General features: G+C 42.5%; 6 protein-coding genes across 8 annotated transcripts; 3 read left to right on the top strand and 3 right to left on the bottom strand.

Annotated features, from left to right (window-relative positions):
- Positions 1-712: 712 nt before the first annotated feature.
- On the top strand, positions 713-6,904 carry LOC311491882 (neuronal acetylcholine receptor subunit alpha-9-II; the record flags this gene model as incomplete). Its single annotated transcript, XM_084549942.1, has 6 exons — positions 713-761; positions 1,322-1,467; positions 4,115-4,269; positions 4,747-4,927; positions 5,224-5,575; positions 6,126-6,904. The coding sequence occupies 6 exons, from the start codon at positions 713-715 to the stop codon at positions 6,902-6,904; spliced, it is 1,662 nt and encodes a 553-aa protein (XP_084406068.1).
- A 3,703-nt stretch (positions 6,905-10,607) lies between these two features.
- On the top strand, positions 10,608-29,322 carry LOC311492004 (putative methyltransferase NSUN7). The gene is made up of 13 exons (XM_084550119.1): positions 10,608-11,114; positions 11,147-11,853; positions 17,274-17,332; positions 19,852-19,982; positions 20,139-20,291; positions 20,864-21,047; positions 21,671-21,899; positions 22,321-22,464; positions 22,753-22,854; positions 24,032-24,167; positions 24,922-25,045; positions 28,380-28,638; positions 28,867-29,322. Exons 2-13 carry the CDS (start codon positions 11,505-11,507, stop codon positions 29,313-29,315), a joined length of 2,319 nt encoding a protein of 772 aa, XP_084406245.1. The 5' UTR covers positions 10,608-11,114; positions 11,147-11,504; the 3' UTR covers positions 29,316-29,322.
- A 17-nt stretch (positions 29,323-29,339) lies between these two features.
- On the bottom strand, positions 29,340-65,712 carry LOC311492003 (amyloid beta precursor protein binding family B member 2-like). Of its 2 annotated transcripts, XM_084550118.1 has the most exons (14): positions 65,581-65,712; positions 61,332-62,608; positions 60,428-60,636; positions 59,804-59,947; positions 59,280-59,371; positions 59,090-59,150; positions 56,175-56,321; positions 55,729-55,856; positions 38,484-38,598; positions 34,578-34,653; positions 32,174-32,254; positions 31,945-32,060; positions 31,640-31,822; positions 29,340-31,469 (listed from the first exon to the last, which is right to left on the bottom strand). In XM_084550118.1, the coding sequence occupies exons 2-14, from the start codon at positions 62,575-62,577 to the stop codon at positions 31,293-31,295; spliced, it is 2,775 nt and encodes a 924-aa protein (XP_084406244.1). In that variant the 5' UTR covers positions 62,578-62,608; positions 65,581-65,712; the 3' UTR covers positions 29,340-31,292. The 2 variants fall into 2 exon arrangements, with proteins under 2 accessions (XP_084406244.1, XP_084406243.1); XM_084550117.1 differs by lacking the exon at positions 29,340-31,469 and having other exon boundaries at positions 31,815-32,060; positions 60,428-60,633.
- Positions 65,713-66,112: 400 nt separating this feature from the next.
- dele1 (DAP3 binding cell death enhancer 1) lies at positions 66,113-72,118 on the bottom strand. 2 transcript variants are annotated; one of them, XM_084550441.1, is made up of 12 exons: positions 71,756-72,118; positions 70,750-70,864; positions 70,212-70,317; positions 69,576-69,717; positions 69,188-69,421; positions 69,028-69,101; positions 68,806-68,890; positions 68,536-68,678; positions 68,265-68,423; positions 67,629-67,721; positions 67,195-67,348; positions 66,113-67,050 (listed from the first exon to the last, which is right to left on the bottom strand). In XM_084550441.1, the coding sequence occupies exons 1-12, from the start codon at positions 71,784-71,786 to the stop codon at positions 66,839-66,841; spliced, it is 1,548 nt and encodes a 515-aa protein (XP_084406567.1). In that variant the 5' UTR covers positions 71,787-72,118; the 3' UTR covers positions 66,113-66,838. The 2 variants fall into 2 exon arrangements, with proteins under 2 accessions (XP_084406567.1, XP_084406568.1); XM_084550442.1 differs by having other exon boundaries at positions 66,115-67,047; positions 71,756-72,116.
- A 2,724-nt stretch (positions 72,119-74,842) lies between these two features.
- bicc2 (bicaudal C homolog 2) lies at positions 74,843-84,571 on the top strand (the record flags this gene model as incomplete). The annotated part of the gene is made up of 19 exons (XM_084549454.1): positions 74,843-75,116; positions 76,229-76,275; positions 76,588-76,657; positions 76,752-76,831; positions 76,933-77,094; positions 77,192-77,245; positions 77,493-77,708; positions 77,806-78,057; positions 78,233-78,364; positions 78,625-78,814; positions 79,269-79,402; positions 79,469-79,677; positions 80,274-80,379; positions 80,864-80,903; positions 82,189-82,358; positions 83,110-83,329; positions 83,428-83,594; positions 83,829-83,928; positions 84,022-84,571. The coding sequence occupies 19 exons, from the start codon at positions 74,843-74,845 to the stop codon at positions 84,150-84,152; spliced, it is 2,754 nt and encodes a 917-aa protein (XP_084405580.1). The 3' UTR covers positions 84,153-84,571.
- Positions 84,572-88,420: 3,849 nt separating this feature from the next.
- On the bottom strand, positions 88,421-192,497 carry spock1 (SPARC (osteonectin), cwcv and kazal like domains proteoglycan 1). Its single transcript, XM_084550238.1, has 11 exons — positions 192,308-192,497; positions 135,235-135,280; positions 124,889-124,969; positions 113,057-113,171; positions 110,051-110,183; positions 105,316-105,436; positions 93,358-93,477; positions 92,826-93,047; positions 91,714-91,776; positions 90,605-90,742; positions 88,421-89,190 (listed from the first exon to the last, which is right to left on the bottom strand). The coding sequence occupies exons 1-11, from the start codon at positions 192,440-192,442 to the stop codon at positions 88,994-88,996; spliced, it is 1,371 nt and encodes a 456-aa protein (XP_084406364.1). The 5' UTR covers positions 192,443-192,497; the 3' UTR covers positions 88,421-88,993.
- Between the last annotated feature and the right edge of the window lie 20,869 nt (positions 192,498-213,366).

The following is a 213,366-nucleotide window of genomic DNA, read 5'->3' as shown; positions in this document are numbered from 1 at the left end:
TCCAACAGAGTTCACATAATTCTGCTGAATAAATTTGGCATTTGTGTTTGTGTTTGTTTTTTTTTTAAATTAAAATATTATTTTGGCGATTTTTAATATTCCCGTTCGTATTTCCGCTGGCTCTAAAGAAGCTACTACATTATATTAAAAATACAAATTTAATGTAATAAATAAAACTTCATTAATCGACCTCAAGTTGAGTCAAGTTTAAAATCTCAGCAATCATTTTAACGTCACCTTCCTGGCCTTATCACATATTGTACATTTATTACAACTTTTGAGGCTATTGAACACATCACCGTGTTTCCTAATGTGTTCCCTGATTGATGTTTTCCCTCCACATCTTCCTGGTAGCGGCTGTATATAATGTGGACACAGCCCTGCAGCACACCTGGCCGTCTGACAGGTGAATAGTCCCGTGTGTGATGAAGCGAGGATTGGCGGGCATCCTGTTTCCCCCGGTCTGCTGCTGCTGCCATGTGATAGCCGGAGATCTATTCCTTGTCTCAGTGAGCTCAGCAGACATGCTGGCTCCCTCCCCTGCCAAGCAGTAAGAGCTGGTCCCGCTGCCCGGACGGCCAGATAGTGTCTTGCTATCTGCAACCGAGTTCAATTGGGGTTGAACGGGCAACATGTAGGCCTTGCTGGGGATGAAACCCGGGACCGTTAGATTGCTGGTTGAGGTTACCTTTAATCTTGGCGGAGTTCAGAAATGCTCAAGATGATTCTAATAATCTGTTTGGCGACGCTGCTTCCTGGAGGTGAGTCAGTCTCCTTACAAAAGAATGAACAAGTTCTGTTAATTGACTTTTAACTAATAAATATTTCTTGTTTAAGGATGACATTCGCGTGTTCGTCAAGGTTAAATTTGTTGCTGCGTGCGTAATTACGCTCAGTGCGTTATGGCTTCACAGTAAAGAGCAGTCATGTGGAATTTTGCACCATTAAAAGCATTTAACTAAACACTGCGCAATGGAAGTATAACATTGTATTTATTGACGTAGGCCTATGCACATTTTCTGTTCTATAAACTGAAATTAAATAATGGCAAAATTTAATTTAATAAAATACAGAAACAGATACTTTCAGTCTTTTTGTATCTTTATGCCCTGAGAATGTATGTCAAGAAACAAATATCAGTGATAGCCACATCAAAGACAAATCTAATAAATCATGTGGTTTCTTCTTTGAGGTTTTTAAATTTAATTTGAGAGGCAGCTGAATGATTTTAGAAGTATGCCTACGCACACTAATAAGCACAAGCTGTCCTGTCAGGAACTGGACATTTATTTGCTGAGTGACCTCTTCTTCCCCCCTCCAGTTGTTCACTCTGCTCAGGGTCACTTTGCCCAGAAGCTCCTCAACGATCTGATGGAGAATTACTCCAGCGCCCTGCGGCCTGTGGAGGACACAGACAGGGCCCTCAACGTCACCTTACAGATCACCCTCTCTCAGATAAAAGACATGGTGAGTGCTAGCTCATGAGAAAGCTCGTTACAGACAGTCTGCAGCATATTATAACGAGGGGCTAGTTTTCAAAAGGACACATGCTATATGTTATCTTACCTGAGAATTTCTTTGACAAACTAGCTATCCTCCTAAGACCAAGCCAATATAAAGTTTGACTGTTACTCTGTAATTTCAGCAGAAACTATTGGATATAAAAAATAAAATAAAAACATCATAATGATGCAATTCTGAGCAATGCTCTCCCTGCTTCTGTAAAATTACTATCACCTATGATACCAGGAATCTTGAATAAAAACAGATGTATTAAGTCCCCTTGTCCACCATGGGAGACACAAATGATGAACTTGAACTTTCAAGGTTAACTAAAACCCTTTTCTAACTAAAACATACCAAATGTCCACATTAGAACCACCATAAATGTATATTCCTCAACTGCTTACCTCTCTTGTTCCCGTAAAATGTGACTGCAGAGATGCCACCCATTTTGAAAATGCACCCGTCCTCTTGTACATGTCATGCCCCAAACGATGATATACCACTGTGACACATTAAGTTTAAGCTCTGTAGCTTGTTTAGTATTTAAATTATCCACTGGAGACTCATGTCCCACACAGCAGACAGAAATTAACTAGCAAGTTCTTGTTTGTAATCTGCAGATAATTCAGGCCATATTATATGCATTATATCATACTATGTGTGATACCTGATAGTTAACATCTTTTTGTTAATTATTACTAAGCAACAAAACAAAAACAACATAAAAATTCAGTGTATTGTCAGATCAATTAGCCAAACTGATGTAAAATTACTAAATTAAACCTGATTAAGGCCGAATTCATTAAATTACAGACGACCATATGGTGTAAGTGATACCACCGAACACAGAACAAAAAGCTGAAGATGAGCCGCTGAATGTTGATTTGACATCTGGTGGATCATCATCGGTGCCGTGACCAAAGCCCGAGTGTGACGGCGCTGATGTTGATGAATGACAGGCAAACTTCCTACTGTTACTGGTTCAGGTTCCCGTTCAGGTTCAGTGGTGTCGTCACCCTATAGTAAATTGGTTTTTGCATTATGGGTGCGTGTGTAGCCGAAGAATGAGAACCAGCTCCTCCGCTGAACTTAATTCACTCATTTTTAAAGAAACACCAGCCACAAATGTGTGTGGGGTGTGTGTGTTAAAGTGTCCTGTTACTCAAAAGCGGTTATGTCTTCTTTGGTTGTATGTTCCCTCATCCTCCAGTCACTGATCATCCACCTGATATTGACAGACAGGTCTGGATTTCAGCTGTTGGGATCATCTGAGTAACGGCCCACGTAATGTCCATTAGCAGCCGGGAGCTGAGAATGAGATCAAGAGAATCATTCCTGAAGCTACTGTTAGTGCTTCTCCTTTATGTGTAGATGTCCAGTTGTATGCAAAACTTTGGGCACCCCTTGGCAAATAACATATTTGTTGGTTTTTGAAGTGAAACGGAGGAAAAACAATCCCTGCAGTAAACAGCTTTCTAACTTATTTCACAAATGCTGAACAAAGTCAGAACTTCATTTATTCATTATTGCTCTAATTTTACTGGTTGGCAGGTCAAGAGTTGATAATAACTGCCAAGCCTGACAAATTTCCTGCCTCTTCACACCTTGTGGTATTACCAACCACAAACTGACGTGGACAAAACAGACAAATGCTATAAATACCTCAAAGCACAAACAATTTCAAGTGTCAGTAATGCCATGGAGACACAAAGAGGAAGTAAAGACAAGGGGAAGTTAAGATCTTAAAAAAAGTGCCTGCAAGAGATCTACAGAATGGTTTGGCTGACACTGGAGTGGTGGTGCAGTGTTTCACTGTGCAGCATTGATGTACAAACATGGTCTACATGGAGGAGGCATCAGCAGGAAACCTTAACCTGCAAAAACCTTAGTCATCACAAAAGTCAGCGTCTCAGGTATGCAGAGGAACGTTCGGATGAGCCAGACTCGTTTTTCGAAACAAGTGCTGCGCAATTTGAGCTTTTGTGTTCGTACTCACCAAATGTATGTTAGGAGTGGCAGACATGTCAGCATTTGATGAAAAAGCAAGCAATTGTTTAGGAGCTTGTGAAAGCAATGATAAAGAGGTCCACCAGTTGGCTACTTTCAGGCATATTGTGCAACAGCAACAATAAACCCTCTTAAAACTATGAAGGCATTAACAATACTGTAACAGTGGGAAACTTTTATCTTCCCTATGACAGATTTGGCTAGTCTGGGATTGGGGGCATAGCACACCTTTTGCAAGGGGCTTCTCAGACCCTAGGATTGTCTCTGCTGGTAATCATGGCCTTACACTGCAACCAGTGATTCAGGGAGCATGGCATAAATAGAGGCAATAACAGATTTCACAACATTTCAGATGCAAACTGTCAGCAAAGAAAGTAAAACTAAAAAGAAGCTATCAAAACAAGTTCTCAAAATCAGCCTCAAGCTACCTTAAGAAATTCAGTCTGAAGCTTTTGAAGTGTCCCTCACCGCTCCCTGACTTTAAGATCACAAAATAAAACAAAACAAAAAGTGGGAGAATGCTAAAAAAATATTTTTCGCAGGAGGTTGCTTTTTGCGGGTCCTTTTTCTGATTAGCGTGAATGTGACTCTGTGTGTGAAGGACGAGAGGAACCAGGTGCTGATCGCCTACCTGTGGATTAGGCAGACGTGGCACGATGCTTACCTCAAGTGGGATAAAGAGGACTATGACGGGCTGGAGGTCATCCACATCCCCAGCAGCCTGGTGTGGAGGCCCGACCTCGTCCTCTATAACAAGTACGCCCGTACGTCGTTCACGCGCAGTCGCTTTCGACTCTTTATATGCATGTGAAAACACTGGAAGAGGAGACAACCTCTTGATGGCGCCTTACATTTCATTTCTCTTCAAAACCTTATCGTAATCACTAAAGAAATCATTTTAATCTTATTGGACTTTTATTTTAAAAGACTGTTTACAGCAAGAGACAGCATTGCACACATAATGACATATTTACAATAAAAGTCTGCTCAAATCAATAACTGCGTGAAACTGCTGTTTCTAAACCATCTATTCGAAATATAAAGTATTAGAAAAAACTCATTAAGTATAGGCTTTATTGTATAACTGTCTTATTGGCTCATGTTAGAGTATTCAGGTGCGTCTAATACATTTGTGGCTGCTGAAAACCTCCAGCTCTCAAACTCACCTCACGTCACCTGAAGCTCGGCGCCGTTTACCAAGCGACTTTGCCTCAACTTGCTTTCTTCTTCCAGAGCCGACGATGATTTCTCGGGGCCGATGGACACCAATGTGAGGCTGCGCTACAATGGAGAGTTAACCTGGGATGCTCCCGCCATCACCAAGAGCTCCTGTGTTGTGGATGTCTCCTACTTCCCCTTTGACAGCCAGGAATGCAACCTCACCTTTGGTTCCTGGACCTACAACGGCAACCAGGTACGGAGGGACACTGTGTAACCATGCTCACTCTACAACCAAGACTTGAGAATGCACATTATGAGGGTAATAATGAATCAGCTCAGTGCTGTGTGTTAGACAAGGGGTTTGAAATAGACATTAGATGCACATATACTTTTACACATGCCTATTCTTCTTCTAAGTTCTTTGAGTTCACAAACCTGTGTGTGTATACGTTTTATGAGTTGTTGGGTTGTTTCCTGGAAAATGTCAGTGGATGGAACTGATTGTGTGCCTCCTTCTCTAAGCCTACTCATCCTTCACCCTAATTCCAGGTAGACATCATTATGGGCATGGAGAGCGGCGACCTGTCAGACTTTGTGGAAAACGTAGAGTGGGAGTGCCACGGGATGCCGGCCACCAAGAATGTCATAATGTACGGCTGCTGCTCCGACCCGTATCCGGACATCACCTATACCGTGCTCCTGCAGCGCCGCTCCTCCTTTTACATCTTCAACCTCCTCCTCCCTTGCTTCCTCATCTCCTTCTTGGCTCCTCTGGGCTTCTACCTGCCTGCAGACTCTGGGGAGAAGGTTTCCCTCGGGGTGACGGTGCTCCTGGCTCTCACCGTGTTCCAGCTGATGGTGGCTGAGAGCATGCCGCCGTCAGAAAGTGTGCCTCTTATAGGTAACTTGTTTGGGATAGTGTAAAAGCCAACACGTATTGACTTTTTTTATAGATTTTCTGCAAAAGATTGCATTGCTGTCACTCATGATTGCCACTAATTCTTGTACAGACACTCATGGTCAGCAGACAGTATAATATAATGGACTACTGATAGCCTGACCTTTCTTCTTGCTGTATCATATGACGAACATTTGTGTTTTTTAATCAAATTACTTGCAATAGCTTTCCATATCACATGTTAAGGTCAAATGGTATATTAGACATATAATTGTCTAATGAGCCTGAGCTGGCGTGTATCCCAGCTGACTGTGGGTGAAAGGTTTGTGCATTGGACAGGTCACAGAACAGTCACAGAATATCTGTCTGAAATATACTCAAATATCTCCAGATGCCAATAACATTCCCTACAGCAGAACTTTGTTTTATGTTATGATGTTATTTTGAGAGAAATGCACAAATAATGAAAGATACATGTTGACAAATGATGGTAAAGGACCATAGAAGAAGTACTTATCTAACAGGAAACCTCTTGTTCCCATCTGTTACACAGGAAAGTACTACATCGCTACTATGACCATGGTCACTGCCTCCACGTCCCTCACCATCTTCATCATGAACATCCACTTCTGTGGTGCAGAGGCCAAACCAGTTCCCCACTGGGCCAAAGTCCTCATCATCGACTACATGTCCAAGATTTTCTTCGTCTATGAGGTGGGCGAGAACTGCGCCTCCGCCTCCTCTTCATCTTCCCACTCGCCGCAGGACGATGCCCGCCACTCGCAAATCAACGGTCACGTGCACTCGAACGGCAAACCCGGGAGCCACGGCGCCCGAGACGACCGGCACGGCCACAGATACCCCAGACCTCAGACTCCCAGACTTCCGCAGCATCCCAGAGTGAAAGTCCAGCACCACATCACCAGAGAAGAGAGCAGCCACCTGTCCGGTTTTGCACCCGGGAAGTATGAAAACACAAATGGTAAAATCCCGACGGGTGACTGCTGTAAAGAAGACCAGAAAGTCCCGTATTATCCTGAGGATCACAAACTTCCCTGCTGCCCCGAAGACAAAAAGCCTCCCCCTGAAGGCCCCACGGTGACCTTTGGGCCCTGCGTGTTCTGTAGCCATGGTAGCGGAATCCCTGGGGTGGACACCAAGCTGGTGCGCAACGTCGAGTACATAGCAAACTGTTTTAGAGAGCAGAGGGCCACATGTGCCAAGGGGGCAGAGTGGAAGAAGATAGCTAAGGTGATGGATAGATTCTTCATGTGGATTTTCTTCGTCATGGTTTTCCTCATGAGCATCCTCATCATTGGAAAGGCACCATGACCAAGTAGAGATGCATTTTCTTTCTTTCTTTCTCAGAAACTTTTTAGTCAAATGCAAAAAGTCAAATGGACTATTTTTTTTTTTTTAAATAAACATATTGCACAGTGAAACATATGGACTTTGTGGCTTTCTGTTGTTTATCATATGTGTATTAGAGTGGTTTAAAAAAATAAAAATAAATAATATTCATTGTTTTTGGCCATTGGACACATGCTCTAACCAGCATATACGTACATATATATATAGATATATATATTTGTGGCTATGCATGCAGGAAATGCAAACTACATTCATGCTGACACAAGTTCCTACCCTACTTTTTCCAACAGTATGTCCACCAGTCATCAGATTTGATTTAAGGGTGCTTCATCGTCTGACCATTGAATGCATCTGACGAGATCTGCTGTCAGGTTAAAAATATGGCCGGCGGAGACAGCGCATGTCTTATTCACAGCTGTGAAATCAGATGCCCGAGGGTGGTGCACGCTCCAGACCCGCAGAATCATTTTTCTGTTCAAAATCGTCCGGTGAATAGTTAATGAGCGAGCTTTGTTTGTAGCGCAGCAAGGGCAGTGAGGATGTAAGGTAATATGGAGCATCAATTATGGAGCACAATGCGCACACTCTGACACCCACCTCTTCCAAAAGCCCCATCCCTTGAACTCTGAAAGTCGAGTGAATGCGTTTGTGTACTGTATGTGTGCATGCCCTCGAGAAGGGCCGGTAGAAAAGAAGGAAATAAAAAGATGTCAGGATGTGAAGAACAGTGGAACACAAATACAAATATTGTCTGTAAATAAACTACTGTACTTAATCAGACAGTCCAGACATTTGAATTTATGTGCATCTTTATTTATATTACATTTACACACAGGGTGATATTATACTTTTTACATAGGTTTGTTACATTTGTAAATATTTCCACCTATTTATGAAGCAAATGCATTTAAATTGATTATCTGTATATGTAAAAACAAATATAGTGTGGATACATGTCTGTATGCCTGTGCCTGTATGTGTATTTATCTATCAATTAATATTTTCCTTTTCTTTCCCTCTGTTCGTGTCACCAGGTTTGTCGCTGACACTGTACTGAATCAGCGCAGTGTCTCCACCACAAAATGCAAAGGTTACTCTCCAGATATTACCTCACTTTCTCTTTTTCATCGCCCCTTTTTGATTTCTCATAGATGATGACCGTAGCTGACATCATGACACTGACAGACAGCCGGGTCACAGTCCAACTAAATAGCCTGGTTATATGAGTGAGGACCAGAACATTTCGGGTACCCACAGGGTTCTTTGGACCTCAAGTTGGGAATCAATGTGCTACGATATTCGTACTCCAAAAATATTCCATGGTGAAGAGATAGAAGTTATAACGGAAAAATGTATTTAAGTACTAAAAATAAAAGTTTATAAATAAGTTTCCCTTTCTGGAAAATCTTAACAATTTGCTCATTCTATATTACTGTAATAGTTAACAAATCCTTTGAAAAGACCAGCATCGTTTTTAGTTCTTTTCAGCTTTCCTAGCCTTTCTGTGACACTGAGGCCAATGCAATCGATTCTTACTTAATATGCAAATTATCTTAGGTTCTTCTTTTGCCAGTGGCACATAAGTTGTAAGTTATAACTCATAAGTTAGTTTTTGTTCCTCCTAATGACAAGAAAGGAATTTAAATGACATCACAATACCTTAAACCTACAGTAGAGGGCGCTCATTTACCACATACTGTACTATTCTGGCAACGAGCACCTCAAAGCTGAATGTTGCTGCAAAATTAGTGCACACAATTAGCATCTGAGACGTGTCCCCTACCTGTTTTCATCTTTTACAGGTGAATTACTCACAAGACTTAATAGTCATGTCGAGTCTTGCCACTGTGAGCTTTGTTCAGCAGACATCTGATAGAAATGGGCAGAAACCGTAGTGCGTTTTTTTATCCTCATTTCTAAAGCATTGTCATGCTGAAATAGGAAGCAGTAGAAAAAACCCCAAAACATTTGCTTAAGGTTACACAAAGAATAGAAAGATAACTGCAATGGATTATTTCACCAGTGATTATGAAAAAGTACTTTCACAAAACTTCAATTACTACAATTTCAAACACCACTACTATCCGATCATAGAGCCTGAAACACAGTGGCATCTTGAACCACCTGACATTGGATAAGTGCTTTCCAACTCTATAGTTTTAAATGTTACATGGTATTTATTGTAAGCCAAACCTTAAGAGCCTATTTAATACCCATACAGTGCCACGCCCAAATATATGGGTGCAGTATTTTGGTCTTGCAGTGGGGATCATCCCAGGCTTCTTGATAATATTTCATGCTGTATTAGATTTGAGATTTTCTAAAGACTAATGTTCTGCCAGAGCCGATGGACAACAGGAAATATGGGTTCTGTCATTCCAGCTAAGCAAGCTAGCGTTCTTGGCCATTGTTAGAGATATAAAAATGAATGGTGGGAACTGCTGTCTGACTTGAAGTGTGGAGAAATCACCCAGAAGACATGATGGATGAGCAGGGAGAGATGCTGAGGCTGAGGATCTCTGATAGCTTGTTTGTGACCTCTGACCAAAACGTCAGAGACTACAGGGTGCAGAGGAAGCAACCGGCTTGTGTCCAAGTCAGCAATGCCACAATTAAGTCAATCAGCAGTAGCCTTGATTACAATTTAATTTCTGTTAGTTTGGGTTAGTAATATTAGATAAAGCTATTTATTTATTTATTTTGTTTAATACACCAATCTGGCATAACATTATGACCACCTTCCTAATCTTGTGTAGGTCTCCCTCGTGCCTCCAAAACAGTTGTGACTCATCAGAGAATGGACATGGACCTGAGGGTGTCCTGTGGTTTCTCGCAACACAATGTTGCTAGTGGGGGTCCATATGGGTTGAGGGGAAGGGCGTCTGTGGATCAGACTTGTTCCAGTGACTGTGTCAGCCTGCATCTTAGCAGACAATTGAATAGGGAATTTGGAGGCCAGGTCAACATCTTGTGCTGTTCTTCACGTCTAGGTGGGTGGTACATGTCTAAGTAACATCCACATGAATACTGTACTGATGTTTTGTCTATTTTAAATGCGGAACCTTTACGTTTACCTTTTCCAAGTATGCTTAACATACTTTCCAATTTAAGAGATTAAATGATTTGGGCTTTGATTGTAATATGAAGCTTTAATAGGGAGGCCAATTTGCATTTTTATAGATGGCAAACAATAAGCAAATTACTTAGATGTAAGCTCATATAATCAGAAGCGATGGATGCAGGGGACAGAGCCCAGTGTCTAGGGCCCATGTCTATTTACACCCCTGCATGTGGCCGGAGCTGCTGCATTTTTATTTTAAAACAGCTGCTGCATGCCATCTGTAAGTAATTGTGTTTATGTGTTACTGTCCACAACCAGTGTTTGTCATTAACTCTCTGCAATAACGCCCTGTAAAACTTTAACAAGCCCGCAGGGGACCCACATGGCCAGAGGACGTCCAGGACGTTGATTCTTGATCCGTGAAGAGCAGGACCCTGGACGTTGCCATGCGGTTGCCATGGAGACGGAAGAACGCTAAATCAGTAGTCCCGCAAAGTTTGTTTTTAAGCGGAGAGTCTGCCCTGTAGCGGTTTTTTTTTTTTTCTTTCTCTTTCCTTGGCGAGAGTAAAGGACTCTAGGAGCAGAGCTTGCATTAAACATCCGCAGAGACCCTTATTATAGCCTCGTAACGGACAGAGGTTTTTAGAGGGGGATTTATTGGCGGCGAAAACTTTGCGAAGGACAACAGAGCGACCGTTAGTACCGTTAGTACCGTTAAGCTAACTATCGGCGCTGGGAGACATGATGAAGATTCCCGGAGACGCGTAAAATATAGTTTTTGACAAGAAAAGAGGACACTCTTCACCCAAGGTAACGTTAAACACGCACATGCTGTCTTGTTCTGCTTGTTTTAAATCACTGCCTCCATCTCACACACCTGGCTTTCTTGTTTCAAAGCAGAATTCAACGGTGTGCCTTGGCTTGCCACATTTTAGCTAATGGCTTGCTAATATTAGCCAAAACATAAACCACGTAGAGCTATTGTGAAAGAAAAGGTACAATATTAAAGTTTGAAATGCTAGCTTTAGTGTAAATTTGCTTGCATACATCTTGTAATATATATGTACGCCTGGACATTTATTCACAAATGTCAGTTATTCTTATAAATGGGTTCTGTTTACACTGACTTGCCAGTTCATTAGGTACACTAGTGAAACAAATGCATCGTTATGACATATATGACAGCATTAAATCTTACCTCATGAAGGTTTACGGTATTCATCATTTGTTTAAAATCACTGAGAAAGCTGCTGATTCAATTGTGTATTAATTTTGGAGGCTGTGGTTTGTAGTACTAGACTTAGACTTAGACTAAAACAGACTTTATTGATGCACAAGGGAAATTTCTATAAATGTAACTCCAGGTTTATTCTATTTGTATTGACCTGAATCACACATTTATCTCAGACACCTGCATTTACAGTGGTTTGTGCATTATTTAATCTTCTGAATTTCATGGCATGTGTTCAGGTGTCATAAATAAAACACGCGTTTGAGGAGATGGTGAAAAATAAAAACGTCGGAGGGCGTCTCAGTCGCCTCTCCACGTGCAAGACAAAAAAGGCTGACTCCAGGATCACCGCGCTTTGTGAAGACTCGGCTCCGCTGGATGGTCCACCTGACGCCGGTGCTCATGCAGGTCCTCCAGAGACCTGCTGCCAAAGTCAGCTGGGCTTCCCAGATAAAGTCTACCTGCTGGCATCAGTTATCTTCCAGAATAACCACCTGGAAAAGCCTGCTGAACATCGGTTGGTGAATTACGGCGAAGAAAGAGGGCTCCCATTACCTGTAGTCAAATATGAGGAGATGCAGCGTGCCGCATATGAGCTGGCCTTCAATACACTTAAATGTAAGTTTGTAAAGACTAGTAGATTAGGGTTGCCTGGATTTGTTGAGCTTTTATTCCTTATTACTTTCCCCCTCTCTTTTCTCTATAAACCTCACATATCTGCACAGGACTTCATGCTCATGAGTTGTAGGCAAGTAGCAGCTTGTAGTCTGAGACCGGTCTGTCACCAAATATATCTAGCCTTCCAACAGCAAAAGCTTGTCCTATCATAGTTTATTTTTACCTTGAGTAGATTTTTCATAGTTGTATTGAAGGTAAATGTAAATACAAGATTCAAATCAATGAAGTGTGTCCCAAACAGAAATATGCTGGCAGTCTAATAGACACGACCTCCTGAGTCTTTTAGGTAAACAACAACAAGTACTCTCACTCTTAGTTAATCTTTTCATTTAACCATAAATGAAACAACTCACTGTTTTATCACTTGTAGTGCAAAACAAATCATCATTTTATAAATATTAATAAACTGTTTTTGCGGAAAGACTATAAACACAAGATACACTCTGTCCTTGAACTCCATATTTACCAGTTTCTAAACCTGTTTCACTGTTAAAAGAAATTCAAAAGACAACATAATGTACTGCATCTCCACAGTGCATATAAAACTATGTTGTTCCCTGGCTTTAACAACTTCACAGAGAAACCCCCTATATAACACTCTGCAGTCTTTTCAGCAGGTTTTGGAGTAAGGACTTCCGTAAAGGGTGTTCAGCTCCTACTTGTATTCATTTCGAGTGCTTTAAATTGCAAGTAAAACCTATTTGATTCTTGGCAAACCAACCGCTATTTGAAATTAGAATGAATAGCTCTGGGGAAGTTAATTGACAGGTAGAATTGAATATAGATAGATTGATGAAGGGCAGGTAGGAGAGGGAAAAAAAACCCCTGAATGACCAGGGGGGGATTCTGTGTGATGCTACAAATCAATTTGGCCCATGATCTGTTTTCCGGGACTAGGGTGGGGTCCGGGGTGACCGAAGTCACAGGGGTGTGTAATCACCATGGTGATAATGCAGGGGAAGCGAGTGCAGGAAACCGACTGGAATCGATTTAGCGCGTTCTTTGTAGAGGGAGAGGTCAGGTAGCAGGAACACCCTCGTAGCCACGAATGATTTTGTTCCATCTCACTATCCATCCGCTGAACCGGTGTAAGCCTCAGATTTTCATGTCCCAAAGTTAATGCAAATTACTTCAAAATATCCATCATCACATGCTCCAACACCTTCATTGGAGTGGCATACATTAGCTTTAAATCTGTAGGTCATTTACCTATAGCTGTAGGTAAATGGAATTGATTTGCTCCCTATAGCATTTACATTACTGGGGCAAACTGACCTGATTATAAGAATAATAAGAGAGAAATTAGATGCTTCATCTTATTTGTTCCTTTGGGAGATTCCTGTACACACACATCACTGCTGAGGAATTTGCTTTTACTGTAGGAGCATTAAACCAAACAAGTGAGTGAACTTGGGCTTGCTTGAGCTAAGAATGCTTACAATACTTAATTTCCTTTTAAATCCACTCCTTTTTTATTCAGAGCTTATTTCAAAGATAAATACTCCTCTGTGTTATCAGTGCTACGTTAATAATGTAGTTCTTCTGCAATTCCAGTCCTCCGTGTTCAACCTTTCTGTTCATTTGTTCAACTTCAGCATGCTGTACGGATAATGTTAACAGAGGAGAAGCTGAGAGGCCGTCATCGAGTAGCTTTTAGGAGAATAAGAAGATTGATTGAATGGTTTCTTTAATTTGACCATTTTTAAACCTTTCTTGGACATTTTTAAATGGACTATGGTTTGAAGAAATTTGATTATCTTTTGCAACTTTATGTCCGTTACAGAGACATGACATGAAGTATTTATTATTCTGTCATGTCTACATGATGTGACACATCCTAGAGGCCAGTTTTTAATCTCTCCTCTTCCTCCTCCTGCAAAGAGGCTGAGTTTTGGTTCAGAAATCGAATTGCTAGTGACATGCCCGCATGTCCTCAGTCACACGCACTAAAGACACGTCACTGGTGCGGCGTATTGCATTGACCGATCCAAAATCAAGCTGAGGTCAGTTGTTAACCTGAAAGAAGAAATGCTTTGGCAGCGAAAAGCATGCAGAGCAAAAATGTCAGTGAGCACTGGTATTGATCTTGTGATTATGACTCTTATCTGCTCAAAACAAAAAATGTTGCTGAGGATACAGACTTGTCTGTAGCAGTGAATGTCTGTCAATACTGAAACACGGAGAGAGAGTTGGGCGTGATGTTTATCCTGGTGGAGATTTGACATTTCATAAACAAAGACAAAACTTCCAGATATCAAGTATTAGTCAATCTTTTGCCTTCCCTCCTCTGCCTCTCCTTTCTCTTCATTTAGACTGTTTCTTCTCTAGTTCACCTCTTTTGTCTCTAAAAAGCTCTTTTTCATGTATTCAGATTATGTTCTCAAGGCCTCATATCTTGTTGATTGGTCATACAATGTGTTCTCATAGCTTTGCGTAGACTATGTGATGAAATTAAACAATGTAAAGTCACTGAATCTTTACTGGTAGAAACTGAGTTGACCTTGCCGCTAGCCATAAACGCTCTCCTTTCCCTTTCCCTCTTCTTGTCCTCTTTTGCTGCCTCCCTCTTTCTTTTTACTTGCCGCTCCTCTGAGTATTTCTTCCACATTGTCCACACTGTCAAACTGCTCTGCCAGACAGTCTTCGGACCGCTTTGTTTTATGCTGGACTCGGAGTATAAAAGAGAGAAAGACCGTCTTTTTTTTTTTTTTGTCCTTGACGATAACCAGAGCAGCTGCCACCAGTATGCCTCAGCAAATATTAAATTGTGCAGGTACATAATATGTAAGCTAGATTGTCCGTGTGGTCCAAAGGTGAATTTATATCTTGTGGCAGGTACTTTTCATTTTTGGCCGGTCCACTGTTAGATTAATGTGCAGTTGGGTGTACTGATGCAGAACACTATGAGACAAAGACCAGGCTGAGGAGCAAAGGAGACTGCATTCAAGTCTGGCACTTGTGCTACGGATTTGTTTGACCACATTCACCATCAGTCACTGTTCATTGTGTAACACCTGAACGAATGCCACAAAACACACAACCTCAACACAAATCCTGCGATGAACAGGACTGTCTCCTGCTGATGGAGGACACATTTTTTGTCAGACCCATGTCTAGCGACTGTTGGCAAGTTTAAGAAATTCTGTCATCCCGCAGGTAAAACCCAGCACTGTGTCTGCTGTGAGAGGTGTCCACTGTAAGTGATTTATAGCTGAAATTTCTCTGTGTTCTACTCAGATTGCTGTGTGTGATTTATAGCATGTGGAAGACTATGACCTCTGCAGACCCAACTGTCCCGGCCCCCTCAAGGGTCTGCTTTCCAGTGTGCAGTGAGTGGTTATCTCTTAGGAGCTTATCTTTAGGGCCTTCTGCAGTAACGGCCACCATTGTAAACCCTCTTGACCTAAATCAGCTATAAATAAGGCCATTGCTAATGCTGTTTACTTGTGTTTCCTCAATTAAAGATAAGCTCTATCACATAGAAACATTTATTTGTGCACCTGGCTGTTTGTGCACATGTGAATGTACCTGCATGCAGATATGTGTTTGTGTTGCTCTAAGCACTATAGGGGTACCCATTGTGCTTTGACTGAGACTCAGCATACCATTTGGCATGATTTGTGATGTTGCGATAAGATAACAGCAGTGTCTGTGGTTTCCATGGTGTATCTGTGGATGGCTTCTGGACTTACCCCTTATTTGCAGCCTATGAATTGTATCTGTTAAGAACAGAAGTAAACAAAAAGAGCTAACACATGTTGACAGACACAGTGCACATTAGTTTTGCAACTGTGGTTTTCCATTTGGATCTCATTTCCACTACTCGTCGTTCCTCAGCTGTAACATAAAGAGGTGTTTTCCAGTCTCACCAGAAAGACGTCAGGAGAAATGATCATTTTCCCCATTTGCAGTGTGTGACGAGCAAACACTCCACCTGCAGAGTTACTTTGGAAGCAGCTGTCCTTTAATCCTAGCACGATACGCTGTATAATGTTGCTGTTTCACCATCTGCCACCTGTAGAAAGTGAGAGCCCATCGTTCACAGATGGAAATACATTAGTCTGTTTGCTTATGTGTAAGAAAGCATCCTGTTGATTAGTGCCACAGTTCCTGCTTTTGTGACACGGCAGCCAGCGTGCAGAGGTAATAAAATACTATAAACCATGCATAAATATCTGGTAGACAGCTCTCTCCTTTTATCCCGTTCATAAGATGATTGTAGCCATGGGGTGTTAAAAGTGAAACCAAGTGGCATGAAGTGCTATATGCCACTAATGGTCACTACGCTCTGGCCTTAAAACACTGGCTCCATTTTACTCCAATTCAATAATGATCATTGGATCAGAATAATTATGCCTTGTTCTGATTAATATTAAAATTGATCATTCTATAATTAAGCAGATATTAACTCTCAAAGACATATAGGTTTGGCTTGACTGACATGTCTGGTTTGGAGTGATTGTCAAGCTGTCCTTAGTTTCTCAGTCAAATCCATCCTGTATTTCTCTCCAGCTCTTACCTCTTGGCCAAAATATGGTGACTTCTGGCTCAAAAAACAAAGAAACAAAAAAATAAATAAATAAAATGGATAGCTATAATTAATTTCCATATACAGTCTAGTTGTATAGCCTAATAAGAAAAGAAGTACTCACAGGAAGCGTAACAGATAATGGGTTCAATTTAATTTTCATAATAATTCCTGTATCGTTATCATCATCATCATTTAAGTGACGCATGTTTAATAGGATAAAGACAAGGAGATGTTATATTGGCACATTCTAGTCTGGTATGAAAAACATACATTGTGTATTTGGTTTCACTGATCATGTTTTAATGTGTCCTCTTTATTACATCAGATGTCATTAATGTCGTTAGTCCTTCGATTTCACACACCCACTAAGCACAGACACAATAAATGAAAGAAAAGGGGCAAATGAGGAATCAGATTAGCTCTAATTAAGCACCAAATAAGTGTTTAATCACGGGAAATTAAACCCATGCTTTAATTGAATTATCTTTTAAAATTAAATCACCCTCATTTGGGATGCCTCTAAAAGCCTTTCTTGCTCTTCATCTTAATCCCTTTACAATTTTTTTCCCAACATGTTTTCATCTCTAGATATGAGTTTGTCCTTTGCAGAATATATTTTATCAGTTAATGGATAGGGGTAATTTCTTTTGCCTCTATCTCCTGCTCCATATGAAAGACTCGGGATTGGTTTCGAGGGATAATTAAACAATCATATAAAAGATGCGCTAATGTGCATCATCGTTACTCACACACATAATTAGTCACTGAAATCCTGCTTATTACATGCTGATCCTTCTAGCTATCCTTGTTTTACCCTGTTTCTGCCCAGATCAAGAACTGCTGGAGGACATCATGATTGACAGCTGCTTTTGTCTCCCTCAACCAATGGTAAGCAGGAGCAGTATTTTTTATAGTTTCAGAAGTAAACATACTTCCCTCTCTAGTATTTATGTCTTGGTGTTTATACTCTAAACGCTCTGTCCTCTAGACCAGAGGTCTTCAACAGGGGGTCCGCGACCCCTAGGGGGTCCGCGGAGGTACTGCAGGGGGGTCGCGAAAATGTTTTGATTGATTAGACATTTTTTTATATTCACCTCAGTTTGAGGTATGTTTATAAATGGCAGTGGCACGGCCACCCATACCACTGTACCTTGCATGTTCAAAATAAAAACATGAATATATTAACCTGTTTGTTATTTTAATATCTTAGTATTGAATGCAGAACAACAAGGTACATTTCTACAAGGCACTATAGGACCGGTTTAATATAAAACACAATTTTATACAATATATATATATAAGTAGGGGGTCCCCGCTCCATCTCTCCATCAGATTGGGGGTCCTTGGCCTGGAAAACGTTGAAGACCCCTGCTCTAGACTTCTAATCACTAACAGTAATATTGATGCATTACACTGATACTCTCTTCTCATCAACTCACAAAGCACCTTGTTTGGTTTAATTTCCCTTCTCTAATCAATGACAATCACTCCCTTTGGAGTAACACGGTTAAAAGTTACTATGTGGCAGAATACGTCTATCTTCTCCTTTATTGCTGTTCTCAACCAAAATACCCCATTAATAAATGATAACATCTAAATGCTGTAGCAACCTAGTGACACTGGTTTTGTATGTGGTATTAGAGTGTATTCTGTATCCTACATCTGAACCATTGTGCCTAATGTTATTACACTGCCATATAGTCGTAAAAGAAACATTCCCAGCACAGCCGTGAACCTGCAGCCGTTAGTAGAACCCCACTACTCAAATGAGGAGGTATCCTCTGGAGAGATTGGCATGTTCTTCTGCCCTAATTTTAACGCTCCGCATAAAAGAAAGAAGAGAGCTGCTTCAGCTGTTTCTCTAACATTCTTGATGGTGATAAAACATGCACAGAATACCAGAGCTGCTGTGTGTCTACTGAGATGGTGGTGAAGTAGAAGAGTAATAAAAGCAAGACACGGTGGATCTGAAACAGAACTGTCACAGAGTGTATAAATTGTAGACAACAAAAGTCTACTTCAGTGGGGGCCTAAACATATACAGATACATGAATGCACATGTGTTTGCAGTGCAGTCCTCACATACACACAGATATACACTTGAATTGTAGCCTTGTGAAATATGGCCCAGTAGAAATGAATGACTTTCGATGTGTTGGTGGCAGGTCGTTATTCTACATCCCTCTCGCTAGACAATGAAGCCCAGACACAATGAGACAGTCTTTAGAACTCACTCTCACCCTTCTTTTACGCTGCTGGCATCTATAAAGTTCAACCTTGATGGAGGGAGGAGAAAGAGGTGAATGAGCAAGAATAGACCGGCCGTAAAAAAAGGGGTGCACAAGGGTATTGGGAGAAAAGTAGAATGAAAAATGAGGGTATAGATAGACTTTGAGCCTGAAGCACATTTGATCACAATGGAGAGAGGAAATGAAGCCTGAATCCTCTGGAGGGTGGAAACAGGCTGAGTGACGATGTAAAATCTGGTGAGGGAAACATATTGGGTGCAAAGCACATTTAGCACAATGAAGGTCCAATCTCTGTGTAAAATGAGTCACATTAAAATTCTACATAAAGTGAGACAGGAGGATTTCTTATGTAAGAGACTGAGATGACAGTTGGCTAAGAGGTGGCATGTTTACTGTTGGCCAGTTTTCCTCTGTGGGACACTGTTGCCATGCAGCTTAATGACTGGGAATTTTCCCACACCCAAGGGTTTAACCTTGGCAAAGTTATGAGAGGACAGGAGGGGAGAAGTAGAGTGCCACAACCTATTGCAGAAATCGACCTTTAAAAAAAGCCTCTGTAATGAATAATAAGTGTGGGCTAATTCCTTAGCTACTGTACAAACCCTTGTAGCATTCGCGCTTATCTGCCCATTATCCCAGTAGTGAGGATGTGGCAAGCTGTTGCTACCGTGGAACACCATCTGCCACTAATGCGGCTGGCGGCCTCCCACCCTTGGGGAGAGAAAGGTGGAGTTAGAGAAAGATAGGGCATAGACATGGAAATTAAGAGGAAGAGGCGTAAACCATCCCTTCTCCAGAGTTTAATTCAGTTATAGGACAGTGGTCATGGCAACACATTCTTGAGCAACGGTGTCTGTCAATTTCTGCTCGTTACAACTACTTACAATTTAACCTTCATAGAAAAATCACTACATGGTACCCCTCATTAGGTAAATAAAAAGCTATCTCAAAATCATCAGCTGGTGGTTTTATGCACATGTGAATCCTAGTTATGTAACATGTGCTCACTTTTGAAGCATAACCACTCAATAAATACAAGCTTGTTCCTCAGCATTGTTATTTAAATAAGAAACATGTCTGTTTGTCTTTTCCTGCTTTTCCGTTGATCTCTTGTTAAAATGGAAGCCACCAATTGACTGTGCATTTTGCTCTTATTAGCCAGATGATCAGATGAGCCTTGTTGCCGTCATGCTCTGTGACTTCCAGGAGAGGAAGTTCCTTCCACGCAGACGGCGGGGGAAGGAGGAGATCATAAAGGAAGTTAGAGATGTGGAAAAGTACCTCCTCAGGTACTGAAAGAAAAATAACAGTATATTATGAATATAGGATGGAAAAATTAAGACACTCTCTCAACTTAGAGTGAGATTTTAAAAGGAAATACAAATTGAGGAATTTTATAGACATGGCACATTTTCTGTTTGTTCACTTGTGTGTGTGGCGTGTAGACTTAAAACCAAGCTGGCAGCCTCTCTAGCCCGCTGCAGGATCAAACATGATCTGCTGTCGATTGAATGTATCCTGCCGGAGAGTGTGAAGAAGAAGCAGGAGAGATCAAGGAACCTTCCACTGTATGCGTGGGTCAACACACTGAAGAGCAGGTCAGCTGAGCACACACCCACCCGCTTGTACCTTTACATGTGCACCTGCACACACAAACAGGAATGCACTGTAAGCACCCACATACACCTACTTTTCCACACAGACCTTTAACTTGGGGTGCTGCCCAATGTTTTATGGGCCAGATGCCCAGCTGACATCCAATTAAATAAGCAGACTATGTGCGTGTGTGGGTGTGTGTGTGTGTGCGTGCGGGGTATATGTGTGTTCCTGCACACACCTCCACAGGCTGATTCAGTTAGGTGTAAATCCTGCTGCTTTAGACAGATTCAATCAGCAACACCCCTCAGCCAGCTCTGGGACTGTAAAGGTCACCTGTTGGGACTAATGGTGTGTGTGTATGTGTGTGCGTCTGCCTTTGTATATATATCTTAATAGCTTTTACAGTTCATATTGCTGTTAAAGTCTTTTAAACAGCCACATAGCCATTCTATACTCTATTATTATCTATGATGACAGTCTTCTTCTTTCCCCCACCTCTGACCTTCTTCCCTTATCCCTCCTCTTGGGCTTCTACTGATCTGCTCTCCCCACTCCTCTCCTTTGCTTCCAGTCTTGATGAGGTCCAGAGTGTGTTGAAGAGTGCAGGCTTCTCACAGGTGAAATCAGTCGGGCAGTTGGAGGGCCAGACCTTCTGCCAGGATCCCCACTGCAGGGATACACTGGTATTCCCTGCTCAGCTGAAAGCTCAGCTGTACTCCACCAAGCTGCTTAGTGACCACAAACTCATCATCCAGGTACAAGCTGCACAGACAGAGAAGAGGTTTCTGACAAGTGTAGCCTCCTCTCTGTTTCTTTAATATGGCTTTGGAAACTGGTTCAGCCCCGTCAGTCTCCTCAGATATTTATGATTTCACTTTGGTAATGGACTTGCTCGAATTGATTATAAGACTGAATTCCCTCATGCCATCTGAGATTAGTTTTTCCAGATACAAATATTTCACATCACTTGCACTCATGTAGCCGTACTTCACTGTGACCTATAAAGAATTATTGTATTTGGGAGGAGGGGACAGTTTAATCATTTAATTCTACTCCATAAAAGCAAAGCTGCCATACAAACTGTAAGCAGAATGCAGCACTAAAACACAATAATATGTTATTCAAATATTCAACACCACGACCTAATTAATCATCTCTTGCAGTGTTTCTCTCTCATTTTATGAGTCTCCATCACACTTTCTCTCTGCTTTTCTTCCAGATTTTTCAAATGCCCTGTTTTTCCTTCTAATCCTTCTTTTGTCCATTATCTCCCTGTTATCTGTTCAGTGTTTCTGCAAATCTGGACCTTGACGTTTTTGGTAGAAATCTGTTGGTCTGTTTCCCAAACAAACGGTTTTACTCCTCCATGTACCTGTAGGATAAATCCTGCAGCCTGGGCTCCAATGCAGTATGCTCCCTGTTACCAGAGGAAGGAGACGTTCTCATGGTGGGCTGCTTCTCTGGCCTCACTGTCTCCCACACGGCCTCCCTAATTGCAGAGAAAGGCAACAGTAACAACCAGCACAGAGTTTACGTTTGTGTCAGCAATTGTACAGATGCTCAGAGGGAGGAGCTACAGCTCACCATCGCCGCCATGGGCTGCAAGAGTAAGCAGAAATGTCAACATGTGTGTTGACAGTTTGTATCTTTGTAATAGAGACAAACAAGAGGATAGACAAAAAGAGATGCAAGATGAGAAAACACTCTGTTACCTGTCTTTGTGGCGTCTTTGCCTTTCTTTGTCTTGAATGAATGAAATAAGTACACCATTAGACTCTTTCTAAATTCAAATGATGGCTTTTTGTGAGATGAACAACTGCAGTAAAGATTTGTAGTGTTTTTAATTGTGGCTGCTGCCTCTTCTCAACAAAATAGATATTTTCATAACCAACAGATGCCTTCAGGCAAGGGATTTTGCTACAAAGATACAGTATATTGTGGAGTATTGTGAATGTAAATTAAGTACTGAGAAGATGTGTGTCACTGATTGTGCTAGTTATCAGTATGCTTCATGTGTGTGCACCTTAGATGTGAAGCTGATACCGGAGGTCTTCCAGTCTTTGGACGGTGGTCACAAACAACTTCAGAAAGTTCGCGTTATTCTGTTAATGCCCAAGTGTTCTCTGTCTGCAGTCAGCAACCCAGTTGAGTTCATATTGCACGAAAATGGAGGTATGAGTCTGTGCACTATAACATGAACTGATCTGAAAATTAGACAACTATGTTGTGTCCATGCTGTTAATGAGAACTGGTTCTTACTATTGTATTCACAAATAGCCTGTAGGGAAAATGTGTCCTTAATGATTTGCAACAACAGTGTTAGTTTATGTTAAATGCAATGGATGGATGTCCTTGATTTGCAATTCCAAGCAAGTTCATCTGTCTACTTATGTGAATTTCATATATATTAGAGCTGTTTGAACAACTATTAATAACATTTTCCTTTTTTTGTTTTCCCAGACTCAGATCTCCTACGGGACCTCGCACACGCCTCCATAGCCCAGAGCAAACTGGAATCTCTGGTAGCTCAGCAGAGGAAGGATATTGATCATGCCTTGAAGTGTGAGTGTAAAACCACCTGCACTCATGTCGACATGCACACACAGACTCACACTCATGCACCATATGATCTCAGTGTCAAGTGTGAAGCCTCTCTCGCTTCTCTCACAGAGTGAAGGTTACATTTCCTAATTATCTAATCTCATATGCCATTAGACAGAAATACTGTGGTGTTCCTTGGCGATCATCTGAATCTTAATTAGTAATGCTAATGCTGCTCTGTGCCGGTCAGCCACAGTCTTTTGAAACATTCGTTGTATATTGTAAACAAGTCATTAGTAATACTGAATTCTATTGCATATACATTCTACATTCACCCTGCTCTGTTTTGTGCAGATGTTACAGCTCTGTTCTACAGTCAGTGCCTTTCTGCTCAGTTGTATTCAGTTGTTCTAAACATTGCATCTTCTTCCAGTAGAGCATTAATCCATGAGCTACATTCTTTAGCCTGTGTCCATCCTGTACTGTTCTTCTTTCTCTGTCTGGTCTGGGCTGTGTTCGTCAAGCAGGTGGAGTCGTTCAGTTGTCTGAGATGTAAACCAGCTTCTCTAATCACGCTGCTATCGAACAGCCCTTGTCTATGTTTTTGCCAGTGTAGATACTTTCTAATGGGACTGGTAATTACTGGTGGGTACGTATTGAGTGCTGTGGCTCAGCTGAGTCGATGGTCTCATTTCAGTGTCTCCATGTACACACGTGCACAGACAAATACACACACACACACACACACACACATACACACAGCTCAACAGGCCCACCTCAGGAAACCTGGGTTTGTTTGCTTCATGCCGTAGTCTTCTTGCCTCAGTTTCCCTTTCCTACAGCTGATACTTCACGTTTGTTTTGAGCTTGTGCCACATCTGAGCAGGTTTTATTTGTTATCAGAGAGCTGTTAATATTTTCTGTCTGGCTATAATTAGTGAGCAAGAAAGAAATAAAAGCTCCAGTGAAGGAAGAAGTCAAACTGCCAACAGCCTCACAAATCCACAAGCCAGCAGTAGTGAAAGAAAATGAGCAATTTACATTCATAAACAGTATGAAGAAATTAATATTCAAGTCCCCATTTCTTCAAAGGCTGTGCTTGATGACGAGGATGGCTCAGTTTGAATAATCAAATGTAATTGTCATAAAAAGAGATGAAAGAACATTTTTCAACTGAATGTGTATTTTTATGTACAAGTCCCCAAGGTTTTGGCAGTTGTGTACTCTACCTGTTCGTCATACCCTGAGGAGAACGTGAATGTCGTGAGCACAGCCCTGGAGCAAGCTAAAGCCCACTCAGACCAGAAGGGGGAACCGAAACAAGCAAACTTCAGGTTAGCCTCAGTCTCTGTACCCTGGTGTATTTTCTGCCTTGGTTAGTGCTTTTTTTGTCTGTTTGCCTTGCTGTCTGTCAGCTTTCTGAGTTGTTTGTGTCTCCCTTCAGACAAGCTTCTGTCAAACTCCCTGCACACCTCAGGCAGGAGATTCTGTGAAAATATAATCAAAGGTGCCATTTTATGTCTGTAAGGGCTGTAAAGGCCATAGAAAAAAAGATTTATCTTGACTTACTATTTTTATTTATTTATTTTTTTCCATTTTGTGCGGTTAAACACTTTACCTGATACATCCTAACCAACTCCTCCACCTTCTTTACCAATACATCTGGTGTATTTTAGAGACAACCAATCTACCAATCTACAAAAACATATCAGCAAAAGTACTGAAGTAACATCTACATCAAGCAAAAATGCAAAAAATGTTGATTGTTGTATGTTGATTCCAGTTTCTTCAGTATGACACTTGTTTGTCTTTTTACGTCATTGTAAACTTTTCTATTTTGGCTTGTTTCGCAGACAAAACACAGCAGTTAAAGACATGGCCTTTGGTTCTGTATTGGGCATTTTCACAATCTGATTATATGTGAACTAAGCATTTAAACTAAATAAATGTATTTAGTGGTTAATCAAAACTAATAATAATCATAGTTGCAGCCAGTCATATATGTGTAAAGTATGTAATAGTATTTTAAAAAGTATTATTTTTGTATATTACATTTTGCTGTTTGTGTACGCATGTGTTTCCTTCCAGGCCAAGAGCATTCCCTTTCAGCTCACCTGACGATGCAGAGGCCTCAGATGAAGCAGACCCCTTCTTCCTGCTGGAGCCTTCAGAGATCAACAATGGCTGCTTTCTGGCTGTTCTTGACAGAAAAGTAAGCATTGCTTAAGTAGAGACCTCGTTAGTAAAGCAGCGGCTGGGGAAGTTAAACGTAAACAAAGGTGCGTACATCCCCAATAATAACCACTTCAATTTTAATGTTGTGGAACTCCAGCTGAAGTGCACATGTATGTGCATGTTAGCCTATATAAAACATTTGACATCATGGAGCAGCAGCTGCTGTTCTTTTCCCATTGTCCTGTAGGTGTTGACTTTGCATTTTCTCTTGAAATGCAAAGTCAGCACCTTTTCTATGTGATGATACGGTCTCTACACATTACTTCTTGTAGCTAGGCTCCTTGAAGAAGCTACACCTCCTGTCTGCTGCTTTTCAGCCAAATAGATAAGTAGCATAGCTGTAGGTCATTTAGCATCTGGCCCTAGCAAGGTTTTCTGTTCTCAGAAAAATTACATCAGTAGCCCTGGACCTGACCACGAGCTTTACCAGTACGGTGGGGTTATCACCGTTGTGAGGTTGCCTGACTATTTGTGCAGCCCTCAAAGTGCTGTGCACTGTAGAAAGAATTTGTGATGGTTTCTTGCACACTCACAGAGAGAATACACTGAGGTGAAACACTGGCTGATCCTTTATTTATATCTGCTGAGAAACTCTCTTGTTCTTCTTCCCCTGAGTCTAGAAACGCCATTGCACGGATGGCTCTCTCTTGGATACACACAGACACAACAGAGTCAGGGTGAAATAGGTTTAATTGTGGAACCTTATAAGTGTGAGAATAATGAAGATGGAGGGTACACTGTGCTGCCCGTTTATCTGTCAAAAACATGCAACCACTGGGAAACTGGAGCACAAACCTTTGAATTATTACTTTGTTTGCCAGAGGGGGAAAGGTACTTAGGGAACCAAGCCACGGAAGTTGAGATCAGATGAAAATGAACATCATAGTCTGTGACAGATACTTGGTCAAGCCCCTGAGAAAAAAAAAAAAAAGTAGAGGAAGGAGGTCAGGCTGCTGCAGGAAGAAATGAGAGCGTTGGGTCACAGCGGGCTTGTCCAGGTCTAATCGGAAACCAGAGAATAATAAGGATCCTCAATGGCCATGGCGTTGGCGAGAAGGTGGTGGGATGAATGTGAATGAATGCTGCGTGGAGAAATGGTGACTGAGCTTTAGAAACAGAAACAGTCCTCATGATCATAGCTTTAAAATTAATTTTTTGTCTTGGATTTCATTAACCAGGAGAAAACTGATGGGAGAATAAAATACATTGTGTGAATATGTCTAGGAGAGCGTTTATGAATTGCTCTGCAATATGTCTTTTACAGTTTTGCTTTTATTGTGCAACTTTTTAATGATTTTCTGACTCTTATGAACACTGGTAATTGGGATTCATTCTGCCTCTGACTCTATTCTGTTTCCTTGACAAGTTTTTCTAGTCTAGGCTTTCATTGCTTTTCCCTGAGTCCACTTCCATCATTCTCTTTTTCCCACCTATCCCACTTTCCTGCTTTTATATTTGTGGGTGGTTAATGAGAGACACAGTAGTTGGTTATTAACTAGCTATATATGCAGAAGGTTACAGAGGATTTATAGTGGTGGTAAAGGTGCATCAGTGAGTCTCATTAAATCTGTATGATTGCCTTTCTCCGCATTCTCATAATCCATAATGCATTTGTGTTTATGACAAACTGTACGCGCTCACATTATGAGATCTGCTCTTATGTTTTTGATGCCAATGTGGGGTTATTAAGCCATCTTACCCCCACTGGGTGTGACAGAGCTCTCTCACACCGTAGAGTCTGTTTCTCCCTGGCCGTCTATCATGTTTTATCCCTCCACAGACAGGAATGAAAAGATAATCAAACTGCTGTAATGGCGCCTCAAACAGGATTTTTTCCTCCCTACCTCCAATAAACTCAGCTAATCAAAAGTTATTGTGGCACTCTGAAAAGCGCCATAAAAATTGCAATTATATAAGTGTTTGAATGTTGTCTGGCTTATATCGGCTGTCATACCGCTGCCAAATAAAGTTCTTTATGAGCCTTCCACACAAGAACAGCTGGTCACAATAAAGACATTCAAGTGATGTGTTTCTGGCCTAATTTTTAGAGGAAACAGAGCACATCTCAGGTGGACGTTTGTCTAAAAGACCACTGCTGTTGAAGGGTGAATTTGGACAGTATTAATAGGAGACTCAGAGCCCTACATTATTCACTTTGGCTTTGTTTTCTGCTTTGTTGAAGGTGAGTTTCATAAATTTGGGTTTAGGTGCAAAGATATATTGGACGTAATGGTTTTTGCAAAAGAATGGGTTCAGCTCCAGAAAATGCCACGGTGGCTAAGTTTGGCAGAGTGTAGACGGAAATGAGAGATTTACAAAGTATGGCATAGTTGGTTAGTGGAGATGGAGGGAAAGTGAGATGTGCAGGGGCGAGGTGGAAGAAAGTGAGTGTCTGCTGAATAATTCAGCGCCCCCTGTCTGTATGAGTTAGCATCAATGAAGTTCAGGGCGTCTACTAAAGACTGCATTACAGAGGTGCTTCTAAGACATGTTTTTTTTTTTTTTTTTTTACTCAAATTTTATTAATTTTTTCAAAAAGAAACACACAAAGAAAAACATTACAGAACATATAACAGGGTCAGTGGGGTGCATGTTATTAATAGTCCTCAATTGTCTCTGAGATCAGTCCAAGTTTTCAGTGGTGACTCTGCTTTGGGTTTTATAGTCCATCCATTTCTTCTAAGACATGTTTACCTGAGTGAAGCAGCGCACACAGGTGCACACATGTGCAGAATACACACATATGTGCTTAGATAGTTCATGTATGCACACATACCTGCATACAAACAATTACAAACTACACTGACAAGAATTTGCATTTAAGTACAAGAAAGCACTTAAAAAAACAAAATACACACAAAATCTCACACAGCTGCATGTCCCTGTAGTGTACACTGTGCTTGTGAATAATTCAGGCATTGAGGAGAGCAGTGGGCTGCTGCTGAGACAGCAGGTGACCCTGCAGCCAGCACCAAGGACACGGTGGCTTTCTCCTCCTCTCCTCTCCTCTCCTCTCCTCTCCTCTCCTCTCCTCTCCTCTCCTCTCTCCTCTCCTCTCCTCTCCTCTCCTCCTCTGGTATCTTTTAGGGCATGTGTGTCAGAAATGTATAATCATACATTTGTCTGTGATACCATCAGATTTCTCATTTGGAATAATTATATGCAATATTTCTCACATTTGACTCTAGAGTTTTTGGGTGTTTATCTCCTGGTAACTGGACAAGTTACAAACAGCTCGTTTGTATATAAAATGTTCAATTCTATAGATTTGGTCATGAAAATAAAGTAATATCTAAATCTCTTCTCAATAGCCTGAGCCACTGGAGGAGGCTCAGGATGTAATCGCCAGAGCAAATGCCAGAGGCTTACTGGACAAGATCGGCGCCAATCCCCCAAACAGAAAAGAGCGCAACGGACATCCCAACAGGATGAAAAAAGCAGCCCACTCTCGCCCCTCTCAGTCCCACTCGCCCGCCAGTATTCCATCTAAGAGCCACCAGTCCAAGGGCAGTAACGCTGCTATTCTGTCTGGACACCAGGAATTTACAAACATGCGACAGTCATCCCAAGGTTGGTATGATTCTTGCACTGCTACAGTACATCATAAGTCAGTTGTATAGTGTGCAGTACAGCTGATGTACCAAGTTGCTGACAGTAGCTTGGTCAACAAAGTGTAAAGTTTAAATTGAGAAGTAGTTCAGCATTTAACGTCTTGTAATATTATTCCTCCTTCAGATCAGTCTAACTTTAGTTCAAAAATATGGTCTTCTTTCTCCAAACTTGGTTTTTGTCCCTCAGGAAAATCCAGAGCACTGAGCTTGCAAGCCTTAAGGACCTCTGTGTCGAGCTCCTTCTCTTACCCCAAACAAGAATGTGCCCGCTCCTCCTCCCCTTCCCCCTCCAAACGAGCAAATAGCACACCCACTAAAAGCTTCACCCCCGAGTTCAACACTGCAACTTCCATCGCTGCATCTCTGCATCCTGCTGCTCCGCCTGCTAGCCCTGTGGTTCCAGCTGTCCGCTCCCGTAGAGCTCCTCAGGAGGTGCTGAAGCCTGTGCTGCTTGTTCTGCCTCCCGTTCAGTTCCCCGGCTTCTTCCCTCACAGTCAAGCAAGATTCAGCCCCAGCCTCAACTACAACAAGTGGAAAACACCAGCTCACATCGCTTCTCTCGCCCGCTCCAGTGGTGCTCTCTCCAAGGATGCTGTGGACAAATTGCGTCCTTTGTTCTCTTCTCACACACACTAACACTTAAAGAAGCTTAAAGTTTGGTGTCAAAAATATTTAATTAAAGTCGGTAGCATCAAATCTAACATCAAAATGTATGCATGTTATTGAACTGCCAAATTACACAGTACATTTTACATTAAATGCTTCTAGAGCTATTATTACTCATGATTATTTTGTCTTTGTGCGCCATAAAGAACAACCTTGCCAGCATCAGAATCTAATCAAACTGCACATATTTATAGGGCTGGGCCAATGTCATTTCAATGTTACTACATGATGAATAGCTATTACATGGGGTTCCACTGACCTGAAAAATGAAAGGACATATTCAAGAGGCTGCTCCTTTTTTATCCTTTTGGTAATGCATTTATTGTCACAACAGATTACATTTACACGGTGTAGAGATGGGTGAAGAACAGAAATGAAATGATTTATAGCATCTCTCTTGTTTGTTTTGTGTGTCATTTAGACCAGACTGCGTTCACAGAGTTCATGTTGAGTGCAGGTGGTGGCCCCGGGCCGTAGGAGCATTGTATAAACGTTTGACAGCAGACTTTTTTTTAAATTTTACTTTACTGCTAGATGTGCGTATTTGTGGTGATATATTTTGTTTGTGAGTGGGAACACTGGCTGGATTTACCGAGAGAAAATATAGTTGATCGTTAGTGTGGCACAGATTTGATCTTTTTTTTCTATGTTGCAAAGCAAACACCATCGCGTGCCGCTGTTCACATAGTCACGAGTGCTTCACGTCTGGATTTGGAATTTCTTGCTTCTATAAATCTTGGGTATCTGCACAAAGATGCCTGAGGGATTTATAACGTTTGAAGAAATCAATGCAACATTCTCGAGCTTTTCAACTCAGTTTTCTATAACATATTTGCAAAAATTACAATCTTAATTCATTTAAAGCTTCAAAATCCATTACAATCGTTAACATCCTTTTGCCTAAATTAAAAATAATTGTATTCCTTAATTATATTTTTTTGCCAAGGGGGTAGACTAACCCTTTTTAAAGAAGGGGTGTGTGGGGAACAGGCCAGATTTGTTTTGTGCCAGTGTAAATCCAGTCATGGTCAAGTGGAGATGAATTGTGCTGAGAGCATCTATTTTTTTCACCAGTCTTCTAATCGAGACCCCATCAACATAAAACGAACCCCATCAAGAAAAACATGCAAAATCAAACCCCTCTTCTGTCAACAACATCTCTGCTCTCTCTCTCATATCTACAAGTTTTGTGCCCTACGCTCTCTCTTCCTACATACAATCATTTACATACAATTCATTATTACAATCACTTTATTGACCATTCTCTTTATTATTATTATTATTATTATTTTTTAAGTCTGTCACACATTTGAAGGGATTGAAACATTTTTATGCCATTTGGTGGGCAGGTGCAGGCTGCTGCGAGGTCTTGTCTGTCTGATCTTGGTTGCTTTTCTCATTCACCTGTCAAAATCCCATGAGAGCACGACAACTGCTTTTTTATTTTTTGTTTTTTTTTTGTGTCCTGGAAGGCTACTGTAGCGTATCCAGACCAGGAGTTCAGACGGGGGAAAGAGAAATGGAAAGAAAAATGAGTAAAACAATGAGTGACTCCATAACCGGTCTGTGAGTAGAAATCTGATCTTTTTCTTCTGGGTAATCCTGAATCGTGTCTGTAGACTGTGCGATCAAGTAATCCATCTAGCATAGAAGTCCCCACACAGGAGGGGGTCCGCTTGGACAAAAATCAGCGTTCAAAGGTCAAAGTTCAACCAGTGACGCCGGCTTTTCCCTTCCTTCAACGGGCAAGTTTTCTTTTTATCTTTTTTTTTTTTTTTTTAATCATCAGGCATATTTAAGGATTGCTCTTCTTTCCTCTATCTTGGGTGATGTTTGTTACGTTGTATGTACATCATTGGTTACCATGGCTGGCACTGATTAAGTGTTGTCGTGGCGATAGTGTGAGTGGCTTCCAGGCTGGGTGGTGCAGTGGTGCGGTGGTGACGGTCATTGCTGGGGCAGTTCTGACGGCTGTTTCTTGGGTTTCAGAGTGTCTATGAGAGACTGGACGCCGCGTTTCACGCTGGTGGTCACTCGCCGAGTCACTGAGTCCGCAGAGGGAGAGGAAGAGGAGCCGGCGCGCTGGGAGGGTGGCCGCGCTACCAGACACTTCTGGTACCGGAGCTGAGGAAGAAAGGGACAAGGTTATGTGAGTAAGCATTAAGGCTATCCATGGTCTTGTTTCATGTCTACCTCTACACTAACCTATTAAATGTAAACACAAAGCTTGCTGCAGCCAGTTAACTTAGGTAAATTATGACTCCATAAAGCCACAATGTGCCACTTTTACTTACCACACAGGCTGCCTGCACAGCCTCAGACACACTGCCTGCATTAGGGTCACACCAGAACACATGGCACTGGAAATGTTGGTTCCCGGTGTCCATGACAAAGGCGAATGTATGCACATCCCGTCCCACTCCCATGAAGGACAAGAAACGGACACGGCACTCCACCAGCACCTCCTCTTCCTCCTCCTGCACAGCCATCAAAGGGGAGAGAATCAGATCTCTGTCAGACTTCTCTTTCTAATTGACAAGCACATTCACATCTTTTTTTTTTTTTTTTTTTGTCAGGATAGCAACAGAAATACCCCTGCCTTTTCTTTGATGACTGCCACAGTGGTGTCAGCAATACTCAGTATGACAGGAGTCCAGTCCTCTTTGCCTGTGGAGGACAGGAGGCCCTCTATGGCCCCGTTTATGATATCCATACCTGGGGACACAGCACAGGAGAATCTGAACAGTGTAGTGGATGGAAATGACTTCAGAATTTATAATATCTTATGACATATGACAGACTGGATTTCAGTCTGCGTTTGGTTTTACCTATAGGGCGAGACACAGACGTCATACCCAGATACAGCACATGAAACTTTTGCACCAACTCAGTCTTCGGCATGGGAAACTCTGCAGAGATGAAACACACACAGCAACAAATTAAAACACACACACACACATCGATTACCCGCAGGGGATTTTATCACAGAACATCTAACGTAATGTTTCAAAAGAGTAGTCCACACATGATAATTGGCTTAAAGTAGAAGAATAAACAAACACTGGTGAATATTTAAATTTTTTCGAGTGCTGTATGCATGATTAGGGCCTGAAAAATACATGGAGAAGCATGCAGGGTTTCAGAGAGCTGGACTAGCTCTGCATGAAAACTCAGCTGTTTAAACAGTGGCCTGTAGGCAGGAAAGACTGCCACACTCAATAAATGAGGATGATGAAAGGTGTTGTATCACCTGCATCTCAATCAGCACAGACGTTAACATCTTCTACCCTCAGGACCTCGCTATCAACACACTACGCAATTAATGTTACAAGCTTGGGACGATTTCTGACAAGGCAAAATGCAAAACGCCAAAAGTGGTTAAAGTTTTTCAGTCCTTAACTGCACTAGAAGACAAAACAGTAAATAACAACACAATGGAAAAAGAACACCCTAAAAAGTAGTGAACATATACTGCATCTATTCATTGGAGTAGTTAAACACAGATTAGGGCTTTAAAGTGTAACAGCGGACCGAAAACCTTTGACTGATGATGATGCCATCTGACCACAGTGATGGGGTTTGGTATAATCATAGGCCTGTTCAGTTGCTACTGAAAAACATGTCTAAATTGGTGCTAACAAAGAGTCCCTAGAATTAATGTGGCAACAAGAGTCGTGGTAATGTCGACGCGAAGTGAGCAAGTGCCAAGTTGAAGTAATCTCAACTTTGAGGCGACTCGATTGAGGCGCCAACCAATGGGAGCGACGATATCACGTCCTGTGTTTGTGTCATAAAATACCGCATTTTCCTTGGACATAGATCCCCAAACGTTTACTGTAAAGAAACATGGTCCATGACAAAATTTACCATGCTGACAGCAGGCTTGGAGTGTTGGGTGAACCTAGACGGAGTGGCAGCGGCATTGACAACCAGGAGAACGAGGGCTGTCCGTAAGTGTACAACGGTTTTATGTTCTGCTTGTTTCACTTGGAAACATTTTAGGTGGTACTTTACATGAGCAATAAGTATGGATAGCGATAAATGCTTTTGCCTAGATACACCTCATCTGCGTACTGAGTGTGCTCTCCTTATTGTAGTAACATGAACTATGAATTGTGAAAGGTTTTTCATACATTCATTCTGTTTTAAAACAGAGCTTAGGCATTCTGGATCCGATCAGGACAGTAGGGCCATTATCCGGGCGCTGGCGCTCATCCCAAATCATTTGGTGCTAATCTCCTCAACTGTGTTCCTACACGGGACTGTGCACTACCTGCTACCCTAAACAGATCTAATCCAGGCGATAACAAGCTCTGTTTTCTATTCACAACCTCCACATCACCTCCCACTGGATACCAAGTGTTTTTAAAGGGGGGAAAAAAATCTATGAGTTCAAGCAAGTTTAAAAAAATGTGAGTCATCTTTCACCAACACATTCTTTGATCCTGGGGTTGGGTTGGGGGTTGAGGAGGATAAGGCCTTGCCTCAAAGAAACGCTAATTGGGTTTTAATGAGGTCGAGTGCCTCTCTAAGTGAAGAGCCAATGTAGTTCTTTTATATTCTGATGTCGGAGCTCCTTTCCCCCTACGCTCAGCAGATACCGGCTGAAGTTACAGCCCAGGACGAATTGTGCCGGGGCTTTTTTTTCCCTCTTTCTCCTCATAATTACTTGGGACTGAGAGGTACAAGCTGTGGGAATTAGCAAAATGGAAAACACTGAATGGAATTAGAGCCGTGAGGATAAAGCTCTGTGATCGTTGAGCCAGGAGTCGTCCTCGAGTCAGCATTATCTGTATGTAATTGAACCGAACGCTGCTATCTTTTCTATTAACCAATGTTCACAGTTGCTCCCGGGGCAATAGGGTCATTTTTTTTTTTTAAAAAAAGAATGCACATGGTTTCAGATGCGGAGGAATTTTGTAGTAGGAGACAAGAAACCACAACAGGGAAGATAGCACATGGCTGACAAATCCAATTCTTTTATGAGGGAACTAGAAAAGAACAAGACTCAGAGGAGAAGTGTGTGTGTATACTGTATTACTTATATGTTGTGGGGACATAAATATATGAACACGTTTACACCGTGGAGATGTGTGTAGGGACAAAACAGCCTCCATAGTGTGAATCTTACATGTTAGGTTGAAGGCTTTAAGGTAAGGCTATCCTTAGCAGGAAACGGTTGTCATTGTAATGTCCTCTAAAGTGATGGAGACTGTGCGCGAGTGTGCGTACCTTGTAGAGGAACATCAGAGCCGTTCTGAGAGGAGCTGCCAGCTGCAGCCTTGGCACTTTTCCTTTCAGCCATAATCTAAACAAGGAGAGGGGAGTAAAAGAAAAGAGAGTTGGAGAAAACACAGGGTGTGAAGAGCAAAATAAATAAAAAAAAAAGGGGGGGGAGAGAATGAGGGGGAAGAAAAATGAGAGAAAAAGATGAGACGAGGGAAAGCGATCAGAATACGAATGGGGGCAAGGGAAAGGAGAGGGTTGGTTGAAAAGAGGCACAGCGAGGTTTAAATCGATTTTCTGACAAATTTCCATCACAAATTAATTTTTATCTAAGAATTATAAATACAAATAGTAACCAAGACGCAGAAGATTAGGCTGGTGATATCCTATATTATACCTACCGTCAATAAATACAATAAAACAGGTACATTTCTCACTACTTTCACATTTTACTGAAGGCAATACGCAAGGCGCTTAAAAAAAAAAAAAAAAAACAGGTCACAAATATTTGGTAAGGGCTCAGTAATTTCCTAAAACAGATGAGCGCAGTAGTTTTTAGCAAATGCTTCTCAAAGAAGAGTAAATCGAAGAGTTGCTGAGGACTATTTTCAGCTACAGACTTGGTGCACTATACTGAGTATTTAAAGCAGCGGGGGAGCGTATGTGGGATTGAATTCAAATAGACTACGGTGCTAATGTTTCTAGTAGTGAAAGAACATAGCCCAACATAAAGGTGTGGCTCACTGATTTGTTTCTAGGTCTTTAATATAATGGGCAGTAGTGGATAGCGTGCTGTAATAATAAGTCAACGGATCAGTTGGTTTTTGTTTGTTTAACAATTAACAATTGCAGATTTTATCCTTCAAAAACCTTCGCTTCCAAATATTTAAATGACACTGTCAAATAAGCTGTCTTTTCTTGCCTTCTGCTGCAGTACACACACACACACACACTATTTTTTTAAAGTGTGTTGAATATTCTGCATGGCCCCTGCACTGAGCCACTGCACCTTCTCTCTGCTACAGATACTTGATTAATTGTAGGTGTCATTAATCAACGTCTATGGTGAGTCTGCAACTCTGTTCGCAGGGGAACATGCAAGAGGATGCATGGGCTCACACACTCTCACAGAAACACAAAGGAAGCCCGTTCAGCACGCTGCGCAGCTGCAAGACTCAGGTCACCAAGTTTCTCCCCTGCAGTAAAGAAAAAAAACTACCACTGTGTTTAGAATACCGCGTGGATGTGTGAGGAGTCACGGTTGCATGAAAACGGCGACACTTTTTTTTTTTAGTTTGGCACAAAAGGTTTTATAATTAAGTAAAAAGAAAATCACGTTTCTCTCTAAATGGGTCGCCGTGCTTCTAAGGGAGGAGGTCTGTCGTTCAAGGTCACCGCCGTCCTGTGGACAGACTGGTCTGTCTTTGTATACAGAAGGCTATGTGCCTCCGGATATGTGTGTGTGAAAAGCAACATCTTTAAACAAGTGATCTGTCAGTGTCTCTGCAAATGGCTGCCTAGTATTATTGTTATAAAAAAGCATCAAAAGTCTTTATGCATTAAATATCACCATCACGCTGCAGCCTTCATTAGCTAGTCAGAAAACATCATTCACTGGCCTTCATTATGTTTCGGTTTGCATTGGTATTCCACACTAACATTCACTTCTTGGCGATTGATTGGAAATGTCAGTGTGTCATAAATACTGTATATTATAGTTGACAGGACAGGAAGCCACAATAAAGTATTTTAATGAGCTCAGCTCGTCGACATACAGTATCCAAAAAAAGAGAAAACCGACCGGGATTTATCCATCTTGCAATTTTTCCTCCATTTCATCCGACAGAGGAAGTATTTCTTTATAAAAAACATGTTACTAATGGAAAGTTTCTTCGTGAAAACCTTTTATATCAACTCATGCCCAGCGCAGTCTGCAGATATAGCTTGTGAGGGCTTGCCATCTTGGGAAATGTTGGCTTTACACGCAAGCATTGGCATCAGCATGTGTGAAAAAGCACCAGATAGGCTACTGGAGTATTTTTTTTACCACAACCTATTCTGAGTCAGTCTTGAACAGTCTTTGGTTAAAAATCCAACGCAGGAAAAGCGAAGTGACTGGCAGCAGAAACAGCGGACCTCGAAGGCTTTGATTTTATCTGGACATGTGTTTAGTTGAGCGCAAAGAGAAAGAGCTCAGAGTGTGTGCCAGGCATTTGGTACCACTGTAAATGCAGACTTCTTTAACTTACTCACATCAAGTTGAGCTGCAGTCCCGTGCGTCAGTGGTCACTGATCAGCCGGCTGGAGCAGGGATATGAATTCCACATTTGGCACTGCGTCAATTTTACTAGTTTCTGGTTTCCATCAAATTTAAGATGGACTCTACACTCCATCTGTTAGGGTGTCCAGTTAGGGTATACAGCAAAAAAGTTACGTCAGCAATACTCTGGCTTAATGCAGATCCTATTGAAACAGCCGGTTGAATGCTATTTGCTTCCACATACTGTATTTATGTGTTTCCTGTAAAAAATATAACCATGAAAGCTGCCCTTCTGCCAAAACGTCTAGCCTAGACTGAATCCTTCAAAGTGATCAACTCAAGCAGACTGGATTCCATCCAGACTGTCAGAGCTTCTGAACAACTTCTTTAATCCTCCATTCAAAGCCTATGTGCACAGGATTTAAGTAAGTGTGCGATTCATGTGTGGCCCACACACCTCACCGATCTATAAACGTTACACTGATGATGAGAGAATTCAGAATGTAGAACGGAATGATGTCACAGTGAGTGTGTTACAGTTACATCATCCTTAGAATCGCATTTATTCACAGCACTTAAGAGAGGCTTTAACAAGGCGACGCACGGATAACTATAACACAGAAAACTTTATGCCGCTGGTAGGAAGACGGATAATTTCCCAAGGCTCCTTGTGATTGACGTCAGCGGCAACAAGTGGACTCTGGTGAGTGCGTGTCGATCCGTTGCTGGGGATAGTGATTGCAGCGGATATATTCTGATGGTGGTCGTGATATGCTGCTGCTGTTAGCGCCTTCTAGATAATTTGTCACCCAAGTTTCAATTTCATTTCCACTAGCGATGATTAGTCATATGTCACTGGCGTGTGGTTCCACTGTCACTCTGTCATATCATATACTGTATATATTTATGCATTTATCAACCAAAATGCGTGGCCTTGCATGAATCCAACACTACAATGCAGTCAGTTTCATATCCACTGAAATGTTTGGCATCCAGTATCCTTTACTTTGACTAGACTGCTGCAGCTTTGCACCTTTAAGGGTGTGCGATGCTTCTAGAAAATATGTGATTGGATGAACCTTCTGCCCATCACCATCTATCACAAGCTAACTTCAAATAATCAGTCGGTCCTCCACCACCACCACTGTCATTACACCTAAAACGTGCCCGCGGCTGCCAGTACTTCCTCACATCCCGCTGATCGGTTGACCTATTGTGATTGGGCCACGAGCACATAGCTTGAAGCCCGGCAAGATGGACGGGAATCCGGCTGCCACACGAGATAATAACGGGCTGTCACCTCACCCACACACACACTCTGAAGAGCGTTTTGAAGAAACAGTGCATTTGCTCTGTAACCTGAATTTTACCTCTCCTCCTCACTGAAGTTCGTTCCCTTTATCTCTTCTGTCAGCTCTTACTTCTTGAGGAAAAGATACCAGGAATCCTATCACTTCAATTGTGTTAGCGGGCCCGGCAGTTAGTTTTCTATCACCTAAGACAGCCTTGAAAAGTAGTGGAGGATAGCTGTATGAGGATAGCTAGATTATTTCTCTCTGTTGCCGCTGCTCTGATTAAAGCTTGATAGCTCGTTTCAGAGCTGCAGATAATCCCATTTGCGCGGGAAACGTCAGTGGCAATGTGACACCCACCTTGGAGCAGATTTCGTGGAGACTTGTGGCGATGGCTGCAGCAGGGGTATCACATCGGAACACGTGGCACTTCAACACCCGCGTGTTTTTGTCTCTGGCCACGTAGGCAAAATCCCTGAAGCACAGACAGAAGAAACAAGAATGAAAACACGTAAATCCCTAATGCAGATAAGACAAAAATTTATCCCGATGCACCTACACAGCTCAGCGTTTTACCCGTTAACGGGGCAGTAAGTAAAAATTTGATTTTCTATCCTGTATTTTGGTTTAAATTAGAATGATTTATATATTACATATCATTATATATATTTTATATAATAGGTCTCCTAGCTGTTTTCCGATGTTTGTAATAACACAAGGGAAGAAAAGTTCTGAATTAGCTAATGGAGGGAAAAAATAATGTAGTGGAGAAAGACAAAACCATAAAAACAATAAAACAGACGGATGTTGTTTGCCCCATAAGAAGGAAATTACGAAGTCCCAGCATGTTCCTCGAGGCGAGTGTGTTTGTGTGATAAGGCAGAAGACAGGGAATGATTGTGGGTTATTTAGGGTCAATTACATGCTGAATCGATGAATTAATTTCACACTACATGACTCCACCTCTTTGTAAATTTACATTTTAGCTATAACGATATTTGTCCTATGTTTTAATTCTGTGCGTTGTATGTGGGAGATTAAGGTTTTAGCCACTTAAATGTAATACAGCGACTCGCTTTTGTTTGCTGGATGTTTAGTGAACAGTTTTCCTCTCAAAGCCTACCGTGGGACATTGTTGAATATTTTGATGAAACGGTTCTGTAAGGGATTCCGACACCTCCCAAAAGGCTTTTTGCTTCGGGGCAATATGAAGTTATGACTGCCAATTTATACTTCATATTTCTTCAGCCGTTTGTCTTGAATTCACTGGGCTCAGTTTAGTGGTTTCTACAAATATCTTGACTGCTTTGTATTTTTATTTGCAACCTTTTATCCCATTTTATTCTCATTCCTCTTATCAAGTGCTCTTCTACCGCAGTGGGCTTTGCATGTTTTCTCCATCCTGTATATGCTGTTAGGAGGTGAGCAAATGCAGACATGAAAAAGAGTTTGTCCTTGGACCTGTCTTCTGCTCTGAAACAATAACTTTCCAGTCCTCTTCTTTCACCTGTTCGCACTGTCAATCAGTTCAGCAATGGAGGAAAGCAACCTCTAGAAAAAGCTACATTTTGAGCACTGGGAATAAGAGGTAGAATTGACAAGGAGATTGTTATTACCCTATTTTGCAGCATGATATATTTACCTCTTTTGTGGCTGTTTGTCATTAGATCTGGGCTCTAATTAGCTCATGTAATTACTGTCAAGTAGCTGTCATTTACAGGCAGCCTTAAGCTTTGCGGGAGTTGCCGCAATTCATTGTTCGCCAATCACGGTGGAGAACATATTACTTAAAGCCCCTTTAATGCGTGACAATAAACAACAGGTCTCTTTGTCTACAGTCATTACTGTCATCACCACAATGACACACACACGCTGATATATACACACAGCGATATGAATACAGTACACAAAGGCAGATGCATGCCCCCGTGCCCAAGGAAACGGCATGCCGGGAGCGTCACGGTGGTGCCGCACGGGAGAGAAAAATGAGGAGTGTGAGGGTGAGACTGAAAGACGAAGCTCCGCTGAGAAGAAAACTTTATGCAGAGCGTGGGTGGCGACATGTGGGAGTCGCTACACACAGACACACACACACACACAGACAAGATGGGACACGTTTCTTCCTCATTAGCAGGTGAGACAAGCTGCAGAACAAAAGGTAGGATGTGTTCCCAACCAGGATAGAAATGACAGAGTAATCAGACAATGCAGAGTGAAAGCAGGGAGCAGGGGCACAACTGGAAGCCAACTGGATGCCAATGCTGCCAGATGCGCACACACACACACACACACACACACACACACACGTCGCAGGCTCCAGAATAACCATACACCCAAACAGAAATATGGCAAACACAGCTGGCATTTATCACAGCGGGCTCTTTGTGTTTATGAGTCCATTATCTGGGCTGTCTCCTCTGCTTAATTGTCTTCTCACACACTTTGGGTCGATAATGCTCTCTGCCTGTGGCCAGGAAGGAAAGTGTGATAGGTGGTGTGACTGAGGTTGTGTGTGTGTGTGTGTGTGTGTGAGGTGTCCAGTCCACTTCATTCAGGGACATTTGAGCAGTGCGTCACCGAAGCAGCATGAGTGGCCTTGCCTCGCATAGTACAAATGGTCCTTTTATGACTTCTGTCCCCTCTCTGAGGGATCAAAATGCTATAAAACAGCATGCAACTCTTAATAGGAAATAGCCTGTGGCCCGGTCTGCCCCGCTGATGATTTAACACCAACGACCCAGACCTTCAGCATTTGCTGCCCGCGCTCCAGTAAAGAGCAACAGTGACTCTGGGCGAGGCAAAGCCACTGATTTGACGCCTGAAGTGACGGATGTGATTGCGCAGAGGTGTGGGAGTCCTGACACAACGATTACTGAAAACAATGGAGAGGCAAGATCACATCTGAGCACACCACAAAGGCCGGTTACCTTTCTCTGTGTCCGGGAAGCAGAAGGAGGCGGGAGGGGAGGTGGAGGGGGTTGTTTAGTGGATGGTGGTAAAAATGAGGAAGGGATGCAATGAGGGTGGTGAAGGAAACGGTAAAGAAAGAATGAATGTGTTAGAGGAAGAAATGAAAAAAAGGAGAACATAAACAGAACAGGGAGGATGGTGGGATGGAGTTTGTGTTATAGGAAAGGGGAAAAGAAAAAGAGGGGCGGGTGAGAAAGGGAAGACAAAGAAAAGAAATAGCAGCGACGTTAGTACTCAACACAGTCAAACACAATGCTGTTTCACTTGTATTCCTGTGAGTGTGTGTTGTATGTGTGCACCAGAGCTCAGGTCTGTGTACTTTTCATTTCAGTGGATTTGCATTCGGCTACATTATAGCACAGGACACCTTTCCTGTGCTATGCACCTGAGTCTGTGCATACTACACCCACGTTACTGCATCTCTGTCTCTTCAGCCTCATCCAACGCCATTTCCCTCTACCTGTTCCTCTTCCCAATCTCTTTCCTCCATCTCTTTGCTTTTGCTCTTTAATCTCCCTATCCCTCTCCTCAGCTCCCTCCATCTCTCACTCTTCCACTCACTTCGTTTTCCGCAACGGGAGAAGCCCCCAAAAAAGAGAGAAGATGCAGCACAGAGTGATTCATTTCAACAGTGCAACTCATCCCAGCTGCATACCGTACAGTCTGTGATACTCTATTATCAGGAACACTACAAAGGAGTAAAGAACAGAGGGCTAATTCAAACACTGACTACCTTTGATTCCTTGATGATACACTCTGTCAGACAGTCGTGTGTGTGTGTGTGTGTGGTAGCAGCTGGCAGATTATTTCAAACAAGACTCTTATCTTCTGTGTCAGAGCATCAGAACTGCTGCTTCATCTGCTCTGCGAGCAGCGGGTAGTCAGCAGCATGCACGCACCCAGGCGCGCAGACAGACATATGGAAACTATGTCAACAACGGCCCCGAAATCTCTCCCCCGCCATGTGTGAATGTGCCTGAACATGTTGTATGAAAATGAACCTTTTTTCTCTCCGAATTTCATTCATGACTTTTCTTTACTCCACGTAGCATCCATTCGGCTCCCCACTGCGCAATTTCAAATTCAGGCCTCATACTTTATCTCCCCTTGGCGGAATTGGATTCAGACTGTTAAAATTCAGAATGGTCAAAAAGCTACTCTCACTCACTTTCCCCAAATCTACGCCCAATTTCCTCTCTCTGCAGCTAATTTGCATGCGAGTGTCGGTCTGAATGTTTTATTGCCGATGACATGACGACATCAGCAGACTCCCCACCCAAGAAACCTACAAACTTTTCACGAGATTGTGATTTCAGCCAAGTATTTTTAAAAAAAAAAACATTTTAAGTGATTGCAAGCTATAGATTTGCCTTTATATGGCCTATATGGCAGGCTATGGCAATAATATGGAAAACTCATGGAAAATGTAAGTGAAGCCGGTAAGAGGAAGTCATATTTATTTTATATATATTTATATTTAGTTTGCCAGATACCTTCTGGCAGCACTCATGATGTTTGTTCACCACACTACTTTATACTTATTTGTGCCCGACAGACAGAAGCAGAAAAGACAGAAACAACTGAAGAGGGAATCTGGCTGTAGCACAACACACTACTAGTGATGATGGAGGGTGAGAGGAGATAGAACTGATTTATATAGTCAGCTGAGATTCAGAAAAAAAAGAAGCCCGAACCATTAACTATACTGGCTATAAAGAATGTCACCCATAGGATTATTGAATAGTGGTTTTGAAGCTCAGAGACTCTAGCTGACGCCATCTTGGCAGCATCTTACTGAGAGAGTTTGTCAATACCAAGTAAGTGAACTTCAGACTTGTGTACTTGGGAGTTTGGACTTAGCTACTGGAACAACAGCTTACTTGCTGACACCCACAAAATGCATTCTGGGATACGTGGCTGTACCAAATCCATACACGTTACCTCCCAGCGCAAACTCGATAAAATGAGGGGGGGCAAGAAGGCATTTGAACAGTACTTGGTCAGGGGAGTACTTTGAATTGGAACGGTAATTCAGCAGCGAGTGATGTTGTTCCACAAGCCTTGGATGCATACTGATAAACGGCCATTCAAAAATGGGCAAAGAGGTGGAGCTTGACGGTCTGTGACTCACTTTTGGAATCACCCTCAAGTGGACATTTGAGGAACTGCATTTTGTTGCACTTGCACATTGACTTCAGATTTGAGGCAAGGATGATGGTTTTTGGCACAAACCCAGGGCTGGAGCCAAATATAAAAAGTCCACAGTCATGATGTCGAACCTTTTGTGAGGAATAGTATTTCATTTCTTTCAACCTAATTTCATTCTGAATAATCTTTAAGGATACACACATACACTGTAGGATGTGTGATTTGACACTATGACAAACTGGCAAATGTTCTCCATTTGTTTAGATAGGAACGTTGGTGTGGAGACACATTGCGAGGAAATAGAAGAAAGAGTGGTTGGCTTACTTTGCGCTGTGGTATAGAGGGACAGGCAACAAATCAACCAAGAACCGCGAAAACATGAATGACACATAAGCCTCTGAGATGTCAGAAGAGATTTAGACAGGAAAGTGAGGGGAGAGCATAGATGGATAAAATCTCAAGACGGGGGAGCGATAAAGGCATGAGGCCAGAGAGCCAAAATGAAAAGGTGGGAGTGTTGCAGAGAGGAGTAGAATATAGATGTGAGACCCACTGGGGGCCGGATGGCATGAGGAGGTGGTGGAGAGGAAAAAAAAAAAAAAAAAAAGTAAAGAGAGGTACAAGATGAAAGGTATGAAAGCTCCAAAGCAAAGAGATGAGTTAAAGCAAGACTCCCACCACTCGTGTTCTTTTTTTCCTCTCTCTGTGCTCCACATATTTCCAGAGCTAAAAAAAAAAAAAAAACACAAAAAAACAGAAGGATGACTGACTCACTACTACCAATCTCTCTTTGATCCCGAAGGCTGTGAGGCAGCTTCGGCTGGAGAGGATGCGTACAACCCAGAGATTAAACGAGGTCACGGCTGCAGGTGTGTACGCCGATCTGTGTTTTACAGGTCCGTCAGTGTCTGCAGCTCTGACATCAGTCACCCACCATCATAGAACATCATAGAACTAACTGCATTGTGTGTAGCAGCAGTAGTAGTATTAGTCTAGAGCTGCAGGAGAATCCCTCCCTTTGTACACTTAAACATGGCTTAGACTTGTCATGTTTAATCGTCATTTGCACACATATTTAGTTTCAGTTATACGTTTTGAATATATAGACAGTTACCTCAAACTGGACATTAAATAAATAACAGAATATAAAAAAGCATGTAGAAATGTCAGATGCAGCCCACGAGGAAGGTATGTTGGAACATGGACAGAAAATACTGCAAAACATTATGAGACTGGTGGTAAAATTAGCGTCTTAACCAACTTTACAAGGTTTTTAATGATCAATAGTCAGCCTGCCAGGGAAGGTTGTCATGACATCTCTAAAACTACCATTACCAGGGGCAAAAATGAAATGAAAACAGGGGAAATTGGAAACAGCTGCAACAAAAACAAGATCTGACGCAGCTTCTATGAGACGAAGATAGGGAACGCCTTAAAAGTGCATGTACATGGATAAAATATAATATTTTCTGGACATTGTGAGCAACTACTTTCAAAAGAAATCTGATGCATTACATTTAGGTGCAGTTATCCACAACTCACTGCAATAAACTACAACACAATACATTAATACACTGGAGGCATAGGTCAGCGATACCTGTTCTTAAAAGTGCTGATCGTTTGCGGTGCCTTTTTCGTGCCAAACGCTCAATAATTCAGACAGCCGCTGATAATACTGTATTATTTAAATACGAGACCTTTTGAAAACTTAATAACGAACTTCACGACGCATCTTCAGGTGATAAAACTGTGCAATAAAACTAAGTGTCCTGCTACCGGTGCAGTAAAAGAGGCTTTTTAAGTGGCAGTGAAAACAACACAAACGTAACTAGTCCCCATCCTGCTCCGTCGTTCTTTCTTCTGCTCCGAAGCCTCCAGTATCACTCAGCAGAGACTCGTGTCTCCTCCGAACCATCTGTCACACGCACACAAAACGCGTAGAGCACAGTGCCGGCGCGCAGACTTCAATTATCAAACAGCTCTACAGTGTGTCTGGGTAGCACTGCCCGCTATGCTAATGCACTTACATATGCTAATTACGCCGCCAAATGCTGATTTGAAATGTCTGAAGAGGAAGCTCTTGTGACTCTCCTGTCAGCAAAAAAGTGGGAGGCAGTGTTCTGTGTGTCTGTGTGTGTATGGAAATATATTATTGATCGCAGTTGATCTGGCAACTATTACTGACAGTGTTTGCCTCATCCAAGATCAGTTTCAGTGCTGAACCCTGACAGGTGTGCAAGACTGAAGCAACAGCTGGATAATGATTTAGAGAAAAGCCCTTTCATCACACTGCAAACAGCATAACAAAAACCATAAACTGTCAGGTATATAGCTACACCGATCAGGCACAACATTATGACCACCTTCCTAATATTGTGTAGGTCTCCCTTGTGCCTCCAAAACACTTGTGACTCATCAGAGAACAGACATGGGCCTTCTGAGGGTGTCCTGTGGTGTCTGGCAACAGGATGTTGTTAGTGGGGGCCTTTGGGTCCTATGGGTTGAGGGGAGGGGCCTCTGTGGATCAGGCTTGTTCAAGTGCATCCCACAGATACTTGATCGGTTTGAGATCTAGTGAATATGGAGGCCAGGTCAACACCTTATGCTGTTTTTCATGTTTTTTTAGTTGTTCCTAAACCGTTTTTGTGTGTGTGCCTGTGTCAGGCTGCATCCTGCTGGGGATGGCTGCTGCCATCAAGGAGTGTCATTGCTATGGGGCGGGGGTACCTAGTCTGGTCTAGGTGGGTGCTACATGTCTAAGTAACATCCAGCATGAATGAAAGGTCCAAATGTTTCCCAGCAGAACATTGTATTGTCACAAGATGGTCAATGTTATTTACTTTACCAGTGGTTTTAATGTTGCGGCTGATCTGTGTATATTTTTATATTTAGCCAGTCTTTGCTTCTAAATATTCTTTTTTTAAAACTATTTTTTTTTGCAACGGTTGTGAAATCATCCTCAGTAAAGAAAAGCAGTACAAAAGTACTGTTGACAAGTGTTACAATCACAGATGTAATAATATTCATGATGATTAGAAGACATTTGTCAGTCCTATGCATGCTTTCATATTCAAATTCTGTTTATAAATCATTACAATCTGCATTAATTCTGCAGATACACTAAAATATTTTGAAGAAGCCCTCTTTTTCTTTTTTCTTTTTTTTTTTTATGTGACCCCTGAGTGCCTGTAACTGTGTTTGGAGAAATCAGCCAACGTTGACTGTAGTTTATTGTAATGGAATGAAGAATACAAAAGGTCATAAAATTCAGAGATAAAATCAGAAAGAAGTGACGCAAAGTACACTCTTTACACAGCCATTAATAGGGCAGCACAGAGCTGCTGACAGGAATTAGCTCGGTTTTTACTGCGGTATTGACGCTATTTTATGGTGCACCGTCAGGTATTTACAGTAGGTTAGATATCCAATATTTTAATTAGCACCCAGCTAGCCAGGATTTTTTAGGCTGATATATTGTATGGTGATAATGATGTAGCCAGTAATATGACATTGATGTCATAAAAATTAACTATAGCTTAAAAACTAAAATTAATATCATAGATCTTAATTCAATTCAGTTTAAGTCATACAGAATCAATAACAATCCAACTTGTCTCAAGATGCTTTACATATCCCAGAGCCCCCAGAGAAAACACTAAGTCAATGGTAGAAAGGAAACACTCCCTTCTAACAGGAAGGAACAGCAGAACCCAGCTCATTTGGGGGACCCATCTGCTTGGAGCCGGCTGGTCGAGAGAGACAAAAAAAATATGAATATTTGATATTATTTCTTTTTCTGTGTTGTATTTCTCTACTATTTCTGCAGAACTGCATGTCTGTCTCCTCTGGAAGAGACGATTTTTGTACAATTGACTCTATATAAATATGGACATTGCGTCCCCACTTCCTTGCCTTGGCCAAACTGATGCTAGTTTCCCGAGCATGCGGGCGGTGCCATCTTGCGAGTTTGGAGGCCAGAGTCGGCGCAGTTTGGTCTGAGAGTGGAGCCATGCGGAGCCACAGTATCGATGAACCGACCACATTTCCGCCAGACTCACTCGCGTTTTCGTTTAATTAATACTACGCTCTGCTCTACCTCTTCGGAGCTGTTGGTATGGCAACTGGTAGTCATCATGACGTCACATCCTGTTTCTATAGCATCAAATAATAACTAAAGCAAAACATATCCCAAAAAAAATAATAAAATGACACTTGAGTATGCATCATTAACTATTAACTACCTAAAATGACAGAAACCATACTTGGGAAAAAAATTATTTGGCGTGTATTTTAGTGTTATAGTTGTGGCCCAAGTCCCATCCACTAACATGGAGGAGGTGGAGCTTATGACCTGTACTGCAGCCAGCCACCAGGGGGAGCTCTACTCGCTTTGTCTTCACTTCTGAGGAGCAGTTCCACTGTGCATCTTTATATACAGTCTATGATTTGAACAGGCTTACAGAAATGAACTTGACAATACTTGACTCTCTGTCAATCCAGTCATTAGCGTAAATATGTCTTGGTATTACTTTGCTACAGTTTCTTGTTGTTTAATGGGGGACTTAAAATGAAACCTGGTTCCAGTCTTTATGCTTATCTAATCATATCCCAGAAAGTCAACAAAGTAAAAGTACTATCAGCCTTCTTCCAAATAAACCTATTTCCTATATATTTCCTATGCATAAAGACAAACCTTACAGAAAGAAGATTTTTGGAACTAATTTGGAGCTAACCAGAGCAGCACCATCCATGCACAGTGGCACTGCGGTACTTAAAGCCTGTGTGACGAGTGAACAGGGTAAACCCCTCTGCGACCTGGTGAATTAGTCATGGCCCACAGCCATTAGCAAGACCTAATGTAAAATGTCTGTACGTAATTACCTTTCTAGGCCGTAAACTTGTTTACAGCACCAAGATGAGCAGCAAAATGAGCACCGGGGGCCAGAGGAGAGCCCCCCCCCCCCCCCCCCCCCCTGCATCACCACTACATCACATGACATATTCTCCCTGTCTCTTCATCCACACGTACACACTCACAGACACACAGTCAGAGGCACACGATCACTAATATCGCCACAGGCAGCAGAGAACTAGGACAAAATCAAGTCGAAATAAAAATAAAACGGCTGTCTACGGTGTATTAAGCGGCGTGCGCGGCACACGATGCCGCCTGTGAGATTTGGGCAGACAGCTGATGTTGTTTACAGCAGCTACGCCTCCATTTGATGCATCCTCTGTACTTCTGCATTATTTCTAAGAAAACTCCCAGATTTACAAAGCTGATGGCGGAAGACGGGTGATTTACTGAAAGGGAGAAACAGGCGCGACCCCGGTTTATGTTGACGCGGCTTTGTGACCCAGTTCCAAGCGTTCGTTTTGGCAGCTAGGCAAACCAGAGAGGGAGGGGCAACATGCAGAGGAAGCACACACACACACACATGCACACACACAGCACCCAAGTGTCAACACTCGTCATTTTTCATTACCTATTTAGGAGCAGAGATAGGTGGGCGGGCGAGATGGTAAGACACGGAGTGTGTCTGTGTGGGGAATGAGGGACGGTGGTGGGGGGGCCTGATGTCCTGCTGTTCTCTGTGCTCTTGATCATTTATACATCACACTGCTCTTCAGCATGTGTGTGTGTGTGTGTGGGAGCGTGTGCGCCTCTGTGTTTTTTCTACATAAGCGCCAGTATTCTCTACAAAAGCTTCAGTGAGATGTCACTCCAGTAAGACGCCTCCATTCATGTATTTTACTAATGTGTGTGTGTGTGTGGCAGAGTGGGGGGATTTGATCTCGAGTTAGCGTGGAGTTATTCCAAGCTCTACTCTCAGTGCAGTTTGGATCATACAGTTTGCATGTAACCTAATTAGCTGCATGTGCCATGTTTTCTGCACATACAGTACAAAAATGTGCAGCCTCTCCTCTCTCTAGGGGGGATATACTGACTTCTTTAAAGGGTATGTGCGCCAAAATCACAAAATAATATGCTGTCTTCTTGCTCACTAACGTGCAGATAGCTATTTTTTTTAAGGAACAATGCTCTATGGATATCGTTAGGGTGGCTCAGGTGGTAGAGCAGGTTGTTCATTAATTTGCAAGGTTAGCAGTTTGATCCATGGTCCCGCCACATGCTGAAGTGTCCTTGGGCAAGACACTGAACCTCAAGGCAGACGAGCACCTTGCAGCTCCGCCTCTGTTGGTTTGTGTGTGTGTGTGAATGAGCGAATGAGAAACACGGTGAATCCCTTTGAGTACCGCTACGGTTATAAAAGTGTTATATAGTTGCAGATAATTTGTAGAACAAAGTGTTTCTGATTCATTTTACATATTTATAAAATTTTTGGGATCGCCGTTAATCAAACGACATCTGCCGCTTTTAATTACTGCAGACGAAAAAATCTGTGGAGCTAGACGCCCTCACAATGAGATACGTTTCACAGTTTGGGTGAACAGATCTATTATATGTTAAAAATACAGACTTGACAGAGAATAATTAGTTTTTGACTGAAAGGATTTAAAGATGTGACCTTTGAAGGTGATGATTAGAAGTCAGTGTTTTAGATGAAAACATTATGGATAATCAGGAAATTAAGGAAGGATTGGGAATTTCGTTCTGTTTCGATTCAACAATTAAATGCTTTGACAGTTCCAAAGTAGTTAAAACTATACTTCGTCCTTCACAGATCATTGGATAAAGGGCCACCGACTAAAAAGTGAAAAAAGACACACAAAAAGGTTTCTTCATTTGCCTTAAAAGCTTAGCAGCTGCCATTTTCAGCTAACCAGCATTAAGCCACTTTTACCACTTCAAGTTGCATCATAAAATAGTCTCTGTCATTCATTTCACTAAAATGTGATGAGAGGTCTGAGAGGTTAATTCACGATCTCTGTCATCTAATATTTATCCTCGCGGACATGTTGGCAGTCGGCCCACTGAAAACCTGATCAAAAGCCGACATGAAGGCCTCAAGTATTTAAATGTATTCAGCTCAAGCAGCAGCCACAGTTGCTGTCTGTAGTCGGAGTAAGTGGGAGGGCCACAGGCAGACAGTGGCTGCACCAGTGTCCTGCTGTGATCAGCCTTGTATGATCAGCGAGCATCAGCATCACCCATCTCCGCCTCTCTGCCCGCCGCGGCCAGGACCGGAGAGGGTTTTATCGAGGGGAGATTTATTGGCTGCTGGGGCAAAGGGAGGGAATCTATAGGAGGAACACAGGGAGTAATCTGTCAGGAAGACAAGGATTATAGCAGGTGTGCCTAACAATGCTAATGTGTGAGAGAGAGATAGAGAGAGAGAGAAGACTGGACAGGAAGGGAAATGTAAGAGAAAAGATGTTTTTTTAAGGTTTTTGTTTGTTATTCTGCGCGAGTTCGTCTGACATTTGACATCTTGGCCGGAGAGAAAGGAAGGACGTCTTCCACCTTCGTAATGACTCTTTAGAGGATGGGTGTGTCTGGGAGGTTGGGGGGAACACACCCTGACGGGAGCCGTGCGAATGCGTGTGGCGAAGTGGGAGTGATGGATTGTGGGTAAATGGAAGGAGCTGACGTGAAGGAGCGATGACTTGCAGTGAAAGAGAGACGTCGGTGTGGGTCTCAAATCAGAGCGGCGAGTGGGGAGGAGAGGCCATCAATCACTCTGGCATGTATCGAGTGGGTCTAGGTGTTCGGCCTCCGTCCCTGCGGGCCGTCACGAGGTCCTTGCATGTTAATTAAGGCCACGAGGGCTTTGACATCAGCAAATGAGCCGCGGTCGTACCGGGGGGGGGGGGGCCTTGCGAGTGGAAGGACGTGAGGGGTGGCTGCCACGAGCCAATCTCACTTCAATGACATAAATGGAGACGATTGCAAGAGGGTTTTCAGCATTAAAAAATTCATGATACTCAAGGCTCGTGTGTCTCTTCTCTTCTCTTCTCTTCTCTTCTCTTCTCTTCTCTTCTCTGTCCACAGAAGGTCAGCAGTGGAAGGGGGGGAATTAAGTGAGTGGTGGAGGGAACAGGGTCTCACTGCTGCCCACTAATGAATATGAATGAAATGTGGAATAAGTGTGCGTTTGTACGAGTGTGTTGCTGTGCGTTTCTGCGTGCATCTGCTGTTGGGCCATTTGCGGGGGAAAAAAAAAAAAAAAAAAAAGGTTACATTCATTTACTTGAACACACAGACATTAGCCAACACAAAGGCACAGGCTAAAAAAAAACGTACATCTCAATTTCCACGGCGTTGCCTCAACCTCAATAAGCGTCACATGCCGATGACGAGAAGAAAACAAGCAGGAGCGGCCTCCCTGATGTCGTAAATCATTTCACTTTTTGTTCTTCGCTTAGTGTTTCCCTGCTCATCCCTCATCCTCCTCTCCTCTCCTCCTCCTCCTCCTCCTCCTTCTCTTCTTTTTATAGAAGAGAGAGAGAGAGGGAGAGGGAGGGAAACTCCACATATGCATTCTGCACACTAGCATTTATCATGCACACACACGCAAACACACACACATACCTTCACATGCAACCTCGCTCGAACACATTCAACGGAGCAGCGCAAGATGCTTGTGTCAAAAATAGTAATATTTTAGCACTGCAGAAGACTCGCACGTCAACCAAGTGCAATATTAAGCAGCTCCTGTGACACACAGACTCTGAAAGATCCCTGCAGCACATCCAAACCCTTTAATCCTGTTTTCCCTCAATCCCTCCTTTCCTTACTTCACCCCCTTCTTCTTTTTTTTTTTTAACTTTAACCTTTTTTTTTCTTTTCTTATCTGATTCCCTGAGCATCTTGCATCTCTTGTCTCAGTGACTCCGGCTGCAAACCTGATGCCGATACCCTGCATCCCTACAACTGATGGCCAGTCAGACAGTGAGAGAGAGAGAGGGAGAGAGAGAGGGAGAGAGAGGCAGAAGATCAATGCACACAGCTTGAAGTGAAACACAGCCGGAGGTCGGAAAGTAAATGAGTGAAAAAAATTGAATAAAAGTGCGTGCAGGAAACGTGTTGTGTCCTCTACTCAAACAGAGCAGTTAGAGAAAGGGGGTGTCGGGTTAGGAAGAGAGGCGGCAACGGATGACATTTAGGAAATGGATGGATGGATGGATGGAGGACTGAATGAAATAGAGTACTCACACAGTCTGGCATCCTCGCCCCGTTACAGACAACTACCTCCCTGCCTCGTTAGCTCCTTTGCCACGGTGACATTGCTGCAGCCCCTTCGCCGCGGTAACCCGGGGTAAATCTCTTCTCCTGTCTGCCTCCTCTCTCTTTTTTTTTCTTATCCTTTTTTTTTTTTTTTTTTTAATCCTCTTGGGTTTCTTCCCCCCTTCTTTCCTTCTTCTCCTCTTTCTCTTCTCTTCCCCTCCCCCTGCTTCTCTCCTCCCTTTCCTTCCACTACACCTTCCCTCTCTTCCAAGCTTCCTCTTCAGTCGGCGTCCCTTGCTCTGCTCGCCTGGTCCGGAGTGTCTCCTGCGAGGTCTTGCTGCGTCCCGCTCAGTGCGAGCAGAGAAGCATGCCTCTGTTCTTCCTCTCTCACTGGCTCTCCATCGCTCGCTTTATACCCCACTCTCTCTCGAAAGCACTGTCATGCACTCTCCCCGTTTGTCTTGAGCGCCTTATCTTCTTCCTTCTGCTGTTTCCCCCCTCTCTTGGCTCGCCGAAACTGACGAAACTGAACAAAAAAAGGGGGAAGGCTTCCACCCCGCTGAAGTGCAACGGCGGGACAAAAAACAAAGAGAGGCGGAAAGAAGAAGAGGCAAAGCTGCGGAGCCAATGGCACAAAGGGGAGGCAGAAAGAGTGCCGGAGACAAAGAGTGGAAATAGCACAGGAGCTTTACAGACGGAAAGATGGGACAGAGAAGTGGGGGTAAACACATGCACGCCCACTCATTCACCATCACACACATACAAACAGAGGGCTCCAGATATAGACCTATGACTTCATCAGTTCGAGCCCACATGCAGACACACACACGCATGCAAACACGTGTGCGCGCACTAGGGGCGTGCAACACAATCAGACTTGCTGAGTGCTCCAGATATAGCTTCATGACTTCATCCAGGCGCTAACCCCTCCTCCCCTGTCGTCCCGCCCTGTTTAACAGACAGGGGGACTCATTCATATTGAATCAACTTGACGGAGAGAGAGAGCGTTCAGCGCAAGACTTGGGAATTTTCCTCAGTTGGACGGCTACAGAAAGAGACAGGAGACGGAAAGAGAGAAGATGAAGAGGGCAAAGAGGAGGGTGGCCTCAGCGTAGCAGCATCCTCTACCTTCCACCTCTGCCTTTCCCGTTGCCCTTTTGTTCAGGTCCCTGACATCACCTGCTGGCTTCAGTCCGTTACGTGTCTGACATGCACATTTTTGTCAAGTTCAATGTCATGGCACCAGTCCAAGACTGAGTCACAAAACGACTAGTGACAAATGCAAAAATACTGTCACATAAAATCCAAGTTTCAAAGCAAAAGCCCCAAATTCACACAGCAGCCATTCACACTGAAAGAAATACAGAAAGAAATAAGAGGTAAAAAGTTGTTTCACTGCATTTCACTGCCACACAAAGAGCATATTGTGGAGTCGGCGTAAAGTTCACATGGACAGCGGTGTCCACATACTTCTGAGCGCTCGTTTGGTCAACACCAGCTCCTCTGGATCTGGATGAGCAGACTTTGATTACAGTGCACTCTAGTGGCAGAACTGTGTAATTCCAACCCCCCTCAAAGTCCATCCTTCTGTTACATGTTAAACAATTCTCCTTAAAACAATTATTAGATGCATACACCAAAAACACACTGTGGTGCCAAGCATCGAATACCTTATGAGGTATTATATATTTTACATATTCCTCTGTTTTTGTTCCCTCTGCTGCTGTAACACAGACAATATCCTCACTTTGGGATCAATAAAGAGTTGTTTCATCGTATTATGAGGCACAGCGCTGTCACAGTGTAGCAGTCCCTCTCATAAAATGCTCCCGCCTTCAACGCTGTGTCCTTTCCTGAACAGTCAACCAGACCGGAGCACTGGAAGAAGGAGACTCCTGTGTTTAAATAAAAATATCCATTTAAAGAAAGCATGCTATACATCGCTTAAATCGCTAACAGATAAGACAGTCTTGCCCTACATTTAAATGTCCACTTGAGCGTTTTGCAGAGACGGACATGTTTCCGTTTTTGACTTGGACTGTAGTACACCGAAAGTCATGACCCTAAAACCGAGCAGAAGAGTGCAAGCTGAACCAGAGCTGGTGGGAGAGGAGGATGGAGAGAGTGGCAGCTTTAATGCTGTAACAGAGAGAAAGACATGCAGTGAGAGAATAAAGGATGAGAGCTATCCTGGGCCGACCCCCCCCCCCCCGCTTCTTTCCGCTACACGCTTTATCCATTACCGCCGAGAGGGACAGACGCTGAAAGTTTCTCAATCCTCTGAGACGGAAGAGGGTGGTGTTGGTGTTGGTGGGGGGCTTTCTTCCTTTCTTTCTTTTCTTTCCTTCTTTCCCTCTCTTTATCTCACTCGCACACATACGGCTAATGTTGTGGAAGTGTCGCCGCCGAGGGAAGGAAAAAAAGGAGAGAGAAGAAGAGTGGGAGGGAGAGAGAGAGAGGAACGCGGTGTGAGAGAGACTACGGCAGCACTTAGAAGATGAAGAGGAAGACGGATATGAGAGACAGAGAGAAAGACATGGAGACAAGTAGAGAGAAGAAGGTAGCTAGCGTGGGAGAGTGGAGAGAGAGCAGGCCTTTTACACGGATGCTATTTTAAACTCCATTTTCACCCGACCCCTTAACAGCTGATTACACATGTCAGGACCAGACTGTTCCTTGAACTGCACAGCTCTCCTCCTTGGTGCGATCACTGTGTGACACGTCTCCAGAGTGAGTCTTGACGGTCACTCCTACACCGGCATAAGGGTGCATTAAGTTTACATCTGCGCGGGCAAATATGCATAATGCCTCATGCATGTTAACTCCACGCATATTACATTAGCGCTAATGTTTCCAGATGTGTGCAGGGTTTGTGCGAGCGTCTGAAGTGGTTGCTCTGTGGGTTAATGGAAACCCTGAGGGGTACATAGCAATGAGAGCTCAGTGTGCCTTAGCACGGCACACAGTCAGCTGAATAGTAAAAGGTTAAGACCCTAGGACGCTGTCAAATCACGGAGGGTCCCATAATTCCTCGGTCTGGCAGTGAAACATCGAGCTATAATAACAATTATGGTCGTTCTGAATGCGATATGTGCAAATATGCTGAATAATAATGAGGCTTAAAAGTCCCGATTCAGCTCATACACCTGCATTTTACTGTGTTTATGTATAAAATGTGTGTGTGCACATTTATAGGATGTGTCTGCTTGTTTGATTTGCATGTTCGTGTGTGTCGTTGTTTGGATCGCGTTTCAATCCAGGAAGAAATAACACATTTGGAATTGCTAAAGTCGTGAGATCAGATAGACATACTGCACACCCGCGGAGAAACAACAACAAACACAAACGTCCTCCTACCTGTCATGGTCTCGGCCAACTCCCCACACACGGATGCTGCTGATTGGCTGAGAGTGAAGCAAGCTGTGGTCATCCGGGTCGACGAGGGTCAACATGCGATCCTGGAGGACCAACAGCATCCCTTTACCCTGTAAGACAACAAACGAGGATATACCACAGCTGTGACTCACGAGCTGGACAACAAACATCTGATAGTTCAGGTCGAAAAGCTACAAGTGAAACAGAACGGATCATTGCCTTTAATATATGTCTCTCAAAATCTTCTGGGTTGCCACCAGTGAGGTGCAAAATCCATTTTAATCACACCTTTTTTTTTTATTAGACCATAAGCGACAGTCTACTGAGAACTTATCAACATTCAGTAAACCACTCCACCACAACACATACTGTACAGTGCATATTGTGAGCGTCTGTCTGTGTTAAAGTGACTGTGCTGACACACTGACCTCTCCCCAGACACCAGCTGAGTCTCGTATGTCCCTCCTGCAGTAGGACAGCTGTCTGATACAATGGTGGACGGCCACACTGCTCCTCCCCTCGCACAGGTCCTGCTCTGCCATCTCCACCCAGCCCAGAGACCGCACTGGAAAGGACTGAGAAACACACACACACATTTTGTTTTGCTATCAGGATTCACGATGATTGTTTGAAAGTTACTCTCCTGCACTAAGAGTTAATCTCAATTAATTAAATTACATAATTACATTTCCGCTTCACAAAATAATATATATATATTTTTAAAATGCTTTAGATGTAACGCTACAACGTTGGCTGTAAATGTGAATCAGTCTCATATTCTACCGTGCTCGCTCCCCTTTGACTGAGACCCTGTGAAACGACTCTCTGCTACACAAGTTGTGATATTTGTGTAATTTTACAATTAAAAAGAAAAAACGTCAAAATATGAAAATGTTAATACTGTAGGTGATACACCGAACAGGCATAACATTATGACCCCCTTCCTAATATAATGTAGGTCTCCCTTGTGCCTTCAAACTCATTCTCATCAGAGAATGGACATGGACCTTCTGAGGGTGTCCTGTGGTGTCTGGCAACACAATGTTGTTAGTGGGGGCCTTTGGGTGCTATGGGTTGAGGGGAGGGGCCTCTGTCATCCCACAGATTCTTGATCAGTTTGGGATCTAGTGATTTTGGAGGCCAGGTCATCATCTTGTGCTGTTCTTCATGTTTTTTTGAGTTGTTCCTAAACTGTTTTTGTGTGTGTGTCTGTGTCAGGCTGCATCCTGCTGGGGATGGCTGCTGCCATCAAGGAGTGTCATTGCTATGGGGTGGGGGGGTGTCTGGTCTGGTCTAGGTGGGTGCTACATGTCTAAGTAACATCCATATTAATACCTGGTCCAAAGGTTTCCCAGCAAAACTATCACAAGATGGTCAGTGCTGTTTACTTCTCCTGTCAGTGGTCATAATGTTATGCCTGATTAGGGTCTGAAAATTTGGCTCAATTACATTCTCAGTAATAATTCTTAACAAATCCCAAATTCCAGTGCTGACAAGTCAGCTACCTTGTAAAGATAACCCTCCAACATTATAGAAAGTCTGTAGAGAGAGACTGAATGAGATGAATGAAACCCTGGCTCGCTGAATACATGCTTTAGAGACGCTTCACTTCAAAGGTAGAAAATGACTATTCAGGTTTTAACCTTCAGTTCAGTTCCTGTTTGAGTATTTTTAGCCATCCTTTTGTGCGAGATAACAAGTGAGATTTTAGTGAGCAAATAGAGCAGTGGTTCCCAAAGTATTTCTGCAAGGGCCCCCTAGAAGAGAACATTTTTACTGCGACAGATGAGTTCAATAAATATTGTGACTATAAGTTTCAAACAGGCTTTGGTAATTTGGGGGCTTAATTTAAAAGCCGCATATCATCTGGCTGTTCATGTTTCTTGTTCTGCTGTTGTTGAAAGTCACGGTCCTTGATGAATACACTCAAAAATATAGATTTAAGTAACAATAAACCACAACTTTCTTTTAAGTCCCACCGGTACCAGTGCGCTTTTAGCTCAGTTCTACCTTTTCAGTCAGAGGCACTGACACTACTGTACCATCACAAGTGAGATGATCAGAGATCATCACTATCTGAGGAAGGCGACACATGAAATATGAAATATAAATATGGCAGGTCTCTATGTGTGTAAACTGCCTCAGGCCAGCAGCTGCTACCATCCTCTCCCCCGCCTCCCTTTAGCTCTTTTTTCTCTCTATAACCACACCAAGGAGCCTCCTCTGCTGAAGAAGTGATACACCAGCTCTGTAACAGTCATAGCAACCACACACACACGAAATTACACATCATTTCTCTCTCTCTCTATCTCTCTCTCTTCCACTGTCCAGATTATTCTCTCTTGGCTTCTTCCTCATTAAACTTTCACACATTCTAAGATCATATCTGAATCCCAGCGCGTCTCCTATTCCTTGGAGATATTTGAATATCTCAAGCTTTTCTTCCACTGGGGTTTTAAAGTTATTTCACATTCTTTATAATTTAATTTTAGTAATTTTAGAACAAGAAACAAGACACCCGTCTGACCAACAAAATACACGTGTTACTTTAGGGTTTGGTATCAAGTTAGCATATCATATAAGAGCACAAAAAGTGACCAGGCTAGACAGCTTCCACTTCCATTTGCTTTCTCATCTATCTGCTCCCGCGCTCCACAGTGTTCATCGTCCCAGGTTTGCTGCTTGAGCCTGTCTGTGTGCTATTCTTCCACAGGGGGGCAGGTGAAACTACTATGGCTACTCTGACATTCACCACAGCTCAGTTCACAAAGGAACCACTGAGCGGCACTGCAGCAAACAGCGAGAGAGGAGACATGTTCATTACGTCACTGAAAACACAGCTTAGAGACTTCCTTCTATCAACCAGTACATCACCTGCTGAAAAGCACATATTTAATTCATTCAATGTTGTAAATGTTATCACGTAATCAGTTGCAGGTGGTATATTATGTTACTTGATAATAGCAGAAGAGTTTTAATCGATGCATCAGTTTACCACACAAATACAATCAATTAAATATTTCCCTGGAATTATGACAGATAATCCTTTAATTTATCATATTATAAACTATACCTGCTCATAATTTGGAGTCTTTGTGTGTGCTAACTGCCTGTGGCTTTGTCACAGTACTTCACCTCACATGTCGTGTGTGCGTGAGAAAACAAACAACCCTCCATGCAAGTTTCAGAAATGCAAATGCATCATCGAACTATCGCACAGTACAGCAATTAACCGCATATATTTTTAGTAAAATCTACAGCAAAATCCTAGCAAATGATGAGTTATTATGTCAGACACAGTTACCAAGCACGCTGTTGCTGTGTGTGGCTGTTTCAAGCTTACCATCGCCTCTGGATCAGAGAATGTGTTGTCCAGATCCACTGTCTCCAGCTGGGCTGGAGGGCTGCAGAGAAACGTCAGACAAAACAAATAGTCCCATTTTACACACCAGTAGAGGAAACGTACCACTCAGGCCTCGCCAGACAAATCTAGAGGAAAACATATACATGTTGCTCGTGTCTTTGAGTATTACTTGAGCTTGAGCGAAGCATAGCGGAGAGTAGCCCCTTCGAATGCCTTCAGACTGGGATCTGGATAGACTGGATAGTCCTTCAGGTCCTGGAGCTGAAAAGAGACAGACACTGTGAAAAGGAGGACGATATAAACAGAGGACGATGAAAAACACTGTTATGATTTGCTTTGAAATAACTGAGGAGAATAACAGTCATTTTAATTTAATGTGTTAGACATCCATCTTTGTTCAATATGAACTTCAGACTGACCCGAACAGAGACGACGCATCATGTCAATTTAATAAACGCAGCTGAATAGACACAGAGTAAAAAGAGAAGTCTAAGTGTTCCTCAGAATAACCAAAGCTAGCTGAGTGATTTAGACACAGAGGGAATATATGCATATGACTGACTCTTCTTGATTTTAGTATCATGACATAAAAGGATGACTGCAGAGCCCTTAAAGACTTTAAAGTGGTAGCAATAAAGGACACTCTTCCATTCAGACAATAATTAACCCATGAATAGAAATGCTCCCCCTTACGTTTGCTGTGCAGGTGTTGGTGCTGAGATTCGGTCCAGAAGAGGTGACGTCATTGGAGGGCGTGGATGAGGAGGAGGAGGGGGAGGAAGCAGAGGGTGAGGGGACCGGCTCCACCGAGCTGTCAGATATCAGACTGCTGGGGCGCTGCGGGAGACAAAGAGGGATGAAGATGAAGAGATGATGAAAGCAACACAGAGACGGACTGAGAGACAGAGGGCGGCGGGTTCGTTATTGATCGCCAGCGGCTTTCCAACGTATGGGGCTAAGGTATAGGTATGACTGTCAGCCTCTGAGAAAGGAGGTTTCTACCTGACCACAGCTGAAAAGAGCTGGATTTATAACAGCACACTATGTTCACGTTTTAAAATTACGTTTGACAAACTTAATTAAAGTTTCTCTAACTAGCTGGAACAAATAACCAAAGCATCTATATATAACTTATCTGTTTGCTGACCTTTAAACGTATTGGAGAATTATGATTAATGTTCAGTAGAATAAAATGGATTTGAGTATGCGGACATAATTACTAAAAGTGCCAGCATTAGATGAACCTGAATAAAAAGCCTCACACGTAAAATAAATCTGTTTTAACACAAGGTGCGTTTGTTGTGTGGGTCCTCTCACCTCACTGGGAGGCTTGAGGGTCTCCTGCGTTTCCTGTTGTGGGTCACGCTCAGCGTCGGGCTCATTGTTAGAGGAGGAGGGCTGGTTGCTGGAGGCAACAGGTCGGTCATACTGTGTGGTGCCGGTGGGAATGTGCCAGAAATAGACCTCTGATGAGTCTGAGATCTCCCGCCAGCCCGGGGGCAGGTCCCCTCCTCCCCATACATCTGCTGATGGATGACAGCGATACAGAGAAACATATTGCACATGAGTGTGTCACACAAACACATACATATGCATGCTCACGCTCACGCGGGCTCCGCAAAAAAACACCCAAGTTTCCGTGACATATGCGCATACAAAAGGCCACACACAAACAAGTATGGACGGGGTAAATTTCAGAGATGGTCAGCCTGTCCCTACTTAGTTTCTGTTGTCATAGCAACTCCAGGGCTCATCCCCTGCAGTAGGACCCAATGGGCGACAGTGTCTCTCCCTTCCTTTCTCTCTCTGCTTTCTTATATTTCTCTCATTCCCTTATATTCTATTGCTTTGTCATACATACTTGACAATAATCTCATATTAACACCAGATGTTTTTTCCTCTTTCCTTTAGCCCTTCTTTTTTTTCACAGCCTTCTATCTGCAGTGTCCTCTCCTTATGTCCATCCTAATCACTCTGCACCATAAGGTTGCTCACAGGGGCCTTAAAGGTTCCAGCAGTATTGCTGGACTGACTTGCTCGCTTAAGGCTTTTTGGTAGATTTCCAGATCAGACAGTCCGTAGGAGGTAGAAAGATGGAGAGAGAGGAGGAATGAAAGTGGCTGTTATGGAGGCATGATTAAAGGCTGACACAGATATGCTAATTTTTCAACCAAAATATTAGATGAAAAGACACACACACACACACACACACATATCGAACCTGTCTCCTTTGGAGTCTGTGGAGAAGGCGTCTCCTGGGACAGGGTAGTCCAGCTGGAGTCTTCGTCCTCTGATGGAGTGTCAGGAGTCAGATCCATTCTTAAGCCCACTTTAGGGAGACCGGTATCTGGTTGTGGCTCCTGCGTTGGAGGGGGTGCCCGTGTCTTGGTAGGGGTGTTCCTCTCAGCAGCTCTGGTCTGTTTAGGGGAAGATGGAGGGTACTGTTGCAAAAACTGGTTCTCATTGTTGGGGTGCAGCTCCACCTTGATCACCCTGGGCTGGGAGCTCCGAGGGGGCTTTGCAGGACTACGTGGACTAGGCTGAACCTGGACACAGAGTTCCTCTCTGACCTGAGGCGGAGCCTGGTTCTGGGGGTCTGGCACCCACTCTGGGCTGTTGGTAGAAGAGGAGGAGGTGGAGGAAAGAGGGGCTTCAACCACCACTGGTAGCAGGGGCTGTCTTGGTGTTGGTGTGGGCTCATCTTCCTCCTCCTCCTCCTCCATCACAGGCTCTACCTCTTCCTTCTCGTCCTGGCAGCTCTGCTTGCTACTGTGCTTCTCTTCCTTCTGACTCTCCCTCTCCTTGACGGGGCTGGCCTGCTCCTTCTCTGGTGAAGGTTGCTGTTTCTTCTCCTCCTTCTTCTCCTCTTTGTTTCCCCAGAGATCCAGATCCCAACCCTTTCCATGGTACTCCAAGAAGCTCTTGGTCCTTCTGCGGAACGGCTGCTGCGAGTTATCTTTCCCAAGTTCCAGCCAGTCCGAACTGGGATTGTTGATGAGATCATTATGAATTTTTCCCTCTGTATTGGCTCTGCTCAGCTCCAGTTGCTGGCTCTCAGCCCGTCTCTGCATGTTGGCCCCATTCTTTGCCAGCTTGGGGTTGGTAGCGTTGAACAACGAGGAGGAGGAAGAGGAGGAGTAGAGGGCAGAGCTGGAGGAGGACTTGGTGGGGAGGCCCCTCCCTCTGGTTCCAGGTTGATTTTTAGACGACAAAGCCAGGTTGTCGCTTATCCCCATGACACTCCGCACACTGGTCATCGTGTGCCTCTGGCGGCTCTTCGGCAAGGTCGCCGAACTTCCGGTCTCCATGGCCTCCTTGATGACGTCCCGCCCAAGCAGCTGGTTGTACGAGGAGCGGAGGCTGAGGGAGGTGGGAGGGGTGGCTGAGGAGCCGCCGCGACTGGCCAGACCCCCTGTGGAAGGGGTGGAGCCAGAGCGGGAGAGGGGAGGAGTTTGTACCGACATCATGGCTGACAGGAAATACGCTGCAGAGGTAGATCTGATGGGAGAGGAGATGTCAGTGATGAAACAGTAAAGTGATGTGCAACACAAGCTTGATTTTGACTTATTTTACATTAGATTTGATTTAAATTTGTAATACTTTAAAAAAAGTCTAATAACATACTGAGTTATATTAACTTGGACTGGAAGAATTAACTAGCACTTCCTCACTGTGTGTTCACAAAGCTCGATAATACTCAAACTTCTTAAGGTTGGAAGTTTACTTTATCACTATAATATAATATCTACTTGAAAACCCCAATGACATGCTGCATACTGCTGTTGTTTATGCTGATGTTTGGGCTGATGTCTTCATGTTGCTTGGTAGCTATGGTTAGCTGCTGAGCGGGCCATACAAGCCAGCAGCGTTAGGTTAGCTTATGTTTCACAATGTTTGAATTATCCTCTGCTGCTCTGTGGGCCTACAAGCCAGCAGCATTTACTTAGTTCATTTAGATTGTAGGTTAAGCTAGCCAGCAGCATTTGGTTAGCTTATATTTCACAAGGTTTGAGTTAGCTTCTGCTGCTGAGCGGGACATACAAGCCAGCAGCATTTACTTAGTTCATTTAGATTGTAGGTTAAGCATCATATCACATGACTGTAGGTTTGTTAGGGTTTCTCAGTTGGACAGGGCCTCTAAATGTGTTTTGTCTGGGATTTTGGCACAAGGGATTGTAACATCTAAGCCTGTGTATTAATGAATATAATATAAAATATACAGAATAAAGCCAATAAAGCCTCCATGTGGCTGCAGCTCAACCAGCCCCAGAGGCTTTTATCAACGCATTATGGTGCAGATTCTTGTCGAACCTTTTTACACATAGGGTGTCACTGTTGAAGTGTTGGAAAAAAAAAAAACACTGCATCAAAGTCATGAAGCTGGAATGCATATACATGATATCTGGAGTGAGTCAGACCCTCGAAGTATTCAACCAGGCCTGACATTCAAAGCTAGAGCTGAGCGCTAAGCTGGTCTCTGGGGAGAAGAAGTGGCAGCCGGCTCCTGCTAACTAGCTAGCCGTGTCTCCTTTATCTCTGGGTGGATCAGCTCTGTGGCGGAGAACACAGACAAAGGCAGTGGTAGAAAATCACTGCAATCCTAAGGCATGACACTTGCATGGGTGGCGTCGCCGTCCCTTCTCTTTCGAAATAAGCGAACGAGGCTGCTAACCTGTGGAGAGCGCGGCAGGCGACAGATACAGGTAGGAAAACATGTCCAGGCACGCAAGCGCAAAACATAAACATCCCCACACGCAACCAAACTAAACGGTGATGCAGCCATCATCAGCGCCTTTTCTCTGAAACACGGAAAACTCAAACGCAGCAGATTTCAAGGCACGACAAGATCTTGGGAAAGGACAGAGGCAGAAACAGAATCCCAGGACGGTGCACTTTGTTCATGCGGGGCCCCTATCTGCTCTCCTCTGCCTGGGTGGCTGTCGTGTCGTCCCTCTGTCGCTGAGCCAAACAGCCACGACAACCTGTTTGTGCTGAATCTGCGTGCCCTTTTTCCAGGCCTGTGACTCACACACAAACACGGTGTCAACAGGTGCACAGTACCTGCACTGAACTGTCCTGCCTCATCAGAACACCCGCTACCGTCGCACAGCCCAAGTCTCCTCTGTACTGTCGTTTTTAGGCTCATTCTGAACTCTTTGCCCTGTAAATAATGTGTAAAAAGCATTTAAAAGACAGAAAACCTGACATCTTGGAGCTTTACCACCAGACAAATCCCAGCAAATACCGTATGCCGCATGACTCACACATCCTGACACAACCCCAAAACACTGACAAGGACTAATAAGCAAACAGCATTTCAACTCCCCATTGTTCCTTTCCTCCTTTTTTCTTCCTTTAAATTGTGTCTAAGCTGCACACAATCTGGACAAAGAGAGCAGCCTTTTGTATTTCTTTTTCGCATCAGCCAGGTTGGTTTGACAAAGTGGGGCAAAGACAGGATGCTGGGGGCGTGCGGAGGAGAAAGGATGGTTATTAGAGGCAGAATGACACAGCAGTTTGCAGGACAGTGGGGCACAGTCAACACTCGGAGGTAGTTAAGACTGTCGTCCTCAATAAATCTGTTGTGCTCAGTAACAGAGGAGGCCGTTCACGAGGTGCACAAGATGGTTCGCAGCAACAACGGCCGCATGTGTCCCGATTAAACAATTAATTCTCAGTCCATTAGCTTTTTTTTTTTTTTTATTATTATTTCATCCTGTTGCCTGCTGGTTGCAATAATGGACACTGGAAGTGAGAAAACAAGCAGGTGTCATGTTGTTTAAAGGCTCTTGCATGGATCTAATTGCACCGAAGACAAATTAAAAGTTGTTGACAGCCAGAATAAAATGCTCCTCTTCTCATTTTGGAGCAAGGTGACACAACAGGGTCCCTATGTGCTCTACATCTATGTATGTTTTCCGCTCATCTTCTATTTTGGGCCGAGTGATTTCACCTGAAGGTCACCTAAAAAAAAAAAAAAAAAAAAGCAAGATCGTTTTCTAGCTTTAGAGATTAATCACCACATTTAAATCTCGGTCAGATTAAGCCGTCTTTCAATTTGCAAAGGCAGGCCCCCTTTCCTCAACTCAGGACATGAAATGCAACAGATGAGAGCACAAGCAGGGGCTGGGAATGAACTTGAAAAAGTCGATGATGTCATGGGTGGAGTACTCTAGCCCCCCGTTTCTCGCTGCCTCCTTGATAAACTCCCTCACCGACACATCACAAACAGCCCATCTTTACATCCACAATAACGCAGAGGAGGAATAACTGCTGTTGGCACTATTGAGGAAGGCAAACCTTTGCAATATTTGAACAGACGCAGCAAACCTTTAGCATCCAGCACCTCTCTCTCTACCTCTCTCTCTCTCTCTCTCTAATCTCTCTCCATCATCCCCACCACCTTCACCGCGGCCGCCCTGGGAGGGGAGCGCACCCCATCGAGAGAGCATCTATTTACATCCACTCACCGCTTCGGTCAGCCTCCGGTCTTCTGCGCCTCCCTTTGCCACCACCACCACCACCACCACCACGACGACGACGACACACGCAGTACAGTGAGCAGGGCCGAGGTCGACGGCCGCTTTTAAGTGCCAGTCCGCCCGTAGCTGCAGCCGGCCGCCCGTATTTAGATCACATCACATCATCTGAACCTCCCAGCCCCCCGTGGCTCGGTGCTCGCTGGCGGCCAGGCTGCGCTTTCCTCTCTGCGCCAGAGGATCCCGGGGCGGAGCGGCGCTGTGGAGCTCCCCTCCTCCCGCCGTCCAATCAGAGGACGCGGACGCGGGGACGCTCCGGCGCACGGAGGGGACGCAATTGCGCGATAAATCCGCCTGTGTGTTATTTTGCATCTCAGGTAATGAAATCACACATCATCGGACTCTTACGTCATGCGGTAGTTTGGAGAAACGCGGATGGTTTTATTGTGTCAAGGAAGCTTTATCACATCTGTGTCTGATGAAACAGAAGAAACGGAAGCAGGTTGAGCTCTAGTATTAATATTTTATGAGCACTGACTCAGCATGGTGCTAAACTGACATCTGAAAAGTTCTGAACATCAAGTATAGGTTATATTTTAATACAGCTTTGTTAGAAGTTAAATCGTGCATTCAGGCAAAACTCTCTGAAATAAAAATCCAACTACATTAAAAATTGCTTTTTATGATTTTTATTATATAGATATGTGCGTTTAACATAGTGTAGCATCCTTCTCGCAGTGCATCATAATTGACTTTGTCATGTCTGGTTAACAGGTTGGCCTATCACAACAGATTCAGTAATTACACTTGGAGACAGCCTCAAACCATTTAACCTAAAACACATAATTAAAACACAACACTTTTGCCAGTTTCCGAGGCGTACACTTGGTATAAAGCTATAACATATCGTTTTTCATGTGACTAGTTCCACATTGACAGAGATTACCAACTCAACTGAAGGCACTGAGATCAGTTTTGTATTACATACAGGAGAACTTATATTACAGGGGAGCTTATAAAACACTTTAGAAACAAATGATACACAGATTTTCTGTGTAAGACCTTGTGCACAACGGCTCTTTCAGACATTTAAAACACCAATATGTTTGATCTACAATCACATACAGAGTTTAGTATAAAAACTCTCATCCAGACTTTACACAACACTCTTTGACCTTCCCTTTTTTGTGAAAATACATTCAGACTTTAAAATACATTCCTCAGTTCGGCTTGTGCCGTCTCAGGGCTTCTATCCTACCCCTACTGTCCACTGGCAGGTTCCCCTCTCTGTGCCCAGGGGGTGCAGGTGAAGAGGAGTGGAGGACAGGCTGCCGGTGCTCCAGGAGTGAGGCAGGGGAGGAAGAGAGGCCGGGTGATCCGCAGAGCGAGGACGGCGCTGCTGGAGGCCGGCCACAGAGAAGCACGGAGCTGAGCGGATGGAGCGCAGCACTGCTTCTTCTGCTGGAGGGGGAACAGACACCACGTATTACCGCTGCGGTCTTGGCTCATTGAAGCTGTATCACATGCAGCGTCATCACTAACAAATACACCAAATGCAGTGACTAACACAAATATGCATCATTCCAACAGAGCATGTGTACTTACCCTGACTGTATGTGGGAGGTGTGAGTAAGCTCTGAGCCCGCTTGTTGCCGGCTTGAGCGGCTCGTTTGTAGAATTCAATGGCCGTCCTCAAGTTCTGCTGCACTCCGAGGCCGCTCTCATAGCACTGACCCAAGAACAGCAGGGCCGTGTTGTCCTGAGAAAAAACACGGAGTTCATGTAATCCAAGGACAACCTCGGAAACGTACTAATTTATATTAGTACATTATTAGTAGACTATATAAAGTAATTTACAGCAATTTTAACTGGTTATACACACTTCAACAAAACTTCAGCAAAAACAAGCTAATGTGTAATGATTTAAATCGAGGGGACAGTTCCTCATGAAGCATGACAGTTATAATACAAAGGCAGGGGCGTGATCCTTGAGTTAAAGCCATTGATAAAAGACTAGAAGCATCTAGAAGAGCACTCACTCCGCTCTCTGCTGCCATCTTCAGATACTGGATAGACTTGCAGCCATTTCTCACCGGATCCTGAGAGTAGACCGAAGCCAGGCAGAGCTGAGCCTGGAGAGCAGAAATGGAAAGTTGTCTTATCAATAAGCGCGTTTGATGACAATGACAGAGGTGGTTATGAATATAAATGTTTTACATTTTCAGGCTATACAACTCTAAGTGAAAAAAAAAAGAATAGTTTTTAGACTTGTAATTTAGAATAAAGTCTTATTACTCATATTTCTAATGGGACATGATAAATCTGAGGCAGACAATTGTAATAAAATGTTAGTAGCTGTCTATAAACTTTTATATTTTCTGACAGAATTTGCAGCGCCAGTTTCACTTCATACATATATATATTTTTTTGCTTAGCTTCAGCCTATTAATGAACTATTGAAAATTAAATGTTATGTTCTGTGGCTCTGTTTAAGTTACATACTTTAGTCATAGGAAAGCACAGTGAATTTTCCGTGAAAAGGCTTACAGGCTTGATTTTGAAGTAAGCTTTCAAATGGCCATAATTACGTATAACAATGTGATGCACTAGACTAAAACGCGTTCTTTCACAGAATAGAAAGAATAGTTCAGAAGAGATTTTATCAGGTTCTCCACCTTGGTGAGCCCAGCTGCAGCAGCTTGTTCCAGTAAGTTGATGGCTGTGTCCAACTCCTCTAAACTCTGTTGCCGCCTGTTGGTCAGGAGCAGCTTTGCATAACGGTACTGAGCTTGTTTGTGTCCCCCGAGTGCTGCAAGTCTGTAATAATACAGAGCCTTAAAGAGAAAACACAGGAGCGATTACAACAATGCAATGAAAATGAAATGTCAGCAACATTTTTGGATTTTGTACAAAAGTACTGAACAGATGTGGCATCTGGCGTCTTACCTTCTCCACGTCCTTGTTCACTCCTCTGCCTTTCTCGTAGCACACTCCTGTGTTAAACTGGGCTTTACTGTAGCCCTGCTTAGCTGCAGCCAGAAAACAGGGAAAAGCTTCCTCGTATTTTTCACTTTTGGCATTTTCCAGACCTGTTGTGTACAGGGAGATAAAGATATTAGCTACGAACAAATAAAGAAAAAAAAAAAGACTAATGGGAAAATAAAAAAACAAACTGGTGTGCAATTTTCTCAAATAGTTGTGTCGCTAAATCTTTACCAATGATGTTGAGGATTACAGGAACGCTTGTGTCTCCCACATGTTTGAGGCCCTGTCCTGCTTCTCTGAGCCTCTCTTCTGTGTGCTGGAAACACAAGAGAGGGTTACAACACAACAATCAAGATTAGACGACAAGTCCTTCGCAAGAGCAGAGAAAAGACAGCACATTATTTAGGAAAGGTTTGGACAGGACAAAGGACAAACTAAGAGAGCTGCATCTACCGTTTCATGGGTGTCTGTCGTCCTTGCGTTGTCTTGCTTTGCAATATTCTGGGATGCTGACAGAAGTGATTCCTCTGAGAGTCAGACAGGAAAAAAAAATATGAATTTACCTCTCAATTTTAAGTAAAAAACTTTGAATCATGACTGGGACAGAACAAACCAGGTTGAAGTGAATCCTGGATCAAGAGCTCCCTCTGGTGGTCAGAGATGAGGCTGTCGACTGAGAGATGGTCATTCTCACTGTGGCGGTGAAGACTGTTGCTGTTGCTGTTACTGCTGTTGCTGTTGCTGCTGCTGCTGCTTTGAGACGGGGATTGATCTTGGTTCTGTCTCTCTGCCACCCCCTGCAGACATGACACAGTCCTCCCTCTGGGCAGGACATCATGTCTAGATACTGCAAACAGCAGACAGAGGCAACAGATCTGTGTCAGGATCCGTATCAGACAAGATTTAAGGGAAAGGCGTATAGTTGAGAAGGTCGTATGTCTTGTTGTGTGAATCCACTGCGGTGTATATTTCACAGCTACAAAGGTGCCAGAGGAACTCACAGATTTCCAGCAAGACGTGGTAGCTACACTTCTGGATGGAGGATGTTTTCAGGGATCCCGGGGTCGGACTGGGCTCAGTGCCTGAAGAAAACTGGGAGTGGATCCTCCTGCAGATCTGCATGAACAGGACCGTCGCTGCACCCTGTGGAGAAACATCAGGTCTACTGTCATCAGAGCATCTCACATGTAGGATGTGCACCTCTACTTCTGGTCCCAATACCTTTTGCATCAGTTCTACAGTTCACATCTCTGAGTGGCCTAAAAAATGAACCCTCCCTTCTGCCCCACACACATTATCCCATAGGCTACGAGATCTGAATAGCTCACGTGGAGAAGCATCTATCTAGCTTGAGAATGTGTAAGAAGTATATATGAGCAATAATGCATGTTTGTCTGCAGCAAATTTTACAGTCGTGAAATGGCATTGAACAGCTGCTTTAGTGGCCATCATTTCAGGGTTTAAGTTGGGTACTATGATCACAGTTTGCTCTGAATCTATTTAACAGTACTATTATAGTTTGTGCAGGCTGTCGAATCCATCAGTACGCTGCCTCCTGTCATACTGGACAGTGGACATTGAAGGATGTTTGGGCTACGGGGTATTAATATCTGTAAATGTGTCAACAAAAGACCCACCCATCCCACAGCATCCAAGGCTGTGTAACGTGGAAGCTCAGCGTGGTCAAACTGAAAGGTCCTCTGCCACCTCCTCTTCTTCTCCCCATCCTCCTCTTTCTGAGAACTGCAGGAAAAAAAAAAAAACAGCACAAACCAAATCTCACAAACACACATCGGTTCATATTTCCAGTCTACTGTAATAAAACATCACAAGAAGACTTTGTCCGAGGCGGATTGCTCGGCTTCAGTCCCCTCATCCTACTGCTCACGCACACTCTCAGAGCAGATGCTGCTGGATGATGCAACCAGCTGAAAGGGAGGCAGCAGGACAAAACGAGGTCACAGAGGGGTTAGGGAGCAGGAAAGGACAGGGACAGGGAAGGGGACGGTCGTCTCCGGGGATTGAGCTTAATCCAAATGATATGCCTAATATTACGGCCAGAGGTTTAAGGGCGAAGAAGGTGTGAGATCAAAGTGAGACTTTTCTTGTATTTTGAGTGAATCACAGTCTGATGTGGCTGAGGTTTGGAAAAAGTAAAGATGGAGGTGTACAAACCTGCTGTCAGAGGAGTGTCGCGTGGAGAGAGCAGCTGAGCTGTTGATGACCTCATCCTCCACATGGTGACTCTGGGGCAGTCGCAGGGTGTTGTTGCCATGACATCGATGCAGGACTGAGAAGTGAAAACGAATAAAAGGAAGAGTTTAGACGTTGACGCCCGGTGTTTGACGTTCAAGGAGATACACTGAGATCATCAAAACTACAAAACATAGTCTGTGAGCTAAATTCACTCACACACTCACTTGCATTCAGTACATTCGAATGCATACTAATATAAGAGTCCTGCACTAAATCTAAGCTTCATGACTCTGACAATGTTCAGTTTATGTTGAAATAGTGTTAAGAAATGTGATAATTCAACTGGATGATCATTGTCACTGTTATTTAACCTAGCCAACTGACTAAAATGGGGTTACCAAAATAATAGAAACACGTACGACAAACCACAACCTCCAAAATGAAACCACAGAATCAACAGCTCTCAAATGCTGAATATCATAACCTTGGTAAAGGTAAGATGTAGTGCAGGACTGTTACATTAGGATACCTTAGTTTTCACTCGTGTACCCACTGAACTGGCCAGTGAGAGTAAATAGCCTTTACTGTAGACCATGCAGTATGTATGTTTTTAATAAACATGCATTAAACTACATTCTCAAGTGTTTCACGCCGGTAAAGCACGAGACATTAAAATGCATTAGTTTAGTTGCACACAGACTCTGTAAATGATTATTTGACATCGAAAGGCCTAGAAAAGGGCTGTGGCTGAAAGTCAGTGACAGGTGCTAACTTCACTGGACCAAAATAAACCAGTCCCAGTGTTAGCTGCGGAGTTATGTCAAAAACAGACTATACCAGCTCCAAGATAAGCGAAACAGACAAGTAACGACGCACAATAATAACAACAAACGGAGATTATTTCTTATTAGCAGTCATACTTGGTTACAACAACAACAGAGAACGTCACAAAAAGACGAAAAGGACTTAATGACTTTTCGCTCACCTCTCCCAACAAAACCCTGGATTCTCCACATGGTTTGTTTTTCACAGCTTTAACTTTAAGAGTTATTCCCGAAACGGCATGTTTAAAGTTAATGAGGGGGGTTATCCACCCCCCATAAAAGAGTTCATCTCGGTGGATATCCCCTTCGGTTTGGCTCGTGGTAAATAAATTTAGGTCACGAGACGTGGTGGTTGTATCCGGTTGTATCCGAGGAAGAGGACCCACCCCACCCGGAAGTGGGACAGGTGATGAAATTTCTGAGAAGGTGCTTTCCGAGGTCGTTACACGGTCACACCGCCCCCCTGCGGTGAGTGACGGAATTACAGCTCCACAGCGCTTTGCTTTCTATGTTTCTGAGACATGGAATAAAAACTTTCAATGCATCAGTTAACAACAATAAACTGTAACATACACAATCAAAAGTGGAATTCGCTATTTCTTTCATTGTTTTTTTTTTGTTTTTCTTTGCTTATTAGGTTGTGCACATGTTTATGAGCATATTGTGGACATTTATAATTGTATATTATTAGTTTATATCCTCTCTCTAGGTTGTGTGTATGTACTCCAGTGCTGAAGATGGTACTAAATGGAAGCTGATTTAGTTTGGCCTGCACACTGTGCATGCTGTGTGCATACATTTACGTGTCTGAATAACGTCATTAGGGATGTATCATTCCTTCCATCCTTATTTTCTTCCTTCCTTCCTTAAATTGTTATTATTGTTTTTATTTGGCCTACTTATAGAACCACCTAAAAAAATTAACACCTTATTGACATGTTCTGGTATTATGCATCAAGACTGGACTACAAACATGGCTTAGAAAATGTTGGATCCGAAATCATTTCATTTTTTAAAGGGAATAAAAAAAATCAATGACAAATGTATGAAGTGCTCTCAAAAAGGTGTGCAGGATGTGCATTTATCCCACACATTAAACCCTGTTCTGTTGCAACCTCAACATTAACAAGCCTTGCCCACATCATACATTAAATCACAATGATAGTAAGACAAATACGAGAAGCAGAATTCAGCCATCATTAATTATTGATGCCTGTACAGTCAAGAAACAAAGGAAAAACATTTAATTTTCAATAAACTGATTTTGACAAAAAGCTACAATAAGTTTGTGAGCTAAAGCTGTCATAGTATTAGCAGTGTTACACTGAAAAGTCTAGATTTTTATTTTTAGCTCACCTGTACAGAGAGTCACATGTAGTAGTGGCTGAATAAACAGGCCAAATTCGTATCAAGGTCCTTTTCCAACACATTATATAGTTTAATGTTGCAGAATTAAAGAATACCTGGATGTAACACTATAAATCTTAAAATATAATATGATATTTCATTTTCAAATCTAATTTCTGCTTTGTCCTGATTATTATTAAGGTTTTAAAGGGGTGCTAATGGTCCTATTCATTTGTGGATTTAGGGGTTGCTATAGAAAATCCTCTGGAGATCATCTGTCACTCTGCAGGACGCTTTGGCTTTTCTGTGCCCCCCCCTATTCATCACAGAGTGACGCACGCTCCGATGCTTTACTGGAAACACATCCTCTTCCAGTCAGACAGGGGGGAGTGGAGGGAGGTCTGCTGTTGTGATGTCAGACTAGACTTTGAATAATTCACTCACTTTACCAGTTGCCATGGCGACGCGGTTATCATGTCTTTCACTTACGACCCTCCTCAGGCGATAATAAGTTTAGCCCGCAGTAGTTTGTGATTTTGGTGCGAGATCACTGTAATGTTTGCTGATTTGCCTGGGGCCAAATTTGTCTGGGCGATATGGAAAACATCGAGCTGAGCTGGAAACAGAGTCCCACCAGAACTGACTAATGGAGCAGTTTGTTTTTACTCGTGTTTCAGTCTGTACCTGAGTTCACAGTACTTGAGTATTTTCACTGGCGGCGGCTGCTGCTTCACAGTCCACCTCCATCGCATGAAGAATGATAACCTTTGCTCCAGTATTTTATAGCCGTCCACTTTTTGCCTTACAGGGTAGAACTCCACTTTAAAACATAACAAGCCAATAAAATACAGTGACTGTTGGAGGTAATCCCTGTAGTTTTCAAACGATTTTGTTTATGACCAGAGAATCAATGTATGGATTGTTTAGTGTTCTCACTTTATTTTGTGGCCCTGTGGAGGGACCCGATCCCTTGATTGGGAACCTCTTGTCTTCAGTTCAGGCAGCTGTACTATTAATATTAACTATCTAATAATGTCACTTGTACTTTATCAATCATTTGACAGATAATGCCATTTAAATAACACATCCCAAATATATCAGATTAGCCAATAAAAGTTGTTTGACTAAGATTTATTATGTGACCCCTCAGAGGGGCCAGGCCCCTACACTAGGAACCACTGGATTTAAGATCAACTAACTGTTCTATTGGCATTAAATGTCTATACTGAAGGTTTTTTCTTTTTATCCCGAGTGTTGTTGAAACCTCCTCTCACTGCTGCACTACACCCCTGCGGTCCCCTTCACCCCGACCTCTGGAATCTCAAGACCTCTGCGTCTTATTTAAAAGAAGGGGAGGCCGGGCAGCCACGAACAGAGGTGCAGTGGATGGCTGGATGACCTGTTTATTTTGTTAGCTGTGTCTCCTGGTGTGAGAATGGTTTTCAGGAAGTGTGTGTGTGTGCATGTGTGGGTGAGATGTATATCTTGTCTTATCATTGGCCTTCTATCCAGATAATCTGTGGACGTGGAACTGAGGATTACTGAGGATTCGCAGAGTGAGCTTCTCTCAAAGTTATAGATTGTCTTAGCCTGTCGGGAGTCACTAGGATAGAGAAGGAACTGGCTGCATGGTGTAGAGAAGTGACTCTCCATGTGCATCTATGAAGTAAAAGCCACAGCAGCAGCAAATCCTTCAAGCCTCAAACAGCCCGAAAGGAGAGAGAAAGAGTTAGATTTGTATAGTAAATTAAGTGAAGGGGGCGGGGGATTTAAAGAAAAGGCAAAGGGGGTGTTTCTTGCCCCTCTCTCCCCTTTTTCTCTCCCTGCCGGTCTCCTTGGTCACACACATGCACACACACAACTCTCACACACACAAACACTGACGAGGGCTCAGACCTGCTATGGCCACCGCCACCACCGAGGACAGCTCTCCGGTCCCGGCCACCGCAGCACCCCAGCAGCCTGACTTGGAAACTAGCGTAGAACCCGGCTCAGCAGCAGAGACTGAGCCTAGAGAGGCCCGGTGTGGCAGAGAGGAAAAGGAGGATGAGGAGGAAGAGGACGGGGGAGGAAGCCCCGCTCTGCAGGAGAATGCAGAAAGGGAGAATTTGGACCCAGAGTGGGTGGAGGAGAGGTTCAGGATCGACAGGAAGAAGCTGGAGACCATGTTGTATGGTGAGTGAAGTGAGATGATAAATGTTACTGTCAATACCTGATCATGTTATCAATCTTCCTCTCACATCCTGCCTTATGAGCTGCATTTATTCTGTTTTGATAACTATCATGGGCTCCCTCCCTTCCTCCCCAGCTCCCTCTGTGCTCCCCTTGTTATCTACCTGACCCTGTGCGCCTGTCAGGGCCTCCAGCTGGCTGTGCCCTTGTTGTCACCATCAGTATTACTGCCACCCACTAAACTCCTGTTGCTGTATCATCGTGATTTATGACCTGCAACGGCTTATGCATTCAGAAGTCCTTTTCGCTATTATCATTCCTGTCTGGGAATCAGAGGTAACTGCCTCTGTTAGTTATCGCTGCCAGGCAGGTTTATGACGAATGCCTCCCCTGTGTCACTGAGGAAACTCTACCTGACACTGGGCTACTGCTGCAGATAGAGGATGATATTCGCTCCTGATGGGAAAGTGCTTGAGTGAATTCAGCTCTGATAACTGTGGGTTGTTTTAATGAGTGTGCAGCTGGGATTGTGTTAGTGCAGCTGTTTGAGTAGCCTCAGCCAGGCAGCAAACACTGTGTCTCATCCTGTTTGGCAATAACCTGTCACACTGCATTTGGGACTTCACGTTGATTTTTTCAGATTTCCTCCTGGTTTTTAATTTATTTTATTTTTTTCGTAAAGTGGGGGGTCTTTGCGTCAGCAAATACCACTGATTTGATTAGCTGTCTCCAGGCTAATTTGTGGTTGCCCTCCCCAACCACCACCTTCTCGCTCCACCCCATACTGTTCTCTTCCCATTCCTCAGCTCCGGCCAGCGTAACCCGTAGTGATGAGGGGGGGTGAGGGCGTTCCTGGGGCTCCCCCTGAACCCTGTAAATGTCACCATGGAGCGATGGCCTTTTAAAAATTGTTTATGTTCCCAGCAACCTCTTGTTCCACTTGCTTTGCAAATTTCAGCCAAGTCAACAATGTTGACTTTGAACACACATGCTTAATACTGAACACTTGTGCTGTAAACAGAACAACACAGAGCTGCCGACCAGCTCAACTTGACAAATCACGCTGAATGACTGTTTTGTCTGTTGTCTATGTTTGTCCGCTGTGCGTCTTTCAGCTCCAAAGCATGAGGATGGTGAGACAGGAGAGGAGTTTTTTGAGAGAGTAAGTACAACTGAGAACCCCCCACAATGATCAGTGGTATAAGTTTCCTGGATAAATTAAGCTTATAGATCAGTGTGAGTATCTTAGTCTTAACATTAGTTTCGTGCTCTGCTTCCAGTGATTACACGTTTTGTGGATGCGGTAACTGCATCCTTTGAAATTCAAATGAGGCTTTGTATTCTGAGATCTGCTGTGTGCCTGTGTGTGTGTGTTCTGATTGTATGTGTTAAGGATTTATGGGTGCGTATCTTTGCGCATACAATGACTGCTTCTTCCTTGTTTCTCACTCTCCTATCATTTGTGCTTCCACAGGTGATGAGAGAAACTAACACTCAGGTGAAATGGCCATCCAAGCTGAAGATAGGAGCCAAGTCAAAGAAAGGTAACAAAAAAAAAAAAAAAAAAAGTCACTGCTCTTTGGTCTGGTTTTTTCTTATACTGAACTATATGGCTTTAAAACAATTGTTTTCATATAGATCCACATGTAAAGGTGGAAGGAAAGAGAGCAAACGTTGCAGGAGCCAAAAAGAAGATATTAGAAGTTCTGGAAACCAGGGTAAGCATGATGTTGCAAGTAAATATGTTTTTAACTGTCTTCCTGCATGAAGGCAAGTATTCAGTTCTGCACAAATGACACCCGTGTTTATGTAAAACCAGGTCAACAAGGTGACTCTTAAAATGGATGTGGCCTATACAGAGCACTCCCATGTGATTGGAAAAGGTGGTGGAAACATCAAAAAGGTGATGGAGGTCACCTCCTGTCACATCCATTTCCCCGACTCCAACCGCCACAATTCTACCGGAGAGAAAAGCAACCAGGTAACGGGCGAGACGGAATCTTAATGAGCCCCTAACTGCTGCTTTGACAGGAAAACATGTTAATTTACATGTTAGTTCTTTTTCCAACTTTCACCAGGTGTCCATCGCTGGGCCCATAGAAGGTGTGGAGGAAGCCAGGAGGAGGATAAGAGTGAGTGGTCAATGTGTAATCTGGGCAGAGACTGCCCAGGATAGATTTTGATCCGTCTCAACACTCAATTTCTTCGCTCCTGTCGGACACGAAGATCAATAGAGTGATTAATAGGTTGGCTGGCGCAAAGAGGACAGGTTTATTTTTCAAAATGTCGCCAGTTTGCTGTCTGCCTTTGTTTGTGTTCCACCTCCTTATTCACCCTCTGTGTCTTCTCTTCATCACGCTCTTTCCCTTCTCATCCCAGGACCTCCAGCCGCTGTCCTTGACTTTTGACCTGCCAGTCAGTCTGGTGCCCCAGGCTCTTCCAGATGCAGGCTCCCCGCTCATCCAACAGGTAGTGCAGACCCTGGGGGTCAGTGTGAGCTTCAGGGCTGTGCCACCCCAGCCTCAAGCCCAGCCCCAATTTTATGGAAGCTGCTGCACCGTCTGGGGGCTGCAGGGCAACGTAGCTGCTGTCAAGGTTAGCAAGAAACATTTTCCCTCTGATTCATTTAACGGCTCAGACACCAGCTGAAAAGGGTCAAGCTATCCCACATCTTGCATGCATATATTGACAGAAAGCGACCTGCGTCCTGATGGACCTGCTGCTGGGCTCAGAGGTCACAGGCGGTATAGTGAGCAGCCAGCTGGATGTCACCTCCCAGCAGCATCTCTTCTTGCTGGGACAGAACGGAGCACACTTCCTTAGCGTCATGCACCAGACCCAGACCCAGATCATCCTACCGGACCTCAGCGGTCCTCAGAGTCCTCCCTCACTGCTCATCCAGGGAACCCCAGACGGAGTGTGTCTGGCTCGACAGCAGCTCATGGTACAGCGTTCATGTCCTAAAGAACTATGCTGAGAAGAAGCGAGTGTTTTGTTTGCGTGCGCATGTTAAAACACATTTGTCCTTGTTTCCGTGCCCTTGTGTTGCTGTACGATCAAAATTCAGAATTCATCTTTATCTTTCGTTATTTTTCATTCTGTGGGGCACAATCGTGCAGGACTGTCTGCCCGTGTGTTTGATGTTCGACATGCGTGAAGACGGAGAGGCAGATCCTTGTAAGCTGGCTCAGATGATGCAAAACCTGGGAGTCTTCATTAGCGTCAAGCCCAAACTAAAACAGACCAGCAAGGTACATTTGATCCATGTAGCTTTGCTGCTTGTTGTTTGTCGCCACCTGAAAAGAAATGGTGGCTTTCTTCCTGACATTCAGGGACTACAATATGGAGGTTTAATTGCTTATTTCAGATGCACCGGATTATAAATAAGAAATATCTTCTGAAATATTCCTTCTTAGATTTTAAATTATAAACATGCTCTTCCCTGTAGATCCATGCTGAGTTTACTTTGCTGAATACTGATGGAAAAATCTGCATTGTCTAAATCTATCAGTCAGTGGTGGTGAAGGGTCTGGAAAGGAACATCTCCTGCCTTTATGAGGCCCGCTGTCTGCTCCTGGGGCTGGATTCCTGTGATACTGCCAAGGTGACTGAAGTGACCCCTGACCCCGTGCTCTCCGGCAGCGGGCTGACCAGCTATTGGCTCAACATGTTGCTGCAGCAGCTCCGTCTCTCTGAGCAGGGTGAGCACGCCCCGCACCCCACCGCCACTAAGTGACAATGAGATGAAGAGGCTGCAAGCTGCATCCAGACTGCACATGTTTACCTGGAATTACTACAAGAAATAACATTTATCATCATTATCAAGATAATTGAGAAAACACTACCACAAAACAATATTTTTTCTTTAAGTAAAGCAACATGAATACCTTCTTTCATGAAGAAGTTTGATTCATGTTTCCACTGTGTTGGGAAAGAGACACATGGGCATTGAGAGAATCAGGCTGGTAACACTGACTGTTCATTATTGCTACTTCTAGACATATTTCTGTCTATCACCAAACCTTTCTGTAAATGTTTAGTGTTTTATTTTATTACTTCTGAAACTGATCTTCAAGCTTTCTTCTGAGCATGTTTCAAGATAGACCACAGTAATAATTCTGTCACTGATGTCATGTCCTCTCTCTTTCTGTTCAGGCCCCGTGCATGCTCAAATTACAGAGTTTCTGGCTGGTACTAAGTCCCGGCCTTCTCCACCACCAGGCCTTACCTCTCACGCAGAGGAGGGGAGAACGGGACTGAAGGGCACAGACGGTCGGCTGCTGGAGAAGGTGTTTTATTGTTAATGCGTAAAACAAAAAAAATAAAACTTCTCTGACCTTGGTCCTTGTCCTCAGATCCTTGAAAATGACGACCAGTCCGGCCAATCAGAGGATGAGAGCTCTGAGGTCGTGCTGATGTCACAGCACGAGGTGTGTGAAACAGTTAACAACAGCATCAGCAGGATGGGACAGAACTATCGGAGGGGGAGTCTCCAGGGTCCTGAGATCACCAAGGTATTCTGCCAGGGCAGACGGCATTCAACGGGACAGGCGCTGACGTACAGGTGAGCGTTCACAGACACAGACGCTTGTTTCTCTCACATTTTTTCTTTTCTCAATCCTAACCCAATAACCTAAACAACAACAAAAAAAAAAAACCCTGAGTCACAGCTGAAAAATAAATGACTGACCTTGTTGAGACCAAGCTGTTGTCTAGAGATTGAAGGTGAGTCCTTGCAGTGACAGTGAACAGATTTTTGCCTCCTACAGCGTGATTAATACAGGTGCACACGAACACACACACACCTGCATGTGCTGGATCTGTCGAGAATCTACACATCCTGCTAACACAGAAAACCACGTTAGATGAAGCAAAGCTTGTTGACCTCATCTATATTTGGTTTCTGCTGAATTTCTACTTTTGCCTTTTGTAGTTCTCTGGATGAAAAGACTTTGTAGAGTCATGCAGTTTTAATGGAGCGGCTCTCATTTAATTCTATATTTGTGGCTTCACAAAACTTCTCTTTGAAGTCTTTCTATGGAGTTGCTGTTATCAGGGGGAAAGAAAGCACATGCTCCCAAATGCTGTCCACAGCCGACACACATTCACCTAACCTTTGTCATAACCATAAATGTGTGCGCGTCTCCTTGTGTGTGGCAGACTGCTGAACGCAGACGTTGAAGGAGGGAGGATTGAGCGGAGGAACAGCCTTAGGAGGGACGTGACTCTGGCTCAGAATGTTCGAGCTGACTCATCCAAGGCTGAGGTGAGGAAAAACAGGAATCACATGTCTCAAAATTATACACCGCATCTCTGGAGACAATTTTGGTTATGAGCAATGCTCAGTGGACGCACAGTCAAATCTCCGTGACCCCTGTGGGAGAGTGAACGAGTGAGAGAAAGAGGGGTTTAGGCCATCTGTGGTTGACAAGTTAGATTGGAAAACAGCGGGAACAGTTTATTTTTAATGTTAGGTAATCTATCGATTTGTGCATCCCTGACCTCGGTGAAATTAGATTGCGAAAATTGACTTTTGTGTTTGTTTCCTCCCCCTCTTATTTTTCATCTCTCACTCTCAAAGGTTATTGCGACAAGGATTAGCGGGTTTACCGCCACAGCAGCAGGAAGTGTTGTTTGGTGCGAGTGTTTGTTCCTGCTGTAAATTAGTTTCCCGCTGCCTGTCAAAGAAAAAAAAACTGTTCAATTTCATGCATTATTTACCAACTCGATTTCCTGTTTTTGCGTTGTAGGATTATGACTATGAGAAGAAGAAACTGCTGGCAACCAGAGGTTAGTGCTCCTAAATGTTTAATATTTCCTCCTGTCTCACTAGTGGTTTGTGATCCGGCTACAAAACTAGAGCACTATTAAGCAAGCATTTATTGATCTGTAGTTGCTGTGCTGCTGATGAATATATGAAAACACATTTTGCAGGGGAATTAGGCACCAAAATACTCACTGAAGATTGTTGTTTCGCGTGTTAGAAGCTCCACTTCTGTAAAAGCAAGCCGCTGTTTTTAGATCTTGACGAGGATACAGATTCAGCTTAGTGTGAAAGTACACACGTCTTGTTGAAGAAGATTTATTGTCATGTGATTAAGCCAGATGAAGTAGGGTATTTAGTTTATTCAAGTGTGTTATGGAGGCAAAGCATTAACATCCTGAGCGGAGGCAGGGATTTGATAGAGGGGGCCCACTCCAGCGCTGCTCATTGCCAAGACAACTGATGAAGGGGACCTGTTTATGGGCTGCACTGTGCCAAAGTTATAATAGAGTAGTACTGGCACTCCCACTCAATTCACTCGGGGTGGATACACAATGCAGACAACACACACGTGCACCCTGATACACACGGATGCATGGACACACGCGCAGCAAGCACCACCTCATCCATCACGCAGGATGAGAGATACTGAAGAGATCTGCAGCCAAATGGTACCAAATTCCCTCAGTGTTGCTTTATGGGATTATGAATTAACAGTTTGAATGGGCCATCTGCCTCGCAGTCATTAAGACGCCCATACGCCAGTATATGAATGGGACATTTACTCACACAGACGCACACACACGCGCTCGCGCGCTCAAACTACAACCCACCAGTGATAATCCTGGTGATATCGCACTCTTTGTGGAGTGCTGCTACATCTTTATCGCACATTCTCACATGGACGAGGTCCAGGGTCACTTGTTTGTCATTTGAGCGTGGATACACATCTAAGCCTCCACAATTTGAGTTTTATTAAGTGTGCCACGCGCTGGCGAGGAGCAACGCTGTTTGCGATTCATTATTTAACACATGAACTTGTTTAATTCAGAATATCAAAGATGATGGACAGGCTGCGGATATGAGTACTGATGTGTGCTACAGATGGCAGCGATGGGAATTCACAACTGTTCCGTGTGCATATGCAATATTTCTGTCTTCTCAATCAAAAGCTTCCCCTTAACACCAGCAAAGTCCGTATTTTACATTGCTTGTGTTGTGTTTGGGGCTTGTACCACAGACACAAGGTCAGCAAAAAGAAAAAGTAAGTCTGCATTTTGTTCTTCGCGTGTTTCCATGCATTAATGTCAGCCATGCAGAGGAAGCCTGTGGTCACAGAGGTACGGACGCCTACGGACACCTGGAGCGGCCTTGGCTTCTCCAAATCTATGCCGGCCGAGGCTGTCAAAGAACTCCGCAACATCAGCCGACGCAGCTACAAACCCTATCTGAGCACCACCAGTACCAGCAACCAGCAACAGGTACAGATCCTAGCCTGATGATTACTTAGTGCCTAGTTAGTTTGACTTACTCTACGAGGCTCATTTCGACTCTTACTTTTGCAGAACTTGTCAAACTCTTCTGAAGCTGTTTTTGTTGCAATGCAGAAAAACAAGCACCCCCACTGTGGGCCGCTTACACAGTCTCATTTATTGGTATTTCCCCCCCGAACAGTTGGAAGCATTTATCTCGCCGTGTGGAGAGCAGTGCCAATTTGTACGCTCAATTACCTGAGGCCTGAAACCACCACCATGGTCAACAAAACCACTCTTTGGCAACCTGTTCACCTGAGCTGTTTCAGCTCATCTCCCCTGCTCTTTTAAAGCCTGCCCGGTAGCCAGTGATGGAGGAGCACACTCACTTAGGATAATAAGAGCAAGAGGCATTCCTCCTCCTCCTCCTGCAAGTTCCAATTTTCTCCTGAGGCAACTGGAAGGAAGCATTTGCTATACCCACTGCATTGATAATTTATCGCGAGGGACTTCTGCTGTCACTGGTCAGCCCACAGAGGCTAATGAGCCACTTTAGAAACATGATAAATGGCTCTTCCTGGTAGATCTATGGATAGTATGTCACACACACAATAGAGGATCTGTCGCCACTTGAAGCCTTTTGTCCTATTAACTCCAGATAGAGAGAGGAGATGAGTAGAGAAGATGGTGGCAGAGGCGCCAAACGCTGCACACTTTAATATTTAATGCCATCTCTACATCTCTCTCTGTCTCCATCTAGTCGTGGGCTGCTCAGACAGGGAAGGTGTGTAACGGGAGTGACTCTGAGAACTGGAGGGACAGACGTGGATCCACATCGTTATCCCTGCCCGTCTCTTCTTCCTCCTCGTCCTCCTGCTCGTCCTCCTCCCCTTCCTCTCCCCCGTCTACTTTCTCCTCGTCCACCTCCTCCTTCCCCACGTTTGCGTCCTCGGTGAACAGAAGCAGAAATGACAAACCCTGTAAGTCTTACCTTTGCGTGATATTAAGCCCAATAAAAACAGAAAATAAAAATAAAAACACCACTTTGTAACCCTTTCCCCTGAACTTTGACTCCCAGCGGAGAGCTTCGTGAGCAGCGGCAGCTACTACGAGAGTGTGTGCTCTTCGAGGAGGGCGTCAACCTGCAGTCAGCGGAGCCCTTCCCCTCCTATGATGGATGACCTGCCTGAGCTGCTCAGCCAACTCGGCCTCATCAAGTACATTGACGTGTTTGAAGAACAAGAGGTAAAAACACATGGAGAGCTACAATAAGTAAAAATACACATCATTTAAACAAACAACACACTTCAAGTTGGGTTGGTTGGGTGGAAGATTAAGCCACAGAGGCAGAGAAACACACTCAAAAACAAGCCAACACACACACACACACACACACTCAAACACCAAACAAGGTGTATATGCACTCTATATGTACTTTGAATACATGTCATGATGCAGCCACCATTTGTACTCATCCAGATCGACTACCAGACTTTCCTCACTCTGTCTGATGAAGATCTGAAGGAAGTGGGTGTCTCCACCTTTGGAGCAAGACGCAAGATGTTGTTAGCAATCTCAGGTGAGAATCGGAGACACCAGCTTAGATCTGGGTCTATTTCTGCATCGGTTAAGTTAATCTGCTGAAAATGACGTGTTTCATTCTCTGATCCAGACCTGAACAAGAGCAAGAGGAGGCTCTCGGACACACCCGCGGTGAAGCCTGGCTACCTGGAAGGCGGTGCTAGCGGTAGACTTCCACGAATCGTGGATCTGGAAGTTGCGTCTCAGAGTAACCGCTGGTGAGACGAGACACCAGCCGGCTCAGGGCTCCGTCTGACCAGTGTGGAGAAATTATACAGCGACGCTGTTGCCAAGTGCAAATTTCTTACCTTCAAATCACTTACCACACAAGGAGAAGCACAGAATTGCCCTGAAGAGCTGCAAACCGTACCTTAACATTTAAACCCAGTGCCTTTCTTCTACAGCCATAACCCAAAGCTTTATTCAAATGTAAATTCAAGACAAGGAAGTTTCCCTTCCACACCTCTGATTTTACAAGAAACAAACTCCATAAAACGAAAAAAATGAACATGTGAACGTGTTGATTATAGTTCTTTGTGGCATCTTTGTGCCTTTTTTATGCAAACTCTTTTTCTAGGCAACGTTAACCACAACATTTATGCAACTGTAAATAGATATTTACAAAGGAAAATTACATTACTATAGGGATGACATGTAAAAGGTCGCTGTTAAGTCTCATCCCTGGAGACTGTCTTAGTGAAGCATGCATTTATTAGAGAGTAGAGATAAGAGGACGGAGAAAATGACAAATGACATGAAATTAATTGTCCAGGTCCTCGTTCCAGTTGCATGGTCTGCATCTTGTGCCCTCAAGCCACCAGAAAGGGACTTTTCTCTGTCAAAATGTCACCAGCTGTGTCATGATCTTGTCCCCTGTTTGGGGAGCTTACCAGCAGAGGGCACTGGTGCCACACACTGTGTTTACAAATTCAAGTCACATTTGTACTGCATGAAAAATAATGAATTTGCTTCACAGTGACAAGAGCATTAAACTCCCGATGAACAAGGTGGCATTAGCGTTGAACTATAAAGTTGCAACAATCAGAGAAGAAAAAATAAATTTAATTAGAAAACCATAAATAGGTAAATAAATGTATTAGTGTGAGGGTAATATGACACGTAGCTCGCTCTCTCTTGACTTCTCACCTGAAAATTTTAATTAAACTTAAAACTATTATCAGTAATGGAGCCGCTGCAGCCACTTTTGTTACCTGTTTAATTTACTGGCATGAGGCTGGAGCCAGCGCATTAGTGCTGTCAGGGAGGCTTGGCAGAAATGTACCAAACTGGAGTAGTGTTGTTGGTTACCACATGGAAGTGAATGATCCAAAATACCTCCACTGGAGGGCATGAGGGGGTCTGATCTGTCAAGAGGCTCAACAAGCTGGCTGGCGCAGTGGCAGCCAAGCATGAAAGAGAGTGTGAGTAGAAGTGGTGGGCTGTGACAGATTAGGGAAGATGATCCCTACTTATTACAATGTCTCTGCCAATTACATGAGCAGGCTTTAGACCACTGAACCTCAAATCTGGTCCTCAGGCTCTAGAGCGCTGCTGGATTTCTATGCTGTCAGGTAGTTAATTGCAGTACCCTGGGAACGCAGGTCTAAATCGGCTCTTGATCACACAGCTAGAATGAAAACTACCTGGAAAAATGAGCAGTGATCTGAACCCTGAGGACTTTGGAGAGCCACTAGGACTTTTCACCTGCAAAGCAGCAATCTTGGCACTTGGCCCAGTTGCATAGGAGATGTGCAAAATGGAGCTATGAGCAGACTATTCTAGCTTGTCCCATTTTTTTTTTTTTTTAAGTCTGGTTTAGTACTGGACTTAAAACTCCAAAGTACACTCTGTAGCTTTAGGCGTGTGTATTTGAGTGAAGGCAAGGTATTGATTAGGTTGGTGTACGAGGATGCTCCTGGTTTCCCTGTACACAGGACTGTGACTAAAAGTATATTTTTAAAAAGTTCTCATAAAATGCAATATTTGATCTTACACATGAAGTTTGAAAGTTTCATCAGAACTAAACCACGCTGCAAAGGTCTTCTTCACAACACCTCTCCATGTGTGACACCCCAAATATTTTTACCTTTCATCTGGCTGGTGTCTGCTATGTTTTTTTTTGTATCCCTAAAATGTACAGCCCTGACCGTAATACCTAAAATAAAAATATTTACCTTTCTGTCGAGAGTTAGATATGAACTGTGATCTATGATTAAACAGAAGACGGTTAGTTTAGGACAAAGGCTGGAAACAGGAGGAAATAGCTAGCAAAGTAATAGCTGTAAGATATAAAAATCTTTGTACCATCAGCTTTAAAGCTCATCAACTGAGGCCGTGTGATAAAGCAAGTTGTGGTTTTCCTAGAGTTTGTGTGTGCTGGTATTGAATTTTGCTGTGTGAAAAGATTTAAAATAATAAATACAGAAAGCTTTCATCTGTGAAAGAAGAGCAACACGCCACCAGACTCAAGGCCACAGAACGCAGCCCGGGACTGAGAAATGCGTGTAGACCTGAACCAGAAGCTCACCTTCCCACCTGAAACAGCACGGGGCGTCTGTGTGCGACACACACCCAGGCCCGACCAGCCTGTGGTGGGCCTGCCTCGATTTGTGTGTCTTGTTTTTAAAAGGTCCAAACACCTGATGATGCCGAGGTACACAACTGATGATGTGTCGTGCTGGCGGCGCCGTGTGGTCACCTCCCGGCCCGACCTGGCTCCACCCAAGAGATCATCTCCCAATCCAACCCCACCCAAGAGGACAAGTATTGTCCTGGTCATCAAAGGGATTATAACATCCAGTCCTATTAAGCATTCTGCAAATTGTAAAAAAAAAAAAAAGAAAAACTCCACAAAGTAGCTCAAGTATGTACACTACGTATTGCCATTACCGGCCTCTGTGGAGACCCTTGGTGAATAGGAGGATCCATCTGACAGGGAAGCCATTCGTGGAAAATAAAGCCAATAGAGAAATGAAACAGAGCAATGCAGTGCCCTGAGGATAAAACACAGCCACGCACCCCCCTTACCGAGATGAAGATGGAACTGGCTCCAGGAGAGCGAGTGGGAAAGTGGAAGAAATAGAAACAATAATGAGACTGTGTGTGCTTGTGTTAGGGGATGCTAAATAAAGTGGAGACAATACAGAAAAACACACCAATTGGGATGTGTTTTCTTTACAACTTTCATCACGAAGCCTGGCGACAGTTAAGGATGATGGACCAGCCAGTGTCCTAGAATTGGGTGATTATACACCCTCCACAGCTCCTGGCATAATTTGATGCACGTAGTTAAGCCCATTGTCTTTTCTACCTGACAGAGTATGCAGTGAACTGCTGAATAGGCTTTGTCAAGCCAGAAAATTCGGTTGTCCTTTTAGTGTCCGATTGTTGGTACAATGTGTTTTCAAAGCGCTGAGCAGGCTGTTTGAAGACACTGGGGTCAGCTGTCCCATTAGCCAGTGATATTACAAAAACACTCATTAAGCTTTTATGTTCCTCTGGTTTGGCTTTGCGATTCTCCTCTCTCAAAGGCAAGCGATAAGAGTATTTTCTGCTGCCACCATTTACCAGGGGATGCTGCCTTCTCAAGGTTGGAAAAGGTCAGACTCGATGGAAGGCTTTGATTGTTCTAAGAAGAAAGAAATCCGGGTTTCAGAAGAAAAATAAAACCAAAAAAAGCACAGGAAACTGATGTAAATGTGTTAGTGGTTTCAAAGGGACGTGGTTTTTATTCATCTATTTTAGCCCAACTTGATGAAATATGCTGAAATATGTGAGACTCGTGCTCAAATTAATCACCAGGAGAACAAGAGACACGTGGACACAGACGTGTAAGGTTCAAAAGACACTCAAAGTGCCACTTTACTTAAATTTTCAAAGTTACAAATAAAAGTTCACGCAGTTGACATGGTGAAGATTTCAATTTCAAATCACTGAACATATCCAATGTTGTTAGGGAGAAGAGAGCCTGTTCTCTGCTCGACTTCATTTGTCCTCCCAGCTCAGGAGCAGCTTCTTCTTCTAGTGTCCATGCACAGTCAAAAAGCCTCAGCAGCCCTAGAGCAGCTGGCTGAGACACCACAGGTCTGGACTGTAGGCCTTGCAGTTCTCTTTTCTACGCTGCTATCACTCTGCAAAACTTCCTACCTCCTGAGTTTGGGAGAAGAACCAAAAAGACACTAGACAGCATCAACATAGCAACAAAGTATTGTAGCAGCCAAATAGGCATCACTTTCTGTTCGAGATGCATAGAGCTAGACCTGGCCGAGTAAATCTCTCTTTTACAGAAACACGATGAGAAACATGCAACAACAACGACAATACATCATTAATCTCATTGCTTCCTGGGGCTTTCTGGAACATTCAAGATCAACAGTTAAATAATTTACAATCCTCCGTGAAATAACAGAGAGTGGGAGCATCTCAGAGCCTGGAACTGTGGCAGCAATTTGCGGAAACATCATTGAACAATGGAGAGAGCCCGACGGTGGAACACCGAACATGAGAATGAACCGCTGATGGAACAACAGGGGAGTTAATCCTCAATCTGACCTCCCTGTAGGAAACATATTTACATCCAATACATCAGCTACTGTACGTGGGCTCACAGACTGACCAGAGACTGATATGGACAAGCAGCAAGAGGAGAGAGACAGAGAGAGAGAGAGAGAGAGAGAGAGAATTAGTGAAAGGAGATAGAGGAAGTAATGCAGATAAAAGAGAAGTGTCCATATTAGACGGGGTTAGATGAAGAAGGGTAGAAGCAGAACGTGGACATCTTGAGCAGAGTCCTAACAAGGGCTAAACAACTGTTGGTGAAATGCAATAAACTCTGTTTTCTGTCTGAAGAAAGAGCAAAACACAGGGAAATTAAGAGTTTAAATGTGGTTCACTGAAGACAGAGATCTGGATGAGAACAAAGATTACGAGAGTAGGTTCAGGGGCCAAAAGATGGACTGCTGCCAAGGTAACTGGAGGAAGAGACATCAGAATGGCTTCGGATCAGTGCTGGGTTAACGGAGTTTCCTGGTCAGCTGATGGCAAAGTAAAATAATGGAGCGGAGCTACCAAACATAGCCGATCTCGTCATCCTTGTCCTCTTCCCCGTCCTCGTCATCCTCAATGGCTCCCCGGGGGTGGATCCGGCCTCGTCTCTTCTTCTGCCGGCTCCGCCCGCTCTGTGATGGCTCCTCCTCCTGGTCGTCGAGGAGAATGACTGCACCGCCGCTGCCGAAGTCCCCCGATGTCTCCTGGTCCTCGTCTGAAGATAGAGGACCAAACACACAATAGGATGATTAGAAGATGGCGAGTCAGAGATAAATACAGTCTGCCAGCTTTATAACCGATCAGTACAATAATAATCTCCACTGAGACAAAAAAACAGCCAAACAGAAAAAGGGAAGACGACCTAGATACGAGGCTCCTGTTTGTTATTCCTCAACCTGACACCATAGAGAGACAAGGGGTTGCTTAGCTTGCTACCTTCAGTGGTGTCATTGCTAATGGCAGACCAATGTTGACTCCAGAGCGGCCGTGAACAGTGTGAACAGGCGTCATTATCACAGCTCCTGCCTCAGGCAACTTTTAAGAACTGGGACCTAAAAACCCAACAGTCTCTTTACACCTGTGTACAGCTGTACTCTGGTTGAGTGACACTCGTAGCGTTAAATCAGTCTGGTGTCCTTGTGTTCAGGTTATTGGATAGCGGAAGGCTGCTGCATTGCGGCCCGATTGTTCTACGCAGGGCAGAATGGGAGAACTCCAGCATACTCCAGCCTGGGGCCACTCAGCCACAGTTAGATGAGCTTGTTAGGCCGAAGACAAAGGACTGCTGCTATCTGTGTGTCTGTGTGTGCGTCTGTGTGTGTGTGTGCGCGCAGTGGCTGGACGGACACCTTATCAATATTGGAAGCAGCAATTACTGGCTCTGGACTAGACCAGCATCCGAGTGAGCTGTAATCTGTGCCTGTGAGTTGGCTGTTTGATTGGTAATCAGTATGTCTGCCTAGATTCTTTCGTGCTAATTATTGTTCTTTTTTAGCCAGAGCAAAATCTCTCAACAATTGATTTGCAGCAAAGTGCTTCTATTGGCTATTTGACCATTCCCTTTTAAATTTCCATGGCTGGCTTGGTAACTATGACTTTGACACGTCAAAGCACTTCATTATTTTCTGCCTAAATGGAACAACAGGCAGCAGTTTGTGCGCACTCTCTTCCAAGGAAGTCCACTGCTGCTATAAATTCATATTCTTAACTTCTGGCACTGCATTCTGCCGACAAGTGTGACAAATCTTCCGGCTTGACTTGCAAGACACAAGTGTTTTATCAAAGCTACGTGAGCAGGATATAAGAAGCAGATAGAATCAGACATATTAGAAACAGCCAGACTGGCTCAGGCACGTCTTAGGAATCAGTTTCCTAACAGATAGCGGATCCACTGATACCGGAAAAGATAAAGACTGGCAGTGAGAGCGTCTGAGCTGTACAACAAAGTAGTGGTAGGAGTAGAAGAACAACAAAGATGCAGTTATAATGCTCTCTGTTTCAGTGATTTGTTACGTCTTAAATATATATATATATTTAAAATAGGAATCCGTAATAACAGACACAACAAAACCAAATCTGTTGTTTCTCTGTAGAAAACTGTGCATGTGTTAGTCTGCTCTGGGTCTTACCACAGTTGGGGTTTCCTTGTTTTCTAGAGCCAGCAATCTCGTTGCCATATTTGTCCACACACCAACATTGGCCGGTGCTGCCGTGACACTGAGTCGGTTTGAAGTAGCCCTCCTCGGTACAACGAGGAATATAAGAGCCTAAAAACAGAGGGAAGAAAAAATGAAGGTCTCAGGGAGGTGGCTGGGAAGAGTTAAGAACATTACATTGCTAAAAATAGAACATATGATCTGATCACTGCTCAGCAGAGGTTATGTGTCCTGAAGTTGCAAGCAAAGTTTTTGTGCATTCACAGAGGGAGATCAACAATCAATTACTGCTGCGAAGGTTACGGGACAACAACCATACATCGTGCTTAGGGGGAGGCAGTCACTTTCAATAACACAGATACACACACGCACCTATTTTCTGTTACCTTCATTTGACCCAGTCCCGGCTCATTTCTCAAGCTGTTTTGCTGTGAGCTGGAACGAGCTCCTCCGCGGTGACAGGTGACTAGCTTGCAAAATGTGTGGATGTGTTCTTATAGTGTAGGCCTAGTGTCGACAATCCCCTTTTTCTCACTTAAAGCTATTGATAAAATTTGTCATCTCAGTCTGTGTGTGTACTTTATCCCCGGGCATCTAAATGAGCGAGTGACTCACAGCTGCCACTTATTCCTGTCATGGTTCTGTGTCTGAAGATTTCCCGTAAACCTGTTCTTTGAGTTTCTTGTTTTATTTTGTTAAGTTCTTCCTTGGTTTCCTGTCACCCCCTAGTCTCACCTGTGTCTCGCCACCCCTCTGCCCACTTGTGTATACACGGCCCTGCCTTTCCCCTTTGTTCTCTGTCGCGTCGTCTGTAATCCTTCCCGTCTTCTTGTATGAAACTTCTGTTCTCTGTTAGCTACCCCTCGGCTGTAGTGTTTCTTCTGCCCTGCAGGTTAACCCTTGCGTTTCTTCGTGTCCCTTAGTTTCGTCTCGAGTTTCTGGATTATCCTGCCCCATGTGCGGCGCCTTCAGTTGGTTTTTGTTAGTTTTCATTAAAGCCATTTTGTTCAATACATCTGCCTCATCCTGGTGTCCTGCGTTTGGGTCCTACCTCACCTCAAACCGTGACAATTCCAACTTACCTATGAGGCTCTTTCTTCGACTTTGATTCTGAATCCTGCTCTTCTCGGTTTGACAAGGCAGTCCTGCAACAAGAGAAGACGCAAAATAGTTTCATTAACAGTCACTTGCTCCTCTAACAGCTTAGTGATTTCATACTGGTCAGCCTCTATACACATTATCCCTTAAAATCCACCGCCCTCACGTTCACTACTTTCAGTAACCGTTATCTTCCTCTATACATAATTATTGCAGACTTGTTTTTACGTTTAAAACAAATAATTGGGTTAATAGTTTTAACTCATGTACTCCTGCATCATGGAACATTTACTTTCATTCTATTCATGGTTTATTATGATTGTCTAAGAAGCAATCTGAGAACCCAGTTTTTGTCTGATGACTCAAGGCTCTTTTAGAGTAGTGCGGGACATAGACGCCGTAACTTACGCACTAAGCCTGTGCCGGTGCAAGCCATTTATGCTTGAGCGCTCGTCAGTCTGGCTCACTCTGTGAAAACGCCACCCAAACACCAGTCGGTGCTGTGTCTTTTTTGCCAGTCGGGTTAATTTTTGTTTCTACTTCCTGTTTCACTTTCAACAATGGAGACTGAAACTTTTGCCAAAATTTCACCGAAGACGAGTCGTACAAATGTGAACCTCTTGAGTTAACCTTTCCTCGATGTGTTCCATCGTTATTGATCCAAAACAATCAATTTGAAAATTGCAGAGATGGAGAAGCGCCCGGAAATACTAAAGCGGAAACACACTACTACCAAGCGGACGATGCATAGTTAAATTTCTGCGCTGTCGCCTTACCTTCTGCGGCAACTTAATGCAGAAGTCTAAACCGCCTATTAGCCTCTAGAGGCAACGGCCAAAGCTTCTGGGCTTTCTGCGTAGTCAGTGGATTTCTGGATAACAGATATTAGATATGCGGGGCCAAGACTTCCCCCTCTGTGCACTGGGAGTCCCTTGTCTGCAGAGTCTTCATATTCACATGCAGATATCTCGTTACAAGAATTTAAAGAGAAGTGACTGGTTTGAAACAGGCACGATTACAGCAGGTAACTGTCTTTGCTCTACTTCTATATCCATTTATCTCCATTAGTGTTTTGTACTATTCTTCCCTCCCTCACCTTCAGGCTTCTGGAAACAGTAGCACCACTCGTTGTTAGACAGCTTGCCGTCCTTGAAGGAGTCACAGGAGTTGAAGAGAGGCTTCATGCACAGCTCATACTTGTCCAGGTAGATGGCACTCAGCTCCGATTGGTCCAGCAGGAGGTCAAAGTTCATGTCTAGCTTGTTGAACATCCAGCCCAGGGAGTGCTTACAAATGGGCAAGATGCTCGTGTCAAAGTCTAGTGGAGAAAAGAGATGGAGAGGCAAAAATAGAAGAAGAAGGAAAAAAAAAAAATAATGATTTCTGAAACTCCAGAACATGTCCAGGTCACTAACACGTTTTAGCACGCTAAGATTTGAGTATGTGTGAGTGTTTTCAGTGGCAGAACTGAGATGGGTTCAGACATGCTGACACTACAGGGAGCAGAGCGGGGTCACTGTCAACATCAACGCCATCCCCTCGTGAGGACTGCTCAGCAGGAAAGTGCTGCACACACACACACACACACACGCACACACACGCATATACTGTGAGGGGGATGTACTCACGTCCAGCGGTGGAGTCGAAGCTGTCAGAGGATTTGAGGTCTCTGTTGGCATCGAGGTGGAGAACTCCGAACCAGTCCTTCAGTCTGGCAGCCAGACTGTGGAGCTCTGTGTCAGTACAAGCTGCACACACACACAAAATAATGAGGAGAGGGGAAGCTGTCAATCTACTCCTGTCATCAGAGGAAAAAAAAAATAACAACAAGATTTTTCTTGCTCCTTATGAAACTTTCATTTTATTTTTGCTGTGTACATTTCCTTTGTAATTTTCCTTTCTTTTTTTCCCCTCCAACTTTTCTCCCTGAGCAAACACGGTGGAGTCATAACACATACTCAACTGCTGCTATCTTTTGACAGTTACCATAGAAACCCAATGTGACATACTCACATACAGTGCACATACTGGATATACAGTCCGCACATTTCATGTTTAAATGGATGATTTTGCCCACGTTAGAAGTCACACACGCAGAATAACCAATATAGACGACGGCGGTCTGTTTGAGGTCCATGCGACCTCATCCTCAAAGGAAAAATAAATGGATGTCTTGCAGTGAGAGGCCACTTGACTGTCGCGTTTGTTTTCGGTAAATCTGTTTGGATTTTTATGCATGATCACACTCCTCTGTGCCACTAAAAGAAAACTGCTTCAGAACCGTCGAGCACGTTGATGTTTCCCTCCATGCGACCCAGACAGAGCGCCATCCGAACAATATATTTAATGACGCCCCTGATTTAAAGCACAAACCAGGAGACAGAAATGCCTCGTTCCCTCTACCCCGTGGGACTGACAGGGTCTGCCTGCAACTCAAGCAGACCTCTGCCTCTCCCTGACTCCCTCTGCATCTCCGACTGTCAATCTCCGTCCTCATTTCTCTTTCGCTCCTGCATGTGATTGACATATTTTTTTCTCATTCTGTTTCTACTGAGGGTTGATAAATGTGCCTGAAGGACAAGCGCCATCCTCAACCTTGCGCCAAGGCTGCCAATCCAAATGCTCCGGCTTTGTCGCGGAGGACAGAAAATGCAGAAGGAGGCTGTTAATATTCTTGCGAGGCTCTTATTGCAGGATTGAGGCAGTTTCCTCCAAAACAAGAAAGGGTTTCTGGGAGTTCAAAGACTTCTGTCTAAATACATATCACAGGCATTTCATCTGGAGAATAACAGCAAATTCTTGGATGGAGGAAAAAAAAATAAATACGACCATTGTAGCCAACTGCACTGACATACCATCTCATCCAGTGTCTCCTGTCTCACATACACACAGGTATTTACTTTAATAGAGAGAACAGGCCAGACAGGTCACCGTGTGAAGACCCGGATCACACATGCCTGTCGTTGGATCAGGAAGCCTGCAGCCTGACATCAAAAAAGGTATGCGCGGGCCACACACAGACGAGCATGTCACACACAAAAGGGCAGCACATATGCAACAGAGTCAGTGGGAGGTTTTTGGCAGGTATGTCCATTCCTGGCCTGAGAGGTGTTGGCATCCTGCTCATAAGAAGAGTTTCTGTTCTTGTACTCCCCAGCCTGCTGTCAAATCATATCCCGGATTCAGGCATGTACGTATGCCAAGACATGCGTATACACGTGGGGACACACACAGTTATAGTGTGGGGTTGTGTAGAACTGCTTTTATAAAATAGTGGATGCCCGCAGGTAACAGACAGGAGCAGAAGACAAATAACATTTATCAGGCTGGCTATCCGTGTGACATTACCTCTGGAATTCTAAGGTGGTCTGTGTGTGTGTGTGTGTGTGTGTGTGTGTGGGTGTGTGTGTGATATAATCCTTCAGGACCAGACAGATAACATTTCGGAGCTCTCTTCATTTCCACGGTCTGGAGCAGAGAAAGGGAAAGCAAAATACCAACAGCTAAACACTATCTGTCTTCACCTCCTATATAAAATCCTCCCACAGGCAGAGGCGCATCCGGCACCATGTTGGCACGTTTCTAAACACAAACCTCTGCGGGGTTTATCCCTCTGTTTGTTTATACCGCCGCACTTCATCCCCGACCACACCGGCTTTTCCCTTCATCGTCTCACTTTCTGTTCCCACTCAGTCCTATTTGAATCTATGATTCTTTTGTTGCCTTTGAGGGCTTCAAGCTCATTTCCCTCTATTTTCTCTCCCTCTCTCTTCCAACTGTGTCGATTTTCCGAGATTCAATACGAGCCACTTATCACACCTAGCTGTATCTAACCCAGTTTCTGTCTGCAACTTAGAAGCCCACTTGATATGTCCTACTCCTCTGCCTTTCTCCCACCTAAATTGCTTTGAGTGCTTCATTTCCCATTTCTCTCCTTGCACACCCCCGCACAGACTCTAAAGATTTAAGCGTTTCTTTACTTTGATATTCACATCTTCTGTCCCTTTCCTCCTCATTCCACTTGTCCTTCTTCTGAGTCCACTGTGCTCTCCATACTGTCCTCTCAAGTCCCTCGGACTTTGACCGCACCCCAGAACGAGTCTCAATAGACCCGTATTAACTTTTTTTTTTCCTCCGCGTGACTGAAATTGCTTCGGACAGGTCTGTCGCCGCCGGCTGTGTTAGGAGTCCTTTTGTAGGGCATTGCGTAAGGAAGGTGAAGCTGAAAATATTCACTTACTCAACACTGGACACAACAATGGATAAAATAGCTTGGTGCACATACTGTATCATATATAATATCCTTTTAGTTTTGAGTTTTATGCAATAACCAGTAATACTGTGTTATCATTTAAATGAAGGTTTGATCTCTGTTTGCTGCTCCACTTCAAAAATCATTAAATTTGTAATTTGGGTGCTCATTATTGTAAATCAGATCAGCAGTTCCCAGCATTCAAGGTTCCCGTCTGTGCATTTTGTCCTTTTAAATGAACACTGAGGTGGCAGGATAAATCAATTCTCCATGTTCACAAATGACTTGACACTAATCATCAATTAGTTTATCTTCCAACAACTTATTCCGTGTAGATTAACTGTGAGAGTGATTTCTAAAAAGGTCCATCATTTCTATGTGACACAGCAACACTAAGACCAAGCAGTGATAAGAAGTGATCCTCGTGAAATCATAACCGGAGCAACTGGTGTGTGAAATTCCGACCAGTTCACCATGGTAACCACCGATGACCAGTCATGACTCAACATCCTGTGTAACCGCAAGAGAAAAAAAAACACAACGACAAACATTGTCAGCTTCGGGGAACTTGAACGTCTCTTTGTGGCAAATTTAATTACAACAGACAGTGAAAACTGGCAGCAGCCGAAAGAGCTAGAAGCCTTTGTCTGAGAAGTTGCCAAAAGTTCAGATCTAAGAATCTTCTCACTTTAAATATTAATAAGGGTGGATGCTTAAGAAAAACATTTTTTCCCCCAATTGCTCCAGTGGAATAAACTGATGTTCATTGAGGTGCAGTAATACACTGTAGTAGAGTATTTGGCAGAGCTGCACTTCCAAACCATCAAACATAGCTTGACAGTGGACCTTTACCCGAGATAAAGCAGATGTTGCAGATGTCGACAGCCAGCCAGACACAAAGGCGGCATTCTCAAACAAGAAACTATCGACCATTGGGTCAGATATCAAACACTCAGCCATGGCTTGGAATTACCTTCTCAACCTCCCTCCCTCCCTTCCACCCAACATTTCCTCGTTTCTGGTGTTTTTCATGCTTGCGGACTTGTTCAGCAGATTCCGGCAGCCAAAACAAGCCATCAGTTTTTCACACACTGAGGCAGACACAAACCGCTCGCTGTATGTGGGAGAGTAAAAGCTAAACTGCAAGCCAAGCACGCAAGATCGAGAAATGCATAAAAGAAACAGTATAAAAGTAAAAAACACATATTCCCCCGCCTGTTAGACGTCATAAAAGATAGATGTTACAAAAACTCAGTACTTGCACACTGTAGTGAGTTAACCAGAAACGACTTCATGACAGTTAAGCAGACAAATATGTTCACAGTGGACCCATTCTGTGTCTTGACAAAATCACTGATTCAATCAACAACTCGCCACATAGTCAAGTCTTTGTCTGTTTTGGAAAACATCTTTAAAATATGCTGAATAAACTATTAATAAGCAGTTTGTGGGATGCAGAGGGTACAGACTATTTGTGGTCAACTATCACTGGACTATTTTAATATTGGTAAAAAAGTGATTATTCATAAGTTCTGGCCTGATCAAAAGTGTAGATTTTAATACTTTCTTCATGTATTACTGTATTACGTGCAATGGACATTGTTGTTGAAGACATCTTTGGACAATACGTATGTTATAGGTCTGAGATGATTTCCATTGTTGGAAATAGTGACTATGAATGATGATTTTAAATAACTTCTTCACCTCTGTGAGTTGGCTCTCACAGCTCTTGCTGCTGCTGCTCCAGTTGCTAACAGTGATGCCGAGCAGGTCAAATCAGTGAGACAGACTTTTACCTTTTTCGCTTCACCTCACTTTGCCCCACATTTTTTTCCCGCCATGCCTCACCTTCAACTCCCAAACAACCCGAGGCATGCCTCAGCGACAGAAAACCACTGGATGAGATGTTTTTAACTGAATACCTAAAAGTGAATTTGTTCCGTGTTACGGTTCAAGATTCGGTTGATTCGTTTAACGAGCCATGAAGAGCCTGCAATTTAAAGCAAAATAAGATGTCAACAGCTATGATACAATGATATGTCATTTTATTAGATGCACGACGTGCTCATTAAATGGATAAAAATCAAAGTAGAGACAAGCAAACACTAAAGTGTTCAAGCTCCCAACATCCACGGGGAGAACAATCAGTACACATGCAACAGTGATGCATGATCCTTTGCATAAAAACAAAAATCATCCTGCCAGACAACATCAATTGTTTTATTTTGAAATAGTTGTCAGAAGAGTCAGTTTCATTCTTGCATTTTTCCATCTTTTATACTTGCGATGCACCTTCTTTGTTCCCTTTTAGACTGGCACGAATACGCAACAGTCTTCCACATCACCAGACGTTGTTAGGAAGTGATGGAGTATGACTTTCCCAAATGACATACGGTGTCAGTCCCTCCAGGCTGGTTTAGGTCATGAGATGAATGTGTCTCCCACGCTTCCTAATACATAACTGTAAACACCAGGAGACATCAGGCCTTGAATTCCTGCGTGGGTCTCCTGTGTCATGCATAAATAATTTAAAAACTTTGTCATATCAAAGGGAGGGAGTGGCTCTAAATTCAGACAGAGGAAAGGTGGGTGGTGATCACCTTGAGACATCAGGAGCGCGGCGGGCTGATCAGATCAAGATAAAAGGTGGATGGGACAGAGGAGTGATGGGAGCCAGTGCAGGGGAGATGACACTTCTTAACAAGGTAGAAAGAAAGGAACTGTACCAGTCAGCAAGGAGATATGAGAAAAGTATAAGGTCAGATTCATTAAAAAGATACAAGGGTATGCTTGATTTTTCTTTGCCCTAAGCTATCAGCTTCCCAGAACAATCTCCCTGGCAATGATTTAAGGTTAGCCCAGATAATCATCAGTAATACACCGTCTTCAAACAAAGAGTCAGATAGCAGTGAGACAGATACAAAGAGAAGGCCGGAGAGAGAACAGTATTAACCCTTAATGCAGTTTTGGACAAAGTCTGTAATTACCGTATGTGTTTTTAATCTCTCAACCAGGAAAACCTGGCATGCACAGAGGGCTTGTACGCTGAGTCTGATGCATTTGCTGTCAGTTTTTGAAAAAAAAGAGAGAAAATATCGGGCCCATCTAATCCTGAGAAGACGTCAAGAGCAATGACAGGTTCACCTGATAAAGAGCCGAGAAATTATTTCCTTTTTCAGGATGTCAGTGGTCCAGTTTGATTTGCAATAGCAATACTGGAGCCGTCCAGTTATTTCCGTACAGCAGCTGACAATATGTCTAAAGCAGGGCTCAGACTACAGGAGCTTTAAAATCCTACCTGATTCTGAAATCAGGCTGTATCAAACACTTCTGGAGGAACTTGGCAGATATCCTTCCCTCTAATCTCAGACTTGCACTCACTACAAGAGTTGAAAATATCCGCACAGCACTCACTTGAGGATGTTATTCAGACTTTGGACATGTATACTTGGAAGTACAGACTTGACAAGTACAAATGGGAAGATGTAGTACGGTCATTCTGTGAACTGGAGCAGCTGTTCACTTAATGAAGCCTGCAAAATGCATTCTGGGATGCGTAGCTGTCCCGAGTCCACACAAGTTACCTCCCCGTGCATCGTCAATTAAACAGGAGGTGCAAGAACACATCTGGGTATCTGAGCCATCCTTGCCAGACATCTCAGATGAAGAAGCGGAATGATTGGAACAGTACTTGGGCAGCGAGTGATGTCGTTTCACAAGTCCGCATTAAAAGAAGTGCAGACAAAAACACGTACTGATAAACGGTTAAAGACTAGAGTGCGCAACTTCCTTTATTCTTTATTCTTCATGCAGAACTGCAGGTGAGATCTTAACCATCAGTTTGGTTCGGTAGGTTAAAGAGCAGATCTGTAAACACCTCACATTGCCAACTAATCCGGGTCAAACCTTGGGTCCAAGTCAGATCCGCAGCAGAATCTCGGGAGGAGCGAATTCATGCATCACTTCAAGGATGTCTCACTGTAATCCTTGTAGTGATAAACAGACGAAATATTTTTGCTGTGTTATAAACAAACAGTAGAGCTCCATTAGTATTAGTGTAACTACTGGACTGATTAAACTGCTGGAAATGATGGCTTTGCAGGCATCCCAACCTCTGATTGTTGTGATAATTGTAATAATAAACTGTAATTATTATCACCGGCCTTGTGATATTGTCGCTGCTACACATATTCCAGTCTAACATAGACAATCATTCAAATAATTTATCACCAAATCAGCTGGTAATGCAGGCCAGATTTTTTTTATGACGCGAGTCATTAAAATGCAGAGACGGTTGGTGGAATAAGAGACACATACACTAGTCTCTGGTGCCAGAGTTTTATGCCAAACCATCCACATGGCTTCCACACTAATTGGGTTTGAATCAACCTAATGGAGTGTTTGAACAAATGACAAACTCACCTTTATACGTGTATATATAGGTATATATGTTTTTATAGTTAGGCCAGATTGAATAAGACATACTGAAAATGTCCTACAGGCAAACTTCACACCGGTCAGCACTCTGGAAGAAATCCCTGAGCAATTGGCGCGTGTTAGGAGAGAATAGGAAGTGTGGAGGCAGAAGAGAGGAGAGCACAATCTGTCCTCCTGTGGGCTCTCCGTGGAGCTGTGAGACCAAAATGCCAGGAAAAATTTAATTTAGCCAGGGGATTTAGCTCATTTAGCCGCTAGCACTTCTCTTTGTTTTGTCAATGTCTTTGCTTAACAGAAGCCGACAGAAAATGAACTAGTATTACTTTAAAAATCTAACTGACCGTAACAAGCACTGATATAGGCATTTACACATGATCGCCTGCTAGACTGCTTTGTGCCAGCTAGAGTCGTTGTTTAACATGAAAGGCGATGATGCTCAGTGTCACAGCAGTGCTGCATTGGGACAGACAACAGCTCAAATTAAATTCAGTGCCTCCGTGTCCATGTGTTAACCTACGCTGACAAACAGCCAAGCAGAGGCAAAGGATTTTGGGGCACATCAGGATTAAATGTCCATTTAATTAACCTGTAATTAGACCAAATCTCTTTTTTTTTTCAATATTTCCAGCTCAGCACAGATTATTTTTTTCCCTTCATGTTTTTCTGTGTCACAATAATGCAGAGACTTTGCATCATCCATTTGTGCCAAACAGACTCAACTTTGGGCCCCGTGCAAAAAAACCCAGCTCAATTTGCAACATTCAAACATCCATCTGTTTTGCAGACCTCTGAACGGTGAATAACGAAGCGCAGAAAAGCTGAAAAAGACAAAAAAGCGGAGGTGGAATTTTAACCGGGTGCTGTGCAAACTGTTGGACCGGAGGCTTGAGATGGAAAACAAACGAGCAATAGAACGAAATTGGAGAATTCGGAGAGTGAAGAGAAAGAGGGACGTGTGGGAGAGATGTGACTGACAAACTCACACGTTCCCCACAGGCCTGCTACCCTGCGGTGAAAAATAAAGGTTATTAGGGCGGCTGAGTCAAAGGAACTCAAAAATGTGATATCTGAAGAGTAAAACTCTTCCTTGTGAAAAAAAAATGAACCATTCAACCTGCTCTTCAAATAAATAGTGTACTGCAGCACAGACTTGTCATCTGCAGCTATCATTCAAAACCAAGGGAGTCAGTGACACACACAGATCCGTAAAAGCTGCTTGATGCCTTTGGTATTTGACATGCAACATTTTAGCAATGGTATAAGACCAAACTATTTGGCTTCTGGGCTGCCCTAATGGCTGTTATAAGAGAAGCTTATGTATTAAATGTATGAAAGTAAACCAGCTTTCTATTGTGAAGCTGCACATTATAAGCTGATTTTGGTTGATCGTTTTTATTTAGACCTTAGATTTAAAATACAAATCATCTCTGTAATTAAACTGATCCAGTAGCTTCAACTGAAAAGAAATTCTCTGCCTTTGCATTTAAAGGGTCCTGATTCTGAGTATGAATGTTGTTATTTTCACAAAGTAATATAAACTCAGTAAGTAGGCCACTTCCTGCCATGCTTCACATTTTATCGAGCGTCCCAAATTTCAACTCACCTCTCAACAGAGAAAGTGAATGAGTTTGTTAAATAAGGAGAAGGAGTGAGTGACTGAGGGATGGATTTTGAACACGGAGTTAGTCAGCGAAATTAAAAAAGATGTTTTCAATTAAACCTCATTGATTAAGCTGTGGAAAAAACACAACTAAATTAGTTTTACCCTTTGCTGCAACACATGTGACTCAGGGCTGAATGAACTGTAATGAAGTGGAATAACTAATTCATGTTTTCCTCTTCTTGTGTACTGTGATACCACTGATATATAAATGTTTAATAATTAAACTCACTCAAACGGCATGAACTCATTTGCCCTTCATTGCTGAACTGTGTAAAATGACTACAAGAGCACTAGAGATTGTAGTGCAGATGAAAATATTAGAGCTCAGCAAAGCAAAGTAAGGACACGATGACATGCTGCATATGGACGTCTAAGAAATTCTCAGAGCGTATATGATTGCATTTAAACTTTCTTGCTTGTGGCCGCTCTAACTGGCTTATGTCTGCCTGTCCAGCGGGCGTCTTCATCAGCTCACAGCGACGCGTATGTCATCTGTCATCTATTTAGACGAGCTTCATCTTTATTTTCCATTCAGTTTAGTTTCACTTTAGTTAAATTGTTGTTGCTTAAAAATGTTCAGTTACTTTCAATTCTTTAAAAATAATAGACTTTAAAAGTAATAGACAATAGACTTCTGGTCATATATATATGCACCAATGGCCCCATGTACTTGTTACATTTTGTTGTGTTGAACAAATTGGACAAATACTAAAACTAAAGACCTTACCAGTATCTTTTTAGTTTACTTTTAGTGGTGTTTTTTTTTTTTTTTTTTTAATTCTGACCACTAAAATGTTAATATTAATATATTAATAGTCATTAAATATGTCATACCTTGACAGCATAAGCAAATTATACAATACTGTATACATCTGTAGTTTAGTCATGAACAATGAGTATTTTCCAGTGTTCTCAATTATACTTTATGATAATGACAATAAAAAAGGAGCTACATTGGCTACATCAGGGATTGGCAACTGGCGGACCTCACTCGCCGTGGCCCTTAGATTCATTTTTGAAAATTATAAATCTGTATCCTCTGCGGCACTGAATCAGTTGTAATGACACAGTTGGCCACTAGATGGCCTGTAATGCAGACGCCACCTTGCACACGCTAGTTCCACCGGGTCTTCTCTGAAGAAGAGACGTGGCTAAGAGCGGAGGAGAGAGAAAACTTGATCGAGAAAGTCGTGTCTTTCAGGTGAAAGCAGACTAACCTATGTGCTTAGTCTGCTTAGAGACGTTATCTGCCTTGAAAGATTTCAATTTAAGTTGCCGCTACAACACGTTGCACAAAGCTATGAGAAGTATACTGAAGCTGCAAGGGCTGCTATGGTAGCGGACCTTAAATCAAAAGTACGCAAACAAAGGCGGCTTTTTACCAGTGCCCACTGCTGCGAGTGGCGAAGTAGAGTGGGTATACAGGGAAAATGTTAAACTGTTTCTTGGTGTAAAAATGCACAAATTAAAAATAATAAATAAAATCACAGTAAGTGGTTATTCTTTTGTTTGCTTCAATAAACACACACACACACACCTATGTGGCCCTCTGGTAGTGTTGATGAAAAATTGTGGCCCCCTCCATCATTTAGGTTGCCCATCCCTGGGCTACATAAATAAATTGACTATTACACTCTTAAAATAATACATGAACTGTTATATATTTACATAGTGGCGTCTATGCCAGCTGCCATTCTTCCAGTGTGTGAATTCCCAGTGAAAAACAAACACAGACAAGTGCAAACACAACAGCCGTGTTTACTGTGAAAGAGATGCTGATGGAGCCCCAGTTGCAGGCGCAGGTGTTTTGTGAACTGAGATATTTACTAGCCTAGTATGAATGTTCAAACCCAGTTTGAACCTGTGGCTCTCAGTAAACACAGAAGAGTGATTGCACATATCAGGCTGCCGCAATCTTTTGACTGTTACCATAGGAACACCGTCTGACACATGCAAAGTGTTGTCCTCACCTACTGCCATGCCCGTCTGTTTACCATTTTGCGTTGCTGATCTAATGAGAGATTCTGTCAGGTTGGGGAACGACAAACACGCGCCTCACTCATCCCTACCACCTCTGAAAGCACAAACACTGGGACTTGCTATCTGACAGATGGTCTCAGGACGAGCTGTTCTGAAAAGTACAGCGAAATTCGTGAAAAGAAGAAGACGAGGCCGGAGAGGAAGAGAGTTGAATTAGAGATAGGAACCGGGGGAAAACTTAGTGAAAAGAGTGAAAGCGGAGAGAGCCAGACAGTAAAAAAATAAGTGCAAGGCTGTCTGTTGACGCTGTCCGAGATCCGGAAATAGATTTCCTTTCTCTTCACACAAACCTATCCACTCGGTCCAGTCCCGGAGCCAAGCTCTCAGAAAATCAAACACATCATTATAGTTTATATTGAGCAAAGTCAGGAAGGAATTAATTAGACGGCAGTCAAGTTGGTTAAACACTTCTCTCTAAATGCATCACTCTCTGCACCCTCCATCATTCAGGCTTAAACTAATGAAGGAGAGTGTGAGATAAAGAGAAAGCTGTCACTAATTAGCAGACACTTTCCTGTTGTATTAAATGTGCGTGATCCTTAGAAATCCTTTTAATCAGAGAGTGATTAGAAAAAGACCCCTGAGAGCAGATGGATAGATAGATAGATAAATAGACAGATAGATTCAAAACAGTCACACAACCCGTCACACCACTCCCCCATCCGAGCGAGCGGAAGCATGTAATGATAACAATCCATCCTTTTCTCTGCTGCTTTCCTTTAGATTGCATTTCTCCACCAGCATCTCTCCATCTATCTGCTGAAATCCTATTTTCATGACAAACAATAAGGCGCACACACTCACTCCATCACTGGTCCCTGCAGCTGTCAAGAGATTTGGTAGATGTGAAGGGATGGGAGGGGAAGAAAATAACATGAGTAAGGGGAGAGGTGACAGGAGAGAAATGGAAACGCTTTGAATCACCAGCGAGTTTGAGGGATTACCAGTGAAACGGTTTTTGGGAGTGGCGTGAGTCACACTGGCGTTTCTGAACGCGAAAATGGCAGAAACGCATCAACTCTTTGTTTGGCCACGCCTCTTCCCACCCACATCTGTACACATGTGTAAAGCTCACATGATATGAAATAGGGAGACAAAGAAGAGTAATTTGCCCTAAATCCAAAGACGTAGTTGTGTTTCTTACTAGTAGGATAGATAGTTAAACATTGCTCTGAATAGAGGTACGGTACTCACCTGTCTTCTCAGTATTGTGTAGTGGTTTGTTGAACTCCTCACCGGGCAAACAGGGACACAGTCCCTCACATTTCACTGAGATTGTCTTCCCAGACAAACAGCTTTGGAACTCCAGTTTACACTGTAAAAAAAAATAAAAATAAAAAAAAAAAACACACAAAAACACACCTAAAATGAGTGATTGTTTCACATACACAAGAGCTGGAAACTTGAAGTGAAAAAAGTACACTATTCCCATGCAGTATACTTGTATACTAATCAAGGGGAGTAATCTGCATGTTATGTAACGTGGCTCTGAAGCCGCTCTCTAGTGTAATGAAAAACTCATCAAATAAATTACAAGTTTAGAGAAAAAAAGTGCGTGGACGAATTCCAAATCTTTATCAGAGTGTAATGGGGCTTCAGACACCATGCGACAACACCACTGCACCCTGAAGCCCATTATTTCCAATGTCTTGCGCCACGCCTCAACAGTTCATTGCAGCACTGAGCAAACTGTACGCACGGCACGTACTGTGACAAATACCTGTGCGGCAAATAAAAAAAGGCATGCAGCCAGGCATGGCAGGCGAAATGAAAGAAAGGCCGATATTGTGCGATTCCCCAAATTATACAAAACAAGTTGGCATTTGTACCGACGCCTCGGGAGGCAAAGGCCTATCTTGTAAACAGGTTTCCATCCAAGTAGGCACATCAGTGGGTTTTAGCAGTCAATTATTTGCTCATGTTTGTTATCTGCTCCACCGTTATTAGCTCTACGGGCTGATTAAAGTCCATTAACTGTAGTAGGTGTAGTATCCATCTAGAATATCTTAAAACTACAGAGGTCTGAAGGGTCCTTCTCGCCCTTCAGATTTCTTCTGTAACTCCAACCCAAACAGTGTTGTGTCTGGGATGTCTTCAAAAAGGTTTACACGTCAGCACTTTTGTCTTCACTACGGCTGTAACCTTTGAAGTCAGCTTCCTGTCTACCTTTTCTTATCCTCAGGAAGAGTGGGCAATCACCAGACATGGAAGGTTTGATGAAGACCCACTATTGAACTGCATTATGGGATCGGTACAGGTTAGGGTAGATGTAGAAAGACAGGACAATTGAGCTCCACTGCACTGTTTCTGACCATTCTTATTGGAATCTGTTTGACTTTCAGCATTAAATGAAACAGATTCGAATTAAGCAATAACAAATCACTTAAATTCTTGAATCACATGCATCATGGCACTTCATTTATGGGATGTGCAGTACGTACAGTGTACTGTAAATATGTGTGATTAAGTGTGCCTATAACTGCTAAAAGTATATAATCACAGTGGATTAAAAACTTGGACCTGAATATTGCACTTTCTTTGCTGAGCTGATAAAGGGAAAGATTTGCTGAGACAAGATCGGTCATTTATCTTCGATGAACAGATGTGTCCATTAGGCAGCCATGTAAACACACCATTAGACACGAGATGCCCAGCGACATTCTATTATTCACTGCAGCCCAAACCTAATGCGATACAAAAAGCAAGATGGACTACTTCTGAATGTAATTTAACAGTACAAATCTCATTTCAGGTAAGTGAGGGGTAAGAAATTGTTTGGACAAGTTGGGGGTGGAAAAATCCAATTACAAGACCCTTCCAAGAGGAATAATGAAATCTGAAATGAGTTATGTAAATTGTGTTTGCGAGATGATGACGACAGGATTTGTCAGCGCGAGACCATGGCTGTGCATAAACATCTATGCATATACCATGCCTTACGCTGGTTAAGCCTAAGGCAGCCGGCACTTTCATTTCCGAGGTTCTTATTCGAATCCATCATTTCCTCTCTGTCACCTCTTTGATAGCGCTGCTAATGTTGCTTAATGAAATTTGTTGACAAAGGAACCGTGTTCTGTCCTACCCTCAACATATTGAATTAGATGTCTGGGGGAGGGAGACGGAGGGATGAGAAAGGAGAGCGTGAGAGAGAAAGTCCAGAAAATGGATGACCTCCCCGAGTCACTGTCAGCAGCCTGAGAGGCCCCATGAATCTTTATGTTTGCCTCTCTCCAGGGGTTAATGTGGTTTTGATGAAACAGTATATTAATACCTGACTTGGTCGAGTAAAAATAGAGGAGAGGAGAGGAGAGGAGAAAAGAGGAAAGGATAGGAGAGGAGAGGAGAAAGGATGATTTAAGAGGAGGGAAGTAATGGATTTAACTTAGTGGGCTGAAGCCTCTCAGGAGATAAGAGCACTGTCCTCTTAATAGGATATTGAGTGTGTGTGAGAAAGAGTGTGTGAGGTTATGATGAGGGAGGCATGTAATGTAATAATAAAACATGAATAAGCCTGTGACCAGCAGCTCACTGGTGAGCAGAGTTTAAGTTGGGCCACAGGGACCCATCACTCCACCAGCTAACTGAACCCCTCCGACTAAATTACCAGAGAGCAGCGGGATTCCCTAACCCTCCTCTTCCTATTGTTCTTCTTGTTCCCCCTTCAATCATTTTGTTCCGTCCACAGTCTCAGCTCACAGGAAGGCAGGTCGTTAAGAAAGTCTACTGTGTCCTGACCTTCTCAGACACAAAGAGTTGAATCAGTTCTTCTGGGCTGGAGGCTTGACTCAGCATTTTAAATGCATGTTTCGTCCTTGTGTTTGTCACTTACACATTGGACAGAGCTCTCTAGTTACTGTAGGAGCTATAACATTAGGAAAGAAGGTTGTGAGGTAGCAGAAAAGCCACTATTAGGAAGAGATCTGGGTCGGTGAATGGGTCAATAAATTTTAGATGCAAAGGAGATTTTATTCCCCATTTCAGATATGACTCTACTCTAAATCTAACAACATAGCTGTTATTCTAACCAGTATGGTTTAGTACCTAGACCACACCTTAGCCATAGCATTGTCATATTAAAGGGGAACTACTGTTTTTTTACAATCTGGACCTTATTTCTGGCATAAAATAGGATCGTTTACTCACCCATAACTATGGTGTCATTTGGAGTCATTCAGATGATATTTAGATCCACGTATATCCATATAGTGGGAGTGACTGGGGCACCGAAACGCAGCCTCTAAATAACGCATTATCTGCCGCGAAACTCGTTCATTTCACCAATATTTTGTCATGATATGCTAGTGCTACTCCCCGTTGAGTCCGGAGTTACCTGTTATCATCATCCGGGGTCTGTAGATTGACCTACTAACCTCTGACCTGGATGATGTCATCTCTGAGCGCCGCGCGGCTTGTTTACCTGTAATTTGCTACTGCTAGTTTTTTGCAACATGGCTGAATATTTTTCCGATTCTGCGGTTGTGGACGACGACTTTGTTTATGATGGACGTCCTTACTGTCTTGAGCCAGAGTATACGGATGAGCAGCTCGTTGAAAGGATAATGTGGAGGCAGGGAGAGGAACAGCTGGCCAAAGAACAACAAACCGCTGCACGTCCATGAATAGATAACAGGTAACTCCGGACTCAACGGGGAATAGCACTAGGGTATCACAACAAAATATTGGTGAAATGAACGAGTTTTGCAGCAGATAATGCGTTATTTAGAGGCTGCTTTTCGGTGCCCCAGTCACTCCCACTATATAGATATACTCGGATCTAAATATCGTCCGAATGAGTCCAAATGACACCAAAGTTATATGGGTGAGTAAACGATCGTATTTTATGTTAGAAATAAGGTCCAGGTTGTAAAAAAACGGTAGTTCCCCTTTAAAACACATTCCTCCTATTAAAGTGCTTTGTTCTGAAATTAAGAGACAAATAATACAGTTCTCAGTAGCGTTTTCAGAAAACACTTCTATCTTAAGTTGTAGTGCATCTAGATAAATAATTGATTATCTTGTGTTGTTGTGGTCTCAAAATGTCTTGAAGTCGTTTTATTTCTTGCAAAGCTGAATTTATATCCAACAAGCTTCCCAGCGCAGAAAACACGGCCGAGGATGAACTCCTTCGCTAAAAGGTTTGCTTCTATCGACTGTGTTTCCTCAGACACTATTACACATGGAAGGAACGTTCCTGACTGCGAGAGTGTTTAATAAATGATACTAAGCAAGTGACAACATTATGGAGGTGTCCTGAAAGCTCAGCTCAGTGTGCTCTGCGGATATTCCTGTCACAAAGACTTTCATTCAGACGTGAAAGACAGTCTGGAGAGGTCTACTGTATATTGACTGTTTGTGTGAGGTTTCTGTGTCCTGCACTGTATCACCCCTGACAACTAAATGGCTGAACACAGGAACAATGAGATTATATAAATGTGGCTGCCAATAAAAATATAAAGTATGATATACCAAGGACAGAGTCTCATTCCTTTAAGTCTTTTTCTGCCAGCAAAAATCAATCTTCATGCTTTTCAGTCTAATCACGAAGGTTAAACCTTGACTGTCTTCGTTCCTGACATTGTGAGTTTTGTAGCTGTGTATAAATTTATGCAGCTCAGAAGGATATTATGAGCAGAGGTTGGTGGCTGCAAATGGGGCGAGAGTCAGATGGGATAATGGACGCTGGAGAGCTCTTCTGAAATGTCCAGAGATGCTTTCTAGCAACTGTAAAGACCTCTGATAGCTGCCCTTGGTCTCGGTCATTTGCTCAACAGACTACGAGAACAGTTCTGCTGGAATCGACACAGTGGAGGTGAACATGGTAAAATGTGACAGCACGGGGGAAAGAGGATTAGAAAGAATTGGAGGGGAAAAGCCAGCTATAGATGAAACATTTAAATGTGAAAAGATGAATCAGAAGCAAATGTCTTACTTTAGAGGAGTAGGTATGTCCATCCGAGCCGCATACAGGAGTTGACTGGAGGGCAGAGCAGACCCTACATTTCCCATGAGCACCAGCTTCCAGCCTGTGCTTGTGGCCTACACTGCCTTTTCTTGGCTTCACACTGGCAAAGAGAGAAGCACGGATCAAGTTTAGAGTCGTGAAATTACTCAGTAAGACAAAGACAAGGTCAACGGACCATCAGTGAAAACACACACACACCTAAAAAAAATAAATAATACATTGAACAATAAATGGTTGGTTCTCAGGGAAAATTGCTGCATTAACTTTTCAAACATAAATATTATTTAAGCTAGACAAATCCGTTCTCTACCTCACAGGCCGTTTTTCTGGCATGTCAGGGTCAGATGAAGCAGATCCCAACTGGTCCAAGGAGGCCTTTTCAATAACCAGTGTAATTACGTTTGATCCAAATCTCGCAGCAATTTTCTATCTAAGTGCTCTCACTGAACACCCTGCTGCCTCCTGATCCATCAAGCAGAGACGGAATTAGAGCCAAACAGACTCTTTACAGAGAAATAACGAATGCAAAAAGAGGGGACACTAATCGCTGAAGAGAACAGGTGGTGATTCCACAGTTGCAAACTTTAGCGAAATGAATAGAAACAAAACACTAGTTTGTAATTAAAAAACACATTTTTCCCTCCAGTACCACATTAACCGAGGAAAAAGAAGAAAGAATAAGATCATTTCAAACAATAACATTACAAAGCACGTAAGTTCAGTAATATCGCATCAAGTAATAGCTTATCATTCATTCCCTTGAGCAACATCTACACTCTGTAAAACTGTATTATTCAAATCCCAGGCAGCCTGTCAGCCACATCCTTTTATGTCAGAAACGTGACGCTCACTGTCTGAGCCACAGCAGAGAAGACGTGCGCAGCACTGATAGATAAAACTGCGTTATCATCTCAATGCAATGAAACAGGTTGATCCCTCTTATCTGGTTCCCATTTAATCCATTGCTTCTCCTCAATTTCTGCATAAACGCAAGGACGAGTATGTGAGAGGGTTTTTAGTCATTAGGGCGTGTGCATAATCATCGAGAGGGAAATGTTTGACGATAAGTAGCTACTGAATATTCACCTCAAACAAAACTAATAACGGTGTCTTTCATTCCTTCCCTCTCTCACATATACTACTATACTTCAGCGCCCTACAGAGAGTTTCTGTGGATGCCTCATCTGGAAGGTTTCTGCTTTAACACAAGCCCGTCACAGCAGGACAGACATGCACGCAAATTAACACTGTCAGCCTCTGTGATAGTTTTTGAATTACAGATAGAGAGAGAGAGAGTCCTTTACTCTGTCGATCTGGACAAAAAGAAGAAGAAATTCTGCTTGGGACTTTTGTGTTGACAGATAATCTCCTTATGAAATGAAAAAACACAAAAAAAACACAAAAGTAATATAGTATATCATTATAATAGTAGGATCAGAGTGGGTACAGTACAGGACACATTCAAGTTGTGGATAAACAGAGTGTACTATTAATTGCATTGCATAATAGTTTGCAAATATCTTGAGAGCCACAAAGTTTGGATTTGCCCTCTGGGAAGACACCAAATCAGTGTTATGCTAATTACTGCAACTAATTGAACTCATGTAGATGAGAAAAAAAGAAAAGAAAAAAACATGGACCAAAGCTTCAGCGCATGGCGCTATTGGGAAAATACAGATTCCAGGTGAATACACATTGAATTGACACATTAACCAGCAAATAAGACTTGTAATTAATGCAACGGAAAGAAAGGGATTAAAACCACGTTTTTTAGAAGCTAATGACTTGAGGAAATTAATTAAACACAAGACAGCGACATAACACATTCAGATGTCTTTTTTGGAGAAATGCTTCTTGAGCTGAAAAATTGAAGAAACCTTAAAACTGGCAATGGTTGAAAACACAAACAAATTTGGTGGCGGCAGAGCAAACAGATTTAAAATTAATTAGTGGTGAGAATATTTATGTGTCTGTCTGTCTGTCTGTCTGTCTGTCTGTCGTTGAAGCACATTGGATCCTCGCAGGGTGCCGAAACACCAAACACAGAATGTTGCTGGGTATAATTCGTATAATCTGATGTGATGGTATTCAGGATATTGTATATAAGTTTAAATTTCTAAGAGTAAATTTGAGTTATAGGCGTTTACTTCATCTTAATTATTATAACTGCATTTTATACATTTTATAATGACATACTATTGCATTGCAGTAACCACCACTCCAATAGTTTTGTATCTGCAGACGGCCCTGATCTTGAATTTGTCCTAATGTTGCATTTGAAGCCCTCTAACCACTATAACTACTATGACTGTAGCTACTCAAAAATCCAATGTTATCGGCTTAATATTTAATGACTTTTGATCATTTTTACAAGAACTGAGCATTACTTAAGTTCTATTCGTGTAATCATGGACCTCAGTTCAGTCAAATGTGTTGGATTATCATATTGCACGCTCAATGTCCGTAATTGGGCTTAATGGTACTTATTATGCGGCACTGCACTCCCAAATGAATGTCTCCTTTCTGGACTCCATCTGACTCTATATATAATGTTACTATTTAATGTGATGAACTGAATACAAAATTACTATTTAGAGCTGGCAGTTTGATAATCTGGTGATACGAGCGCATCATCAGCAGCAGACTCCCCTATAATATTTCCAGTGTCTCTTCACTCTGCCAATCACTGTGACTGGATTAAGTTAAACCCAATTTCTATGTTGTTTGGCCACTGACTTAAATGGGGTTGGCCAAATTATTAAAACCCAATACAATTTAATAGTGCTACAAACCACAGCCTCCACAATTAAAAGTTGAATCAGCAGCTCTCTCTGTTATTTGAAAGAAATGTTGAATACTATAATGTATTCCAATACCATAACATAAAGTATACCTAATGAACTGGCCACAGAGCGTGTGTGTGTGTAGAAAAAAAAATGGATGCATGAGAAGCAAAACAATGATGGCTCTTACCTGTGGGCTGGTTGCTTGTGATTGGTGCAGATGGCTGTCTGGTAGTCATGGCTGACACACACCTTGTGAGGAGGGCAGCGCACCTTCAGACACGGATCCTTGGTGACATCTGGGCCTGAAGAGAGAGAAAGCAGGGACAAACTTCACCTCTGAACCGCAGAGAAGGAGAATCGGCACAGAGCAGCGACTGAAGCCGGAAGTTGATGCAGCAAAACATCAAGCTGTTCGCTTGGTTTTACAGCTGGCAGACTCCTGCGTTCTCTCTGGAGCAGGCAGGAAAATAATGAGTTGGAGAAGAAGAAGAAGAAGAAGAATGGCAAAAGGTATGAGGTAAACGTTGGGTTTTCTGCGTTGTGAGCCGCTTAATGAGGACTATTCTCTCTGTGCGCCGACCCCATCTTCTTCCAAATCAATCTCCACTGTGACATTATCGCTGCGGCAGCCAGGCACAGCTGGCTGGTGTCCAAGATGACAAAAGATCAGAGCAGCTCATTGACTCTGAGCATTGTGTCATTTCACACTAGGCTAACACCGCAAACCCACTTTCATTTGACAGACTGAAGAAAAGCAAAAAAAAAAAGAACAGGAGGCGGAGGAGGTGAAGGAGTCGGGCGGTAAAAAAAAAAAAAAAAAGAAGGACGAGCTTTTAGTACAAATAGAGTGAGAGACAGGTTAACATCGGGCACCGGACTCTGGACTGGTGGTCATGGTGATCCTGTCAGTTACATAGTTTGTATTAAAGAAAGATGAAAGCCCTCATAATGAACAAAGCCAACTAAAAAGACAAAGCCGATAAAATGGGATCAAAGACTGCACCGGTTCCAAACCACACTAAAAATGATATTCAAATCTCAAGTTAATTAAGACTGAGTACAGGGTTTACAGATCAAAGCCCGGTGTTATGTACTAGTCATTACCATGTGGCTCCTAACATCATAAAACGACAGTGGCCGTGTCTCCATTAGGGGCCTAATGGGTTGTGTGGGAGCCACAGCTGGTGTCTGATGTGAACTGGAATCTGACCTGATCACACGAGGCGCTGCTGTTTACATACTAGTATGTCAGCGTGAAATCAGCCAGACACTCTGACATGATGCCACTTTATCGCTTCTTCACTCGTGGGAACGCTGAAATCTCTGTAACTCGGGATGTATCTGGAGCTGTCAAAGGATATGAAAGCTTTCTCTATCTTTTAGGTAAAGGCACCAACCATACAGTGGAGATGGTGAAGCACAGATAGCCTCGAGGGAGGAGATTAATTGTACACACCTGTCACAACTGAGCAACACTCTTTTTTTTTTCCCCACATATTCAGATGCAAAAACACATTTACATGCCCGCGTGCCTTCTCATATTCTCCAGTGTGCAAAGAGATGACATGTCAACCTTCCCCCCGATAGCCGTCTGCAGCGCAATGTGTTCCCGCTGCCTGCTGATTTGGGCCTGTCCTCACCTCCATCTATCAGCGCTGGAGGAAACCCATCTTATTTCGGTTAGCGGGAAAAGGGCATTACCAGTGCGAGGAAATGAGAAATGAAGGGGGATGAGGAACAAGTGATAGAGGAAGGGGAAAAAAAGTATTTGATTGTATCTGGTTAACAGAGGATTGGGGGACACTTTAGGATTATGGCGTGGACTCCAATCTCGGACAATTTGGGAATCAGCAACGGACATTCAAATGAATGAGGTAATCAGGCCGCACACTCGCATCCACACAACGTCTTGTGTGGAAGTTCTTTGCAGATAACCTTCTCCTAAACAGCAAAACATGTCGGCTTGTGGCGAAAATAACGCTGCGAATGAGAAGTCATTTTTAGCCGACGTGATGTGAATATTTATGGAATATATAGCGCAGGTGACGAGAGGTGAAAGGATAGGGGAAGAGAAAGGGAGGAGGTGATAAATTTGAAGAGGAGGAGGAGGGAAGAGGAAAGGGCAGAAGAAAGGGGGAAAGAGGAAAGGGGAGGAAAGGTGATAATGGCAGGATGAAGAGGACGAGGCAGGGAACGGGAGCGAGTAAAAGAGTGCTGGGCAAAAGGGGAGTTTTATCCATCTATTTAAAGCTTGAGTGAGCAGCACTGGTGGTTAAACCAGCCAATCAATTGCAATGCAGGAGCACTGCAGCACCCGCTTGCCAACTTTCTTTCACTTCTCCTCAATATGAGTCTCTCATCTGCTTTTATTCCCCTCTCATCTTTCTTATCTTAAGTATGACTTATTCTCATTTGTGCGCGTGTGAGTAAGTCAATAGGCATAAGCAATTTAACCTGACATGCCTCTTTGCATACCAATTAACTCCAAAGTGCCCAGCAAAGCTCCTGTGCACTGACTAAACCACACTTTTGGTTTTAAAATCATATTGATTCATGTAAATGAAGAAGGTCGCCTGGTGCTGATGAGATTTTACCAAATGAACAGGTGGAAGGGATTTGTGCCGGACCGTGTGAGCATGAAGTAAATATTATGATTCTTTGGGGGGGGGGGGAGAACACCGTCACCGTCACGGTATGAAAAGGCGCAACAGTTCTACTCATACACACCACGACTACTAAATCACTGTCACTGGACAGGTAAGAATGAGTGACAATAAGTGCAAAGTCACCAGTCTGTAGGGGTGTGACAAGATGGAAGAGATGGTGGAGCTGAGGGTATCGTGACCATAAGCAAACGGACACCAACATCCTCTGTTTGAACCCAACCTGCTGCACGTTTATTTCCCTGAATGCAAACTTTATTTTGTGGTTTTAAATGATTAAACTCATACATACTGTGTTGCAGTTATATTTCTACTTGCACTGCTGTTAAAGGTCCCATGTGCTCATGTGAGTTGATGAGTGTGTCCCATATCCACAGTTTGTGAATTTCAGCTCAAAATACGACACAGATTGTTCAATCTACCACCCCTGCTTTTAACCCTCTCCCTGCTGCTACCTTTTTAGGAGAAGTGCCTATCCTGCACATGCCATGGATACCCCAGCTGGTAACAGAAACACAGGTCGTCATCAACCATACGGTACATGTTTGAACCAGCCAGCGGCGGCACTTATCCTCTTATGACATCCTATGTAGCTGCGAACCAGAATGGATCATTCAGACCGACATTCAGTCTTATGATTCAGTCATATTTGTTGGATCTCTAAACATATTAGGAGCTAATAAATGTGTTAAAAAAAAAGGTTTGTTCATAATATAAATGAACGTATACCGTATACTAAAATGAATGCTAGAAAGCTAAAGTCGTGGCCTTTTGGTAGTCAAACCTTTCAGAATGTGTTGACATGCCTTGTTGCTGCATGCTTTGAACACTCAGCTCCTGCTGCAAACCCAGCACCAGTCCAGCAACCATCTGGTAAGATCTGCCTTTATATACTGAGGGGGGGATCAATATACTCCTTGGTTGGTAGCTCAGGCTCAGAGGGCATAGCAAGTACATAAAAGAAAATATATTCCCTGCTGAAATCAAATGTTTTGCCGCCCGTTGGCAAGAAAATAAGTTTCATTTGACTGAACATGAAGATCAAAGTCATCTTCTTCAAGCTCATGCCAAAACAATGTACTGTATGCGTCTGTAAGGGATCCATAAGCTACTTTGTCTTAGAAGCCTTTTAGCCATGCTGAGGTTTGGATAAGTCTCTCTGGTGCTTTTAAAACACTTCTCATCAAAATATTGAAATCCAGGCTTTAATAGCATTGCACCTCTGGGTCTTAGACGCTGTTCAAGTCTGGTATTAGCACACGCCCTTAGTGATCCAGTCACACGTAGCCAATATAGAGTACGGGTGTACTGAGGAGGCACCTGATCACTCAGACCACATTTGGAGGTGGTTCATGATCTGTGCCGAATGGATCCACATTCCTTTAGTAGAGTGAACACACAACCTGTTCTGGCCACACTGACAGACTGCCTACTCAGCTGATGTTCACTTGGATAGACATAAGCAGAGTTTTGCCTAATTCATTCATAAAAAAAAGAAGACAACCGCTTTTAAAGGTAAACCAGATCAGAATTAACCAATGAAATGATGGAATAGCTATTTATCCCATCATTAAAGAACGCATTAATTAGTGAAGTGTTCATGTTGACGTATGCAAAGTATTTCCTCAATAATGACAAGAGTCCTTATTTGCCGTTTTTACCAGAGACTTCTTTCTTTCGCTGCTGCAGACAGAGCAGCAGCAACATTACTGTGTTTGTGTACACTTCCACAGGTCGAGTTATAATCTGAGCTTTGTGCAGGTCTCTAAAATAACTGTGTGGTGGAAAAAAAATAATAAATTATGGGTTTTCACTGAGTGAGAGAGACTTCCTATCCCCATGTCAGGGATCCACAACCAACTGCGCTGTTCATGGTTCCAAAACAGCGATAGGTGGCGACCCACCGGAGACAGCAGCTGTTTGCGCAATATTCTGCTGCTCCCTAAAGGAGTTTGTTTGCAAACAGAGTGTAAAACTGTAATCACACCTGTAATGGAGATGAACTCTGGATAACTGTGTTCTGATCACTTTGGATGCATGTTGAGATGCTTCCAGGTCTGACTGGAGCCTTAGCGTTACATTATGTTGTGTGTTATACTGACATCTTCACGCCCTCAATCCACATGCCTCACATATTACCACAATAATATGATACAGCAATAATTTCAAAACTGGATATTTGATTTCTGAATGAAAAATATTGATGACTGGGTCGTTTGTTTCATTTGTGCAGATCCATAAGTCAACTTATCATCTGTCGAGTTTGATCCATTTACTAGTGCAGAAAGTTACAGTGAAGCCAGAAGGTGGTATGACAAGGACGCCAGGTCAGAGTCATTATTCAGAGTAATTGTAGACGGGATGGGCAACCATTCAATAACAGTCAGTAATTGTTATCATTATTTGTTTAGATGAATATCCCAGTGGGATACCTGGGAATTTAAGTGGCTTTGTGATGCACAAGGTCATTTTGATCTGAATCACTGTTAACTTCATTAGAGAGACGGTGCTGCTGTATTTCATATTCATTAATGCGAACGGCAGGTTATTGGCCTCAATGGCAAAGAAACAAAAAAAAAAATATCTCTTTTTCAAAATGTTGCTGATGATCCAACCCTGAACGTATCCTCTCAATATTTAACCGCATTTGCAGAAAAGCACATAATAGTCGTGGCTATAAGCATTTTTTAAAACTCAGTGCTCCTTCGGAGACAATAAAAGAGGATAGAAAAGGGATGAATAGGATTGAAAATAAAACACTTTCCTGTGTCCTCTAATACTGGATGAAAGCCAGAATAAAGCACAATGATTGGATAATAAAGATAGAGCTCTATAATAGAGGCCACATTGCCATCAAGCCCTGTCAGAAGGTACATGGTGACCTAAAATAAATGGCTGCTGAGGTGGACATGGGTCAACGGGGTGCTTTAGTAACCTGTGTGAATGGGTGTGTGCGCGCCCGTATCCACACCCTGCTCCATTGTTCTCCCCCCAACTACTTTTTTTTTCTAATAGCAGATAAACAAGTCTGAAATTAAATAAACAACAGCTCCAACAACCGCTCCCCAAGGACACATTCGTATCTGTTATTAGAAAAATGAGCATCACTTTCAGGCTTTGATAAACTAATTAAAAAGGTGTTTCTTCTCTTTTACCTGGGGGGCCTAGAGAGAAACAACAGGAAACGGAGTGAGACAAAGCTAAAAGACAAACAGATCAGGAGGAGATTAAAATCTCTTTCTCTCTCTGCTTTGTGAACAATCCTCGGGGTCTGACTGTTTGTCCTGAGAGAGGCACTAGAGCCGGGGATGTCAGAGAGGAATGATGGAGGGATGAAAGAGCGGAGAGGGCCTCTGGGAGGACGCGGTGATAGATCAGATTCACCATCCAGAAAATTAATTATTGAAAACACGGGCAAATCGTATTATTGTGGATGTAGCTGAGGAATGGAGAAGATAAACAGGCTGTTCCATTTTGAATGTCAGAGAAGAAACCACAGTGGCTTATGGGAGAAAAAATATCTGGAGAGAGAGAGACAGAGAGAGAAAGAGAGAGAGAGAGGCTATTGACTATTGCTTACAAGCTGAATATTCATCATAGCCACACAACCATCATACACACAACCGCAGGTGCACGCTCACACTTTATTGTGAGAATATCTGTGAGAGGATGCTTTGTGATGCCATTGCTGCCAGCGAAGCAATTTTAAAAAGGACACTATGAAAGCAAATAATCAAACAGTCTTTGAAGCCAGCTTCAAAGCGAAGTAGCAAAGATGCATTTAAGGACAACATGCCTACCAGAGACATTAATTTCAGGTGGTTGGTAATTGTCACGGTCAAAACAAAGCTGGTTTACAACCAGAATTATCACCATGAAGAACGGGGAGAGAGCAGATGCATAAAAAATGTGCATAAAATTGCCATTTAGAGTGTGAGAACAATGGTTCATGCAGAAACTAAAAACAAGACAAACGCTTAAACAAGCTCCGGATAACCGCCACTTAAACCAGGTTGTAATGTCCTCACTGTGACTAACAGGTCTGTGTCTGTTGTATACAGAAGATTTCACTTCAAAACATATTGCCACAGGCTTACTTAAACTTCTAAAGTAATACTGTGGACAACGCAAACTAGAGTTGTGACGATCGTGAACGAACCGAATCTTTTTGATGGCTCTTCAAAATGAATGATGGGAACTGAGACGCAGTTGCGAGCTGTTCTTTTTTTTTTTAATTTTTGAACTTAGCTGCCTCCTTAGCAACTGAGCTGGGTTCCATTCTTGGTTGGCCGGATTTCCCTCACGATAAATATAGTATTTGTCTAGAATCAACATTCCAGAGTAATACAAAGTCAAGTTGCCCACCAAAAGAATATATTTTGGATGATTCTGATCCAAATCTTACCCTGTAATTCCTCCCAGTAATTAATTTCCAGATTACCCCCAGGTTGGCATTTTGAAAATATATAAATATTACAATGAGCCAGTCTTTTAAATCACTCTTTGAAGGAACGGATTCACAAGATCCGGCTCCCTGTTAGGAGCTGCAAATCCCATCTCTAACACAAACTCCAGAGCAAACTCCTTAAGCTTTGGACACATTTTGCTCTGTAATAATTTAAAGACTTTATATTTCAGCAATACTGAAGGTGTTTTCAGGCTGGAAGCAGAGGTCAGTTGTGTCTTCTTTATTTTTTTTAGAATTATAAAAGGATTCAATACACATATCCGTGAAGAGACTGTCCTTGGGATCAATAAGGCCACCCAGAGGAAATTCGTTCCAATTTTCCTTTACTTTGCCATCGTCCAACCTCGTTTATCCAGTTTGCATTCTGAAGGAAAACACATTAAGAATCCACAGCCATCGAAGGCTAATGCGCAAAAAGTTAAAGTTTTCTAAATCGTATCAAACTTAAAGTACAGCTGAGGCTGGTGATCAATGAATGACTTACAGTAATACATCTAATAGTTGTTGAGGCATTTCCCTACAACCCACATATGTGAACCTCGTGGAAACGCCACAGTAATAGTCAGGGAAATCAAATGTGTTGAATTCATACTCATTCATTCATTCATTCATCTTCTATACCCGCTTATTCCTGTTAAGGGTTGCGGGGATCTGCTGGAGCCTATCCCAGCTGTCATCGGGTGAGAGGCGGGGTACACCCTGGACAGGTCGCCAGTCCATCGCAGGGCCAACACAGAAAGACAGACAACCATTCACATTCACATGCACACCTACGGCCAATTTAGAATCACCAGTTAACCTAATGAGCATGTCTTTGGACGGTGGGAGGAAGCCGGAGTACCCGGAGAGTGAATTCATACTCTGAGGAGCAAAAACATTTGTACCAATCTGTTGGATAGTTGTTGAGATACTACAGTATGAAACGTGTTGTAGAAGAAACAGACCAACATCGCCATCTCTAAAGCCACAGAGCAAATCTCATTTCATTGTGCATCGCTATCCTGTTGGTCATTTTGTAAAAGACTAAATGTTTGTGACTCACATGTTAATGATTCATATGTTGTATTTAGCCAGCAGCGGCACAAAGGCTTTTCTTATATTCACTCAGGATTTTTACCTCTATTTTAGCAATTTCATAAAGCATTTTTTTCCATAGGCTTGTACAAAAACATATAAAAAAGATCACTTAATGGGCTTAACTATGAGTTAATGCCAGACAAGACGTTCATGTCAGCTCAACCTCTATCACCTTCACGAGAGGTCACAGCGAAAGACCACAAGCTTGACTTACACAACGATTCTTTGCCTCATTGACACACTGTGAGCTCTTTTTTTTTTCCTCCTGTACACACACACATGCGGACAGATCTGACCTCTTGCCTCGCCCTCAAGTGTCAGAGATAATTAAATGTTTTTGCGCTGTCCTAGGCTGTGGCATTCATTAATCTAAAGTGTTCGCTCTCTGTGCAAGCACAGAGTAGATCAGTGCTGAATTTCTCCTCCATCTACTCCGACGTTGTCATGAACCAAGTTTCACCATTTTCACCAGTTAACATATCATTTTGTGTAAATTATATTATCTTTTAATAAAAATCATCCAGTACTGTGACTATGCTGTAGCAAGAAGACAAAGCCTGGGCGAACGCTTTATGCCCACAGGAAGATTATTGCGACTCAAACCGCGAAGCAAACCACGGAACAGTTGAGGTATTGAGATTATTTGTATCACAAAATCACAAATTTTGCTCCATTTAAAGGGGATAAGAGTGATGCACATGAGGAAACGACACAAGTGGCACACTTCCACTTCCACCTGAGCTGCTAAGATTTCTGGGTTTCACAACTTACTGCCATTGTTCACTCTGCCTAGGAACAAAGGCGCTGCCAGGCGAAAGTAGGTTTCATTTTCCATCTTTGAATTTCGGTTTCTTTGAGAGAGAGCACAGAATGTTCTCTGCAAACTAAAAGATTCATAGCGCTAAAGCTTTGTAACTGACACAGGTTTCATCATCAAGAAGACTTAAAAAAAAAAAAACAAGAGTACCTGCAAATAACTACAAATAACCAGACGTTCACCTCAGTTCTGTTCAAATATCTGACTGAAGTACGTGAATATGTACTGAATATTTATCCAGGTGTTCTCTTTCTCAACAGCAGAATATGGCTTGTAGGTCTTTCTGAGCTTTTGATCATTGACACTGGATTATTGTACGTTGCCAGGTTGTTCATCTCACATTAAATCAAATCAAAACATGAGTCACGGGTGTTGTAATTAGCCATCAAACAGAACAAGATGCGCCGTTGCCGACGACATCAGTCACATTTCAATTTGCATTTTGATTTGCCAAATGGTTCCCAATTTAGTTTTCTATTTGCCAACACAATGTGGATCTTTGTAGTGGCAGAACTAATCTTCTGTGGAAGTGTAATGAGCGTTCTCGTTGGGTCTCAATTCAGTATGTTCCTCGTGCATATGCTCTTGAGATGAAAAACTCAGCTCTGCCAAACACTGTGGGTTTGCCTTGGTGGGTGGACACGAGAGCACTTGTTGTATCTGGAAACGTATCAGCCTTGTGTTTTCCATTAGAACTGCTAACAGAATAAAAGAAGAATACAAGTAAAGACTAATTAATCTATTTTGTAATAGCTATTCACAAGCTGTTTTGAGCGTGACTGAATCCTTTACTCTTTACGTGTTTTAGTAAAGGCCCTATTTACTTTGTTTTTTTAAAGTACTTGCTACTACATAGACTGTATAAAAGAAAGGGAACTGTTTTCATGCCTCCGGTTTATTCTGGGAGCAATGCCATATTTGGACAAGAGGATGGAGGAGTGACGCGTGGATCTGAATGAGATTCTGAGGACACTATGTACGCTACTAAATTGTCAATCACAAGGTATCCACAGCCAAAAACATATCCTCCTCGATTGTTTTACTCTAAATGGGACCATAATTCACAGAATAAACATCATGCAGTATTGCATCGTAAACTACCATTTGATACCACAAAAGGGTGATTTTGTCAAACAGATCTACAAGGTTTACCCCTTGTTGGCCTTCAGAGTCAAGTCAACTTCCCATGTTCCTATGTTGGGAAAAACATTAAAAATAATCTAAAGGTAACGTGGAGGTGAGACAGCTCCCGTGTTGTCGGCCGTGCTAAAATCGGCACACATCGGAAAAATTTGCTTTGTGTGGTTATTTTCTCTGCCACACCCACACTTAATCAGAAGTTAGAAGGCAAACCAAGGCCAACTTTAGAGCTCGCATTAGCATTCATCCTGGGGAATCTGACTGCAAGTGACCAGTTGCATAAAGTACTTGTATGAACGCACCTAGGACACATTGAATGATCTGATCTCGGACCACATTTGGGTCTGGGCCGCATTTCACTGCATTCTTTTAGTCGTGTGAATACACCAGAAGGGTGCTCTTGCGTTAGCGGAGTTTTGCCTCATTCATTCAGAAAAAAAACAAACAAACACACAACCACTGTTATAAAGGTTTGCCTTTTAAAGGCACCAGAAGCGATGTCTGTTTTTTGGGTAGTTTGGGTAGTATAGAAAAACATAGTGGCATTAAAGTTGTGAGCAAGTAGACGGATATGGAGCTTTAAGTTAAATATCTGTCTTTATTTGCTTTCATTACTGGAGACTTTTCTGTGTCTCCTTCAAACAGCACACGCTTTCAGGGTTCTGAGCTTTGTCTCTAAAATAAATAGCACCAGGACGATGTATAAATAAATAATAACTTAACACGTGCTTTCAGTGAGAGACAGAAAGAGGGAGAAAGTCTCTACTCTTTTTTTCTAATAAGTAGTAACCAAGGACCCGCTTTATTTTAGATAATAAAGAAGAAAGTCCTTCACGTCATTGGCTCACACTTCTTTCTTCTTCATTCCAAACACTGAATCAATTAATAAAGTTGTATACTGAAGGATTGTCCAGTTTTATGTTTCTCTGCATTGTTAATTTATTAAAAGAAATGTTGATGAAAAAATAAAAATAGGGCATGATTCAGAATGGAAAAATATTTGAATGCTCAGAAAAAAAAAGCATGTCACAAGCACATCGAGGCATCAGCTAAAACTCGTGTTTATCCTGGGCCACTTTCTAAATGTCAGGTTACATGGTGTCGTGTACAAACAGACAAACACTTTGATACCGAAGCTAACCCGTGAAATAACTCCATGTTAGTGAGGAATCTGGCTTTGATCACTCTGTGTGAATTAGTCACGATCTATCTGGTTGAGACGACAAGCTGTGAGCCTGGTTATCTCTCTCCTCCACACTGACATCTCATCTCTGCTCACGATCTGAAACCGGGCCGTGGAAGTAATTTTACTAAACACTGGTGTTTTATACCCACTGTTTCATAGGAACCGAGACTGTTCTAGAAAATTAGTCTTTCAAAGCATGTATAAGCCATGAAATCTGATAATAAATAATGATCTAATGTAAATGGCCTTGCTTTTATATAGCGCTTTTCTACCTATTGGTACTCAAAGCGCTTTACAGTCACAGACACATCTACCCATTCGCTCACACAAGCACTCACACATTCACACACCAGTGCCACGGACACTTCGGCATGTGGCACATTCTGGGGATCAAACCGCCACCACTCTGGTTCATGGACAACCCACTCTACCTACTGAGCCACAGCCACTGGATCTTTCTATTACGAAACAAGTCGATGAAAAACTGAGATCCTTGTAGTCCAACAGCCCACAGTTGTTAGAACAGTCAAATCATCTTTAACAACAAGAACAGGATCATTTCAGTGTCAGCCAACTTTGGGCTGACTGTACCTCTTCCAGAAACAGGAAACAGCAATCAATAGAGAAAAAAAAGGATTCCCTACACTGATGACTGTACTTAAACTCACCATCCTGTGCTGCCTTCTTGGCTGAGCCGGGGTGAGCTTTAGTTCCTGGGTCTCCATATCTGCCAGGTTCGGCCACTCGCTCTGAAAGAAAAATAATAAAAGACAAACACATAATAAAGAATTGCTCATACATCAAAAACAGTAGATCAGCATATCATGATATATTGTTTTTTGTGTTGGAAGGATACATCAACACCCTAACACTGTCTGTCCATTGAGTTTAGCTTATCATTATCAGAGTTGGTGACCTGGACGACTAGAAACTTTAAAGCTGAGTAATCAATGCATTCATCTGAGCTCAGTGGATGGACACCAGGAACAACCTCCATTTGGTTTGTTATTTTTAGATTCATGGATTTGTGTGGATTAAAAAAAAAAAAAACATGTTAATGCCACTTTTAAACTTGAGGCTTATTATGTTTCTCCAAAACGTTTGACTATAACACCTACCAACCTGCGTTTTTCACTCCCTAAAGCTTGGCTTGTACTCCCACAACGGAGCTACGAAAAGCCTAGGAAAGTGGCCAACACTGTTGTAAACACTGCAAAGTTGTAAATCACTGCAATGCAGAAACAGACGTCCGAGTAGATAGTTTGAACAGAATTGTCTGTGCTTGTCCGGCCACTGAGTGATGTGGACGAGGCAATGCGTAAAGCTGACATGAACTGCATCACTGCGAGGTGTGGTTAAATGTAAAGGTGCGAGTTAGGCTACCGCGCAGGCTATGGCTAAGATCTGACGCAGAACTATAAATACAGATCAACTTGTGATCGAGTGATTTTTCCTTAAGGCCTTTTAATCACAAGAAGTGATGTTTAAAATCCAGAAGCGGTGGTGGTGCTGCACAGAAAAATGCACATTATTTGTCTCGACTGAAAGTTATAAACATTACAACGTCACACATGCGGTGCGGCATAACATCCCACATGAAAGGAAGCCAGTCGCAGCAGGGCCTCAGGGAGGAAGCAGTCAAACGCTGAGGTACAGGGAGTTTGTCATGTCTTTCTGTAGGCTGCAACATTAACACCCTGAGATGATTAACTCCCTGAACTCATCCATCTCCTGCAGTTAGTCGGAGCGAGGCTTTTGAGTGAGGATTGACCGTGGACTGGCTATAATGGCCAGAAAAAAAGTGTGTGTGAGGCAAAAGTTAGGGTAACTTTTGTCAATAGGCCCTCTGTTCATTATTCTTCCACTTTTTCCATACGCTCCTTTTTATTCTCCTCATTATGGGGCGACTTTCTTATCTCTGAGTTATCCTCTCTACAGGCAATCTCTCTTGTAGGCAATCTGATTTGCTCGCTAGCAACGGCTGTCTGCTCACATCCTCTGAAGTTTGTTTATCCTAATTTGCAGTGATCATCGGGGGACTCTATTGGTTCCTGGGCACACAGAGCGGAATCAAAATGCACACATCCAGCCTTCCCTCTCTCCATGTGATCTACTGTTGAGTGCATGTCCCCTTGAAAACAGCTTGTTCAGCACCATTCACACACTGCAGTCCATTGATTCACAATTTTACTGTGCTTTTGGTTTGTTGTTGGTTTTGGCTCAGCCTCGGTAAACTGTAGGTGCAAGGCAGTGATAGCTCACTTTACCCCGTGACACACCATGGTCCTCTCTGTCAACATTCGCCCTTTCTTTATCACCATTTTCCTTTCTTTTCTTTCAGCCAGTATCCCGTCTTCCATTGCATTCCTTCGTTTCAAACCTGGGTGCACAGACTTTTCACTGCTGCCTTGCTGATATGAATAGCTTTATCTGTTCATTAAATTAACAATACCCTTGGTGTGACTGTGTGCATTTTCTTGCATCTCAGCAGGGCTCCAGGTATCATTGATTACAACCTCTGCGTGTCTGACTGCTTAATTTACGGTGCGCGCCTGAAATCACTGTAGCATGCACGCGTGCGTTTCAGCTGATAATCCCATTTATGTGCTGAGGCTCGACAATGTGAGAGCTCACCCCTCTGAAAGAGCGAGATAAGGGCTGAGCCGAGGGTCGTGGATATTGAGTCACTTTTTATGATGTGGCCAACAAGCCATTAAAATCAGAGCGGTAAACAACTGTCTAAAGAACACCCCGAGAGCGAGCTACCAACCCTTAGCACATTACGCCGAAATGAGATATTTGTTCTTGCTCCAGCTTACACTCCATTTCATACAGAGACCTGTGGTGCTCACAGTTGTTTGTTTTCCTATCTGCCTCTTTTCTTATCAGTTTCCCCTCTTTCTAGTTCTTTTAGCTCCTGCAGGCTCAGATCAAAGACAGTTTTATGAGAATGTATTAAGAGGCAGTGACAAAGTTGGGAGCGATTAGCGATGGACCGATGAGAAATGGGAGCAGACAGACAGCATATCTTCAGAGAGACAAGCGGCTTGAGTCGGAGAAAGAGCTGATGAAATACATAACGACGACGAACACTCTGCTGGGAAAACACAATGTCATGTCTAATCAGGCTGATTGGCAATTTGGAAGCTCCAGATTTTCAGGGCATTGTTTGCCGCTGGCACCGCCAAACCAGGGTGCTTCCCAAATGAGTTTGATTTCCGCAGCCAAAACGGTTCCCCTAGCAACCATTTACTCATTAATCTAATTAGGACAGAGAAGAATAGTAAACACCTGAAAATCGTGAACTTATTCACAATGGATTGCTTCTCTCTGCCGTTGTCTGTATTGTGTCTGTTGGTTGTGTGTTGGTGCCAGCTTGACTCTCCTGCGCTCCTCTGGACTGGCTGTGATAAATGGGGCACTGACTGGCATTTGTAATCCTCCCTTTGACTCCCCTCTCTGGATAATGCATTGGAATCACAAGCTCACAAATCTGTTGGGCATGCCCATATACAAGAAGCCAGATTCAAATAGGCAGAATACTGATTCTAACATTGGTCTTTCTGACAGCACAACTGTTATCGGCTGCCAAGGACTCTTCCTCCTCTCTTGTCTCTCTGCTCGAGCTTGAAAGCCTGTTCAGTGCAACTCTCCAAGCATCGCGGATGGGACTGAGCAGAAATTATTGCACATGTGAAAAGTAATAAATATAATTTCAGAGTTTGACTTTGGGAGACAGTTCAGCTGAACCGGAGGACATCGGGGATTTAGTTGGATGGATGCTGAACTCCAGGCAGCAATGGAGACGAGCCATGCAAGAAGAGGAGCGTGTTTAAAGATGGCCGGAGAATATAGAGGTGGTTGTTACTGCGGTTCAGTTAAAGGAGTAAAAACTGTAAGTGACAGAATGTGTGATCCACCCTCTATTGTGGCGGGTAGCCAACAATAGAGTTCAGTTGGCGTACGTGAGTGCGAGAGATTGCTTGACAGCAGGTATTTCTGCCTCCTTGTAAATGGGAAGAGGAAAAGTAACTGTCAGGATACGGCGGATGTTGTAATGACTACTAGGCAGTCACTCTCACTCCAGATTGCCGCAGTCAGTAACAGGTGGGTGGACAGTGAAAGCAATAACCAAAGTGTCTCTATGCTTTTCAGGGATTTGTTCCACTGTGAGTTTAATGTCATGTGTCTTCTCTGGAAAGAAAAAGACTTCCCCTGTTAAAAATAAAAAATAAAAAATGCACCACACCTCTGCCAACAATTTTATTTATTTCTTTCTTGCCAAAAAAAAAAAAATTAAGTATCTTAGCGAGGTGGTCTACTTCTCACGTCCCCACAGACATACGCTTCTTCCTTTGGAAAAACTGACTTGACAATTTTAAACATAGATCTGAGGAATGTGAGATTCTCTGGTCTCCGCTCTAGCATTTTCTCGATAGAAGCCCTGGCCTTCTCTTGGGACGGTAAGATCAGTCTTCCGATAATGATCTGCGTCATGCCTTATAAATTAAACTAATTTCAAAAGTCTTAAATAAATATCCAAACCGGAAGAAACATGAATGAGAAAACAAACTCACTTCTAAACAACCTATTTCTTACATGTCTTACATTTCACTCATGTGTACATTAAAGTTATTCCATTAGTGCAGTGACATCTTTAAATCCCGTCTTTAAAACTATAGGGGTGGCCTTGCCAGATAAGTTCCTGATTATTAAACTAGTAAGTGTCAAGTAAATCTGTCAGTATTTTGCAGTGTGTGGGAGTTTTAAATGTGTTGTTCTTGTATTGTGTGTTACATCAACCAGCAGTGCCTGGTTTCTCAGAGCTGAAGAAGCCCTCCACAACTAGAAGTGTGGAATAAGACACGGAGACACCTATGAAACATTTCTGATGCCCCAGGTAAGGAAAAAACAAAACGAAACAACTCGGGGCTTTCCTTTGCAATACATGTCATCATCTTTGGACTTTTGCACTGTTAGCCAGACAAAACAAGACATTTTAAAGCATCAGGCAGGAACATTTTCTGTTTGCGGTCAGAACTTTCATCAAAGCCATCAAGTCTCAACACCATCCTAATTAATAATAAAAATAACTTCTAGAGGCAGCCTTAGTTGAAAGCTGAAAAAAGTTGGTAATTGTCCAAATGTGTTTTCATGACATTAGCTTCAGGAGGTGTATTAGTGCTGGGTCAGTTCTGGCACACTATGAAAGCACGGAGCCCAGACATGAGCACAGCAGATGTCTGTGTAATCCACCTACGGGGCGAGCAGGGCTGTCTGGGACCCAGGCCAGTGTCACCCACACAACTTCATCTCCTTGGAGAGCTGCAGACCTCAGCACATGAAGCACAACATGTACGGAGGCCTAACAGGTTAACCATCCGTGACTGGTAACAGGCAGGTCAATGAACTGTCGCCATGGAAACGCGCTCGCCAGGCACCGTGGAGGATGCTCCAATCTGTACATGGAGGGCGGGAAACGAGGAGGGTTGTGACATTTAAATGTTTCTGGAAATCTCTCAGCAAGAGGTTTTCAGCAGACTAATTAAAACACAGATTTTGCAACTTTTAATATCACGCTCGCTGCGTTTTGACCAAATGAACAGCTTTTGTAATGCAACTTAATATTTGCGTTTCGTTTGATAGTTTCATGAAGTTTTTGACATCATTAATCAATTTGTAATTAGACTATATAATTTATTCATGTTTCTTCTGAAATTGCATTTATAATAATATTTATTTCACACTAGAAAATTGACTAAAGGCCGCCACAGACATTTGTAGCTCTGAATCAAGTCAGAGTGTGCACTGCCCAACAGGAAAAGGTCATTACGGAGTTGCCGAGACACTGTCGAACAGAACTTTATGAAAAAAAAATTTCAAGCAATGCATTAGTGGAGCTGGAAGGGAAAGCATATTGATGAGTGTAATAAAGATTTCCTGCAAGGTAAAAGGAGCTGATAGAATACAAGAGAGAAGTGATTACATGCACGTATGGGAAACGTGATAATAACAACCATGCATCTTAACATGTTAATCAAATATGCACAAACAATTATTTCTTGCAGGCTCAGTGTGTTGTTTTTTATTCTGCATTGACGTCACTGTGGTATGTCGACTCACAGTCACCCATTGTTCATCGTTATGCAATTTGCATCTGATGAACTCAATACGTCAGAAATAATAATAACAATAATGATAGGCTCTGGAGAAACGATGAACTGATACCCGAGCTTAGGAAGGGGAGGGGTGGTCGGAAAAAAGATTGGCTTCGAAGTATGAAGACGAACAAGTGATCCCAAAGAAAAACAAGGCTTATGTTTAAGGAAAAAAGACGGAAAGAAAAATAGTCAAGTGGATTTATATTTATATTTTGTTGAGGAGCAGCAGATTGTGTTGGCTTAGTAACTTGCCTGCCAGGAAAAAGGGAGAATTTAACTTCCACAGGGTTTTTGTGACAATTTCAGTCTCTCAAGAGCAATTTACTTGCAAGCTTTTGCTTTTTCAACGCAGAAATGTGCGTTTATAGATTGATACCAAACCCATTATATGACAAAGGCGCTGGTTTACGCACTTACGCAATTACCTTCATTATTAGAACAGCCTCTACACTTTCTGCAAGCAAACAAAGTGGAGGAGCATCTTCGAGAGGTAAATACTTCATCTTCAATGCGATCAAAAGTGGCATATTACATCTTTTTTAAACTTACAAGCTCCATCATTCCACCAAGTACATTATCCAAATGAAAAGAGTGTCAGATGATGATATTGTGTCGCTTGTCAAATCGGGTTCGGGTCAGACATCAAACAAAAGCAACACGCACTGAAAACTGGAAGATCAAACTAAACGTTAGTTTGTCTTGTCTGGTTGTGAAATGATCTTGGGCTGGCATCCTAAAGAGACGTCCTCTCCACACAGAGCAAACATGATAGCGCTGGTTATTTCGACAGCTTATGTGAACTCAATGCCAGCTGATTAAGAACCTCATAGGTTTGACTCAGATATGTTCTGAAGTGAGCATCCTCCTGGCTCTTGAGAGTACTGAGAGGAGAGCTGGGCATGTGTTAAGAGTTTGCAAAAAGAGACCAGAGCAGACAAATAACACTGTTGGATAAATTTATATTAGTGTGCATGTTCTGTAAAGCTTCTGTTGATTAAAAAAAAAAACATCAGTGCTTTGAGTGTAATCAGAGGCTGTTCGACATCCCGGAGTTAGCCGACCATGGTGCCTCAATGGGAGCTGTAGTGCGTCAAATAAAATTAAATCAAACTTGGTTTCAAATTGTTAGATTATCTGTAAGCAGATGTGTTTATTATAATTATACTGCTCATTTTATTTGTCTGTCCTAATAAAATGTTGTTGGATGCCAGCTGCTCTGTGTTCCTGTATTAATAATCGCATTAAATGTCTTGTATTAGCTAAGATACTTAAATGTCTTGCTTTGCATGTGCACAGGTATAATCAGGATTACCTTAAATTTGATATGCATGTATGAGGCTGACAGAATAAATACTGTTTACAGTCCCAGAAAAGTCATAAATATTCACAAAACACCAGAAAGGATCATCATACTAATACTGTTCAGAAAGAAAAGACAGAAAACAACTACTTAAAATTTTTTGAGCGTACAGTATTTTCAGGCGTGTCTTGAACTGATCATAGCCTAGAATGCCCAAACCTTTTTTTTTTCTTTGTTTTCTTGAGATAACCAATATTTTATCCTAATAATAAGTGTATGGAAAGCTTGAAATAAGCGCCTGGTTTATCCCTCAACACTGCGGTCATGACTTTTGAGAAGGATCTATAATTGCACACTAAGTGAAGGCATAAATGTGTAGTTTTGTTCGTTGTTGGGCTCATGTGCCACACGGAAAAAGGGGGAAATAATAAGGCATAACACACTAAAACATGAGCAAAGGTTTAGGTCAAAGTTTGTGTTGAGTTATCATGAGATCTCGGGATGACCGCATTAAAAAAAAATATGTATTGGAAACCATGTGGAACTGATTCAGAAGTCTTCTGATCATTTTGGATTCGAATACATGTTGACCTCAGCTCTCCAAATGTCTACAGACGAACCGCTGGACCTCATTAAGTCTCAAGAAGTCTGGAAAACAGATTTACCATCGGTGGATGTGATCGCTCAGCATCAACAACAAGCCATTTGTGATCCTGCTGATTTCATTCATTAGATGCTCCTGAGGTGAGCATTAATAGCAGAGCAGAACAGCGATTCATCAGGGGACTGGATTTTCCTCCATCAACCTTCCTCACTGCTGATTAGTCTCCAAGGGCGACCTGCGACTCATTAGTCAAACTGAAATCAGCAGGTAGGCGATTGATGCCAGTTTGCTTTCAGCTATATTGACCTCCTCAAGTGCTGTGGTCAATCTGACCACACGCACGCATCGGATTACATAACATTTAATCACGCTGCATGCTTCTGGTTCTTATCCAACTAAAACTAAAAGCAGAGCGCAATTTTGCCAACTCAAATTTTGAGGTTTGAGCAAAAATGTCCCTCTGTAGTACTTTTAAAGATTAAGCCTGAGTCATGTTTGTTTATGAAAAGCAACACTTTCCCAAACTTTACAGTAGATGACTCATCTTCAACATCCCGTCATGCTGATTCACACTAGAGCCAAAAAGCTGAAGTTAACAGTTAGGAGTGGGTGACAAAGGGGTCAACCGTAGAGTCAATCCAGGCACATGATACCAGCAAATGTTGTCAGATCGATCCCTATTACTTAGTCGCTGCTTAATAGTTTTGCTGTCGCTTGCTCACAAGCTGTGAGCCTTGTACGGGAGTGACTGCAAAGTGCGTTTTGATTGGATCAGGCTCTGCAGCAGGGGAGCCGCGCTGCAGCAGAACTGGCACGGCAAACAGAGGATGGAGAAAAATGTTTCCGAGCTCTGTGTAGTGGAATTTAATGGGCACAAAACCGGATGGAATGATTCTGTGTAAACGCACGGATAACACATTCTCCCCGTCCCTATGGGCTGTCAAAATATGACAGAGAGTCACACGAACTGAGCGCAGAGTGTGATGTGAGCAGTTTAGAGGCTGAGGTAGCAAGAAACACTTTCATTAACAATTTGAGTCAAGCTGGAGCAAACGTGTCGAAACGTGGACGATTTCGCATCACTCTGCTTTCTGCTGTGAAGTCGTAAAGACAGATCTTTGTTGTCTGCCGCCGCTAATAAAGGAAAGCTACGGATTATTTCCACTTGGGTTTTTATTTCTGTTGCTCCGGCGCCATCTGTTTTGATGATTAGACAGCATTCACCAAAATAATTGCTGAGGTCTCGCTCTGAAAATAGTTTAAAAAGCAATTCATTTACAATGTTTTCTGCCCTGTTGGACATGTTTCGACAGATGCGGCTGGACAAATTACTGCACATACAAAAATAAAGTTGTAATCGTGAGGAAAGAGCGTCTTCCTGTTTTAGTGTGTAGGCAGAACAACAAAGTTCTTACGACGTCGCACATGAAGCACCCTGCTTTTGGTGTCTGGCCTAATTCAGTGAAATATACTGTAAATAAAAGGTGTACAGTTGTAAGTCTGACCCTCTGATCCTAAAGGAAATCAAACCAATGCTTCCATATATAGAGAGTGGTGTGACATAAAGCTCTGCAGTAGCTTTGGCTGGTACGTAATTTTTTCAGCATCTAAATCTGGCCATTCTCCTCATGGATCTCGGCCTAGAGATGATTCGCCCGTATCATCTAATGTATTTACTCCCGGGTTATGAGAATAGAACTCTGCTTACCTTTTGTTTTTTAGTCATCTCTGAGAAACTACTGAGCAACACCAGAATGTGATGCACTGAGGCGAGGCTGTTCTCATTAGGCTCGGCATCCGCGAGGAGCTGGCCCAGATAAACCTGCTCAGCAAGTCTTTCCCTGAAGAGTTACAGTTACTGTGCTAGATATGCAAAAGCAAGCCAGCACGGAACAGAACAAACTCGGCGGGAGGAAAAATTTAAAGTCGGGGTGCGCTGTTCAGAGAACTGCAGTCCAATTAACCTCCCCCTCCCCAATCTGTGTGCGTGGTTTTCGGCAGGCGTGCGCGTGTGTGAGACCGCGGGACGCAGAGTGTGAATGAGAGCCAGCTTGTGTTGGCAATAATTGAGTTTAGCCAAGAGTTACTGGGGTCTAAGAGCATTACACACTTGAGTGTGATTGATAAAGTAGAATTGGCATTAGTGTTATAGTGAGTCTATAAGTGGCACGTATGGTGAGAAAGTAGCAGCATTTGTACACACACGCACGCAAAGTTGTGTCATTAAAGAATCATCTTATGATTTTCTGATTTTCTAAATAACATTTCATACATTTAATATTCTGCTTAGGCCTATGCATGATTTACTCCCTTTAAAAGAGATGGCTGCATTTCCACATGTAATGTTTAATGTTATATTCTTGCTAGAGTTTGTTTCTTCTTTTATTTTTGTCTTAATTTTTAATAGAAAATGCAGCAGCATCCTCTTTGCTTCTCAGTGCATATATATTTGCACAAAAAACTGAATTTCAACTAAATGAAAAACATTTCAGGCCACGCGCACGACATTATCACGCCACGAGGCAACCGAGACGGTGTCCTTCACCAGCTGCATTGTGAGTCTCCCCTGTCATTTTAAATGCCGTTTTGCATGTGAATGAGAGCGCAGCGCTCAGCAAAACCGAGAGAAAATGTTTCCGGCGGTAGCACATGCTTTCGAAAACGGACACTAACAACTTGAAAGGAACAACAACTGTGAAAAAAAAAATGACCTTTAAAGCCTTTATCCTGCGGTGATGATGGTCACATTAGCCTCTGCGTGTGAAGTACTTTTCTCCAGCTAAGAAAAAATTGCTCTCTTGAATTAATTGAGGGTGTAGAAATCACAGGTCACGGGGAGCGCAATATCTGCTTCATATTTCTTGACGAATATAAACATTTCTATAAGTTGTGCATGTAATTTGTGTCAGAGCTCTGCTGTTAATACTGAGAACAAGCAGCACAACTTACCTTGGTCGAGAGACTTGGCAGGGGCCCAACTTTTGAAGTAGTCGTCCTGAGTGCAAACACAACACAAGAAAGTGGGTTATGATAAAATAACCATGCAGAGAAGATCACTGGAATATTTTGTAGACCAGGGAGAGAACAACCCGAATACTGAAGCAAACATCCTTAGAAATCCTGTCCTCATTCTCCCCTACTTTTTGTTCTTTCATACTTGGTAAAAAATGGATGACTGCAGTAGAAAGGAAAAGGACGTCGAAAGTTGGAGGCTTGTTTTGATGTTATGAAACAGAGCACAAATATAAAGAGAAACTTGCAGGAGACACACGGGGGAGGGTGTCTCAGGCTCTAAAGAGGAACTGAACTAGGACGTAAACATTTAATGTCAAGGTCAACGTAGACCTTAAAAAACGGAAAGCAGCTCCGTGGTTGCTATCGAAGGAAGTGGATGAGCTGGGTTGTGTTGCCTTCTAGTAGCTTTTGTTCCCATAACAATATGGAAAGAGCACAGATTCTTCTCATTATTCAGAAAATCTATAGTCACAGACAAAGCTTCATCAGTCAAGAATATTGAGGCAAAACAACTGGGCTAAACTCAGCAGAGAAGAGATTTGGATTTGTTAAACCAAATACTGTTTGATTCAGTTGCTCCATGCAGAATCAATTCCCAGTCACATCTTCTCTTGGGTAGAGCAATTAAACAAACATAAAAAATAAATATTAAAAAAAAAAACATAGATGATATATACACTGTTGTATAGAAAGCAGCTGAAAAGTGCATTTCAGCAGACCACTCTGTTGTGAAAACAAGTTGTCAATCAGCGGATCTGAAAGGTGTAGAAGACTGAACCCTAACCCTAAAATGAATTTGAATGAAAACATGTTATGTAAGAGAAAAAAACACAACTCCTCCAAAAAGAGTTTGCTTTCTTTATTATGATGGCTTTTATGTCACTAAGATTAAACTTGGATCCTACTTTACTAGCCCCATCCCTATTATTGTTAAGGACTGATAAGAAGGCGAGGGATGTGAACTTTGTTGATCTTTCACCATTTATGAAATGTTTATACTGTGCTACCAAATCCAAGATGGGTGACGTTTAAAGTGCCACCGGATTTGACAGATTTTTAAAATGCTGTCTGTTTACAAGATTAGCTACGCATTGACGAACGTGCAGGGGTGGTGTCTGCAGCTATGCAGGCATTACCCAGAGTGAACCATATGTGCGTCAGCAGGCAGTGAGCCCGTGTCGGTGACTCTATATGAACCAGGAAGAGAAAACCTGCTGGGTCTGACAGCAGGATATTTATCTGCTTTATCACTGAATAAATGAGAGAGACGGAGACAGAGAGAAAGAGACTAAATTAAGCAGATTATGGAACAATCAAGAGAAAATGAACAGATGACCCTCTCATCCAGCCCCTGTTCTATAAGTGACGCCTGCCAACACAAAAGTTTGAAATGACGAGATGAAACCTAGTTAGAGTCTCATTAGCCCTTTATGTCTACCTCACCTACTCTGTTCCTATTATAAAGTCTAATGATGTGTTATGTCTGTGACATTCTGCTGGACTCTAATTAAAGCATATATTATGTTTCTAAATATATGTATGTATATATATATATATATATATATGTGTGTGTGTGTGTGTGTGTGTGTGTGTGTGATTATATATGTGATTATGTGCTTTAAACTTTAAAATCAGCCTGTTCTGACCATATATAAAAGATTGATGCAACCACAGTGATGTTAACCATTGGTATGTTGATTTGGGCATGGCCATCTTATTCTATATATTTACTTTGAGCATATTTGGATGAGAGGGAGGTGCTGGAGGGGAGCAAAGGGTGGATCTGACTGAGAACTTGAAATGATGAAATGAAATGATAATCATAATGACCCGTGGATTAAATGTATTGACTTATGACAGAGATTGATGAATTTGGAACTGGAGTCTCTTTTGGGGCCAGATATATATATATATTTTTTTGCCAGCATCAGTGACAATCACTAGCGTGGCACTTTAAGCCACTTTCACCTTGGATTCACTTGTCAGACCCCATGGCTACACCTAACTTCTCTATACATGAGGATTCTGTTCAGACAAATCATTTTCAGACTGTATGTGTAACTGGAAACCAAACAGGAAATACTTCACAGGCATTATTTACTATTTTTGCCAAGGCAGGTCTTCTGTACTCGGTTTGATTTGGGCTAAATCTCAGGTCCAGAATGATGAGAAAGCCAAAAAGCCTACAATTATTGACACTGTATAGATATTAAACCTGTTTACAATGGGGCTTGCTCCTGTTTTAAACTTACCACAGCACAGCACCAAAGTTTTTATTTATCACAGTTTGCTGTGGATGACTTTTTTATTGGCCATGACAGAGCCCTGAGCTCAACCCTGTCCAACTTCTCTGGGAAAAACAAGCAGACAGGCCTTAACAACCAAGCATCTGGTTTCGTGGCTAAACGGGAACAATCCAGAAAGTTTATCTTGCTTTGGGAAGATTATAACGCTTGAATGACTGCAGACTGTTGGCCATGTTGTCTCAGGGCAAAATAATACATTTTCCCATTAGTATGACGTTAACGTTGTGTGGTGAAGGTCCTCTTCATCACTTGACTAAGAACATAGCTGATTACACAACAGCACTCAATTTAACCAAATGGCATGTAATGAACAAGCAGACGCAAAGCTGAAAGTTTAAATGTATTTTATTGTGTGTTTTCTTGCTGGGGCCTCTCAGCTGCTACTGTGAAGAGAAATGCATAGTAAGGCTTGTGTAGTGTTCAAGGGAATAATTGTATGTTAGCAAATCTGGTGGAATGTTTCTTACCTTTGCTGTCTCCTCAGGTGTTCAGCCTAAAAGAGGCCGCCGGAGGTCTGAACACTTTCTTAAAGGTCCCGGGACAGACCATTGTGATAATTGGAGAGGGGGGGACAGCAAATGCTTGCCAACTGTAAGGGTCTGTTATGGTGAATGTTAGTTGAGTAAGAGGCTTTGAGATGTGTACTCGTAGAGGTATTTGGGGGAAATATATATTTGTTTACTTGTGTTATTTTACCCAATATTGTATGGGGGATCTGGGGAGGGGCTCACCTGCTCAGTGGTAGGGCTCGAGTCATAATTAATGGCAGCCTATAAAAGGGAGCCCGTGCACACAGACAGGGGGTGTGTGTATGATTGGCAGGGCTGTGACCCAGACCTCAGGCCACAGAAGGGGCTTAATTTTCTTTTGTAATGTTTTCTTTTTAAGTCTTTTTGTTTTGTCATGCATTCTTTTGGGTGAAATAAACGTTTGGTTGGTTTGCACCTCATCTCGGACTCGAGTTTTCCTGTTTTCATCCAACCGCTACCGGGCCATCCTAACACGTTGTCAGACTAGTTCATAAGGATAATTATTTTCATTTCATTATGAAAGTTAAAAATCCTCTGGACTGACTGATAATACGTGTGTGGCAGAATATGTAAAATTGGCCTGAGAGTATTAAACCCATAAAGTCACCACGGCAACATCTAGCCAGCCACCCAACCTGCTGTGCATTTAAATCAGCAGCATCTCTCCACCTCTCCAACAATGTCTTAAAACAAGTGTCCGACAGACTGCGCAAAGCGCTCGGCTTGCCAGCAGGCTGTGCAGTGTGTTTCAAAAATAACATCATCAATTTAGCAAAACAACGGCTTTACTTACCTCTGCTTCCTTTAAGTGATTGCAGAGGGCAGAGAACAACAGAAGGGGAGAGAGAAGAGAAGAGGAAGAAAGGTCAGTGATAATGGCACAGTATGCTATCAGATCTATTACAAGCCTGTGTTACTCTTTCTGAATACTGAGCTCAACTCCAGAGATTCAGTGAATAGGAATGTGATTCAGAAGGTGGTAGAATACCAGCGGTTTCACACAGACACACACTTGCATTCACAGCCTTATGAGAGAGCCTTATTTGATGTGGCATGTAATTTGAAGCACATTGAGGGCAAATTGTACAGACAAAGTAGCGGCACAGCATAAAGGAAGGAGAAGACGGCTGGAGGAGAAAAGGCACGCGATTGCACTGTCATTTTGTTACGCTGAAATCTGGCGTGAGTGGAGAGGAGGGAATGTACAATGGACAGGATCGATGTACTGTAGTAAGCTGTGTCTGATCTATCTTCGGTTACTCTAACTTAATCAGGAAAATTGACGCTCAGGCCAAACATGACTGAAAAAGAAAAATTCAGCCCTGGCAACATCTACAAACAACAGCAGTAACTACAGCTATTGTTTCTTTCTTTCTTTCTTAAACATTTGAGATGGAGAAGAATTAGTATCATTAAGTGTGATGTATGAACTCCAAAATTGCACATAACATATTAAAACAGATGGAAACACAGGCTACTATATTTAGTCTTTATTGACTATACCAAATGACCCAAATAGGTTAAAATGGACATAAAAGGTGAAACAAAGAGTTCCTTTGTATATTCCCCGTGTGTAAAACTCAAGGCAAAATGCATTTTTTTAAGGTCAAATTAGTTGTATTTATCAATTTCACTGCTGCCAGCCTCTGCAGAGCCGTGTTGTACAGATTGCAATCCCCTCTGAAGCAAATTTGTGATTTGTAAAATTCGGCCATATAAATAAATAAAAGTGTATGAGGTTGGCTTATTGCAAGTCAAGATATACAACTCTCTTAGTTTGTTTCGCCTACTCTGTGTGTGTTTACAACACCCAGGGTAACTTTGGATGAACAGCTGACTATGATGGATTACAGCCTGTTTGAGGTCCCCTTCTGAATCAGTGATTCACTGTGAACACCTCTCTCTGTCTGGATATATCTGAGCCAGATCCCGTGGATAGAATATATTTGTTGTCTTGTTGATTTCTATAATCAAATTCAACTTGTAACCTGTTTGGTATTTCTTGCCGAGTTCATTTCAACCTGCAGCTACAGGCACATTGTGTGTAAAAGACAAATACGTGTCATCTGTTCTCATCAGACAGCAGCATTTACCGTGCCCAACAGAGGACTGCAGCGGAGGTGCAGCTGTCTGAAAAGCTCTCACGCTCTTTTCTTGTAGCTTGTGTTACCGAAGTTCGACAGCGCTGCTACTAGCCCGATTATTATTCAGCCTAAGTCACAGGGATGACCTTTCCTTTCCCAAGACCCCCATTAATATTTTAGTGTGCTCATCTCAAAAGCATTAACTGGCTGTTTAGCTCACTGCGACACTGCCCCAATGTCATTCGAAGCCTTTAAAGAGATTACAAGGACATAAAACCGTGCCGTTATCATCATTTTGCCTTTGATGGAAGTGCTGCTGAAACTTTTAGCAGCGAGCGCCACAGCGGATGAAGACTGTCAACTGCGTCTGCTCAGAGTTCACCAACGCTCTGAGTAGGCCTGTTGCCAGGCAAAAACAAAAAAAAGTACTGATTAATTAAGTCTTTTTAAATTTAAATTAAAATGTATGTAGCACTGCAGCTGTCAGTGGGATCCCATTATTATGAAACTGTACATGATGGAGTTTATTTAGCAGTGCCTCTGTTTCAATCATGGTTGATGCGTTTAGACACCTTTGCGTCGCTGTGAGTTGCTCCATTGGAAGTTGCTGTTTTGCAGGAGAAGAAAAGCGATGAAAATGAGGAAAACAACTCGGTGAAAACTGCAAATCCATACAGTACACGGCACATTTGGTAATCTGGTTGCTCGGCTGTGTTGTGCTCATTGCGACCTCAGTCAGATTTAGAGAAAGACGTTTCATTTAACGTTGCGTTTGGCCCTCATCCCTGCTCATCATCCTTGCAATGCTAACTGAACTACTTCAACAAACAACCAAGATAGTGTGACATATCGACACGATTATGCTCCATGTATAGAGGTGCTGCCTTAGATTGAATAAAACAAATGTGCAGTACTAATTAGAAAGGATTTATATCCACATTAAACAGAGTTTCTTCATCAGTGCCACTGGTCGCTGCACATTCATGCAGTCTTCTTCTGTAACCGCTTGGAGTCTATCCCAGCTGTCATTGGGCGAGAGGCAGGGTACACCCTGGACAGGTCACCAGTCTATCGCAGGACTAACACAGAGAACCCACGCAGACACAGAGAGAAACTGCAGTTCCACACAGAAAGGCCCCAGTCAGCCCATGGAATCGAACCCGGAACCTTCTTGCTGTTAGGCATCAGTGCTAACCACCAATCACTGATTTTGAAATGTTGCAGCCCATTGGACGCACAACAGTCCAATGAGTTGCTAAAGCTGTTCAAACAAATAAACCGCTCCTTTCAGACCTTCACAAAGTCTTTCACTGCTATGGCGACCTCACAGTCATTCACCAGGTCAGCTCGTGTTTTCTTTTATGCAGTTTAAAGTGATGGGTCTGAGATCTCATCTGATAGCAGCTCCCCGAGGAAGTCTGTGACAGGAAAAGGAACAGAATCGATTCACAGAGGAAGCAAATCGCCAATGGCTTCAGACCGATTCACTTCTCTCTGCGGAAATTACCTTCACTGTAACTGCGCGTTTGTGTGCGTGTGTGCATGCGTCTATACTCACAAGTGGGTAATTATGAGTTGCACAAATACTCACATTAACATTAAAATAGGCAAAGCCATGCCTGAAGTGCTGACTGAAGATGTCATAATCAGGGGATGAGGATGCAAATCTGGCCTCTCGGTGGAAACTAAACAGCATTCAAAATTTACTGTGTACTTTATGCATTTTATTCATGGCTCTGGAACCTTGCCGATTTCCTTCCCTCCTTCATTTTCCCCCCATAGTCTCTAATTCATCCCCCGTTACTCCTCCTCCTCCTCCTCCACCAAAGTCTTTTCTTTTCTCCTAAGGCTACATCCTACTTAGAGACAAGCACTGGTCTGGGATCTGATCAGCACCCTGTGAAGCTGATAGATGAGCTTTGTGAGAGAGGAGAGTGGATTTCAGTGATACACTGCATCAGATTACTGTACTGCTGTGCCTCTGCAGAAGCAAGGAATGCTGAGTAGGACCAGTGGATACCAAATTTTTGGTGACTCCACTCATACATTCGCAGAGGGAAGTAGAACAACGTATGAGACTGTTTACAGAAAGGCATGTTGTCGCTGTTAGTGAGACAAATCGTCTAGTTTGTGAAACATAAAACCGCACACACTGTGAAGTCAACCTAGTCAGACGTGCTCTGGAAATCAAGCAAAAGCTTCACCAAAACCCAGAAGAACGAACTCAGAACTCAGGCTCGTCACTGCCTTTTAGAGGACTTATATAGCCCTTCCTAGAGCAGTTAAAACCATTATACAGATGAAGGTAAAAGGATTATTAGGGGTTATGAAACTGTCCTGGCCGTTGGCATAACAGGAACTATTTAAAATGGAAACTCATTAACTGTCACACAATTGGATTAGTAGTTTCCTAAACGACTTTGAGGGAATTACGTGTAATCAATGTTATGACCAGCGCTCAAACCCAAAACAGGGTGAGGTCATGTCATTTTGAGTGCACTAATTGAAATGAAATTGGCGGAGTCATACTGACAAAATTTAGACCAAGTGTGAAGGCACAGATGTTTGGATTGACTGCTCAGCAGCAGTCGTCCCCTGGAACAAATGCCGTGTATGTGGGAGTCGTCACTGCCCACACCATGAAACTATTGTGTAATCTTGGTATTGTTCGCTGGCTTGTGATCATTATAGCCCAACACACTTTCTTGCATTGGGATCATATGAAAAACACAATCTCAAAAAAGGAAATGATAAAATTTTTATAATTTGACAATATTATTGAGACGTCAGCTTGTAGTTGTAGCTTCTGGGCTGATGGGAACTACTGTTTTTGAGAACCTGAACCTTATTTCTGGCATAAAATACGATCGTTTACTCACCCGTATAACTTTGGTGTTATTTGGAGTTATTGCGTATATCCATATAGTGGGAGTGACTGGGGCACCGAAACGCAGACTCTATATAACGCATTATCTGCTGCGAAACTCATTCATTCATTCATTCATTCATCTTCTGTAACCGCTTATTCCTGTTAAGGGTCGCAGGGGTCTGCTGGAGCCTATCCCAGCTGTCACTGGGCGAGAGGCGGGGTACACCCTGGACAGGTCGCCAGTCTATCGCAGGGCCAACCGAAACTCGTTCATTTCACCAATATTTTGTTATGATACACTAGTGCTATTCCCCGTTGAGTCCGGAATTAGCTGTTATCTATTCGTGGACGTGCAGCGGTTTGTTGTTCTTTGGCCAACTTTTCCTTTTTCTGCCTCCGCATCCTCCTGTCGAGCTCCTCATCCGTATACTGTGACTCAGAACAGTAAGGACATCCATAAACAAAGTCGTCGTCCACAACCCTTGGAATGGGAAAATATTTAGCCATGTTGCAAAAAAACTAGCAGTTGCAAATTACAGGTAAACATGATGACATCATCCAGGTCAGAGGTTAGTAGGTCAATCTACAGACCCCAGATGATGATAACAGGCAACTCCGGACTCAATGGGGAATAGCACTAGTGTATCATAACAAAATATTGGTGAAATAAACAAGTTAATGATAATGCATTATTTAGAGGCTGTTTTTCGGTGCCCCAGTCACTCCCACTATATGGATATATGCGGCGCTCCACTGGAGATAAATATCTTCCGAAGGACTCCAAATAACACCAAAGTTATATGGGTGAGTAAACGATCATATTTTATGCCAGAAATAAGGTCCAGGTTGTAAAAAAATAGTAGTTCCCTTTTAACTTCTGAGATGAAAGCCATATTAAATGATCGGATGAGATGTGTGAATTTACGTATTTGCGCCAAAACATCAATCACACCATACTTTTTTTTACATGGTTGCATTATCTGCTAAAGAGCATTGAGCCTGCTGTAAACGTAACAGATTTTTTTCCCCCAACACTGAAAAAGATGACCTTTAAAGACATTTTAAACTGCGTTTCCCACATTGATTATCCTTTCAAACACTTGTTTCAACAAGTTGTTGTTTTACCGCCGCGTCTCCATCCCTTCCCGGGACATCACATGATGATTACCCCATGTGGCTCGATAAAATGTATTCGTTCTACCCCGGGAGAAACCCTCGTATCAAGCATTTACATGGTTGTTAGGCAGTATTAGGTCTAATGTCTTCCTGTTTTAATCGATAATTCAGTACTACTTGTGTCCATGGAAACCCAGCAACTGTAGGCGCATCAGTTAGAACGCAAATATGATTATTTGGCTGAGAAAAAAAAATCTAAATGAAACTGGCTTAATGGAGCAGCAGATCGGGAATTTTACTTTCTCCATTTTACTTTTAGATTTCTTCACAAAACAGTTAGACAGTCATAGTTTACATACACACACGTATTTACAAGTGAAATGCTGTGCAATGAAACAGAGGGAAGAGGAGCAAAGTGTTTCTAGGCCGAATGACAATTTTATGCGCATAAAGTAGAGAAAAAAACAGGTTGAAAGAGGGATTGCCTTGCAGGAGGAGAGCAGGGGAGGAAACGGAAGAGAAGGCGAGGACTCAAGAAGAAGACGTGGACGGAGCGGGAAGAGAAGGGGGTGAGGAGGGCTCAGCGAGAAGCAAGAAGGAGAGAGAGAGGAACAGAAATGGGAGTTTGCTTTCCTGTAGTGAAGCTCCGCTGGAGTCTATCCATTATTCGTGTCTACAGTCTTAAGATTGACAGGCAGCATCGCATTCATGTGAGCGTACAGGTAACGCTGAATATTACCTGCGACGCTGAGAAGAGGAAGCAGCAGGCTACCGCACATGAACATGCACACAAAAGTTTGCACCTGCATTGGAGGATCGCTAAACAAACTCAAATTAATACTTTATTGGAAGGCACTCAAACTCTCCTCCTCTCTCTCTCTCTCTCTTTTACACACAAGTACATAATCAGGCTAAAAATAAGAATGGCGAGAACATTAGAACAATGATTTATGTCCAGGCTGCAAACTCGTGTAAGGATCTGGCAAACCAGTGACAACATGTGCACTCGCAGCCAACCCAGTGTCTCTAAACTGAGATAAACAACTTCTTTTCTTTCTGCTTACTTCTCGCCTTGACTTTCTATTTTTATAACCTCCCTCTATTCATCAACTCCCCCCCACCCACCCACCAACCACTGCTGAACACTTCCACCAACAGATCCAAAAACTGTACAATGTGGCTCAAAATGTGCTTCCTCTTCATTCTGTCCTTTCTATCGACGTTAATGAGAGGAAAACTATCACCATGCTCTTCAAAAAAAACAACATCTGCACACCCTTTAGATCCGCAGGATATTGAACATTTAAATCAATCAATTACAAAAGAAGAGGAGAAGAGGAAAAGGGAGAAATTAGCTTAACATACTACTGAGAAGGCTGGGGTAGAAGAAAATATAGTTAGAAAAATTGCATAAAAAGGAAAGGACAAAGGACAAGACTGAAGAAGGGGTTCTAAGAAACCTACCCACATATGTACTGAAAGGAAAGAGGCTTTCCAAGAATCAATACCTCAGAAACAGAGTGACAGACACAGATAGAACATAAATGCCAGAGACAATTATTGCTGAGAGAAAAATAGTCAAAATTAAAGACTGACACAAAATGACTGGTTGTCATGGTAGTTGCAGTTGTATTTCAATCTTCATGTCAAGTAGTATTAAGGAAACCTTTGTAATAAAATGTGTCTGAGGAGTTTTTGAATGGTAGACAGGAGCACTTAACAGTTCTGCGAATTGAAATTCAGTTTAGGTAAAACCATTGTTTGATATAACGGTATGTGCAGAAGTGAAACAATGAAGAAAGAACGTCTAATATTTCCTGCACCCTTTGCGCACTTCAAATAATTTGTTTAATTCACGAAAACGTAGGTGATTTTGATCCGAGGCTGCACTGAAGGCTGTATCTGGGTCGCGCTGTGACAGAACAAGTTCATGCGACGCGTTGTTCAACCTCATCAGACGGCAGACGTGCTATTAGCAGCACCCAAAGGCCACACCCGGGGGGTAGCGTGAGAAGTATGCCATCAGAGAAAGCCTCAATCATTTTTTCACGAGAGGCAGCGTTGCGCCTGTTTGTACACATGAAAAGACTTAGTGCCTCCAAATACCAGGCTAATCGCTGCACGGACTGGCTGTCAAAGACGGATTGTCAGCTCTGGAAAGGTACAGAAACTACCAAACGCAGACTTCAAGAGATTCTTCACAGCCGACGTCTTTGGCATTTCACAGCAGATGAAGCGCAGGTGTAAATAACGACATCAATGAAAACAGCCTCAGTATTTTGCATGGTGGCTCACTGCCATGACTGACTGGGATACTTAATGCAGTGCAGCCATTGTTAAACGAATTAGTCTCTCCTGCTATGACCGCCGTTAATAACGTCTGTTTTGACGCTGGATGAGTCTGGAATGAGGGTAGGACGGTGGGGGTCTGTACACTTATCAAAAATCTGACAAACACTTTGGTTGGAGTACATTGGCACCTTTAGCACTGCACTGTTTACCCTTGTCAAAATTGTGTAATAGGTGGAGAAGTGATGAAGACTGATTAGTCTGTCACTCTTCTAATTGAACTTGTGGAAATATATGCCACAATTTCCCAGCAGCGTCATCCATTTTCCATTTGCTTCTTTTGCCTGACGAACTGTTCATGAAATAAAGGCGTTCACTATGCACTGCATGATACTTTTATAAAGATACACCAATCAGGCATAACATTATGATCTGTAGGTCTCTCTTGTGCCTCCAAAACAGTTGTGACTCATCAGAGAATGGACATGGTCCTTCTGAGGGTGTCCTGTGGTGTCTGGGAACAGAGGGTTGTTAGTGGGGGCCTTTGTGTCCCATGGGTTGAGGGAAGGGCCTCTGTGGATCAGGCTTGTACCAGTGCATCCCACAGATCCTTGATCAGTTTGGGATCTAGTGAATCTGGAGGTCAGGTCAACACCTTGTGCTGTCTTTCATGTTTCCTCCTGGGAATGGCTGCTGCTATCAAGGAGTGTCATTGCTATGGGGTGGGGGTGCCTGGTCTGGTCTAGGTGGGTGGCACATGTCTAAGTAACATCCACCCGAATCCCAGGTCCAAACGTTTCCCAGCAGCACATTGAATTGTCACAAGATGGTCAATGTTATTCACTTCCCTTAATGTTATGCCTGATTGGTGTACAAAACGATGGAAAGCAGCATATCCTTACACTGGAGAAACTGTAGAGGGCAAATGTTTTTGACTTCCATCATGTTTCCTTGAGTCTGGTACTGTATGTGCCAACATTTAAAACTGTGCCGTGAAATGCGGATACTGGCGCATCCCCGTCACTGGATTTGTAAACGGATGAACAAGTGACTGACTGCCCGAAAAAGAGGCAGAGTCAGTAAGTGACAAGGATAAAGAGAAAGACGCCGAGCCACATGTTCGAGTTAAACACGGTGACAGCGAAAAGGCTGAAGAGAGTGAGATCAAGGCAAAGGCGGACGGAAAATGACAAGCAAAAAAGAACACAAAGTCTGAAACACTTTGCTTGTGATTCTGACGTTTTCTCCGTACACCTTGCTAAGTCTCAGATTAGTGGCTGCTACCGAGTCACTTTTGGCTGTCAGATCACAATTTTTTTCAGCCTCACTCAGGCTGAAAGCTCAGGGGCGTATCGAGGTCAACGTAGATCTAAGTCTGGGGGGGAGATAAAGGGCCTTGGACACAGTGTGTGATAAATAATAGATAGCGCAGCGTGTCACCAGATTAGCCTGACACTGCTTCAGGTCTGCTGCCCTTGGCTCTTTGATTGGCCGAGGAAACAGGTAGCAAAGAACAACAAAAAGAGATGCTTTTCTTTTTGTTGGCAATACTTAGGGTTGAAGTTAGGGTTAGTTTGTATGTTAGTGAGTTTCCAGTGTGGGTGCTTGGTGTTATCTATCTATATAGTGAGCTCCAGCAGTGAGTGTGCAGCCGTATACGCTAAATGATGATGAACACGTCGTCTGCTAACACTCTGCTATGCTTCCATGACCTGTTTTTTTGCAGTGAAAAGTAAAGCCTTTGGTATCTGTTCCTCTGCTCTTGGGGGGAAAAAAAACTCTCAACCTTGGTGGGAACATTTCTGTTTCATTTGCAGTGTTTCTGCTCTAACTGACAGCTGCTACTTTAATATCACAGAGAGAAAGTTTTAAACTGCTGATAGCCCAGCGACTTGCGTTGGAAGCGTTGCCAACGTATAAATGCTGAATAATTGATGTAAAAATGGTGTAGAAATTCACATTTGGAAGAAACAGCAGCTATCAGAAGCCATGGGCTAGGTGTTCAATCTGTATTTGAGGGAACCTATTGTAATGCAAAGTCACATAGGCTGGCTGGAAATGAATCCATACATTTGCAGTGATAACCAGCGAGAAAGCTCCAGAATGGCGATAAAGGACGTAAGTAAAGAAAGCAGAAGTTCACAGCGGTCATAATATGGTCACATGGCATCTCTGTTAGCACCATAAATAGAGATCTATCAATTCTCACCGTGGAAATGATTGAAAAGGGAGAAATTTATGCAATAGAAAGAGTGTGAAAGGGACCGATAGCAGGCTTACAGTTACTCTGGGTCGTTCTTCCCCAGTTCACCCACAGAATTCAAATGCACGGATTTACATTCACTAAACAAAGTTCCTGCACCAAACTATCCTATTTTTAAAAAATACCATCCTATCCTGCAGAATGCCTCAGCCCCTGTCTGTATCCTACGGTGACAGTGGAGCAGTAGCGACGGGCAAAGTGCTAAGCCAATCATTCACAGCCTCTCTTATCTACCTGCTCCACTGGGAAAACAAGGGAAGAGCTCAGGAGGACGGAGAGATAAATGTCCTTCCAGCAGACCACTCTGCTCAGTTTAATCCTTTTCTCCTCCTCCACCTCAGTTCCACTTGGTAGGTTTGCAGAATTTGCTCCTCTCTAAGCAGTCGGAGGAATCCAACGCTCAGCTCTTTCTCGCGCCACTTTTCCCCCCCAACTTTTCCTCATTTGCCTTCACTCCATACCGACTACAGTCTATCACGCCTGTCTGCTCATAAACGCCAGTAAAAACTTCAAAAAAATCCGGTGGGAAGAAGCTCTCACATCTTACCGCGTGTGCATGTTTATGCGTGTGCGTCCTTGTGCCGATACGTACGTGTCTCCGAGGCTTTGTCAAACTAAATGCAAGTCAAATAAACGCAGACAAAACATCCACACTCGGCCCCAGACAAGCTGTCACGCTAAACCTTTCAGTGTTTCGCTGTACGTTTTCTCTTTGTTATTCTAAAATGACGGCAGTTCAGAATTTGTGGGTTTATCTGGAGTTCACTCAAATTTAAAGGCTGAACTCAGCCGTATTCTGAACCACTCAATACTTGCATATAATCCACTATGCTGGTTAGTGCTTTTTGTAACTTTGCAGCTCAATGCACAAACAAAAAACTCAATATCGTACTCAGATACATATTTTTTTTCTCACAACTATATTTCAATCGTGGGTAGGAAGAAAATCAAGGGGTGCATTTAAATTGTGAATATTTTAGGTTTGCAGATTTAAGGCTATTATTTCCTAAGGAACTAGATTAGTTAGCACTTAAAACTGCATCTAATTCCGCAGCCACAAGCCCAAGATATTTAATTATTTCTAATCGACCATCTAACCAGTACTGTAGCAAAGCAGTGTTTTTGCAACAGCTAAACAAAAAATTGCATATTTAATTGTGTCTCATTTAAATATTGCCGGAGGGTTTAAGGAACCACCATCCAAACTTAAGCTGCAGGCAAAAAAATCTGCACAAGAACATCATGGGCTTTCCTTGATTTCCATATTTTTCACCAAAGGGCACGTCTTGTACAAGAAAACAGCACTGCGAAGGGCAAAAGTCAAGGTCTGACCCCCAGTAGGACAACTCTGCACAGTCACACACACAGAAAAAATAATGTGTGCATTTACGTCACAGACGGAGGGAGGGGTTTAAGCATCGTGGAAAAATATTCTAGTCTTCCACTATTACACCCGCTGTCTCATAAACACAACAACAGTCTGCATTCATTCGGATCAAAGTCAGTGAAGATACTAAAAAGCACTCACTGACATCACCACCACCACCACACAAACACTTCTCAATGACCCACAGCAGCCGGGAGCTAATTTCACACGGGCTCATGGGAGTTTAAAAGGCTTACTCAGGAACAGAGTCAGTGAGGGAAACAAAGAGAAAAGAGGGAAAGGTGCTGATGTAGGGAAACGAACAGGGGAGCGCATCGGAAAGGTGAGCGCAGAATAAAAAAACAAAAAAAAAACAAAAGACAACGAGAAACGGAGAAGAGCAGCGAGGAGAGCGATAAAGCAGCCTTATGGTCTTGCAGCGGAGAAATGCTCCTTGAGGTTAGCTACAGTTGACAGACGTCTTTATCACAATAAGTGCACTCCGTCAAAGCCTGTGCAAACAATGCACTAGGTCTCTTTCATAGCTCAGGATGAATACTATGCTTATTGTTATTCAACACTTTTCAAGGCTCCTTTTCATCACGTTTTGGTACAAAAGGACTTAGTATGTGAACACTGAATGCAGTTATTTTCTTTATTGTACATTATCTAAGACATGTTTGACACATTTTGAAATCTGGCATTAAAAGATTTCTAAAATTATAAGTTCTGCAGTCTATTGTTAATTAATCAAGTCCTTGTTGTTAAAAATCACCAGTTACTCCTTTGCAAAAGTATATGTAAGTGATGAATACAACGACTTATAATAAATATTAAGATGATTAATGCCGGTTAAGAATTGGATAATCAATGGCCTAAACAGATGCTTTCATCAAATATGACATGTGAGACATGTTCTCTTCTATTTCTGAGAATTTGACTTAACTACAGGTTAGACAATCAAAGTGTTGATAAGACTTTAATGTGCATTTGTCACTGTTTCCCACATTTTATGGACAATTCATCAATTAATCGAGAAAGACTAATGTAAAGTGCAACTATAAAACCAATAAAACCATGCTGATATGAACTAAAACCATGGTTAGTTTAGTTTTTCAGGGCAAAGTAACTAGGAGAAACTAATTTGATCTGATTTAGTTGATAAAAATACCAGTAGGTGGTTTCAGTTTGTGATTAAAGTCGGCCTTTAACAGAAAATGAAATGACCGACGGAGTGAACCATGTATAGGGGTTATTGCATTAGCACACTTACATTTCTGTCGTTTATACAACAGCAAAAACTGCACTGGAATTGGTTCCTGTTGCATGTCATACTGAAACCTATCATAAAGTTTTATCAGGCATTGAAGGTCTGCTGAAATTCATAATCTTGTTTTCTAATTCAGTGATCTGGTTCTTTTGTTGAGGAGCAAATAAGCCTTCAGTCTACGGCTACTTCTGTGAAATCATAACATATTTATCTTTCTCAAAGTAAAGTATTGATGACGCTGATACCCACACACAGATATGATCATTTCAAACAATATTCTGCCCTTTCAATGCCGGGAGAAAGAAAGAAAGAGTGAGAGAGAGAGAGAGAGAGAGAGAGAGAGGCGAAACTTGGACCAAACATTGTCTTCCTTATACAGAAAAGACACCGAAATAGAACGTGCTATCATCCTAACCTGCTGTTATCTCAACTCTCTCCCTCGACAAACAAACAACATCAGGTCCCTAACAAGCCCTCGTGGGGATTGGCCCTTCCAACTGAGGGATCACTGCACTGATTGGCTGAAGGATGTGCTCACGCTGCAGGGGTGATACAATGACCCAGTGCAATTATTATATTTTAACAGACTCTCGGTGCTGCATAATTTTGTTAGGAAGGGGCATTACTAATAGAATTACTCATTTGAGTCATGTTTGAAAGGGCATACGGAAAAGCCTTTCTTCTTTATTCTCGTTTAACAAAACAAAAATCTGATCTAATGAGCCCTCGTGGGAGAAGTGCTCTGCCACTGCTTCCGCTGTTTGATGGAAGCATTATTTCACCCTTTGCAGGTGAGACAAGGCTTCGCGACAATTCCTGATCACATACAAACCGCATTCGGTTGTACGCCAGTTTTATGACGGCATGAAGTCAGTAGGAAGTCAGAAAACATTAGGAAATCCATGTATTTTTGGTTACAGGCTGCACAGCTACAGTGTGGACTTTCAGCTTTAATTTGAGCGTGCTCACATCTACACTGGGTCAGCAGCGTAGGAGTCAGAGCCATTAGTGCTCCATTTTCAGGACAATAATCCTAAACATATGGCAAAAGCAAACAGTGGTTAGACCTTAACTAGCCACATTAGTGACCTGAACTTGATTCAGCTGAGCACAACTTTTGTATGTTGTGAACTTACTAGGTACCGATATCATGTTAGTTTAAAATGGGTTGTACCACGGACAAATCAGTACAGAATTCGTTGATGTCAACGAACTGTGGGTAAATATGTCTGTACATTCCCAACGTGATGTGTGGAAACAATGAAAATGAAGTGAAAAAAAACAAAACACTGTGGATTTACAGCAAAGTTTATGGAAGCAGTCTAAATCTTCAGCTTGACTGACCAGCATAGTTGAGTAAAGAAAATCTGTTTTAAATGCTTCTGAAACGGGCATGAGTAAATGCAAGCTCAGATTGTGGCATTTACTTAGATCACACACTCCCACACCATGACACGAACACCAACAGCTGACTGAAAGCAACTAGCTGCTTATTATGCCCTCCATGCAACATGTGATCAGCTGGAAGAGCTGACTCAGGTGGTGTCAAAACCATATCTAACTCTTAATAGTTCCATAAACCCAACGCTGCACAAAACACATTGAATAAATACTTACATTGATATACATTCATATAAATAAATCACATATGCGTGACACATACACTCGACATAATTACACGAACTGGTTTTGGTTCCTATCTGTTGCACCCCCACTTATTCCAATGGTATGGTCCAGGAGCTTTTAATCAGGTGACTCAGACTATAGCACTCTTTGGCCCATGTGGAGACAACCAGGAAGAGGTGAGTACTGACATTGTTTTAACAGGCTTAGCGTTTAATGCTAATAATTTTAGGAGAAACAATCAAAACATTTAAGCTAACAAAAAAAATGCTGGTGAGAAAAATGTTCCCCTGTTCACACTAGCGTGTTGCCCAACCCCCTCTGCTTCCCTCGGTCACAGTTTTCCAATAATCCCAGTAAAGGATTGCCTCCAGAATGTGTAGGCTACTTAAATCAATAAACAAAACAAAAATCAATGTTCTGCACCGATCATCCATGAACTGAGCCGCTCTGCCATAAAAAGGTAATGGGGACACCTGACCTCCATTACATTTTTTTATTCCTGTAAATAAATCAGACTAGAGCTCATAGCCTGTACAGACCTTCAAGTCCGTTGAGTAAATCCTTTCAGCTCTTAAGGAAATATCTACAGAAAAATTATGAACTTAATGTGAGGGAGGATAATATTTTGTCCTCAAGGATAAGAATAAATCAGCAGAGAGTGGAATATACAGACCCTAGCCCAGGCAGCAAATGGCACCCAGAGTTTGACGAGTGGTTCCTCAAATGTGCATCGATCCCTGCGTGATGGTTCATTCCACATAATGACTTTTTTTGTTAGCCCATCATAGCTTAACTGGTTGATACAGTTATGTCCTTATGTTTGTGACTGCACTGTTCTAGAACATTGTCTGTAATGTCTCAGGTGTGTTCCAAACACGGCCTGTAAACAGCTGCTAAATTCCAATCCATGTCCTCTAATCTGAGAAACCTGCTAGGAGTTCTTGGGTTATTCTTGAAGTTAATTATACTGAATATTGCCTCGCCTCTGTAACAGTGAAAGTGAACTTACTCCGGTAAGTAAGAGCTCTCACTCCCCCCTCTCTCTCTCCCTCTTCTCACTTCTGAACCATAATGTGAGCCCAGTCAGTTGTCTTTCAGCCGTGCTGCAGAGGAGGTGCTTTTACACGCACCATCAACTTGAGTCTCCCCAGCTGCTCCCTGGAAAACGTTATATTTCTACACTCGACAGCAACTGAGTTCAGCGGCTTATTCACCGCTTCATACCCACTTAGATCAGTCTAGTCAGCCTTAATGTTTCTGTTAAGATCCTCTCCTTCTCGCTGTGCAATTATGAGGTCGGTATAATTAGACTGAAAAAATGAGAGTCATGCTAAAGATAGGGAGTAGATGGTAAAGGCTTGATGTAATCCACTCACTTTAAACAGTGATTCCTCTGAGGAGAGCTCGGTGGATCTTTGTAATCATCTACGCTTAAAGCGCTTTACAAAATTGCTTTGGATTGAGAGGAGTGTAAAGCGCTCACGCACTCTTTTTTTTTTTTTTTTTTTTGGTCATGCTGTTGAAACAGTTTTTCAAGTCAGGGTGATCGAGGAGCTTAAAAACGTTTCCAGGAGCCCCGCTGTAAATGCAGATTTGGTTTGGTTGAAGCTCTCGGAGCAGGGAGCCGTTCTGTGAGGTCCTGTGTTTAAAGGGCTGCTGTGAATAATGATCAAGAACCGCATCAGTCTCCCAGACAGACGGCAGGTTTGCCACCGAATACAAGAAGCGAAACTTGCGGTGTCAGGTGGGCTATCTGCAGACTCTTCATCAAACGAGATCCAGTAAGAATTCCTGATAAAATATAGTCTGCTTTTCATCACTTGCATCTGGAACGTACTGCGGTATTTGCCATTAAAGACGGCGATTACAGACACAGATAGCTGCTGTCATATTTTTCGGATTCGCTGGTGAATTCCCTTCCCCCCTCTGGAAATCCAGCTGACAGCAAAAACCCGTCCATTTATCATGTATCTGCTCTCTCCTCCATCCTTCATTTCCTTCCATCTCCTCCTAATTGCTGTTAAATGAGATTTGAGCTTCTGCATAAAGAGGCATTTACTGGATTGTTTTTTTTTTTTTCCCCCCTTTGTTTTCCTCTACTACGCTGTTCTGTTCCTCCACAAATTATTGTTGTGATTGTAGGTCTCAACCTCTGCCTATGTGTTTGTGTGAGCGTATAAATCCTTTCTTGAAAGAGTGCACTTACAGCAATTCGCACCCAATTCACAAGGCGCCATGTGTGAAACAAGTGGAATATTTTCTGTGGAAGAACTGCTGTTTTCTGATTATTACACTCTGTTTTCTCTCACCACTCATCCCCAGGTGCCCTGTCTTTGACTTCCTCTGCTTCTGAATCACTTCTTCCCTCTGCACGGAACAGCAAGCATGATGGCAGTTTTATACTGTTGGATTAGGAGCTGAATGAAGCAAGTCTACGCCGCTTTTGAACACGGTAATGCCACACTCTTCCAGCTACAAGCGAATGTTAAATTCATAAGCAATAAAATACAGCCCGAGTTAATTTAATACACCAACGGGTTTTGCTGCTCGTGTCTTACTTGGGCTACATTTGCAATGTAAGCCTTACTGCTCAATTCTGATTTGTTACTCTGATCCTCTATTCACATCATTTTGTAAATGAGGCCACTATTGGATTAAACTGTGATCTGATCACTGCTCTGACCTGACCCATAGGTGCAAAACACCATGGCTGCTAATTCTGTACAGAGGTGTGTATGGATATTGAAGCTAGGAGTTGCACAATTATGACTTCACTGAAAAATATTGCATCCAGAATGTCTGATTCCTACCACTTAAGAAAAATAACAAATGTGACGTATAAGAGTTAGAATATGACTATTCAGACTTGGGTTATGTTGCAAAACCAAAACCAAATCAACAACCACAAAAAAACACCCAAATCTGTATGGTATTTATGTAAATCACACATGGAGAGGGCCCAAATCAGAACTGAAAGATATAGAATTAGAGTTGGTATGATGTATTTTTATATATATATTTTAAAATGCATGAGTTACTACAATGCTATGTTTTATCAATAGGATAATCCCGTAATTGTATTTTGTGGCTGCAGTTGTAACTGTGGATTCACTTTAAATTGAACTACACAGATAATAATGTACAATTGCAGCATCAACACAAACTGATCAGTATGATCATTTAAAAATATGCATTTCTTTTTTTTAGTGATCAATAGAAATGATGTCTAATTTGGTGCTTATGTTTTATCATTTATTTAAACCGTTTGTGCGCCAAATTTCAAGTCATCCTAACCTAATCATGGACTAAATTGAAATCCCCTTTTCAAAAACCCGACATATGGGATTTACGCCTCCCACAGAGACGGTTTGCTCGCTCTTTGGAACAAGTTAAAAGTCCCCTTTCTCTCCCCCAGACTGCAAATTCCAGAGAGCTAAGCGGCAGAAAGACTGCGTCGGTGACACAGCCGCAGTCAATAAGCAGAGCAATCACAAACACAATCATCATTACCATAATCACAACAGTTATGATCACCATAATCGGCATCATAATCATAAAGCTGACAGGGATGCTAATCAAAATGCTGTTGGTAGAGTGGAAAAGTAAGTGGAATGGATGTGAAGGTATTTATCTCCATTTTAAAGATGGAGTTTTTTTTTTTCCCCCCTCCTCCACTTCAAGACTTTCAAATGTGACTGCATCAAGGGAGCCCGGTTTACGTTTGTGCGAGGCTGCACGATCGCTGCGATGTTTATGAGCGTGCACCCGAGCACGAGTGTGTCGGCGTGCAGGGCGGAGAATGTGCGTGCGGGTGCAGCGGTGAGAGATTTTGAAATTTATTTCTGAAAGGTTGAGGAAATGAAACAAGGGAAAAATACAAAGTGCAGACAAGAAAGACCACCAAATCACCAAAAACACATAAAATCTTGAGAAATAAAAGTTCCAAAACCTCAAGAGACATCTTCATTGCAAAACGCGAAGATGAAGAATAGAAAATATTGATTTTGGTTTGTTTTGTTTGCCCGTGTTTGCTCATTATAGCCGTGTGTTATATTTCGACTGTTTCACTAAAAGATTATCAGTATTTTTGCTAAGGAGACGCTCCATAATGACCAGGTTTTTGAAAGAAAAAATCATATTTTTCAACATTTTGCATTTACTGTTGTTACAGATTCTGGCAAACAGGCCTCATTGACAGTGCTTTGAGATTTGATTGCTCAAACGACAGTGCCGTCGATCTTTGCAAAAGGAAATATGTTTGGTATATAGAGCCCAGAATTGAGATCTGAGCACGTGCGGTCACTTGAGGTGCATCCTAATGTGAGGCGTGCACTCGTAAAAGTCCGCTCACTTGTGATCGAACCGCTTTCTAAATTGGATGTTCATGCCAGGTGTGAACGGGGACATTGTCTCCCAGAATCGGTGCAGCAGAAGTGGCGAGTGCGCAGCTCGCACTTCAATACAAAGAACAGTATGTTGACGCAGTTGCGAGAGTCCCCCGCAGCTCTGCAAATAAGAATGTTTTTCTATGAATAATTTCAAATGCGAGCCTGACCAGCTCATAAAGTAGCCAGTTGGAATGACCGTGTTGGCGAACAGCATGGAATCTACATCTAGGTCAACTTCCCTACAAGTGCCAGTAGCTCCATTTGTGGTATTTATCACCGTTGCCACATTTTGAAGGACATGTGAGCCATATATATCCTTTTTTTTTTTTTGCTGATGAGAATTTCAGCTTACCTGCGTGACATTTTGAGCCAAGCCGGGTGGCTTCCTGAGGCTTGGTCTGTACGGCCAAAACTGAGCATACCCTTTCTCCATGTCGGCCTCATCTTCTTCTCTAAAGCCTTTCCATGCCCACCATCAATATGGCAGTGAGTCCTGGCCAGACTGCCAAGTAGTGTAATGTTACACAACTTACAGCTGACATATCCAAGCTCTCATCTGGTTGAGTCTTGACCACAAACTCTCCTCAAGCTGGGCTGCCAAAACTGTCACCCCATTCATGAGTCAAAGGAACAGCATGACTGTTTTTTTAGTCTCAACAAATTAGGACCCCAAGGTGCCAGTGGTGAACACTACACTATCAAGACTCGCAACAGAACACAATACAGAGGTTAAAGTTCACACAGTTGCGGCAAGTGGGTTTTAAAAAAATGGAAAATACTGAATAATTCAATACCGCATACAAAAGATGTGTCAAAATGTTCTTACAGCCCAGTGTGTATTGTGTGAGAAAGATATTTGTTTGGGCATGAAAGGGAGCTCATAATTTCTCTGGAGTGTGCTTGTTAAAAGTGTAGATAAGTCATTGAGCTCTCTTTTATCTCTCAGGATGACAGCACATTAAGCTCCATATGGCTGCAGGATGATGACATCTTGCCTTCGTGTTTTGCATTATAGAGGCTTGTTTCAGATACAGACTAGATACACCCAGCAAACATCATATTTATAAAGTCACAACAACTTCTGTCCAGAACTATTAGAATTACAATAACCCTCGTTTACAGATTTTATTACATGTTAAAGCTATAGTGCATGACTTTAAACTTGTCTGTTATATTGAAGTAATGCCAAATGAGTTTAGGCAACGCTGATTAAGCCAATTAGTGCCATGTAACTTGGTAATTCTCAGCATTAGAGAGTAGTTTTACATCTGGTGTCTGTATTGGTGCTGGTAGCACTACGTTTTAGATCAAGGACTATACCAGAGCTGCAGAGGGGAGCAATAGTAGCAATAGAGACGGCTCCAGTGAGCTCCAGCAAGGATGTGTATGGGGTACAGTGAGTTCACCGTCTGCGGTGGTTGGGAAGAAGGCATCCAAGTAAAGCGCCTGCTGCTCCAGGTGAGAACGAATCCCTGCGTTCAGGGGAAGGATTATAGTCTACAAAAAGTGATGGATGGTGTAGAGAGCTTGGGTATAAAACAAGAGGCTCACACGAGTCTACTGTTTGTGCAGTTACTCAAGGACAATCCACTCTTTCCAGGGCCTTTTTAAAAGCCTTATAGTGACTTAAAGGAGTCCTAGAACACATTTTTTGACCATTAGGAATTGATCTTTGAGCCTAAATAATGGCATATGTAAATTTGTGGGGCTGAAAACGCCCCAGGAGCACTGCTAGAGAGCCTAATACAAGGTCATAAATAAGCCCTGCAATGAAACAGTTTGTTTTTCCCGCCCACTCAGAAAGTTCATGAATAATGAAATGAGCTGCGTGCTGATTGGCCAGTTTACCCAAAGGCTGATTGGCCCACATATCCTGAAAGCTGATTGGCCTAATCCACCGGGCTGAAGCTAGAGCCAAAGCCATCGATAGCTAACCGAACTACGTTTACTGCTGAGAAAGAAATTAGTCGAATTCGTCGGCGCTAGCAAACGCTATGCCAATTAGCAACACTAATTCTGCCCTGTATTTTTCGAGCCGGGCAAACTTAGTTTTCAATCCATATAATGACAACAGGTGATCGATTGCATTGCCACAAATGGTCCACAAACGGGGAAAAAACAGGGAAAAACATATCCTTAACCATAACCGGCCATTTGTCATACAAACTAGTCACAAAAACGCAAGACGTCAAACTGATAGCCGTAGAGATAGCTAGCCAAATCATATACAGATAGCTACTATGGCTAATAGCTGATACATTAGTCATTAACGACACACAAAACACACGAAATCCTAGCGTGATACTTACGGATGTCTGCTGTGGTGTCAAAATCGTTGACACTGATCCTGGGTTTAATTTCAGGCGCTGTGCAAAGCCGGCTTGATACTTTTTTTTTTTTAATATATTTTTTAGGGGCTTTTTGTTGCCTTTATTATAGAGACAGCTGAAGATAGACAGGAAAGGGGGGCAGAGAGAGAGGGGATAACACGCAGCAAAAAGCCACAGGTCGGACTCAAACCCTGGGCTGCTGCAGCAAGGACTCAGTCTCGGCACATGGGTCGCCAGCTCTACCCACTGAGCTATCCCTGCGACCCAGCTGGCTTGATACTGTCCGAGGTTGGAGAAACACTCCGGGGTGACGTGGGCAGAACAAACTACCAACCTCGGGTTGAAGCTCTGTGGAATGCGGTTGTAAATGAACATCAACCATTCCCGCTGACAGTTGAGTTCTTGGGGAAGTCTGTGTAGAGTCTTGACCTGCCCCAAACATCCTGGAACATTACACGCATAGTCCGACATACCGTATCCCTCTTGACAGAAACTGTTACAGTGGGCTGGAACATGCAAATGAGAGAGGGTGTATCCAAAAGGGCTGGGCGCCTATTACGTAATATCGGAGCTCTGTTCAGATTTGCCCATTTCAACACGGCCGTTTCTAGTTTTGAATTTGCATACGAAAGCAGGCTGGAGAAGGCGGTGAAGTTTTTGGTGTGGTCCTTAGACACCACTCGGAGCCTAAATTCAACAGGAACAACGTAAATGTGGTTTTGAATTCTAGGACTCCTTTAAGGTGCAGGGACACCATAACGCAAGCAAAACAAAGGACAGGTTCGTACAGAATGAGTCAGAATAAAAAGTTACTGATAAAATAGGAATGCTTATTTGAAACGAATATATACCTGGCAATCTGGTGTTTGAAGGGAATTTGCTCACCTGGATTGCGTTGCAGCACAGGCTCTCATGAACGTCACTCTGAGTGCCTCTACAGTTGCAGTGATAAGTCTGGAAATGTTCCAGACAACACACACACGTCAAAAATAATGCCTCAAGTGTGTGGCCAAGAATGGTTGCCAGGACGACAAGTCATTTTTGTGTCACTGCTGTAGATATGGACATGGTTTCGCAGGAAGTTAAATGTTCGTTTTTCATACAGTGGAATCACGTCGCTCATGTATCTGATGTTATGTCTGGGCTACTTGTTACCACTAAAGGTTTGTCAGCTAAAAAAAACTTTTTCCACAATGGCTACAAGACCTCAGACCCCTGCAACATGTTGTCAAATGTTATTTTGACTGCTTGCCAGCTACAGAAATGAGATGTTTGGGCGGGCAGATTCAAGAAAGAATAGGTGAAAAAAAAGAGGACTGCATGATGCTGATGGCAAAACATTTTGCCACTACAGTGGACAAACAAATGATAATCATCATCCCTGAAGCATTTTGGTTTCTTTTGTCAGTTAGTGAAAGTAAACGGTGATGCTGTGGGGATGAGTGGAGCTACTGTGAAAATCTATCCGGGCGCAGCACGGTTAAAATCCTGTTGGCCGTAAACACAGGTATATGGGGTATAATTTGGCCTATTAGTAAACAGGGACAGGCTTGGTGCAATTAAATCCCCCCTCCCACTAACAGCCAATCATTTTACCAGTACTACCTCTGCAGTGAAAGCAGAACACAACCAACTGAACAAGCAATTACCAAAATCCTTTATACACTTCCAAACTTAAAAATCCGTAGCTGGTCTCTGTTAAAGGAGAACTCTGGCGCAAAATGAACCTGGGGTTAATGACACATGTGTACCGAGTTCGACCGTTCTCTGGTATTTGTTTTCATGCATTTGTTTTGTTAGTCAAATGTGACCAGTTTTCTTGCAAACCGCTATTTAGCGTATAACGCTAGCCTTCGGGGCACACCTACACATAAAAAGAAATCGCTATTTCTGTACCACTAACAAGGCTCACAATATCACCACACTTACACGGTAGCATAACTAGGGTCTCTACATGTAAACCGAAGCATTGAGAACTTTGCAAGTATACAGGCAGTTTATTAAAAAAGGAACACAGTACCGTTCATGTCTGGCTCGCATATCCAGGCGGGCGCCATCTTGGGGAAACTGAACTCTCTTCGTTCAGTGCTTCTCTGTGCTCTCAGTGCTTTCTTCCGGCAACAGACAGACAGTTCAGTTTCCCCAAGTTCTCCTTTAATCTGGCTATCATTGTGTTCTACTAGCTCACTGCTTGCAAAAAACATACAGATGTCTCAACTGGCTGTTTTTTCTCCTCTCACGTTCAGTATGATGGATGTATTTCACTGTTGTAGCTTTTCATTGTCAATGAACTCTTAATAGAAGAACAATAAACAAATCATCGCAAGCCTCGGCAAGTGTCAGGTGAGGTCAGAGTTCAAGGCAGAGTTAAAAATTGAGTCACCAAAAAGCATTGTAACTATAACTGCAAGGGTTGGATGGGGAATTTCTGGCCAATACAGTTATTTCAAGGTTCCTGTATTCACACTTTTTCATTTTCCATCCATCCAGTTTTTTTTTAGTTTTTTTTTTTTATGAATATATGACGAAAGCAATATCCAATTCATTTCAAAAGGAAGGACAGCAAAGGACCCCCCCCCCCCCCCCCCCCCCCCACACACACACACGAACGAAAGGAAGAAAGAGCACAGTTAAATCACTTTTTCATCAGGGCCTCAGGCTCTTCAATGACAGATGAGTCTGAACACACGTCAAACAGATACAGTGTAAATATACTGTGAAAAAAAAAAAAATGCAGTAGAAACAAGAAGCACTGATTACATTCAAAGAGGAACAGCTCCAAATTTTCTGACTGAAAAAGAACACACAATCTGCTCTATCCAAAGTTGAGTTCTCTTTGTCATCTCAGCTATTTACAGAGTTCACAGTGGGATGAAATTGCGTGCCTTCAGGACCATGATGTGACACGCCATTTATCATCCAGGTCCTGAAGTAACCACTGCACACGAACGCGCCGCCATCTTGCTATTCCCTGGCGGGGCGAAGACAACAGGAGCACAAACACGGTTGCACTTCTGCTTTCAATGGACACAAGTTTATCATTTAATGCTCGAGCATGCTGGGCAATATTTTTGTGGCTTTGAATGCACCGCGGTGAATAGACCCTCAGCTTATGCAAATCGGATTGCAACGTGTAATTTCACTTCTCCGTCCGGCATGAAATTAATGTTTTGTTTCAGCCCTCAAAGACAACTTTTTGTTGCAAATGCAAGCACAAAGAGCAGTTTTTTTTGCAGCTTTAGCCGTTGTGGGTGCACACACATATATACAATATGTAACACTTTGATTTATATTTTGCTTCTAGTTCACAGCATGTATAATAAATCCCTCCTACCTAATTAAAATTCTCCAGTAAATGCATTAAAAACCAGCTGAGGTCGATATTAACGGCTTATTCTTAAAAATATAGTTGCCCAAAATTCAACTTTCTTTTCTAAGTCATTCCTTTCAGCCGACTGAACAGTATACCAATTACACAACAACAGGGTGCTTTTCCATCTCCAGTGTGTGATTTGACAACATGACGTGGTGTGTGTGCGTGTGTGCGTGTGTGCGTGTGTGTGTGCGTGCTTTAAAAATTAATTACAAAGAAAAGAAGGTCCTTGCAGATTCTGTGTTTTCAACTAAGATTCAAGATTAAAGCATGAAATCACACACACGCTCGTACCATCCTGCTTCCTGACATCCATCAGAGAGAATTATACTGTAGTTAAATCTTGCAGGCTAATGTATTCCCTCTAAATTAAACATAGTATTGGCGGGACTGGAATAATTACGCACATGTAAGAATACCCACATATAACTATCTGAAGGCCACTGCTACTCTACGTCTATATGTTAATCACTTAATTAAACAGGAAATATAGACAGAATTAATAAAGCACACATTTTTCTGATTTTCCTGGCTTCTTCTCCCCCGGCTCATTACAAAACTGTCTGCTGCAGTTACAGAGGCTGAGAGGAGCCGGTGTGATTGGTCATTATGTGTACTGAGGCTTGCCCTGACTCCACCTCCTCCTGTTCCTGCATTCCTCCTACCTCATCGCACACAATGCACGCACCACACTTCTGCTCCGGTCATCAACATTTTACTTTCATATGTTATTTTTTAATTGCTATCACTTTTGTGTACGAGTGTCTCTGTACGTGTGGCGACAACACAGTAATAAGGCAGCAGGCTGGCTCCAAGCACAAATCCGAAACGGACTCTGCAGCACAATCAGCCAGATCAAAACAACAGTTCTGCTCGTGCGTGTGTGTGTTTGTTAGCGCAGATGTGTTTAAGCGCGTGTGCGCAGCATCACAGCTGCAAGTTTGACACCAATTTGGTGCTTCAAGACATCATCATTGTGAGGGAAGTCGTCCGGCTGTGTCCGTGTCTCTGTGTGTGCATTTGTATTACATATGTTGTGGGGACATACTGTAATGTGTTTACACATTCACATTGTGGGTACTTAACTCCCATAATGTGAACCATTATATTTGACTTAGATTTAAATTAGACAAAGGTTAGGATGGGAGCAGTGTGTCCAGGAAATGAATGCAGTAATGTAGTAGTGCAACACACTCCTGCTGTACACACACTGCATGTAACAGCATCAGCACAAAAACGGTTGTTGCTGCGTTTGCATCACAGCTGGATTTTTCACTCAAAATTACAGATTTACAAATTCTGCGGGCTACAAAGAGATGGACTAAATGTGCAATTAAAAAAAAAAAAAAAAAAGAATTTCCACTTGCAGTGAGCTTGACTTATTGTAGGTTTTATTTTTCTACGGTACATACCTTTTTGAAAGGTTGCATTTCATTTTCCTTGTGTATAGTGTTATTGTATTTATTGTGTTAAATATTTTACCCCTGTCATCCTATGCTACCATATAGTCTATTACTTTTACTCCTGTGTCCAGATCAGGATCAATAAAACATTATGTTGTCTTGTATTAGCTCATAAAGAAAGCAACATCTTCAGCCTTAGTTTGGGTGTATGGTCCAATTTCTTGCAATCGACTGAGACACGCACACCCACAACATAGCTTCCCTATACAGGCGCTGACTCCACAGACGTGGCAGGCAAATGCTCGGGGCCCCAGGCCAGTACGGGCCCACTGAGGGCTGATGAACTTTGAACTGCAGCAGTGGCAATGTTCCCAGTAACGATGGGAGGTCTTCCTTTGGGGAATCTATCTGACACAGCTCTGGATGTTCAATCCTGTTACATGTCGTGTGCATGACATTTTGAAGTAGATGAGTATGACAACGGTGCCCAATTCAAAATGACGATATCTCGCTTGGAGTGAAAAAAAACCAAAAAAAAAACAAAGAGGAAGAGGAGAAAAGAAAGATGAAACGGTGGAGTTTCTCCAACTGTGCTGTCCATGACCAAGTCTAGGTTGTGCACCGCCGGCGGGAGTCAAGGCACGGCAGCCAAGGCACAGCAGCCAGAGGTCTTGTTAACTTAGCTAGAGGGCTCAGAGAACTTGAATTAGCTAGTAGCTAAATTATTCACACTTAATAACCAGTCAACCTGAGTACCGTCACTGACATACATATTTCCATACCAAGAGTATGGCAGTTTTTTCCCCTGTAATGTTGGTTATCTCTTAGCTTTTTTCCTAGGGCCCCAATAGACTCCAGAATCACCTCGGCCCCAGGCAAAGACGGATATATTTGAAGGTTCTGTTCTTGTCCATCAGCAGGAAATCTGTTATTGTACTGAAAAACCATCAAGTGCCATTGTATGAGCGTCCTTTTGAGAAAAACAAGAAGAGAAAGAATTGCCTGTGGGAAGTTGGTTCCATAATAACAGAAAGTAAGCAGCAGGCAGACATAAAAAAGGAAATGGACGAAAAAAAAAAAAAAAACAGATGATAACACAAAATAAGAAGGTACAGGTGAAGGAGAGGCAAAGAAGAATAAAGGGAGGGTGATAGACTGATTTGCTTTTTTTCCCCCCAACATGTGAATTGTTGATTCCACCACGGACTGGATGAAGCATGATAACACGCTGCAAAGACCACAGATCACTTCCCTCCCTTTCTGCCCCGCTCACAGTTTAATTACCATTCATCACAAACATACACCTGTTGAAGGGCATTCTGTTTGAGGCTCGAGATCAACACTGTATCTGTCTGACTCCGTGCACCAGGACTCATTTCTAGCACTAATGACATAGCCGGTTCTTCACACATGACAGAAATAACTAAGCTGTCGCGGTTCAAACTTTTTTAAAGAAGGCCAACCAGCCTCTTCACTCATCTGTCTGCTTCCCTTTTCCCCCTCCACCTGACCTCCCAGCTCACTTTCCATTCCCCTCGTTTATGTCAGGCTGTTGACACTCAGTTGGAGACCAGGGATTAGCAATGTGTTTGTTTGTCTCCGTGAGCGCCTGGATTCATTTCTCACACTAATGACCAGGCTGGTTATTAATGGATGATAGTGGTAATGGGGCTGTCACTTTTAAAACTCATACTCTTGTGTTTGGTGGCTTTCCTCCCTCACTCTCCGCCCACGCTGTACTATTTCCTCCGCTGCTATCTCTGCCACTGCTTTGTACACTGTAATACAGTAACATAAATATTTCACTGGTCTCAGCTTACACTGAAAATATTGATTCTGTTGTCCTTCACGGGGACACGTGCATACAGGCTGTTACATGAACACAATGAATTAAGAGTGATCTGTTGTAGTACACTACACCATTGAGCCTCAACATTCATAGCCTCACCCCTGCAACCATCAATACGTGGTCCAGCTTCAAAAGGCAAATCATTGTGAATGCAAATCAATTTATGCAGGCATTGGTCCCTGATTAGCTATTGGTAGCAGTAAAGGATATTTGCAGAGTTTAGTTGTGTGGGTTTGTTGGTGCACGAGATGATATCTGACATTCTATAATGCTACACATAATGCCATTTGTTCTAATGTTCTTATTCCCACTAGGTTAAACAGCATTGTTGACATTGGTTGGCACTCCTGTCTAAAGCCATACATTTTTTAGCGACCACATTATTCATTTATACGTACACTAGGAGCAAGTGCATGTTCATGCCTGATTTATGTGGTGAGTTTACACCAAAACCATTGCAGTGACAAGCATTAAACGAGAAGGCTGAACACTGAGACCGTGCAGTGTCATTTATAACGTTTCCATCGTGCTGCTTGAAACGGGTTGCAGATGCAAGCGAAACCTCCAGGTGCAAACACAAGTGGGTGTTTTTTTTTTTAACAGTTTTTGTGACATTGGTGGGAGGAATACCGAATCGATAAGTGGAGTCAGGATGAGCTAAGGACAAATGACATGAGCCCCTCTCATCACCGCTTAAAAGCAGCGGGAAGGCGAGTCAAGGTAGAGATGCTCAGGCTGCAGAGAGATGAAAATAGTCTTCTCTGAAGCAGCACAAGTCCAAAATGCAATAATTCACAGAGCCCTATATATGAATATACACTTCCTGTAGTGGTATGAACGGACAGCTTGATGCATCAGCTGCGGACAAATTAACTCAAAGGCTCTTCCGCACATTTGAAAAGATGTATTTCTGTCCAATAAAAAAGAGGCAACATATCATTCCTCCACTTTTCTCCATACAAACAAACACTGCCCTTTGGTCATCATTAAATCCCAGTTTCTTCTCTAATAAAACAAAGGATGAGATAATTACTGAAGTTTTCCAGACTCCGACTGTCAGTTGTGATATGCACCCTGTGTCAGGCGTATAAAGATTCAGTTTGAGGTATGAGCTGCAGTTGTTGTGAGCAGACTGAACAAACAAAGCAGCAGGAATAACTTAAATAAATAAATAAAAAAATAAAAAAATCCACTGTAAGAATGAAAGGTGCTTCTGTCTGCACAATGTGAGCCAGTCTGTACTTTTGCTTTCATAGCACAGCAGCAGCTCGGAGCTTATATTTAATCATTGTTCAGGTCAGGTCTTATATTAACAGGCTGAGTTGGGTCTGGAACTGATTCAGAAATAATTGCAGGTAAGCGACTGGTTCGTGTTCCTTTGGTTTGACCGACTTCAGAGAGACTGCCTTATGTTCACACACAGAGATGAGGTGTGTTCACAAATGTTCATGACTGACATGTTTTATTTGTTTACCCGAGTGTTTGAGTTGTCCTGATGTTAAGAATGTGCTTCAATGAGCATAAGCCACCGCTGTAAATATTTTGTAACCTGACTGGAAGTGGCAAAGCGGAGAAACCACCGTAATAATTCAGTTGACAAGACAGAAGAAACATCTAGACGTGGATTTTTTGTTTGTAATAAAAATGTCTGCAGAGATTCAATGGAGCTCTGGACTCATATTGAACAGCGTGCAGATTATTTCAAAATACTGGAATCTGTGTGAAATAGATTTCTAATGTAAAAACAATACTGAGTTATCCTTTTGTCATGTCGGTTGATAATTAATAAAGCATAAAGAAGAATTAGTTATTAAGGCAATCAAGTTTATGTTTCTAAATTGTTCTGCTATAAGTGGTTTCAGATCCCTGCTGGTTTTGTCCAGCTCGTCTTTCTTGCCTTAATCAAGGACACTTGGCAATATTGCAGTTTACTCTTGAAGTGAAGCAGATTTTGAACACAGAGAGGCTTATTTAACAGATGTCACTTATTCTGGCATTCAGAATGATACAGTTCTTATAGATTTTTATGTTTCTGTGTCATAAATGCAGCAGCAGCTGCTACCATTATACAGCTGGACTGCATGGAAAGTGTAATTTTATGCACCATCAGTAACCATGGCCTTTGATAGAGACTTTCTATTACTTTGCTTGGATAGCATCCATCCAAGATATAAAGAAAAGGTTTCTACTGGAGCAAAAAAATAAATAAAAAATGAGACTCCATTTGATAAATAAACTTTCCAGCCTGCTGGTTCAGACTGTATTCTAGAGGAAAGAATTGTGCTCGTAGGCAATTGTTAAAAGAAGTACTAATAAACAAAAGCATATATGAATAAAGTTCTTCAAAACTCTGGCTGGACAAGTTGAGTTCAGTAATTTCTAATCTCGCTATACAGTTTTAAAATATTAGAATAAAGCTTACTTATTGACCATATTATCCACATTGCGATATGTTTGTGGTGAACGGGGAACGTACTCATTTCCAACAAAAGAACTTGAGCATTGTGATTCCATAAGGTTAAGAGACATAATGTTTTACAGTGGGGGGAAAAAAAACAGAAGTTAAATCTGGGGTTGTACCTGTTTGGCACTCTACATGTTCAGGAGTCAACGGCATTTTACGTCCTGCTTTCAGACCTCCAGGCAGTTATAGACTGAACCAACAGCTGTTAGCAGTGAACAAAGATCTTTAAAGTTTGTTTTCATCCTATGCAGTCTGTGGGAAGATGTGAATGAAGGCCACCATCTTCTTAAAATTCTTACCAGGGAGGAAGACATAAATATCCAGTAGTAACGGTGGGTCATGCCAGTCATATATTTATTAGTTTTGACTGTCGAAACCACAAAGCATTTTTAATTCAACCTTTATTCAAAGGAGGAGTGCCGCTGAGAGCAAACTCTTTTACAAGGACGCCCTTATAACCCCGCGACTTCAAAGACATGCTTTATACAGAAACCCAGAGAATTTTAAAATCAAAAATGTGCATATGATTGGGGTCTGGGGATGGATGTGTGGGAGGAGGTTCTACAAAGAATAGCTCACAGCAGCTCATTTAATAAAAAAAAAAAAAAAAAGGAAGAAACTGCCATGAAGTTGTTAATTTTTGTGTGATGTGCTTAAAATGAATCGGAATTGCAATTAACTTTAAACTGAACTTTGAGGTAGCGCCGTGTGAACCTATGATTGCACTGTGGGCATTATTTGTGTGTCCATATGTTATCAGTCAACCAGTTCACCGGTTAACAGCAGTCAGACTATGGTTTTTCCTATTTGTATTGGGATCAAACTGCACCGCATCCACAGAGACTCAGGGGACAACACAAGAGCAGAGCTACACATCTCAAATGTCACATTCGAGCCTGGAGGCTTGTACTGTAGGAACCAAGGTTACACCTGCTAAGACACATACACTTACATGCTTAAAGTCAACAAATCATCTCGCCGGCAGCGGAGCGCAGTGTGCTCGTTTGACTGTGTAACCCAAGCTAAAAGAAATGGCACCCCTCCCTGCAGCGCCAATTACGCAGCAATCAGAAAAGATGCAGCACGACACGCGCCTTAATTAAGTACTTTGTTTTATGTTGCCCCACCTGTGCCGCAATTTACAGTTTGACATCTTTCAGGCTTGTTTTTAGGATGATTGCATGATTAGAGCCCGACAAGCATTCGTTTCTTTGTCACACCAACAGACACGCTGAAATCAAAAACGTGACGAACAAATAGAAAACACAGACTTACCTGTTGCACCATCAGTGGAAGAAAAGGATCAGGTAGGACATGAAAGGAAAACAACAAACTATTGTTAGATTAAGAACAGATGTGCCTTTGCTGTTTGGCTAGGACGCACATTAAACACACAGGGCCATGTTTTACGCACAACACACATTTTAAGACATCACTGCATGGCTTACATCAAATCATCACACAGTATGGTACAAATTACTTCATTGCTTTTTATCTTCCTTCTAACACCAAATAATTAGATGCGGACTCTCAAAATACACATACACATATAACCCCCCCCCCCCCCCCCCCCCCCCAATGTTTAATGAGAGCTATGATCAAAAGTTTGTGTTTATGTTTCCTGAAAGTAGTTTTTGCCTTAGTTATAAGGCTAGTTCTACAGTAATGAAGCCACGGTACTCTGCATTTAATAGGGATATTTTTAAATGCACACTAATGCAATACATGATACCACGCCTTTACAAAAAAATGCTGTCTGTTGATTTGACCTGGCCTGACCCAGTCAAAAAAACAGGACCAGCTTTAAAATCAGATATGGATATCCCACTGTGTATATTTTGACCCTTTCTCACCACCATCCTGCATGTCATGTTAAACTAGGATAGGGAGTGTTAAATGGGAACTACTGCTTTTTACAACCTGGACCTTATTTCTGGCATAAAATACGGTCATTTACTCACCCATATAACTTTTGGGTAATTTGCTCCTTCAGGAGATAATTAGATCAGCGTATATCCATGTAGTGGGAGTGACTGGGGCACCGAGAAGCAGCCTCTAAATAACGCATTATCTGACGCGAAAATTGCTCGTTCATTTCACCAATATTTTGTTATCGTACACTATCGTAATTTGCTACCGCTATGGTTTGTCCACAACCTCAGAATCAGAAAAATATTCAGCCATGCTGCAAAAAAACAAATTACAGGTAAACAAGCCGACCGTCGCGGGTGCGCGTGGCGCTCAGAGACAACATCATTCAGGTCAGAAGACATCATCATCCTGAGTCAGTAGGTCACTCTAGCGACCCCGGATGATGACAACAGGTAACTGTAGTAGTGGGGAATAGCACTAGCGTATCATAACAAAATATTGGTGAAAACGAGTTTCGCAGCAGATAATGCGTTATTTAGAGGCTGCGTTTCGGTGCCCCAGTCACTCCCACTATATGGATATACGCGGATCTAAATATCTCCCAAAGGAATACAAATGACGCTAAAGTTATATGGGTGAGTAAACGACCGTATTTTACACCAGAAATAAGGTCCAGGTTGTAAAAAACAGTAGTTCCCCTTTAAGTGTGAATAAGACACCTGAACACACAGCTGTCAGTCAAGCAAGAAACTTTAGAAGTATTGTATCTCGTGTGTAGATTGTTGACAAAACAAATGACAAGACTGTCTTCGTTTTTGTGCACTCTGAAAAGTTACCACACTACAAACTCTGCTCCTTGCATACAACACAAAAATGAATTAATGAATTACAGTCACAGTGAATTAAAACACAAAACAGCGTCTGCTACAATGAGTCTCATGTACAGCCACAAAATGAGGGAGACCTTCCCGCCACCCCTCATATCTCTTGATGAAAAAAAGAAGAATGACAGCAAGTGTCTTAAAATGACACATGCTTATGATGAACAGATCAGCTGTCAGGTGTCGTGATTATGACCGAAGTGCATGTGATGCTCTTAAAGAATGATATTCCACATGTGTAGGTGACAAGGTTGGGGTGGATGGAGGGTCAACAAAACATTGGACTTTAACCAAAAAAGGCTGCTGATTGTTTTCTGTCTGCAACCAATGGTACACACCAACTTGTATATTAACTGTGAACACAATCCTTAACCATTTATTCTTTCAACTGTGAAGAGATATCTAAAACCAACAAATCTTCTGTTTTAGGTAACTGCAGCGGAATTTCCATTAACGTGTACAGTCGACTGTAGTGCATTTCTATTCGAAAATTAAGCAATCATTAGAGCAGCCATTGATTAATTTGTTGTTGTCCAGTCAAATTAGGGCCCTAGCTACTATGAGGATAGCTCACCACCTCATGAACCTAATCTCCCCATAGATGCTACATTCATTAAAGGTGCAGTAGGCAACTTTTATAAAACTAACTTTCTGTCATATTTGCTGAAACTGACCCTATGTTCAAGTATAATTGCATAAAGCAGGTCATTTAAAAAAAAATTCGGCTCCTCTGGCCCCACCTAGAGCCTGTAGCGCGATTTGCAAGACATTCACCGCTCCACATTCAGATGCACCAATCATGTCCAGGGGTGTATCTAACAGAGTGTCAATCACTGCTGGACACGCATTTCATAGCGCCCTCCCCTCCCTCCACCACCTCGCACCACTTGTCCGCGGGCGTGTAGAAGGAGCCGGGATGTAATCCTCGTCTGAGGCCTGTGCCTCAGCTTCACTCTCAAACGTCTAACCACATCAACAGGTAGCGGTCATATATCTACCACATAGCAAATTGATAAATCTAAACTGTGGAATAAAACGCCACAATGAATGCTTCTAACTGTTATTGATAGCAAACATCACCGATGTAGGCTACTTTCAGAAACATCCTAACCTTGGTTTTGTCCTAAAGTTGACTATTGCTAAATATTTTGACCTAAAATTATTTAGCAATAACGAAGGGTATTATAAAAACTATTTTGTTGTTGTTACGTCGGTGTGTTCCATGCTAGTTTGTTTACTCGCTCTCTCTCGGTTCTCTGCTCGTGCACAGTATTCCAGGGCCGATATGCACGCGCTCTATCGTGCACAGCTCTCCCTTGTGGGGGGAGGGGCTTGCGAGACCTTTTTGGGCTTTAGCGGAAAGTGGGGAGGGACTGAGAAGTTGTCGATGTTCAAATTTTTTGGCTAAGTCCTGGATCTTCGCAATCCTGCCTACTGCACCTTTAAGGGAGGGTAACAGCGTACCTGTTTTCCAGGAAGTGAAACAACCAAAGCTCAGCTGTATTTCATCAGCACGCTATATGGCAACAAACACACACTACACACACACACATATATATATATATAGGCACACATAATCATAAAAAGCACTTTTGCTGGAGGTGAGCCACAGAAACTCGCACTCACTCTCTCTTCCTGAGAGGCCAGTCAAAGAAATTCAGAGTGGGTTGGTATTGGCCGTTTCCATCTAAATGTCAGAGCTCTCACTGTGAAAAGTCGCGGTAATAAAAGTGAGAACACATACAAGTACGGGGTCATAAACTTTTTTATTTGAGTGTATGTTTGCACGAACGTGTGTGTGTGTGCATGTGAGCGCCAGGGTAGACTGAGGATGGTGCAAATCGAAGTAGTTTACGGTGTTGCTGATTACTTCAAACGCAATCAACGCAAGGTCATTAAAGAGACCACTTAAATGATATGAAATGTCAGCCTAATTATATCGTGTATTAGGCCGGTAAACGCATTACTCCGTGTGCATGCACCCTAAATTGCCTGCTTTCTAATTAAAGCTCAGTAAGTACAGGGTGACACTTAAAATACTATAAATAACATTTTGAAACATTTTGAAAATCAATACATATGTTGTTCCGTGACAGATTTCCTAAACTTAACTATGAAATGGCTACAGCTTTGAATGGTGCAGCACATTTTGGACTCCTGCAGTCCAACCAATACTAACTTGCCCCTTCTTGCAGCTGCTCGTAGCATTAGTAGCCTCACGCTAATGTCTTTGTGTGTCCATTCATGTTATCTTTGCGCTGCCCTTTTGCATTTTATAGCTGACTTGGCAAGGTCAGTGATACTCAACAAAGGCACAAGCTGCAGCTATTGTTGTCCAGAGTTCATGAAACAGGAATATTATTAAAGTCATTTCTGCACTTCGACAAGAATTTGCCACTTTTTGTGAAATAAATACACATTTGACAGTCGTGCATTTCAATCAGCAGTAACTTTTGTGCCTCCAGTGGGTGCTTGAAAGGGTGTATTTTAATCAAAACCATGATTTGTTTTTCCCATACTTAACAAAGCATCGAGTGGAAGCCAGGGAAAAGAGAAATGCAAAAACTAAAGAAAACAGCACATGAAACTCAACCTAAATGTAAAAATAAAATGAAAAACAAATGGCCCTACATTCAACTCTAACCACTGCTCCTAGGTGCAAGTCATCTGTTTGAAATGGAGCCACATTTTGAACCTTCTAAGGTGGTCTTTTGTCAGTCTTTCTCCCTGTTGGTATTGCACCTGCCTTCACGTCGTGATCAGTGTCATGAGAAACTCAAAGGTTATAAAAGGCATCTATCAGAAGTACACAAATAGATTCCAAGTGACTGTCAAAAGCACATTTCACTGAAAGTAGCTTCACTGAATCAATGAAATGCCATTGTGTCTTGTATACATAGCATTTAGATTCATCCAGTTTCAACACTAAGCATTATTTTATGATAGACTTGAACCAGTTTGTATATCTTCAAACATACATGCTCATAACAATATGTTTGTGATGAGCCAACATAAACTGATATTACTGGGCTGTGCCAATGTATCAGGCAGGCCTTAAAGCAGAGCAAATAAAAGGTTCTGGCAAAGTAAATCTCATAATTGCAGCAGTTAAAAAGGCGCCATCCAAAGGGAAGCCATGTCTGCCAGCATTGGCAGGGTTGCACCAGTTTTATCTGTCAGGTCCAGATAAAAGAAGCTCCCAGTATTGATCTGCAGCATCCCTGCACACCTTATTATCCAGCTCAAAATCCATGAGAAAGTCACTGGGAATGTACCAAAGGTTTCTGCTTTCAAGGTTAGGGGTATAGACACACACACACACGCACACCCTCCACTGGCAGAGAGGAGAGGTTTAAAGAGATTGACCTTATTCCATGTCGGCTGCTGGGTGTGTGGCTCATTTAAATGTGATTGAAGCTGCAGCTCGGTGACTGACTCAGCTGACTTTAATTAAAGCTGTCAAACTATTCATGTGTCACCCTCCAACATGCATATGCATAAACGTATTCATTTTCACACTCACATCCATCTCACTCTGTCTCTCACTCATCAACTCAAGTGTGACATTCACATAATAAATCTCCCTTTATTCATCCCCAACACACCACCGGCCATTTGGATTCATTATTCTTTACATGTCCTTCCCCCCACCAACCACTGCTCCATCGCTGGGGCTGCAGTTGTCAACACATACATTATACCTGTACTACTCTGAGTACAGGAGCACAAGATGGAGCGAGAGATGATGGAGTGAAGAAAATGAGAAAGGTGGGGACCGTAGTTGGTATTAAGTGGGAGGATATCCAGTTATCAGAAAGCATGGGCCGTGGGAACAAAGCTATCACTAGAGACACTTAGCTTCAGATCCTGGATCGCTTATGAACTAGAACAAGGTGCTGCTAATCTACTCAGTCTGCCTGTATGTGCCACACACTATATAAATTGGGACTGGCGCAGTTCTATATATATTTGTAGCTACTTCCCTTCTGTGCCAACATGTTAAAGCATTACCTAGGATTAAGAAAATCTGTGATGAAAGACACCTTAAACAGATCACCTGCATCTTTGTAGAATACATTACGTACTTACAGTTACATACCTGCCAACTTTTCAAAAAACCTTGGAGTGAGATTTTGTCGTGGGTGACCAAAATTATGCCGTGCACGCAGTCACACAAATTGGTGGCTCAGATATAAGATAATTGGAATGAATTTGATGTTGTACCCATGTTGTACCCTGCATTCTGGTGGTTTGTGGGGAGGTCCAAAGCTGTTGATAGGGGCAGCCCACTGGAGATGGACAATATTGGTTACATTCTGTGAAGCAGACATAGCTGAAGGTCCACCCCCAGGAGATTTTGGATTAAGTAGATGTGGTTTCCAGCATTCTAGTGGATTTTTGGGCGGTCTGCTAAAGATGTACAATACCTGAACTTATTCTGATTCATGTTTGGCATCATGACTTGTAGGTCTTAGTCTGTAGACTTGAGCTGAACATTCAACCAGAAAACTATCGGTGTGCCTAAATGACAATAAAGCCTTATTCATAGATCAGTGTTTAAGATTTGACCTAGGTAGGTTGATTGATATTTTGATTAAAATGGTATTAAACTAATTCTTAACTAAAACCTAACCTATGTTGTGAATAATTGTATTCTTAAGAGCACTTAATGATTTATGTCCAGCCAAAAACGACACAGGATTAGTTAGGGAGGGACATTATTCTTCATTCAAAGTCTCCCACCACATGGTCCATTAGAGACAAATAAAGTGCAACAAATAAAGTGCTTAAACAGTACAACTTTTTCAAGCAATAAAACAGATGAATGCATTACAAAAATAGCTAAAATGAGGCATAATCAGTATCAGATGCAGATCAGAAGCTGGGTAAAGTCCTTGTCTATGATCTGTGTGCATGGTTATACTGGCCTAGTCTCAGCTCAGATTCTCTTCTTTATCAGACTTCTCAATATACCGTAAATTCCGGACTATAAGCCGCTACTGTTGTCACTTGCTTTGGACCCTGCAGTTTATACAACGGCGGATGGATGTTTACAGCTAACGGTCACCAAGGGCGCACTATGTCATAGACGATGACACGAGGATTAAGAACTGACTTTTCTGGTATAGTAGGCTGGTTATTTTGATACAGTAAACGGGCCGTGTTACTGCACCTTTACTGCTGTGTTGGCTGTTTTCGAAAAATATGCTGATCATTTGAGCAGCCGGGTTACTGCACCTTTACTGCCGTGTTACAGGCAAGCACTTTTAAAAACGAATTCAATTTAGCCATTTAACGTTATTGCCTCGTCAAGAGTTGTAAGCTTTGTTTTTGTTATACTGCACTACTACGGTACTATGACTGCAGGAAGTGCGCTAGGAGCGCACCGTTGTATTATTTGTGCACTGCACGAATGCTGTTTGTAATGTCAAAGATGTGAAAGTTTGATCGATTGATTTTTTGTTTGATTGATCGAAAGATTTATGTTTGTCAAATGTAAATAAATGGGACGCTTTGCGTTTCCAAACAGTCATTTCTGTCCGACAATCCCCTCCGTGGTAGAAGAAACCCTTACGGTAATTAAACATTAAAACACCAGCGGTTTATAGTCGGGTGCGGCTTATATATGGCACAATCTGTAGTTTCTCCAAAATTTAGCTGGTGCGGCTTATATTCAGGTGCGCCTTATAGTCCGGAAAATACGTAGTTTCTGGTTTCTCCTGCTATCTAGGTGGGCTCTGTGTCTCTTCTTCTGTCTACTTCGGGGTGCAGGCATAGATAGTAAAGGGGTGCACTGCAGGTGTAGCGCAGCGCAAAGGTTCAGGGGCGCTCATCAGCGCCATCTACCATCGTGGAGTTTGAAAAGGAACGGAAGAGTCTCGGACCAAGATCGGATTTTTTATTTTTTATTTTTTTGCGTGAGAAATTGGATGTGTGGCGTGAGTGCGTGTGAAAACAGGCAAAACCGTGTGTCACACGGCGAAAGCGTGAGAGTTGGCAGCTCTGCAGTTATTTCAGTTAAATGCAGACATTTCAGGGCTCACTATGCAGCACACTGTCCCATATCTCATTATGAACATATACCAAAAAAAGTCATACTGTATATGTCAGCAAAAATCTACTCTGTGTACAGTAGCTGTAAATTGTTGTAGCAGCCGTAAAGTGCTTCACATATGACTGTAATTACTATAATCAGAAAGCAATCAACAGCTCAACAGTGTTTATGTGCCTCTCCTTATGTTTTTGTGTCTCAGTGGTTATATCCTGCTCTATTTGGCGTAACATCCGCTGGCTTGATTCAAAAGTATCATCAAACTTTGTTGAATGGTGCTCCATGTGCAAATCAACAGTGACACAAATCCCCACATGAGCACTTGCACTCATCCAGTGTGTAATGTAATTTATCTGGATTATGATTATGAATAAAACAAGCGTTATCGGATTCCAGATTCTCGAAACGTTTGTGTATGTTTGCAGATCGCAAATTGCATTGTAAGAACATCGGAAGCCTAGCATCTGTGGTTAAAATGCCTGATACTGGAGACTGAGTAGGGAGTATTAATGATTTGACTTTGCACATGCATTTTACTATTACACATATACTATTTGGATTTAAAAAAAAAAAAAAAAAAAAGACTCGCTGACACATATTCAAAAATGTGTTACTTCTTATGAAGCTAACAGTTCACCAACTACTCCTCTATAACTACATTTACATTGTAAAAAAATAAAAAAATAAAAAAATGTACATAGTGTGTCTCCTTCAAACATATATCTTCAATATCAACATGTTTAAATAGCATACAAGAGATAAAAACACCATCTGGCCTAAATCTGGTTACTCATGTCTCCCTGGGTTTGAAAGTCAGCCTGAAACAGGACGTCCAGCCAGCTGTTACTCTGACAACACCATCTGATTGAAGAGTGGTTGTGCAGTGCCAGAGGAAAATGGGCGCAGAGTTGGCTGCGACAAGCCAGGGCGAACTCCAAAAACGGCATCGCCGTCACCCACATCAGCAGCAGCAGCCCATCCAGCTGAACGGTTAGAGGAGAGAACACTGTGTCCATGGCTGTTTTTATCCACTTGAACTCTGATTTCTGACCCTTAACGCCAAGCTGAAATTACTCACCGCCACTCTGACAGCAGAACTGAACAACGACTCAGAGGGCAACAACAAACTGGATTCTTCTCCATTAAAGGTGCAGTTGGAAAGCCTTATAAAACTAACTTTCTGTCATATTTGCTGAAACTGACCCTATGTTCAAGTATAATTGCATGAAGCAGGTCATTTTAAAAAAAATTCGGCTCCTCTGGCCCCACCTAGAGCCTGTAGCGCGATTTGCAAGACATCCAACGCTCCATATTCAGATGCACCAATCAAGACCAGGGGTGTATCTAACAGAGTGTCAATCACTGCTCATGCACACGCATTTCATAGCGCCCTCCCCTCCCCCTTCCCCGCGCACGTCGTCAAATTATTTAGCAATAACGAAGGGTATTATAAAAACTATTTTGTTGTTGTTACGTCGGTGTGTTCCATGCTAGTTTGTTTACTCGCTCTCTCTCGGTTCTCTGCTCGTGCACAGTATTCCAGGGCCAATATGCACGCGCTCTATCGTGCACAGCTCTCCCTTGTGGGGGGAGGGGCTTGGGAGACCGTTTTGGGCTTTAGCGGAAAGGGGGGAGGGACTGAGAAGTTGTCGATGTTCAAATTTTTTGGCTAAGTCCTGGATCTTCGCAATCCTGCCTACTGCATCTTTAAGAGTGTACAGCAACTATATTGTGCTGAATTGCAATGCTGGGATTACTGCTGGAATATTACAGTTATTGTCCAAAACGGACATGCATTTGCAGTAGGATACCAATGTCTGTCTCTTGGTTAGTCAGTTTTGGATGCAGTGGATTGATTTCTATAAAATCTGGTTTAGATATTCATGGTCCCCAGAGGGTAAATACTCTAGTGCGCTTCTGACTTCTTGCTGTAGCTCCAAGAGGTTCAGATTTGTGGTTTTGAAAGGAATTTTCCTGCGATTATTGGATAAATTGTGTGAAGAGAGTGCATTGCCTCAGGATGAGATCTAATAACGTATATGATTCTTTAACTTTTCACCATGAGTCACTATTCAGTCAAATGTTTCATGTGTCAAAGACCAAATACTTGCTAAACTATCAACCAGTCAGCCTCAATTGAAGTTTGTGTTCAGTGCTAATGATCAAACGTTAAGTGCAGCCTAACAGAGGCCACAGACTGACTGTAGACGTGTTATGTAATGTCTGAAAATGATGAATCAAAATGATTGCATCTGGGTCATGAGAAACTCCGATATTAACAGCTTTTAATTGGCAAACCTTTTACCCGAGCAGCCGTCTCTGGGTAGCAGTTCAAGTGAGCTGTCAAATAAACTTATACTGTCTGACTACATTACCCACAGGGTTATTAGTTTAGCTGCCCACAAACACATACACAGAATCCATGAGTTTAGATGCAGCATTCATCCACCCCTCGTGGCAGCCACTCCGGGCTCAGCCATTTGTTTTCCATTATTTTCAGTGCCCTGGAGTTTTCTGTCATAAACAATTGCGCGGCTGGGAGCTACTTTAATTTCTATAAGGACAAGGGAAATGCATGACATAATGCCGCATATGTCACTGCTTATAGCATGAGGTAGTTTGCAATGTCAATTGCTTGAAGGCGAGTTACATAAACCACAAAATGCAACGAGAAAATACAAAACAACACAAAGCTAAAAATGTACTGATTACAAATCACAGTGATGCCATAAAATAACTAGGACTACTTGATTGATCATTCTTCATGCTGCTACGTTCACACAGTGATCCCAATCACAATACTTTCCAAAAAGGAGCTTTGTGAAAAAAAACGTACAAATGAAATCATGAAACTGACTAAGAAATCCACAGAGGTACCATTGGAAGCAGTAAACTTAGGAACCTGCATTTGTAGGTATCTGCCATAGACTCTCAGATAAACGTAACAACGTGATCAAAACCTAATACATTTAACTTTTTGGTAACACTTGTATATCATCATTAAAAGCTTAGGTTAACTAAACTTGCACTCTCATGTTCTCAGTGGACACTTAGTTTAGGGAACTACAAAATGATCTAGTAAGGAATATGGTTAGGCACTAAAAGCTACGAGGAACAAATCTCCCACATCTCGGTGTCAGTGCCTTCCCTCTCTGCTCTCCTCTCCTCTCTCCTCCCTCTCTCCCACCCTAGAGCATCACATGACCTGCCGTAGCAGAAACCTCCTGAATTATTGAGGCAGACAAGGCATATCTCAAACCCACACATACTCACACACACACATAAACAGTAACGGTGTCCATGCCCTCTGGGGAAAAATGAGATAATGACCAATTCAATCTGACATGGTTTTAGATACCATAAACATCCCAGTGTGAGAAGGTGAGAAACAGGGGGGAGAGGGGTAGAGGAGAGCTGCTGACGCTGATCGGAAAGAGGACCGGGGAGGTGTGAGAAGGGGGAAACAGACTGCCCACGATTTATTTCACATGGTAGCGGTCAGGGTTGAGGGGACTACTTTCAAATGTGATCTGAGCAAGTTGGCCCACTTCCAAAATAAAAATCCACTGTGTTACATAAGTGATTGGACAGCCCCCAAAACACAATAAACTATTTATTCCAAAAGACTGATGTGTAATTTGAACGGTGTTCCTGTGATTATCTGCATGAGCTATCACGACGGGCGAAGCGATGACTGCGTTCATCATCTCAATAACAACCACTGTGATTACACGGAACAAGCCGAGGCACGCGCATGCGACCAATCAGCTGGTTTATAAATCACGAGATAAAACCTCATTACACGATGGTGGAAAGAGGAAAATGTTGGTGCAGAGTGTGGCGGAAACATATTGCAAGACACAAAAAGTGATTATTATGAATTAGAAATGTAATTAAAGCCTCAGACACAGCACAAAAACACAATATTTTCCTCTGTCTTGTGCTCATATTCCAGCTGATCAGCCTTTGCCTCTTACCAGTATATAGCACTTCCATATTGCACAATCAGTAACCGATTATAGCTTCATTGGAATCCCCTCCCGAGCCATACATGGTCACCCCTTTGGACAAATGTCACAAAGCTGCACTTCCGTGAAATGATCCTGGTCACCAGAGGCTGAATCAAGCTAATTTTAATGTGATTATTGATCTTTATTTAATGTCCCAGCTCGATGACATCTTTGGTTGAGAGCAAAACAGCTCCACAGCTACAGAATAGTTTGAGTGGCATTAAATATGATACAGATATTTAGGTTTTGCCTCAAGATGAATTATAGTTTGATCACCTGACATTTCACCTGACATCCAACACCACCGTAAGCCCATAAGTAGGTAACAAAATGTTAATGCAGCTAACATAGCATATATTATACATGCATGTTAGCAGCGTCGCTGTAAGGATGCTAATATTAGCGTTCAATTCAAAGCACCACAAAGCCTCTGTACAGAAGCACAGAGCTGCCTGCGAAGCTGTCGACTGTTGGAATGATAAAAGTATTTTATTAGAGACGGAGGACAAGGACGGAGACACAAAGCTAAAGAAAGAAAAGGTGTTCACATGCTTGTTCACCCTGTTTCAATGTGCTTTTAAGTCCAACTAACTCATGGCAACCCAGTCCATTTTGCAGTCAGAAATCATGTTGAATTATCTACATCGAAAAATCCAAGTCTCAGGAAACAAAAGAACGCTTGCCCTCTCTCAGCCGAGATCTCTCCCTTAAAAAGGTTGTCTTTATTATAAACGTAATCTTTATTGGCGTATAAAAAAAAAATCATGCATTTAATTTCAGATGTCTGTTAGGTTCAGAGTCATAATCCAAAAGAAAATGTTGAAAGGGAGAAAAGCAATAAATCAAAGAGCAGAGAGCAGGCAAAAAAAAAAAACAACCCAAGCCCTCACATTCTCAACACAACAATGCAATCACTGCGCCAACAGTGACTTCCTCGCTGGCAGAGCCACAAGCAGGCAAATAAGGCTGCTACGGCTAATCTCCATTCATAGACTCAACTTATTACGAGGACACAAATCAAACACTGACATATGGGGAGATGTAGAAGAAGCCAAACCCTGAGGAAAAGCCTTCTGATCGCGCACTAGAACCGCTGCACAGCGGGGGAGACAGCTTTGTTGATGGCAGTGGAAAGAGAGACGCTGAACTACTATATACGTGCCTATATGTTTACTCTGCAGACATGATGAGAAAACTGAGCTAATGCATCATTTTGAGTTTTAAGTTCACATACAAACACACACACACACACATGCAGACTGGTATCCTCCCCCGTCAAAAGCAGCTGCTAAAGAGTGAGTGAAAATCCCCCAATAGTATTGGCATAATTTGACAGAAAGATGGCCGCCTGTCATTAGCGTAACATACATTTGTGAGATTGTTGGCAGACATCCATAAAAATGAAATATGGTAGAAATGTAGGAAGGATAGCTTGAAGGCATGGGGATAACTACTGCATGCAGAGTAATGGCATTATAACACACCAGTGTAGGATTTAGACCGAATCTGTTTTAGATGATGAAATGATTATATGAATAATAAATTGGATGACTGACAGAAAATCAGTCCACAAGAATTCCCTCTCTACTGATATGAACTGGCAGCTATTCACAGTTTACTTTAGGGGTCAACTGATTCGCATTATCTGTAGTCACTCTGGTAACTCTGGTCCTGCTCAAGGCACGCCGTTATTGGAATGGTTACACATTAAATCAGAGTCGTGCGAGAGATGCAAGGAACAGGAATGCAGAGAGAAGCTAATTTGAAGGCTAATTAAACTGCAGTTGATGCTGGTGTTGCTGAAATAGCCTCAAATATGAATATAATTTCAGGAAACTACATGAATATTGATGTCGTTTAACACCAATAGTACTGAGAAATAGTGGGAAACCACATCGATCTCTTCCATTGGAAAGTTCAGGGAATCAGCTGGTTTTTAGGAGCAAGGAGGAATGGGATTGTTTAGACAAAACAATATCCTCTGACATGCTCGCATGAATGTCTAAAAACTTCGAAGCTGCTGAAGACACTTTAGGAGGAGTGCACTCCTTGAGTGCCACGTAGATATCGGGATCGAATTCCACGGCAGTTGTCAAGTAGTTCTGGAGACGTTTTGCTAAAATAAAGATTTACACCATTTAGAGCGGAAGTGCAAGAGAAAATGTCAGAAAATTGTCTCAAGGTCACTGAAGTCCAAATTCATTGGAAGTCCCCCCATTGTGGACCATGAACTACTCCAACTAAAACGGACGCAGATCAGCATCACCTTGCTTTTATCGACGGCTCCAGCACAGATAAAAAGTTCATATTACTGGATACTGATCCTACTTTGCAACACAACCTGCACACAGGATTTTATCATGTATTGCAGTGATAACAACATGTTGTTGTTTTTAAAAAAAGAAAAAGAAAACGCTTTCTGAGCTCATAGCAACAGATCCAAACACAGAACTAGTGGAATTTCAGGTATTTTCTCGTGGTTTTTCTTTCTTGGTAAATCTTTATACAAAACCGGCGAATCAGGCATGTATTCTAAAGAATCAACGGCTTAGCAGGAGAGCTTCATCTCGGTGCCAAATAAGCCGACGGGAAGACAATCCCCAAAGAATGGAGTTTGGACGGGATTCCACGACAAAGCTGACTGAAAAGCGCACGCATGTGTTGACGACAGATTCCACATTTCTCCCATCCTCCCATCCTGTGTCCACCCATCTGTTTGCCCACACTGTTGATAGGCTTCACATTAAAGCTCCTCCTCTTCCTCTCCTCTCCAACCATCTCTTTCTTTCATTTCCTCTTCCTTATTGCTGGCCAAAATTACTGCCAATCCCTTGGCTCCCCCTGCTTTGTTCATCCCTGTTATACCCTCCACACACACACACACACACACACACCTTATTAGCCATTATGCCGGTCACAGGGGACAGTGACCTTTGTCTTGCCTGTGACTGAATTGTCCTCTATTGGCTTTGTGTTATTCTGTGCCTGTGTGTCTTTCCACCCGTACGCACTTATTGATCACACCGAGGCTCCAATCAGGGCTACCCTGCGCTGTAAATTTAACGATCGATCCACCAGGAGCTTCAGGGTGCATGGGAACTTTTGAGCGTGTGTCGGTTCACATACGCAGAGACGTTAGGAAGACAGCAGACACGGACAACAAAGCAGCTCAGTTCAAAGAGGGACTCATGACAGAACGATGCACTTGCAGCCGGAAAGTATGCATTACATATACGAACACGTGGGCAGGGCTTCTGAATGCAGATGAGAATCAGAATTTCCTCATTTGAAATCAATAGTTTGGTGAGAAATAAGGACACAGAAGAAGAGCATGGAAAAGGACATGAATGAAAGGAGCAGAAAGTAGAGAGAGACGAGGTTTATTTTGAAGGGGCACTGTTTCGTCAGGAATTAGCGGAATGCAAAACGGGAACGGGAAAAGCAAAGAAAGAGAGGAGATGATAAAATGTATGAGAAGGTACAGAGGTGGCTGATGAGGAGAAAGAGAAACAGAGGTAAGAGAGTGACAGGTGTTCAGCCAAGTCTTTGTTTAGTTGATGGAAACACTGTATTTCTGCTGGGGCGTATTCCCTCTGAGGGTTTATGTGTAAGTAAGTTATGTTTATGTGAGGGAAGGTGAAGGTGACTGCAGGGTTCATCTTTTCTAAGCTGGCTCTCTAAACCGTCGACAACATTTACTCATCCTCTTAAAAGATGAAGCATGTCTCCAAAGCATGCGTACACACAGCACAGGAGAAATAAATAACACATGATGGTCATGCTCCACAGTACAGCTAATCACAGTAGTATATACAGTTACACACTTATGACTTGCAAGCAAGAGAAACTGCCTCTCTAAACTGCACCCCGCCCCTCCCCCTCAGCTGTGCAACCGGCCAATCAGAACGCATACATATGCACCAGGGCGCAAACACAGATACACAGAAGACGAACATTTAATAAGGATGCAAAGAGGTGCTCCCAGGTGTGAATATGTTCACCGAGAGAAGCGAAAATGCACTCTCAGCAATGCCCTTTCCTCCATAAAATGCAAAAAAGGGGAGGAGGAGACACGTTAAACAAGCTCCCACACCAACCAGCTTTCACTTGAATGCAATGGTGCCACAACAGACGGTTCCACTGCAGAACTGAGCGTTTCTTCCACACGCACAAGCAGCCCTTTATTTTGATACAGACACACAGCCGTGGGGTTTGACTGGCAGCCACGGAGAGACCAGCGTCTCAGAATAGCGAATCCGGCTAATAAAGGACGACAACATTTAAATCCCACCGGCAGAATGAGCTGAGACGAGCCGCTCTGATGCTCGGCGCTCGGCGTGGATAGTTACAGTGCAACCGCACAAGCACGTACGCGGCAGTTTGTTTTTAACAGGCCGTCAGATTCACGATTCAACTAATGAACACACCGTACGGTAAATAAAAAGCAAGCATCCAGTGCATCCCAGTGATATGATTAAGAGCATTTTTGTATACATGACGGCACGCATGGCGGGAGACACTTTTAACAAGGAAAGGAGGGAAGGTAGTAGAATGGACAGGCAACAAAATCTGCATTTGGGACAAACGATATGTTCAGTAGAGTGAAAACTTTTCACTTTCTTATAATAGTTGGGCTACCAGAGTGGAAATATTGATCAGTACTGAATACACATTTACCCCAAAACTAACTGTAAAGGTGACCTCGGTATAGACTACACTGTTATTTTCTTGCACAACACAAACTAATCTACAATAAACTAGCCAAGGCCTCAGTAAGAATAGCAGAGGTGGCCTAAACTGGCCAGCTCAGCGAGCTACAGTCCATAATATGTATACACTAGAACACGAAATGCACAGAAGAAGAAAAAAAATCAATATGCAAAGACATTTTCAAACTGTATCCATCCAAACTGTAATATAGCTATTAAATAGTTACATGTCTCCCTGCCTCTCGCCTGATGACAGCCGGGATAGGCTCCAGCCCCCCACCCCCCTCAACCCTTCACAGGACGAGCGGTTACAGAAGATGAATGAATGAATGAATGAATGTCTCCAACTTTATGACTTATAAATATTGTGCCAAATATTTCACTGCAGAGGACATATACATTTGTGGTAAGCAGTTTTGAAATGTAAGGTGGACAAGGTGAAGTAATTCAGAAACACTGAAATACCACATTTGCCTTTTGAAATGGGGTCTGCTTAGAAGACTTGAGGAAAGCGTCCTCAGATTCTCTAATCTTCCCAACATAGGGACTGAATTTCTGTCTGAGGAAGAGCTGAAGCGTGTCAGTGTCTTCCACCAACGTGCTGACAGCGTGGGCACCGGCGCCATTCCCTTCAGTGCAAAATCCGTCTAAATATGTTTTGATGCTCCACGGCTCAAACTGTGGAGCTTGATTAGGTAGTAAGATATTCCGTTGTTGCCGCTGCTCGGTCTGCCGCTGCTCCGGCTGAGCCTCTCATAGTCACTTTTATCCTGAGCAGAATACTTGGACATGGCCAACAATATGAGGCAGCTGGAGGCTTACAACAAAAGATGAGCCCGCCTGTAACAGAAACACAGCGGAACTCGGTGCTGCATACAAATGGGCGCACGTTCTCCGAAGCTATGCTTTATTTGCATAAAACTTTAGGAGAATTAAAATTTTGATTGTGACCTCAGGAAAACTGGAATTATTTTGATATAAACAAGAAGAAGAACAAGTGATTGGGTAAAAGAGCAACAAAGACGGTTAGGCAAATTTATAGATTAAGAAACAATTTACTTGGTCAAGAACATTTACTTATTCTCTTTAAGGATGAAGCATGTCTCCAAAGCATGCATACATCCATTTTTGCATACACGCAAGTGACGAATACACTGACACTGCTTTGATTGGAGAAAAACAAATCTTTAACAAAACATTAATTTATTTGTTTAAACTGCTCTGCATGTCCTCCCTTAAAAGAAGTGGACTAAATAAAGACAGTCTTGTTTGCCGCACCTGAGTAATGCGATGAGGCATGAGAATAAATCAAATCCCATCTTCCTCATGTTTTTCAAGATAAGCCGGCACCTGAACTTTGGCTATTCAACTATTGCACCAGCTCCTCTGCCTAGAAATGGACACTCATGCATTATGCAGCTGGGGGGGATAGAGGCTCATCAACAGGGATGCAGAGTGAAACATGGCAGGCAGAGGAGAACAGCAGAGAGGAGGAGTCAGCGGTGAGGGCAGGCGGAGAGGGGGGGGGGATAGAGAGGGGCTATGGTTGAGGAAGCACAGGGTCATTCAGCGCTCTGCAGACAGAGAACCGAAATGAGAGACAGCGAGAAGTGTGGAAGGAAACGGTGGAGTTCATGACTCAATGAGAACCGAAGAAAGGGCGGCGAGTTGACGTGAAGTGCTGTTACAAACAGGTGCTGCGCCTCACATGTTCACGATGTGAAGGATAATAAAGCATTTCCGTGTAATGGAGCTCCAGTAGGCTCCAATAAGTCTGGCAATTAAACAGGTTAGGCACATTGTACGTTACGACGATGAAGTAATAGACCAGACTTCCACCGCCATCTGCTCCACTGTTACACGCTCGTCTTCCAACTCCCATCCTGTGGAGCATAATCATCCACTTGGCCACTGGAGTAATGATGACGCCGCTTGCGATTCCCTGTGTTTTTTAAGTACAGTATTTTTCTGTGAGATTCCCAATTATTGCACAGTATCAGTTTCGAGGAACGTCACGTCACCATTAGATGGAACCCCCGGCCAGCAGCGCTCTCAAGGTTTGAAAACGTAGATAACGCACCAATGTAAAATTGGGAAGAGTTGATTGGAAAGGCAGTCATGTTTGCAATGATGCAAAGTGCACTTTAGCGTGTTCCGCATCATTTCGAGTTGTATACTGATTAGCTGGCTAGTAAGCGAGGGTCATAAACAGACACTGCAAGGTTGCAAAATCAATCGTCAGGGAGCCATCATATAGAGGGATTTCTTAAAAATCCCCATTTATGACTGATGTCCAGTGATTTTACAACAAATTTCTCACACTTACTTATTTAATTTCATAATCAATTTCATCAGGGACAGCCCAGAATGTCAAGGAGTCTTGGAGCGTGTTGTGAATTCAACTACTGTCCCTCAAAAAACAGGCTTCCTGCAACTAGTAAACTTAGAAACAATTATTTTGTAGTCTGAAATGTATTCCTATAGAACCAGGCCTGGAACGAGGAGGTAAGAAGACACAGCGGGACAAATGACAGCTGGTGTTGCAGGAGACAAATTACAAACATTTTTTTTCCTCCCCTATGTGATAGGTCAGAGAATACACACACACCAACACTACAGCGGCTCCTGCATTTAGTTGGTAGCGTTGCTTGAAATACTATACATACTGTAAATGTCACAGCCTTTCCCCCTCACTATTGCCCCTCCTCTCCTTTCCGTCGCCTCTCTCTTCTCCTCTCCCCTCCTCTCCTCTCTCCTCTGCCCGCCAACTGACAGTTTCCTGTTAATGAGTTTCATTTGCACTGGACACCACAGAGGGGAATAAAGAGTGGGCAGCACACACACACGTATACAGCGCAGGTAGCAGAGCTCTAGCTGAGCATGTGCTGCCATGACTGCCTCTCATGCTGCAGCTCCTGCGTGGTACGAGGAAGGCTGGCTCTAATAAGGCCGAAGTTACTCATCTGTCTGCTGAAATCTCTAGAGATCATGTTAGCGGGCGGCACAGGGCATCATAATGTTAAGAGTATGGGATCAAACGGGGGACCAGAGGTATAGCACCGTCTCTATCAGCCCGATGACTGGAGAGTGCGCTCGATCAGCATTGCTCTCCGACTGAGGCCAGACCGAGGGCTTAGAGGGAAATGTTGTTGCTCGAAATAAAGAACACAGCCTTGTCCTAATTCTCCGAAAAACACACGGCATGCATAAACGTCTCTGGGTGTTCGGATTTGGTCTCGGTTTGTAAATTATTTAAGAAAGCTTAAGAGGTATCCCAGCTCATTTAGGAATCCCCAAGCAGATGTTTGTGTTTGTGGAGGTCACGCACTTCCCAGTAAAAACGTGTTTTCGGAATCCTGTATGCCAAGCTGATAAGAGATAAAGATGCATCCCAAAAGAGTACAAACATAGCCGTATAAAGATAAAGTCGTTACATGACAGATGCATTTTGAATCTCCTAACCGCTTTCATTTCCGCTTAACTCACTTTAAGGCTGTTAAAATAAAACTGCAAGGCAACAGCACATACATTCGGTTCCAGATATTCACTGAAGCTGTGGCTCAGAACCAAGGCTGCATGTTATTTTGACCACATGCTTTTACAAATTGGCTTATTTTTTTAAGGGTAATCCTGTTATTTTGTAACCTGAATGTGTTTAACCCGATGCCGCAAAATGGCCTCCATCAAAAGCGACAGTTCTCTGAAAGTGCTTGTTTTTACCATGGAGAACGTTAAGGATCTCTAAAGAGACGGACCTGTTTGTTTCCATTCTGCTTCTTTCAGTCTCTGCAGTAATGTTCTTTTTAGTGCTTAGACTATTAGCATGTGGAGGCAGGTTTTCAGATGTGCACTAAAGGACTCTTGTGAATTACTGTCAGAGCTGACAATTTATTTTTATATATATCATTCTCCTGCGACGCTTTCATGTGTAATGATGCCAGGTTATTGGAAGAGCATTTTCTATTTTATTTTATCTGTATCTATTATTTGACTGCCAGTAGACCTCCCAGTCAACATAATCACTGCAAGCCCTGATTGCTGGCCAGGTTCATTGTACTGACAAGAGAAACTCTTTGTCCTGCAAAGTCAGTCGGTGAAAGCTTTGCCTAGAGCAGGGGTGTCGATCTCATTTTAGTTCAGGGGCCACACAGAGCCTAATTAGATTTCAAGCGGGTCGGACCAGTAACATAACAGCACAACAATCTTTAAATAAAGACGACTCCAAATCTTTCCCTTTGTTTTGGTGCAAAACAAAACACGTACATTATGAAAATGTTTACATTTAATGAACTATTGAACACTGTAAAGAAAAATAAGTGCAGTTTTATCACATATCACATTGCCTACTGCCTCCTTCTGGGTGTTGTGTTCTGTCCACTACTCTCACTAAAAGAATGGACAAATTAGGAATAGCAGTTACTTTAATTAAAAATTGCAGTTAAAGTCTTTCCAAATTCATGCCACGGGCCAGATTAGACCCTCTGGAGGGCTGGTATTGGCCCTCGGGCTGTATGTTTGACACCCATGGCCTAGGGCAACATTTCAGACTTTTATACAGGCGCCACCTGTATTTTCTCTGCCGTAGTGATTTCAGTGAAAGTCACAGTTGATCCATTTTCATGAACCTCAGCTCCAACTCAAAATAGCTAGTTGCAAACTGGTCAATGGCTAGGAATGCTTTCACTGGCGTGGCCCCCCCACAGCATAAGCTCTGCGTAAGACCCGCTGCTGGAGTAAAATCCGAGCTTTACTATGATTTACATTTACACCGTCCTCATCCTGCAAAAAAAACACCTCCCACGAGATATCAGAGCAGGACTCCTCCTTGAGCAAGACCCCTGTTACATGTTAGAGACGCTTCTGCCTCTTCAGGAACCCTACTCATGATGTTTTCAGTAATTTATAGCAACAGCCTGAGCATGTCAGTGGAAAGAATAAAGACTAAATGCACCGTTAGATCACACTGCAGCCGTTGAGCTGCTATAGAGTTCACATATAATACTGGACTGACTCAAAACAGTTTGGTCCCAGCGGATCATTTAAACCCAAAAAGATGAGGAAGAATAAGGCCCATTATCTTTTAAGTCAGCGCTTAAAAATAGCCATCCAGTTCTCAAACCGTGGCCCAGATCTCATGCAGCCCTCTTGGTTTAGACAAAAAACACAAATGTTTTTGCATCACTGCATGTGTGTGGACTTGACAGCATATTTAGCTGGACTACAGTGGTCTGTGGAGCAAACACGGCTGCTCCTGACAAAACAGTATCACCCTGCTAACACTTGATATCTTTGAAGAGTCACGCCTCGGTGATTCACAGTAACAGCTCTAAAGCGATGCACGTCTGGAACTAAAAAAACTGACCTCTGGTATTAGACGTAAGACATAAAAGCTCAGATTCAGAAATCACAAACAGTGAATGCCTTGCGCTGTAAACACAATCGCAACCGAAGAAATAATAAAAGAACACGCTCATACTTTCTGATTCTAATGGAAACCGAGAACAGATTATTAGTAATAAAAGTTGTATGGGCACTTAAAAGGGTAGTGGGGAAAAAAACAGCCATGAAGTGTAGCAAACATTCAGTGAGTCAAACTATAAACTGGAGTGATATTTTTTTCCCATCATGTGCAGAGGTGGTGTTTGTTTAGGATTCTGATTGGCTTTCGGAGACAGGGTTTGAGCCTGCTGAGTTCCTACAAGGTGGATGATGCCTGCTGGCGAGTGCTCAAGTAGTCACAGGGTGTATCAAGGGCGTAGTGCTCTCTCCCTCTCTCCCCCTCTCTCTCTCTCCCTCTTTCACACACACACACACACACACAAGCACACCCACACACACACAAACACATCTGTAACTGTACACAGAGAAACACTCACACGCAGAATATATAAGACACACACACACACACACAAAGCTGATTACATTGCCTAGATGTAGTGATTCTCAGTGCAACTCACATCTCTGAATCTGTTCCAGGTTCTGTCCTTGCTGTACTGAGCCACAGTGCCCAGCCATTTCTCGTTACTGTTACCGGAGACCGCCGTTTCTCCGCTCAGCAATAGAGCCACGACAGGTAGCAGAAAGAAGAACATCTTCTGAAAGCAAAGCAAAGGCAGAAAGAGAGAGAAAGAGAGAGAGAGAAGGGGGAGAGATTACATGGAAGAATGGGATAGAGCCACTCCGAGAGGAGAAAGCCGATCCAGGGGAGCGGAGGATGCTGTAAAGTGTGTGTGTGTGAAGAGCGGGATGGAGTGAGCTACGGCACTTTACAGAACACAGAACTCTGGGGCTGTGACGCCACACACGGGTCAGAATGTCACAGCGGAGCGTGGGGCAGCAAATAAAGCGAACCGCTGCGTATGGCCGCGCAGGGCGCAGACAGGGTGATCATTTCATCAAACTGCTGATCCGTCTTCTAATCGGATTATAAACATTGGAGAGTTGTCACCGCGGCAGATGGGGCACGGCGAAGCGATTAGCTCAGGAGCTTCCCCTCCGCCAATTTAAAAAGCAATTAGCGGCGTCAACACAATTGCCGCCCCCACGGAGCTTTGTCTTGGCTTTCCTCTGCTTTCTCCTCCATCCCGGCAGCAGCACGGCAACACGAAAGTCGACAAATTTACTTTGATTTATATATATATATTTATATATATTATTTTTTTGCAAATCCCACCGACGGCCAGTAACGGCGCATCACCTACCTGGGATAGTTTGCTTGTATCCAGTTCCGATTCCCGGGGGATAAAATAAGTCCACGGCCCCGGGCACTCCGGTAGCACCCGACAGCTTGCAGGATTGACGGTAAAAAAGGAGCAGCGAGGACGAGCGGACCGGGAGCTTTCTCCTCCTCCTCAGTCACCAGACACCGCCTCCTCTCTCTCTCTCTCTCTCTCTCTCTCTCTCTCTCTCTCCCCCTCTCCCCCTCTAACCGTGTCATTGATTTTCAGCTGGGGATTCTTTTTTTTTTCTCTCCCATGTTCACACCAGAGCGCATGCATGGAGGATTTGGAGAGACATATCAAAGCGCTGCGGTGCGTCCCGGGCGTACAAACACAAATTTTATTTTAGCCACGCTCATCTTCCGTGGAATTCCGAGTCGTGTCCGCCACCGTAAATACAATTAAGTTGCGGAAACCGCGAAATCAGCCTCGCACTGGTGTCCCCTCGGCTGCCGTGGCGGATGCGCTGACGGTGGCGCGTCTCAGCACCACGGACAGAGGCAGGGCCACATCAGGCGCTCTTTTTGGGATGAGAGTACAATTCCTAAATAGGCCACATAACTAGGGCGTTCATTGTTGAGGAATATAACGATATCTGTGCTTAAATATTTAATCTGTCGACTCGCATGCGTTCGCTCTCTCTGGGTTTTTAGGTTCACTTTGGTAACACTCTTGTTTCTCTTTTTCTTTTTCGTTATACTTTGTGTGTGGACGGAAGTGTGGTGCAGCGAGTGCTTTATTGGCGGCTGCTTGGATGTATGCGTTAAAGAGCAAAAGTAGTGGAAACACTGCTGTATTGACAAGTTTTGGCACAGAAGAAGGGAGCTTTATTAAGTGGAGGGAACTCCAAAACTTCAACTCTGCTCGGTGTTTCGTGTTTGCCAGTGTTTTCAGTTCGGGGGGCTGCGTTCAGTAAAACAAACGTGGTAAGCAGATGGACATCAGAGAGCACTGCAGCCTATTTTTACTCACCTTATTTATTTGATTCACATTGAGCAGAGTGGAATCGAAGAAAAGGCGCTTTTTTATGTAAGCAAAAGGGCTGACCTTTAAGTGTTATATTGAGTTTTGCTTTGCTTTTACGGCTGCAGCCCCAGTCAATGTCACAATGTGTTATTTGGTGAACAAAGTCCAGCAATTTCAGCCCACGAACCCTTACCGAGACATAAATCCCACGTGGCTATTGTTGAAGAAAGAAGTCAGTCACATCAACATTATGAAGTCAAAGGATGAAGACGTAGGACTGCATAACATAGGCTAACAGTAGGAATTTTCTCACTGCATGTAAGTACTGCAAAGTACTGTGCGACTGGCTGCAGTGAGACGCCCAATAAGCAGCTTATGAGTGTGAGACACTTGAGTTTGACATTTAGGAGCTCCTACAAGATATTCGAGTCTGGGAAGTGTTTTACCAACCCTATGCTTTCAAAATGTTGGCAAAAAAAAGTCCATCGTCCATCGTTTTCACAACGCTTCAAAGGATTCAGTCCAGGCACTATTCAGTCAAATAATCTCAAGATTTCCTCTTTTTTTGTTTTTTTTGTTTTGTTTCTAAACCCCATCCTCAGGGAGGCTCTGGGAGATGAAGTACATGATTTTTTAGGGCAGCTGCAGGGGAGCCAATTTTGAATAATAAAGATCAAAATATAAGAAACAGAGCAAAGGGGAGCCAGGAGCGTCCCAGCAGTGAGTTTTACAGTCAGGCATCCTCCACACACTGCAACTGCAGATGGTGAAAGCAGCAGCAGAAGAAGAAGAAGAAGAAGAAGGACACTGGAAGAGAAAAACAAGAATGATGAAACAAGATTAAAGTTGTGCGCGCGTAGGTGTGTTGGAGGCAATAAGGTGGAAGGGCGCAGAAGATGTTTGAAATTGAGCAGCGGGGTGTGATGGACTGCTTCTTAATGAGCTTTGTGTCTGTGGTTTGTGCACAAGAACTTCAGTTTCGCTTGAGTGACTCCGGAGAAAAGCTCTGTCAGTCTCCCTGAGAATGGACCACGGTCATAAACCGTATCAGCCTCTGAGATGATATTTGCCTGGGCCGTCCCGCAGCCCGAGATGCAAAGTGTTGCAAAATATAGCATTTCTATCGCGCATCAGTTCGCATCTCTGACTGGTGATCTTGGGGGCATTCATAAATCCAATTACGCATCTGACGTTCCACATAGGATGAAAAGAGGAAACTCATACAGCATGAAACACGCCAGCAAATGGGATAAAGAGTGTAAATGTCTCAGCATCCGGGTAGATGTTTATATATATGGTATCCTAATCAATTCCTCATCAAGGACTTTAGTGGCAGTAAACAGAACATGTTGCTAACGTGCCCAGTCTAAAAACAGAACTAATTTAGCATCCAAATAATAATGAGATAATGTTCGGCATGTAAACACATTAAATCACCAAAGATATCTGACTCTTTTAGAAATAACCCCCCGAAAGGCTTTGATGTTTCCCCCTGTCATCCAGGCTCCGCTGCATTTATATGTCATCTTTTTCAAAGCACAGAGATGGGTGGCTCTTGTTGTCATTTCCCTTGGTATCTGTGTAAAAAGCTGGCTTGGAAAAAAATCTAAATGATCCCAGAAGTTTTAGCCTTAGCAACACATAAAAAAAAAAAAAAAAAAGTACACAAGCCTTAAATAAACTGATTAAACTGTGGACACATTATACTTTAAAGTCTGTCAGAAGGTCCTCATTTTCTCTACAGTGAGGCATCTTTGGAGGGTATGGTAATCATAAAGCCACAACACCCAATTATAGATAAGAGCACAAATTATTTTATGTGAAAAATAACCGCAGTTACAAGACGACACATTGACATTCAGTTCTAGATAGCTGAGCTTCTTTCAGCCCCCGACTATACGGGGCAATGTTCTTTTTGAGTATGTAATGTATTGTCAGGGCATCTGTGGAGGACGTTACTTATCGTAAGTTATGGGTTTGTAATCATTCACTGACATGCTTTTATGTGATGAAGTATTGCCAATTATTTTGTGTGTGATTGTGCTTTCAGAATGCACAAAAGAGGATTGTGCAGCGGAACAGTGAGGTTTAATGAAGTAGGTAAACGTTTCTGGCAGAGGAGCTGTCCGCGGTGCTGAATTAAAGTGCCGCTCAATGAATTTGAAACTGACCGACCGACTGGAAGCACATTCAAAATTTGTCCTACTTCAGACGTGGGATAACTCGGTAAAACTAACAAATATGATGAATTAATCAGTGAACTTTGGGGGCGATGGTAGTTGCTGCTCCTACTGTCTTTATGCTAAGCTGAGTTCATTGTCTAAATTGTCAAAAAGAGAATGTTTTTTGTTTTTTGTTTATTTCACCAAAATGTTCACAAATTATTCTGTTAAAATAAACAAAATGTGTCTGAGTGTCAGGCCTGTAAGGTCTGATCCGCCACTGCAGGCATAGGAGAGCTTCTAGATGGTGCTGCAGGCCCTAGAATCAGAAAATGATTGATTGACTTTTGTATGAAAACAGCGAACCACATTTAAAATTTAACATGTGCTCAAGGGAAATTTGTGGGTACAATTAATGCAGCGATGAAAAGGTTTCATCAGATGAATTAGCTAACATTTCTGGCAATACATATTAAATAGAGTTTGACAAACAGAACCAAAGAAAAGACAGAAAAAGTGAAATAGTGAAGGCCGTAAAGGTTTGACCTCTTTTAAAATAGCATGACATGACCTAGTCCTCTAGCATGGCAGAGAAGACACAGACAGTAAGGCAGACAGTGACGTCAAGGACACTAAGGCTAGCAGCTCATTACAAACAGCTACCTTGATGATACAGAAAGCATCTCTGAGGCTTTAATGGTGCAGTCTGGCCTTGTGTTCATGGTTTGAGCTCCTACACCACAGACGCAGAGGAAACGGGGCAAAGAGTTTGGTGTTCTAAACCAGCAGTGACACAGAGAGGTTATCTTTTTACAGCAGCCGACCGTCGGAGAGGACACCACCACAGAACGAGAGGCGCACTGCAATGCAGCATAGCTCCAGAAACGGCCGGGTCTCCCTCCAGGGTAGGAGTGAAGAGGCAACATGCAAGGTCACGGAGGTTTCTTTACTCGAGCAGTTAGGAGTCTTTTTTCAAGGGGAGCTTCTCCCCAGAGAAACAACAGTACCCCAGGGAGACATGTTTGACACCATTACCTGAACTGGCGCAGAGTAGACTCTTCTTCACGTACGTTCAAACACACTAAAGAGCAGTTTTCTCCCATCAGGAGTTTTATGGGAGAACAAACAAAATCAGCTAATTACTGCTTGGTTTATTTTGGTTTGGTTCTAAAAAGCCGAGCACTTTGATGGGATGCTCCATTAATACGTTGTGATTGAAATGCTAATTGTGCTAATGCAGTCAAACTGGACAACCTCATGATTATGTGATGCAGGCCTGCAGCAGTTATATTATCATAACTTACTCTAAGCCGAAGATAGAATTGTTATGAGATATTTCCTTGTCTGTTCTATATGATATGAAGAACGCAACATGTTTCTGCAATTCACTAGCCAACACTTTATTTGGATTTAATGCTGCTGTCCAGTCATAATTAAGTTGCAGAGTGTGTGAGTCAGTGTTTCAACTCCATGCAATTTGAAATGTGTCCTTTTCCGGATCAAAAACAAAAAGTGTGGACATCCCCTTGGTTGTTATTGGTCCCGAGCTTGAGATGATACAGGCCTTTATAGTAACAGGAGAAACTTTGCCACTGACCACACTGGTGGGCTCGCAGCTGCCTCCGAGTGGGAGGAAATGGATTACCCTTATCAAGATTTTCTGGAAGGAAAGTTGCAGCCATGAAAGCTAATTACACTCTGGCTCCGCAGAGAACAGCTATAAAACCCACTGATCCCTAACATTTTATTATCTTTAACCTTTGCTGACAAAGTAATGTGCACAAATTGTTACCTGCAGTTTTATTTTGGGTGAGTTACATTATGTGGTACATGCAATGCGCGGGACGTTTTGCCTGCGAATCCTACGTCAGGCAAAAGAGGCGTGGGCATTATTACGGATCTAGTGACCATATGCCAAAACAAACACAGAAAAGAATTAAAGGGACCGAAAGAAAGGATCTAAGGTCCACAATGTTTGAGCAAACAGTATGCACACATTATCCCTGCAGAGAGGTGCTTAAACATCATCCAATTAACTCTCAAAACTCCCCACCTCCTCCAAACCTGTCTCATATTTGCGAATACGGTCAAAAGCTGTCTCTTTCACCGCTGAACAAATCAGTCATTCTTTCAAACATTTGACACTGACAAGGGCTGACTGTCAATTAAGAAGACTTTTCTCCCTCTCTGTCTATCAATCTGTCTCTGCGTGTCTCCCCTTCATTTTCATTCATGCAGGTCAAAATAAACCCTGCAGGGCAATCTCTGCCTCATACCAAGTCAATGTGAAAGGCGGAATTTTGGCACGCCTAATTGAAGCTGTATTAATATTCCAGAAGGAGGAAAATGGAGGAGTAGAACATTTGCAAAGCCGCCCACAACTTCACATCTGAAATGAAAAAACTACAACAGAGGCAACGATTCTCTGTAATACAAAAGCAGGTAGAGAAGATAAGATTGATCTCTTTCATCTCATCATTATTTTTAAAACATACCAAGAAAAAAATAAAGCAGTTGCACAGTTAAGATACCACTTATTTTCCCTTACAAGTACTACTGAACAAAGATCTTTTTACATCTTTACACATTCTGCAGCAGCAGACGGCGAGCAGAAAACTCAGGATGCAGGGGACGGCGGTTATTGTCAATTCACACCTTTGACCTTCAGCTGAACCACTCAAGAAACTCAGTCTCCTCTAAAATGTCCTGAATTTTTAAAAAAAGGAAGGTATTCAATTCTAAATCCAACTCGGTTTACACATACGCTTCCTACAAATGCTCCTCAACTATATCATGTACAGTAGATACATTTTGGTCTACTCTGCTTGTATTAAAATACATTGCAATCATTTTGGGAGTTTGGGAGATTTTCATACAGCTAGAACAAACACATCCTTTGGTTTATTTTTGTGTCATATTCTGTTCCTTCAAATCTGTGTCATTAGAAAATAAACCCACGGGGGAGGCATAAAATTCAGCACATAGTCGAGTTATTCGGCATTCTCATCTCATTTGTGTGCTACGATAATAACTTAGCAGGTGGAATGCACAGCCCCCAGGGTAACGTAAATGACTGTCATATACGGTATGCTGTTTACTGGAGCACACCTTTGATGCTGTTCTGTGGCAACGTTCTGAAATGCCCCGACTTGGTGACATTGCATTTTTGAAATATTCAAAGCAAAACTGTCGCAAGAAAGAGCCGCACGTTTATTATAAATGACCTGAGAATGTAAAATTGACAGACGCAGATCGGTTTCACGACAAGAAAATGTTGCTGGGTGAATATATGGCCTTTTTCCTCTCTCTTTCTGTCTTTGTTTCAATCCTTCTGTGGCTCCAGTTATTACACTTTATATTCTCACTTTCACTTTACTGCTATTCCCACAGTTACTTGAGCTGCTGCTGGTCTACCTACTCTCCATTCTTTTAAGAGTCTGATCATCCAGCCTGCCAACCTCATTCTTGCTCTTCTTTTGCTTTATTTACCCTCTTTGGCCCTTTCTCTGTCTGTGCCAGAGATTTTCATTTTTTTGTTCTTGCTCCCACAACCCAAAATTGTTCTGACTGCAACCTTCCTCTCTTATCTTTTTTTTTCAACTTCCCCTGTGCTTTAAAACAAGTTAAGGCCAGTGCATCTGTAGTTTATACTTTTCACTTTTCCATCCTTTGCCTCTGTATTACTCATACTTCCCTGTCTTCCAGTCACTCCCTCCAACTCTCTGTAGAGTTTGCATCATGGATAATTCTCAGAGTCTCCTCGTATCTGTGTAACCCAAACTGTTTCGAGCAGGCATGACTTGGCTGCTTGTGCCAGAGGTTCTTTTGTCGGGCGGTGATTCAGAAAGCTGTAAACATTCACGCACTGAGAGAGGCACTGATCGAAGGGTACAACGCAGGTAAACAACTCAGCCCGTCGTCTTTTTTATAACTCCATTGCGAGGCAAACAGATGTCGAACGCACAAACACCATCAAAGTCTTTACAAGGCCAGCGGAGAAACTGCAAGAGTTGTTCAGTAGATAGAAAACATTGTGACCTGCAAAAAAAAAAAAGAAACAAAAAACACTCTTTTTTTTCAGATGATTTGGAAATTAGCACAGAGAGGGTTCTGACTGAAAGTTTAAATGTGAAATTAGTATCCCCAACCTGTCAGATAAATTACAAAAGGAAACACAAAACTAAACACAGACCGAGAAAAAATAAAAATAGTGATCAGTGGTGTCTGGCGCAATCTGTTATAAACTATGAATATTCTGTGTGTTAGCCAGATTTAGAGAATGTGATAAACTCTTCCTGGGGCACTGACTTAGATCTCACGCGGAGAAATAACTCTCTACACACGTACGAACGCACGGGGTGTAAAAGCTAATCCCCACCTTCTGCTTCCACAGCAGCCACCTGTGAAGACGCCTTTCTCTCCCTCTGCATCTCTTTCTGCTGAAAAACAAATGAGTCCCAGGTGAAGGGAGAAGAAAGAAAATGAGAAAAAAAAAGCTAAACAAATAAAAGGCTGCCAGACTGGCAGCATATCGACATCTAGTAACTTGAAAATAACGCGTGAGGCTTTGAAAAAGACACATGGCAGTACATCAAGCGTTAAATCAAGTGAGTCTGTAACAGTGTAGGTGTTAATATAGGGCCGCGATGGATAACAACTAAGTACATTTACTCAAGTACTTACCGTAAGCAGTTTTAAGGTATTTTTATTTTGAATATTTCCGTTGCATGAAAAAATGGGATGTTAATTGCAGGACATTTGCTTTTTTATATTGTTCTGTAAGTAAATGATCTTAATTCACCATTGATACAAGGTTCGATACTGCAGTTATCACCACTTAGAGACAAACTTATGAACCGATCTTCTTGCAGGGAAATGGAGAAATTTGTTACAAGAGTAATAAATCAGCAAATAGCGAATATACAGGTCAAATTGCTCTAAAACAGCCCATAACCAAAGCAAATAAGCCATTTAAATGGGATTTACATAATAGCATCAACCACTGTAAAGGCTGAAGTGGTGAGAGCGAAACTGAAAGGTCAACAGCTCCAATCGCCCGTCGCCAGCTTTTAAAAGAGGCCGCTGCCCTCTATGGTGGAGATGTTCCACAAACTCAAATGAAATAATGATTCTAAACATTAAAGGGTTGGCCTTAACAGTGGGTAATAAATATCAGCACGGAGAGCAAAGAACAGATAATCGTCTGACAGAGAGGATGCCGCTGCTCTCAGGATGGAAGGAGAATGGGGTCAGCTTATTTCCGTTCCCTGTAATATCAGGGGATAGAGCAGCAGGAGCCTCAAAAGTGTTTGACGAGTTTGTTTATTATTTATCATGCCAGGTGAATGAGCTCGCAACGTATCACTGAGCAATGCGTTTTCGGCCTTGTCAAAAGTTTTGGACACAGATTCAAAGTAGAGTCTGATCGTTTTCAACCTGTATTTGATGCTTGATGATTGTGTTCCTGAACTAGTCAAGGTCACCATCAAATACAGAGCAAAGTCTTAATACGTGACTCCATTACTTCATATTAAACAAGTATTTACAGTGTAAATACCATAGCACCATAGTCTTGTGTCGTAAATGGTATGGACAGGTGTCAATCTGTTTGATTAGCCAATTAATGGGTTCCACGTGGGTGGGACCGAGAAGAAAGAGACGGAGCGAGAAAGAAAAACTCACTGCTAAAACTTAGTTCAATAAGCTATATTTATTTAAGTTAGTGTGAGTTAGTGTATTTGTTTGCTGGAGAGACTGGACGCTCAGTGGGATAATTTTTCCGTCGAGAACTTTTCTTAATTGATGCTAAACCGTGACCACACTAAGGACTGTTGCTAGCTAGCTCCTCGTGATGAGAAACTTGTGTTTGCGAAATCCTTGTTGCACCAAGCTGCTGAGAACTGGATGCTTATGAACGTGGACGGAGCCTGAGGACGTGTTTCTTAACCACAGTGACGGGACACTGCTGAAGAAGGGGTTTGCCAAATTATATCTAACGACACTCTGCATCCCAGGAACTGTGCGTACTGTTAAAACACTGTGAACTGGATTCAAATGAGTTCCAACATGCGCGTGCACCAACTGTTGGTGCCATAGCCTAATTTATTTAATGGATGGACTTAATTGATATTAAATTTAAAGGCGGGGACCACCTGGTCAAAAATAAATGTTATGTGTGCTTCTAGAAGTATCTTTGTGATAATGTATTTCCTTTTAAGGAGTAGGGGATCTATGGGGCCACAGTGGTTTTGTTAATGTATGCTCTCATGGGCAGCATAGCTGTATATGAAGATAACCAGGTCTCTCTGCTGTATTTGGCCCTGAACAAAAATGAGTTTGGCACCCCTGATATACACCAATCAGGCGTAACATTATGACCACCTTCCTAATATTGTGTAGGTCTCCCTTATGCCTTCAAAACAGTCAGAGAATGGAGATGGGCCTTCTGAGGGTGTCCTGTGGTGTCTGGCAACAGGGTGTTGTTAGTGAGGGCCTTTAGGTCCTACGGGCTGAGGGGAGGGGCCTTTCAGGGGCATCCCACAGATACTTGATCAGTTTGGGATCTCGGGAATTTGGAGGCCAGGTCAACACCTTTTGCTGTTTTTCTTGTTTTTTGTTTAGTTGTTCCTAAACCATTTGTGTGTGTGTGCCTGTGTGGGGATGTCTGCTGCAATCAAGGAGTGTCATTGCTATGGGGTGGGTGTGTCTGGTCTGGTCTGGGAGGGTGGTACAGATGAATGCCAGGTCCAACAGTTTCCCAGCAGAACACTGTATTTGTCACAAGGTGATCAATGTCATTTACTTCACCTGTCAGTGGTTTTAATGTTGTGGCTGATCGGTCTACAAACTCAACTCTTGTCTATTTTGTACTCGTCTGAGCACAAACCCAACGTGAGTAGACAGCTTGTGTGTGCCCCCAAGGAACAGGTCAGGAGAAGCTATTGATCTGAATCATAGGTCAAATATCAAAGTCTGGATTATGTTTAACCCACATCTGGGTTATCTGGGTTGACATACCACCCGCCGTTTTTACAGACACTCTGAAAACACTGGAGTGACAGCACAGACAGTATTGATAACACGTGATGTTCATGTAATTACTCTCTTTAGAGATTGTGACATCCTGCATTGTTCTCAGACAGAAAGACAACACAGCTGGTGTCCTTATGCAGGAGTGTGTGTGGGGGTGTGTGTGTTTCCCCAGAAGGTACTCAGGTAGGAATGTATATGAAGGGGGCTTTTCAGTGGGGGTGCCCCCCTCAGAGTCATTAAGTTGTCTAGTCGGTTGGAAGTTGTTATGTATCAGCTCTAGCATGGCATCAGGATTAGTCTAGAAAGTTGGGCAGTGTTGACAGAAAGTACAAAAGCTGCAGTTAAATCTGAAATTTAATATCTGTCTTTAACAGTAATTCATTGTGAATATGTTGCGTTTGTCTTAATGAACAGATACTTGTGAGTGTATATTTCTTGGGTTATTGTCAGTATGCAGTATTTCAGTGTCTTAACTGTCGAAGTAAAAATTATAACCAATTAGTATTAGACACCGTTACACATCCACATTTGAAGCCAGCAGGTCATCTTTGCATGTCCTCCTGTGCCACGATCTGCTGTAGGAAGGCTAGGATAACAAAGGACTGAGGATCTAGAGAGTGAAGTAGTTGCACTGGGCAATGATGCAATGATGGGAATGAAAGTTGTTGACAGCACATGGATGGTGATAGATGAAGCAAAGGAAAGAGAGAAAAATGGTGAGGTCTGACTGACATCAACCCCCTGAATACACACGCACACGCACACACACGATAAAAAATAGGTGTTCTCAGGAAGACATGCTTAATCTGCCTTATATTTGACAGCATCTACTCTGCCCTGACAGGCCTGGCATTCCTGTACACTACATAACCTTTATTTACAGTAGACGTGCAGTCAAAGGAGAGGCAGCAGAGAAAAAAGTTGAGAAAGTTGAGAGAAAGCATGACCGTCATGGCTAATTTTTATAATCATGTTTTTGTTCCGCTGAACAACTAATAATGACTAAAAATACGTAATACGAGTTGTAAGAATGTGAGGCAGAATGGAAGAGAATCAAAGATATTAATCGGATGCCCAGAGGGTCACAAACACACCAGACATACTCTTCTGCTCTGCTAACGAAAGTCTTTTCAGATACAAAGTGAGACATAAATAGGAAGCTCCGAGTAGAAACTGAGAACAATCACTGTAATTCAGCGCAGTGCTGTTGGCACCGTCCAAGATCTAAAAGTAGTCCGGTTTCTCTTCTCGTCTACTCCCTTTACTCCCACAGCCAAGCTTTCAGCAAACTAAACACATAATTATAGAGTCTACTATAATTATATAACTGCACAAAGATGGTGAGGAATTAATTAGGCAGCAGTCAAATTGGTAAAATGCTTCTCTGTTACAGCGTTATTACGTTCCGTCCATCACTCAGCCTTAAACTAATAAAGGAGACAATTAGATGGGGGGGGGTTGCTATTAATTGGTGCATTTTTTTGTTCTGCTGCAAATGTGTGTATGTGTGATTTCTTATCAGAGAATGAGTAGAGGAAAAAAATGTTAGGGCAGAATATCTGTGTATGTGTGTGCATGCGCGCATATGTGTTTGTGTGTGTGTGCATGTGCAGTATGAGCCACATGTAGTGGAGAATGACAAAACCAAAGCATTACCGTGTCTCCATTAAATACAATGTTCATTATTCAATGTCTTTTTCCAGTGAACAATATGCAGTCATTACAGTCTATCCATCTATCTATCGGCTATATGCAATTAACAATTGTACCGTCTAAAAATAATTGTGGTTTTAGTAAAAAGGCCGCACTTTAACTGATGCAAGGAAGTCTGTTGCTATCCAGGACTCAGGGGGGAAATAGATGAAGGGATAAGAGGGGTTGAGGGGGATGGATGAAAGGGATGAGAGGGGTTGAATGCAGAGATGGAAGATGGTCTTCAGACACAGAGGACCCAGGGAACCCAGGGAATGAGACTTATTGGTGGGGGCATGTCTCAGGAAGCTACGGCTTCTCATCCCCCTGGGTCTTGTAATGAGAGACGGGGCAGGGGGTGAAGAAAAGAGAGGGATTGTGAAGTTTGCATTGAGAACTGAGGTGAACAGAGAAGGGGTTAGACACGATTTCATAGGGTAAGCACATTCCTTTATGTTTATTTGTACGCATGATAACGGGCAGCGGAGGATGGATTGAAGTACCAATCTTCCGCTTTTAGTTGCCACTGTTCAAACTGGAGTGTTTTTTGTGTAGCTGTGTCTCATTTTGACCTTGCATGACTTCAGATCGAGATGTAGGGTAAAAGTATGGTTTCCACTCGAACAGGCACCATGGCATCTATTGATAATTTAACTGCAGATGGCAGCAACGTGATTGTGCATGAGTAGTCTGTGCACTCGGATTAAGTGAAATACAACAAAACCTACCTGACCATGTTTCATAGTTTAGCAGGATTATAGTATACAGACAAAGCTTCCAGTAGGATATTCATTCATTCATTCATTCATTCATCGCCCCATCACATCTACCTGACCAAGTGATTGAAAATGCATATGATGCTGTAGTCCACTAGATTAAAGGGAACAGTGTAAATCAGTTTTTTTTGTTTGTTTGTTTGTTTGTTTTTTGGGTTTTTTTTGACCAAATGACAACCAAATTAAGAAAAGAAGACTTTTTCATTAGAAAAAAATGTCTGCTGTACTAGATAGACAGCCAGAGAGATAGAGGGACATAGTTAAATTAATGGGAGAAACGTTTTTGTCCTTGATATGTAGAGAACATCGTGTCGAAACAGAATCCATATTCATTAACTCCAAAGATAAAAATAAGAAAGGACGTAATAATATTAATATAGATTAAACAACATGAATTGTTCATAATCCCCTTGAGGAAAAATTCATTCGTCGTCTCTGCGTGACTCAAAGTCTCAGAGGGAGGCAGAGGAAATAGAATTAATACATTGCACATACACTCTTTCATTCTCTCCCTGTCACTCCATCAAAAGACCCACACACATGCAGAGAGCATCTGTTTAAATATCTTCTATACAGGTGCTATCAGTAATGCATCCACTAAACAAGATAATCCCTCCTTATCACCGTGTAGGTAGGGATGCTTGCTTCCGATTGCAAACGTCGGATTAAGGTTCATTTCCTTTCTGTCTCACTGCACAAGGTTTTTTCTTTTCTTTGTAGTCACTACAGAAATGGATCTCTGCTCACCCCATTTCTCCTCCCACACAAGCCAACCATCAAGCGCACACATGAACTCAAATTATATTAGGACACATGCCAGGACGTATTGCAGATACCACACAGGTGCGTGGTAGTACATGCGCTGACACAGACACTGAAGAAAGAACAATCGAGTCCGTTACTCGTGGGGGAGAGGGAACGGGTAACCATAACAATCCATTCTTTCTGTATAGACTTTCTTATTTTATTTCTCCTCATTCATCTGCTGAAACCTGATTCTGATGACAAAACAATAAGACATGAAGACTATACTCCAACACTGATGCCAGGGCAGCAAACGAAAGAGTTAGAGGGAATCAAAAATCTCCAGGGTGAGGGAGAAAGGATGGAAATTATTGGAGAGCGGGAGGGATTAGCATCATGTGCATGTTTCCAGTGCTCACAAATCAGATGTAACATGCAACGCTTATGCATTTGTTCTTCTCTGTGTGTATTTCAGTATGAACCAAGGATAAGCCAGGTGGTGTCGGGTGTAGTGACAAGCCTTTTCTGCTACATGTAAGTTTGGAAAGAAATATATATCAGAGTTTAAAAACCAAAGCAAAATATGACAGATTGAGTGAAAAGGTTGTTTTGAATAATAACAGTTCTTAAAGAAAGGAGAATACACAAAAACATCTAACTTTGTGTGTTTGTGTGTTTGCTTGTACTTGTTCATTCTCCGGTTAGAGTTGAATACCGTTATTTCTCTTCTACACTTTTTAATGCGCACCAGAAGAAAGGCAGCTAAACAAAATGAAAGTTCTTCACAAACAAACATACCCAATGACATACTTACAGCTAATGAAGCCTGTTTGAGAAAAAAATAGTTTCGACTGATGATGTTGTTGTTGTTATTTTTATTATCAAAGAGATGAACCAATGTACCTAGAGCAGATTTAAAATTTTTGGATCTAAAAATCTTGAGGAAATATTTTTAACTGAAAATATTTTTAACATTTAACTGAAGTTTGTAACAAGGCATGTTTTCATACAATTCAATTAACTGGTTCGAAGCGAATAAACCAGGCTGTATACTATTGTCAGAACGGGGCGATAAAAGTTGCACATGGCCGTAATAAACAATATTAGTATAAAGTAGTATAAATAGTTGAGTAGAAGAAGGAAAGGAACTCAAAATTGACAAAATCTCAAAGAACAACAAGCCAAGCTAGCTGCATTTGCAACTATTCGAAGACAAAGCAGAAAGAGGGCTTCCAGATGTGTACTTTTGTAATTATTCTTTCATGTCGGCTTGTACTGGCCACGTTTTATTCAGTTCAAAGACAATGCAGTGATTATAAAACGTGCAGCAGTGACCATGTGACAACGACAATGCCATACACATGAGAGTTGGAGCGGCCCTTTTTTCCACAGTTGGCTGGAAGTGATGACGAGCAGCAAGGGAACAGGAGGGTAAAACACTTGCTGGCAGGAGGAGGCATCAGCTCAAAGCATGGATCTGTCAGATCAGACACGGTTTACTGTGACTATGCTTGCTTGAGGCAACTGAGTCAAATCATATATTGTATGTCACTTGTTTAGCACACAATAGGACAAAACATAGTTGTCAATGTAAAGATACCAGTTTTATTCATCAATCTGAGGTTGCTATGGCGCTTGGCATAAGACCAACCACTGTTGTGCTTACCTTGATCCATTCACTTCGATTCAGTTCTTTGCTGCTAAAACAGATTTGGAAAAGATGTTTCCATCTCGGGTGGTGCAGTGGTGTGGTGGTTAACACTGATGCCTCACAGCAAGAAGGTTCTGGGTTCAAATCCATCGGCTGAGTGGGGCCTTTCTTTGTGGAGTGTGCATGTTCTCCCTGTGCTGCGTGGGTTCTCTCCGGGTACTCCGGCTTCCTCCCACCGTCCAAAGACATGCTTGTTAGGTTAACTGGTGATTCTAAATTGGCCAGGTGTGGTTGTCTCTCTGTGTTAGCCCTGTGATAGACTTGCAACCTGTCCACGGTGTACCCCACCTCTCGCCTAATGACAGCTGGGATAGCCTCCAGACCCTCACAATCCTTCACAGGACAAACAGTTACAGAAAATTAATGAATGTATCCATCTTCTGCACCATTAAAGCCATTAAAAATAAATAAATAAATGTTTTGACATTTTTAAATACAATACTTCAAAATGCACCATTACACTTATGCTGATTTCATCAGTTTGGGACTCTTTGGTCATGGCAAAGTTTCTTCAACACGTTTTTTCTGGTTCTATCCACCAGTCGCCCATCCCAAAAACATTCCACCCTAAATGGACCATGATTTAAACAAAAGGCACTGAACCGGAAGACATAAAAATGAAGTGCAGTGATTTTCAGCTGTGCGGAAATACAATAACTTTCACGTGTCATAATTCAAACAAAAAGGGTGGATCAGAGTGAGCCGTCTCAGTCAATCAGTGATGGTTGTCAGGACAGTTTACCGTGCCAATCGATCTCTCTATACAGTTTCAGCAACAATCTCTTTAATGGATCATAAATCTACATTTTAAAACATAGACTCAGTCATATTTTTTTGACAATTTGGCAAATGTGACAGCAAATCATCTCCCCTTCAATATTTATCTGCAAAAGCAAATATGTGAACAAGAACTAAAATGATTCCATTTCTTCTTCTTCTTTTTTTTTTTACAAAATGCTAATAACATTATCAGGGCAGAGTATTTGCAAACCACACCCAGCTTTAGCTACTTCAAAAGATGCAGTAATTTAATAGTAGTCCCCTCTTCTCGGATAAATGTGAGTTGAGAAATTCTTTTGGTAAAAATCCAATTACAAAATCCTTCCAAGAGAAATAATGAAAATTCAAATGGGTTATGTAAATTGTGTCTGTTAAGTGGCTGGGGACAAGTGTGGCAAGTATGAGATTGTGCACATGCATACACCCACTCATACATTAGCCATTTTGCTTCTCCAGCACTTTCCATATGCTAATCTGAATCTATCATTTCCTCTCTGTCACATCTTTGATAGTGCTGCTAATGTTGCTTAATGAAATTTGTTGACAAAGGAACAGGGCTCTGTCCTGGTCTCAAGATATTGAATTACCTGTCTGCAGAAGGAGGAGATGAGAAAGAAAACCTGTGAGATGGATGACGTCCCCCGGTCATGCACAGTACACAGAGAACTTCAGAAAATCCTCCCCCACCACCGGGTTAAAAAGGCTTCAATACTGCTCACTGACTTAATGTGGCATGAAAATACAAGAGTGAAAAAGGGAGAGAAAGCAGACCCCAGATAGACACTAAAAAACAGCAGACAATAAAGAAAATTAGAATACAGGAGAGTGAGTAAGATGGGCTAAAGAAAAGGGAAAGAGATGCATGGACAAGAGAGATAGAAGACCTAATGTGTGTCAATGTCAGAATGAAATATTAGCGGCAGAATGTGAGATATAGCAACCACAAAAGGGGATAGAGTGAGGCATAAACTTTGAGATAAAGCACCAGAGAGACATTGGGGGAAATGGTTTGGAAAAACAGCCATGACATGAAATAATAAAAAAAATTGTTCAGGAAAAGGGCAGAAGGAGGGGGGGAAGAGTGATGGCTAATGAGGACGAGGAAGGCTTCGGCTTTGGTCTGTGAACACTCTTGACATGGGAGCAGTTTCATACTAATAGAATCTGGAGTACAAAGGGTCAAGGTTGTGAGTCTACACAATCAAAGATGATAAAATAAAATCTAGATCTGTCTTTGCACTTATCATAAAGAGCAACTTGCTGGTGAGCCCACCAGTGGTTTTAGGCTGGGCCGGAGGGACTCGTTTGGCTCGGCATTGATGAGGACTGCCATCACTGGTTATCACTTACACCACTGAAAGGATGTCTAACCCTACTGGTCCCATTTATTCTCCCTTTTCTCTGGTCCTTCCGTGGGAATAGTGTAATACCACTGCAATTTATTCCAGCTTTTTTGCTTTCTTTTCCCTTAGACACTTACATCTGCCTTTCCTTTCTTTCCTCAGAATGGACGAGGCCATTTTAAGATGCACTGTATGTGTGAGTTGGTGTTCGTATAGAGTGAAGGTATTGTTTTTACTGTGAGACTGACATTCCTCTGTCATTGTAACGTAAGAAAAAACGACAGAAACAGACAGGAATGGGGCAAAGGAGTAACAACATACGAGCATATTTCGGAAAGGGAAATGAAAGGGAGCCTGGAGGAGAAAGAGTTTACTATACAGTACTAGAAACCTGGTAGCTGGTATTAACTACCAAACGGAAGAATGTATTCCAGCATAAATTGTGATCTAAAGCATTGTTTTTTGACAGATTAAACAATAACGAGTAGCCTACTCACGACTGAACCAGCATACAGTGCCACTACATTAGGTTAAATGAGATGCCGTTAGCATTCGTGAATAGTGAGGTGTGCACTGCTATGACGTATTGATTTACATTTCACATTAACGATGCTGAACTACAGTTTTAAATTTCTGTGAGTCCCCATCGTCCTAGAGGTTGACCATGAAATGAAAATAAAGTGTCATCTCTGTTAGAGGATTTAGTAACTTTATTTTTCTGTGTGCCTTTGTTACAAGCACAATGAGACACAATAAAGCTCAAGCAGCCCTCTCAGCTTCCCAGTCCCATAAAGAACAGAATCAACTTAGCAATACCATTTCAATTTGATGTTGCTGAAGTCTATAGTAAACTATATAAAATGATAACATAAAAATTAATTTCCAACCTGGAATTATAGTATTCTACATACACGTGTATACCGTTTGAGTGGAAATTACTGGCAAATACTTTAATATTAATTCACATGGAAACTGCAATTAAAATGCAATATGGCCTTCATTTCAAACTGTCTTTAACTTAAAAACTAAATATCTTAGAAGCAATTTTAAAGTATGAATGTCTGTTCTTTGCTTTTAGGAGTTTTGTTTTGTTATGTAACGAAAAGTTTTTATGTTTTCACCGCAACATGTTTTCTTAGACATCTTCCATGGGACTTTGTCATCAGGGCATCAAAAGCACGTTCAGAGGCAGGCATTTGCAAACCCACAACCTACTTACTGCAGCTTATTCAATCGTTCACTGATTACTATAACTATAAGCACAGGCGCTTTGTTGAGTGTGTGTGTCCTGGACCATGGTTTATTTTTAAAAAAGTAAAGTTATGGATGTTATGGATGAAGATAAAGTGCTGGTCTGGACTGGGTCCTGATTGAGGTTCTTGCTCAAATAGTCAAGCATGAGAAAAATAAAATGATCAACCCTATTCTAGAACATTCGGAAATTGTTTGGCAAGAGGTACATCTGAGATGTAAAATTTCTCAGTATGCTCAAAAATATGCACCCATATGGCATAATCCAAAAATAAAGATGGATAGACAGACTATTTATTGGGCTCAGTGGTTAAGAAAAGATATTAGAATAATAGATGATTTATTAGAAAATGGTAATATCTTTCCATATACCAGATTTAAGGAAAATTTTCACTTAGAGAGTGGAGGCCACTTTTGGAAATATTTACAAATTAGACACTGTATTAAAGAGGTTGTTCCCACTGGTCAGGGTCCAGTTGAGTGTTATTCACAGCTACCTAAAATGTATCATAAAGCCTCAAAATGGTATTGTAGTAATCTCAAGGGAGGATTTGTCTTGCACGCTGGATGAAAGAACATGGCAGGGGATTCTTTCCAATACTGAAAAATACATAAGAGAAGCCAGAGGCAAATTTATTCAGTATAAAATAATTCACAGATATTATTTTACCCCTTCAAGACTTAATAGAATGGGTTTACTTAACAATGACCTATGCTGGAAGTGTGGGGAAAAAAGTGGCACATTTATACATGCATTATGGGAATGTTCTAAGATCTTCCCCCTGTGGGAAAATACAGTATAGATTATATGGGCAAATGGCTAAATTGTGAACTTCCCAGGTCACCAAGACTATGTCTCCTTGGTGACAGAACCATGGTATCACACTTAAATAAACATATTTTTGGAATCTTAAAAACTGGCCTAATGACTCACTGATAATTTTAAGGTGTAGGAAAGAGCCTCAAGTTCCCACGCTGAATATGTGGAGAACTCAGATGATGGAAACTGTTGCATGTGAGAAAATGTTGGGGAGATTAAATAGTGAAAATGACATGACAAACGAACAGTGGGATGGTTCTGGTAAATATATATCAAGTTTTTTTTTTTTTTTTTTTTTAAATGTGACGGAAAAACCTGAAGGCCATCTGTCATTTTGACAGATTGCAATTCACACCCCTGACCATTTGATGGCCAATGACCTTATTAATTGGCTCTTGTCTCTCATCGCAGTCTGCGTTCCAAACATCACGGAACGTTTTTCGGTGCACGATTTCCTGGTACACCGATTACACTGATGCACACGTCAGAGCTCGGCTAACCCATAGGCTAACCGTTGACCATATAGACATACAATATATGTCTGTATGGTCAATATGTCTATATATATATGTCTATATGTATATATGTCTATGTAGCTAATGGCTACCAAAATGGAATTTGCATACCACCGAAGCACTTCAACCCTGCGGTACCGCCTAAGAGCTGTTTACGCTAGCAGTCCCGTTCCGAGTACGGACAAGACGTGTCGGCAGCATGGTCGGAAGCCGAAACTTCTTTTTTTCTTTTTTGCCTTTTAAAGTCAATACTGTTCTGAAAAAAAATACTTAAAGTTAATGAAACTTCAATGAAAATTAAATGCTATCGAATATGTCTTTATTATCATCTTAAAAAATTAAAGTGATGAGTAAAAATGGATTATGAAGGGATTTTTATGACCCTGTCAGTCAAAATGGCCGACAACGAAAAAGTCGAGCGCAACCTCTAGTACTACATTAAAGCCATACACTCTACCTGAATAATGGACTGCCCCTTACATCCGAATGTATGTTGTTATTTATT

This window comes from Chelon labrosus, assembly GCF_963514085.1.
Source record: "Chelon labrosus genome assembly, chromosome: 8".
Lineage (NCBI taxonomy): Eukaryota > Metazoa > Chordata > Actinopteri > Mugiliformes > Mugilidae > Chelon > Chelon labrosus.
This window is presented reverse-complemented; position numbering and strand designations above follow the sequence as displayed.

Excerpts from the sequence above, each read along its gene's own strand:
- LOC311492004 (XM_084550119.1), top strand. The coding sequence starts at position 11,505 with ATGGTGAAAAATAAAAACGTCGGAGGGCGTCTCAGTCGCCTCTCCACG. Across the intron at positions 19,983-20,138 it reads GTGGAAAAGTACCTCCTCAG|ACTTAAAACCAAGCTGGCAG; the intron begins GTACTGAAAGAA and ends TGTGGCGTGTAG. Across the intron at positions 28,639-28,866 it reads CATGCGACAGTCATCCCAAG|GAAAATCCAGAGCACTGAGC; the intron begins GTTGGTATGATT and ends TTTGTCCCTCAG.
- LOC311492003 (XM_084550118.1), bottom strand. The coding sequence starts at position 62,577 with ATGATGTCGGTACAAACTCCTCCCCTCTCCCGCTCTGGCTCCACCCCT. Across the intron at positions 59,948-60,427 it reads CCCTCAAGCCTCCCAGTGAG|CGCCCCAGCAGTCTGATATC; the intron begins GTGAGAGGACCC and ends TGTCTCCCGCAG. Across the intron at positions 56,322-59,089 it reads TCTCTGATCCAGAGGCGATG|TCCTTTCCAGTGCGGTCTCT; the intron begins GTAAGCTTGAAA and ends TGTGTTTCTCAG.
- dele1 (XM_084550441.1), bottom strand. The coding sequence starts at position 71,786 with ATGTGGAGAATCCAGGGTTTTGTTGGGAGAG. Across the intron at positions 69,718-70,211 it reads CCTTGGATGCTGTGGGATGG|GGTGCAGCGACGGTCCTGTT; the intron begins GTGGGTCTTTTG and ends GTTTCTCCACAG. Across the intron at positions 68,424-68,535 it reads TGAACAAGGACGTGGAGAAG|GCTCTGTATTATTACAGACT; the intron begins GTAAGACGCCAG and ends TTTCTCTTTAAG.
- spock1 (XM_084550238.1), bottom strand. The coding sequence starts at position 192,442 with ATGTTCTTCTTTCTGCTACCTGTCGTGGCTCTATTGCTGAGCGGAGAA. Across the intron at positions 105,437-110,050 it reads GACATACCTACTCCTCTAAA|TGTAAACTGGAGTTCCAAAG; the intron begins GTAAGACATTTG and ends TTTTTTTTACAG. Across the intron at positions 93,478-105,315 it reads ACACAATACTGAGAAGACAG|CTTGTACTGACACAGAGCTC; the intron begins GTGAGTACCGTA and ends GTGTGTGTGCAG.